Source organism: Salarias fasciatus, chromosome 12 (genome assembly GCF_902148845.1).
Source record: "Salarias fasciatus chromosome 12, fSalaFa1.1, whole genome shotgun sequence".
NCBI classification, from domain to species: Eukaryota; Metazoa; Chordata; class Actinopteri; order Blenniiformes; family Blenniidae; genus Salarias; species Salarias fasciatus.
In genome coordinates, this window is record NC_043756.1 from 4,436,987 (window position 1) to 4,680,779 (window position 243,793).

At 45.0% G+C, this 243,793-nt stretch overlaps 10 protein-coding genes and 1 non-coding gene across 24 annotated transcripts; 6 read left to right on the top strand and 5 right to left on the bottom strand.

Moving 5' to 3' along the window:
• The first annotated feature begins 70,133 nt into the window (after positions 1-70,133).
• Positions 70,134-88,588, top strand: tango2 (transport and golgi organization 2 homolog (Drosophila)). 3 transcript variants are annotated; one of them, XM_030105663.1, is made up of 10 exons: positions 70,134-70,301; positions 70,726-70,774; positions 71,001-71,116; positions 75,511-75,599; positions 76,910-77,029; positions 77,693-77,810; positions 86,273-86,340; positions 86,520-86,673; positions 87,195-87,299; positions 87,753-88,588. In XM_030105663.1, exons 3-10 carry the CDS (start codon positions 71,061-71,063, stop codon positions 87,871-87,873), a joined length of 831 nt encoding a protein of 276 aa, XP_029961523.1. In that variant the 5' UTR covers positions 70,134-70,301; positions 70,726-70,774; positions 71,001-71,060; the 3' UTR covers positions 87,874-88,588. The 3 variants fall into 3 exon arrangements, with proteins under 3 accessions (XP_029961523.1, XP_029961526.1, XP_029961524.1); XM_030105666.1 differs by having other exon boundaries at positions 70,135-70,301; positions 86,523-86,673; XM_030105664.1 differs by having other exon boundaries at positions 70,186-70,246.
• A 1,206-nt stretch (positions 88,589-89,794) lies between these two features.
• On the top strand, positions 89,795-98,174 carry dgcr8 (DGCR8 microprocessor complex subunit). Its single transcript, XM_030105660.1, has 14 exons — positions 89,795-89,914; positions 90,255-91,215; positions 92,007-92,169; positions 92,425-92,567; positions 92,923-93,250; positions 93,335-93,532; positions 93,621-93,722; positions 93,855-93,953; positions 94,347-94,429; positions 94,761-94,861; positions 95,015-95,121; positions 95,241-95,368; positions 95,494-95,607; positions 96,085-98,174. The coding sequence occupies exons 2-14, from the start codon at positions 90,532-90,534 to the stop codon at positions 96,166-96,168; spliced, it is 2,334 nt and encodes a 777-aa protein (XP_029961520.1). The 5' UTR covers positions 89,795-89,914; positions 90,255-90,531; the 3' UTR covers positions 96,169-98,174.
• A 477-nt stretch (positions 98,175-98,651) lies between these two features.
• trmt2a (tRNA methyltransferase 2A) lies at positions 98,652-103,561 on the bottom strand. Its single transcript, XM_030105662.1, has 12 exons — positions 103,488-103,561; positions 102,149-102,791; positions 101,970-102,078; positions 101,604-101,785; positions 101,377-101,491; positions 101,179-101,294; positions 100,975-101,086; positions 100,707-100,829; positions 100,475-100,550; positions 99,362-99,478; positions 99,190-99,286; positions 98,652-99,105 (listed from the first exon to the last, which is right to left on the bottom strand). The coding sequence occupies exons 2-12, from the start codon at positions 102,772-102,774 to the stop codon at positions 98,964-98,966; spliced, it is 1,815 nt and encodes a 604-aa protein (XP_029961522.1). The 5' UTR covers positions 102,775-102,791; positions 103,488-103,561; the 3' UTR covers positions 98,652-98,963.
• Positions 103,562-105,033: 1,472 nt separating this feature from the next.
• ranbp1 (RAN binding protein 1) lies at positions 105,034-109,647 on the top strand. The gene is made up of 6 exons (XM_030105667.1): positions 105,034-105,169; positions 107,071-107,204; positions 107,352-107,509; positions 107,786-107,914; positions 108,000-108,068; positions 108,495-109,647. The coding sequence occupies exons 1-6, from the start codon at positions 105,155-105,157 to the stop codon at positions 108,644-108,646; spliced, it is 657 nt and encodes a 218-aa protein (XP_029961527.1). The 5' UTR covers positions 105,034-105,154; the 3' UTR covers positions 108,647-109,647.
• LOC115398841 (small nucleolar RNA SNORA77) lies at positions 108,192-108,321 on the top strand. Its single transcript, XR_003932611.1, has one exon. It is a non-coding gene; the product is annotated as a small nucleolar RNA SNORA77 (small nucleolar RNA).
• Positions 109,648-109,711: 64 nt separating the features above from the next.
• On the bottom strand, positions 109,712-168,588 carry zdhhc8b (zDHHC palmitoyltransferase 8b). The gene is made up of 11 exons (XM_030105661.1): positions 168,253-168,588; positions 122,186-122,307; positions 118,209-118,366; positions 116,953-117,125; positions 116,738-116,840; positions 116,294-116,385; positions 115,504-115,636; positions 114,708-114,813; positions 113,660-113,766; positions 112,502-113,562; positions 109,712-112,059 (listed from the first exon to the last, which is right to left on the bottom strand). The coding sequence occupies exons 1-11, from the start codon at positions 168,354-168,356 to the stop codon at positions 111,936-111,938; spliced, it is 2,283 nt and encodes a 760-aa protein (XP_029961521.1). The 5' UTR covers positions 168,357-168,588; the 3' UTR covers positions 109,712-111,935.
• Positions 168,589-171,122: 2,534 nt separating this feature from the next.
• On the top strand, positions 171,123-174,909 carry pgam5 (PGAM family member 5, serine/threonine protein phosphatase, mitochondrial). Of its 4 annotated transcripts, none has more exons than XM_030105344.1 (6): positions 171,123-171,575; positions 172,266-172,438; positions 172,605-172,730; positions 172,843-172,937; positions 173,383-173,516; positions 174,269-174,909. In XM_030105344.1, exons 1-6 carry the CDS (start codon positions 171,346-171,348, stop codon positions 174,417-174,419), a joined length of 909 nt encoding a protein of 302 aa, XP_029961204.1. In that variant the 5' UTR covers positions 171,123-171,345; the 3' UTR covers positions 174,420-174,909. The 4 variants fall into 4 exon arrangements, with proteins under 4 accessions (XP_029961204.1, XP_029961205.1, XP_029961206.1 ...); XM_030105345.1 differs by having other exon boundaries at positions 173,386-173,516; XM_030105346.1 differs by having other exon boundaries at positions 172,849-172,937.
• A 3,464-nt stretch (positions 174,910-178,373) lies between these two features.
• ankle2 (ankyrin repeat and LEM domain containing 2) lies at positions 178,374-189,705 on the bottom strand. 4 transcript variants are annotated; one of them, XM_030105262.1, is made up of 13 exons: positions 189,655-189,705; positions 185,355-185,861; positions 184,494-184,700; positions 184,132-184,316; positions 183,457-183,645; positions 183,241-183,363; positions 182,843-182,906; positions 182,293-182,468; positions 180,786-180,892; positions 180,456-180,646; positions 179,576-180,365; positions 179,303-179,434; positions 178,374-178,622 (listed from the first exon to the last, which is right to left on the bottom strand). In XM_030105262.1, exons 2-13 carry the CDS (start codon positions 185,848-185,850, stop codon positions 178,412-178,414), a joined length of 2,871 nt encoding a protein of 956 aa, XP_029961122.1. In that variant the 5' UTR covers positions 185,851-185,861; positions 189,655-189,705; the 3' UTR covers positions 178,374-178,411. The 4 variants fall into 4 exon arrangements, with proteins under 4 accessions (XP_029961122.1, XP_029961120.1, XP_029961121.1 ...); XM_030105260.1 differs by having other exon boundaries at positions 189,587-189,703; XM_030105261.1 differs by lacking the exon at positions 189,655-189,705 and adding an exon at positions 186,978-187,096.
• A 1,536-nt stretch (positions 189,706-191,241) lies between these two features.
• On the bottom strand, positions 191,242-207,642 carry golga3 (golgin A3). 3 transcript variants are annotated; one of them, XM_030104679.1, is made up of 24 exons: positions 207,575-207,642; positions 206,147-206,408; positions 204,525-204,656; positions 203,355-203,467; positions 202,295-202,995; positions 202,013-202,121; positions 200,993-201,299; positions 200,695-200,897; positions 200,448-200,585; positions 200,147-200,308; positions 199,685-200,053; positions 199,505-199,582; positions 197,496-197,759; positions 197,295-197,389; positions 196,767-196,983; positions 196,162-196,305; positions 195,876-196,073; positions 195,654-195,770; positions 194,812-194,951; positions 194,553-194,685; positions 194,212-194,334; positions 193,891-194,055; positions 193,145-193,311; positions 191,242-193,025 (listed from the first exon to the last, which is right to left on the bottom strand). In XM_030104679.1, exons 2-24 carry the CDS (start codon positions 206,277-206,279, stop codon positions 192,833-192,835), a joined length of 4,401 nt encoding a protein of 1,466 aa, XP_029960539.1. In that variant the 5' UTR covers positions 206,280-206,408; positions 207,575-207,642; the 3' UTR covers positions 191,242-192,832. The 3 variants fall into 3 exon arrangements, with proteins under 3 accessions (XP_029960539.1, XP_029960538.1, XP_029960540.1); XM_030104678.1 differs by having other exon boundaries at positions 204,399-204,656; XM_030104680.1 differs by lacking the exon at positions 204,525-204,656.
• A 2,919-nt stretch (positions 207,643-210,561) lies between these two features.
• LOC115398699 (uncharacterized) lies at positions 210,562-230,350 on the top strand. Its single transcript, XM_030105605.1, has 7 exons — positions 210,562-210,759; positions 220,599-221,587; positions 224,393-224,444; positions 224,969-225,092; positions 225,906-226,048; positions 229,085-229,330; positions 229,423-230,350. Exons 1-7 carry the CDS (start codon positions 210,715-210,717, stop codon positions 230,065-230,067), a joined length of 2,244 nt encoding a protein of 747 aa, XP_029961465.1. The 5' UTR covers positions 210,562-210,714; the 3' UTR covers positions 230,068-230,350.
• Positions 230,351-230,913: 563 nt separating this feature from the next.
• On the bottom strand, positions 230,914-242,835 carry chfr (checkpoint with forkhead and ring finger domains, E3 ubiquitin protein ligase). Of its 4 annotated transcripts, XM_030105304.1 has the most exons (18): positions 242,739-242,835; positions 241,797-241,918; positions 240,444-240,543; positions 240,228-240,337; positions 240,075-240,134; positions 238,665-238,859; positions 236,991-237,074; positions 236,671-236,845; positions 236,396-236,550; positions 236,142-236,304; positions 235,608-235,816; positions 235,070-235,186; positions 234,897-234,980; positions 234,671-234,741; positions 234,510-234,597; positions 233,962-234,069; positions 233,799-233,871; positions 230,914-233,506 (listed from the first exon to the last, which is right to left on the bottom strand). In XM_030105304.1, the coding sequence occupies exons 2-18, from the start codon at positions 241,900-241,902 to the stop codon at positions 233,464-233,466; spliced, it is 1,941 nt and encodes a 646-aa protein (XP_029961164.1). In that variant the 5' UTR covers positions 241,903-241,918; positions 242,739-242,835; the 3' UTR covers positions 230,914-233,463. The 4 variants fall into 4 exon arrangements, with proteins under 4 accessions (XP_029961164.1, XP_029961163.1, XP_029961162.1 ...); XM_030105303.1 differs by having other exon boundaries at positions 238,665-238,856; positions 241,797-242,823; XM_030105302.1 differs by having other exon boundaries at positions 241,797-242,823.
• Between the last annotated feature and the right edge of the window lie 958 nt (positions 242,836-243,793).

The following is a 243,793-nucleotide window of genomic DNA, read 5'->3' on the forward strand; positions in this document are numbered from 1 at the left end:
TTCTCCACTTCCTCACTGCTTTATAAAACTAGCAGGCAGAAGGAGACAGAGCATTTTTTGTTTCAAAGTATTTTAGATCTGGTGAGATCAATAACTTTCCGTTGTTCTATTTTCTCTGCTCCTGTCTTCTTCCTTTGTTCCAGATGTCAAAAGTGAAAAATCAGCCCAATGATGCAACTGAGCAATTAGCAGGCACACCTGCTGTTATTAGCTGCTTCCTGACATCTCGGCTCGCTCCTGGAAAAGATACATGAAAACTCTACAGTCTATCATGAACTGTGGGCTTTTTTGTTTCTCTCTTTTGCAAACCGGGAAATCTTCCATTTTGCACAAACAACTCAATAAAAGTGGATGTGATACCGCAATAACCATAAATCAATGCGTGATAACGGTGGCTACATGTGTTTATCCTCATTACCTGAGAGCAGCGTTCGCAGACATTCATGCACTCACATGTTTAAATGTAAAATCGATCGGGCATCGCGGCGACGGGCCTTAATGACACAGCCACAGTCCGCTCGGCTTAATGTGATCATTTGTCCGGCACCGAGAAGACGCTGCGAGGACGAGGCGCTGATGAGCGGCGGCGGCGGCGGCGGCGGCCCGGCTGCAGGGAGCCGGCCCGGCCTCTGATAACAGCGCCTGCAGCTGAAGGCGAGAGAATCCCATTACAAATAGCTGCATTAGGTCTGTCAGATTGTGCAGCTGAGGCGCTACATCTCCATTGACCCTGCGCCTCCTCGGCTCCCCTCTGGGGTCAGAGCATCGCCCCCTCCTGGGATAAAATGTACCGCTCTTCTTTTGAAGAGGAGCGAGCTGCTGCCCTGGCGAGATACACAAATATATACAAACACACAATGACTGGAACAACTATGCTTATAGAGACACTTATTGATCCTCCAGCCCAGGACTCTTACCTCTATAGCAACAGAATAGAACCGAAATCTTTATCAACCCCACGGGGAAATTCTTGGAACATGAAAGTAACGTAAACAGCTGTATTCCTGAATGAGAATTAATCTGATTGTAGACATAGTTCTAACATCACATCCCCTTTAATCCATGTGAAAAACTCTAATATCCACCGCTTTGGTTCCCATAATGTTCTTTTGTCCATATAAGAAAGGAAAGTTCCCTGATTTCTGTTCCAAAATAAATTTCATTATATGAACCTTTTATACTCCAAAAATAAATAAACAGTCCAAACATAAAGTCCGGGGTCAAAGTATTCAAATCAGGATTTGTAAAAACTGCTTCTTTTTATGTATATATATATATATATATATATATATATATATATATATATATATATATATATATATATATATATATATATATATATATATATATATATACAAATGTCCTCGCAAAAAAATAAAGAGGAAAAAAAAACAATTAAATCTGTCTTTATTTATTGCAAGGGTTCCAAACATAAGGCCCATGGGTCAAAACTGGTCCACAAGAGGTTCCAATCGGGCCCAACAAACTAACAGTGTAATGTTAAACAATTCAAGGAAAGCACTGCTTTTTGGATTCTGGGTTCAGTTTTCTGGACATTTCACTCTATCTTTCACTGGAAGAGATCACTAAAACTGGATCTATGCTGAAATTGTAATTTCTATTGGTACTTATTGATTGGTTTTAGATAAACTGTAGATCACACATCCTCTGAGCCACAGAGAAAAGAGTGCACGTCTACACTTTACAGTCAAAAAGCTGGAATGTCTTGTATTCTTAAAGTCTAATTTCAGCCAAACCTCCTTCAAAACACAGACGTATCCCTCAGAATAAACTTTGTTTGTGAAAAGTGCAAAGTGTGCAAAATATTTGAGTGTTGCTTCCCCTCCAGAAACATCCCACATGTGGCTACATTCAGTTAAATCTTCATAAATTTGACACCAAATTGAGATCAAAGCTTCTTATTTTTTTGCCGTGCTGGATAATTTACTTTTCGCAGGTGGATATTGAACTGTCGGATGCAAAGCGCTGGAGAAATTCCTTGGAGGTGAACACATGTTCCACGTTAAGGTTTTACAACTTTCCATGCATCAATCTTTTTATTGCTCTCAGGACTGATGGCGGACAAAACAGATCCCAGCTGAGAAAGTGGTAGAAACTAGAAAGGTCACAAGCATCATTTCTAAAAATGTAACACCAGGGAATTACAGTCACTCTGAAGTTTTTCTGATTTATAATAGCCCCAATTTTTGGGCTGGAGCTGCAACAATTTCGCGAGAGTAAGTTTACTTAGGTAAAGAAAGAAAAAGTGGTGGAATTCATGTTAAGTAGGCCATTACACTACTTTGACGGATAAAAAAAAAACATCACTTTTATTTTTAGGTATAGCACCGGTTTCCACAGTGCAGTGAAATGAGGCAAAGTGGACAGCGATACCCCGGTAATCTGTTTATTCACGGGGATGGGGAGGCTCCGCTGCACAGTATCAAAAAATATGTGTAAACAGCATAATCCAAATAAGACCGGCTCCTAATATGGTCAACAGCAGGATTACTGCGTGTGTTTGCAGAGCGACTGTTATCCTGCACCTGCACGAGGTGGAAGCCTGCAAACTGAGGAGCCGGCGAGCCGAATGAGCCGTTAGCCGAGCAGCATCGGTCCAATCGGCACTGGTCCGCCCTCGTTCTTAAACAAGTTCTCCCCGTCACGTGTTTATGGACGAGCTGTCTCGATGACAGCGAGCGACGCTGGCATTCGTCCCAGCAGCACCTGTGAAATCCACGAACACGAGGAAACCACAGAGGAAGAAGGCTGAAGAGAAAACAAAGACAAGAATCAAAGGTTTACGTTTAACAGGGAGAAGGAGCCTATTGACTCAACCCTAACGAGGCCGTTTGCCACGTTTGGACCCGAGAAGCTGTTTTTCAGTCCTGTGGCAGTGTTTTACACACACACACACACACACACACACACTCACACACACACACACACTCCAGTATTGATTGGTAAAGGGGGGATTCTCTGTGGCGCAAATGGCAGTGAAACAGACTGGAGAAAACACACCTTTCAAGGCTCATGGAAGACAAATGAGATGACGAGAGCTGCCTCACCATCAGTGCTGGGCATGTTACTTTTAAAAAGTAGCTCTAGTTACTTATCCTGAAAAGTAACTGAGTTAGTAACTGAATTACTCCACAATAAAAGTAACTCATTGCCAGAGTTACCACTTTCCTTTATCACAAAATGAAATAGTTTAACAATATGAAGCACTTCTAACTCTCTGTAGTGTAAAATACATAAATCAAGCTTTCACACAACTGGGAGACAGACAGTACTTTAAGTACTTTTTGAAAGAAGTAGTGCCTACTTCATCCTTGAAAACAGCAACTTCACCTCTGAGTGATTTTTCGATACACAGCAAGCGCATGAGAACAGCTGATGAGACTAAAATCATGATTCCATCAGGATGGAATTCATCATCCATAACTTTTTCTGATTTCGGTTCAATTTATTTATTTCAAACAACACATTTTTATTCATGGCCGTAAGACCAGGGCAGTGGACACCTGGGAGAACTGTACATTATTTAGCAGTTTTTGGCTTAAAAAACAAAAATTCTCTGGTAAAATGCCCAGGAAAGGAGTTGTGTTATTTAAATCTCTTGTCCTAAAGGCTGGAAGTGACCACACAGGCTTCAGCTGGGATGATTGGCTCCTGATCATCGGCGGCTGACGGGTTTCACAAAAACAAAACACAAATTAGTCTCATGTCTTAGCTTGAAAAGGAGAGCAGCCACGTTTGCTTCGACAGGAAGCCTCCTCCTCACCACTCTGATCAAAGCGCCGACAGTGAAATCCGCAGCAGACTTCTTAGACTGAGCAAATCCCAAACGTGAGGCGAAACAAACAAAAGCAGCCCTCATTAGTGTAGAGATCACAGAGGGTGTGTGACGCCACAGAGGTTGCGGTTCTGGCATTGAGACGTCGCAGCTCTGCAGATGCAGCTGCTCGTCTGGAGCGTTCGGGACGTCTTATCAGGACGGCGATCTCCGAGTCGAGAAGTACACGACTCCGGCGAGTCGGAGCACACACGCCGACGACGCTGCGGCGTCTGGTTCACACAGGCGTCGTCTCCCGGGGAGCCGAGAGGTGAGTTCAGGCTGCTGGTGACGTCCCGGTGAGTCAGACTCCACTGACTGCATTTACCGCCAACACTTCCTTTGAAACAAAGGCAATCCGAGGGTTTCCTTTCCATCACCAAACAGAAACATGAGTCACTTTAACTCTCAGAACTGTAAACATGACGGAATCTGTCTGAGGACACTGGAATTACACTGTAAACGTGTCACGTTTCCTTGATACATGAAATCAGGCTCAGGCATCGCAGTCTAGTTTCATGTTTTCAGAACACACACCTCTCCTGTTCAGCTGCAGTTTAACCTTTAAACTCAAAGCTGAATTTGCACAGTTTTTCACAGTAAAGTAAATCGGTTGACTACTTTAAAACTACTCTGAATTTCTCCTCTAACTTTGCATCCCATCATCTAAACGATGAGGTGATCTAACGAACATGTGAAAAACAACAGTGAACTTTGCTGTGCTTGTATCTCTTTGTTTGTATTGCAAGAAACTTCAGGCAATACAAATTGCATTAAACACTTTCTACTTTCCTCTGGTGCATCTCCTCAGGGTTTCATATAATTGGAACAAACTTTAGAACAAATTTGACACTTGGCCCAAATCTGATTCCTTTTAAAAACTTCCCTTCAATAAAAGAAAAGAAAGAAAAAAAAAACAAAAAACTCGAAGCTGCACTTTGACCTAAATTTCTTCTGAGCCATTTAATGTTTCTTCTTCAGGCTTTATTTAATCATGGATGCCCTTTTATGTCTTATGTAAAGCACTTTGGGCTTCCTTTTTGTGTGAAAATTAAACACCTCTTGCCATTGCTGTGTTTTCTCATCTCGCTTGTTGAGATTTCAAACGCGTCTGCATGAAAATGGGACTGCTTGACCTCCAGGGGTCGCTGTGAATTATCAAAGGCCATGATTAAAAAATGTTTTCAGCGTTTCTAATGAGAAAATGAAGTAATTTTTGATCAGGAATCACAGCCCGAGGCAGAAGAAAATCTTGGCATCGTGAAACCAGCAGAAGAAAATCACTGTCGGTTGACTGGCGTTGTCAATTCGAGCAGGATTTTCCAATAGTGAGATTTGAGCGAAGCGCGCGGCGGCTGAAATGAAATGCACTGCTGCAAATAAGAGTTGCAAATTAGTTCTAGCCAATGTTACTCCAATAAGAACTGTCCTGAGACGACCCTAAAGGTCTGACCACGGAAAACAAGCCATTCGCTTCCCCTATTTGGGCGGCGGCGGCAGCGGCGGTGGACAATCTGATAGAGTTATCTATCATCACGCAGGCCGCCGAGGACACGACGCACGGAAACAGACATATAGCTGGGTTTGTCTCAGCCTGAGCCCTTCCTCTGCCTCATGGACCAGAGGCTGCTGATAAAGCGCTCGCGCCCGTCCCCTCCCGTCTTGAGCCATCTGGATCCAGGCGGCGGCGTGGCAGTCGTCCCGCCTTCATCTCCCCTTCAGGGCAGCGAATTACCACCAGCCAAACGCTGATAAATGTTGGATGCGGCCACCGAATCTGTGTGCTCTAGCAGCCACTCTGGCAGGTCACCAGCCTCATTCAGAGGTTCTCTCGATTCTAAAAATCCAGTCAGTTGGCAAAATAGCGAAAGTTTTGGGGAGATGCTGAAGCTCAGAGGAGTCGGTTTAGATTCTCGACTTGATTGGCTCAGCGGCTCCTCATCATGGCTGCTGCCGCGGCCGCTACCGTGGCACTAATGTTTTGTAAAACGAGCGTGAACTCCCCCGATTGTGCATACTTGCATGAGCATTAATAATGCATCCATTCCTAATCATTTGCTCAATTTCAGCCTTCGTTGGCTGCGATAATCACCTCCTCTGAATCAGTCCTCCATCTTGGATAATTTGAACTCATTATTCCACCAGTTGTTCTCCGGGAGAAATCGTTGTGCCTCGACACCATGTCCATGTTTGAGGTCTCATCATCGTGTGAATGGCTTTTTTGTTTCCCCACCCTTTCTGTTTTAATGGAACAGATAAGCTTCCTGTGCAGCACTCAGAGTGTGTGTGTGTGTGTGTGTGTGTCTGTGTGTGTGTGTGTGTGTGTGTGTGATAGGGAGAGCGTGCCCAAAATGAAAACCCATCCTGTTTCTCCTCAATCTCCAAACACTTGTTGATGACACCAGCTGCAACCACTGCAGCAGGTGTGTGAGCGCGAGTGTCTGTGTGTGTGTGTGACTGTGTGTGTGTGTGTGTGCGAGCAAACTTTCTTGCTTTCAGGTGTGACAGATGCCGTTTTTCTCCAACGCGTCCCACAGGCTGCAATCCTCAGAGAACCTTGAGCAAAACAAACATTAACAGAGAACATAAAGTCCAACACGATCACCTCGTGTTTGCAACACATGGGGCGGAGTGAGCACCCTCACGCCAGAGAGGAGTGATTAATCTGCTCTAAACAGGAGGCCGGCACTGTACGAGGAGTAAGGTCATTACCAAACACCGGCTACATTGTGTTTAGGGACCGAGATACTGATGGTCTGTCAGGGAAAGATGGAGAAAGGAAGAAAAACAACGACAGAAGGAGCTTTATATTGAGACTACAGGGTCCATTGTGTTGTAGGTTTAGTGGTCTGAGGGACTATTTTTCAACTTTATTACAAGTATAAACTTCAAAATGAATTATATTATAAACACATGGTGTTCTGAAGAACTTTAAAAAGTCTTGCCGGGTTTTAGCTGGTGATCACAGAGAGGAAGGAGAATAGAAAATACATGGAAATATGAAGTCCATTACACATGGGAAGAGTCACGCTCCATCACCTCGCCGCTCAGCGTGAGAGACCCGGTGCGTACATCACTATAAATAGTTCTCTCGCTGGCAAATGGAGAAGAAAATTATGCTATCTGACAACAGCTTGTAAAAGAAAATCTGTTCAGGACTCTTCAATGGTTTAATAGACTTGATTCTCCTGCTCGGAGCATTCATGTGGCGGAGGACAGGACTGTAAAAATCCTCCGAAGCGCTTAAGAGAGATCTCTGATCACTGCTCGAGTGCCGCAGCGCCACCAGCTCCTCATGTGGCATTGTGGGACTTTAAAGAGAGTCATCGGAGCGTCAGATCAGTCAGAACGCAGCCTGAACCAAATCATAATGAACCCACAATGCACACATCGTTACCGGCTCGACAAACAGAGATGAAAGCGCGTGAAATAAAGAGCAGGTTCGGCCTGAATCTTCACAGCAGGACGACACCTGCTCTCAACGTACAGAGGAAATGCATTATGCTGTTAAAGGGGGATTACGCTGCTTAGCTTTACCAATTTAATATCAGGACGTTCAGATTCTTTATGATGTGCAGCGCAAAGGTTTTCTGCAGCAGGAAGCGAAATTAGAGATGTTACAGTAACTCTTAGCTCTTTCTCATAATGAACCCATGCATAAAGTTTCTTCACGCACGTCACAACAGGTGAAAGTTCACATTTCGTTTTTAGTGTTTTGAATTTGTTTTTACAAAATAAGATTCTGCCTCTGTCTGTTCTGAAAACCATGTTTGCATCCTGCAAAATATGGATCAGCGGCGGCTGACAATCCACTGCGTCAGCTTGGTCCGGCGAGAACAAACCATGTGCCCCGGTCAGCACGGGTCGAGGCCGCACAATGGCGGCGCATCACGATGCTGCTGGTGCTCACAAACAAAAGCCGCATGTGGCCACAACGCCGGGAGAACAACGGCTCCCCGCTCCCGGCAGGACGTTTCCAATTTAACCTGCAGAGTCTTCAAAGCCTCAGAACTAACAACGCATTTGTTTTTTGGAATCGCTGATTCAGTGTATGATCCGAGCAGAGATCAGAAAACCCCGGGACGGCAGGTGTGTGTTCAGTACCGGTTCATGTGGAGCGAACCACTGGAACGAGCCTGTGATTCATTATTTGTGTAACCCGACAGAAGGGCTCATGTAAAATAAATGATCCGGCGCACATAAAAGAAGCCGGATAATGACATAAAACCGAGCAAGGAAAGAGACTAGTGGTGATTAGTCCTGTCCAAGTGAGTGAGGAAAGATTACAGCAGTAAAAAGTGTCTTTTGCAGAGTGTTTGGTTCCTTCAGTCAGGCTCATATTAACAATGTTAAGTGGAATTGTTGGTAAATGAAATACAGTGACTGATTTCCTCAACTTTCTTATGAACTATTAAAACATCCTGGACCGGTTTTGTTTGAGATTAAGTAGCCCTGCTGGGAAGACAGAGTGCTCACTTGTCAGGTAAAGTGTGTGTGTTTGTGCCGGTGAGTTTTGTCTCGGCTCAGAAAGAGATATCATCCTCAAAACGCCGTCCTGGCACCCGAGGCCGGGCCGAGGAAGACAGGTTAATGAAAAACTATTGATCCTCCCGCTGTATCCCAGGAGTTGAGAGAAAGTAACACTAATACTTCCGAACTTTGTTTTCCTCGCCTCTTGACACCCCGACCGCCGGGCGGCCGCCCCGGCCGGAGCGAGAGGAGACAGCAGCAGAATAAAAGGACGGCGAGGAGAGGCGGCGCGTGTGAGCGGCGACGCCGCCAGTGTCGTTTAGCAGAGAATAAAAGGAGGACAATGAAGGTGAACGGGAACAGAGGGAGCTTTCAGCCCTGATCCGGCTCCCAGCTCCGCAGAGAGACAGAGGGGGGAACGTCACCGTCTCGTTTCAATCAGAGCAGCAGGTAAAGCTCTTTCACTGCTTCGCATCGCCGGAGGAAAACGGACCACCCCGCCAATTTTACACATTAAATTCTAGTTATAGGTCTTGTGGAAAGTTGGATTTGGGTTTTTGTGGCTCTAGAAGAAGCTACATGGACTGCCTGGGGCGTACTGAGAGACTTCAGACTGAAAAACACACAACTGCTGCGTTTATAGCGCCGGATTTTTCATCCGACGTCACAGTCCGACGTCAGCGCCCCGTTCGGCCAGACGACGACGTCTTTGGAAATTAAATTAGCGGCTGTTAGCCACGCCCACTTAACCTCCGTATTCCGGCCTACAGGTGAGATCGGTGGAGCTCGTCTCCTGCCTTTAGAAAGCAGGCGGAGGCTGAGGTGCAGTGAGGACACCGGCGTGGGGAGAACATGCAAACTCCACACAGTGGAAACAGTTTGTAACAGCCTCAAAACTACCCATAATGCAACAGAGAAGGGTTTCTTTTGGACATTTCACTGTGTTTTGCACCAGAGGGTTTCATTAAAATGGGCTTTATGTTGAGAATGAGGGATTTTCTTAAAATATAGACATTTTCATATGGGCTGCATCAAAACAAAGAAAAACTTTAAAGTTTAAATCTGAAGGTCATTATGACACAGTTTTACCAGTCAAGATGAAACTGGGATGTATTTGACCCCTCGAATAAGATCTGGTTTAGACATATAGAACTTGTTAAGATGTGGAGGACAGAAGATAACAAAAAATAAGACCGATGTATCTAAAAAAATAAAAAGCATTAGTGTTTTTAAGGGAACTCATATATATTTATATTTCATTTCATTGTGACTTTGCTTCTGTGTTGGTCAGGTTTTCATTGGAAGAAAGATCCTGATCTCAGTCTGTCTTCCTGATGAAATAAAGGGTGAAAAAATGTTCAAAAAAAATTATCCGGCAAGGCGAAAGTACAAAAAAGAATTATGGTGACAAACAAATTAACACAGAAAAAAAGCCAATATTAATCAATCCCTGTTGGATTAAATGTGCTACGGCGGTCGGCCACAGCACCATGTGCTTATTTCATTATTTGAGGTTAAAGCCGAACTGCAGGCTCAGGCTATCAGCCGGTCCTCCGTTCACCCTGTGATAACCGCAATCTTGCAGGTTCACTGCGTGTCACAGTCTGTGAGACGGCTCTAATAAAATCTCGGTTGCGAGCTGTCAGACAGTCTGATTGTGTGATGAATACCTTGTGGACCGCGGTACTTTAATGCACCGCTGTGGCAGAGCAGACACAGTGTGAGGCTTTCCCGGGAAAATTTCCGTGAAGTTAGCGCGGGCCGTCCTCGTCGGAGTTCTGATGGACCCGTCGTCACAGCGCAGTCCCCAACCGCCGTCCACATGAAGACGGTTTCACACACGAGGCCTCGATGTCTGTTGAGGTCACGTCATGACCTTGAGACTGCTGTGCAGCTCTTCATCCAGCTCGCCGCTCCTCTTCCTCCTCTCATATACAGCTGAGCAGGAGTTCTTATGCATCGACCACATCCATCTCAGAATTTACCACTTTCCACGGAACCAAATTCACCCGGAGCCACAAAAGACATGTTCGGCCTTTAAAATGAGCAAAACACAACTCATAAAGCTGGAGGTATAGTTCTCCAGACATACAGAAGTTTCATCGCTACGATTCAAAACGGGAATACATTTTCAGCTGCGTGGTTATTTGTGTTGTTTTGATGCCGGTGCAGGTCAGTCGTGTGTTGAGTTTGAGGAAATCTGAACTTGTCCATTAAAGCAGAGCTGTGCAACTTTTTTACCTCAATAAATGTTTTTTCAGAATCCCTGTGGGGGTAAACTAAGACTTTCCACGGTGATTCGCCGGTCCCTCCACCGGTGGTGCGGGGAACGTTTACGACAGCGAGCTTTCACAGGAGACCAGTAGGGGGAGCACGAGAGCAGAAGCTGCATGGTTCTCCTTTAAACTGGTTTATCTCTCCCTTCTCCTCAGTTACAGCTTTGACAGGCTGTCAAAAAAAAACTACAAGTGTGACGCCACATAAAGAATCACTCCTGCCGCCCACTCACATCCTGACAGGCAGATCTGAACACGCTAGGAGAGCATCTTATTTTTTAATTCATGAGAAACAGGTAAGACAGCCTCATCTATTAGTAGGAACGTCTCGCCAGCAGCTACTAGACAAAGATGAGAAACATGAATAAAGCCCACAGCTCTAACGTTAACTGATCAACAGAGTGAAAAAGAAGCACTCTGATCATTCTAACATGTGCATTTTATAGCTCAAGTGTAAATTCTGTGCTGCTTCTGCAAGACAAAACACTCACTGAACTGATATTTCATGATGTAATTTCATAGGATGCAAAGTCCAGCTTTTGTTGTGGTTAATGCTTTAAAAAAACACACCCCGGGCACCTCTTAGCATCACTTTCCATGAGCAATACTAAGAGAGAAAACTATCCTTCAGACCTTCAAGAGCAGGATTTGTGCATAACTTGCCTTCACTTGTGGCTTTTTATGTGTAAAGCTCTCCATGAGGCTGACGCAGCTCCTCCGCCGCTCTGCCGAGGTCGACTCGACGTCGACTGGCTGTTATTAGCTCTAATGTGTCCGAAAACCTTCAGGAGCAGCCACACACGGCACCGGCTGGAGATACCGGTCAGCGCCGGAGTAATCCTGGTGATTGCATTAGTTTCCACCATCAGATAAATCTGAAGGGTCATGAGATAATTACACAAGACGAGGGAAGAATAAACTCATTTCTGGAAAACAATTTTACGCTCATTTTTCACTAATTTCTTTTGAGGCCTTGACTAATTATCTAAAACAAACGAGTGATTAAAGAATTAACTTTTGGAATAAGATTTTGGAAATGAAATCTCAGCAAGATCACAGTTAAAACTTTCTTTTACAAACATGTAAATATAAAAAGCAACTGGAACTGCAATGGAGAAAAATATAGACTTTTTAAAAGGGAAATATAGCGTAATGAAAGGCTTGAAAGTGCAACACTTGGCTACCACTGTTAATTACCTGCATATATGTGGTTTGGTGGTCACTGCAGAGTGTTCATGTAAAATGCAGACTCCTGGAAATGACTGTGGTTTTGCATAAAACTAAGAGAAGCTGAAACGGCTTAATTAACATAAATACTGCATATCTTCATTTTTCGTTTTCTTCTTCAGCTGAAATCCCAGCCAGCTCCCGAACACGCTGGCTCAGAGACTTCAAATAAAAACAGGAGTAATAATTCAGCACACAGAACTCATCTCGGTGGCTGTAAACAGGCCTGAACAGCGGCGCCGCCGCGGTTCGATCTCATGAACTCTCACATAACCTCATACCAGCGGGGAGAGAGTCTGCACTCCGAAACGACTTGTACAGCTCACCAAATCTAATATGAGAGGACTTATTGACACTCTAAGTGCTGTACAGCGGCAGAGTCCAAACACAGTTGCTTTTGTTGTGATTCCGACAGATTGCATTCCGGCTCCGGGTGAAGAGCTACACAATCAAAACTTTAATTAAATACAGACCGGAGACCGACTGCAATCCTGTCCGAGTCCAGCAGTCTTTGTTTGTGAGAGTCTACATCTTCAACCTGTGACTGTAGCTTCCTGGGTTTTTGATTTAGAATTTTGTTTCCCTTCATTTAAAGTTTGGGATTATATAACACTAAATTGTTATAGAAAAGTGATTGAGCCTCCTTTTTGAAATAAGTTCCTGTTAGTTCTTTTCTTGACTGACCGAATGGACAGAATCCACTTTTTACATTTGAGCACATCTTTGCCAAACATCTGGAAAGTTTTATGTCCCCTCACTCGACATTTTCACCTTCCTGCAAAAATGGATTTCTGTTCTGTTCGGTCGATACAAAGGATTCACTAAAACAACAGCTACAGGTTTGTTGTACTGACTGATCATATTTAATCTACTCAGATCGACTCAGCCGGTCTTTCTATTGCATTACTGATCAACGGTATTCTGTCATTCTGAGCACTATCTTGAAATCATAAGTGGAGCATGAATAATTCAGCCGTGAGAGTCGCAGCAGCAGCAGCATCCTGAAGAGATGTACCGCCGTCGGCCTCGCCGCCGCTACAGCTACATTCCCGATCCGTCGTAAACAGTCGGCTGGATATAGATGGCAAACTTGTAATGTTTCATAATTCTGAGTGTTTCAAACTGCTCCTACAATGTTTATGTAGCAGAGCAGTTGATAATATCGGCGCCTCTGCGGGGAGCCTGCCTGGCAGCTGGTTAAATATTAATCCGGCACACGGGATGCCATACTGCTCTTAGAAGTTGTGAGGTTTATGTATGTCGGTTGTGTGAGGGAGACCAGTAAAACCGCCAGTGAGGAGCGCCGCCGCTGATACACGGTGATGTTCAGCTAATAAATCTTTGAAGTCGGTGTGATTGTGTTGGGAGTGCAGAGGGATGATGGGAAAACGTGTGCACGTCCATACATACAAACATCGACTTCTACGAAGTCTGTACATGCATGGTGTGGGTGTTTATCGTTACGGGGGGAACACGGGAGGGAAGCGCCCAGGTCAGAGGTCTGTGTCGAGCTTTCAGACGTGACGGTCTAATCTGCCGCCGCCCGCTCTCTCCAGCATGCTTCGTGCCAACGTGGCGTCCTTGAATGTTTGACTTTTGTGGAGCGGAAAGACGATGGGAGCGGAGACGGAGGGGGGCGGGGGGGGGGGGGGGGGGGGGGGGGGAAGAGGGACGGGCAGAGAAATTATTCAAATGACGGTTAGATTTGTAGCACCAAAAGGCTCCACATTAGCATAACTTCAAAACCTCGCCGTTCCAGTCTTAATAATACATGCGCTTTGAGTCTCCCCGTGAATCAGCTCGCGCTCTGTAATATTCCAGCTTCTGCTATTTGTTGTGAGACAACGGGATGTGGCGCGGAGTGGGAGGCAGGCAGGAAAGAAACACCCGGCCTCTTCCTCCCTCTGCTCTCCAGGGGCGAGGCGGCGGGGCATCCTAATCTGCGGTTTACGGAGGGCGGCCTCGTCTCTTATCGGAGGAGCAGACCATTCATACCAATTAACATTCTTGCACAGTGTTCCTGCAGTCTTAAGAAAAAAGAGGACGTACCCCCCCTCTTCCTCTTCTTTACAAACACACAAATCAAAAGCACACTTTCACACTGCAACCAGAAGACATTCACAACACTCATTTATTTTCCTCAAAATTTGCCATGCTCATAATGACAATATGAAAAAAAAAAAAGTTATTTGGAAAGGTTTCCAAGTTTCTGAAAAATAAGAAACTCAGGAATGACATTCACAGCGTTTCCTCAATCCTGTGGCAGAGATCAGAGCCTCGAGTGCTTGTGAATACGATGCCATGAGCTTGGCAGACAGGCGAAAGACGAACCGCCGCCTCAGTTTGAAGTCGGGAGCGCTCTGGAGCAAGATCAGCAGGATCGGCACCCAGCACGTCGAGATATACTGCTGCTTTCATCTCTCCCTCCACCCTGACCCGTCTAACAGTTCCTGGAGCTGAAATGCAGCCTCACAGCCTGATGCTGCCTCCGCCGTGCTTCAGTTTAGGAGCGGCGTCGGCCTGGTGATGATCAGCGCCCGGTTGCCCCCGAAACGTCACACCCTGGGGTGGCCGGCTGGAGGTTCAGAGCGTCTTCCCTCCACTGATGTACTGCTGGACAGGAGAAATGTTTCTGTCTCCTCCACTTCTTAAAAAACTGAAATAACACCATAAAAGTACATTCATAACTTACACACACACACACACACACACACACACACACACACAGAAAAACAATCAAAGAAAACCAACATATGGCTGTTGAGACAGATGAAAGCACACAGTGTTCCTCAGTTCAATGAAACCAAAGTATCAGTCCACAAAGTGATACTTGGGTTTCAAAGATACAATAAAAAAAGAAGCAATAACGTAGCAAGGCTGCTATGAGAGATTTATTCTGGCCGGGCTTCACTGGGGGTCAGTCTGCGCCCGAAGAACCGGTGGAAAGAGGAAACAGATGGTGCCTCTGCCTTATTGGAACTTTAAAAGAAATGTAGGAAAACTCTTCTTCTACACTGTGTTCTCCTGCAGAACTATGTTCTTCAAATCCAATCATTCCAGTAACATACCTCCCTCATTTTTTTTTTTACATAAAGCAATACCTCCTTTCCATCAGATGAATTATTCATGAATAATCGAACCCTTCAGTTTGAGCCACCTGTGACGTGATAGACGCCATGTTGTTTTGTATCCTCTGACAGTTGAAGCAGCTCTAATCAATATTTTATGCTAACAATGACTTACAGGAACACGTGTAGGTGAGCGGTGTCACACGCAATCACAACGCCGCAGAGAATAACCACTTGACAGAGTAGACGCCTTTTTTCATCCAAAAAAAAAAAAAAATAAAAAAAAAAAAAAAATATATATATATATATATATATATATATATGTGTGTGTGTGTGTGTGTGTATAAAAAGGCTCTGAAGCTGGAATACGACAACAGCAGTGGGAATGAAGACCATCAGAAAACTGAACTCATGTAAACGATCTGATCCTATTAGATTGGTCCTGACTGACAGGTCTGAGTCCCTGTGAACAGAACATCAGATCGATTCCCACTGTTGGAGCTTTGCGTACTAACATGTGATGCCTCGCACATCAAGAATCTCCCTCTGGTGTTAATAAAGTATTTCCAGAAGACTCTTCTTTCTGACTGGATTATGATCAAGCAGAATGAATCTTTAGTGTTCCAGTTCCAAAAGAAACTAAAATTGTTAATCTAGTCAACAAATTCACCTTTAATACCTTTGGTTAGTTTCATTTAGGTTCACACACACATGCCATTAATGTCCAACATTTGATTATGGGATTGATCGACTGACTGCAACAGGCTATTTTCTCAATCTGATCATTTTAATCAGTGGCCATGCAAGCAGGAGAATCTGATCCCTCAATCCAACAGAATTCAATCAGACAGAAAAAGAAGAAAAAGGAGCCGTGTAAATACAAACTGTGGTGACTTCTTGAATGGAGAAGAGACACTTTGCTTCAGCTCCTATTACAGTTTCAAAGGTTGTTGCATCAAATAAAAATACAATCAGACGTAACGTCGTGGTCGATTTGGTAAATCTGATCAAAATTCATTCTGTTTCTCTTGGGACTGATATCAGTAATTATTAAGTCACTGCTGAATCACGACATCTCAGCTTCAGATTCATTGTGTTCTATCAGAACTAACAGAGTATTCACTGTTATTGAAAAGTCATTTATATTTATTTAATTGTAATTTTAACTCCTTCCAAGGTGCCTAGATGGGTCTGAATGAATCACTGTGGGTCACACCTGGTTTAAACTGAAGCACAGCAGGAGAAATGCATGCCGACATGAATTACCAGTGCTTTGTCGACACTGTAACTAAAAAACAAACACTCAAACCTCCCAAAATCAAACTTACAGCAATGCGAGTACCACCAGTTTGCTATAATTAAACAATGCAAGTAGAGTTGTTGTAAAGAAAACAAAAAAGTAGCACAAAAGATTGAGTCCTGGATTTTAATTTTGAGGTTTTTACCAGCCTCGTCATGATGAACTGTAGTGAATAAAAGTGTCTTTGCAAACCACTTTGCAAAAAAACAAAAAACAAACAAACACTTCTGTTGTCACATACATCCAGGAAAATAAAAAGTAGCCTTTCATTAGTGTAAAACACTGAAAAGCTCAAACCAGTTGGGAGGCAATCAGGAGATAACAAGCGGTTTCTCTCGCTGTGGCTGAATAAGAACAAAGCAGTCCTGCTAATAGAGAGACGCCGCATTGTTCCACTTCTCTATTTAGAAAGAGGAGGGACGGGCCGGCTCTGGACACGTCCCCGAGAGCTATTTTTTGTATTTTTTTGTTATCACTGCAGGTAAAATTAAAAGCCATAAAATTAGACTGAAAAAATCTCTGTATTAAGTTCTGCTAAAATGGTGAATTCACACTAAAAAACCAAGATGGACAGAGGAAAGAGGCCAGTGCATAATGAATAGAAAGAATCGCACAAGACTCAAAAAACTGCGACAATGGATTAATTGGAGGCTTCTTTCAATGCTGTCATTATACTAATATTACCTGAAGGGTACAATGCCGAAGCAGTCTTCCTCGTTCACCTCGGTGGAGCCGCACGAGGCTCGAGCGGCGCCGCACCGGGCGCCACCGGCTGTGTCTGAGGCAGTCGGGTCTAAAGACCTGCACCTGCGTCGCGGATCTGAATACAAACAGACCTGTTTGTTCTGCTTTATTCTTCAGCTAAAGCAAACCTTGTCCTGTTTATTCACTCACAGCCCAAAATCCGACTCAGCTCTCGAAAGCTTCCTCAAAAAAACAGACTGAAAGGTCCATTTGAGGACATGTAGAGAGAGGCAAACGTTCACAAATCATCATCAGATCCCTGAACCAGAGCGGAATCTCACTCACTACATGAAGGAGAACAAAGCGACTGGTAACTCCCAAAGTTTTCAGGCCCCTTTAATGAAATTTTAAACTATAATGCTTCGGGCTCCAACCGAGCCTTTCCCCCTCGTTCCATCGGCGTGCGGAGCCGTGGGCGTTCGCTCCCTATCAGCGAGGCGTGAGGCGTGAAGGACGGCCAGCAGCACCCGCCACGCAGGAGATCCCCGGATTAGTCACGGCTGCTGGCTCGCCGCTGCCGTTACCCTCCGCTGCGTCACCGCCGAGCGTCTAAACACAGTCTCGGGACGCCACGGCGAAGGCGGCGGCGGCGGCAGCGGCGTAGCGCTCCCCAGCATCATGTGCGTGTTGTGGATATAAACACTGAGCTGTGTCACAGCTTGAGCGCCGTCACAGTTTGTGCCGACAGCTAATTACTGTCACAACCATCATGCGGCACATAAAATATACTCGGTTCAGGAACTGCCAGGACAAGGCGGAGGGTTTTCTTTAATGACGCTGCTCCGGTCCTCTGTGGTGCTCGGAGTGTGACTGCTGGCTGGATTAGGATCTCTCTCTTTGCTTTAAAGTTCAGAGTTAAAAACTTTCCTCTTGACTCATTGAACTGTTTCCCAGGATTCCGGGTCACTTTGGCCCATCTTCTTGGTTCATCTGCTTTAGGTTTAGACCATTTTCACACCCTGATCTTCCCTCCTTCACTAATAGCTTTATATTTTTCTCTTTCTCGCTGTTCTGTCTCTCTGCAGGTATCTGATCGTGCCTCCAGGTCCCTCCAGGGTGCATCTTTTTCACTATTTAGCTGTTTGTTGTTCATTTTGCTGTTTGTTTGTTTCTGTCCCGTCCTTTTTTTTCCCAGAATCCCTCAGCTGACTGAGGCAGGTTCAAGGTTTCTTGTCGTTAAAAAGGAATTTTTCCTCTTCGTCTTTGCTAAGGTGTTGTTTCTTCTATGTATTCTGTATTACACAACAACTTAATAGAGGAACTGAGCTGAACTGAACTGAACTGATAACTGGAAAATAAATAAATGAATGCATAAATAAAACCAGGAGAAAATGGACTGAGAGTCATGACACCTTGGAGGCAAACGTTGTTGTTACTGTAAGTCGACTTGATGTGCAGAAGAGCTATTTATCAGTCCTAGTATTCATGAGCAGAACATTTCAGAAACGTTGCATTTTCACTCCCGTTCCAAGGAAACAGAGCCAGAGTGTTTTCAGAGCGTTCCACCTTGGGAGTCTTTTCAAAAACTTTGCATTTTCAGAGGCTCCGAGCACCACTGTCTTGTAAATGGACACTAAAAACACCACAAAACTTTTGGGTTTTATCCAGAAAACACTGAGCAAACAGGGCCTGGATGTAGCCTCACAGCTGGACCTTTTTTGGTTGAAGAAATCTACAGTTTGAAATCAACCAGAAGAAATATTTCAGCTTATTCGTCAGTCGGGTGAGGTTTAAACCAAAAATGTAACAAACTATGGAGAGAGGAGGAATTAGAAACACAGTCGGGGTGGACAGTGACCTTTTCTGCCGTTGGACTGAGAATTGAAACTCTCCACACCGATTCCACGGAGGTGAAGCTCCTGGGATTCATGGCCACCGCCTCTCCCGGCTACAGCACAATGAAAAAATGTGAGGCAATGTCACGAACGGAGGACGGCAGCGCTCCCGAAAGGGACAAACATGATTTGTGACCATTCAGGAAAACACCTACAGTCGTCACCCACAAATCAGAGTCTGCAGGAGCTAAGTGCATGTTTTCTTGGCGGCGCTCCGGAGGATGTAATTATTACTGTGAAATGCTCAAAACCTTATGCCTCAACGCTGTACAATACATCCTACTGAGAAAGAATTCCTGTGGAGTCTGACTAATTCCGTGCGGTGACAGAGTGGGGATGTATTTATAGCGACAGGTTGGAAGTGCAGGATTCTCGGTTTCAGTTACGACTGAAGTCGTCCGCGTTCGCATCTGGAGCCTCTGCAAATATCAGCTCTGGCCAAACCACACCTCCTGCTCCATACTTATTCTAGTCAAACATACAATCTTCTAAGTAGGCTGGAAGACTTTTTTTTTTTTTTCCCCCCACAGAGAAGTGCTTTGCCACAGATGAAATTTTCGAGCATGGTGAGACTCATTACTGCAGTAAATACGGATGGGAAAGAACGTAAAGGCTGGATCATTACAACCGGTAATTTCCTGAAAAGATTGCACATTCGGCTGTGAGCCGGAGCTGCTGCCTGCACATCTGAAACTCCATTTCGCTCTCTGTCTCAACCGATTCATAGTGCCACATCCAGTCATATTAGAAAAAAAAAGAAAAAAAAAAGAAAAAAGGGAGAGCGAGAAGACGAAAAAAAAAAAAAGTCCCATTTGGTGTACATTAACTTATTAAAGCCATTTTTCCCTGGTCCATTTATATGCCTTCAGTGCATAAAATGATCAACAGGGGCTTCAGACTCATTCTGGCATTGAATGAATCAAAATGAGTAATAACATTTGAGGACTTCCTAAAGCTGAGGGGCTAAGTGACACGAAAATATTTCACAGGCAACGGTGGCCTAAATGGCACTTAGCAACTCTCTCGTGAAATTGTTGTTATTAATCATGTAAGAATAATGAGAAAGTGACAGCGGGAATGCAAAAATAAAGCCGAGAACTGTGTGAATTCATAAAAAAGCTTGATTAACTTTAATAAATACTCCTCCATCTTAATTATTTGGAAGGCGGGCCGCTGCGGATCGCTGGGCGACGGGCCAGCGGTCAATCTTCCCTCAAATGAAAACAGAACGCCGGCTTCCTAGAACGTGTCAGTGAGCGAGCGGCGGCGGGAACCAAAGAGAATAGAGCAGTGCATTAGTGGGAGCGCCGCCGGGCCCGTGGCTCTGGGCCCGCTGGCCCTCGGAGACCGGCCGTGTGACTCCTGGCTCGGCCCGCCTTATTAAAAGTCCTCCGCTACACATCCAGCTCTACAGGCCGGATAAGTAACTTCAAAACTTTCTGGAATAGTTTGTATTTTCAGTCGGCTGGAGTGCAGCAGCGCAGAGCTGAGCTAACTTCTAATGTACGCCATTTGGAGGACGCTTCATCCGAAACAGTGGTGGGAGCTGACAGCCGCACTGGCTGCTTTTCTATTTGCTTTGGCTCGGTTTGATCTGAAGTGGTAGCATCTGGCTCTGTGCTGGCAGCAGCTAAGAAACAGCGAAGCACTGAAATGAGCTGACGATGGAAATATTTGACTCTATTGACACACAGGATAGTATTGGTTTGAGGACAAGGTAACATGGTTACATGGTGATTTTAATTCGGAATTGATTTATTCTTTCTCAATTCTTAATTCCAGCAGGGGGCGATGATGTTGGTTTCAAAAAGAGCCTCATTGGAACCCATTCAAAAATGCCGATTTTCAACGTGCCAACAAATAAACCACCTGGTTTCAGAACATGTTTTGGTCTCTGTTACGGGTTTCTACAACCTTGTCCTCTTAACCAGACTCTGATTTTCACATAAATCATCTGTTGATTTTACAACAGCGCCTCCTCTGGCCACGTGATGCGGTCATGTGACAGGCTGGACCAATCACATTTAGATCTGGTTTCAAACGTTTAACATGGGGACGTCCTGCTGAACACACTAAAATCTTCAGAAAAGGATTTGGGAACGCTATGGTTGACGTCCCGAAAGCTACAACCATTGGAATTTACTATCAATGATGCCAACACATCCATGGTGCTGCTGCAAACATGAAGTCGACTCTTCAACAAGTGAAACATCTCCAGGTCGAATTACTGCATGAAGAATGAGTTCTGATTAAGGTCCTGTAAACTCTGCAGCCATGTCAGGCGTTTCATACTCTTCAATTCTGAATTCACAGCAGTGTCTGAGCAGCCCGTTTCTCAATTACATAAAGTCTGCGAACACGAGCCTTTAAGTGACGGCGTGCAGGCCCGGAGAGGTCATTTCAGTCCACGCTTTGCATGCACGCACAGCGGCAGTCAACTGTAATTGGACCCTTGCCAGTAGATTAATATGCATTCACACGCGATTCAAATGGCCTTTCTTAGTGAAGCTCTGGGGAATTAATTATATTAAGGCCATTTTGGAGCATCTAGGATTTAAGGGTAAAATGACCTTGATATGGGAGCTGTGGCTTCTGGATGGCTAACCACAATCTCCTTTTGTCTGTGCACTTAACCTTCTCTGAAAAGCATTGACTTCTAAAACAATAGTAAACCCAGCCCGCTGCAGCCTGGGAGTTTTTGCACGTATAGCTGAGACGGATGTAAACAATAAATATAAATGAAGGGCAACGGCAAAGGTTTCACCGGGAAAGGTCACACCGAACATGGTATTTACATAAAAAAAAAAGAAAAAGAAAAAACTCCATTCGGCTGTGAGTGCTCATAAAAACTCCTTCAGTGTAAAGATCAGCTGTGTGGCTGTGGAAGGTCACAGGGAGTGTTCTGATATTTATGCTGATTAAAAACCCAGATAATTACTAACAAAATATATACAGAAATGAGATAATCACTCTGCCTGTGTTAAGTCAAATGAAGTAAAACAAAGATAACAACATAATGGATCATCTGCTAGTCTTTGGTTCTGCACATTTTCTCTGTAATCTCACAAAAGTTAACCCAACAGGTCCCAAAAATAGAATAAAATGGGCTTTGAGAAATAATTGGCGGAGGCTGTAATGTGAAAGCCTCTCAGATATCGTCCGTGAAGCGACTCCTGGTGAACTGCAGGGTGCTCGAGGTGCCGCCGAGTGTGTGTCCGTGATTCGACCTCTTTTAAAGGCAATTTGCTGTAAACAGTCGGTCCGCAGATGGCCACTTATTCCCACCTTCATGAATCATAAAGGAGGAATTTCAGGGCTTTGGAGAGGTGGAATGAGGGAGAAACTAGGGAAAAAAAGACAAGTCATAAAAACAAACTCACCCAAATTGTGCTTTTAGACATTCAGCGTGAGGCACTAACAAGCAGCGAAGCAGCAGATGACAGTGAGGAATCACTCAGCGGTTTCGTCCCTGCAGTCCTGCCACTCGGGGGAATTAAAAAAGTCCCACCTGGAGCCGGATCGCCACCGAGCAGAGAAGATGGGAGTCTCTGATTCTCCAGTGCCTCGGCTCTCGGCCGCTGCTGTCTGCACCTTTCCATGTGAATTTTTTTTGCAAGTCTTTAAATCTTCCCGTATGTGTTGAATCTTGAAGCCGATGTCTCATCCAAAGCCGGACCATAACTCCTAGTTCAGGCGCGCAGATGCAGGTGCGGTGATGGAGTGCTCTCTCCAGAGCAGCCAGAGCGGTAGCTCAGTCCCGTTCAACAAAGAGAACAAAACCCAGACAGAAACAAAACATGACCCGGAGTCAGGATGCGCTTTCTCCTCCGGCCAGACTGAGCAACCGACTCATTTTACCAGACAGAAACAAGATTGAACATCGTGGCGAAGAGGAAAAACAAACTGTAATATCTGTGTTCAGCTAAATCAGTGACTAAAGACGGAACAACTGCTCAAGTTACTGAAGAAAAGGGCTCAGAAACAGGAACCGTTTAGCAAAACTTTTTCTCTTTCTTCTCTCTTTCGGGCATCTTCTAACAAATAGGTTCAACTTCAGTTTATGGATCCTGGGAAACCGACATCAAGGCCTGAACCGATGTCAGATGGCAACAAAACATTTCCCCGTGCCTTTGAAGCAAGAACATCAGCGCTTTGGAAAACAGTGAAAGAGACTGCAACCTCCGAAGGCTGTTCAGACACGAGCAGCCGCCGCGTTCAGCGTGAGCCAGCAGGTTGAAGAGGGTTCAGCTCACTCACTCTGTAAACAACACGGTGTATCAGCAGCTCAAAACCCTGCAAATCCACAACACAGCCGGTCCTGCAGGACAGCAACGTGATCTAAACTTCATCTGAAATACAGGATCGGGATACGAGAAACATGAGCAGAGCTCACACTGAGAGCGAGGCCTCTGAGGGACAAAGACGGCCCGAGATATTCTCCTGATGGGAGTTTAACAATGATGGACTCACCGCATCTCACAATCTGACAGCTGCTGCAGAAACAACAGGGACGCGGCGGAAAGTGATCAAACAAAGTGAGCAATACCCGAGTAAGCAGGTTTACAGAGAGTTACGGATGTAAAATGTTCATTTTCACAAGGAGAGCAGCCGTGTGAAGCTGCGGCAGCAGGATTTTAACGTGGGGTGGCAAAATAAAGGCAGGACCACCACAGATAGCCTGAAACTTTAGCCTACCTTTGGTTGAGGAGAAAAACCCATACACAAGTCAGAGCAGGTTGACATCAGACAACTCTTCAGCGTCTGCACCTGAAAAACAGCAAAAGATATTTTAACCTTCAGTGTCGGTAGAATCAGCAGATGACGACAAATTTTCCAAAACACAGATTTTCCTTTGAAATGGGGAAGATTGCAGGTGCATCAGTCTGAGTTCACGTGTACAGATACGGTCATCAGATACGGAGGCTAAAAAGAGACGTAGATTTCATCCATTTGAATGTAGTTTAAAAGCCTTTCCAGGATATCACTTCACTCCTCCCCCCTCTGCAGAAACAATGGAAACTGGAATGTAAACCTCATTAAATTCCATTAAAACACTGTAGATTTTCTGCAGATGAATCAAGATCGGTTTAGGAATTTCAGCGTAGCCTCCTGCCCGTGGTGATTATGTAAGAAGGCTAATTAAATGACTCTTGGGGAGTTTCCATCATGTACTAAAACAGAGGGGGAAAGGTTTTCTTGCCTGCTTCGTGAGCAAGCCCTCCTGCCATAGACCATCTTTTTTGAATGAGATTCCCTCTGCTGCAGCGGTCCATTTCAAAGAGATCCCCCCTCCGACATCTCAGCTCTGCTGACTGACACCCGGAGGCTGAGGGCTGAAGTTCCTCCGGTCCGCTCCTCCGACCCGGCGGGTTTTATTCACACTAACACACACCAGGCCTGCAGGGCAGAGGTCGACAGCATCGACTGCCGGGTATTAGATTTATAATTCAAAAATCAACACTCGCTGATTGAGTCGGTCTGAGCAGGAGGGCCGTCAGAGCACCTCTGTGTCACGGCGTGCAGCGCGGCGTCGAGTCGACGGGGTAAACAATGCCGAGCTGCCTGGACGGAGGCCGCTCTGAGTTCAGCGGTCAGAGCCGGCGTCCGCTCCGGTCAGAGGCCGGGACCGGTACGAGATGCAGGAGAACCTGACATCCCTCTACGTCCTGGCTCCGCTCTCCGGGAGCTTTTTAATTCCCCTCGCACGCCCACGACTCCGCCGCAATTTGTCTCGCCGCGTATGTTTCCTCACAGCAAACTGACAAACGCTTTACTGATTTGCAGCGTATTTATCTGGTGCAGCTGTTCTCTTCATTTACTTATATTTTATGGGTGTTTTTAATTAAAGTCCACCATAAAATGCAGATATATTTTTTTTTCGTACGGAAAAAAAAAAAGTAATGGTGCGATCATCTCATTAAGATCTCCGCCTGTTGCAGCTCCTCTAAAGTCAAATTAAACAGTCCTACATTTTCTGCTGCTCTGCAGATAAAGAGAAGCAAAAAAACTAATTTCCAGCAAACAGCAGAAGCCCGATATGTTGAGAAAGTGACGACATTTACAATTCCTGAGAGGCCTGCGAAGGAAAACTGACAGGAGCGCGAGCGAGCGGCGGCCTCGTTCACTGCTGATGTTCGTTCTGCAGCATCTTTTATGTGACACCATTACAGCTTGGGCTTCTTCTGGTTTCCACAAAGCGGGTGATTCAACCCTTTATGGGAAGAACAATTTTTTTGTGTGTGTTCGACAGAGCAAGCAAATAAACGCCTAAACTTCCTTTTTCAAAAGCCCCCCCCCAGGGGGGCAGATTGGGAAGAAACAACGGCTTCTCAGAAAATGAACGCAACAATCAGCTGCAACACTGAGCTGACTCATAATTCAGTGTGAGACTCAACACCGGGCACCAGACAGTCAAACAGATCACATTACGGCGTTGTCGGGCTCCTATTAGAGCGCATGACGGATCTGACGTTCAGCGGCGGGGAGGATTCCCTCTTTTGGCGTCAACGTTCACGTTCTGCCGCTCCGGTATCGACGCCTCCTGCGAAACACAAAGGAGCAGCTTGATATCGAAACGGCGTGCGATCGGCCTTCATGTCGTCTTTCACCACGTGAGAGCGACAGGGTCCCTGGAGTGCTCCGGATCCAACCGGCGAAAAAACACATCGGAACGGGAGCTGAGATTAAAAGGAGAAAGAGCGACGCTGTCCGCGGTGGCCTGAAGTGGTCAACAGAACACACACACACACACACACACACACAAACACACACACAGGCGTCAGAGGGGGGCGGCTTCCATAAATAGCATGAAAAGTGGCCAAGTGGCTGCTGGGAGTGGCTTTTACTGGGAATATGATCGATTAAAAAGCAATTTGCTCCTCCACTCGGCCCCTGCACTCCTAAATGACAGCCCCCCACGGTCCAGATGGAGCTCCGAGGGGTCGGGGGAGTCGGCCTGCCCCTCCATTTACAGCAGACAGAGCTCTGCCCCCCCACCACCTCCACACACACACACACACATACACTCACACACACTCACACAACCTCGACTCCCAGGCCCGGAGCCAGTCACAGTCTGCTGGGCACCTTGAGAGCAACCAGGCAGAAACGCTGCGGCGGTCCCTGGTGGTCTCAGAGAAAATCTAGACTTTGTTCTGACACGCCGCATGTTTGAGAAAGCAGAAACAGAGATGAGAGGGCAGCTTAAGACAAACGGGGGCCGAGGAGATGCGAGTCGGATTCGGGGTTTCGGTGTCTGGCAGCTGCTTTGCATGTTACACAGTTTAAATGTAAATAAAACATTCATATATGATTGCTTTTCTCGTATTTCCCAATGGGAATGACTTTGAGATCAACTGATTTCAGATTTCTGTAATTTCCCAGTTTGGGATTAATAAAGTGAAGCTCTGCTCTGATTTCTCTGAGTGGCCCACATGTGAGTCTGTTGTTGTGTTTGCTGTGTGATTGATTAGCATCCCTGCCTTCAGAGTGTCAGCCTGCTTCAGCTTCTCCCCTCCTGCAACTGTAAAGATGATAAACCAGTGCTGGAAATGGATAAACTGGTGGACTCTCCTTCTAAATCATGTGATGTGTGTGATTTTTTTTCCACCCCTCCTCTTCTGCGATAATTCAGTCGCTTGTGTCCTCTGGTCCACGTTTCCAATAAAATAATTGTTATAAATTGTTAATGTGAATATGGAAAATGTCTTATTACTGAAGCTTATGTGATAAAAATTATTAAAAAGCCAATAAGTCGATCCTTCTAACTCCTCAAACTAGTGGGATGAGGGATCCCTCTGGTAGAAAGAAGTCATAAATATTTAGAAAAAACTTAAAATGAAAAACACATTGAACCGGAATTCATATTTTAAATATCCTGGATAAATTTTTGTCTCAATACAAATGAAAGCATGACATGGTTTGTGTCTGGCACTCACAGAGAGCAACATATTCTCAGGTGGAAGACACTGTTAACGTTTATTTTACATTATTATAATGAGACGTCACACTAATTTAGCTGAACTCCTTAAATACAGCGAAAAGTCAATTATCAGAGAATAACCAACACTGTTCAGCAAAGTGCTGACAGACAGAAAAAGAAAGAAAACCCACACCAGACACTCGGTGGTTCCCATTTTCAAAGCAGACGCTGCATCGAGAGCTGTTTGACAATTTCTGGATCCTCTCAGAAACTAAGAAGCCATTTTCACAGTTTCCCTAATTATGTCTCAAATTATGTCTCCGCTGATGAAAATAATCATTCTGAATTTGCAAGTGCAAATACATTCATGCAGGCGCTGAATACCGTGGAACCTCTGGCTCTCAGAGACCCTGCGAGTGTGCGTGACCCCCCGCTGGGAGCCGAGGCTGGAGCGAAGGCGGGCGGGGGGGGGGGGGGGGGGGGGGGAGGGGGGAGGCCGGACCATATGGACCCGGGATGTGTGGGAGCACGCCGCGGGAGACCGGCCCACCGGTGGGCTCGCTGTCACTGCCGATAGACGGCGGACTCTGTGCATGTCCTAGATTCAGCTGAATGGGAAGGTAAAGGAGCGGAGGATTCATGCAAACCGCATGTCCGCTGGGAAAAAGGATGTAAATATGAGTAATTTTAGCAGCAACATGCTTTTCAAATCACTGAAATTCATGCTTTATGAATACTTCATGCTTCTGATGGTGGAAATCTCACATGCAAAAGCCTCAGACGGAGTCTTGAAGCAAAAACATATCACTGACTGAGCTAAAAAGATAAACACTGGTTTTCAAAAAGCCAGGACTCTGTTGCCATAGGAACGCAGGTAGTGATGGTTAGTGATGGTGGTGAGCGGAGATAATACACACCTAAAAACAAAATAATTCATTCACCCTTTCATATCTGCTGTCCATCTGTCAAAGCACAACAAACATAAATACCCAGCAGTAAATATAAGACTATTTATGCCTTTGCACAACTTATCAACGACATGGATTCAAAGCTGCGGAGCGTCGCTCCTCGCTGTCTGGAGCTCTTGGCTTCAGACCAAGCGGCCGGAGGTTAAGTGATGGTGACGGGTGACGTAACGTGGGAGTCATGTGGAGAGAGATCTGGCTTCTTTATCAATGGCAGCCGTCCTCATGCAGACAGGACGGAGGGAGCGATCAGGAGTGATTCGGTCCAGAAGGCTCACGTTCCCACATCCGACAAACACCAACGGCCAAATCCAGGACAAAGCCACCAACACGCATCGTTTCCTACATTACAGAGTACCTTAACATATTTTTTTAACATTTTTTTTTTTTTTTTGCAAAGAAATGTTCTGATGCTCACTAATTAGCTTGTTTATTGAGCATAAAGTCAGGGCTACATACATATAATTAGAAATTAACACAATTTTTATGCTCTGTACATCAGCAAAAAAAAAAAAAAAAAAGTATTTCAATTTGAAACCTTAAACTAATCAGATTTATTATATCAACGTTGTTCACTTAGAGGGAAAATGTGATGCGATTCCTGCACCGTTCATCTGGTTTGGATGCAAATAACCTGAAATTAAAGCTGGAAATCTGCACTAAAAGCACATTGTGATTGTTTCACTTGATTGTGGCGTACAGAGCTGAAACTGTCCAAATATCTGTGGATCTGAATGTATTTTACCAATAAAGCAAAAAGTCCATTTTCTAAAGTAATTCACTTTTTCACTGCGTTAATATTTGCTGTAATGGAAATGAGACTCACGACTCACGTAATTTATCTAAATGCTTTCAGACCTTTATTGCCAACACAATTATTGATGAGTTTTGTCAATGACTCTGTGACCTTGCACGGTTTATCAGAGGTCGCCTGAGTTCACTGCTAATAGGATGAGGAGATGGCGACGGAGGGAGGGGGGGTCGTACTGGACTTAGTACAGATACAATCACCCTTTAACCCATATCCTCTTCCCACCGACTGGATACTTCTCATATCCAGACTATTATAATGTCAAGAACATTCAAACCTACCAGAAAGAAGAGAAACGGTATTTCAGGTCTATATAATAGGCGGCAAATTCACCCTAAGGGCTTTTCGTCTTCATCATTACCATAAGAACTGCAGAAACTAAGTTTAAGTTTTCTTGGACAAAACAGATCAGAACTCAGACTTTTTCACATACACAAAATCTGAATAAATCCACACATTATAGTCAGAAAAGGGTTAACTTCCAGTGGAAGGAAGAGAAATCATCAAAACTTTCATTCTTTTCGAGTCTATTAACCCGCTCAGAACGGCTAATTGATCTGCGAAAGCCCATGTTCCCAACCGGAGGTAAAACTGACTTTCACCAAAATAATTCCATTGAGATATCAACAGAAACTGGCAGATGTTCTTGGAAGGCTGGACTGAATGGTTTTGATGTGGAAAAGTTTCACCGTCAATGCAGAAACAAAGTCAGCAGACTGCCGATCCAATCTCCAAATTAAAGAACAGACTCAGTGAAGGTGCACCGATGATTGACTTCATGACCGATCGTCTCCTGCTCCATCTTCACACATAAAACATTCATTTATCTTTAGTGCCAGGCTTTAAAAGAAGCTTAATGCTGCAGAAAATCCTCAAAACACTCATTTCATTTTCCTTTTCTTGAATTCGCAGCTCATTAAACCGAACTTCCTGATTGTGAGGTCCAACAAATCCTCCAGCACGATAAAAGTACGGGAAGACGGACGTGGAAATGATGTTTTTCTCTGAGAATTAGTGCAACAGCAGCTAAATTGTGTAACCTCGTTCTGCCAAGGTCTGACCTCCCATCTCGCCTCTGATAGTTTGTAAAATGGATCCTGCCGGCAACAACGGTGCAAAGGCACTTCCACTTGATGTGGCATTAAAAGCAACAGTGTCCTATTGTGGCTTATGGATTAGCCAGTCTCAAATCTCCCCCCCCCCCACGCACACGGCTTTCTCTGGCACCAGCAACGTGTCAAACAATAGTTGCCAAGTCTGCTGCCTGCAACAAAAGATGGGAAGAATTAGAGAAATGGAAATGGTGATTCAATGCTGTTATGAGAGCGGGAGCGCGGCGCGCTGCGACAGAGGAGGAATCCATTCAGACGGATTTAATGCACCGTGGAATCTGCTCCCCGCCCCGACCCCCCCTGTCTGTGGGCACTCAAAAATGCTAACTAAAACCCACTCTATTGTCCATGGGTCCTGCCTTCCTGTGTTTAACATCCACTGTTTAATTGCTGTGTCACCTTTGCTGATTGGATTCCGTCTCAGAGCCAGCAGCCACTCAGGGAAAAAACCTTCAAAACATTAATACAAGTACAAGGTGCATTCAGGTAAAAGTCACTTCCCTACTGACCTCCTGTTGCAAATTTTACGTGCCAGGAAAGGAAATAAGACGAGTTAGACTTTCAAATTGCACAAAAGGTGCAGCAACCTATAATATCCCGTCCCGACTGTTCTGCACAATCGCTGCGTTTCGTTCCATTTGTATCCTTGGCTGCTCCTCAGCTCACCTCTTCTTTCAAGCCCAACAAAGTTACACTGCATTGAATTTTCCCAGTAGAAAGTGCAAGTGCAGACCTTCCTGACATCTATTTAAGCCTTCAGCCATATATCTCAGCCTGGAACTCGTCCAGGAGCAGTAAATACCCGAGCAGGAGCAGCGGCGCTGCAACAGCGGGGAGATTGGTATTCAGAGTGGCAGCTTCCAAAGTTGAAGCTGCATAAATAGCCCAAACTATTACATAAAGGTAAACAAGCCACGTTGTGCCGAATCATATCTGCTCCGCGCTGCGGCAGGTGGGCAAACCGATAAAAGCTGCCTGGGCTCATCAAATGGCGTAATAACGTGTTTTCTTGGTTCTGCGCGTCTTTGTGGCGGCAGACGGGCCGAAAGCTGTCGAGACAGACGCACAAAGAGAGGAGAGCAAAGGAGCAGAGTGATGGCACAAAGGCAGGAAATAGGCCAAGGGGATCCGGGTTTCACGGAGACGACCGTCCTCGTCGCAGAGACGAGCCAAACGGCGGCGTCACGCGCTTCAGACGACGTCTGGCTTCGGCTGTCAAAAGTTTTCCCCCAGATCACGGGCCGCCGCTCAAATAAGAAGCCTCACAAGTCGGGATGAAAGACCCCGCGAACACACACACACCTGTTTACTCCGTTCAGAGCGGCTCGCTAACAACGCGACGGCTCTCCTCCACAGCCAGGACCAGACAGCGCCGCCTGTTCGCACGCCGCGCTATAAATATCGCATCTTTCACTTGTTGTTGGTGTTGCTTCAGCCACACAAGCTCCATCCAATTTAAATGGTGTGTGCAGGCTGCCGCCAGAGGGAATCTGAAATGAGCCAAGGTGGAAAGAAAAGGTAGAGGGATGCAGGCAAATATAGAGAAGCAAGCCGGGGCTGGGAAGGAGGGACAGAGGATGAGAAGGTTATGAAATAAAGATGGAGAGGGAGGATGAAGGCGGTGTTGATGGGGATTGAGGGGGCAGCAGTGGACCCCAGCCTCTCCCGGTCGCCCCCCATGTGGCGGGCTGTCTGCGGGGCTGTCAAACAGCATCAGCGCTCGCCTTCTCTCTGGAAATTAGAGCCGAGCTGGTTTATCCACCCAAATCCTGCAAGACCGCTCACTCGCTGTCCACCGAAGAGAAGCGCAAAACAAATCCGTCAAACGTCTCGGCGAGAAGCGGCGTGCGGACGGCCACGAAATTCCTCGCATGAGTCAAGAAAATCAACACCGCATTTAGATGTCGAGTTAAACTTTGTTGAACTTTCAACCACAAATTTTCACCACTTACTTTTGAAGGATAGAAAGAAAACCCTCTTCAGTGTGAGCATACATGTTTTAGAGTAAAGCGATCCAGAGATCTGCTCAGCAGAGAAAACAGAAACTATCTGGAAAGAAGCTGTTCTGACGGGAGAGCACAAACACGTTCCTGGCTTGGACTGGCAGCTTACAAACACACACTGGAAGTGGTCGTCGTGTTACCAAGCCGATGGAGAGAAAGACTTTCTGCCGCGCCAGGAATTCAGAGTTCAGGCCAGTAATGATGTTTTCTGTGGAAAACTGTCTTCTGGGGCTGAAAATCAGGAGCAACTGTCCACTCTGCAACGACGACGACGGACAAGTCGGCGAGATGCCTGAAAGTAAATAAATAAATACAAGATGTAAACAGAGAAGGATTGAAAATAATGGGGGAAAAAGCCTATTTCGAAAGAAGAGCCGTGGAGTCTGGTGTCCACAGGAAGGCAGGATGTCCTGCGGGGCGTCTCTACGGGACGAGTCTGAGTCTGAAGGTCCCGCTGTGGACCCGGACGTCATGGAGCGGCTGACAGACGCTGCTCAGACCTGACCTCAGTCTGATGCTTCTCAAGGGTGCTGGTTTGATCATTCTGTTGGTGTTACTTAAAATTCAAAGAAACACATTTAAATATCCGTGAGAGAGGAGAGATGTCCAAAGAGGACAGAATTTCCTGATATGTCCGTTAGCTGGATGTTGTGTACTATTAACAAATGTATGAAATACTCTGTTCACCCCTTGAAATGGATGAGAGGAAGGACAGAAATGACATTATTGGATCCGAAAGGGTAGAATTCATACATGATTTGTATGTTTCACAAAGGATTCACCAAGAAAAATGTCAAATTCAGAGGAAATTGAATAATGACATGTCCCTTATACATAGAGAGAATCAATTCAAGTGATCAAAAACATCAAACTGTACTGAATAAAAACGTCTGTTGAACATTCTGAAAGCTGGTAGAATGGTTCATATCCCAATGGCGGGTGGAGTCACGGAGCTCCACATGGCTCGACATGGCCGCCGCACCCAGCACCACCCAGTGGGCGGATCTGATTGCAAAGCGCATTATCAGTAATTTCCATTTACTATTAAATAGCTGTTGCGGTGGGTCAGGTCTTCCTAATGAAGTGGCAGCTGAGTGTACATCTGCAGTAAATTCATCCTGGCAGCTGTATCAGTCACTCTGTTCTATAAAAGCATCCAACCTGCTGAAGTGTCCTTGAACAAATCTTCAGATTCCCGCAAGCAAAAAGGTGTGCGATTCTGTGACAAATCTCAACTTCATAAAGGATGAATGGTGAAGAATGTTAAACCTGTGTAATATTTACAGAAATGTCTGAAATGGTCGCACGGCATCAGGAGAAACCATAGACAACACCCGAATGCACACCTTCCTCTTGTTTGGCAGCTCAAGCTGCCAAACAAGAGGAAGGTGTGTGAGGAAGTTCATATTGCAGCGAGGGAGAAAGGAGACAGAGGCTATTGGAATCCACTAGTGGAACCCCGGAGGGGAAAATGCTAAAAGAATATCTGGAGCATCTTGTTTGATAGAAGCGAAAGCTCTCAGCAGCTGCAGAAGAAACCAACAACTCATCTCTTTCCCCAGCTTGCATTGGTTCTGTCAATACTCCGTCTCTTTGGATTTACACCATTTGTCTTCAGCTCAAGAGCCGAGGCAACAAGTGGGACGGCGGTCTATAAGTGAGTGCGACTGCAGTTAACATAAACAGACATTTTCCAGGACACAGGTCATGAAACAGACTTCCAGTGGAGAGTCTCAGCAGTTACATATGCACGGTTAAGAAGTGGTTTGTTCATCTGCACCGACCCACGGCTCAGCCCGGATGACACATCCCCGCTCCGGCTCGTAGCCGCGAACACTGAACTGTGGCTAATTTATCTCCGGCTCGTTTTCTTCAGGCTTTTAAACAACGGAGGAGCAGAACAAAGGTCTGTCATGTGTGACGTGGAGTGCAGCGAAACAGACTTAGCCTCTGGAAAAACCGCCTTCATTTACTCCGGCGAGAAAGGGGATAAAACGCAACCCGCGCCTCTTAATTCATGATACAGGGTAAATTAATGGCTGCTGACAAGCTCAATAATTTTTCAGAGGCAACAGATAACAGTTATAATTATCGGGCACAGAATTAAATAGTCAGTGGGGAAAGAGTGGGTCCTTACACACAAACGAATACACACCCACACACACACAGAATCTGTATCTATGTTCGATATCATCCGCTGGCCAGAGCGCGGCGTCATTAAAGGCAGACCTTGAGTGTTAATGTGATATTGTTTAGTTTATTACAGCGGGGTTTCTGCCAGGACAGGGACCACAGGGAGCCGAGTCCATGCCAGCACTCGCTCCGTCTTTCTTTCTCCGCCTCCGGTGCTCGACGAAAAACACGCCACATCTACAGCACAACAGTGCTTTCCCTGAATTGACTACATTTCCAGAGAACAACAACCCTGCTGCAGCTACACTCTGCAAGGAGCTGCCATCTTTTTTTCATTCTCACTCTGCACTGAATGCCTGCATGTCAGGAACGGAGCATTCACTGTGTTATGATTCATTACCCCCAGTCATTTAAGGCAGCGGTAATCAATGGTTACTCCTCTGCAATGCCAGCTCAGCCGTGTTGATGGCTTTAAAAAGAAAAAAGCTTTTACGTGAGAGAGACACCGACAGAAAGGGGCACGGGGATACGAAGTAACTCTGAGAGACGCTCAGCATCAAAACAAGCCCTGGCACCGTCTGTGGCAGATGCCTGACTTCATTAGGGACTCGCATGGTGCTTCACACGCTCTCCAAAAGGCTAAAGCCACAAACAACACGGGGGGAGTGGACTCTTTCTGGGCACTCGGAGCGTGTCAGCGCATTTACAGAGGAAAATACGGCACTTCTTTCGATAACTTGTGTTTTTTTGTGTGTCTTTTCTCTCCCTGGCTGTTAACTCTATTAGACAGACGAGAGGAGACGGATGCAGAGAGCACAGCTGCCCTCTACGGGCGTGACGACAGACTGGCAGCGCACTGGCAGAGAGGCAGCTCGCATCTCCTCTCCTGATGCGGCGTCTTCCCAGGAAGAGGCAGACAGCGGCACTTGTCAGAGCTCAGGTGTTTAACACTAATTAGCTGGCTTATCTTGATAATGCTGCAATCATCAAACACACCAACGGCAGGGAGGAAAATAGGAGGATTTCCTCAGCTTAGTGCAAAATATTTAGCTCGCTTGGAATGTGAAGCATCTTGACATGTTTTGGTATCGTGTTTTTTTTCCTTGCTTGTGTAATATACTCTCAGCCCCAGCTTCCCAGCTGTGCACTGCTCCGCTATCTCCGGTTTCAAATTCCATATTTTTGCATGCCAAGTTCAATATAGCGCGAGGAAAGGAGGTGTTTGTCTTTGCTTTGTCCTCGCTGCCCCATGCGGAGGACACAAGCCATAAAAGAACGAACGAGGGGGAGACGCACATTACGTGTCTGGCAACAGATTTTTATAGAGCAGGCCCAAACAAATTAGGTCTGTGTGTACTCCGACGACTCTTCAAAGAGTCAGTGGGGGCCACGGCGCACTTTCCTGGGTTCGTCAGCCTCTCCACTGCACCGCAGAGACCCCCAGAGACCCCCAGAGACCCCCAGAGACCCTGGGAGCGTGTTGCTCGGGAGGGAGGCCGTGTACGTAGAAGTCCTCCCTGCCTTTCCCCTGATCATACCCAACATGCTGTGATGTGTAATCCAGCAAGTGTGTGTGTGTGTGTGTGTGTGTGTGCATGAAAGGAGCACATGAGATCCACATCTCTGAAAACATTCATTAACATGCCAAAGCGGATCAAGTTGCGATTATAAGAGTAAATATTCAAGATCCAAAGGAAGCAAAGGCTGATAGGTAGTATGGGTGGTACTGAGGATTCTGAACATAGTTTCAAGCTGAGATACATCTGTTATTGATTTTGTTTTTTTGTTTTGCAACATTTCCTCTTAAGTAGCAAATGCACATCCCTCACACCGCACATTCACCACTGAACAGTCTCAGCGTTAATTCTATGTTCTGTCATGTTTGAACAATGCCGAGGAAAACCGCGCAACTTAAAGATCAGGACGCTTTGAAACACGGACGGGGCAAGAAAGGAGGCAGAAGCATCAATCCTGAAAATGTAAGAAAACAAGCTCCACCAAATGAGCAACAGGCGCCCTGAAAGCATCTTCCATCTGCTTCAGTAATCTCTCCGTTCCCTGCGTTTCAGTCATTCCTGCAGGAAGTGTAGTGTGTGTTAGCCGCGAAGAGCCCTGGATAGACTCGGTGCAGCAGCATCAGCCGTTGCATTAATGGTGCACCGGGTAATGTTTAAGTGAGGTCAATGCGGTGAGTTGATGAGTCACTGTAGCTTCTGGTCCACAGGGTCTCAAACTCAAACAAACTAAATGAGTAGGGACCACTGACCCCTCATGCACACTGGATGCGGTCCGGCTATGGAACGGCTCTGGTCCGTCTCCGGCCCGGTACACCGGAGCACTGTAATTCACAACGCCTGCGGTGTCTCCGTAGTCAAGCCGGAGGAGGTTGCCAGATCTGTCGTTATCCCCCGTAGACAATTTGAAACCCGTTTTACTCAATAGAAAGCAGCCCAACCCGCTGTCTCGGATGAAAATGCACGTTAAAACCGTATTTGTATGATAAAAAAACACTTCATAAACACATAATCATTTCATCAACCTCTCTGACGTGTTCAAAAAAGACGCTTGATTTGGAACAAACCCGTCCAATCTGGCAACACGGAGCTGCTCCGGTCACAGAGCTGTTTTGAGCCATTTTGGGGTCGTTTGACTTTATTGCAGTGCCGAAGTACAAAACCGTTCATTCGTCTAATGCGTATAATGACTACATGACGTTGTTTGTTCTGTATTCTACCAGAAGAAGTAAAAAAATAGAATATTAAGGCAAAAACACGACACAGATTTTATTTTGAAGTGACTTATTTTGGAACACGTATCGCGTTTCCTTCCGGGCACCCGACTTGCTTCCGTCTGAATTGACGCGGTAGGGCTCCGGCATGCGGAAAAATAGGATCTTTGCGGAAAGAGACCGGAGCTCCGCAGAGGCTCCGGAACCGGACCGGAGCCGGACCGCAGCCGGACCGCGGCCGGTGTGCATCACAGCATTGATTTTAATGACTACGGATTAGCTGCGGTGTCCGGACCGGAGCCGTTCTGCAGCCGGACCGCATCCAGTGTGCATCGGGGGTGAGGCACTGTGAGTCCCTGAAGGGCAGCTTCAGTGTTCATGTAGTACAAAAAAATACCTTTTCTTTTAATGTACCGTCATATGATATTACAAGAATATTAAGATATTTTACTTAAATATCAGATATATTAACTTAATTCTTTCAAACAAATAAATGCATGAACTCTCTCCTCTGGCCGGACATGTGACTGAACTTATGTTGTCTTCATATCCTGCTTATTTTTCGACTGCCTCAAATATAATTTCTTCTTCTGCTGCTGTCATGTCTTTTTGCCCACAGTCAGCTTTTTAAAAAATTGCACAAGAGAGTGTTTTTTTCTGAATATGAAATGAACAAAATGGAAAAGTCACTACATTTGACTATAATTTCGACATCGTACTGGATTGGACTAAATTCTCACCACAGAGGTTCAGGTTAAAGGCAGCAGAAATGTGAGCCGGGACTTCAAGATCCCTGTTCTGGTCTGTTTTCAGGCCTCGTGGTTCTAATGTGAAAATCTCTAACAGTGACTAAACTGACTCACAACACCATCTTGTGGTGTGAACAGGAACTGCAAGACGATTGTTGACTCCAGTCGAAGGGTTTCTCTAAAGCTCAGTTCGTCAATATGAATATCTGCAGTTAGGATAGTTCTTTCTTCACATTTTTTAAGACGACAATGTGAAAGTTATGAGACAGTAATTCTGGATTGTGGTTTTGTTGAAGAAAAAGACGTTATGATGTGATGAGTTTAAAAATGAATGAATGAGTCAATCGATAAAATGTGCATTTTTTTTTTCCTATGAAGAAAAAATAAAGCGTGATTGGTATATATGTGCTGCACACTTTGATGAACCAAATGGGAAAAGGCATGCAGGTAGTTAATAATTCAATAAATGTATTGCATTAAAAATTCAATCAGAGAGTATATGTTGAAATGAGACCTGCAGCAATCTATGAAATACTAATGTATTGTCATGGGTGAAAAAAGAAAGACTCGGGAGTGAGGGAAGAAGAAAAACTCAAGAGCAAAGTTCTCCCGACACTTCTGAAATGCAGTCTGGCGTTTTGGCACTTCATCAGACCACTTTGCATATCGAACCGAACAGAGACGGGGAAAAAAAATCCCCCTGCCAGAGTCAGGAAGGCTGCATAAACTCCCCCATTAGAGCTGCAGGAGTCAGGTAATGGAACAAGGACCTGACCTTATTGCTGCTACTCCAACCCTGTCATCCATAGCAAGGATCTACCAGGGGCAGCAGAAAAGCGGAGCGGCTCTCAAGCGAGAGGAGGAATTCGAGCAGAGATCAGTGTAGTGTGGAGAGAGGCTAAGAGCTGTGGGCAGAGAAAAGCAACTCAGCCTGTTACACTAGTTACTGCAGTGACTGCTCCATTATACCGCTTTGCAGACCTTTGGCTGCCAGACAACATTAAACACACTGCAGCAAAAAAAAAAAACCTACAGTAGCACCAGGAGAAAACACAGCGTATCGATGATAATGAGTCACTCACACGCTCATTCAGACACCATCTCGTTTGCTCAGTCGCTCACCCACACGTCCGAATCACTCACTCATTTGCTCATTCACTGAATCGCTCAATCATCTTTTTTTAGTCACAAAAACACACACAGACACGTGTGGTGTGTCAATAAAACTACATTCCCGTAAAGAGGCAAAAACATCTTCAAAAATGCATCAATGCAAATTGAAAAATTCTTGTTCTCTGAGATTGTCAACTTAAACGTTTCCCAAAAAGACGGGAAGCTGCAGTTGAAACTGGAAAACCTAAAGGTGCTCTTCAGCGGAGATGGCGCCTTTCCAGAGGCGCACGCCGCCCACGCCATCGCCGCTAACGCGGCCTCATACCGTTAAAGACGCGTTTGAACTGATAACCAGCTGGACGGCCGCTCTCCCTTTGCATCCACAGGAAATGGCGTCCATGGCTTCCAAACAGATTTAAAATTCTGATTCATCCAACCACGGAGCAGCTTTCCAGTTTCGCCTCGGACCATTTTAAATGAGCTTTGGCAATGTTTCAAGACCGTGTTCACATGCGGCTATCGCTCTGCACAATGCACCTTAAAATTGCAGCTGTGGATCCAAAAGAAAAGTGCTTTATATGTAAAAATAGAGTCCTTTTCCTTACACACACTCAGTCCCCTCCACCTACCCCTCACTCCATCCCCAATGTAATAAAAACTCAAATAGATAAATTATACACTGTCGATGGTGAAATTTCCCAAGTCTTCGCAATTTTCTGCAAATTATTCACAATTTTGTGCTGAGCGACAATTCTCTAAAATTGTTCCACAATTTTCTGACATACTTAGAGTCTCATCCGGTTGTTTTGGAATCATGGCAATTACTTTTCCGGTATTTTTTTTAACCACTCTTCCAACTTTTTTGAGATGTGTCCCTGATGTGAAGTTAAAAAAAATGAACCAAAATTTTCCCAAAATATCAAAATATCTCAGTTTCAACATCTGACATTGGTTTGTGTTCTATCAGGAATAAAATAGTGTTCTATATAAAGTGCAGATTGTTTTTATTTTATATTCTATAGCATCTCAACTTTTTTTTTAATGGCAGAGTACTTACTCAAATATTATTCTCTGAAATAAGTTGAATGCTTGTGTTTTTAAAGGGTAAAGTTCTCAATACTGAATGTTGTTGGCATCATGAAGAAATCCAATTAAATTAAAGTCATTGAAAAACCGCTGTAACGACACTCCAGGGCACAGAAGAGCAAGACTGTTTATAAGATCAGATCATTGTTGGCTTCACTCTCTTTCACAGAAATCAGAAAAACCCTTCTCTTGGCGGGGGGGGGGGGGGGGGGGGGGGGGGCAGAGGTTCATAAGAAGTCAAAACAACAACGTTCCAGGATTAAACAACAGTATGATAACCACTAATTTATTCTTTATTGCAGCTTGGGCGCTGCCTTCGGTGCAGTTTATTGACACGGGTTCCCTTGGCTACACGCTATATCAATACACAAAATCACCTAAATGAGTGACGAGCGCTCAGAGGGGAACACGACTCACTGCTGCTGCAGCAGGAGTTCTCATTCGGCAGGCCAAACACATAACAAATCACTGTTTTGTGTTTGTATCAATGAGGAAAGAAAGCACAGTGTTCTCCAGTAGGGGAAGGCTGTAGCGACACAGTCGCAGACGAACCTGCTGCTGCTGTAGAGAGGTGCTATGATCCAGGTTGTAACGCGGGGACAGCCGTCCATTCTTCGCCTGTGCTTCACTCAGGATTTAACTCCTCTGACGGCATCGTGATAAAACCCCGGGAAGATCACGATCAATGGACACAATGTGCTTTTCTGGGAAATGTTAGACTTATCGGGCTCGAAGAGGCACAACATTTAAAGGTCAAAGTGAGAAACAGTGTTAGTATTCACAGTGACAGTCTCAGTGGCATTTCACTCCTGGAACATATGCAAAAAACTATCACAAAACGCCAAGCGACTCACAAAAATGCGAGTTTCAGCTCCGCTTCCCCAGCTCAGGAGCGAACTGCTTTTCCATCCCGCTGAATGAAATACAGCAGGGAACAAAAAAAACCATGGGTTCAAACATTTTAAGCAAAAAGTGAAAAAAAATATATGTTAGATATGGTCTAAAAGTAAACATGACTAATCTTAAAGCTGGCATCCTAAATGCAAGCGACACACCGCAATGCAGTCCACAATGGCAAACCCTGCATCCCCTCTAGAACAAACACACATCCATCTCACCGTATTTATTCCCGCAGAAATATGCAGTCTGGCTCCAAGTTCAACAGCCAAAATACCCCCTTGAAGGAAAGCAGCGACTAAAACAACAGCAGAAATATCTGCTGTGAGGGGGCGGAGGCAGGCGCCCTGTGTGTGCTTCAACACTCTCCTTCACTGAAATCTCCCATGTTTACATTTTCATATTTCACATCATGTCTGTGATGACAGTCCTTCTTCACCGGTGTCGACATTTTGATCGGCTGCCTCGACTATTCCAGTATAGTAAAGCCTTATTTGCAATAATGTTGGGATCCATTTCTTCAAGTTTTACATCAGAAATATATAAAACTATGAATCAAATTAAAATAGTTGACCATAATTTGCTGCAAATCAGCCTTGTTGTACCTTAAATTCTATGATTTAATGTTTTTATTTCTAAAAATAAATAAACCACATTTCAATTCTTGGGTTTAGGTTCATCTTTTAAGGTTCCCAGTTTAAGTTGTGGAGTTAATGTCGTCTTTACGGTGGAGATCAAACCGTTTCTAGTTTGATGAAGCTTGAAGCTGGTCTTTCTTGACCATTATCTCGTTGTGCTGCTCTAGGTTTAGAGAAGATCTTCACTCTCATTCTTGTTTCAATCACATGTCTGTAAGAGTGTCACTCTTACAGTCTGCTGCACTCCCTTCTCACACAATAATTCTCATATTTGAGTTGTGTTGACAACACAGAGAATCCAGATGATTTCCATTGCTTGGTTTTGAGCGTGTTGATCTTCCTTCTCTTTATTCACTCCCTCTGTGAGCCTTGCTGTTCTGTCTTCAGTAATTGGTAAACTGAAATGAAAGTTTGGTCTTTTTGAACAATGTCTGATCGATAATTCCAAAATATCCCGAATGCTCAATGAGCATTTTGAGAATATGTGTTTGCAATCAGCCTGGAGGCGTCTGAAACGGGCTGATCCGTCACCGCTGACAGCTGCATGCTAATGGAGTTTCTGGTGGCGCACGGCTACGTTCCCCACCCTGCAGGGCTTCCTCTCTCTGAGGAACTGTACTTCCTCTCCCATCCAGTCTGCTGCAGCGTGTTGATTAGCTGCTGACAGATACCAACTTGTTTGTTTGTCGAATTCTGTCCCATCCTTCTCGCCATGCTCAAATCCCAAACGTCAGCAGAAAGCCGCCAACTCGGAGTCTGGATCCGCAGAGGCTTCATCCAGGCGAAAAGGAGCATTTCTCCTGCTTGTTCAGGTGAGAGCATTGTGTGTGTTTTTAGATGTAAAGTGCTGCGAGACAACCAAGAAAACTAAATTTAAATGATTTGAAAACCCAACACGCATTCGGGATACACCTGACACTGCAGTTCTACAACTGCATGCCACATGTCTGCAACCGAGCTGAAAACCCTCCAAACGGCAGAGATCATGAGAGGCTTTCCAGCTCTAATGGGGCGTGGATGATTCGCACCCATCGGGCTGTGTCGATCCAACTTAGAGCTGCTGGCGAGGAAGCATGAAAGGATCCTTTATGTCAAACCGATTTACCTGCATGTGTATTGTATACGTTTAAATGTGTTGAGTTTGTGTTTACAGTCCCTACAATATTTTCAACTGAATACTGACATGGAATTGAACACATTCGTGCCACAATTTTGAAATAGAAACTGCTGAGATTTAAATATCTAGATTTAAAGCTGAAGTTCGACTTTCCATCTCAAGTTGCATGAAGACTGTTCGCTGCACAGATAACTGAGCCGCAGCCAGGAGGACCAAAGACGACTCCATTTGTGGAGGAGAGAGAGATCATTCAATGTCTGCGGGAATCTGCTGAAGACGTTTCACCACAGCGAGGTGGCGTCACTGATCTTGTCTGCAGTGGTCAGCCGGTGGTCCTCCGGGACGGACGGGACAGACGCAGGCAGAATAGATTGGCTGAAAAGGCCAAAGCGGCCCTGGAGATTCCCCTGGAGTCCACTGAGGAGATGGGCGAGACGAGGATCTCGGCCAAACTGAGAATCATCATGGACAATAGCTGTCACCCCGTCTGCAACACTTTAGGAGCTTTAACCAGCTCCTCCAGTGGCCCCTTCCCTCCCGATCACTCATCCCTCTGACACCTTTAAATTGTTTCAGCCTCTTCCTTGAGTGGCGTTTTACACCGCAGATTATGGTCTTTGCTTGTGCCGGCGCCAGCATTCACGTTAAAAGGGTCCAATGATAAATTCAGTGATGCACGTCCTAAAAATAGCAGTTCGTAAACAGTCACATGCATCACCACATTTAAAGAGGCGCATGGCGGCAGAGGCGCAGGTAAAAGGAACTGTGGGCATTCAGGGGAGAGGATGCAGGCGAGGTGAGTCAGGCCTCGCTTCCTCCGCCTCATTAGGCGTGGATGGATGGAGGTCGAGGGCCAAAGAGCTGTTGGGGCTTCGGCAGAGTCCCACGCACGCCGCAAAACAGATTAAAAATCCTCAATTACGTTCTCATGCATCTGTGACTGCAGGACTGCTAATTTCCTGTGAGCGGGGTTTATGAATGAATGTCTCAGGACGGTAATGTGAAACGCAGAAAGCTGAATCAGGTGGCGGCAGGATCACCGTCTCAGGTCAGTCATCGACTCGCGTCAGTCTCAAGCAGGAGCACGACGAGCGGCGGCGGCGGCAGCAAACCAGGCATCGGTCCTGACATTTCCTCAGATGCACGACGGAAGGCTGATCCGCCATGAAGCCCCGCGTTAAAGACAAAGCCCAGTGTGAAAACGCCTCCCGTTCTATGCCACAGGCGCTAATCCAAATCACCTCCGCCAAGGCTTTCCCAACGCTCCCACCTGTCAGTTTGGCCCGGGCTCTTTGCCGAGCTCCAGCGCTGTAATCAAACCTCCACAGGGCAGGAAATTACTCAGCAAAAGACCAGGAAAAAATAAAGAAAACCCGATTAAAAACAGTACAACTTTTTTTTTTTAAATCTTCAATATTACCTCCTTTGCCTTTTAATATTTAGCTGTTCATCAAAAAATACTGACTGAACATGGTAGAAACACCTATAACAGCATCAAAAACAGACAGAGCCACCATCCAAGTGGGAGAAATCTGCGACAATCTGTGATATTGGCAATATGGAAGAGAAAAGTAAGAACAGGCGAGAAAATCCCAGCGCTGCGCTAAGAAGAAGAAAAGCCTGGTGCAGCAAGATTTCATCTCCAGCCGAGATGGAGAGTAATTTTAATGGGATCACCTCCCGTATGCTGGAAGCTCCTCAACGGTTGATAGCGTGGCTATGGCAACAATCGAAGCTGGGAGAAAGAGCGCGAGGAAAGGGTGAAGGACGGAGCAGATGAAGCCGCGAAGGCAGACAGGAGGGACACAAAGGCGACAGTCAAGACGCGAAACCGGCTGCGTTTCAGTGATCTGATGTCAATTCACCGTACAAATGCAGAAGACAAGTCTTTCAGAAGGCAATTGATTATACGGGAGCCGATTCTCCTCTTATCTGTTTAAAACTCCCCACATTACCGGTGAAAACAGGCCACAGATAAAGCGCCGTGGCGTAAAGGAAAGAAAACAAAAGGTGTGATGATTACATGATAAGATGCGATCGAGAGAAGTTGAGGGGTTATTCTTCAGGTTGTAATTTTAAATGGTAAAGGCTCTGCTGTTGAGTGTCTTCACCTATAAAGTGAAAATTTATCTGACTTAACCTGAAACCTGTTGATCTGAAAAAACACTCTGAACTGTAATTTGCACAGAAATGCTGAATTTTGTCTTCTTATACTGAAAATATCACTTGATTTTAAGACAGCACTTCAAGTTTTTGGACCAAGACATAACGGCACATGCATGAGCGATTCCTTGCATGTTAGTTTTGCTCCAGCTATCAGCTACTTTCTTATGCTTATTTCCCCAACTGATTGATGAACAGACGGCGGTGCTGTATTCACACTACATAGATTAATTGAAAATCAAATAAAAAGTCCAATCTTACACTCAGACCAATCCAGCACTTCCTCAGAGCTTTTAGATGAAATGTTTTTTGAATACCTGCATTTATATCATAAATGTCAATACCCAAAGATGCAAAACTATTTCAAATGGGCTTTGAAATTGTTATCCCACACCAAAAGAACTGTTCGCTGACACACTCATCTGCACAGCAGATCTGTGCAGCATCGCCACACTGGAGACGCTGCACAGATCTGCTGTGCCAGTGTTCAGGTTATGTTGTACCCAGACTGTAGTTATATCACAAATCCAAAAATCCACGTACTGTATCAAAAAGTGGGGGCGGAGAGGAATACTATCACCCTCACTGTGTCAGATTATTATGTCCAAAGCTTTGAAGGAGACGGGGAGGAGGAAGAGATTAGAGTCCGTCATTTTACAGCACAGCAGTGTTTGGTGGGGGGGAAAAAAAGAGGAATTTTCTGTCATGACAAGTATTGATTTGTAACCTTTCAGAGACCGATAATAGCCCCTGAGCTGCTGTCCCTCACGTACCGCCGGAAAGAAAAGGAGGTAGAACACGACTACGCGTTGTCCATTTCACCTCAGACAAGGATGAACATCCAGGTTTAACGAGCGCCAAGCCTTTTCATTTTCACATAAAAATGGAGAGTGAAAGGAGACAGTTTCCCTTGTAGTCAAGTTCCTTACATAATACTTTTTGTTGCAATAAAAAAATAAAAAAAATAAATAAACAACTGAGAAATCCAGCTCATGAAAAAATAAGCAGATTCCGTGTTATTTAAAAACCGCAGTCTTAGTGTAGGATCAAAACGTGGGCAGGGACATAAGGAGCTTTAATCGGCCGACAATCTGAGAGGCTAATGCACAGACGCGCGGCGCTGCCCGTCCATATGCGGCCGTGAAGAGGGTTCATCCCGGCAGCTCGCTTTCACTTTCATGCACTTGCAGTTACACTGGGGAAAAAAAAGAAGCATTGTGAGACGTGCAATCCCACAGTGCAGCTTAACCACTTATCTGGGTCCTCCTCCGGGTCTAATTGACAGCCACATGAGAGAAAATGACCCCATCACCGCGAGCCGCTTGCACCTACACACCGGCTCCGAGGCGAATGGCATGCATGGAGGAGGCGACGCCTGTTATTGGGGGGGATTTAGCCGATGTGACGCACCTCCCTTACCTCCCCAGCTGCTGTTTGAACTAGATTTCAACTCTCCTGCAGTTCTGATATGTGTCGCGCCCTAGAAACCACTGCAGAGTGGCTTAGCCTGACCTCGATATTTCCAGACAGGCCGCACCAAAGGCTGCTGGGCAAACGGGGGACGGCGGCGGAGTGGTCGCCGCTAAACGTCTTGTCACCAGGGGCCAGGCCCGAGAAGCTGGCGCTCAGCCACTCTGGGGATTGCTCGGCTTCGGGATTACACAGGCTGCTCAGAAAGACATTGTCCAATATTGGAGGGGAAAGAGGAACAAGCGTTTCTACACCGAACCTCAGAACACTTCTTAAAGACATCCATCTCCCGGTCAGAGTGATTTACGAGGATTCTTTTTTACAGTATTCTTTTTTTTTTTTTTTTTTTTTCATGAAGCACCTCCGTCCTGAAGAGAGACGGTTAAAGCAATGCCAAACACTGGGGGAGCATCACTTCAGTGTGTTTCGTGGAAAAGCTTGATACTTTTGTTGGCTGACGCAGGAAGATGCTGTCCAACTGTGGAGGCTGGAGCGAGGAACACATATGGCCACGGGGTCTCCGGGGAAGGCTGCTCTCTCACCGCAGCAGGCCAACCAAGCATATAGAGCCAATGACGGGGAAACTGAAACACACACCATATATGAATTACCCTAATTGGAAAGTGCAGTGAAAGCAGTCTTCACTCTGTCCGTCTGTTATCGTTACAGTCGTACATGAAGGAATTGAAATCATTTGTCAAATTAAGTCAATCCATCATTGGTGGTTTATAATACTTTATATGCAAACAGACGTGCAGCCCTCCATGATCTAATTAATTACCGTATTTGCAGTAAATGTGCACTGCGAGTGTGTGCGTGTACCTGTATGTGTGTGTGTGTGTGTGTGTGTGTGTCTGTGTGGAGGGGGGCGCATAGAGAAGACGGCGATCTTAGCACTGAGTGCCGGTCCCAGTCTGCTGTAATTAGCTCTCTGTCACTAAACCGATTAATCTCTAACAGTTGGACCGCAGCGCTCACTTTCAATCATACAGCGGCACATAAAAATGCCAAGTGGCGCTCCACATGTGGACACACGACGACCTGAGCTAAGTCTGTTGCAGGTTCCATTCCCAATCTCTCCCTTATTCACGTCAGTTACCTTGAGCAGGGCCCTGAAGCCTAAGTTGCTGTCAGTGGATGGACAGTGAAACTTCAAAAATGGTGGATGCTTCTGCAACATGGAAAGGATTCAATTCAATGACTGACAAAGTGTCTGTATTGCTCATTAATCTGGCCTGGAATCGGCGTGATAACATTCTTATGTGCACTTTAATTCAAATTATAGTTCTGGATTTAGATGATACTCATGTCATTTACAAACTAATTCATTTTAGTGATGATTTGACCACTAATTTATTGGATTTCCTGTTGTACCCACTTTTAGTTTAAAATTAGACATGGTATTCAAATGTCGTGAAGAAATCGCAGTAAATTTATTGACAATGTAATTGTGTGTCCTGAGCTTACCCCCTGATGGACTTTTAAAATGAGGCATGAAGACAACACTGGAAAACATAATAAATAAATATTTCAATGCAGTTGAAATGTTTTTGCTGGAAACCAAAATATCTTTCATCTATGAAGTCACTGAACAATATTTTTTTCCCCAAATGCCAGACATGCAGCAGTGGACTAGAACCATATACATGGCGGTTCAGTAGCACGGCCACCGGAGAGCAATGGGGCTCCCCAACAAACGCAAATGAAATTAAGCTGAAATTAGAATTGCACGCTGGCATTCTGATGCAGAGGATCTGAATACTGAGCTCCCGCACTGTAAAATTGTGTTTCCGCACTCCTCAAAGAACATCCCTCCATAAGGATATTTCTCTCCCTTTGCTCTGACCATTTTCTTGCTCATCTAAATGTAAAAGAAATGATGTGCTTAAAATAAGACCATTATGCTCTGCAGGACTGGTGCCAATCGGCTTTTCCTTTTGGTTCATGAACACCCACAACCATCGAGAGAGAGGCAGATATAAGAAACGGGCCTGGTCTCTCGAATCATCTGCTTAATTTTGACCACATGACTGCAGGCACAAAGAGCAGAAATTATCTGATCACACGATTTCAGAAAGAAAGGCTCTGCGCTAATTGGAAACCTTTAAGTTCTCTTATCGTCGGTCTGTAGAAGCCATTTGAATAACGCTCAAGTTCCCCAGGTGCTTTGAGATTGAATCCACCACAGTCTTCTTCACGGCGTGCATCTCGACCATCCCCCCCCCCCCCCCAAAAGGCCGTGGATCTTTTCTCTGTACATGAAAACAACGTTTGAAGCATCTCATGTAAACTCTGGAGATGTTCATGAGTTCTGCTCATTCGACCGTCGCTAAACACGCAACACTAACGCAAGACGCAACAATCACCGGCAGGAAAATGCCCAGTTGCAAAGACATTTATGGACCTTTTTGACAACGAGCTCCGAACCAAAGACAAGATGAGAACATCAAAGTTCCAGGGTCATTTTAGTTGATAGATGTGGAAATATAAGAGCTTTATCGCTATATTCAAAAGTAAGTTCAGCAGTACATGTGATGGTGTTGATTTACAGCATTTATGGATCCTAACTTCTTTCCATGTTTCCGTTGTCATTTCCTGCCTCCCATTCCTCATCCATTCATCCAGTCTCACCTGCTCACTCTTCCCTCATTAGCTCCCCAGCATTCATTGCATTCATTGCTGTTTGCGCCCCACGGTGGTGAACGGTCTCGGCGCCACGTGCCTCGGCCTTCCAGGGCTTCGTCCTTGCCTTTGTTTTTGAATTTTGCCTCAGTTGGTCTACATTTACTCGCTTTGCCAGCATGAATTGTGTATTCTCTGTAAAAAAAAAAAAAACTCTTTAGTTTTACATCTGCCTTCTGGGTTGTTCTCTTGGGTCTTTTTTTTCCCCCTGAGATTCATGAATGAGATGAGAAGATCAGCGCCACCCTCATGGCTGTCCTTTTAATGTGACGCTACAGCCAGGAGCTCAGCATAAACAGCGGGAAGAAACTTCTTCTAAAAGAAAGTAACAGATTCTGAAGTCCAAACAACACAATGAAAACGGTCATTGCTAAGGACTGGCCGACAGAAATCAAACCTAAATGGGGTAAAACACTTGGAGCAATTTCCTCTAAGCAGAGCGCTGGTTACATTTGCTGATTCACATCCATCACGCTGTAAACATGCTCCACAGTTGGGATAATGCAATCTTATTTCAGGTCTTGGCAGAACGTGGCGGGTGAATATAATGATGACCGATTACAGTCGACATCGGGCGCTGAAGGAAAAGCACACAGCGACAACATGGACCTCACAACGCACTCGGAGAGGAAAACAGGACTCTGACTGACTTCCATAAGGTCTCCGCCATCATAACAAATTATTATAAATGGCAGCACCTTATGAATCACACACACCACATCCTGCGGTAATGCATCCTGTATTCATTTGCCTGCTCAAACCCAGTTTAATGGGCTATAAAATCATTGCAACCTATAATATCACGAGTATTTGCAGGCTGAGATTTCAGTGTCCTCGCCGAACAGGAAACAAAAGGTATAACAAGGTAATAGCCCAGGCAGAATCATTTAATTAATCCCTCTCCGGCAGCAGATGGGCGTCAGCTTAGCGGCTCCTGGTAAAGCCAATGTATTTTTGCACTCGGTGGTATAATGGTCACGCTGGCTCAGGAGGACAGGGGAGAATGGAAAACACCTCCGGGTTCGGGGTTTGCCTGAACCCTCCAAACCCTCCAACTCGTGAGGTATCGCTTCGAGCAGAGTGCTGACAGATGAATGGAAGCCTGACCGCCGCCTAATCCTAAAGGCAGGGAAATCCTCCGGTCTACAAAGAAAGATGTCCGTAAATGCAGGTGGAGGTGGGGGGTTCTCAAACTGTCCAAACATGTGTACATCGTGTTTATTACATGGAAGCTCTGTAAATAATGATTTTTTTTTTCATTTTACTTTGATAAAGTACAGCAGAGGGAGTGTTTTCATGCTTTCCAGGCTTCGGGAGACGTTCTTGGTTGAGTTTGCATGTTCTCATCACACATACATTCTTTTCTCTGTTCTCCCACAAGCATTTTACCGCAGACACCAAGATTTTATATATTAATGAGCTGAGATGAGAGCAATAAAATATTCAAAGACAGAAAGAAGAACAAGTTTTATTTGGTACACAACACTGGAGCTGCGGCCAGGTGACATTTTGAGAAAAGCCTAAAAACACATTTTAAATCTTTCCCTCGTATCTCGACTCGCTTCGTCAGTGATGGAACTGGAATTTAAAGCCACGGGAGGCTTGTTCAGCCACCAAATGTGAAAATTATACACATTTGAGAGCCACGCCGTATTAGCTTAGCGGATGCTCACTGAGAATAATCTATCACCCATCCTCCAAATTCCCTCCGAGCGTTACCACGGTTACAGAAGCCCGGAGATTTTCACATGCGCCGCTTCAGTTGCCGCCATGGCGCCGATGAGGCTTCGCTCTGCACAGAAACAGGCTGGGATGGAGTAGATCACTGAGCTTAAGCAGACGACACGCTACCAGCAAGTACATCAAGTCGACCAAACGATAAGGAGGAACATTCAGACCGTGGAGTCATGCGACATTATTCTGACTTCAAATCCAATTCACATCCAAATACAAATCTTGTTTTTGTTGTTGTCAGTGGGTTGGCACAGGAAGAGAAAGAAGGGAAACATAACTGTGCTTCTCGTGTGCACAGGTTTGTGTTTCTTCCCGCGGACTTGCAAGGTGAAGCAGCAGGCATCCAGACTCATTTATCCGGCTGTGCATCATCCAGAGCCATCGCAGCCTCATAATTGCAGATGAAGTATAGAAGGTGACAAGCATTCCCTGGAGGTTTGTCATCATATCCCAGACGTCCCGGACCTGCAGTGGACTTCACCGATTCCACGTCCCGTGCTTCCATTTTAAAAGTGCACAAACACTTACAGGAGAGATCTGAGAGTACAGAAAACGAACTATACCAAGCCGAACAAGTATTTGGTTTGAAAAAGAAGGCTGATTGTTCTTCAGTCAGTCATATTGAATCCCAACATTCCTGCTCTGTGAGGCTGCCCTCACTTCTGCTTTACTGCCATAAAGCATGAAAAAACCCACATATATCTGCAGTACAAGCAAGAAGCTCTTGATGTACTGGTTTCCTCTAGCACCATGAGCCGAAAAACAGCCTTAGCCTTTTATCTTGCTTGAACTAACAACAGCAATAAATTCTACAGACACCCCGGGTCTGAGGGGGTCTGTATGTAGGCTGGGATGTGTAGGAGCCCCTGTGCATCCAGTGGGATTCGACCGGGTTGGAAAACTCATCGGATCAAAGACACCAGCAAGGACTGGAGGCAGCGAGGCATGTGGGATTCCTTCGGGGGGCTACAAAGATTCATTTAATCTCTCCATACCTCCCTGTCCTCAGCAGCTGGTGGAGACGGAGGGGTTTAAGGCGCCACGGGCTGAGACCCATAAGAGCAGATTAGGATAGAACAAGGAGGAGGAGGAGACGGGGAGAGGACGACAAGTGTGATTTTTTTCCCCAGCACAGACATGGAGCGTGGTACAGCCCCGGCTGTTTTGACGGTTTTGACGTCTCGTCAATCAACCCAGGCAGAGATACGGGTCCCTGTGTGGAGGCGAAACCCGGGCGTGCAATGTGGGGCATCTCCCCAGCACAGAGAGCTCCCCGACTACAGCAAATGCCATGACTAATAATAAAAAGAATGCTTTTTTGCTTCTTTTTTTTTTTTGGGAAGGGGTGGTTTGCAATGCATTGCTTTGCATGCCAAAAAAAAGTGTTCAGAATATTCATATCCTGTCCGGCGGAGCTGAATGCAGATTGCAGACCCAGCGGGAGCGGTTACAAAAGGAGAGAGACACGCAAGAAGACGGCACGGCATTTGAAACCGGTGTCAAACTGCACCCCAATGTGAGACGCTTGCAGACAATCATTTCACTTGCAGAGCTGCGCTGTATACACGTCAAATCCTCGCCGTGCAGCCACTTCTGGTTATTTGTGGGCAGTGCAGCGTGGAGAGGAAACAATGCCTTTACATACGCCATTATTTTGAGACGGAAGATTATTTTTAAGCCGCAATCATTCTGTGCCTGAAACACTTCACACAGGCGCCGTCTGAAGGATTACACTGCATTTAGAAACTTGTTTAAACAGTTGAGTGCGTTGTAATTTCACTGAATTAAGTTAATCTGCATCATCATGTGCTCCGGCTGTAATCTCAGCAGGACAATAAAAACAGGACAAACAATAAAAAAAGCATATTAGCTCTGTAGTTCTCAGGTTTTTTGTGATTAAATGTTTACACCTTGTGTGTCCCCGTGAATAATCCTGATCAGGAAAGCCATTCTGTGATTATGTAACAAGCCCAACATCTGCAGCGCCACAGAGGCGAACGCGGACGCCGCCGCCGCAGCGCCGCTGAGGTAATTGGGGTCGTATCGCTTGTCGCAGAGTGTAATTATTTTCTGATTCTTTCTGCATATTAAACGGCTCTGGCAGGGGGACATCTGGGGGGCGAGCGGTGACGGGGTGAAGTGTGTGTTTGTGCTGGAAGTGGGTGAGGACCCAGCATATCGGGGAGGATTATTACACCGAGGCTGAGGAGCTCAAATGAATGCCCCCCCCCCCGAAGGTCAAACGGCTGCTGGTGCGGTCACATAAAAATCACGATTCTCATTTTTATTTTAATCTTGGTGAGTGTCAGAGTTTTGAAAAGGTCAGGTATGAAAATCTCACTTTAAAAAAAAAACTCTTTATGAGAGCAAAATGTAAAAAGCGGATAAAGAGGGATTTTTTTTTTCCTTTAGACATAATTAATTCTTTTGTCATACTCTGAGTTGCTTTGTAAAGGAGAGCTCCGACTTGGAAGTGCCACGCACATCTGAAAACGAATAGAAATTTTGGTTTCTGCTTCAAGAAAAAGGAAACAGAGATTACTGGAAAGCGCCCATTAGTTTGATGGATGAACTGTGCGAGAAGCTTTCTTCTCCTCAAAGAAATAGTTCTCCGTTTGACATCAATCACCAACTGTTCCTGAGAACTTATCAAGTCTGAAGACCAGAAATTCATTTTATGACAGCTTGAGACATAAACCTCGACTCAAACACGAAGAGAAACACCTGTTACTAACTCAGAAAGACTTTTCAAATCTGTCAGGAGAAAAAGAAAAAGACAACTTTAAAAATATTGGAAGTTTGTTGAGTGTAATTTTAAAAAATGAAGAAGTGGATAAATATACTTCATCTTAGCCTCAAACAAATTACCTTCTATTATGAAAAGTGAAATGAAGTCAGAGTGCAGTGGACATCTGAATAAATGGCTTGCAGTCTACAAATTGAAAGAAAATATTTGAGTAAAGTCAAGAAAAGAAGCCGGTCCTCTAATAAAGAGGCACCTGAATGAGAGTGAAGTGAGGGGAAATTCGTATGCTGCTACTAAAGGCTGTTAGGAATCACTGACAGGTGCAAAGTGAAGCTGCTTTTCACAGCAACATCTAATAAATATTCACATTTTTTTCTTAATCACATCGTTAAATCTGGCATTTTGAAAAAGGCATATTGACAAGATTCAACCAGTCAAATGTAAAGTTTGCAGTTTATTTCACAGACATCCTGGTATCCTGTCTGTGACAGAGAGGTGAAAGGGAGCATGGGAAGAAGAAGGACCAACTGATAACAGATTTTATCAGATGATAGATTTTATCTCCTATCTCTTCCTGAGCTGCAGATTGTAGTGAAGGCGGCAAAACAAGTGACGTTTACACTGAGCGACCCCACAAGACGACCAGCAGTGTATTAAGAAGGCCTTGTTCTCCTAACACTCTTCAAAAACCTCAACAAATACAGACACAGCTCCGCCGCTTTACTCAAGACGTGAGGGGCATCAACCCCGCAACTCATTAGCTCTGATTGAAAATAAATACATTTTGCACTGTCAGCTGAAGCTGTTAAGTGTTGTTCTTCTGATTTCTGAAGCAAGATCATTCGAGCTCCGTCCTCTTCTGCGGCTGTTTGCATCTCTGATATCTCATGAATTGTTAAAAAACACAGATGACACACCTAGCTGGTAGCGTGATGAGCAACCAGAAGTGACAGAGAGGAGGAATACTGCTCAGAATGGAAATTAATTCAGCCACAGCCAGCACACACACTGATCTGTGAGGCTAAGCGGGGGGACCGGGGGCATGTGTCGCACTGTATGCCTGTGCACATTCGCAGATAAATCAACACGCGCGAGCCTTTAAGAACGACCGTTACATCGCTCGCCGTGACAAATGCTTTGGGCTGACCGGGTCTCTGCGGATAGACGGCCTCGTCCTCTGCCACGCCGTGCCCGCAACGCCGAGGGATCGGTTACCGTTCAATCCCATCAGCCCCTGCATCCATCCACCCCTCACCCCACCCCGGCCTCCTCCGCGCTCCCGCAGCGGCTGCTCTCTGCTCCTTCCTTTACTCACTGTAGTGTCATTCACTGTGCAAGCATCTGTTTGAAGTGAGGCAGTGATGGAAACGTGGGGGAGGATCGGCTGCCGAGTGTGTGTGTGTGTGTGTGTCAGGGTGACATAGTGCACTGATATCACCATATACATGATGAATCTTTTAGCACCGCTGAATCAATTTCATTTCTCAGGTTGAATTTTATTTATAGAGATTAAAAAGAGAGTGAGAGCACTTGTACTTACAGCGCCACTTCTGACTGAATCCCGACCCTATATTATTCATTGTTACATGACTTATTGAGTAACTGCGCGTAACGCTAAAGTGACATGTTCAAAGTGTGATTTTGTTCCACTTTTTTTCTTTGCTCTTTCCATGTTTCGTATCAATGAATGGGTTTCTGCTCGGGCAGTTCTTTACAAAATCCCCCCAAAAAAAGCACTCCCTAAAAAGCAACTTTAATTACATCGACCTCTTTCTCAGAAGAGAACGCTGAGTAATTTTCAAAGTGTTAAAACTCATTAAATAATCCACTACAAAGTGTCATGCACATTTTTAAGTAAGAGGCGACATTGAAAATCTGATGGCAAAGCTAGACGTTCATGACGATTTCTCAGTAACTGCAGGTTCTTGTCAAAGACTGATTTTAATCAAGCTTGAAATGAACCATAACAATCCAGATCTAGGTTAACATTTCCTGATTGAATAACTCCAGTTTCTTCCTTCCAGCTGACCCAGATGATAAAAAGTCAATGCTGTGTTTACTGCTCGCTCCTTTGCCTCAAGTGACCAACCGAAACTAATTAGTGCGGCTTTACTCTTACACAAATAACTCGGTTATTGCGATTTATTTCCACATGGCTCTTGTTTTCAAAGTTTTGGCCGTCATGAATGAGAACGCAGTGATGAGAGTAACTGCTGAGCTGCAGCTTTTCACAACTTGCGCTGCGGCCTTGACGAGTTCCTACGCTGAAGGTACTTCCTGTTGAAGCCCAGGTTCTCTGCCCTCAAGGTGAAGATTTGACTGGATACAAAACCACCAACTGAAATGAAATTCATCGCTTTTAACTAAATGGAAACCGTTTAATATTGTCAAAATTTTAATAATCTTTCTTGTCAAACGGCAGAAAAACACTGAAAGTTTGGTTATTTTTCCTATTCACACAAAAGAGAGGCACAATTAGCAAAATACAATAAATGTCAGAGATGTGACGAGTACCGTGCTCAGCCTCAGCTGACGGCGTGTCAGCCACTGTGTTGTGTTCTGGTAGATCACAGCGATAACTGTGCCAAGGTTAGAGGATTTACTGCCACAGAGGCTTAAACTGCTGATTTCCTCCCTCATCGCCGTTAGTGAGTTCTTTTCTCACGTGCGCTCGCTCTACTCCTACACCGTCTCCAGTGCACACATGCATGCACTACACTATACTACCAATGATTAAATCAATTCCAGCTCCCTCCTCACTCCCTTCTTCCCCACGGACCTCCTGCAGCTGAGGTCTGATGCCGGGTGTGTGTGTGTGTGTGTGCGCGCGCGTGTGTGTGTGTGTGCCTGGCTTGAAGCTGCAGAGTGAGCACCCATCACCCATCACCCATCCACAGCAGCCACCCGCAGGCCTGCAGCGCCGTCAGAGAGGAACGAAATGGAAGGAGAGGCTGCGTGCAGGAAGCAGCTCTGATTTCCACACAGGCGTCCAGGAGATACATTTGCCTTGCGCAGATCGATCCACATCAGTTCATGCGATGGCGGCGCCCGCGGGCTTCCACTGCGCTCCGCGGCGCTGCCGCCACAGAATGGCTTCGGTGAATTCGTCTTCAACAGCAAAGATACTGGGTCTCCTTCTCCACTTGGCAGAGATCTTCTATTTCATGTGAGGGTAGCATGGACGTACTTCGCCGGTTCCACCACTGAAACGGCCTCATGCACACTGCAGCTCTGCCGTCTGTGCTGCACAGCTCTGCAGCAGCCGCGGCCACAGCACTGGGTGGCCTGGAAGCCCTCGCTTCTTCAAGGTACCCCGAGCTCGACGTCGTCTACATTTCAAAACATGTTTTATCGATGAGCCAGCGCCCGACAAAAGCCCTCAAATGAAGGTTCTCAATGAAGCTGTCAGCAGCTGAGAATCATAACATCCCTCATCACAGACCGGCTCGCTCTCACGTTCCACGCGCCCCGGCCGTTTCCTCTCCTCCGAGCCCCGGATGAGGACTGTGCTGCAGGAGCGGGGAAGACAGCTTGCATCCACCGCCGCTCAGTCCCAGCTGGGCAAAGCTCCTGGCTTTCACAGTCCACAGAAGACCACTGCAGCATGAGCCCTGCACATCAAAACCCTCCCACACATAAAGCCTGGCATTGATGAATACGCTGGCATCTCCTACGCCACATTCATGTTCTGACAGTGTCCCTTTATATCTGCTGCCAGCTCTTAAGTAGGGGAGAAAAACATTTTCCTGTCTTTATTTGACAGCCTCTTCAGTGGGCCATCTCACATGACCCTGGCATTAATTCGCCGTCACGCTGCTGCCTGGCCACCGCAACAAACATGGAAACGGACACAAAGAGCGCGCTTTCTTGTTCCACATATTACCCATCACTCCATTCTCAAACGCTGTGAAACAGAAGGTGAAACAGGAGGTTAAAATGTCACGCTGCGAGTGAAAATTCTCTTTTGTTTGAGACGAATATGTATTTGTGACGAATCTTTAAAGCTTTTTTCAGTAACTCTACACAGGTTAAGAAAATATTTGCTGATTTATCATCCTGCTAAGGATTACACTGTTAGCAGTTGCTGTGTTGATTTAATGTTTTGTGGTTTCTTGGCTGCTTCTTCACAACAGCCTTATTTTATCTTCTCAACACATTTTAGTTCAGAGGCCAATTAGGCCCCGTTCTGGACCTTTGTGCACACAATAAGTATATAAGGTTGATGTCTGGGCTTTTTAATAACTTATTAGGCCTAATTTTAGCTGAACACTTTCATTCTGCTATTGTTTTTTCTTTCTTTTTGATCACCATGTGCATTCTGCATTTCATACCAGCAACGATTCAGAAGCAAAGCAGTTTTTGTTTCTACTGAGTTTTACTAAAATGTTCTTTAAGCGTCCGGCCCCTGGCCTGCTGCCACCGGTTACGATAAAATGTTGAGGCAGTGAAGTGAAATATGAGCTAATGCCACCACGATGCAGCGCAGTAGGGCTCAATAGTAGGGCTCAGTCTGAAAATGTGACGTGCAGAACATTCATGCATGGAAACTGAATTCACTGCAACATGAGGGCTGCAAACGTTGATACCACGATAATGAAAAATTTGTGATCCAACTTCAATGTTTAAATTATAGCTGTACAAACAAGTGCCAGTTTAATTTCAGAGTCTTTGAAGCTCATTAAACGTAAAGCATTAGTCATTATTTCAAAAAGCAGTTCAGTAAGATTGATCTCATTATTCCCTTGAACTTGTAATTGCTTGGGCTACTCCAGCACCCCCCCTCCCCGTTTTATCTTAAATCCTCCTAAATTGATTTATGCATTCAGTTTTACCTTCCAAACTTCAATTACACCTCCTGCGAATCCTCATGAAAAGTAAATAGCTTAGCTCTGCGCAGCAGGAGAGCAGACATCAATGCAGTCGGAAGACGGAACTTTAATAATCTTAATCTCTAATGAGGTTCTCACTTATTTACATATATTTACACTCGAGAGGATTTTTTCCACAACTGGAAAATCTGTAGTGATGAAAAATACTTTCTAGCTCTGTAAATTTCTAATATATATAGTTAGTCCATGTGGGAAGCACATGGTAAACGTTTAATTTCTCCACAATCTGTTATTTTTACATCAGTGCATGACTCAAACATAACTTGAAGACTCGGTTGATTGTTTTTATAGAAAGGTAATAGTTTCCCTCTGCACTCCTCCATGTTTTCATTTAAAAACAATATAAGCCAGAAAAATCAAATACAAATAAATCAGTAATCAGGCACGCACATGTACTTATTTGAGTTTGCTTTGGGATTTACCGCTGACCCCATGCAGGCCGGTCAAGGACAGCCAATCGGGGCAGCAGAGGCCTGCAGGTTGCACAACGAGCAGATCTGTTGTAAACACAGGTGACATTGCACAGAGAGAAAAAAACCCCATTAAGTAACAGTTCCGCCGTCTAAACACACTGCAGAGGAGAAATTGGGCCAAAGTGCAGATGAGGAGGGGATACTGAGAGGCTAGTAATTGGCTCTGAATGTCTGGTACAACCAACCGCAGGTCACCTGAGATCTGACCTCAGCTCGGACCTGGCGAAAATGCCAGATGGTCAACCTGTTCCACTTGACTGCCTTCAGCGGGACTCACTTTAATCTGCAGCGGACACTTTTCGGCATAAAGATGTCTCTTTCAGTAGAACAGGACAATACGCTTTCCCCTCCTGAGGACTGAAGCTCCACTAAGCAGGAAGTTCAAGAGGACAGCGTTTTCCCACTCTGTCTCAGCCGCCGCACAGTGGTATAGTGGTTAGCACTCTCACTGCACATTAAGAAGTTCCCAGGTTTGTAGAATTGCCTGTTCTTGTCGTTTGTGTTTTTTTCTTTGGGAAATGAACTGAGTCTGTGTGTCTGTTTGCCTTGTGATGGACTGACGACCTGCCTTCATAGAAGCTGGATGGATCTGAGCTTTTAACAAGAGTCCAGTAAAATCACCGGCCAAAACAAAATAATGTCCCTCATTAAACCTATTCGTCATTTCAAATTGGTCAAAACACATCAACACATATCTAACAGGGAAGCGAAATCTTTGAATATTGAGCCAAAACAAAAGGATGTAACACGGCAGTCAGAAAAATACTTTGTTGTCCTAACTCCAGAACACCACATCAAAAACGCTGCGGGGAAGTCAAGGCGCAAGTTCAACACTATCTCAAACTCCCTCAAATTTTCTGTGAAGCAATTACCAACTAAAGCAAACAAATTATGGCTAATGTTCAGGTGCCTTATCCCCCCCCCCACTCTTCATGTACCACCTTCTGATGTGCCAACTCCATTTCACAATTTCAAGCTCCAGTGCAAACATTGAAGAGGAACAAAGCCACAAATTATTAGCGGGAGAGGCCGCAGCCAATTCGACAGAGGGAAGATTTCCAACTGTAATATATGGTAATGAATTCAGAGCTGTTTGTTATTTGTGATCGCTGCGATATTGTATGAGCTGACCAGCGAAGCAGTCATAACAAAGCAGCAGCAGCGCAACAGTTTCCAGGAAATACGGACGGGTTGTTAGAAACTGAGGACGAAATATTAGAATCCAGAGAAAGAGAGATTGGTGGAAGTTAAAGTGAAAGAATGACACCACAGTTTTGACGAGGTGGTGCAGAAGCTGTGGAAACACCGACATCGAGGCGTTCGACTTCAGCTGCAGCTGCTGTGTTTCAGAACCACGGCGCTCTATTCCACGGGAGCGGCGGCGTGCTAAACAGAAAGCTACATGCAGGATCGTTTGTCTGCTACACCTCTGAGTGCCTCATCTATAATTAAAAGCATGAAGTGCTTGATTTAATTCACTTAGATGTGTCAAAGAGTTTCCTGCTAACTGGCAACCAACTGAAAACATGGCACCCTTTCAAGAGACGGGCTGCTGGGGGAAAGTGCAGGAATGCAGTGATTTTCGGCTGTGTGTGTCTGTGTGTGTGTGTGTGTGTGTGTGCGTGTGTTTAGCGTGGGTTCAGACTGGCCTCAGCTGATCCGTGCTCCTGTTTTTACGGCGCTCAGGACGGCTCCAGTGATTACAATTAAGCAGCTCTTATCCCTGGACATAATCAAGGCAGGCCAGAATGCAGAGAGGGTGGGGTTAATCCCACTGTGGCACACAGACCCGAGTCTGGTAGTGGAGCAGAGGATTGTGGGTGGGGTTCAGCGCGTGGACAGTCAGACATATAAACATGCCGACAGTCAGACTCTGTTTGGTCAGTGTCACAGTTGGCAGGGAGCAGATAAACACTGCATTACCGTACACTGAATGAGCATTCACTGTGGCTTTCTGGTGTGTGTGTGTGTGGGTGTGTGTGTGTGTATGCCCGTTTATCAATGTTACTAACACCTAAACCTGAGAACACTCACATTATGAGCATAAAAAGAGTCACAATGAGGTGAATCATCAAATTTTAAGAAGACATGTATGATTAACATTACAGCGAGCCTCACAGTTGTGTGTGTGTGTGTGTGTGTGTGTGTATGCACCAGGAGCGTAACGATGTACAGCTATTTCAGTCTAATGAGAGATAGTGAGCAGGTGCGTGGAGGAGAGTGATTGCATCAGCGCCGGATGTTAATGCGGACCCTCCGACTCGGGGAAGGTCTGAGAAAGACGAGCGGATTACCGGCGTGTTTCAGAGCGCCGGCCGGCTGACGCTCTAATACCAACCCAGGACCCAGGTCCAGACAATTGGGTGAGGAAATGATGCCTGGAAAATCTGATTTAAAACCAATTTTGACACAAGCGTCATCGCGTGTCGGACCGCGGAGCGACCTCGCCGTTTCAGGACAACACGGCATCAGACTGAAGGAATAAAAAAATATATATATATCCTGCTGAGGATATGATTCATAATGACAGCCGCTGAATGCAGCCTGGAAACATTTTCACTGGTATCAACAAAGGTGTGATGAAACAAAGAAAATTCCTGTTTAATCCGCCGACATAGATTAGATTTCAGTGGTACTGAATAACACGGAGGTATTATGGAGGCTGATGGGGGCTGATAACGCCGGCGTGCGGGGCCAAGTAAGTAATGTCACGTCTTCACCGCACTGAGCTACCAGTGACAAATGCATCACTTCACACTAATGTAATGCAACAATGGATGCTATAGCATCAAACTGCACATGATGGATCTAATCTCAGCCTCACAATAACAACAAGCCTTCAGGCTCCACGAGAGGCAGTTCGAAAAACAAATACTTGAGCTTTTTTTTTTGTTCAGACTGCTGAGGTATGAAAAAGAAGGAAAAACACAGGAGTGTTCCAAGGTGAAGCTGAGAGTAACTGCAGTTCTTTTACAGATATAACAAAACATATGGCGCCTCCTTTGGAAAACAACTCTCTGTGCGTCCAAGACAAACTGAATGATGTCTAATCAGCACATATATATTAAATATGCCTAAAATCTGCCAAATGCATATTGTGATGGATTTAATCCTGTAGTCGCGCGGTGTTGACTCAGCCAGACAAAGACGTGAGTGATCGCCGCTGCAGGCTGGGTGATGCAGAAGAGGAGCCAAGGCGGAGGAGCGGTGCCAGCGGCGGCGGCCGAGGGCCTGGGGGGCGGGAAGGCCGCCGAGGTTGGAGGTGCATGTTAATCAATCCAGGAGCAGGAGGCAGAGCTCTGCAGGTGTCTGTCCCACAAAAGGACTATTCACTCCCGGCCCGGGCCGGTTTCACCCGCTCGCCACTATATGAGGCTTCAGACAGCTCAGGATCAAAACTGAAACACACGACACCGGGTAATTCCTGTCCACTATTACAGTTTTGTGGACTATCTTCTTCCCGTCACAGAAACTGCTTCAACTGAACCTACAAACTTGCAACACTGTAGGAATCACCCATAACGTTACAGCCCTGCTCTCCCATAAGTCCAATGCACGTTTGCTAATGAAATGGTCCACCGACCATGAAAGCATAATGAGACAGTTATAAGGCTAATGTAATTAACATAACATTGCTTTTCAATGTCGAACGTTAGCGGAAATACATTTACATTGATGCACACGGTAATTTCCATTTCATTTTGAGAATAAACAGTCACTTATGCAGACTCAAGGTCAAAACTCACCAATCATCTCAAAGATTTCTTAATTAATTAAAACGATGGTTATTACATCAACATATGTTATTTAAATCTATATTGTGGTAAAAATTACAGTTGCAGAGGTCTTCTGGAGCGTGAGTCAATGTGCTTATGCACTGAAGTATCAGAACCGTCACTTCCAGCAAAGCTCCTTGTAGTTTTCTGTGGCTTTTACCTGCAATTTTCAAGAAAGTAAAGAAGAATTTGCATGTTCTCTACGTGTGGAATGTCTCCAGGTACTCCAGGTTAGCCGCACAGTCAGAAAACCCACATTTGAGGTGAAGTGATCGCTGTAAACTGGAGCATAAGTATGGATTTATGTGGGATTGTTTTTCTCTCTCCATTTGCTGACTTCTCCAGATCGCGGCTGCCTTCGCCTCAGCTTGGATCTGCACCAGCAACCCTCAACCCTAAGCTGGATAAAGCAGTAGAAAAGATGGATGGACATTTCTGAATGTCTCAGCAGGGAAAGGATAGGTGTACTTAACAGCATTAATATTTTCTGGATCCTCGTTAACTCTAATTTAAATGCAGGAACCACAACTGTTCTCTGAATAGATCATATTCATGCTGATGCATCACCAAAACACTACACCAATTTAAGTAATAAAAGAATACCTATGTGTTTGTGAAACTGAAGACTGATATTAAAAAAAGTTTCTCTGTGGTCCAAACAAGACTTTAGTTTTATCTATTCAGTTGAGTCAACATAAAATTTCCATCTTCTGGTCTGTGTGTTTCCACTGCAGTGAACACATACCCAACAAAAAGAGGAGCTCTTCCTCTGAAACAGCATTAACTGTGCAATATATTCTCTTGATCTGATAAAGTCGGACTGCTCAAGCCTCACATTAGTCTCAGATAAACCACTGAATACGTTTTCGCACCAAATACTGTAGATTTTCCTCTGCCTCACATGTGTCTTGGGAAGCAGTCTTGGTCAGTATAAAGGAGAGGAAAGATTAAAATTAGCCAGATTGCTCATGTGGGTGCTGCTCATTGCTCCTTTGCACAGCAAATGTTTTAAACCCCTCAAAGTGAATTGGCCAATGAAACTAACAACATACAAGTTGACTGGAATTCCTCCGCTGTGAGCTGGCACGTACAAAACCACATCCTCACTCAAAGTGGATGAAAACATTATTTATTCCTTCCATTTTCCCGTTTTAAAATGCTTAAATCTCTGCAGTGAAATCTGTCTGTTTTCTAAGAGAGGCTGCAAACGTGTTGCCACACTTTTAATGGAATGGAAGCATCAATAATGGTATTAATTACACCTGTGCTTATGAGTCAAAGTGTCTGCTGTGAAAAAAGCCCCGTGGGCCTCTGGCAGAGTGTGCCATTAATTAAAGGCTTAAATAAAAATGTCATTCTTTATTGTCCCCCAACTTTTGTAAAGGAAATGAATCATGAAACATAATGTGCTGTGTGGTTTAATCACATAAGTGTTGATTTGAATTTCCAAAATGACTGTTTTCGGTTGTTTCGCTGCAGCCGATGCGCCTCAATCTCAGTCCCCACCGAGACGTTAGACCTCTCCGCTGCAAAGCCTCCCGGTGTGATTAAATTATGGTGCTAGGGGGTAGTAATGAGTACTCCAGCCAAAAAAGAGGGAGAGTATTTTCTCTGAAGTGGGTTAATAAATATCGCTGGTATGATGAAAAAGAGCCTGGTATCAGATCGTCTTTCCACCATCAAAAAGACAATATTCACGAGAACAAAAAAGGAAATTCAAGAAGGAAATGCAAAGAACAGCAGTGACATTTGCTTAATTGGTCACTCAGTGGGCCACAATGCCTCAATCCACTATTAAAAGACCACATTTCTCTCAGGGACACTCGATGTCTAGATACTAAATCCTTCGAAGTCGTTGCTTAAAAATAACTACGTTGTATTGCAATGCATTGCAGCTGCTGTTTCAGTGTATTGCGAAAGAAATTAATGTGTAATACGGACCATTCTTTTTCTGTTGTTTAGTACTTTCTTTCTGCGAGAGCTACAAAGACAAAACAAAAAAACACAAATTACTGGCACAACAATATTGATATCAGCCTTCAGAAATATGCGACTGTGACTAATCCAAGACCGTTGTGCCCTACATCACATAAAACAACCTTCTCAGCGGGCGTTTTTCTTTCATGTGCTCCTGCGAGACAGTCAGAGGAAACGTTTGGGAGATAGCAGGGGCACGGAGTGTGAACACACACACTTCCTAATGTGGACGAATGCAAAGGCAGCAGCTGAAAGAGTCACCTCACAAGACGGTCCTGGTTTGAACCTGCCTGCTGGCTGCGTTTCATCAGTAAAGTTTGCATGTTTTTTTTGTGTGTGTGTATGTGTGTGTGTGTGTGTCCAGAATGTCTTGATAAAGTGGGGGTTGATGGAAGTAAGACATGTAAATTGTGGCTTCGATTGAAATCTACATTGTGTCAAGACTCGTCAGGCCCATCACTTCTGACACAGAGACCAGACCTGACAGTAACCGGCTTCTGCGTTTACGTCCAAATTGCGAAGTTGCCGCAGGGCTGACAGATACGAATCCGGCGTCTTCGTCAGACGTCGTGCTTCCTAATGGATTAAAGCATCAGACCTTGAACTGCTCTCCAGATTAAAGATGACCCTAGGACTTGTCAAGTCCATTAGAAAAATGGCATTTTAACCTTTAGAATCATAAAATAGCAATAAAAAGAAAAAAAATACTTCCATAGAATAATAACTAACCTAAAGCCATGTCTCCTAGGTATCTCTTAAGAACAGGACAAAAAACAACTGTCTAAAAACTTGAATGTCCCATAACAATAAAGACAGATGGTTATGTGTTTGAAACTTTGCGGATCTGTTTTGTTCATCATTAGCTTCCTTGTTAACTTATACTTATGGAAATATATCTTACTTCCCCTCAAGGAAAAACTGAATACATAAATAAAGGATAAAGCAAATGTGGCTCTTTTTTTTTTTTTTTTTTTTTTGGTCGATATATAGGGAAGTCTGTTAACTTAAGTAGCAAAAGGGATTTCTTTCACATTAGCATTCGGGGGGAGTCGGTCTTTTTGTTCCCCCCTGGTGTTTTGCAGTTTTCAGCATCGTGGTAGCGAGTGTGGAGCTTCTCGTCCTGTCCAGAGACTGCTCAGTCTGGGACTGGAGTTGGATTTAGTGTTTGAAATGAGCTCCTCTCTGATTATCAATGAGCCCGAAATGTATTCTGTCAAAGTGCAAACGTGCTGACACAGAAGCACCTGAGGAGACATTTGCAAATATGACTGGTGGAACAATATGCCAGCCGAGCAAGGCGAGGTTCGACGCTCCACTACATGAAATGAAACAGTGGCTGCAGGTAAGTGTTCAGACTGTAATTGCCACGCTGACACGGCGAGGAGTGTAGCAGGAACTGAATTCAATGAGCTTCTGATTGTGGCAGAACTGTCGGCGATAGCTCGAACCTGCCTATAAGAGGGAATCAAAAATAGAGCGGCTTCGCCGGGTTGCTGTGATCCTCACTCTCTCTGACAAGATCTGGCCTAAATTCTCAGGTTTACATGTGATCCCTGTGAAACTTTGACACAAATCTCAAAATTTCTGACAGATAACTGATCAAACGGTTTTTACACCGACTTGCTGCAGTAAATCACAACTGAGCGTAACCCAGAAAAACTGTAGGACCGTAACAAAGTGAGCAAAAGCCAGAACATCTGGCCTCGCTTCTCACTTCTATTCAGCCCAAAGTGACCACTGCGAGTCTTGTATTTTCTCCTGCAACTGCAACCTCTTTCCTGGTTTTTCTAAGAAATACTTCACAGAACCTGACACACACACCCTATGCTTTGCATCGGTTCTACATCCTTTTTCCACTCAAGTATGAACCTGCAGGTGACTGAATTGGCAACAAAAAGGAGAGACTCCATGGGCTTGCTGTTGGAAAGTGGTTGCTGACACTCTATACTGTATAAAAGCTGGGGAAACATGGGAAAAAAAACTCATCTGTGGCAGACTGTCTTCTGATTATGTGTTTGGAAATATGTTTCAGTGCAAAGAAAGTCAGTAGTCTTGGACACAACTCAACCATTTCTGTATATTTTTTATTTAATAATGGAATATTCAATTTAAGTTTTAAAATGGTTTCATTTTCGAAGTATAACTATTCATACAATCGAGTCTTCCAAAGAAGGAGTTCGGCTGCGGAGCTGATCAGACCACAGCTTCACCTGCATTCATTGTCAGTGTGAGGAAGCACCATAATCATGTCAATAAGGTCGAAGCAGCAAAGAAATCCATGCTGACCCAAAACAAATAGCGAACTAAACTATGGAGGACTGCCTGGTGCAGCATGAGAGACCGTTGTATTTGTAGAACTGTAATAGATCCTGCAGTTCAGACTAATCTATGAGGATGATACTGTAGAAAAGCCATTTGGGAAGAACCCTGCTGGAGATATTTTACCGATTTCTCTGATCTGTCCATTTATCCATTTTTTATATCTCACTTTATCCAACTCCACGGACTGTTGGAGCCAATCCCAGCTGATTATAGGTGAAGGCGCGGTACACCCTGGACAGGTCGGCAGTTCGTCACAGAGCAAACGCAGAGAGACAGACAGTCAAACACACTCACATCTACATGCAATTTCAGAGTCGCCACTAAACCTCAAATGCATGTTTGTGGACTGCAGAAGGAAACCAGAGAACCTGGAGAATATGCAAATTCCACTCAGGAAAACTCCCCCAGGTCCAAACTCGAAGTAGGGATTGCTGTGAGGCAAGACTGCTAAGCACGTTATCCCACAATGCCTTGCTCGCTTATGACCGAACCTTATTTGTGAGGCTCATATGAATCATGACTTTAAGCCATCCATCATCCCGGCCTGCAGTGTGGGTCTCTCTCGGGTGGGCACAGGGCAAAGGTGAGGCTTTGACTGCTCTGAGGCCGACAAAACTGAATCTGCATCTGTTGGAGGTACAGTTTTGAAGGAGTGTGGAAGTTTATGGGAGTAGCTGTGTCAGCTACGCCTGAATGGTTTCAAGAAGGATCTACTGGCTTTTATAGATGTGATTTTCATCTGAAACACTTTGTTTTACATGTAAATATGCCTGAGGAGAAGCAGATCAAGCTTGACAGCAATGCATGCTTTGTAGATGAAATAAGACAAATTATTATGACTCTGAATAAGCTTATGAGAAGCAAAAACACATGCAGGCAGCGCCCCTCCACCGCTATGCCATTACACTATAGAAGACAACAACCACTTTGCCAATTGCTTCTGCAGACCACAATTTTAAAACTCCCTCTTGAAATGAAGTCCAGTAATGTAACTGCGGCCTTCCCACTCACTTACCACAATTGGTCCGTGAATGAAAATTGACCATTGAGCAAAGCTTCTCACAGCGCAGTCGGGAGTCCAGTATTTCAAAAGGCCCGTGCATGACATGCATTCAAGCTCGCGAACAAGCGAATGCAAATTAATAGCGCATGTTCACAGTTAATTGCTTTAATTGCATCCTACAACACCCCGGTGCCATTAGAGGGTAGCGGGGTGTGAAAAAGCTGACCAGGACTAATCACAGTCTGCTAAGAAGTTCACTTGAGGCCTTTTAAACGGTCTGGGCTCGGGCCATTGTTTTGATGGATCCATTCGTTCTTGCGTTTCGTGCGCGCATGGGAGGTGAATTCTGCACTATTTAACCCGACAACCTCATCAGTCCGGCCACCAGACAGCCGCCCCTTCTCCACATGAGGTAATTAGAGGAGACGGACCGGAAGACTCTCCATAGTAACTCACTCACAAACAGGAGGGGCGAATCGATGCGCGAGTCCGGAGGAGATGATTGGCAGCTCGTTGCGGCTCTCACTCGCTGCCTTCGCATCTGTTTACCGACCCAGGGTTCACAACAACACACGCCAAGGCACGCCGCTCCGACAGCGATCAGCCTCCACACTGCGCTAAACGTGGATTCCTCCGTCGTACCACTTTAAAAGCGCCGAGTATTTAACAAAGGCGCGATTAATGCGGCTTTAACGCACCGGCTCCGTGCGTCCTAATCAATATGCTTCAGCCGAGCACCTGCTCCGTCCTCTGAAAGCAAGCCCGAGCTTCATTTTCTGCTTTTTCCCCGCGTTCATTGACAATGTTATGACGATATTGTTGAAATCACACCCTCCTCTTTCTCCTGACGGCTCCGGCTGAAACTTGGCGTTGCGGGATAATCACCTCATGGATTTGCGCAAGAAAGCGGAGCGCCGTGTGGCAATTACCTCAGTTTCTCCTGTTCATCCTTGTTCTCCAAAGCGAAGAGGCTCCCCCGGTGCGATGAGCAGTACTCCCAGCTCCGGCTCAATGCCGTTATTCTGCATGCAACTTGGCTGCAGCAGGGAAAGCCCACTACTCTTTCAAAGCCTCCAAACCTCAGATTGTAGTTGCCAGGCTGCTGCTGGCGCGTCTCTTCCGTCCAGCTCCACACGCACAGAAGAAGAAGAAAAAAAGGCAATAATGAAAGCGAAGTAACCTAACTGGTGTAAAAGTTACTGGCTGTACTCGACTGTGGGTTATAATTACACTGATGAGTGATTGCGGTGTGTTGTGTGGCTGGAAGGCAGTGCAGCCTTTATCCCTCTCATCCACATCCACTCAGAGCTGGATGCTGCTGTCGCTCACGGACAGTGTCTCCGCCCCATCACCACTCTGTGTATTGGAGGGATGCTTCTGCGACTGATTGCCAGGTTATTTATCTATAACTACGTGGCTTACTCTTGATTTTTGCCCTCATCACTTTAATTCCTAGTCATTATTGATGTATTTTGGTTTGCGTAAAGATATAATTCTTTAAACCCGCCTCCTGAATACAACATAATTCGAACATCCTCATGTTTCTGTGATGAACTCAGTACTTCACTGTTATTTTTTTAAGATGTGAAATTAAGGTTTGCTGTTCAAACTGATGAGGGAAAGGGAATATCATTAATTTAATCAACTTTCTTTTGTTTTTTCTTTGTTGATGGTTTTGCTGTTTTGTATTTTTGTATGTAAATTGTAGTCTATGTTAAAATGTATTGCATCAGCATAAACCAGCTACTGTCTTCAGCCTATCCCTTTTTGGCCATTTAAAGTAAACAGTATTTGGTGGTGTATGTATTTTCCATGTAATGAATTACGACCAGAAATAAACCTTTCACTCATTCACTTATTCATATTGGTGATTAAATTTGGACTCATTTGTATATAAGGTTTGCCCATGTTTTGTCAAAACCATTTTGCATTGTAAAATCAGCATAACTACAAAGGAAAACGTAAATAGATAGCTGGTCAGACTTCCTAAACAGAAAAATAAAAACATAGCAATTATAAACGCTAAAATTTTATTATCTAATTTTCTTATAATATTTTCATAAATAGATATTTCAGGTGGTTTGGTATCCCTTTTAAAGCCCAAAGAGAAGAGGATTTCATTGTTATACTCTGGGATACCCAAGAGTGTACGGTATGTAGGCAAGGCAAATGTATTTATATAGTTCCATTCAGACACAAGGTGATGAGCAGTGCTTTACAAGGAAATAAAGGAAATCCATTAAAATGAGGCAATTAGGAAAGTCATAAAAGGAGAATGAATAAAGTAAAAACTTTACTAAAATAAAATAAGTAAAATACATTGTTTCTTGGAAATCCTGAATAAATAATAATGTTTTATTATCTTATTTGAACAAATGTGTTCCAGTAGTCCCCAGGTGTTCATGGAGTTTGTTCCACAGGTGAAAAACTACAAGCTGCTTCACCTTGCTTGCTCTGACTCTGGGAACACTGAGGAAACTTCTTCCTGATGAGCTTTGACAGATAACCAGCTTTCACTCTATTAATATTGCCCGAGATGGACATCATGTTTTGTGCATTTTTGAAGAAAAAAAGAAATTCATTCAAAAGGTTATTTCAGTCAAAATGTTCGCTGCATTTTTATGGACTTGACAAGTTAATTATTTGTTCAACGCTTCATTTTTCTATGGCATGTTTCCGTTTTGAACAGAACTACAAATATCTGTAAATGCGACTTCCTGTTTACAGGCAGCTTTCTGCTGCTTCCTGGTGAATCCACCAATCAGAGCGAGCCGTTAGAATGAGCACTCGATTTGTTCGTCAGCGAGCACTGAGGAAGGCGGAGTTAGCAAGCAACACTGAGGCAGCATTACGCGACGCGGTCGGAAGACATAAATCGAAGTAACTCTCTGCTGGGACTTCCTTTGTCAACAGCAAGTGTGAAGGAGCAGTGTGTTCGAGCTGCTGCGAATACACAGGCAGGAGAAGGACGACCGGCATAACAGTAACTAAACAACGTCATATTTGCAGTCCATTTTGCCGTGACCGTCTAAATTTAGGTAGGTGACTGAAGTCGTCTGGGTTCGTCTCAATGACGGTAGCAATGCTAACGTTAGCAAGTGATACGTTAAATTCTGCTGACGGTCACCGCTCAAAGAACAATGTCTAAAATTTGGTCACTTCTGCAGTGTTTGCTCTGTGAGGCAGGACTCTACAAAGACGTAGACGCTATATGGCAGTCTTGCTCCCGTGTCGCCTGCCTGCACAGTTATTCAGTAGTTAACGGTGTGGGTCACTCGTTGCACCCCGGCAGCTTAGTATTATCAGATGGTTATTATTGCTGACGAAGCAGGTCATGAAATACCATGACATCATGTCTGAGTTTAATTTACCTTTGCACTCACTGCATTTCCCCGCTATGATAAAGGTGATAAGCTGATGACATGTTGGACCTGACGCCTGTCATTGTCACTGTGGTTACAGCATGCACTCTGGATCATCACCGTGTTTGTACTGCAGACCAGCACACATTGTAAGTATGGATCTCTTTGTAGTTGAAGGTTTACATTTTGATTTGTCTGTATCAAGAGCTTTATTTTACTCTCTGGGCTTATGGTTTCTGTTTACAGACTTTTATCAAAACTTTTCTCAATATGTATGAAACTGTAGAAAGCAGCCTCACATGCGCCACTCTACTACATTGCAAAAATATCACACTTTCAACACTTTCACAATGTTTTCTGTCCTTTGTTTTTCAGATATGACAAAAGGTGGATGTAAAATAAGTGAAGCCTCTGTGATCAACCTACTGTACATCCATGTGTATAATTTTCTTCAAGTTTGACCCCCGGCCGGCATCCAAGAATGCCTACAGGTACAGCTATTAACTGTCATTTCATTTAGACATGCTCTGTGGCACATGGAGGTTGAAGCAGTGTCATACAACCTGTTGCACAGGCAAATACGCACTGAAGACTTTGGTAAAAGGAGCAGGTCGGGCTTCTGAAAGCTTTTGAAAGTTTACATTTGCAGAATATGTCATTTGTCATTCTTGGAGTCAAAAGTTCAAGACAAAAAACAAAAATCAGACATATGCTGGGCCCAACTCAACTAATCATGGCAGCAAGCCCACTGCCTGGATTGGAAAATAACATCCAGGTTGCTCAAATGTGCCTGAATGAAGTATCGTGACACAGTGTCACTCTGTTATCTGCATATCAAGGAGAAATACTTACGTTTTGGTCTTAGGTTTTTAGGGATATCAACAAAATCCAGCACCACAGTTAGTTTTCCACACTGCATCTTTTCCTCAGATCTCTCTCTCGCCATTTTATTCTTTTCAATACCTCCATGTGCCCTTCCCTCTGGTGAATGCTAACTTGTTTCAGTGGTCAGCATAGAGCGGTGCACCATGAGCAGTCAGTGTGAGTTACGGTGGGATGTGCATCCCCGGATTATTATAATCCCCCGAGAGCTCGAGAGCGAGCGCTTTGACTGGCCATAGTCCATCTCTGTCCTTCCCTCTGGGAGTTTGACCTCACCTAAGGAGATCACACCAGAGGTGCTTTATGAGAACTGAGTCAGACCTGAACCTGGGGAGAGGTGAAATGTCAGGTGTCATAACGTGGTTAAGGCGGTGTTATATTTCGACTCGTAGTAGTTTCCCTTTATTGTAGAGAAGTGTAAATCAAAGGAGATGCGGAGCTTGCTTTGACTGAAATGGATTGAAGGCAAGAATAAAGTTTCATTAGGAGTTGTTATTAAAGCCCTCGCGGCAAAAGCCGACAGTAATGTGTCTGCGGGAGTTAAATGGGTTCGAGTTCAGAGAGAATGACTCACTGATTACCCACATGCTGGGATTTCTGTTTCTACATCCAGTCTTCAGGCTGCTTTTCTGGCTTGGTACAAGAACACAGCGGCAAACAAACAAGCAATATTGTAATGGGATGTAAGACATAAAGTCGCCAGCCAGAACATTAGATGCACTTTGTGAGGAAGCGTCACGTGTCACTGCGACTTTAAAGCTCCCTTCATTCTTTGCATCTAGGTGCTAAAAACATTATTCATTTTAACTTTGAAGCATCTTGCAACTGTTTCTAGTTTGTCAGCTGCATGTCATTGATACTATTACACAATTTTGGAGAGTTATCAGTCAATGAATAAAAAGATACACATCATTTGACTGTGCAGGCCGTTGATGAACGTGTGATGTGATAGGAGCATTGTGAAATAGCAGGTATGTAGAGGTATAGATTCTGAATGTTTTCCTGCACCTTGTTGAATTCGTGCCACTGTGAATGAAGGCAGTTCTGAGAGCAGAAGCAGTTGTTGGACATTGAAGGAATTTCCTGAAATCATCCAACCTGCAGTCTGTTTACATCTTTATTAGGCTGACTTTAATGCAGCCAGGTGATGTCCTCATTAACCAGACGAAACTCTGACTTTTTCATGTCGATGTCTCAAACTTTAGATGAAATGCTTTAGATGAAGAGTCACGGAAACAGTTTTCTGAAAGCAATATATAGATTAACTGCAAATTTCCTGCTTATATTGCAGAATGTGTTGCCCAAGCTGCAGTGCTGGAAGAAATGTCAGGCACTCACCAAAATGAAGGAACGGTCTGTTGGGAATCATAGATATCCTTCAATATGCAGGTCTGTGAGCCGTTATTGGCTGAAAAGAAGAAGAAGAGGAGTCGGGGTAGAATGTTGATGAGCCTCGATACATTTCAGCTCCCCACCATCCCTCCTCTGATGAAGTGGGCTGGCTGGTTGCTGTGATCTGAGCCACTCACATGGGGTTTCCCCCCCAGGATCCGATAGCAGATGCTTTCTCCTGCGAGCCTCATCATTAGCGTTAGCTTTGTTTTTTGGAACAGTGGTGGCTCACAGTGTGACACGAGGACAGGCTGTCATTAGCCTTTGATGCACCAAGGTCGACTCCGATCAGGTCAGCTTGTTTCATTTGTTTGCTCTTAACAGGATCCGAGCTTCCATCCTGAAAGATTAATAGGACGGCCTTTGCCAGGCAAAGAAGGAATATACACTAATTGTGAAGGTCAATACATTTCAAAGGGGTCTTTTTCTTTTTTTTTTCTGGCCTTTGTAGTTTGCTTTAAAGCTATTTCATCCATCCTCCATACTATTTTATCCACTACTTAGTATGGACAAGGGCAGGGTACTCCCTGAACAGGTCTCCAGTCCATCACCAAACAAACCCAGACAGATGGTCACACTCTAGTGTTTAGTCTAGTTTAGTTCATATCTCAATATTTTTTTTCTCCAAGTATATAAAGGTAGAATAATTTGAATTTGAGGGAGAACATAAAGCCAGGAACTAAACATTACTCACTGGAATTGCTCATGAGCGTCACGCGGCACAATGCTAAAGTCATCCTTTCTCCCTCCAAGCAGGAAAATAACAGCGTGTTTTTTTAGCGACTGGATAGGACAGGCTGGATTAGGCTGTATATGTGTGTTGCTTTGGGATTGTTGGCTAATAGAAGCCAAACGCGGGTTCGCAGAGCAGCCACTAAGTAGTGTTGTGCTTCTTAGCTACACATTTGACAGCAGTGACCTGCTGGTAACGACGTGTAGAAACAAATGGCTGGTATTCCATTAGATACGGGTCACAATGCACTCACTTGTTGGTAATGGCCGTAAACATAACGGCGCCATTACCGAGCGACATGCAGAGTAATAACACAGGTCAAAGTTCAATGATGAGCTGACATGCAACCTGTGCTCGAGACTGACAGACTCACATTGGAGGGGATTTAGTATAAATCAGATCTCACTCTGTTGGTCCTGTTTGCTCTTGGATGCAGCTGCAAATGTTTTTTGTGTTGCAGCCTTGCTGTGGCAGTGAAATAAAGAACATTTAGAGCAGGATAAAACACCTGTGGAGGTTACTGTGCTGTCACAGCTCTGCAAAGCAAGACGCAGATGAGATGGATTACTTGTTTCAATTCTATTATATTCAGGGATTTTTTATTTTAAAGCAGGGCGTTTTTCACTACTTAAATGAAGCCATTTGATATTTAAAGAGAGAAAAGTGAATCTTTATTTTTTCACGGTTGCTTGCTTCAGTCAACTAGAACATTACTAGTTAGTCTTGAGGACTGACCGCCCCACATTTCCCTGTGTTTCAACGCACAGAGCTGCAAATAACTTCTATAAAAAGTAACCCAGTTTTAACTTTTTAGTAAAACGCTGATAAAATGTTTGCTCCTTATCAGAGGGTGAGATTGTCACAGCCTTCAGAGATCATGTTGGTATCACATCATTCTCACAGTATCTGATGCTCACACAACGTAGCAAACGTTCACTGAAGCGTTTTGCCACAAGCTTCTGGTCGGTGTCAGTGTTAAGCTCACTAATGGTACTCAAACAGCGTGACTCTCTGTGGAAAAATATGATTTTTATTAATCACAGAATTGCAATCAATGTCTTTTCCATATACAATTTTCAGCATCATCCAGCAAACCGAATAACAGGAAAATTCTTCCGGTATGATTCTATAGAAGTGAGCGTTTTTCCGTCTCTCCTCTGTGATTTGAAATAACGCTGTGCAGATTTCATGCAGCATTACCAATACAATGTGATGGATGATTCATCTGCAGGCAGAGGAATTAAAGACATAAAAATAGGACTGTGTGTGTTGATAAAATTGACAATGAAATATATAATTATTATCAATTGTATGATTAATATTAATTCTGTTCCACAGGGAAGGGAAAATACAGGTTTCTTGACAGATTGTGTGGAAAACAGTTGTAGTTATTCAAACTACATGTAAATCACATTAGAAAATAAATGAGACATCAGTTGGATCAAACTGCTTCACGAAGCTGATTTCACAAGCACATGAGAGTCTTTTAACTTCAATCATGAGCTCTTTCTACAGTTTCTTTTCTTCTCCCTCTCTCCTGTTAAGACTTTTCTTTTTGTCTGTCGCGTCTCTTTTGATCCCCTCTCCTTTCGGCCGTCATCAAAGCGCCCGCTCCTCCTGATATATCTTCCATCATTTGTATCATCTGCATCTTGTCGTATTCGTTTCTGGAATAAAATACTCATGACTCATTTGAGGTCCGTATTAAGTCTTGAAAAAATGAAATTGCTCAGTAGCAAACACCTGACTGAATAGTAAAGACCTGCTCCGTTCACCGTGGAGTGCTGTGCATTAACAGATAAGTGAGGAGTGCAGTGGCTTCTCTTGGTGTCAGATGCAAACCAACAACCCAGTGATTTCCTCGTTTCATCTCTGCAGGCTGATTTTGGCTGCAAACAGAGATGAGATCTACAACAGGCCTTCCAAAGCTGCAGACTTCTGGGGGACTAACGGCGAGATCCTCAGCGGTGAGTTGGTCCAGTTCTCAGCAGCAGGTCAGCTCTCCGCCCAGCGTTTCTGCCGCTTGCAGGAGATGGTAGCATAAATTAAAGACTAACTTCTTGTTTTTTGGAACTTTTGCATAATGAGTATCATGCGGGGCTTGAGCTTCAGCGAAGGAAGGAGTTCAGAACAGTCTGACTTCAGAAAACATCAGTAAAGAATAAGTAGAGTATGGAACACTATAAATGAGTAGCCATGCCCTGATGTGGAAATGCAGGAGATTGAGTCTTGAGGCCATGCTTGACACGGCTAAATGGCTTTCAGTAATCAAGGGAAATCTGTCTCCATCAACTCTTTATTTAAACCTCCTTCAGTCTGTCACAGGACGGCCTCACACGCAGTGCACCATATTTAGTTGACTGATGCTCAATACACATTATAGCTGAGCAGAGAAATCAGTCATCTTTTATTTCCCTGCTAAAGGAGGAAACTTGGAGATCGTCTCATTGTTCATCAGTTTCCCTTCCCCCCCGTCTAATGGAGGGGTCAGGACTCCACTACTGGTCCCTTCATTGATGGCTGTTTTTATGCAGTCTGACAGAAATAACTGGCTCTGCCTTATCAGCGGAGCTGGGGGCAAGGCGGCCGGGCATGGGGGCGGAAGGGCAGCAGCAAAGCCCTGAAGGAGCCGTAGCATGACAAAAAAGGAAGTAAGCGATAGCTCCCGCTGGGATCGGGATTACTTTCCCCCCCAGCGCCAAGGGACCAGGAGGCTTTTTCTCTCCTGGCCTCTGTCAGTGTAAGGGGACCAGTCTTTATTGATCACAAGGAAGCATAGGAGGCTTGCAGAGCTACACCTCTTCTGAGTCTAGCATGGGATTTGGATGCCATTGTGTTTTTCAGTAATATCAATTTCTTTTAAAGAAATCTACAAACATATCCATGGTAGAAAAAAACTGCTCAATTTCCTCGATGTTCTATTAATTTGTCTTTTAATTTCTGCAGATGTTATTTCCCTAATTAATTTGAATCAAACACTCCTTTGTAAATGATTGTCACTTGTCCTTGTTTGGATTTTTGCAAGTTGAACTGACTCATTGTGTTAATTTAGTGAGTTAATCGAATGTAGCGAGGTGACTTGAGAGCCACCGGCTGCAAACCGTTCTGTTATAATTACAGTTTGTAATTGGATGTCTCGCTTTCTCACTTCTTCACGACGCATCGTCAAGAGAAACACATTTTTTCAACTTCAGACAGTGAAGTGTGTGGTCAACTTTTTATGAGGTCACGTTGGAGCTGTGTTTACTGAACGTCGTCCTGTTTTTGTGTTCAACAGGTCTGGACCAAGAGTATGGAAAGGAAGGCGGATCGTGGCTGGGGATCAGCAAGAGGGGCAAGTTGGCGGCGATCACCAACTACATGGACGGACGTCCGAACCCGGAAGCACAGGGAAGAGGTGAGACGGCAGTGGAAATTCACTCAGTCAGAAATATAGGATTAAACACACAATTACAGCCGTAATGGACATTACAGAAGCCATCTTTCTATTCATCGTGTTAACACAGACAGTCAACACAGTTCAGAATGATGCAGGATGCACTGCAGCAGGGTCAAGAGATGGATCCACGGCTGATGTGTGCGCTGCATCCATTGTTGACATTACATAAAGCAACACACTTCCTCCACCGATGGCGCCGCTTTTGCAGGAAGGCTCCTCCATGGATTGTTAACTTGTGCTTTCAGTTGCTTGGAAACGGCCTTGATGACGTACCATTATCTACCGCACTAAAAGGCTGTTTTTATCTCAATCTGTGACGTCTCATTTAGGTCTCTTCATTCCAACATTATCAGATTATTTGTGCGTAAATGTCTCATAAGTATTTGCGCTGATAGATCGAAGAGGGTTCAAGCTTCCTGTATTTATGTTTCATTTTTTGACCAATAAATCAACTGTTGTTTCATTTTATCAACATTGTTAGTGATAGATGTGGCTAAATTCCTCTTTTTGACATGTGAAAACACATGCACTTGTTATTTTTTATGTTGTAATCCACTGCGATGAGAGAGAGAAATCAGACTTTGAGGCTTTTTAGAGCTTTTTTTTATTCTGTCTTTGCAGGATTTCTGGTGTCTAACTACCTGACAGAGAAGGATATCGACAGCTACTCGTACCTGAAGAAGGTGTCGACAGAAGGCCACCTCTACAATGGTTTTAACCTCATCACAGCCGAGTTCAAGTGAGTGAAAGACGTGATGAAATCTCCCCGAGCGGACCGGCAGTGAGTGTTCACGCTGAGATTTGGTTATGAGAATGAAAACTTGTCTAAAGTCCTAAAACATAAACAACAACTCAAGGCTTCTTCTTTCTTCCCTCTTCTGCTTCACCAGCCTTAATCTAGTGACCTGGTGCAGAGAGAAACAATCAAAGTGGTATCAGTTTCTGTAATGTTGAGGCCCTGTAGACAATTGGCATGAAAACGGGTCTTGGTTTGTGCCAGGCAGAGGTGAAGGTTCAGGTGCGGTGTTCAGGATGTTTCCCCAGCGGGGGAGGAGGAGGAAGATCAGGGTTTCCACAGAGGAACCTGGTGTAATAAACTGTGTTCCCTGGTTACATCCCTTCAAGCAGCATCTCCTCCCAGCGGGATTCTCTTGAACCTCTGCATCTCTTCTTTTGCTCTTGTTAACGTCACTCTTGGGTTAGTGAGATATTTTAGTTTTCCGCTGCATTAGGCTCCAATAATGACTTCTAGAAACTAAAATGCCGACTAATCATTTCTGCCAGTATGATGGATGGGTTGCTATTTACCGAAGCGTTCCAGAAAGAGGTTGAAATCACAATTATCTGACAGCTTTTATCAACTGTGGCCTGCTAAATTATTCATCCGAGTCGCTTTAAAAGGGCATCTGTGGTTTAGTCTTCAGATTTCAGTCGCCTTGTGAAAAGAGAACCTGCTGCCTACATGCGTGATGTAATTCTAAAAGACTGAAGCCGAATCTACAGGCAGGTCACTGACCTCCAGTCCCAGCAAAAAATAAAATAAAATAAAGAAGCTGCATTGTTTTGGATCCAGCCGTGTGTTTCTAGTCTGAGTTGTGGAAGTACGATTGGGTGAAACGCGTAGGATGAGACTGTTACTTCATTCTGGCATAACCTTGTTTGGCTGCGGAGCCCACACACACGGGCAAGCAGGACAGAGGTTAGATTTATGTTTTCTTTCATAATGCTACAAGAGAACAAGAAAAAAAAAACTTCTGCTTGACAACCAACCGGCATTTGGCAAAAATGAAGCTGATTACATCCTCAAATCTGACATAGTTGTCGAAAATCTATAAACATATGACAAAATGGTATCATTAGGAGCATCGAAAAAGTTTGTCTTCACGTTGCGACTTATTTTAGACCAGTGTAGCTGCTGTTTATTCCAATCTGACAGCTTTATCGTTGTATAACAGAAACTCTTGATGCACAGTGTTTTTCTTACTCGAGCATCTTATTTATGTCAGGTAGAGAAGCCGACACAAAGCAAGCACACTTGACTAAAGGGTAGAAATGACTTTTATTCTGCCTGTTCGAGCTTCATTCATTCCTCTATTTACAGCTGCTGCTTCACAGACTCCGTCGTGTTTTCAGAGTTTGGCCTAATGGGTCAGTTTCGATGTGCAAACGGTCGCAGTCAGAGTCGCGGGGAGCTGGAGCCAGTCCCAGAGAACCAGTGTGCTGGAAAATGTGCCAACGGTGGTGTTACTGTAAGACGGGGGTGCCAAACCCAGTTTAGTTTATGCGAAAAATACAGCCCAGACCGGTAAAATAGAGCCATAATAACCTTTACACTCAAACTTTAAAGTTTTTCTTTGAAAATGTCCACACTTCTGTTGAAAGTGGAAACAAATGAAGCTCCTGCCTCACCACACCCTGCCGATTGATCGCCGTTGCTTTGGTCTCCAGTGAGTAGCAGCTTTGTTACGATTTCACTCCATTACTCTCATATCCCCCCCGAGGTCATACTCCGGATGCAGCATGAAAGATTTCTCATTTTCCCGTATCTGCGGTCCGTGAGGTGAACTGAACCCTCTGGAAAAACGGTGTCTCACTTCAATCAGACGTGTTTGCTGCTGTAGGTTTATAAAGACAATATAGCAGCTTTAGGAAAGTTACTAAGTCAGGTCTAATTCCCATCTAACCACCTTTTTCTTAATATCTAGTCGAGTAACTCCATGTCCTTTTGCAGTAACTGTCAGCTGCAATGAATTTTTCACACTTTAGTGTGTAAATCAACAAGTCTGTGCAGCTTTCTTCTGTGCTGAAGAAACTTCAGCTAAACCACTAAATTACCTTTTTTTTTAATGGTGCACTGAAGCCATCAGGACGCTCAGCGTCTTTGGCACAGTCCAAATTGCATTTTCCTCTGACGAGTCAATAAGGCGCCACTCGAGGCTCGCAGGACAGCGGCACGGTGAAAAGGGAACACGTGTTTGTGTAATGATAATGCTTTCTGTCTTGCAGTGGCGCTAAAATGAGGCGGCCTCACGCTGTGAAAGCACAGCATATGTTTTCCCCTCAGATACCCATCTGATGGGCGCCGCGTTCGCTGCAGATACGGGTGACACCGTGCGACAAAAAGCCAGCCTTCATCTTCTTAATAAACACAGTCATTACCGGCCTGTTTGTTTCCCACTGTGGTGTGTCTAGCAGCCCCGAGGAAATAAAGCATCTAGTTTCTTTCTGGATCAATAACTACATCTGGTGGATAGCGAGAAGCTCTATATCATATTTAGAGGAGTTTTTTTTTTTTTTTTTATTCATCCCAAACAAGAGCCATGATTTATGATTGGAAGCCAGAATGCGTTTGCCATTTTCAAGCATTCTCTCCCCACCTGAGCTCTTTCTAAAGTATTATCAATATAATTGATATGCATGCAGGCAGAAGCTTGTACTGTTAACGTACAAAATGTTTTCATCATTAATGCATTGTGACTTTTTAACTTTTGTCTCACCAGATCCACCTCGATGAATAATATATAACCAGACGTGGGTGAATTTATATGAAGTGTGATTTAGTCACTGACTCCCGTCCAGTTACTGGAACATGTACCGAGCTCGTGTCATATATATTCAAATTTCCGTCTCCCATATTCTCAGCTCGGCTCTCTCGAGGCTCTGCAGCCAACATTTTCCCTGACTCTTCCATAGCTTTGGTTTCCGATCCCGCTTTAAGTCACTCGTGCTTTAAAGCCAATGCCCAGAGATGATCCATTTTAATGAATATCTCCTCTGATGTTCGCCTGCAAAGAAATGCTTCCTTTTATGCGCTTTCAGTCAAACAGAATGTGGCTGTTTTACAAAAACAACTGTAGAAAGTGGTTCAGTTGTATTGCCTCAAACCATGTGTTGTATTTCTTGGCAGCAGCTTGTTCAATCTGGAAAAAAGAAAAAAAGAAACAGCAGCAGAGCTGAAATGCACATTCCACGGTATCAGGGGTAGATGAACTCTCAACATTTTAAAGAGCTGCCAATGTTTGCATTCTCAAGGACCTGCAACGTCACCTGTGGGGAAATCACATTCTCTAGTACAACTGAAAAATGACTTGCTGTGGTTCAACAGTGAAAAAAACCCTCCATTGTTCATGGACTCTGTCAGAATGTCTAAAAATTACCACAAATATTATGGACTGAAATTGTGAATCTGCTCATTTTATCCCTTAACTTTTGGAAATTTAGTTGGCGCTTCAAGGCAGCACACTGTTTCGTTTTGAAAAGTCTACTTCATGAATGCATTATGTGTTTTATAGCATATAAATTAACATGAATTCCACAATCCCGACTCAGCAAGAAGGTTTCTACACAGGCTACTGTGCAATTTTCACAGTCGTACTTTATTATCACGGTGGCTTTAATGCACGTGGCTCATGCAGGTGGTTTGAGTGCACAATGCCGCTCTCCACGCTGCTGCATTCTTATATCCAAGAATCGAAAGGATTGTTCTGTGCTGGGAGAAGCTAGGAATGGAAGCAGATGTGTTCTGTCATTTGACTTTCTTAAAAATCTGCAAACTGTTATTTCGTTGTGTCACTGGGGTCATCTTAATGAAAACTATAGCTAATTATCTGTAATTTTAAATCAACTGTGATTAGTTTGCAAGATTAGCAAGTCATAAATCAGCGCAATGAATAAATTAAATGATTAAAATGCTTATCTCATGCTGATATGAAATGTCAGTTGATCCCCTGTTTTAGTAAAACATTTATCCAGATAATAGTTTGTTCGGATGGTCACGACAATACATGAATATATCAAAGTGAAGCAGGTGTACCGTTTACCTTTCCACACATTGGTTTTTACCATTTCCATAACATGTTTAACCTATTGTCGTGCGTGTTGTAGGTTCTTGCTGGTTTCGGTTGTGGTTGAATGATTGACAGACCCGCACTGTCGTCCATAGAGCTACCTCAGAAACAGATTTAAACTTCCCCTCCCTCCGCGCCTGACATGTGTGGCTGCACCTGCACAGATATGAGCACCTGAGCAACATGCCTATCGACATTCTGAGCTGATAACGCTGGAAGCCGGTCCAGCCGTCTCCGGGCAGCCACGCCACAGCTGGCGGTGGGGAAACTGCTCTCCAGCCTCGGCATAGAGGACTCTTCATTAGAGCGTCTCCCAGCCAGCATACTGATTACCTCTCTGCCTGGGCTCTGAAAAAGCCTGTTTTTTTGACTCTTCCCTATTGGTTCCTGCTCTGCCCAGTGGTCTCCACCCCCTGCTGCTCCCTCATCTCAGCCCAGATCAACCCACCACACACCTGATGGGACTCACAACACCACTGCCAGCTCCAGAGAGGAGAAATAGAGCTATCTCTCTACAAATCTTCCTCCTGCTCCCACCACCGGCAGTTTGATGCATATCACAGGCCACAGTGTGTACTCTCTCACACACACACACACCAGACTTTTCAAGTAGTGTTGAGTTCAGGTCACAAGATCAAAATAGGATTTCAGGCATTGTGTAGAGCTGACAACAAATGAAAGCTTTCCAAATTCTTTCATTTCCCCGTAGCTTCCCGTGCCATCTGGATCTCATTGAGGAGCTACTGTGACGACTATCACCCGAGTCAACATTTGCCAGCGCTGACTGTGTTCATAGAAACCATTGAAAGGCGGAGAAAAGCAGAACACAGGAACATTATTAAGGTCTTGGATTTGTTGTTTGTCAGGGAGATAGTGTAATGTGAACCGGCAGCTTGGAGGTTTCTGCAGCAGCTGCTCAGCCACATATTTTTTCCTGCCTTCACACACACACACACACACACACACGCAACGCGCTGCCCCAGTGTGTGAGGTTTGCTCATATCAGTCTGTGTCATCAGATTACTCCCACAGTGTTTTTGCTGAGGTTAAAAAAGAAGCAAGATCCAGAGTAAAGCGTGGTGTGAATTACAGAGCGAGGGAGATAATAAACTGACCAAGCAGATGGGATCAGATCTTTTTAATTAGTCCGCTCACATCTACTTCTCATGGTCAAATGCAAGCGTAGGAACACTGACACTCCATCTCCACATCATTATGTTTATATAGCTGGGTTAAATTAACGGATAATGAACCTCATTGCCTTCATTAAAATAGAGTTTCAATGTTAACTTGGGTCTGTTATACCATTAAAAGTATTATTTTTTTCTAGGGTCTTCAAACATCTTGAGCTATTGTAACATAAATCACATTAAACCGCAAAAATCACAAATTAAAAAAAACGTTAAATGGTGTATGAGTGCAGATAGGAAAAGTCCTTTTAAACTGAGTTTAAACAAATTTCTAGATGGATAGAATCACTGTTTTTTTAGCTTCCCTCTAAAAGGTAAAATGCATTATTTTTTATAACATCTATGTGAGATGCACCAAATTTAAGTTCTCCCTCACCATTTTTATGAAATTCACACAAAAGTTACTTTTGGTGAAGGCAATGTATTGTTTGATGTTCTGATAAAGTATTATTATTAATTGATTATTAATGTTCCTTTGGCGTGAGGGGGAGTTGCAGTGTGGCGTGGTGGTGTAGTGGTTAGCACTCTCAGAAACAGAAGATCCCCACATGGAGTCCTTACTGCGTGGAGTTTCCTGGTTCTCCCTGAGCATGTTTGGGTTTTCTCCAACTGTTCTTTCATTTATTCCTCCCTCAGTCCAAAGAATGTGTTTAAGGTTAAATGGTAACACTAAATTTCCTAATGCTGTGAATGAGTGAGTGTGTGTTTGTCCTGTGAAGGACGAGTGACCGTTCCAGAGTGCACCCAGCAACCCTAAATGAATAAATCCTTATGGAGATAGTGTGGTCAGGCTCAGAAAATACTTTAAACAAAGAAATCAAAGAGAAAATGTTTAAATGCTCTTGACGACAGTAGAAAAGCTGAAATCGGTAAAACGGCTTCAGCAGGACGCTGATGAAAGTTGCAGGTTTACATTCAAGTGTTTATGAAAAGAGGAAATAGAAATCCTGGAGAGAGGTGGGTTTCTGCTCGGCTCGGCAGATGGTAATGTCACAGAATCCACGGCCCCAGCCAGCCCGGCCTGTCAGCACCACATTCCGGTCGTGGTGGTGGTGTAATGATGTGGGGATGTTTTCTGGAAACATTTAACACCATCAATCATGGTCTCGGTACCACAGCCTGGCCGAGTCTCGCCGCTGACCATGTGTGTACCTCTGCGGTTTGCTATTTCCCGATTGCTGCTTCCATTTACTGCAGTTGGCATCGCTCGCCAGATTTCAATCCGGTGGAGATCTGATAGAGCTGAATTCTCATCATGAGCATCATAGCTTCAATAAGTAATGTTACGCAACCGTGTCAGCGTGGAGCGGGGCTTCAGAATAGTTTTCCTGGAGCCGCGAAATGAGGCGGGCTTGATTGTTGTTGTTTTAAAGCGAAGCGAGACGTTATCTAACAGTATGTGCTCCTAATAAAATACCCAGCAGGTGAGCCGGCTGTGGTGTTCTCACATAACTCTAACTACAATTACCTGCTTTTTATTTATACGCAAATTTTTGAAAATTGGCTCAGAAATCATTTTTTTTGTCTCCAACAATAGTTAAGAATAAATTGTTATTGAGAGGGTGAGTTTTGTCTGATCCCTTCCCAGGTCCCCAGATCATGTAATCTGATTTAATCTTCCTGACGCAAAGCGAGGTTTTTCAGGGTCTGTCTCCAGGAATCCCGCTGCAGTGGATTTTAACCAGCAAACCTTTGGTTACAAACATACTTCCCTAACCTCTATGCCTCTATGAAATAAAGTGAAATTGATATTCGTAGCCATTAATTTCTTTGTATCGCTGTAACTTTAAACCAACCAAACTTTTGATTTGGTTATTTAAATTGGGGGTTTGAAATATCTGACTCGTTGGCCAAAAACAGCTGGAAGGAGGCTGAATTCCAGCCTGGATGGTTCAACAGGTCAGGAGTGGAAACCGCACTACCTGGGGCGGGGAAAGGGACAAACATGCCTGGATTTGAACCCATGACCTAACCGTCCTGCTGCGGTGAGGCCGCGCTAAAAAACACTGACCGCAATCTTTCAGTAGGAGGATCTGCTGTTCCAACCTTGTCCACTTGAGGTCGCACTATTTCGATAAGCCTGAGATGTGGAAATGAACCGACGATGCAGCGCTGAGAGCGAGTTTCACCTTTCTGGCTTTTGTAATCCTAATATAGTTCTTATATTGCACTTCACTGCTCTGGCCCCATGCAGATTGCATTGGGTTGATTTAAAATGGGTTTGGGTCACTGATCTGAATATTTATCAGTTAATGCTCCTTTGATCTTCGCATTACTCCATGTTTTTGTTCTGAATGTGACATATGTTCTCTCGATTGAAGGGATCTATGTACAACACATTCCACTTCCCTAATGTCTGCACTAGACCTGGGGCACACCTCCTGTTCGGTCTCTCTATTTGAGCTTTTAAAACTACCCGCTGCATTTTAGTTCCAGAAGTCAAAGCCCAGCAGCATATCCTGTCCCTTTATAGCTGCTCCTCACTGGGAAACTTTCCAAGTTGGATGTTGAAGCAGTGTTGCACCACATTTCAGATTGAGTGATGCCACTTGTAGGGCTGTCATAAAATTGACATCAAAAAATTCATTCCCCCTACTGGTTCAAAGGATTTGGTCATGATTTATTATTCACTCTCCTGTACCAAAGGCATGACAGATGCCCTTGATGTCAGATAGATTTTTCAGACTGAATAATTTCCCTCGAACTGAGGACTGTGCAAGGAGATCTAACAGTATAACTAAATGCTTTCGTTATAGTCAAAGGTGTTTGTCGCTCTAATTTGTACTCTGAAGCCCTAATTTTCCCCACTTCTCCTGTTAGGAAAACATTTACATTCTGCAATTATGGTAAGATTTCTGGTAATTTCCCATTTGAATTGTCCTCTTGAATAAAAGAGTCTTAGATTCTCTCCTCCTTGCCTGAAAAACTAATCAATCATTAAAGAAAACGGTATGGTGCCCTGTTGAGATTCTCTTTTCACCTTCAGCTCTCATTTTACATGTTCCCCTGAGCAGTGTGCCTTTGAACATCGTTCCATCTTCTGCTGTTTAATTTAAGACATCATTATTGCGATTCTCCGCACAGCACTCATAATTAGACATAAACAAGTTTAATCATCACTAAATGCGTTGTCTAATTTTCTAATCTTGCTGTGTCCCATCCAGAGCCAAACAAGACATTGTGTGTTACTATGGAAACAGAGGCAGCCCTGAACCCATCCGTCTCAATCCAGGTCTGTGTTTTTTATTTTGGTTTCTACAGCAACCATTCATTTCGCATTTCGCCCCTCCCCGTCCACATTGGTCTGACATGTCTGTGTTGATATTGGTCCCTGATTGTGTCACAAAAAGCACACAGACACAACTTAATAGTGTGTATTTGTTGTCTTTTTTTTTTTAATGTATCCCCTAGCAGGAATCTATGGTTTAAGTAACTCGCTGCTGGACACGCCGTGGAGGAAACTGCTGCAGGGTAAACGTCACTTCAGCAGCGTGGTCAGTGACCAGACCCTGTCCCGAGATGGACTGGTGCAGGAGCTGCTCACGGTCCTCAGTAATGAAGAACTGTGAGTGACAAGACGTATTATTCTTTATTGAAGAAATACCTGAAGCTGGTGCCAGGAGCTCTGACTTGCTTGCAGTAGCACACAGGCCGATCCCAGGTCATTCCTGGAACGGGCAAGGTGCTTCCTGGAAAAACTCACAGTCCAACACAGAGAGGCAGGAAGCCACACGCGTTCACCTTCAAACCAATTTAGGTTCTACGCTCGTATTGTGTTGCATGTATATTGCCTCTAGATAGTTGGGACAGATGTTTGGGTTAATTTGGCAAATCAGTGCTGTTTCTGTTCAGTTGAGTTGATTTTTGCTTTGACTCGTTTGCATGTAAAGTAGCTCTTTTTAGCATATTTTGAAACAAACCAAGATTAAACTTCTGCATGTTACTGCAAGAAATTCAAGCTTGAAATTAAACCTCCATCATCTGAGAGTAAACAGGGTAAATGAGCGGATGAGGAGGATGTGTCAAAAGTGACGTGTGTGTGTGAAAACTTTCCCTAAAGAGCTCTGCTGTGGTTTAATTCACCAGGAACACACCTGATCCCGTTCAGGAGAGTCAGGGTGACGGTTACAGCAAGTCCATGGTCCAAGCTCTTTCAGCCGTGTGTGTTCGCTCCCCTGTTTATGGCACAAGGTAGGTGTCTCCACATCTCTCGCCCCCATCTCCCTCCTTTTGTCTTCCCCCCGTTGTGACGGGCAACCCCACACTAAAGCTGCAGCACTGCAGAAACCAGAGATCTCTTGATACACACCAAGCTGCAAGGTAATCAATCTTCCACTGTGAGGAATTGAAAGGGGATCGCCTGCACCGTGACGCCACGGTGGGTTAGTGAATACAGAGCCTCTCCTGTAACCTAAAGGTCAGCAGGTTAGTCCTTGCCAAAGCCATCAAAGCACACTTTTACCAAGGAGCTGTTTGCAACTGGCTGCTGTCTGTTGATAAGGAAGTTTGGATGAATAATTCAAATGTGGAAATGTGACCATTATGCTATCTTTACCCCGCCTCCTCCTCGTCCTCCTCGTGTGGTAATATGAATGTTTTTTTTTTTTTTTTTTTTTTTCTTTGTGTGTGTCCCTGTCCATACAGGACCAATACAATAATCCTCATAGATGCAGAAGGGAACGTGACCTTCACGGAGCGCAACATGCTCGACTGCGACACGAACAAGTGGAGCACCAACTCGTTCCAGTTCAAGCTGCAGGAGTGAAGACATGATGGAGGAAACCAACCGTGTGCCTTTCCTTTCCTTCGCCCTCAGTCCGCCTCCTGAGCCTGCTTCACACCAAAGTAGCTGTTTGAGCGGGAGACTCGTCTGCACTTTGTTCTTCACCCAGTCACTCGCTGCCTCATTAGCATCAGTGAGATGGACCATCTGTGTTTCTGATTTGAGATATGACACATAATTTGAAGACGTGTGCTTATTTAAGAGATTGCCAAAGGACATTAGGAAATAATTTACCTACATGTCACAAACCTCTAGAGTTGTGTTGCTTCTGTCACAAATTGCTGATGTCCACAACATGATACTGTAATCTTTCATGATTATGTGGCTCAAATTTTTACCATTTTCTCTAGAATGTGGGGTAAATACGCCCCCTTTTCTCATTTTTCAGTTTGAAGCTTGAATTGTTTCCCTCTGAGATTGCATGGTTCCAACAATATTTTTCTAGAAAATGTGTAAAGCTAAATTTAACGCACAAAAACAGTCATTAGTATGCATATCATAGTATTGCAGTGGCCCCAATTATTGGTATGTAAGTAGTTTGGCTCAATCTCCATACAACAGTAGTATTCAGTGGTGGTTCCACCAAATATTGGAGTGTTGATTGTTGACAGTTTCAGGCACTGGATCTTTGAATTCTTCCTTGGTAGAGTGAAGCATTTTACATACACTTGACAATAAAGCATTTTATTTAAATACATTTGGTTCTCACACATTGGCACAAATTTATTTCGGTAACAACTTGGGCTGTTGCAAAAATGCTGGTGTCGATGCACTCATGGGAATCCTGTGGGAATGGCCCAGTGATGCTCAAGCTTTTCATGAAAATCTAATATATTGTGACAGCCCTGGTAGCAACATATGATCCAGATGTGACTTACCAACCCATCAGACATTGCAAAGAAATTATTAGACATTTTATTATAACTCTGATCACTTGTCCAAGGCATTTGCCTTGATGTTTACTCTTGCTACATTTTGAAGCAGAATAAACAAAAGTCGAAATAATTTGTGAATATATTTTCTAAAATTACATTTAATCTTCAGGTGCCTTAAATAACTCTGAATGTTGTCTTATCAATAAACAACACATGAAATCTAACAAACAAGGATACAGTATAATAGTGTCAAACTATTCATGAGTGTTTTAAAACATGATATGAAAGTCTTGTTTTTTTTTTTTTTTTTTTTTTTTTGCATAATCTTTTCTATACATAGCATCACTAAGACAACAATTCAATGTGCACCCCAAGAATGTGAAAATGTGCTCAAATAAATTTGTAATGAACATTCAGATTTCTTTTGAGATAATAAACAGCAAAAGCCAGAAAACAAATTGCTCAAGACATACTGTAATCGATTTCACTTTACTGGTAAGCTTCAAGAAACAGTGTTGAAATAAGTTACGGATTAAAATAAACTGCTACTTTCAATGTTTTAGAAGCTTGGTCCACAAATGAGGTGTGGTTAAACTGTGGCATGGTTTTGAGCCCGGGGAAGCTGAGGAACCCTGTCCACTTGTCTCATGTCTCAGAAAATTCTATCTTTCTGCAGGTTAAATATCAAATGTTGATATATTAGCAAACAATGACCTCTACTGGCCAACAGGGACATTACATCACTTTACCTTATGTCCTAACCAGTACATTTAATAAATAAGTAAGAGTTTGAAATATTCTGAATATGAATCATTACATTTTAATTAAAATTTATTTTTGTTTGTGTTTTTATTTTTTATTTTCCATAGTCAAGGAAAACGGTGACCGACTCTGACGTAGATGCATCGCTCACACTGATTGGTTTAATCTTACCACTGGCTGAAGCTTGTCCATCGTGATTTGTCCACTGAGCTGTCAATCATCCGAAATGCCGGTAGAAGGAGGCGGGACTTAAGCTGGTTAGCCGCTCGGTTTTTTCTCCAAGATGGCGGGGCTACTCCTGAGGCCGTGTGGCGGCGCGTCTGGAATTAAATAATTTAGAAAGATAGTTAGGTGCTGGAGAGAAGACACATGTGTCAGAAATATCAGTGAGTACTCCTGTAACCCCATAAGTGTGAGCATTCCGGCCAGCTAGCCTTTCTTTGCAGATGAGGATGACTGTGCATTAGCATGTTAGCATTGATGCTAGCGCTCCGAGGCCCCGCCGTGCAGACTGAACAGATGCTCAAAAGGCGCATTGTTCCCCATTCAACTGTACAATGATTTAGCTTGCTTTTATGTTATGGATAGAAGAAAAATGAAATGTTAACGTGCCTGTCGTCACTTCATTCTAAGCATCCCATGATTGATTGTCATGTTATGTTACGATAGTGGTGTTAAAAGTTGTATTACCTGACGTCTATTTTCACTGGTGCTTTGTTTTTATAGCTCCCAGAAGATCGCAGTGGAGGATGATCAGTGCCTAGATCCCATATTAAGCTGAATGCATTGTGATTTCCAATAATTGAGACAGTGATTCTGAAAGCTGTCTACATTAATGAAAAGAACAATGTAGTCAGCTTAGCATATTCACCTCTGGTACGTGGTCTATACAGGGATGTGCTTCTGCGTGGGTTTAGATAAGAAGAAAGTCTGAATAGGTCAGCTGTTGCAAATAGGTTTCAGGTCTCTGTATGTTTTGGTATTGTAAAACATTCTAGTCAAAATGGAGATAGATGATGTTCTACCCCCTCTCCCCTTGGAGCCACCTGATGATTTTGGCCCAGACGAGGGCAGAGCACCTCCACCACCTCCCCTGCAAACGTCCAGTGACGCAGAGGTAATGGACGTTAGCTCTGGTGGTGATGGATACACACACACCCCAGGGGACGGGGAAGACAACACACAGCAGCCCCTCAGCATGGGCTCCATAACTTTCTGTAGCCGCCCCTCTGATGAGGCTGATCCCAACCCACCGTGTCCGAGAACGGCCCGCCACGCTCCCCCGGTCACCAAGTTTCTACCAGACCTCAAACTGTTAAGAGATGTCAAGATCAGTGTCAGCTTCACCGAGAGCAGCAATAGCAAGGATAGGAAGGTTTTGTACACAGGCGAAGGGCAGGAGGCGAGGAGCGAGGATGGAGTAGACAGTCTCAATGGTGAGTTGCATGACTCCGAAGAGCCAGATGTAGCCGAGGGGAGTTCTGGAGCAGGGACCGCCGCAGGCCGAAGGTCAGAGGAGACTGAGGTAGATGCAGAAAACAAGGTAGAGTTTGCTGTCCTGGATGAGTTGGATGATCTCTACGAGAACTTCCTGGAACATGATGATGGAGAGCATGGCGGCTTTAAATCTGAGGTCATAGCTCAGCAGGAGCAAGCCTATGATGAAACTGCAGCTTTCGCCTATGAGGTACGTGTGTTGCATCCCTTTTTCTGTATTTGCAAAAATGTTACTTGCTCAGCAGGGAATGGTGTAAGAGCAGCCAAATAAGGTTGCTTTTACACTATTTTGTTTGTGTAAAAACACAATTGAAGGCTTCATCTGAAGCAGACAACTTCTGTTATTGGTGGGTCGACCCTAAACAGGAGCCAGTTTCTTCAGACTGAACCTTGAGGGACTGTCATCACCTGAATGACTGAAAATCCACGTGACATGCTGCTGAAGAAAGCAGCTGCTGTCAAGCATTTTTGTTTGAATATATTTGGATTATATCAACTTCCCTAAAAATCTATTAGAACCATCACCATTTGATTTCATTCTGATTGAGAGTATCTCAGAATCGGTTTTCATTATCTAGATCAAAAATTCCATGCAGGTACCTCAACTCTAAACATGTTATTTGTGTGTATTTTTGTTACTGAAAATGAGAAGTGTGATGCTGAAAGAGGTCAGTGCCATTTTTTTTCCTCTAAAATCTTGTTTTCACTGGAACGCAATCATCACTACTAATAAAGTATGAATCAAACTAGTTGAACATTTGTAATTTTCTTGTACTAATCCTCAAGATCTTCAGAGTGCAGTCTATTTCTCTATTCAGAAGGATTTTCTTACACACCATAGTGGAAACTGATTTTCTTTTTCTCTTGTTGATCCACTCTGGTCAGTTTGTTGGGGTTGTGGCGTCAGTCAGTCATCAGGCAGAATTTCTTTGAGATAGTCGACCACCGTTGTCTGCTGGTCTTAATCACCGACTCTTCCAGGAGGAGTTTGACAATGATGTGGATGCTCTGCTGGAGGAGGGCATGCCCGTCCCGAAGAAGATGCGCCTGGCAGAGGACAAGTATGGTGGAGACAGCGACCATCAGTCGGATGGTGACGGCAGCGTTCAGCCCATGATGACCAAAATTAAGACTGTCCTCAAGAGTGAGTGCTGAATGAAGATAAATGGGTTTTGAAACCATAAATTATGGTTATTTGTGGTTCTTGATTTATTAGGCCAGTTACATCCTAATGTTGATCCTTAACATCTTAAATGTTTCACATAATGACCTTTTGGCTTAATTTATATACAGTTAATGATGAGAGTTAATCAGTAGTTGTTGCCAAACCTGAACCCTCACGACAGTTTTTCTCACAGTAAGGATGTTAAGTGACGCTTCCCATGTCCCTGTCGGTCAGGTCGGGGTCGTCCTCCCACCGAGCCTCTACCTGACGGATGGATCATGACATTCCATAACTCGGGCATTCCAGTCTACCTGCACAGAGAGACCAGGGTGGTGACCTGGTCCAGGCCCTACTTCCTTGGAACGGGCAGTATTAGAGTAAGAAGCAGCCTGAAACTTGATTGTCGACGCCGCATTGCAGAACCGCTTGTGTCGTCATTAACGCTGTGGGGTTTTTGTTTTTGTTTTGTTTGTTTTTTGGGCTTGTTTTGCTCCTGTTTGTTGTTCAAATTAAACTTCCAAAGTGAAGTTCACACAGCAGAATACTGTTCTGCAGAGAGATGGTGATTGAAAATAGTTTCTTTATTCAGTACAGAGTAATTTCACTTGATTTGATGCGCATGTTTTAAATATAACTTAAATTCCCCAAATTTTAATGTGTATAGCTGTCAGAAAAACATGCATGTCAAATGGGAATACGGAATTAAGATGCCTTTTTGTCTTTTTCCTGCAGAAACACGACCCTCCCACCAGCAGCATCCCGTGTCTACACTATAAGAAAATGAAGGAGCAAGAGGAGCGGGAGCTGAACGGGGAGGTGGCGGCTAAGACGGAGGAGGCTCTCAACAAGCCCAGCGAGGAGGCGAACGGCGAAGACGGCACGGGGAAGTCACAGGAAGAGCAGGCCGTCGCTCCTGACTCCAGTGTCCCGGACGGCGGTCCAGATGAGCTCATCACTGAAAACAGCCAGCAGAGTAAAGAGTCGCAGCCCTGCGACACCGCTCAAGGAGCCTTAGGCCAGGTGAAGGCCAAAGTGGAGGTGTGCAAGGACGAGTCCATAGGTAAACCCCGCTTTTATCCGAAGGCCTTTTGTGTCTCTGCTGGCGCTGGAATACTCTCTAACCTTGTTGAAAACCTCATCGCAGAACTTGAAGATTTCCGCACGTACTTGGAAAAATGCTTCGACTTCGAGCAAGTCACGGTGAAGAAGTTCCGCACCTGGGCCGAGCGGCGGCAGTTCAACAGAGACATGAAGAGGAAGCAGGCGGAGTCGGAGAGGCCCATCCTGCCCGCCAACCAGAAACTCATCACACTGTCGGTCCAGGACGCTCCCACCAAGAAAGGTCCGTCCCATACACACAGATTCAAACTGAGATAGTTCCACACATTGATGTAAACTGTTTTTTCCCCCCTTCATTCCTGCTTTATCAGAATTTGTCATCAATCCTAACGGAAAGTCTGAAGTTTGCATCTTGCATGAATATATGCAGCGCGTCCTGAAGGTTCGACCTGTTTACAACTTTTTTGAATGTGGTAAGTTCTTCTGTTCTGGCTCTCTTGAGTTTTATATCTGTTGTGTAAATGTTTCAGTCCCTGCGCACGAAGCGTATTATTTTACGATGCCGAAAGCCGCCACATTAACCTGAAGCATCTAATCCCACACAGAGAACCCAAGTGAACCCTTTGGAGCGTCGGTCATTATCGATGGAGTGACGTACGGCACAGGAACTGCAAGCAGTAAAAAACTTGCCAAGAATAAAGCTGGTAATGGGTTTTTATTTATTGACCTTTAGTGTTTGTCACAGCTGGATAGTGTTAGGTATTGCTGTATAATTTTTAATACCAGTTTTGTGTCAATTTTGGTGAATCAAGCTTCATTCATCCGTCTTTTTTTATGAAGTCTTTTTCTGAGGTGGCACTTTAAGGGAAGATTTCTACTTTAGTTTGGATTTTCATGAATCTGTGTACTTCTGTGGGGACTCTCTACTTTTACTCCATTCTTGACAGGAGCGAAGCTTTACATGCTGCTGTTATTCTATAAATATTTATTTTCATTTCCTTCCTTATTCGAGCAGGTGTTTGCATATATAAGTGTTTCCAATCGGCTCTTGTATTTGTGCCTTTTTTTTTTTTTTGCGAATCTGCGGTGAACTGCAGCTCGAGCCACACTGGAAATCCTCATCCCTGACTTTGTGAAGCAGACCTCGGAGGAGAAGCCCGTCGAGGGTGACGAACTGGAGGTACCGCCGTTAAACATTTGTCTTTCCGCTCTGTTATGTTATGCGTGAGTCTTTTTTTTTAAACTGTGGTGTTTTATTAGTAGCTTTTCCTGTTGAAGCAGAGGTGTTGAGTCCTGGTCCTTCAGGTCCACCGTCCTGGGACAAACATCCCCGATTACTTTGACAAAATGTGATTTAGCCTTTCTGAAATGCTGGAAGATGAAACTGATCAGATCCTTGTTGTTGGAGCACCGATTTGTTTGAACCGTGCCCATCAGAGACGAGCGTTTTGAAGGTAAACACACTCGAAGACCTGACGTTGTCTCAACAGTCGCTGTGCTCTGTCCCACAGTATTTTAATCATATCAGTATAGAAGACTCAAGAGTGTACGAGCTGACCAACAAAGCAGGACTACTTTCGCCATATCAGATTCTTCATGAGTGCCTTAAAAGGTAAAAGACGTGTGGATACTCTTAGGATTGTGGTTTCATTGTTTCTTTGAGCCAACATCTGTTTTTGTTTCCCAGTAAATTTAAAAATGTTTGCCAGTAAATTATTTTTTTTGGGGAGTTGCATCTAAAAGGAAAGTGCGTTTCTTGTTTCAGAAATCATGGAATGGGGGACACCAGCATTAAATTTGAGGTGATCCCGGGGAAAAACCAGAAGAGCGAATATGTGATGACGTGTGGGAAACACACTGTGCGCGGCTGGTGTGAGTATTTCCTCCTCGGCGAACGGCACCATGCTGAATGGGAATGTTCCAGTGCGAGCTTGAGAAGATCTCAAACAAAAAAAGAAAGAATATTCATCATGTTTGTGCTTCCTCGCCAGGTAAGAACAAGAGGGTTGGTAAACAGCTGGCTTCCCAGAAGATCTTGCAGATGCTCCATCCTCACGTCAAGAACTGGGGCTCGCTGCTGCGAATGTACGGCAGAGAGAGCAATAAGATGGTCAAGAAGGTGAGTTCAGACAGCAGGAGCTGCAGGTTACAAGAGAAATCCATCTTGTAGCTGTATCTTCATCAAACATTACACAATGTATTATAAGCTCAATGGAATGTTTTGTTTTGGGGTTTTTTCCTCAGGAGAGCTCAGACAAGAGTGTGATTGAACTCCAGCAGTATGCCAAAAAGAACAAGCCAAACCTTCACATCTTGAACAAACTACAAGAAGAAATGAGGAAACTGGCTACACAAAGGGTACGAAGGGCACGACTGATTTAATGTCTCTTCTTTTTTCCCTCCTGTCATCTCATCAGTTTAAATCTGTACGTAATGAATCCTATATTTCAGCAGTTTATCGGTTTGACCGGTGAGAGCAGGATTACAGCGTCGCCTTCATATTAGGACGTGTCGGACGTTGACGCTGAGACAGAAATGTCCTCCACGTACTCACTTCCCCTTCCAAACCTGAGAGCCGTTAATTATCGAAACCTGTTTGTGAGTTCACTGGCACGGCCTCCTGAGAGCTCATTAAGTGGGAATACGAGGGCGTCGTTGTGAGTGAAGCGAAGTTCAGGCCTTGGTTTTGACAAACTGAATCTGCTCCGTGTTTAAGCCGTGATGATTCTAATTTTCAGGTTGCAGCTGACAGAGTTGCACTGCCACTCCCACACCGCCTCAAAGCTCTCAGCTCAGATTTCAGAATACATAAATTTAGTCTTGTCTTCCTCGCAGGAGGAAACCAGGAAGAAGCCCAAGATGACCATCATGGAGTCGGCCCAGCCCGGGAGCGAGCCCCTCTGCACTGTCGACGTCTGAGGAACCACAGCACTGAAGCCCAGTCACTTTCAGCACCGACTCACCGCCACCCGCCACCCCGATATGCATCACCGAGACCCGATGGCAATACGGCAGCACATCGCCCCGGCCGGTAGAACCGCCCGCCCCTCACGCCCACGTTTGGTCGGTTCGGCCGGTCGAAGCGAGAGTAGGACTAAAAAAAAAAAATGCACTAACGGACCGTAGAGCAGACGTCGTCCGGCCGTCCAGGCGGTGATGCCAGACGCTACCTCATCACGGCATCTAGAAAACTAACAGAAAGGAACATTGGAAAAAAGAAAAGAAATCAAAACGAAATGCATGCTTCTTTTAACTACGGAACACTGCACACTTTACCAGTCGTCTTGCAGTGGGAGCACCTCATGAGTGTTAAAAAGGGACTACTACTGCTCATCACCCAGGTGTATTTTATGCCTTTGAGTTGACCGGGAGACAGAGTTTCTTCTTCATTTGTTGTTCTGATGCGTAGCTGTTCTGGACGTCGTGGCCGATGAGTCCAAGCGTGTGTCTCGTCTGCAGAGCGGATCGTTGCCGTCTGGGTTTGCATGATAAGAACATGTGAAGTGATCGCTCTCTGAGAACCGTCGTTATGCACTCGTGTTCCTGTCATGACGTTTCTGTTGACCGATCATGCTGTCGGTGCGGGAGTCACTGCTTTGTGGATAAACGGGGCGAGAATATACTAATCTTGTTGCCTTTTTTTTTTGTTTTGTTTTTCTTCCTCCTTTCCATTTGTCGAATGAAAAAACATGAGGTCCTCCTCTTTATGCCGACGCTGCAGTAACTCCAAGCACAGCTCAGCACCGTACTGTAACATGTCCAAAGGATCATTTCATTTCTTTATTTCTGCTGTTACTTGTTGCTTTTAGCTTATATACTAACCCCCATGGCACATTTTAGTTTGTCTTTTTTTTAATGTTCGTATTGTTTGGTGCCCTTAAAAGTTCACGTTGGCTGCATTGTTGCCTTAGTTCAGCGGTTCTCAGAGTGTGTACCCCCCCCCACCCCCTCCCTCGCCGCCGAGTGAGAAATCAGGAAAAATTACTCCTGAATTAGTGACAAATGCAATCTGAAGTCTATCCTCCCACACTTTGAGAACCTCTGCCTTAGTGAATCCATTTCATGAAGGGCTCACAGTACATATAAATATATATATAAAAAACACATTGGACCTAAAAACCCTTGTGCAGGGAAGTGAAACGACCAAGCCCACCTGCTTGACGAAGCATTTATCGTTTAGGCACTTAGTGTTTTTTGATGAAGGCAGCCTATTAAAAGCACCACATAGTGAGGGACGAGATGCCTCCAGCATGTGCAGATTTTAAAAAATGAAAAGGAAAACAGAAGAAAAAAAAAAAGACTTGTCTTAATGTGTATTTTGTGTGCGTTTGCCATCTTGGGTCGATCACACTGTCCGGCCGCCAGTAGACTATTCGATTTAGTTGACCTGAACAAAACACGATCGAGTCACGTAGTGCGACACATGCTGACAAAAAACTGTGTATACCAAAGCTTCGATCCAGTCTTATGCATTTTATAGACGACTTCAATGTCGCTGCGAGCTGAACGGTAGAGACTGTAACGGATCTGCAACAACCAGGAAGTGCAGAGACGCGTCACTTGCTGGATCAAAACATGGAAACTGCTGTGTGTTCAAGTGTTTGACCTGTGCTTTTGTTTTTGTTTTTTGTTTGTTTTCTACATAACATACAAGGTCACGATCGTTCAGACAAAGGCTCTCGTGGAAGTCGTAGATCGCTTTTGAGAATGTGCTTTTCACCTACTGTGAGTACGCGTGTCGTCTTGCCAAGTGTGTCCGTGTGAGAAGAGGATTTAAAAAAAAAAAAAGAAAAAAACTACAGCTTTTATGTGTTGCTGTTGAATTGTTTGACTTATTGCTGCCTAGAAAAATGAAGTATGTATTGCAACTCGAGCGCCATGACTCCAGTGATATTTGTTATGCAAAATAAAATGTCTTGACTGAGTGGAGAGAACGAGGCGTTTCTTTCTTCCGGCTGAAACACAAGCATGAACGAAAGTTGATTCAACTTGATGTTAACACACAAACTAAAAAAAACTGGGAAATTGCTTAATAATGCAAAGCTGCAATAAGTCATTCTCATTTTTCACTCCATTTCATAGGTACCATTTTTATTTAGCATTAAAAGTATAATTCAATGGTAATCTAGCAAACACAAATCACCTTAATTTTTATTTATCATTTCCCATGGTGTCATTTTTGAAAGATTAGTAGAGGCACCACCCCTGTATATCAAAAACCACTGCCTTTTTTAAAAAAAAAAAGTGAACTTAATACTTTTTCAGAAGATCTTTTTAATTGATTTTCATTCTCAGTACTTGTATTTGTGGTAAATAACCTGTTGTGTCCAGAGTTTCAGTATGTTTGAGACACTGTATTTTCCCCAAAGTAAAAACTGAGGCTGATCAGATGATTCGAGGGACAGTTTTTATTTCTTTGTTGCAGTTTATGAAACATATTCCTTCACGCCAGCTAAAGTGATAAACATGTAAACTACATATCCAGGCAGCTGTACGCTAAGAAAACTCTGATGAAACTGAGTTTACTAATAAAAAATGGGTAAAACTTCATAACAAAAATTAACTGAAATTTTAAAGACTTCCCGGTCTTGCAGATACTTTAAGGAAGATGGAAAAAAAAAAAAAGAGGCTGATATAAGATCAGGCTCCTTGGAGCTCTAAAGCAGACAGGAAGCTGTCCGGCGTGTTTCTGGGGGTCGGTCTGCGTCCTCCGGTCACTGCTGGGAGTTGTAGTCCACTCTCTCCAGCAGCAGAAGCATTTCCACGTGCTTCGTCTGAGGGAAGAGATCCACGGCCATGGCTCGCACCGGGCGGAACGGAGCGCCGCGGACTCTGTTGGACGGCGCCCTGCACAGACTGGACATGGCGACAGCGAGACGTTCGGTAACGCGTCGAGCCTCCGGTGTGACCCGGGAGCCACGGCGCGGCTTCGTCACTTACTCGATGAAGTTGGTCATCGCTGCTTTGGCGTTGCACGCCACGTACACCAGCCTCTTCAGGTGCTCCGCCCTCCTGATGGCCAGGATCACCTTGGAGTCTGTTTAAGCAGAAGCGTTTCTTTTTGATCCCACAGACCTTAAAAACACACACCTTGTTGTTGTTGTTTGCTCACGCAGGCCGGCTCTCGGAGGATCCACGATGGCGGTGACGCTGGGAGACACCAGGTGGTTGAGGATGTTCGGGAACACGTCCTCAGCTTTCCCACAGTGGAACTCCACGTTACTCAGACCTTCATACACACAAGTGATCAGAAAGTGGACTTCTTTTATCTTCTTTTCCAAGATTCCCTACAGATTAGGGCTGCACGATATTGGAAAAAACTGACATTGCGATTTTTTGGGGGCTTGCAATATATTGCAATATATATTGCAATATTAAAAATAGAAGAATTTTCACCAGATGACCTGAATAGCTGTATTTGGGGAGATGGCCACTTGAGAGAAATACGTGGTGTTTCATACCGCTTGTCGAGCGTGCGGATCATTTTTTTAAATCCCTCTTTAACGATCCACTGTGTTCAATGACACCATGTCTTGCTAGGTAAAAAGTTATTGCATCCATGATTTGTCGATGCTGTTTGGAGTTCCTATCATACGGTGTTATGCCGGCAAAGGCTTCTGTAATTGTCCTGGAAATACAGGAGCTTGTGATGGCGTTTCAAATGGTCCAACAGGTTTGACGTATTACCTCGTGTTGAGGCAACCACGACGAGGCACTGTCGGCAGAGAACGTTTTTTTGTTCTGTATCATCTTTTTTTACAGTGGAAATACATCCAAATTTTGGATGTTGACCTTCTTTTGAGGACTAAATCCTTCGTCGCTTCCTCCTGCATGTCGCCTGTGTTCAGAGTGTAGCTGAGAGTGGCCCCTCCCCTCTCCTCTCTGCTGTGGAGGAGGGAGGGGGGCGGTGAGTGCCGAGCAGGAGGGAGGAAGAGAGTGCAGCTGTGCAGAGCATGGAGCACCTTGCTGCTTTTACGAAGCAAAACAAAAGTTAATAATAATAATAATAATAAAAAAATATTGCACATCCTGCGATGTGACTATTGCACATGTGCACATTGCGATGGCGATGTTCAAACGATATATTGTGCAGGCCTACTACAGATTATCCCTTTATGTGAAATCAGGAGTTTTAGAAACATTTTCCTTTTTTTAAAAAGACCATGACATCAATTCAGTGAGTGGTAATAAAAACTCTTTCCCAGCGCTCTACTTGGTTCCTTACCGTTGAGCTGTGCGTTGGCTTTGGCGTCTTCCACAGCTTCCTGACACATCTCGATCCCGATCACCTTTTTGACCCTCTGCAGTTGGAAAATTTATATACATATATATATATATATATATATATATATATATATATATATATATATATAACATACAGTATGTTATATAAGTCCTCCAGTCATGCAAAACTCTGCATAGAAAGAACTTAAAGTATGATCCAGCTGACACAGTACCTTTGCCAGAGAGATGCCGATGGTCCCGGTGCCACAGCACACATCCAGCACGGTGCTGTCCTGGTCCAGCTGGGCCCATTCCCCCACAGCAGAGTACAGCACCTCTGCAGCTCCAGTGTTCACCTCACATGAAACAAACACACCACCGCTCAGACCTTTACCATCGGGAGGGGCACCGACATTCCCCAACATTTAGGATCCAGTCAGTCAAGAAGTCGGTTAACGCCGGTCACATCGAGACTCTGGAGGAGCTGCTCTTCTTTCTTACCTGGAAAAAGGAATGGGGTGATATCCTGAACCTGAGGCCCAGCATGTCCTCGTGAATGCAGCTCTCTCCAGCCACCAGCTCACAGGGCAGGTCCTCTGGGTTCGGAGATGTCCTGCACAACCACAAAACACACGAGCCTGAATTATTGCAGCAACTTTCGCTGACTGAAAGCCAAATGCTTGAGATTTATATTGTATTTCTCACCTTTGACCCTCCCTAACAAAGTAGAGCGAGGTCACGCCGCTGTCTTTCCCCTCTCCTTCGGTGAAGAACTCCTTCATGGAGCTCTTCAAAGCGTTGAGTTCCTCTTCTTCGAGTTTCTAAGGATTGAACAATAAAGAGGGAGGAATGCAACAATCCAGCATGTTGTTCAATGTAGCTGCACTGGACACATTTTAATACCTGTGGATTGAAAAAGACCATGGCCATGGCTTGTTTGGTCCTCGTGGTGCGGACAGTCAGCTGCTTCCAGTGGCCTTCATACGTCTCTGGACTGTACACAGTGTACGGTGTCTTCCTGTTTGCAAAAAAGTGGGAAAACGAACAGTGAAATTCATGCAGTCAGACTGAAATCATCATCTGTTGAACACAAAGGGAATGTGGAAACACTGAGTGTGATGTTGGTGTACCTGATGAACTTCTGGAAGTCGCTGACCACCCTCTTGGCCTCAGCTGAGACGTGGCAGGTCTCCGCCGGTCCCACCACAGCACAGGAGCCGCCTTTATATTTCCCCAGGCGGAAACCGATGGTCTTATCCTCGCCGTCCGCGCCCATGGAGATCAGGAACTCACACTTGTTTCTGTACTCTTTCTGCAACCAACACCAAAATAAAAGTATGGGAGATTGTAAAAGGAAAATAAGTGTTCTACTGCGAACATATTTCCACCATGTTTCCTTCTGTTTTTATATGTCGGCACTTGCTTGTTTTTTCCTGTTTTTATTGTTGCACAGTCGGCCCTGATCAGGAATAAAGACTGAACTGACTGAACGATACCTGAAGAGGAGACGGCCGGATCTTTTCCAGAGGGCAACACAAGTTGTTGTATTTTCCCTTCTGTGCGAACAGCCATGGCACCATGGCTTTGTTGGTGCTGCCGATCTCTCTGAAATGAAAAACATTTCATTGTGCTGTCTTCGTTCAACTCGCCACATCTCCAAACTGTGAGCGCCTACTTGGCCAGCCTCTGCAGGACTCCCTCCACCTCCTGCTCCTTGCTCCTCAGCTGCTCCTCGTAAGGCTGGCGCCACAGCGGAGTCACCACGTTGGCGATCTGGACGCTGAGCGGCAGCTCCTCCTGATCCTCCCCTTCTGCTCGCTTGGATGCGGGCTGCCCTGCCGCGCCCTCGCCCTCCTCCCGCGCCCTCTTCCTCAGGATGGGGTCCGCTTTGGGCTTGGCCAGCCTGACGCTCAGCACTTGGCCCTTCCACTGCATGCCGTGCACCATCTTCATGGCCTTGTCGCGCTCCTCCTCGTTCTTGAAGGTGACGAAAGCGAATGTCTGCCTGCCGAACAGCTTGATCTTATGTGGGTTGAGGCCGTGTTTTCCCAGGAACTTCTTCAGGTCATTAAACCCGATGAACTTAGGCAGATTCCTGATCTCGACTTTGTAGATCTCGGATGTGAAGAGGTCCTCTTTGATGTAGCGGTACATGGAGGGGTCAGACGCTGAGTCGCCCTCCTCTTCGGTATGAACATCAGACTTGGCAGCATCATCTTTAGGCTCTTGAAGGACATTATCTGCGTCCTCCTCCTCTGAAGCTGGTTTGACAGCCAAGGGGCTTCCTCCAGGATCCGCCATCTCTCTGACTGCTGCACCTGATATTCACAAAGAGCAGATTTTACTGCAACAGCTGCTAAACAACAGCTGTTGGACAGACAACAGAGGCTGCAACTACAATATATGCTTCAGTTTCCAATAATTTGCCATCCATATGTGTAACAGAATTTGTTAATTAGCACTGAATACCATATAATCATAGTAAAAGTTTAACAATCTTCCACAACGACTGAGACATACTTTAAAGAACGTTGTTTTGTTCACGGCAGCAATCAACAATGAAATAATATTGAGTTAATCCTTGACTATAAAGCAAAATAGCATATATCGACCTGGAGGATGTAATAGTTGCAAACTAACAAACAATTCAACTTTTGATTTGTGGATCAAAAGTAGATCATAATCTAAATGCTCGGCAACGATCACAGCACCAAACTTATCTTTCTCTTCTCTTTCTAAAGACGAACACAAGAATGTACAACTGTAAAGTTGTGTAACAAACAAAAGCAGCATTTCTCTAAATTTACTTTACTAAATTACTGGAGGTTTCTGGCATACAGATTTAACAGTGAAGTGGAAAACACGCACATTTCTTCATGAACATTACGTTTCGTTTCCAATTTAAACCATTAAAATGCGTTACTTGTATTGCTTTACTCTTCAGACGTTAGTTTAAGTGCTATTTATCATCTACATTTTAGGAAAACAAGCTTTACTTTCGTCCCAATCCTCACCTTTCTATAATTTAATCGAAACTTCACTTCTCACTGAAGCGCACAGGGCGCCGCCATATTGGTTGGACCACGTGGAGCGTGAACTTTGAACTTTCTTAAAGCGGTAGTGCACATTTGAAGGGTTCCTGAAAGCATCACTTCGATGTCACCACGTGTTTTACACAAAAAGATCACATTAGCAAACGCCGAGGAACATATATAAACGATTAAGGTTGTGGGTGTTAAATTTTACCTTAAATGAGTGGATTTTTTGCTCATGTTTAAAATTTTCTGTACAGGAAACCAAATGAGGAGGAAAGAGAACACAAAAAAAAACTCATGTAAATATAACATGACACAGGTGACAGTGATGTCTTAAATTCACATTATCAGGACCTGGTTCTTTGAGTATTGTTCTTAGTGATTTTACTTATAGAATAGAAAATGTCTGGCAATGATGATAAAATTAAATTAGTTTAAAAAGTACATTTTGAATAATTCGGAAAGAGTACTTTTATCTTTCGAACAAGATCACTATGAACAGCAAAGTAGTCCTGCCTTAAGTTAAAATGCTTATTTTTATTATTAATGTCTTCAATTCCAGTAGTCTAATATGTTTAAGTCATTTTAGTCAATTTAAAGGTTTTACCAGTGTCAACATTTTTGTTATGAGAGTCATTATAGTTTTGTTTTCAAATATTTTGTAGCTATTTTAGCCATTTCTAAAACCCTTTTCTTTCTGTTTTAGCTTTTTAATCCATTGTAAATTTTAAACTTTACTTGAAAACCATTTTTAGTTGAGCCATTATTTGTGTTGCACCATTTCTTTTGTTGTTTTTAGTTGAACTTTTTTCACCCATTTAAATAAAAGCTTTTTCAGTCATTTTTTTGAACCTGTGATCTTTTTCTCCCTGTAGCAAAACACATTTATCACAGCCCTGATCACATATATTTTATTTAATAACTATGTAATATAAGCATCAGTCGCTGACTCATTTAAAAATAACATAAATATTAAGTATTTACCTACATATAATAGTCTCTGTGTGTGTGTGTGTGTGTGTGTGTGTGTGTGTGTGTGTGTGTGTGTGTGTGTGTGTGTGTGTGTGTGTGTGTGTGTGTTCTCGTATTTCTATCCTTGTTGGGGCCAAATGTCCCCACAAGGATAGCAAAACGTGGAACGACGTGCCTTGTGGAGACCTTTTTCCGGTCCTAAGTAGGAGAAACAGTGTTTTCTTGACCATGTTGTTGTTACTGAAAAAAGTAAAAGTGCAAAAACATTTCTTTAGGATTAGGCTTTGTTGTGGTGTGGGTTAGGGTTAGGGTAAGGGTCAGGGTTAGGGGCTAGACATGAATGGGAGTCAATGGACGGTCCCCACAAGGATAGAAATACGAGACTGTGTGTGTGTGTGTGTGTGTGTGTGTGTGTGTGTGTGTGTGTGTGTGTGTGTGTGTGTGTGTGTGTGTGTGTGTGTGTGTGTGTGTGTGTGTGTGTGTGTGTGTGTCTTCAGACGGGGAGTCCCGCGTGGGCGGGTTCGCGCAGACACATTGAGCGCGCGGGCCTACACGGGGAGAATTGCGCGCGCGGAAGCTGCAGCCGGAAGTGATCTCGGCTGAAGGGAAACGGCGGCCGGTTCAGGATTTGAATCTATCAAAGTTCTCCACAATCTTCAAACATCTTCAATAATATGGCAGACCCAAAGGTGAGCTTGTGCGCTCTGCTTCATCTAACGACACATGTTTGCGCTGATGTGGGTATTTAGTGACCTCGGTTGTGTTTTATGTGTCAGAATGTGACAAAGTTTAGAAACTGTCGACAGTGGTGCTGCGTTACGGTGTGCTACAGGAGCGAATTGTCGTCCTTTTCTCGTCTTAAAATGAAGCTGTAATCTTTTCTAAATCGTTTTTTTGGGTTTTAGAACTCGCTGTTTCGCCTTTTGTCTGCAGGAACAACAGATGCTAACACGAAGCTAACGTTAGCTTTCATTAGCAGCAGAGCTTCAGGCGGCAGATGACTCCTCGTCGTCGAGCATTTTTTGTTTTATTACTAATTATTAAGTAAAAATCAGAAGCTTTAAACAATCAGACCGCGTGTCATTTATTATTTCGTGACGTATTGGTGTAACAAAACCCAGCAATTAGCTTCTGGCTAACATGCTAACTGAGAGGCCTCCTAACGCCACAGTGAGTTCGCTCCAGAATTTTAAAGTTTAATATTTATTTTCTGGCATCAACTAAGACATATCAAACTTTTGGAGTTACAGTTCCATACAAAAGCCATGGAATGGTATAAACCGCATCTGATTTAAATTAATGTAACTGTTAGAGGTTTTTTTTTTTTTTTTATTAACTGGAGATGCTTGTCCTGTTAGCATGAGGGTGAGATGTGGCCAACGTGCTACGATGCTAATTAGCGTCCTCCTCATAAAGTGCGTGATGCTGGAAGTTAATGAAGAGAAAGCATTCCGCTATTCCTCACTTTATTATCCATTTAGTGATCCGGCACATCCATGTAAATAACAACTGTACCCACCTTTTAATGAAGTGGCGCCTTTGTTCTCCTTGTCGAATATCTTTTATATTTTAAATGCTTTGTTTCTGTATCATTTGCATTCAGGACTTAAGTAACTTCGATCCCATCAGTGTCTTTGTTAGCCACTAACAGTTTTGCGCTCTAATTATCCTTTAAATCAAGACATTAAAAAAAATATGCCTCTTCTAAAGTCCCATTGTATGTAAGTTTCTCTTACAAATGTTTAGCAGTGCTACATCCTCTTCGCTTTCTGTATTGTCTTGTGTCAGATTTCTCAATTAAAGTGTTCTTAAATGTTTTCAGTGTTTTATCAGTGAATTCTCAACCTTTTCCTTGATGGAGCCAAAGTTTTCGCCATTGTAAACCTTGCCAGGTTTGTTATACTGTGCAACAATGGCTTCCCTTTCCTGAGGAAAAACCTCTGGGTTTGCAGAGCATTTGAGGGTGTTTGGAGTTCTGGTTCGGCTTTAGCTTGCTGTTCTTACCTTTGGTTTGCTAGTTTTTAACCATGAAAGATGCAATCAGCTCTGGTTTTGTCAATTGTTTCTCTACAGCCATATTCTATACAACAGATCTGAACAATTTTGTGACGTAGTATAATACAATGCAGACTCACTTATTTTCAACTCATAAAAAGAATATTGCACACCCTGAAAATCAAGAGGCCTTTGAACCCCTCGGTTGGAAATCATGGTCTGTTTTTTTCTCAAACATAATTGTGTAGATAATCGACGTTCATGAGTTCATATGCTCTCAAGCTCATAATCTTTGGCTTCAATTAACTTTCAGCCTCGGTGCCTGAACTCATGAAGTCAACTAGCATTTAAAGATGCTTCAATCAGCAACAGTGACTAACAAAAGACTTCCCCCGTTTCCGCCAACAAAAGATCTACGCAACCAATGAGCGCCTAAATCCCTCTATTGTGGCGTTGGCGGCTGGACAGTCGTTTGAAGTTGCTTTGTTCCTGCCGAATGAGAACAATCACGCCGACATCAGCCACGTGAAAAATTGCTCTTGGCTTTAAAAGTTTCTCCGCCCTGAGTGACTGTTTTGCCATCGCCTTGTTTCAGGAGCAAGAGGACCACGACACCACTGCAGACAATGCAGAGGACTCCAATCATGATCCCCACTTCGAGCCCATCGTGTCTCTTCCTGAGCAGGACGTGAAGACGTTAGAGGAGGATGAGGAGGAGCTCTTCAAAATGTGAGTTTCAATAATCGTCCTCTCTGTTCGCCGGGGAGTTATTTGGCACTTTGGTGGTTGCGGTCGCATTGCTGTCTGTCTTTCTGCCCCGCGACTCGAGTCTTATTTGTGGCAACTTGTTAATGAGGTATGCTGTTGTGTTCCCAGGCGTGCTAAACTGTATCGCTTTGCCACCGAGAACGACCCACCTGAATGGAAGGAAAGAGGAACCGGTGACGTGAAACTGCTAAAACACAAAGAGAAGGGCACAGTCCGCCTCCTGATGAGGAGAGATCGAACCCTCAAGATCTGTGCCAACCATCAAAGTGAGTCCACTTAGCAGTCTGACGCTTTGTCAGCTTACTGCTTCCTGAAGATATGAGTCAAAGGAACTAAAAGAGTTGATGAATGGACTGAGTTGAATTTCTTTGCATCTCGATCAACACTTCAACCAATCAGACTCGATTTACTCAGTTTCAGGCGTCACACAATTCGAAACATCACAAAATTTATCAATTTGCTTTGATTTTATCGCACAATGTGGATCAACTTGCTGGAGTTATCTTAACTATGTGAAGACTAACGTGTTTTTGGAATTTCAGTCACGGTTTCTATGGATTTGAAGCCCATCACTGGCAGTGACAGAGCCTGGGTGTGGAACACATTGGCAGATTATGCTGACGAATGCCCCAAACCTGAAAACCTGGCAATCCGCTTTTTAAATGCAGAAAGTGAGTGTTTCCTCAAATGCCTCGTTCAGAATAATGAATGATTGTGGTTCGAGATGTTTGAGTGTGCCTTGTTTTCTGTTCACAGATGCTCAGAAGTTCAAGGTGAAGTTTGAGGAGTGCCAAGACGACATCAGAAAAAATCTAAATACAACAGGTACGTGGAACTCCCAACTGCAGATACAATATCAGAAATGTCAGTCAAGGAAATGTGTTCTTTAAAACTTATCCAGTTCAGTAAGATGTCTCTGTGCGCCTTTCTGTTCATTGTATCCACTTTGCAGACTCACTCTGTTCCCTGCTGCTCGCTCCAGCCGGGAACTTTTTCTGTCTGCGACATGAACGTGCAGAATGTGACATTTTTACTGGCTTTGTAGAAAGCTGGTGTCAACGTGTTCTGCTACATTAGATCGTTTGATCTGCGCTCGTTCGCATCGCATTCAGAATTTCTCATTGAGATGAATGAACCTGGTTTACTGTCAGGATAACTTGTGCAGGATTTCTGAATTTAAGGGAAAAGTGAAAATGGCTCGCTCTTTGTGTTGAACTTTGGCTAATGGGAAGTTTCCCTGTTTTGCCGCAGGCGACTCCGATAGTGCGAACAAGGTGGCAGAGAAGCTGGAGGAGCTCTCCGTAAAAGACAAGGCGTCAGATGGAAAGAAGGAAGAGGACAAAAAGGAGTCTGAGAAGAAGGAAGACGAGAAAAAAGAGGTGACAGCAGAGGAGAAGAATTGAGAACCAAGAACTTGCTTTGCTGATCTTCAATTTATCCGTTTTTCCTCTTTTTCTACTATGGACTCTAAATAAACTGAATTTGGACACTTGCATATTATTAGGTTTTTATCTGTTTTGCCTCAAGATCACAAGTCCTTGCCGCCACTGGGGGGGGGAAGTAGAAGATAGTGAATTCATGGGGAAAACACGAGCGCTCACCCTCCCATTGGATGCCACACTTTCCATCCTGTCATCTCCAGTTCAATGTTACTCCAGACAAACTGTGAAAGGAGGCTTGTGATCATAACGATTCCCACATTGGGGTGTTTTTGTTTTTGTTTTGTTTCTCTAAAACGGAGTACGTAGGAGGAGAGGATTAAAATGTAGCCTGCTTCCAGCAGCTCAGGGTCAGGGACCAGGCATTATGGGCGTGGTGCAGCTCAGTGGGCCTTCTCACTCTGTCCACTGCTGGCGGCGACTTCTCAGTGGACGCCTTGTAGAGGCAGCTTGATGGTTTCTCCTCTGTCGGGAGGGCAGCTGACTCGAAGAGAAATCCACTCCGAGACAGTTTGACAGGCATCGGAGGACGGCTGCAGATCGCAGCGTCCTCCGATTGATAAGAGATCAGATGCACTCAGCTAAGTTTTTTGTTTTTAAATCTGAAAACCCTTCATTTCCAAAGTTAACGGTTCATCAGTTTTTGGGCAGCTATGCTCTGATTTTCAGTTCCTCGCGAAAAGCAAAGTTTATTTTTTTGTTTTGTTTTTTAAACCATAACATTCCCAGAATTTCAAGCATGTAGAGTATATGTACCAGAGTGTGTCCTGTTTGATCCGTGTGCTCACCACCCGCTCCTCTTCTGTCCACTAATTGAGTTCTTAACCTTGCCTCTGAAGTGCATCGAAGTGCCAGTGCATCTGTAAATACATGTGTATGGATGAAATGTTGCTTCTCATTTGCACTCAAATGATGGGAAATGTTTCTTCCAACTTCAAATAAAAGCTGTCAAAGACCTCAATCCTTGTATTCATGTGGAAATCCTTGACTTGTTTCACCGACAGGCCTGCAAGAACGAGTCGGATCCGCTCAGAGTTGGAAACTTTCTTTATTCTGCTCAAGTCATTGGGAAATATTTCCTCTTCACAAAAATAGGAACGCATGTACAGTATATAGTATATTCTATATATTTTTTTTTCTTCTTACATGTTGAACTTCAGCTCGTGGTCGTCATTGCGGACTGTCAGGAATGGCCCCTGACCTGCAGTGACGTCCATCCCAGGACTAATAATGGCAGTCGTCTTAAACAGGAATGACATCGATAGCGCTCGGATATGTGGTGGTCTCGGAGTAAATGATAGAGAAGGTGGGGGGGGGGGGCTTTGCTCACTCACTAATTCACACTCTTATGTACAATAGCAACTACTTTTTAGTCTTTGAAATGTGGATCCTGTGTGTGTTTAAGGCAGCTGGTGAGGCCTTAGAGAGATTGCGCCCGCTGGAAGTTTTCTGTCGGAAAATAAACGTCTTCTAAACCACTTCGGGCCGCAGCGACGTACACGTCGCCGATCCGTCGCAGGAAAAACGCTCACATTCACACTTTATGGGCAACTTTGAGCCGGTAACTAAACCTCAAACACGCACAGACAGAACATGCAAACTCCACACAGACATTCTCACAATGAGGGCTAACCACTACACCAGTGTGCTTCAGAACATCCAACTATGGCCAAAAGATAAAGACTCCACCACGGATATTGGCGTTAACAGAGCGACGTTTGTAGAAAACCAGAAGATTCATCATCCACAGGAAGCAGTCCTGTAACTTCATCACTTCGTACACCGCCAGTGATTTCCACAACTTCTTGCTCAGTCTGAGACGCTCATGAGTGCAAAACAGATGGTACTTCATTGTCCCTTTATGCACAACAGCAAAATCAGCCACTGTTTTTATCTCCTCAAAAGGCAACAATGGTTTATTTGTAATGCAAATGTAGCTTGGCATAATGTAACGCTTTACATCTGGCATGCGGCCTCGCCGTCCACTTACTGTGCATGGTGAGAAGTAATACATGTTTTAAAAAAAAGAAAAAGGAAAAAGCCTCTCAGGTTGTAGCGGAGCTGTACCAGACAGCGACTGTAAACCTGTTTCTGTTCCAGAAACTTTCAACTTCAGTAAACCTGATCCTCCAGGTTGCTGCTGATCACAATCCATGATGCACGTCAGAACAAACTGCGTTTACTCCTGTTTTTATGTCTTCAATTCCTAATTGATGGAACAAAAATACTCCAAACAGCCATTCCAGGCTTGTATAAAAAAGATGTATCAAACATAGCTTTGTTTTTTTGAAAGGTTGGCTATATAAACAGAAAAACATGAACGGGTGAGCGGTTAACTTCCTGAGGCTCGCTTGGTTCCGCCTCTTCTCTCGTAGGATTAAAACACAAAGCCCTCCATGCTGACAACACTTCTCCTCCGGTTTTGGTAGCGCGAGGTATTCTGCTCCTCCGGATAAATCGGCTTCTGTCTCGGGCGAAACGATGGAACGTGATGCTGTACTACACCGTCACGACGAGAATAAAGGGAGCTGAGCTATATTCAAGGCCTAGGAACTAACACTCGACGGTCGAGGGAAACATTCACGCTTACTGAAGCATCTCTGCAGGTTGCATCGATTCCTGAGAAATTTCTTTTAACCAAATCTCTTCTTTATTTTATTGTTATTTTAATAAAAGCAAGCCTTTCTCAGTGGATTAGGAATGCAACCAACCAGACATGAACAAAAGCCACTAATCCCCACTTGCTCATTTCTTTTCCTTTCCTTTTATTTCCCTGCACCCTCTGCTCTCCTGTCGAAGCTGTAAACCTCCAGACGACGTAAAACAGTACAAGTTAATGTAAAGCACCGAGACTTCTCCACGTCGGAGAAGTCCGTAGTGTCAGTGTGTTAAGAGTGTGTGTGTGTGTGTGTGTGTGTGTGTGTGTGTGTGTGTGGGAACTACTTCATAGAATCACAGCTGAGAGACGACAGTGAGAACAGGTCCAGGATGAAGAGCCACACGACCGTTACAGACAAAGCAAACTCTCCCCGCACTTACAGTGAATCCTGCAGCATTATCATCTGACAACCTGGAGAGACGGCGAGCAGACGCGGCGCCTGATCGGACGATCCGTCCAGACCAGGAAGTGCTATGTGCCCCTGACTCAGAAGCTCGCTGGTCGGACGGCGGTGAGCGTCCCCCCCGGATGCGGAGTGGCCGTCGTCGTCGTCGTCGTCGTCGTCCGAGGCTGCTGCTGCTGCGCCGTCTCCGCTCACACCGATATCTCGTACGTGGTTCCTCCCACGCCCGTCACTTTCTTCACGTTGTTGTGGCGGCTGGGGCTGAGGGCGGCGCCCGGGTGGCAGTCCATCTGCCCGTTGACTTTCACGGCCTCTCTGAGCGGGAAGGGAGAGGAACAGACGGCGAGTGAACACACGGGGAGAGCAGACAGCGATCAGCCGGCGATTCATCGGTGGAAACATGCAGATTAGTGATGTGGGACGTCACGGCGGCACAGGGTTGGTGCTGAGGGCGGGCTTGTTAGTGGAGCTCGGGAATGTGAGGGGAGGAGGTGAAAAGCATGCAAAAGAAAAAAGGAATTAGTCGTCACATTTTTTTTTTTTTATTCATCCAACTTTTGTGAAATTATACAAAAAAAAAAAATCTTTCAAACATACAAATCAGACCAGAGTTCACAGAATAATGAAGACATGAACAGAACACAAACCCAAAATCAAACGCCTTAAAACAAATGCTACATGCGGTCTCTGTACATTAGCGCGGTTTCAGTCCCCGCCACATGCAGTCCCTCCCTTGGGGGAGCGTTAGGATTCGTACCTGGGGCCCCCCAGGCGAGGGGAGTCTGTCCTGTCGTGGGCACTGATGTAGGAGTATTTGTGGTGGGAGTAGGAGGGGGAGCGGGGCACGGCGGGGGAGTGAGGCTGGTGGGCGGGGGAGCGGTAGGGGCCGTCGGGGCCCCGGCTCTGGCTGCTGTTGGAGCTGCTGTGGTCTGTGTGCAGGGAGGTGGACGAAGTCCTGGGGGCCCGGCCCAGCGTGGAGCCGGCGTGGCGGAGGACGGGGGTCCGCTGACCGTAGCTCGCCAGGCCGACCCCCATCAGGTTGTCCCTGGAGCCGCCGTAGGCGGGCGGCGTGGGGCCCCTGGAGCCGGGGCCGCGGGGCCCGTCGGAGCAGCAGGCGTTGGCGGGGTGGCCGTAGCCCCCGTCGAAGACGCCGGAGTCCTGGGCGTAGACGTGGGCCTGCGAGCGGCCGTGCTGCACGTGGCGCTTCTCCCGCTCCTCCAGCTCCTTCCGCTCCTGGATGGAGGCCATGATGGTCTGGGACAGGTTGTCGTAGCGCACGGGGGACGGGTCTCTGTCCCTCGGGTGCGGCGACTGCCGGCCCACCGCCCTGGGGGGCATCACCGGGCTGTAGGCGGGGGCCACCTGATGTCTCTGCATGTCGGGTTCCCGGATGTGGCACATTTTGGTGGGCAGGTAGGGCGAGTGGAAGCCCACGGCGGGCGGCCCGCGGTGGGCCAGGCACTCGCCGCCGCCGGCCGGGGAGATGCTGGGGTTGAGCAGGCTGTCGTAGGACAGACTCCCGTTGCGGTTGGAGAGGGTGTTGGGGGAGAAGACGCTCTTGTAGGGGGTGGAGGTGACGGTCTGGGGCTGCAGGGCGGGGAGCTGGCCCTTCTCCGGCCGCCGGTGGCCTTGCTTCAGGCTGAGGGAGCGCGGGGTCATGGGGTCGGCGTCGAGCTGGAGAGGAGACGACTGGAAGCTGCGGTGCAGCGGGGCGTTGGTGTACTCGGGCATGTCCAGGTTCGGCTCGGATCGGTAGTCGTGGCCGCGGACGCCTTCTTCCAGGATGGCTGAATTCTTCCGGTCGTCTTGCATGACGATCTGAGAGGTCAAAGGGCAGAAGAGCAAACCGGGTGAGTCACAGTATCGAAACGGTAATCCAGTTTTACGTAAAGACTCCAGTCCAGTCACGTCTCACCTTGTCTCCCGCCGTGTGGTAGTGGACTTTAGGCATGGTGCCGAAGGACGGCCTGAATTTGTACATGGCCGGAGTAGAAGGATGGTTCTTACCAGAAAGAGAACTCTCTGTCATACAAACATGAAACAGAAAAAAAAAAAAGTTAATACCACAGAAATATAAAGAAATTGAACGACAGCTTGGATTAAAAGTGATTTCTCTGAATGAAGAAGTGACCTTTTCATCATCAAACTTAAGACGCTCTTGGGACGCCCGCACAATTATGGAGAAGCCAGATGGCAAAATCCAGTTCTGGGATTGATATTTAGCACAAGCCAGCTGTCCATCACCGACCTTATCCAACCGCAAAGAATCACAATGAACAGTATACAAGATCCTTTTTTTTTTTTTATTTGTGGTCTGATGCTCGAATGTTTCGAAGAAATTCTTAATCATCACATTTCTAACAACTGCAGTACTGAGAGCCGCCACCAGGTGGCAGTAGCATAGAGGGGAAGAAAAGGCGTTCACTCCCTGACATAATGCACCATGACACCGAAGATCCTCAGGAGGAAAACCAGCTCTTCACGCCTCATACTGTTGATAATTCATGTTATTTAACACATGCATTGATCACATTAACGAACATTCCCCAGAAGCACTCTCGCGGGTTTCCTCTAAAGGCCGTCGTTTTGCAGGTCTGACCATGATCCTTCACATCCCTCCATTTGGCAGAGCTTCATTGCAACATATCACCAGGAAAAAAAGAAAGAAAAAAAAAAAAAAGGGGATGGTGATTCATGTTGCAATGATTCACTCTGAAATCGTACCGCCAATCTGGGGCTGATTCAGTGAGCAAGGCGAGCCTCCTCGCCACAAATCACGCCGAATCCCCGGCCAGGCACCAAAAAGGGCCATCGATCTGACATCAGAAACCAACATTTATCTGAACAGGCAGATAAGAGAAAGGGGGATGCTGGCGATCTGAGGCTGTCTGGAAGGATGGATGACTGGCAGGAGAGACGACGAGGGTTCAGAGGTCGCGCTGGGCGGTTATTTTGGTCCTTACCTTCACTGGAGGTCAGCTGGCTTTTCAGCTGGTTGTACCTGTCGGCTTTGGGTGGCAGAGGCGGCTGGATGTCTTTATCGTCCAGGCCGTCCAGGCTGCTCTTGGACTGCAGGGGGGAGAGCAGGGTGTTCAGAACAGGTGTGAGAGAGAGAACCTGCTGGCGTTCAGGATGCAGAGTGGGGGGGGGGGGCGTTCGGCAGATGCTCTGCATGAGCTTAAATGTATTCTTTTTAGTGGCTAATGAAGCGGAAAATGATGTCTACGGCTTTTTCAACGGGGCGCTAATTCTGATCGTAAAAGGAGCGTTTCACCAGTTCTGCGTAAGACGAGTGGCAGGCTTCAAGGTCTTTATTTTCAACCACTTCTCAGGCGTTTAGGGAAGGAGGGAACATCATGTGTGATTTGGTTTATTCAGATCGTGTAAAAGTGTAAATGTTCTCATTTTAGACAGAGATTTTTTTTTAGTTTCAGTTATTTAATCTTTGTTGAGAAGCTTCTATGTGGTTTATTGTGGAGAGGACCGTCCTCCATCACAGCGGATGAAGGAGAGAAACAAACAACCGACGACATGAATTGAGGGGGAGGTGGAGGAGATCCTGCCCCCGGAAAGACTCCACCGTGAAACAGTTATCCGAGATCCCAAAACCATCTCCGCTTCTTCTTCCATCACAAATTACACATTAAATCTGAACACCGCGTCTTTACAGGCCGTCCTCAGCCTCTGGTCAGTGTGAACATGTCCAGATGATGAACCCCATAATGAGTGACTCCCAGCGGGAGCAGAGCAGCGGCTCACCTTGGAGCTGATGATGGTGCCGTGGATGCCGTTGTCGCTGATCTTGATGGTGATCTGCCTGTCTGAGAGATCCGGTCTGATGAACGGGGGCTGAATTTTCACTTGAGGCTTTTTCCTGGGGTCCAGCATGTACCTGCACACGTTCAAGACACATCAGGACGCCCGATCTTTATCGTTACGTCGCACAAATTTAACCTGTTCTTCCAACAGGTGGATTGTTGAAGGCTCAGGTTGGACATTATGTGACTCAGTGAGTCAGTAAATCAGAAACCTTTCAGCGGGGATCGAGCTGCAGCCTCCCGGCAGCGCGGCGCTTCACACCCACCTGCCGGCTGCCTCCGCCGCTCGCTCTGTCGGTTTTAATGGAAGGGGACTCGCCCCGGTGGGATGTAAAAACTGGCGTTGTGGGTTTTAGCGGCGCTCTGCGTGCGTGCGTGTGCAACGTAAAGAAGCGCTGTTTCCCGTTAACTGCTGCTCGGCTGTGCGAGTCGATTCTCCCAGCCACCTGCCTCCCCCCGGGGGGGGGGGCTGGCTGCTCTGAGGCAGAGCTGGATCCACACCTCTGCAGCCACCTCCGAGCACGTGCGCACAGTCACGGTGTGATTTTTTTCTTTTTTTACCACCAGTCATTACACTGGCTATTGCAGTGGGGGGGGGGTTTGATGGGACACAACCCTACATACATGCACATCAATATGGATCAGTCTGCTCAGACCCGCACTAAATCCAGCATGAATAAAGCAGGAAGTCTCTGCCGCTGGAACACACGCAGCTCAGGGAAGCGTCTTACCTGGGAGCCAGGGGACTGCATAAGACGTACTCCACGTTGCCACAGCAACCCTTGGTGAAAGGATTTACTCCTCCACGAAACTTGCCCGTCACCTGAGGAACATAATGCCTTGTTCAGAGCGGGCAGTGAGAGGGAGGCACAAGGCCACGGGGCTCACACACTGTTCACACACACACACAGGAAGAGAAAAGACGGTGGTATCCACACAGCTAACGCGTCGGGCAGGATCCCTGACGCTCATTAGCATTTGCGTCATTCGCTTTACTGTCCGTACCGAATTAGAAATGCAGCGAGGGACGGCGGTGGCCAGATGAAATCATGTGAGCGAAGGCCGGCCGCTAACAGCCGGGCTCAGATCGCTTTCAGGGGTTAAATAATTGATATGATGGAATAAATGTTTGATATGTGCGATACGAAGCGCCGCTGCGGCCGACGTCTCCTCACCTGCTCGTTGGTTGTTCGCCCTCGAGCTACAAGCACCATGTGAAAACCTGTGAGACCCATGACTGGAATAAAGAACAGCCCCGCAATGCACATCACCACCAGGCTGGGCGGAAAGGTCAAGGTAAAAAAAAAAAAAAAACACCAAGCATGATCACATACACGTGAGGCTGCGATAAGTGTGAAATGAGAAGGTTTCTGCTCAGCTTGCAGGATACGTGACGGTGGTGTGCAGCGCCGCCAGCCTCTCCCGGTGGTGCAGGACGAAGATGAGGCCGAAGGAGAAGACCCCCATCATGTGAACGCTGAGCGACAGCAGGAACAGGAAGAAGTAGCGGTAGTTCCTCCGGCCGATGCAGTTGTTGACCCAGGGACAGTGATGGTCGAAGTCCTGAGAGGAGAGGAGCGAGACAGCATCCAGGCAGTTAGTTCGTCATTTCTCATAAACTGTTTTCCTTTGATTTAATTGTTTTAATCATTTTTATAACTTGTAGCCATTATAACTAGTTTAATATGGTTATTTCTTCCAATATTGTCTTTTTTTTTTTTTTACCTTCAGCTGTTTTAAAAAAGAGATCCAATTCTTGGCCAAGGCTTGTACTCATCAATATTGGGTCAGGACCTTAGGATCTGAGCATTATTAGAAAAGAAATATGCAAGAAAATGGAGGAACTTGGCTTAACCTGGATTCTGAACTTGGATTCAGGCAGTAAACTTACAATGCAACTACATTTTGTTAGGAGATATTTTCATAATGAGTAGAATGTATGGACCAGCCCTCCACAAGAGTCCTGACTTTTCATATTCATTCAATTAAAATGGCAAATTCAGCAGCAAATAGACATATAAAGAGAGAAATATACTTTTAGAAAAGTCTATTTTACATTTATTTGATAAAAGTCAAAACTCTTGACTCCTGTAATGTCACCTTTTTTTCCTTTTTCTTTAGTCTTTTTTGTTAAAACCATAAACACAATGGATCATGAGACACTGATCTGTACAGGCATGTGCTGCAGCTCCAGATTTCCACTTCAAGCCTCAGACTTTTTCCTTTCAACACCTCACTGCACAAAAACACACCGTCGTGTTTGTCCTGGAGATAATGAAACCGTATCTCAGATCCTGAGCTGTACCCGTGTTTCGCCACGCTCAATTAGGCGTGTAAACAGTCTTTGTTGATCTTCTTCCACGGCGCGAAAAGGTTCCTGCTCACTTACATTACAAGCCATTATTATCCGACGACGCCACGTTGAGTTTCATCCTAACTTTTCTACTAAAAACAAGGCAGCGGTCCTCTTTTTTTGTCACCATGCTGTAAACCCACCCTTCCAGCCTCATATTAACTAAATGAAGTGTTTATGTTGTGTTTAATTGATCTAAAAGTGAGGAAGAGCCATAAAAGTTGTGCTTGGCTCCAGTGAGCATCATGGGACAGGTGCGGCGGAGGTCTGACGGGGGTCTGGCGGCGGCGCACCTCCACACAGTTGTCACAGACGCTGCAGTGCGAGCAGCGCGGCGGCCGGTAGAAGTGGCAGGTGGCGCACCACTTCATCCGGACCTGGATGCCCTTGATCTCCACGTTCTTGTAGAGCGGCGCCCGGAAATCATCGTCCTTGTCCTCGTCCTCATCGGCTGTGGAACACACACACACACACACACACACACACACACACACACACAAGGAAAATGCTTAGCACACAGAGCAGACATGTTGAGAGAAACGGGATTGTTTTTTTTTTTTTTTTTTTTATGTAGAAGACGTAAAATGTTCGATCAGTTTTGAACATTAAGGCTCATTAAAAAAAGAACGCCGGGACTCGTGTACAGCAGAACTTGGGCTGTTAAATTTCCCACAAGTTGATTCATTCTCACAATATGCCTGTTTTTTTTTTTCCTCTCTATATAAATGGGAATTGGTGTTTTGCGTCACTGGAACCTGAAAAGATAATTATTCCCCAAAAGCTCCAGTGAACAATACAGGAGTCCATGTGACATTTCCACTGCAGTCAAACGCTGTAATTTTTCCCAAAACTGAAAGTCCCCACATCCTTTTGGAGCTGCAGTGAAAAACATGAGACGATAATTTAGCGGCCGCCGTACAATAATAACTGCAGGGTGATTCAGGTAGCTGCACATAAGGACATAAAGAAAAGAACACGAGCGCAGAAATGAGCGGCGCTGTAGCAGGAGATTGCTTCGTTATTACGGCTCCTCGCAAGTCGATTCAAATGGATTTGGAAGGTAAACCTGCCTGAGCCAGCGGACGCGAACAGCAGTCAAGCCTGCGTCTCCTGCGAGAGCCGCCTCCTCTCCACAGATGCTCTGTGCAGGAAGCGTTTAGCGGATGAAGCAGTGCTCTGGATATTACAATATACACTTACACAGGGCAATAACAGCTTTATTCTGTTTGCACGAAATGAATTCAAGAAGAAATTAAATCGCAATCAATTGATAAACACATTCAGTGTAAAGTGTTCTTAGTGGATTTTGGTGTTACATTCCCATTACATCTTCTCTCTGCCGAGCTATCCCTGATTTGTAATAATGCACGCTTATATTTTGGGCATGGGGCTGTTATGAGTAAGAGTCTGAGACGGGATTAAAGGGGTTTTAGACTCAAACTGGGAATCGCCATTTATGCTACAAAGCAGTAATCTTTGCATACAGTTAATTACACCTTGCTGTGATTCAGTGGCCGCCTGAAGGAAGCTCAGGTAGAACGCCACCTCTTGATGCTTCATTCTCTTTGGTGGAATGATTGACTGGTCCGAAATAAAGAGACTCATAACTCCAGTCTTTGTGTTTGCTACTGATCACAAGTACATCTGCCTTCGTGGAAATGGGGAATTGATCATTGACACACGATACGAGGTGAGTAAATGAAATTATTTCCCTCCATTGTGACACTCAGGCAGGTCGAACGGCTCAAACAATAGACAGATATTTTCTGTGGAAACAGACGGTACAACACAATATCTTCCCTTCCATTCTGGTTATTGTTGTTTTGTCTTCTGCAGAGGAACGCGGCATAATGAGGCCGTGGAGTCTCTGAAGGGGAGGAATTCTGTGACGAGTCAAACTTTAAAGCAAGAAAAGCAAAGAAAGAGTTTGTTATCTTTAAAAACTGCTGATAAGGACTCGAGTTGCTGCTAATGAGTGAGAGAATCGTCCTGTGATTAGAAAATACAGTCAAACGTCCTTCAGTCTGGAACATGTTCGTAACCGGCCCTTTGAGGACGGCAGAAACAAAGCATGACCACAAACGATCCACGCTGCGTTCAGAGCTAAAGCCAGCGAGCGGTTAACCTCTCTGAATGAGACCTTTCATGATTTGGCAGCTTGTCACAGAGAATAATGAGCTCTGAAGGTCTGAAGCCTTTTCATCAGCTGGCTGCTCCAGTTCGTTGAGGGCAGAGGTGGGAAAATCATTTTAAAGAGGGGGGGGGCACACAAACTCAGGGGGGCTCACTGTCTTTACATTTCCAAGGAAAAACTGTTCAGTTAAAGCTTTGTGAAATCTATACATGCTTGGTGTATTTCCAGTGAACTCTGGTATAGCTGTAGTAGAAGAGGTGATGGAGGACTGTGTGTTTCTTCGTAGTGGTGGTGTTTGTTGCACTCGGAGAAATCCAGAGTTCAGTTCAGGCCTGGATGAATAAAACTGACTTGTCTTTGGGGCTTCACAGTTTACTGAAGCGTATTAATATCCACACTGTTACCAACGCTGTAGATCCTCCGCTGTTTTAATTTTACACAGAAACCAAGATTATGTAAACAAACCTGCTGAACGTAGAGTTAGAAATAATTTCTTTTGTTTTTGTCTACTTGGGTTTAAAACATGAAGTTCTTTTATTTTTTCTGAGTTCTGTCACATTCAAGGTGAAATCCAAGAGCCCAGCGATTTGTTCTCCAACTAAACACACAGCTCAACTCTGACCTCTGAATCCACGAGTTGTTAAAGGCCTTCCTGATCCTACTTACTAAAACAGCAAACATGGATGATTTTCACTGAGAACAATGGGACGACACAGATATGAAAAAGAGCTGCTGTGCTGTTTTCGAGGTGTACAAATGATTCATTTCACATAATTTCTCATTGACCCCTCGTTGACCTTTCGTTGACCTATCAAGTACATCCAAATGGCCACATGTGACCTTTCTGTTTGTTTGCAAATGACTTGATAAGTAAACAATAAATTGATTTATGTTATCGAGAATAAAAGAGATTTGCATCCATCAGCACTGGGCTGCAGCTCCTTCACACCCATAATTGAACTTTCGAACGCTCGACATGCACATCAAAGCACACATTTATCTGGAAAGTGAGGCTGTTATAATAAGATGCCTAAAAGACGGATAAAGCCAGAACAGTTTCTGATCTGCTGTCTGATGAGGAAACATTCTCTCAGTCTCACAAACTGCAGTGAAAGTGGAAGAAATTGAACTAAACTGTGAAAATTGCTGAACTTTGTGATGTTTTTCCTCAAAACTGTGCAGCCTTATTAACAGTCCATCATCGGTTGCCCTAATTTGGAGTTTCTAGAAGAAAAAAAACAAAAAAAGGAGTTTAAATGAGCGTGGTGTCAAAGACGAGAGGAGAAGAGAGAAAGTCTTCATCTGCTCCAAACTTTCATTCTCACTTTGACAACTGAGATAACAGCCTCATTTCTAGACAATTGATGACTGTTCCGCCAGTTATTCTTTTATTAATTATCAGTGTTCTTGTGGGCTCTGCTGACTGTAAAAACATTATTAGCGTGGAGAGACCCTCCTCCTAGTAAAGGATCCAGCAGCAGCAGAGAGACTCTGGGGAGGCACGGAACTCAGACTTCACGCTCTTCCTGATACTTATCGCCCCTTTACGAGCAGAATAACCAGAAATCAGGTGCTTATCATTTACAAGTGCATTACAAACATCCCAGAGGGTCGGCCTCAGTCATCATCACTGAACCCAGACGGGGCTGAGAACAGGAAGAGGAAGACCGGGCGGTTTGTTTAGACCGAGCAGCCGAGAGACGCTGAGTAACCTCAGTCTTCCAGTGTCTTCCTGCATGTCGGACATGTGGACTTTTACAAGTTACTGCTTCGTGTGAGCATTATTTATGGGTTTTCTTTTTGCAAAGTTAATTTTATTTTAGCCATCGACACACAATAGGTGTGGCTACAAGAGTCATAAGTAATCCAGTTAACAGTCAATCTGATTAATATTGTCATGTGGACACTGTCGTCTGATTCAACCGGCCCTATTCGACCGAGATTATGATCAGAAAGTCTGATCATGTAACCACGTTTGATGATCAGACCTTGTGATGTGACTCATCGCGGGGACTTTAGAAACAAACTAGTCAATGTTTTTTTTTTTTTTTAAGAATTCAGACAGCAATCAAAACTCTCAATCAGGAAGCCCTCGCGTAAACGCGGCGACCGAGTCATTTTCAGATGTGCACAAACCTCTGGGGTAGACGCCGGGGTCCATGAAGGTCGCCATGCTGAAGTTGGCCAAGACGAAGAGGAAGACCAGGCCATTGTAGAGAGGCACAGCGGGAGAGATGACCTTCGTTAACCAGGGACACCTGCAAAGACAAACAAACAGCCGTCAGGATTTATTCCGTCTTCCGACGCGTCCTTTTCAGCTGAAATGCTGTAATTTCTTGACACATTTTTCATCACGAGTACGATTTGAGGTATAGTTATTTAAATTGGAAATGTGACCAGAGAGAGAAGTAGAGTCGGGTAGAAGGTAAGTGCTCGGGAATAAAACAACAATAAAGCTGTTAGCTTGGGTAAACCTTCCCCCAGCGGTGCTGTAATTCTCTGCAAATTACCCGGACAGCCATGAATTACTGTCACATTCATTAAACCAGAGGCTGATCCCTGGCCCGCAGTATGCTGCAGGTGAAATTGGCCGTTTAAAAAATGTTTCATGAAAATAATAAAAAAAAAATGTTTTTCCGATAAAAGTGTCGCGCAGATGATTTCTGGCGCGCCGTCTCCTCCGGCTCGATGCTGCTCAACAGAAATGAGAGCTCAGCCTATCCTATGAATCACACTGGAGTTATTCAGTTACCACAGAAGCAGAGGTATAATGTGAAGATATTTAGTAAATAAAGCTTTTTTTTCCAAATCTCACCTGATTTGAAATGGTGAGTGTGTAAAACAATCATACAGCCCCTGATGTCTGGGTAACATTTCCAAACATTATTGTTTGTAAATCCTGCTGAGTGGGATCAAATGAGCTTCATAGAGCTCTACTGAAGAAAAATTCCTATTTTTCCAGTTGCAAACTAGTTTGAGAGTATTTTCCCACTCAGGAGTCGTAACTTGCCGACTTTCCAGCTACTGATAGATTATTATTCTTCAATTGAGTTTAGCAACATTCACAACACAGCCATCAGTCATGTTTTACTCGTAGCACACAATTTATTCGAGTTCAGTCAATAATACACAAAATGTACATCAACAATGAATGGTTCCTTGATATATCGTGCAGCCCTGACAGAAATGTCCAGACACTTTCACAAAGGAGAATCAAATGCTCATATGTACAAGAATACGTGAGATGAAAAATCTCCTTTGGAAGAAACTCTGGCGATTTGGAAAATTCAGCACAGACTTCCAGTTCTCTACACCAACACCAGACTGTTCGGCCAAACCTTCCATCCAACAAAGAGCAACTAACAACATTCCAGCTGATGAAGCCATGAGTTTCAACAACCAAACGAGTGACGAGCCTTGACTGTCTTCCAGGACGCCGGTCTCTGGTCTCTGAAGCGTTCCTCGTCTCACTGTGGAAGGTGGACCGTCACACACGCCGCCCTGTCAGCGTCAGCCGGCCGTTTCCATGTAAAGCTGTCAGCTCAGTCACACAGAGGTCACCAACGGGCAAGCTGGGGCGAGCGCCCAGGTGTGGCGTCTCGTTCACGCCTCCAGACGGATATACAGCAGGCCTCCTGCAGGTCCGAGACTCAAAGGGAATTTATGAGTTAATGTCAGCAGAGAAAGCCGAGGATGCTTCAGAGACAGATGGTCACTTTCGCTCCCCTCGCTTCAGACTGAATTACCGTCGTGCTCAGGCCGGCTCGCACACGCAGTAAACACGCACACACCTCTCATTCTGACGTCAAAAAGTCAATTTCCTGGCACTCGCGCCCCAGGATCATCTTCAATCCATATCTGCTCTCCCGCTACGCCTGTCCCTTTCCTGCTTTGTTGAATTATTCAGAGCCGCGGCTCTCCAACGCCACCAGCAGAGAACAGAGAGGCGTGAACGGGGCCGAGGCGGCTCCTCATGCTACCAGCACACCGGTCCTCACCTCTGTGAGAGGCATGACTTTAATTAAATATCGCTGTGACACGTCGCTGGCGGACTCCCTAAACCTGAATTGGAAATGCGCTGCACAGTGGATGCCTCTTTTTTTCTTCTTCTTCTTCTTCTTCCTGGCAGTAGAGCTACGATTCCTTTTAATAAGACAGTCCTGACAACATCACATGCTAAGCATTTCGCAATTTTATTCAGGAATCCTACAAGTGTTGGATGTAATGTATCGACAAGTCCTGGAAAGAGGCAGGAAATCACAGAACCCCCGTCTTCATATCTCTGTAATATGTATGCATGCCGGGCGAGTCTGACAAGGGAATACATGAAACACACAGGCTGAGATGAAAGTAAAGCAGCAATCCAACAACTAAAACTCACCCTCTACTACTAGTACTGGTTAGATGAGCAGTATTAATCTCATAATGACCCTTGGAAACATCCCTCTGACTGTTGACACACAATTTCAAGATTGAGTGTATTATTAGAAGCAAATCATGGAAGGTCTGGAAAACCACTTTTCTTTAAAAAACAGATAATTGCCCACATCTTTTGAGTAATTGTCTGTTTATTGCCCCCCTGGAGCACTGAGGTGGAGTTTATGGTGAGCGTTCTAACCTGTTGCTTGGTTTTAATCAATTTCCCAACTCAGTCTGAGTCATAGACCTAAAACTTTAAACCATGCTAAGAAATACTTGGCACTATATTAAGTTACTTTAAACAGCAATGTGGGATTTATTAGGTGTTACTCAAACATCTATCCATGAAAACAAATACAGGCCAAGGTTTCTGAAGATCAAAGTGTAAAAATTGCTGTTAAAAAAAGAGGCGATAAATGAAGAGAAAGGGAAAACGTACATGAAGATTATTACAGTGTGTCACACAGATGTGGTTAAATCATATTTTGGATATCAATAGAGCTTGTGGCTCAGAGAGTAATTTCAATTTTGGTGGTGTTCCTGCAGCTTCTTTCAGTTTTTACAGGAAACGACTTCAAAGCGTTATTTAGCAGAACTGCCATTTATTCAGCGAACAGTCTCCATGCTGTGTCATTTCTGCTTTAGCAACAAGTGGATAAGGTACAAACACTTCAAAAAAAAAAAAAAAGAAAGAAAACTGACCAAAGAACAGCAATAGCGTGCAGTTCCACCGCCCCACAAAATCCCAATTTACTCGCCTGTCAAGGGATCATGTGTTTTTTGCCGACGGTGTGATACAGCCGAGCCAGATAGGAAGAGGGGGGGGGGGGGGGGGGGGGGGGGATGGGAGTTCAGCTGACAGCAACCATTTTAGGAGTCTGGGAGCTGACGCCGTGGGAGGAAAATGTGACGATGAGAAAGTCTAATTAAAGACACAGACATTGGTTAATTGTGTAGGAGTAACAAATACCCACAGAGCGCTTATCAACACTGTTTACAGGCCAGCTTTACTGCTTGGGTAACCGCGATGCTTCAGCAGAGGCAGGAAAGCCTCCATCTTGTCAAAAAGTTTGGACGGCGTTTATCGAGGGATTTCTGCTGCCAAGAGGCCAGTAATGTAATGAGTCCGGTTGTCTTCCAACATCGAGCCAGAATGAAGGAAAAGTCCTGCATTCTTTGTGATGATTAAAATGCCTGCAAACAGAGCAGGCTGAGCAAACACTGACCAGCTCATCAGCTCGAACAGGCCTTGAACGCATCAGAGACACACTGTCACGACAGCTGATCATCAGAAGTAAAAGTTCTTCCCAGAAGAGGAACTGACTGACCGAGTGAGGCGAGAGCGAGAGATTAAAGAGGAACTGTCTCCTCACAGTAGTGCATCGACCCACTGCCTCCTCCGTCAGATCAATCGGAGGCAGACTGCGAGCGAACGACACTCCCTCCACTCAACAGCTCCCACTTTGCCTTCCGACATTTGTTAATGTGCAAATGAGTGGAGACTCTTTCCACAGATCTCTTCATTTGAATGTGACTCATGTTGAGAAGGGCACTTTGATGCATAAAGTGCCTCAGGACAGTCGGCTCCACTGAAAATCTGATATGTGACCTGCGCTTTATTGAAGCCATACTGCCATAACGAAGGGATTCACACTCTGCGGTGGGACGGGCAGTTTGAGGATTTCGGAGAAGCTTGAAGGAAAAACCGGACTCCACATCAGACAGAGCCAGTCGAGGCGATCTGGACATCTGAAGGTGCAACCTGGCTGGCTTCTGCTGGAGGAATATCAACAGCTAGACCGAGATTAATTGGATGGATGGATGAATAAAGGAGATGAAAGGAGATGAGTAAAAACCAATGAGAAGAAGACAAGCTGACGGGGAGGTCCTCACCAGGTTTAAAATAGCTAAAAAAATTCTGGATCAGACGCAGGCTGGAAAAAAACGACCACAGGACAGCAGAATATTTAGCTTCTGTGAGCTCGGGGACGAAATGATGGGATCTCAGAGTATTAGGTGGCCTTCTCAGTGCCTGCAGCAGAAGGGAAGTCCCTGGTTGGGGATGAGGATTAAAAACACCATCCCAGCTTTCGGGTGACGATAACCCAGCTGTCTTCCTCGTCACAAATCCTTAAAATCACAAATCTTCAAAAACTCCACTGATTACCAGTCACCTCAAAAGACACCGGCTTTACATCTGTTGATTAAACCAAATCTGCACACTTTGGAGATAAACCACTAATCCTAAAAAAAGAAATCCATGGAGGGAGGGAAAAAGCAGTACGGCCTGTGTGAAGTAATTAGGTGGTGGATCGGGACTTTAAAAGCTTTCTAAGGTAATGGGGCCGGATTGTGGGGAAAGCTGAGGCTCCATAGTGCAGCAGCGATCGATCATGTTCACCACGACGAGCCATCTATGCTCTCACCACACTTCCCAAAGCTATCTGACTACTCAGATCTGTCCGTCCACTCTGCGTCCGCTTTCAATCTGAACCGAAATTACGACTCCGTCTTTCAAAGTTGTTCCTTTATCTTTCTTTAGTGACACTGGTTGGAAGAGCAAAGCCTGAAGAACCCAGAAGTTCGAGCCAATGCAGAGAGACTTCCTGCTATCAGCATCCAACAGATCCTCTTTTTTTAATTGTTATCATATAAAAGCAGACGTTGTTACAAGACGCTGGTGTTTGCACTGAACAGGCTGTAAATGCACAAACTGTCTACACTACTGAGTAGTCATTACTGAAGAGGTTTTATGTGTGTGTGTTGTATTCTTGAGGAAATAACAGTTATAATCAAACAACTGCAGGTGGAGTTTCACAAACTGACATAAATGTAAATTATACTGTCAGTCAGTCTGTCTCCGGTTAGCTCGTGGGAAGTTGTTTTTACCCCTTTACTCTCACTAATTCTATACAAAACAGAGTTTTGTAACAGTGCTGAGGATGAGGAAATAGAGGCTGATTCAACTAGAATATGTGATTGACCATTTTGCAGCAGAGATTAGAATATTGAAACAACAATAGAAGAGCAGCCACTCAAGTAAAAGTGAATACACCTCTACATAAGATTTGGATTTCAGGTGTGTCCTCCAAAAATTCTGCCGATGTGCTCGAGCATCAGCAAGGTGTACTTTATTATCACACTGTTGTATTCTGGTGAAAATACTGTCACTGACATAAACATAACGCAAATTGCATTACTTGATTCAATTACAATGTCAGAATAATTTAAAGTGCAAATGTGAAATAACGCTATTTACACTAAATGCTTACTAATTAAATTAAATGTGATGAACTTTGCTTTGCAACAGCAAAGTTGCTTTAAAACAGATACATTGTTGCCGACTGCTCAGTCAGGCAAGTTCTAAATGACATCATCATCTAAATTGCAATGCTGCTCATTTGCACATGTAGGTCAAATTAGATGATGTCATCTCAAACTGATACATTGTTGCAACTCCTTAGTTAGGAGAGTTCTAAATGATGCCATCATACAGAAAAAAGGAACCACATTGGTGCAAAGCGGGTCCTGTGATGTGATAGACTTACAGCCATAGAGCCCTGACCATTCAATGGCAGCTTTTGAATGGAAGTATCTACTGACATACATCGATAGTGTTTTAGAATTCTTTTACAAATGCAGACATGCTATCTACAGTTACTAATCAAATTTGATTGGTGTCTTGTCTCATATATCACACAGCAACAAATGAATAATTTGGATTAATGAAGAGTTTCCTGTCTGTAATTTGTTCTGTCAATTGATCATATATTCAGTTTTATTACCAATAATTGCACATGCATCTTAAAGTTCCATTAAGAGGGAATTCAAATTCCAGGTTAACTACAACTGTTTTACTAACTGTCTTTCCATAATCCCTTCTTTAAAAACTCACTTTCATAACTCACGAAACTGCAACAACAAAGAACCTTTGAGGGTAACATTGTTTTTTTGAATCGAACAGCTTTGCCGCTGTCATTTTTTTCTGCAGAACAGGTGCAAGAAGCCACATGTGGTGAGATTATGCAGCAGGCGTATAAAGTCAGGCTCATTTAACACTAACTAGGGAGGATCTGATCGTAACGCCGACGTGCATAGAGTCCAACTGAAAAAAGGATTTCAGTGTGGAGAGTTACTGCAAATGGTCAGATGGTCTCCACCTCTCTATATCACCTTTAATGTGGATTATAAATAAAGCTATTATACATGGTGCTTACAGGCTCGCCACCTGTAGCAGGAGACAATGCTGCCGGGCCACTGGGAGCACTTAGAGTAATGTATTCATCTCGTGGTGAGAACGTCAACCAATTGATTAGTTCATTAAGTCTTCGCCCAGCGGGACTCACATGGGAGGCCTGTTCTTCTGCAGGCCGCCAGTTGAGACACACAGATCCACAATCTCGAGCGAGACTGGTGTCATTTCTCCCTCCAGGATTTAGATTTCCATTATCATGTTAAAAAAATGGGAGTAGTATCCAATGGGGAAATTACTTTTCAACGCTCGGAGTGTATCACCTTCGGAAGTCTTTCTCACGTTTATCTCCTCAAGCCTATAATTTTATTGCCATTTCTACCCGGCTAAACCCTGGTGTTTTTATTTTTTCTCTCTCTCTTTTTTTTTTCTTTCTTACATTCATCCCCTATACTCCAGATTCTGACAGCCATGTTTTTTACTCCTCGTAGGGAGTCATAGACTGCTGCATCACTCACTCCTGACTCCCCTGAGAACCTGCCAATCTCTAAGGCAAACACATCCCTGAACCTCTGCATTAACACACATGGCATTTAGTATTCCACACGCAGCAGCAGCAGCAGCAGCAGCAGCAGCAGCAGCAGCAGCAGCAGCAGCAGCAGCAGCAGCAGCAGCAGCAGCGGCGGCGGGCCTGTTTTCAGCGGAGGTGATGTTTGCTGGAGGCGAGGAGCAGTACAGGTCGGCCGAGAAGCAGGGAGGCTCCACAAATTGAATGGGTATCAGGAAATTCAGCTCCTCAAGCCTCCAGTTATTTATTAAGGCCGGCTTTTTTTTTCCCTTCCTCCTTCAGACATCGACTGCAAAACAGCAGAATCACAAGCTGAGATTAACATTCAGAATATGTATTTGAGTAAACTTTAGCTATTAGCCTTCAGTGCCTCCAGCAGAAAACGTCAGGTGATAATAAATAATGATTCACACCAGCTCCCAGGGGCCAAAGTGAAATCTTCATGCTGTTCATTTTGTCTGAGCTGTTGGTTTCAATTTGACACTTTTACTTTCCAGCTGAATTAAACAGACCCTATTAATATGCAGTCATTTGTAAGTGATGTACTATCGAGTCCACTGTGTCTGTATGATGGGATGGGAGAGACGAAGCACAAATGCTATTACTCTGAAGAGTTTCACTTTTACATATAACGTTTTACGTTATATGTGAAACTTAGCTTGATTTATTTTCAAAAACTACAAAAATAAAGCATCGTGGATCATGTCAGAATGCTCCTTTAATCAGTTTCTTCCCTCGTCCAAACACCTCTATTCTTGTGTTGTAACGACTTGCTGTTGTAGGAGGGAGCAGCTGAACAGACACTTCTTAACTGAATCACTATTTCTGCTTTTCCCGAAGTCTATTTTCACACAAGTGTCTGTTCCTCCACTTGAGTAGAGGATGAGAGTCCTTAATGTCACCTCTGCTGAACCATGTCTGGCGACGACAATAACCACAACGCTCCGGATCCTGCTGCAGACACGAGAACAAACTCAAGGTGAGCACAGAGGAACTTCCAGCAGATGAAAGTGAATACGTTATCCCTTTGTATACATGAACAGAGCAGCATTTTAATACCGGCTTGAGACATTTGCAAACAAGCAGTAATGCCTCGCTAATTTGGAGTCTCTGTGAGACGCTTCCCTCCCTCCAAGACGACCAAACGGAGGAGGAGCCGTGCAGCTGCAGGGCATACTCGATTCCATCTGCGTGCTTAGAGCTCAGCGTCATTTGCATTTTCATAATTGCATAAAGGGTCCATCTGAAATGAAATTAAACGCTTTGCCCCCTCATGCAACCCTTCTAAATTTACATATTCATAACCCCCCCCTTTTTTTTTTATTGTCTGTAAAAAGCGGGAAAGAGACAGTCCGTCCAAGGGGGGGGGGGGGGGGGGGGGGGGGGGGGGGGGGGGGGGCACATTTTCATTTCCCCCAGCCATGAATGTAGTTCATCCAGCTCAGCCCAGTAAAAACCACATCACACTAAAAATAAGCAGAGTGAGCAGTGATAGTATGACGGATACGACCTGGCTCCGCACCTATGAGGCTCATGTTTAAATGAACCGTTTCATCTCCAAAGCTATATTTACAGGTCTGCTTTTTGTAGACTGGAGCTCATAAAAAAAAAAAAAAAAAAAAAAATAGGAGTGAATTTTTTAACACTGACATCCATCTTTCGTGGAAGGTGATAACATGATGGAAACAAATGTCCTTCATCCAGTTGCTTTTAAATGGAGGTGAGCATTTGGTGTGAGCAGATGGTAATAAATCTAAATATTTTCTTATGGGAGAGGAATGCTTGCAAATGTGTGCCTGTGTGTGTGTGTGTGTGTGTGTGTGTGTGTGTGTGTGTGTGTGTGTGTGTGTGTGTGTGTGAGGGAGAGAGAGTGTTCATATCACCTCCCTTCGCCTCGTCCTCCTACTCACTGCCTGTGCAATACTAATAAAACCACACATATGCGATGCTAATCTCCCTGTTTATTTCCTCGATAAGAGCTCTGCAAAAGTACAAATCTCTCTCTCTCTCTCTCTCGCGCACAACGGGGAAAACAACAAATCAGCCGTCTGCTCCCTTAATCTAATGAAACCAATGTCAGTCACATTTCCTGATGAGAAACAGTCGGACATGTGTCACTAAATAGGTGCAACCGACTGCTGTGTGGGCCGAGTCAGTGGCATAAACCTCCCCGGGGGGGGGGGGGGGGGGCGGATGGCACATGTGCTGCCCGTTTTTCAGGCACCCCGTGGGAAAAAAGGGGGAAGCAGCCCAGTGGCATGGGTCAGCTGGAATAAATGAGGATTACAGGGCCAAAAACAGTGAGGCTTAGCTGGACCGGTGCAGTAAATATCTGAGGGCATTTAGACGGCGGCAGCAGAGGCAGGCCGCCGTTGCCAGCACAACTGTTGCCTCCGTATGTGCGGCTTTAACTCCGCCGGCTTGAAATATACGTCCGCATGACACCCAATCTGGATATTGGCTTTTTGGGAGGGGTGAGTGGGCGGACACGGCCGAGACGGACCAACAGCCACCGGGGCTGCTTGCTCAGTTGCCAGGCTGATACGTACGAAGGGAAAGCAATGCCTGCGAAAAGGTAGCTCGCCCTGCGTGTCACATTCCTGGACACTCTCATTCTGAGCCCCAAGCACCATCCAGTGCATGTGTGGCCACTGTCGACGGCATCCAGAGTTACGACTCAAAGAGGCGGCAGACTTTCAGTCCTTCGGCCTGGTGTGCAGCCGGTTTTAAAGCGGCTCAAAATCTCAAGATCACATAAATGGAGAGCTTATATCTCATGTCAGATAGTTTGCACAGTTCTATCATGGAAGTGCAAACATGCAACAATCTAACATAAAACATGGAAATCCTATTTTTTCTTGTAAACTGTGTCTCTAGAGTGCTTGAATTATTGATCCCAATAAGACTTTTATCAATCATACTGAAAAGTTGTGCTTGAATAAAAATGATTCAAAGTTAATAAAGTTATCCAGAATCTAGAAATCACCTTAAAAACACATCTCACCTACCCAGACACGCCCCGACTCCAGCCCATGAGATAACAGTGCTAACAACACCGTCCACAGCAGCCATAAAGAGTAAACAGGCCTCCATCCAGGTTTTAAACCCCTCCCTGACCTCTCTTGCTGTCACGGCGCTCTTTGGAAAACAGATTTATTTCTCAGGCAAAGCAGAGGGCAGTTGGTGACAAATCCTTTCTACCTGCATCCGGCTGACTAAGCATGTCTAAGAAGAAGCAGCGAGGTGGAGGGGATAAGAGGGACTGACCTGAAACCTGAGGAGGTCCTCCAGAAATACAGCAGACAGCAGAGACACGCAGACATACAGAGACTGAAAGTTAGACAATCTCAAATACCCAGAAAGAGCTTCAACAGAGTGAAGCGGCGTCCTGACCCCGAGGCCTCGTGCCCATATGCAGCAATGACCCATCACCCTCTCATCTCCTAAAAATCCCGCCCTCCAAGACACAATTATAACTGTTACGGCCGTTTATCTGCGAGCGCCATCTGCGAGCAGCACCAGTGAGGTCAGTCCAATTCTTTTTTCGCTTCCTGCAGGAAGCCGAGGCTGAGCCCAGACTGAGCGAGTACACAAACACAACAAGCTGCTCCCTAAAGGACAGAGCGGCCTCTCAGTCCGCAGCAGACACAGGGAGGGGATGTCTGAGAGCAGGGAACCGACCCACGGGACAGCCTGGCATCATGTAAAAACGACTAAAAAAAACACAAACAGGCAGCGATAGTGACCTGCCTGGCAATCTGAGTGTGGCTAATCCGTCACTTTGAAGGGCATCGCTGTTCATTTTTGAGGATCAGATCTACAGGGAGCTCGGCTGCAGGTGTGCAGAGACATGAACGACAGAAATCTGTCAGAGAACACACGGCAAATAGCATTTCTAGAGCTAAATTAGATGAAGCACACGCGCTCGCTCCATGATTTGTACGGTCATGTTGCTTCTCTGCAGCAGTCTTGGCGCTCTGTCGCCGCATCAGAAGAAGCCTTCTGGTCCTGGTGATATTTACAGAACACTCACCGACCTTTACACACAAAAAAAGACTGATTGGAGAAGACTGTGTGAACACATTATTATTAATGACTTAACTGACACACGTAGCACAGATTGTGCATGCAACTGCATAAGTAGGTCTTCTAATCTAAAACAATATGGATGTCGTACGCACAGATAAACGCAGGCAGTGTCAAGCAACAGCAAACTGTGCTTCTGTTTGTGATCCACTTCTTTGCTGCCGCCTGCCGCTGCAGAGCCCATCAGCCTAATGAACTGCTCATCAATCAGTTTGATGTACACACATGCAGCGGCTGGCTGGTACAGAGGTTGGCAGAGACGGATGGCACAAGACCCGACTGGCAATAAAACAAGAGGAGATGTTCATAAAGATTACACCTCTCCCCCGTCATCTCCCCTCTTCCCGTCAAAGCTTTGGTTAAACACCAGTGTATAGTCGAGGATTTGTGTGAATCACCTGGAGGGGAACTGTGCAAACACAAAGGGGGCGTCGTCTCATGTAAGCTGCTGGAAGTGCTGAGGAGCTCTGGAGGGACGCAGCAGCTCTCTTTGTGTTGGAGCTGTTCTCTGGCGATAGAGGAGCGTTGTCAAATCCAGGTCATGGAGGGTCACACGTCTCCCTCCTGCTGCAACCCGCTAATGATCGGTTCATTATCAGGCTGCATTCATTAGAGTCCGCGGCGCTGTGGCAGCCAGACATCTAACACAGTGGCCTTCTGGGAAAAGAACAGCCCTGCGACAGAGGTACGGCGAACGCTGTCTGTGGTCACTGGTGACAATTATTCATCCACGCCTCTCCTGTTGGTGGACAGGTTTGGGTCAGCTCAGCCGGAGCCAATCTCACATGACATTGGAGTAAAGAACAGGTCGGCAGGACGTCGCACAACTAACGGGCAATATGGAGAGAAGTCATGAGTATTTATTGAGGATTACTGTAGAAAACCACAGTAGAGAACAAAGAAAACCTTTTATACTTATCTATTCTTAGATAACATTATAATTTTGAAATTTAAAGGTCTTAAATATCTAAACTTGTCACTTATGAAAGGTCAGTTTGAGACATTTTAAACACCACATATGGCTCTCTTATCAATTGGACTTTTCATTTCTACAACACACCCTTCCATCTGTTATCGCCACTCAAGCACACTTTGTGTTAATCTAAACAGTTTCTGCTCCAACTATTTAGTAACTTGGCTGGCTCGGCAGTGTTTTAATGAAGGCTGGAGAAAACATTTTCACTTTCATGAGCAGTGGGAGCAGTTGCATATCACTCCAGTCCGGCCTTGGAGTAGACCCAGATAAAATCACGGACGTGTTCCTGAAATGCAGACCATTTCCCTCACACACACACACACACAGCCCTGAAACACCCCTCTTTCAGCTCCAACACCTGGAGACGTTTCATCTGGACTGGTCGGGGCTTTCCGATCGCCTCCTGAAGCCTTGACATCACGGTGAAAACTGGACTTTCCCTGAAGACAATAACACGAGACGCTCAGCCAGAGCCGGAATGTGAAACTCTTAATCCTAAGTGATTGTCCATATGCAGCTTATGATGCTGCACTTTCCAATTCAATACACTTGCTGACAGATGTGGAAAGAGATTGAATCCACAGAGTCAATATATATTTAGCACAAAATACAGTTTTAAACAGTAGCAGAGGATTGGACATTTCTGCTGCAAAATACTTGGAAACTCCTGTCCTGAAAATCACAACTGTGATATTAAAATGCAAACATCTTTGATGTTATTTATCCCCAACAGATTTAACACAGTTCTGTGAATAACTCAAATATCTCTGAATGTTCGACATATGCTGCGGCACACGACCATATATGCAGTTTATGTCGACTACAAGGCTCCTTTGTTGAAGAAGCACTGCTGCCTCGCGTGGTTTTCAAAGTGTAGGAAGGTTTCTTTTTATACAGATATATTTACGTGCAACTGCACACGTCCCATATGTCAGGCACAGCCTTCATACCTAAAGGAAGACTTGTGCGGTGTGGTGTGGCTCCATAATGGCTTCGCCTCCACGGCTGCCCGCACGCTCACATGCATTCTGACAGAGGAGGCCTGGACCAGAGCCGCTCTCCACCACCGACGTCCAGATGTGCTGCCCTGTGGGCCTCGATCCAGCGCCTGCCATTACAGGTTAAAAATAGCTGGGAAACGCCTGTGTGTGTGTGTGTGTGTGTGTGTGTGTTCAATGGGAACATGTAAGTTGTAGTCATTGTGAGGATTTTCATAGTTTGTCAAACGTCCTGGTCTTAATTTGGTTCATAAACTCCGACTGATACTGATATTGTGTAATTATTAGTGAAAAGAAAAAAGAAAATTTAACTACACAAACTCCCCAAAGTCCAGCAGATAGTGTGGGGGGGAAAATTCAAATATTTTGTTATTGTACTTTTTTGACTTGCGATCAACTCGTCATAAATAGTTTCTTTTGAGCTTTAAAATATCAACAATTATCCACATGGATCACCCGAATTTTCTGATCCATACTTTCAGTTTTATTGGTGTTTTTGAAAGGATTCATGCCTTCTTCTTTTATTTATTTATGTATTTAGGCCTTATACGCTTCCCACACTGCTTTCATCCTCAGAGAATGGAGTAATAACAGAAAATACGGTGCATGCTCAACCGAAAAGAAATTCCAACGGGAGAGGCAGAGGAAGGAGGCTTGACCGCAGAGAAAATACAGCAATTGAATGTGATGTTGGGGAGAACGAGCAGCAGAACGGTTGAAAGTGAGACATAAAACACTGGATTTGGAGCAGAGTCGGAGCAGCGGCAGCACATGCCTTAAGAAATGTTTGAAGCCGCTGGCTCACAGAACACAAATCTTCACGGAAAAATGTCCTTCAAAGCCCTACTTTTTTTCTGTTTATACATTTTGAAATGCATTCGTTTCCACAGCTGACTCACTGCTTTTGCTTTTACCAGAGTTTATTGTCCGTACTATCCTCACCGACACAAACATTTCTTCCTCCACACGATTTTTTTTTTTTTTTTTTTTTTTTACCAGTCAAAAACCTTTCTGATTTAAAATCTTCCAGCAACAACAGATTCATGAATACTGCAAATCTATTCACTTCTTTGAGGTTGGTAATGAGTGTGAGCAAATGAATGAGGTGATGATTAAAGGATGTTGAAATAAAAGAAGCCAATCCACTTAAAACTGAGTCATAACCAGGAAAACGCGACGAGGAACAACTTTGGATTTGACGAAGTTTTCATGGTTGAAAAAAAAAAAATGGAGTTTTGAAATGAATTGATGATCGTTGGTCTTTGAATCTGTGGTGCGTCGATGTCTGCGTGTCTCAACAGGGTAATCTGAAGAATTTACGGGACAAAGTGTCCTTCACTTGAAGCCCAGACCTGCCCGTCTGCCCCCTCCCTTCCACTCCTTCTCCGTTGTTGTTCTTCATCCATCATGAGTCCCGGAGCTGAGGCAGGTGCTTTCACTAACCCTCCCCTATGACTGCCCCCCCCAACACACACTCACACACACACACACACACTCCCCTCTCCTCCTCCGTCTCTCTTCCCTCCAACCTTCTCTTCCTCCTCCTTCATCTGCGTCCCTGAGCCTCCCACCAGCTCTGCACTCTCTCCCTCACTGAAAGAACTCATCAGTGGCCTCTTCACATCTGCAAGGATCTTAATTGTATATTGTCAAACACAGATTTTCTTTTCTTTTTTTTTTTTTTTTTAAATCCAGCAAGGCAGGCAATCTAGATCAGATGGATTCCCGGAGGGAGCCACACACTCGAACACACATGCATAAATGAGCATCGCTGCCAAGAACTGCGATCATAGTGTAGATGCAGCAGCGGCAGCAGCACCTATAGATGAGCATCCTTGTGTGGGAAAGCGGGCTCGCTCCTTCACTGAGGCTCACAGAGGGAGAGAAAAGCGGAATGAAAGGCCTCTGAGGAGATGGAGTGTGACAGCTTGGAGCTATCATCGCTCCCAGTTTCTCCTCTGTTTGAACAGCTTCGGGGGACCGGGATGAAATGTGACTATTTGCTGGTCCTTTTGTAAGTGTTAAAATAAGATAGATACACACACTCACCAAAGAAAAGAATAAAAAAAAAAAAAAAACCATGAAGTGCTGAGTCCACACTCAGCAGACTGCAATCATGACGCGTCTGTTCAGGCCAGTCCTCCACGTCCTACATGCTGCCCAGAAAACAAAGAGTCCCATTGATTTGCCGAGCCGCGACAAGACAACACAATGATTCCTTTTAGCAGCCGAGGCTGGCAGCACTGGGCAGAAGCCCACCACTGTTCTCTGGGAAGTTGGGAACAAAGACATTCACGGACAAAAGGGTGGAAGGGTCAATAAACTGGGCCGAGCGTCTTTAAATCCCAGCTCCGAATGCGCAGCAAGTCATGACGCCGCATCGGCGGCTGGAACCGCTCGCTCCAAACTGTTGCATTATTGATATGACTCTAGTCTGAGCGTTTAGCAGAGGGCGTCAATATGTTCTTTCACGTCAAGTGCCAATTCACATGCCACTGCCCAGCGAGGCTCGCTCAGCCGGCCAACTCGCTGCCAGCGGACGGACGTAAATATAGGCCGCTGACGTTAAAGCCTCATAGGGACCGCCACCGACTCCGCCGACCAAAAATACCGGCTCCTCCGGTAATGAAGACTCAATTGAGCGTCCATTCTTTCACAGAGGCATTAATAAACCTGCTGACTGAAACATAATAGGCTTGGATATCAGCAAGAGGAGCCTGGGCTAAAAGTGGTGGTAAATAATGGCTGGGACAGTTAGCGCTGATTACTCTGTGAATTTATTAGAAGTTTTTTTAAAGAAGGAAAGTTCAAAATTTAAAAGGCCAGAACTTTGCCATATGCTGATGACAGCACACTAATTCTTCTCCATTCAAAATAATGAAATTGACTTTTGAATTTTGCCTTTATGAAATCATATAAACTGTAATTCATGAAATAATAGTTTGCTTGTGTCTGAGTTTCTTTAATCACATTAGAATGGAGAAACTATAGTTTTGTGCGGTTCTGGTGAATATAATAACTCATCATTAAGAGAAAGAACACGAGCCAAACGGTTGATTTTATCAAAAGTGGCAAAGCACTGGAGTGAGCAGTGGATTCTGGGAGCTGCAGAAATTATAACAGGTTAAAAAAGAAGAGAGAGTGGTGTGAAGCAGGGTGAGAGATGAGGGAGATCAGAGCGGGGGAGTGGACAGCCTTATGGCCGTTCCTGAAACTCTGAAGCAAACGAAAGTCGCTGTTCTTCATGCATGAAAAACAGCTGCTCATTAGTAAGTGATATTATTAAGAAGTATTTTAAGACACAGCTACGCTGGAGAATTAAATTACCCATGATGCCACACTTGATGCTGTAATACAAACACAAATCCTTCTTTTCTAACGAAGTCAATTCTTCCTAAACCAGACATCTTTCCATCATCCTTTCCGAAGCTTTTTTTTACAGTAGGATGCTTCCAGGTCCTGCTGGACCAACACTGGCTGAAACACACTGATCCGTGAACAGTAAGGCCCGGACATGTTCGACTGTCACTGTGCAGATGGATCTGTTCATTTTCTGTGTTCATCACATGATGTGTATTTTTTGTGTTTCCCAGGGAGCTTGTGGATATGCTGCAAATAAGTAGTACCACTGATGAACTGTGGGGGCAGTGTTGAACAGTACAACTCATGGACGAGCAAAAGAGAAAAAGACTGTCCGAATCCGTCTGTGGTTGCAGGAAAATCTCTGATCTTACCTCACCTGCGTATCGGGAAACAGAAGCCAGAAATCATTCTGTAGCTTCTTTTCCCGTCGGGGGCTAACGCAGTAGATTGTCTTCTCCCTACACACTCTCTCTCCTGCACTATCATCCTTCCTCTCTTGACAGCTCCACCCTCACTGTGATGTTCCTGACATGGCTATCATCTCTGCTCCACATGATCAAACCATCTCAGCCTCGCCTCTCTCACTTTCTCACCAAACTGTCCAACATGTACTTACACTTAATCCTGTCCATTCCAGTGACAACGTTGACTTCCTCAGCTCTCATCCAGCTCAACCTCTTGTTTGGTCAGAGCCACCATCTGTAAACCAGCTGCTTTGAGGCCCCAATTATTTAAAATTATCTTCTTGCAAAAAAACGACACAGAAATTACAAAAGATGGCACCCAAATCTAATCGTCAATTATTCAAATTAGTAGTAAAATTTCTAGTTTCATCTAATTTTACCCACACAATCCTATAATCTTGTGCATATCAAATAAAAAGGAGGAGTGCTCTACCACGGCGTCTGCTGCTGGCCTACTTCCCTTATTAAGGGGATTCCTCTAGATGCCGCTCGGGTCGTGCCATCTGCTGCAGCCGCACCAGGGACTGTATTATGGCGCTGACAGCCCTGCGAATTGTAACTTGTAATGAAATTGTGGAGCAATATGTAAGGGTCTGATCCGCTTAGGCAGGGCTGCGGAGGTCTTTCTCCCCGTGGCGGCGGCAGGGAGAGAGCCTATCTGGAGCCATATGCAGGGATAAACGCTGATGTCAAGGCAAAGTTGATTCAATAAGGGATCTGCCCTGCGAGGCTTTTACAATCACAACATATTCACATTAAGAGTGTGGGATTTCATTACGGAATTGTTAAGTGATTCCTGGCCGTATCTCCTGCTGAATGGGGAGTAGCGAGCTGGCAACACGCTGGAATGAAGAGTGATGGCTTTTGTTGAGATAAATGTATTTTCCCTTGCACTGGATCCACTCCCATTACTCTGAGTTCACGGCGCTGGGGAAGATGAGAGGGTTACCGATTTGTTTTCTGGCCTGCTGCTATGCAGATCGACATGAATTCCCAGCACCGACTATTTTGCTCTCGTGTTTCTCTCCCCTGCAGTCGCATCCGAGCCTATGGACGAGACGCGTCTGATTCTGATTCTGAGTGACGTTCGAACTGGCTGACTGGCCTAATGAGAAAAAAACGACGACAGCCGGTGTTTACGCCGGGCAGAATCCAGGCCGTTTAGCCGCGACTAGTTCTGTTTTGTGTTAAACGCGTTTGGAAAGATGGATCCCGTCTATAAATACACATGCTGACCCAATTATAGGTGGAGTGGAGTCATCTGTGATTTAGTTTATTTGAAGCCAGCCAAAAAAAAGTCCCGTTGAGTCGGCTAGGTGGGGCTAGTCGATTCTCGAAGAACAATCAGAGCTAGCTATATAAAGACACAAGGGTTAATTTGGTCATCTGAGTAATGCAGATGACTGTTTCTCAAAACGTGATACTATTTCAAAAGATCACAGCTTTCATTCAACACGACGGTGAAATCTTAACATCAGCTACACATTTTATTTTGTCCCAAGAGCCGAAGGCTGGTGTGAGATCAGCGCTTGCTGCATGAACTGTACATGCTCCGTGAAGCCACATGCGTCACTGGACCGGGAGAGAAACTGCTCAGCCGCAAGCCCGGCTGCACATGTGCATCCTCTTATCAGGCCTCTGAAGTAAGTTTTCTGCACCGTGCCCTTGGGTGTTTTCCAGAAGTCGTCATCTTTTCCAGATCACACTGAAACCAGGAGGAGCAAAGGTGGAAGCTCGCGATCACCAGCGGGCCAAGCAACACAAGAAAAATGAAATCCGAACGTCTTCAATCATGGCAGAGGCTGACATTTGGAGAAATTCGTTTATTCATTTTCCCCGCTGACAGTGATATGTAACAAATGCAGCTTTTTTGGAAGCTGCACTGAGAGCCTGGCAACAGGTTTTTCCATGAAATCATGCCGAGCACAACCCTTTGCAAAAAGTGCAAACAGTCATGTTTTGAAGCATTGTGCTGCCGACAAGCTTTTGACCTCATTTTCACCACCATGAATGCAAACACAGACCTTCGTAGGCAGCCGGACGGCAAATTTACCAACTTTAATCTAGAATTTGCGTGAGTTTCCACCATCGCTGCAGTCGTGGTGCCACCGTGTCGATATATGCATGGGGGAACTAACAGCCTGCGGCTGTCCGTGGATAAGCTGTGACTTTAGGGGGGATGATGACAAAGAGAAGAGCTGCTTCCTGCCGGTCCAGGCATCTAGAACCAACAAAATCATTTAGAGACGCTACAGAGAAACATTACTGAACCACCACAACCCTGCATGAGACATGAGCGGCGCTCTGTTTCACTTCCAGCCAGCAGGACCCAGGGCTCGATGGGCAAACACCCCCAATGAACCAAAATAGAGCTCTGCTTCCTACTAATCCCAGATGAACAGGTGCTTCTATTTAAAGGACCAAATCCTTTCCAATCCACCCTTTGGAATCCCGTTTTCCTCCTCGCCTACTCTTTTACTGTGTGTGTGTGTGTGTGTGTGTGTGTGTGTGTGTGTGTGTGTGTGTGTGTGTGTGTGTGTGTGTGTGTGTGTGTTTTCCCCTGTATTTTTCTTCCTCGTTCGGCTTTTCCTGGATTATGGGCAGGATAACAAAATCGTCCGTCCCTGAATGAGCTGTGGAAACCTGCAAGAGGAAAAGCACTTAAGAAACCAAAGCTTTCACCACCCTTCCTCCTGAGAGAGCATTTGGACTGCACATGCGTTTTCTAATACAATGGCGAATTTCAGCTTGTCATTCAATTAACCAAAAAAAAAAACCCTCTAAAAGCTGCAAGTAAAAGAACAAATGCAAAGAAGATCACTAATACAAACCAGCCACACCCACAAGGTGCTGCTTCAGTCTACAAAAAGTTGGCCACAGCTCAGGAGCAGGACAAACTCAATACAAAACAACTTTCAAAACCCTCGAATAAATCAATATAAAGCTGTTAAACACAAAGCTTTAAACCCAAAGTTTATTGTCATCTAATGCAGGCTGGAGTGAAGTTATTGACTTGCTTGTGAACACAGCAAAACCTTGATCAAAGCTAAATAATAACCACCAACAGAGAAAAAGCAGAGTTATGTTAGAGATAAAATCTTCAGATCGTGAGAAACATGGTGAAAACATCACATTGTTACTGATGTTTCTCTGTGCTATTTTCATCTCGGGATGAAAGCAACATCGAGCTCATTTTCTCCATTTAAACTGTGTTTAGAAAGTGTTGCATTATCCATCATGAACAATGAAGACCGACTATTAGCAACATGTGAAATGATTAAAAATAAGAAAGTGACAAAGTTAATGAAGTACTCTAAATACGGTATTAAAGATAACATGAAAGAGCTGTGATTTTTTAACCTATTTTAAGAGCAGGAGAAACTATGGTGGTCTGAGAGGAGCTGCCTTTCAGAGCTGAAACCTGGTAATAAGCAGTCTGGTGGCTGCTTCTCCAACCTGAATGTCAAAAATACAAGAAGACGTTTCAGTTGAGCTAATGAAGAAGAGGACATGGTCGAAATGTTTCTAAATGGGCTGATTTCATAACAACATCCGGGTACGTCCAAGAAGGTTGATAATAAGTGGGGAGTTTCTCGTTTCCAGTCGGAGGTAACGTCTCCGGAAGGTTCACTCTGGGTGCAAACGAGGAGTCGGCGAGGGCGAGTTGGCTTTCCCTGACCTCAAGGCCCCTTGAGAAACTGAGCGGTCTGTCGGGAAGGGCAGCACCTGGCGGACGGAGAAAGACGGGACAATGCTGCGCGAGTCTGGCTTTGACAGCAGCCGCAAGACGGATTGATTTTACCCTTTGAGTGCGGGATGGTGCTGACAAAAGCACAGTACGGCAAACCAGAGCTCTCACAAAAGCAGCAGAGCTTAAGCCCTTCTAATTATAATTCTCCCCCTGGGCCAGAAACCAATTTGTCTCATTTTCAATGCCACAGAGTTTCCCCTATCGCACTGATGGAATGGCTCAGGGCGCCGTTTGAGAAGCTGTAATGAAAACAATTTCTTCCAAGAACCAGCGGGGTCTGGAATCAGATGGGAAAAATGCGGGGAGCGTATTCCCTCCGTTCCCATCACCGCCGACGGGTGGGGGAGCCCAGGAGCCAGTGGACATGAGTTCTGTTGTAGCGGCCAGAATGTGTGGTGTTGTTTGAGGGGGAATAAGGTTGGCAGACCCCTGGGGCCGGTCCAGAGAGCCGGCTATTCACACCAGCACAATCAAGACCTTTCTAAATATGAATTTTGCAGAGCTGCCGCGGTCTCGGCTTTTGTTGTGGACACAATGTGACATGCTCGGCCCGTGTCAGCTCAGCAACCTAGAAAAAGAATAGAAAGGGCCGGGGGTGTCCAAGAGTGGGACAATGTTCCAACGAGCCCCGGGTTTCCTTCTACGGCCTGAACAGACGAGTCCACCATGAAAAAACAATCCACAGACTATTGTGCCTGTGAGATTGCTCTGCTGATACCTGGAACTTATGAAGCTCAGGTCTTTATTCTTATCTGAAGGGTTTCATTTTGACCAACCTGACAAAACTTAACTCTAAATATAAATAAAAGGAAACTGCGCCAACTTGCCAACTGCACCATTTCTGTATTTCCGTGTAGACGGACGTCATTTCCAAAGCGCTGCCATGCCTCATGATCTCCTTGTGTGTGTGTGTGTGTGTGTGTGTGTGTGTGTGTGTGTGTGTGTGTGTGTGTGTTTCCATCGACAACCCAAACAAACGCAATTGAGTTTAACTGGTGACTTCAAATTGTCAGCAGGTCGACTGGGATCGACGCCAGCGCCCCGTCACCTTGAGCTAATTGAAATAATATTGACCACAGATGCATTGATGGACTAAATAAGCACCATCTGGAATGTTACTTAAGGTACTTAAGATTGAGTAACACATGAGAAATCAATCGGTTAAGAAGAAATCAATGAACATCACATCCATGTAGTAAAAGATTGACACCGTCTCGATATGACCTTTGAGTAAACCAGAAGACGAATGGGCCTGTTGGGGATCAATGCAGCGCTGCAACACGATCCGCTGAGCAGGAAACGATCATGGCGTCATGAACAAACCCACATCATTCGCAATAAATCACACCGTAATTGTTTGGTCAACTGTGATAAAAGACGTGCAGCTGAGCTACTCTGGACCCGTCATCTGGACACCAGAAGAAGAGAAAACTGAAAGCTTACTTTTGCTCAAACATTGCATGTAGTTGAGCTTAGTTTATTTTTATACTGTGCTGGAGGGCAAAGTAAAAAAAGAAAAGCAGATGGATAAAACACAGAGGGCTGTCCTCCATCAGCAGACTATCCTTTGTTTAATGAACTCTGAACCTGGACTAAGAAAATATGCTTGATTAGCCCTGAATGCTAAAGCCAGCAGGTTAAATTGCTCATAAAGACATCATTCTGATGTTAAGCAGGCCACATGCCTCGTAAGAAACACACACAAAGTGAAACTAAGAACCAAATTCAAATGTGAAGTTCACACATCTCAAGTTTTTCTAAGATTTGTGTTTATACTGCAGCATTATTCATGGATGGACGGATGGATCAAATGAAGTTGACAGGCTGACACTGTTAACCAGTCAATGTGTAAAACAATGGCTTGAAAACACCTAAATTTTCCGCTTGGTTCAAATTAAACCAGAGGAACAAGAGCTGAACTCTAAACAAGCCTGACAGGAACCGTGGAAAACACTGGAAGCAGGGATAGTTCTCTGAAAAGCAGTTAATTAAATAATTTATCCTTTAAACTGTGTGTTGAACAGTCAAAATAACCATGTGGGATGGAAAGTCAAAACCTATCCCAGCATCCCCGGGGCTGAAGACTTACTCAGAGTTCCCAAAAAAAATGGATTTGATCAGAGAGTGAGGAGCTGGCAGGGAAACATTCGGCACTTTGTGCCCGCTGTCTTTGTCTCTGTCCTGGTTCTGAACCGAACTGACAGAGAAGCTGTACGAAAATATTCCACTGAGGGACGGACAGCCAGGCCGAGAGGGAGCACACAAAGCGGCGGCCCAGGTGGGCTATGAAAGCCTGGACAGCCTGTCAGTGGCTGTCAGCGAGTGTAGTGACGGGTCACCCCGCCTCCGGGTGGAGGAACAACCGTGGATTTACCGGGTGACCGTTTGACGAGCCTCACAGGGACACATGCTGCGCGCAACCTCAGGTGAGATAAAACCGACGATCAAAGTCGAGAGCAGATCAAGCAGGTCAGTTTCAGGCTGTCGATGCAGATTATGTGCATCAGTCCCTCTGAATGCAACAGGCGCCAGAGGAATCCCTCCAAATGCTGAACTTCAGTGAAACTCTGCACGGTCGAGACGGTCTAAACCCAGCTCACGGTCCCTATTAGTGGGTGAACAATCCAACGCCTGGTGAATTCTGCTTCACGATGATAGGAGGAGCCGACATCGGAGGATCAAAAAGCGACGTCGCTATGAACCGCACAGAGGCAGTGAATAGAAGCAATGATAAAATCTTAAGCATCATTTACACCTTGTCAAAACCTGCACACTGTCAACAGCATTCTGCGATACGTCCAACACTCAACATGCACATAAAGCTCAAGTAATACCAGACACTCTCCCACGAATGACACATTTTAAAATGCTGATCATTTCCTGCTGGTTGAATTTATTGAGACCGTGAAAATGTGAATCCGTGATGCAGGATGATAAGCTCTGCGAGGAAGGATTATTCAAATATGTCTGCTGTCAGCAGAAACATGCAAATAGAGGGTGACAGAGTCATCTGGGACAAAATAATAGGTTTAAAAAAAAAACAAAAATAGAGATTCAATCATAGTTTCTCACATTATTTAAATCAGGGTCTGCACAGAAGGGATGAGAAGAACTTTGCATAATTATTCCTGTATTTGCCGCCTCGGTTTGTGTGCCAGTAGAGTTGATTTATGCAATTAAGACTAAGACTGTCAAAAACCCATTCAAGGCAACCTTGTTTGCTGAGTTAACATTCTGTGAAAATCCAACCAGCACACAGTCTGCAAATGAAAATAATTCAATTAGAATAAAAACGGATGTTTCTGTATCTGAGCTCGGCATGAACTCTGATCTTTACACTCATAATTCCCTCCAGACAGTCTGGAACATCTGAGGCTCAGCTGACCGGCCTGCACAAACAACACTTCTCCCGGTACAGCTCATAACGGCTCCAAGCTCAAGGGCAGCCCTTGTGCGTCTTTATCAGCGAACCATGAGCCAGATATGCGCCGCCCTGCCCACCAGGCCTCCGAATGAACAGCGCGCCCATTGTGAAGGCAGCGTCGGGCCGGACGCCATCAGCTGGTCGCATGACGCCCCGTCAGGAGTCTGACGTGAGGCCGCCACCTGGGCAACCACCCATGAGACGATACAGCAGGAAAGTAGCAGAAAGCGCCCCAATCAGAAGGCGCCAGGATTTAAAGGACCACCAATAGATATGCAGCTGCTTTTTGGAAAGCTAGATCTTTGTCCATCGTCTCCGTCCTTCTCTACCAAGCAATCTTCTGTTCAGAGGTTCCGATGTGAACCGTGCTCGGACGCATACGTGCAGATTGCTCGGCCATTTATTCCTGGAACGAACATTATCCGCACAGCTTGAGATCGAAGCCTCAGAGTTATACTGACACGAGCCGTCGCCCTTCATGGAAGAACGTGCAAGAATTCAATTCATTTTCCGGCTGATTTATGAAGATTGAAATAGTAAAAGGGCTCTTTGAAGGGAAATATCGCGTCCCTGTGGATCGCTGAGCTTTAGGCTTGGTGTCAGATGTTGAAAAAGATGCTGGGTAGCGATACCAGCGTTGACGTGACTTTTTAAGAGTCACAAATATAAATAGGTAGAAATTGCATCTGCCAGAGCAAAGCAAGCTGTTCAATGAGAACGAAAATGACATGGAGATTCAATTCTCCTTCAATTTGTGACAGTGGCAGGCAGCCAACTGGAGCGAGGACTTCACAATGAGTCTCTCATGGCTTGTTAGCAGAGCCGCCGCTTCGAGTGGCGCTGGTAGAGCTGCTGGTGTGTTTAGAGGGCGTCACTGGGTCTTCACAGCTCACTCTCTGTGAAGGAGGCAGAAATATCACAGGATTTCAAGCCTTTGAAATACAAACATTCGTCTGTTTCCGCTTACCTGGCCTGACTATAAATAACACCCGAGAAATAACTTCACTTTTTCTCCTTTACAGCCAAACAAAACCCCCGAAACATTTAATTGGAAGGTTATTGCTCTTGTTTACTGGCCCCGTATTATTTAGGTAAGCAGTTTTCTGACAGTGTCTGGCGAGTCGGGGGCAGCAGTGGCGCTCGGCTTCCTTCTGACTGTGGAGAAAAGCGGCAGAGTGGGGTATTAATTGTTTCACTGTCAGCCACAGGCACTCGTCTCATCCCCAAACCATTAATCAAAAAGTCAGAGGCGGGCGAAGGGAGCGGGGCCAAACTCACATATGCATGAAGCCAATTTGTAACAGTAGGACTGTGACAAAAAAAAAAGAAGAAGAAGAAGATCGTTTTAAAACCCACAGTGAATCAGCGGAGTTACATGCGCCTTGTTCATCGGGGTGTTTCAGAATCGTTTACAGTAAACACACGTAAGGATCTCATTAAAGGCAACCACAGACAGCGAGAGGTCTGTCTCTCTCCACAAAACAATCCTGCCTCTCTGCTCTGTAGCCTCCCTGGAGTCTGGATTACGAGCTCCAGCGGTCTCTCCTGAGCCGTGAATTAAACCAACGGTTCATGAACCTCTTACGTCCACACCTACTCGCCGGGAGAGGAGAAAAGCAGCCGTTACTGGGCGCAGCCGCCACCTTCCTGCCTCGCTGCGGCGAATGAATGGAGGCTCTATTGGGCCGGGACGGTCTGCCGCTCCAGCCCATGGACGGAAAATGTGACGGCCCGGCAGCAGGTAGAAGAAAGGGGCTTCTGGGACGGAGCGAGTGGGAGGTCCCGCCGCCAATACTACCACTTTACACACAGCGCGGCTCTGCACAGTGCCTCTTTGTGGACGTTCCATTGATAGTTATGCGTGCCGTGACGTTGGGGTTGAAGGTTCAGCGCTCTCCGATTTGAGTGATTTGCTGTTTGAATGCAGGCAACAAGTGCGAACAGCTCAGAAGTGACTGCACCGTTTACACCAGAGGGACCCAGAGCTTAGTTCATGTGTCTAATTTAATTAGAAGAGCATCCTGCCGACGAGGTTAAAGACTTTTACAAGGACACGTTAAACGTGGAAAGTCAACAAGCTTGTTTCCTTCACAGGAATCTTCCCTAAGGAACTTGGTTCTCCTACCGAGAGAACCAGACTCCAAATAAAGTTCGCCAGAGCTTGTTTAACCTTTTTAAATTGTCTGTTTTAAAGCACAGTATTCACCGAAGGCTCAGAAACTTTCAAGCTGGGGCTTAAAGCGCTGAATGTCGCCCACTGGTTTAATACAGTGCAGCTCAGTTAACACTCACTTTTAATATGGTTTCATTTCTGCAGAGGAAATACAATAACGGATAATAAAGTCCAGATCCTGTCCGGCGATGCCGAAGAGCTGCAGAAGTTCTGGTCCTTATTATCGGGATTTCATCGTGAGCTTGATGTTATTGTCTCAATCCATCAATAATTCCACATAGCAACCCAGAAATGTGTTTTCAGAGCCGCACAGTCGAAGGCCAATGCAAGACTGCCGTTTCAGTTTTAGATATGAGGCCATTTTCTCATCGTGATTAGGCTTGACAGTATATTAAAAACAAACAGTGGAGGGAATCATTTGTTTCTTGGAAAGATGCCTCTAGTGCCTATCATTGAAAAAAAACAAACAAACCTATATTTATGAGTTGACCAGACATGGAGCAACATCAGCATTTTCTGGGGGGGTTACTTTAGTGTCAGTCTTATCATCGTAACTCTACCGGGGCCGAATCAATACTTCCACTTTCTGGGCTTCATTGGAGTTGTGTTCATTGTTTCCACCCATTTCTTTTGATGATTGTCACATCTGTTGTGACCAGAAACCTGAGGAAACACACACACGTCTGTTACTGAGACAGACCCTGGAAAATCTGGCCTCTCTCGGGCTCATATGACCCAAATATCACGTCATTATTTAAGCATGGAGAGTTTTGAAGAATGAATTCAAGAACTCAGTAATGACAGAAAATGACTCGGTGAAGAGTGCGTTGCGCCTATTTTACTCCATCTAAAATGCAGCGTTACGTCCCAGAGGACCGACACGATCAATACGGGGCGATAACAAATTACTGGCAGTAATGAAGAGCTAACATGGCGCGCGGTGGAACAGGCGGCCGCTCTGATTACAGAAAGCTTTGAGGAAAACACACACGGTGGCTCCTGTTTCATCTTCCTCTTCCTCCATCCTCTCCGTCCACCTACACACACACACACACACACACACACACACACACACACACACTCCACAGCCTAGGCGTTACCTCAAATGTCTCACCCCCCGAAAGCTAAAGACAATAAAAAAAGGTGTTCGGTCAGAGAGCATCGTGACATTTTAACTGGAGGAGAAATAATCAGACACATTTTCCACGAAAACAGCTCACAGTCCAAAACTTGCAGTGGAACCATTTATGAGTCGTTAACACACAAAAGACGAAGAGTTCAAACTTTAATAAAAGACACGAAAGTCCCAGTTTGCGAGGCAGCGGCTTAATATTGACCTTTACTGCAAAAACACCTGCTTCAAAGTGGGATTTTGGCTGTAAATCCATGTAAGTTCAAGATAAAATCTCACAAGTTTTCATGACAGAATGATGAAGATTCACAAACAGAACCAGTTTAAAGTGACTTTTCATCCTTTGGAAAACAAACAGGCACAAATCTAATAGGATTTTAGCGACGCTTGCTTTTAAAACTTATCTTAAAGATCATTATTCACCAGATGACACGACACTGAAACCACAATCCTCTAGCATCATTAATGCAGGGTGTGTGTAATTTATTGGATGCAGCTTTAAATGGTCATCCATCATCCACCAGGCCTGACACCATCCATCTCCGCCTAATCAAGAGGAGTAAATTACTTTCCAGAGCTGCTGGAATAAACAGGGGATCTGTCTTCACGCCCCACATCTGCGCTCCGCCGGCTATCAATCCACCAATAAAGTCACCGCTCATCCTGGGACTAGAAACTTAAAACACACACACACACACACTCCACTGAACAGCGTCTCCGGCTCTCGTTGTAATTGAGCAGAACAAAGACAAAAAGAGTTTTCCATTGAAGGCTCTAAAATATTTATAGCCACCAAATGTAAGAGGAACTTGTTCTATTTCAGTCCGACTGCCAAAGTGCCATTTAGCAATGTGTAACAGGCACACGTTCGGGTGCCACTGAAGCCCCTGAAGCCCCTTTAAACTTCAAAATGTTTTCCGTGTGCATCGCCTCGGAAATGTGCTCTGGATAAGAATTCCATGAAATGGCAGATAATATAAGAAGCGGCAGAATGTGCTGATACGAAGAGGAGCGTAATCAGCGATTCTGTGGAGTCAGGCGTCCCGTCCCGCACGGATTAGTCAGGGTAAAGCGGGCGTCGCACTCGCCGTCACCTTGCCACGACTTCACACCTTTTTATAGCCGCGGCGGGTCACAGTTCACCCCCCCCACACACACACACACACATGCACGTGCAGCTGCGAGGCCCAAAAAAACAAAAACAAAAAAAAAACAACAGAAAGAGAGAGAAATCCTGGGTTAAGCGCCTTGCCCTCGGCCTGCCCCGGCATTGTGTGCGAGCAGCTTGTTGTGTAAACGCCTCTGCATGTTTGCTCTGTCCGTTTCAGCCGCCGGGTCTCGCAGTCAAAAGAAATGTCAGAGCATCTTTGTCCAGAAATGCCCATACTTGGCATTTAGCACAAAGTGGACACAACGCCGCGTCTCATCTCGGCGCTGACTCGACTTTTCTCCGCCTGCCTGGAAAGCTCACCTCCGCCCCGCCGGGTCAGTCTAATAAAACGCCCTCGGGCTCCGGCCGACGCGCCGATAATGGCTGTGTCATTTGCAGGCTGGGAGAGTCGGCTCGGCGGGTGACGGATAACCTGCGCAGGTAAACCAAGAATTCATCACAAACCGGCGAAAGTCCACCTCTCTATGCCGCCAAGAGGACCTGCTGTCTGAAAGATAAAAAAGATCTATTCTTGTCAAACAGCAAACAATTAACTGCTTCAATAGCAGCAGTCCCGGTTCCTCCAAACACCCGCTGAACACTCAGCATCGTATTGAGGCTTGAAAAGCAAATCTAGTCTGCAGCACAAACAATGATCCGATTTTTCATGCTTTTTTTTTAAAACCAGAACCAGGACTGTGATCGCTTATGGCAGGAGAGCTGTGCTTTTCCATCCAAACGTCCGTCAGACAGCCTCATCTTTTTTTATGTGACACAGAGTGTTTTTTTGGTCCCCACTTGGAGAATGGGAGCTCTGGAGTTGCATTGTTTAATTCATGCGGTTAAGTACGGGACAAAATGTTACAACAACCAGACGCATTTATTATTCAGCCCAGGCTCTGCAAAGCAGTGTCCAGTTTCTCCAGCTGCCGCTGTTTTCCCTGGTGAACTCGGTTTTATACATGATGGCCGGCCCGAGCTGACTGCGGACGGCTCGGGACAGGTGTGTGTGGGTGTGGGTATCAGCAGTGTGTTATCCTGTACGGGTGTTTCTTCCAGGCCGGACGTGAAGCTCCCGCCGAGCTGGCCGGCACTCACACACTGCCGCAGCGCCGCGCGGGAAACACACAAGACGCCGTCCGCTCGTTAAAGCTCGGGGAAAAGAAGCGGCGACTTCCAGGAGCGACGCGGTGAATGACTTCTGCAGCCGGCCTGGTGGCGAAGCGGTTCAGGACACGAGTGACCCAAAATTCTGAGTTAAAATACAGAAAACTTGATTTTGCTTTATCTAATTCTGCTGACTTTTGACGTCGTTTAACTTTAAATAGTACAATAATATGACATAATGCACCTTTAAAGCTCCTCGGTGTTAATGAATACGAGGCGGCTGAGCGTCGGCAGGCCGGGCGGTGGATTTTGGAAGGAGGACAAACCACCAGCACACGTCTGACGCCGGTCTCCCGAGTCAGTGTCTGCAGCTTGGACAGAGCGCCTGCCAGCTGCAGCGACGCCGCACAGCCCTCATTAGGCCCTGGCATCAAAGACGCTGGCAGCAGCCGGGCAGCAGAGCGGCGATAAGACACTCCATTTCCTGCGCAGCGCAGCAGGTGTAACAGGAGAACAGAGGTCGGATCTCCATTACGGCCTAATGAGGAAGTCTGCAATACTCTGATTGATTCAAGCTGCGCCGTGTCTCATCTCCTTCGTATAGATATGTCTTAATTTGACGAGCCACTGAGTCACCCCACAATCAATAGCTGGTATTTTTCACGATGACTCAGCAAAAGATAAATGTTTCAGCAGTCTGGCACAAAAAAGAGCCCGAAGTTCACTCTGATAACGTCTGGAGAAATGGCTGCGGTAGTCGTTTCAACCGCCAAGAAACTCCCTTCAAGAGAAACAAGATGTAATATCTTTAATAGTCTGAAAGTTCAGAAGGTTTAAAGGAAAGAATTTGTGTCGTAACAATCAACAACAAACACACAGTGCCGGTGCTGCATGTTCTTTGTGGAACGCTAAATTTGTGCTCGATTTATTCGACGTGTCTCCGGTTTCAGTTTGAATTGACAGCTGTGGGGAAAAAAAAGAGAAAAATAAATAAATAAATGCTGAACCTTTCAGTAAAATGAACCACACAGCATCTCTGTGTGAGATGGGAGCGACTGGCCGGAGGCTGAGAGCCACGTCCGCACAGAGAGCCATGCTTAAAGGCCACTTGCTTCGCCCCGGTGCGTCGTTAAATTATCCATTTTCAGCCAGTAGCTGTTGACATTTGAGACAATGCATTTTTAAATTCACAGGTCTCTGGTTTAAAGCAATGGGGGGAAAATAAAATGAAGGATTTTAGGGGTCAATTTTACACACTTGTTATTTTTCCATGATTTATTTTTGCATTTATTTACTTTATTTTATTTCTGTAGTAAAATGAGCTTCCAAATGCAACAACTCGCTCATGAAAATCACGCAAATTCTGTAGGGACTGATCAGAGCGCTCCGTCCAGTCGAACACTTCGACTAATGATCCCCATCTGGCCGGGGCTGATCCCAGCTCGGCTTACAGGGCGGGGTCAGCCTGTATACGCGGGGCACACGGGGCTCGGCGAGCAAAGAAGCAGGGCCGTGACGCACAGGTGTGATCAGCGGAGCCGCATCCTGCCTAAGCCCCAGACCCATCTGTTCCATTCACAGCCACCGGAGACGGGCCGAGGCTCCGGAGCCGAGGGAGGAGCACCAGGTGCTCTCCGACCCGACCGCACGCCAGCAAAAACACACAAAATGCACAAAAAAAAAAAAAAAAAAAAAAAAAAAAAGTGGCAGCTCGTGAAATCGCCAAGAAGTAAACACCTCCATCAAGTTGCTAGAAAAAAGTTGCTAAGCATGTGTTTAACTGCAGGATCCTTCAGCTGCTTTTCCAGCTTATTTATTCCGCCTGTCTCTGTGGAGAAAGGAAAAAAAAAAAAAAAAAACAAGAGAAGAAAGTGAAGATGACTGCTGATTGACAACTACCTGCCCGTCAGCCCTGTTACCCATTTCACCGAGAGAGCGCCGCGCTCCAGTTTCAGGGGAGAGTTAAAAATAGGCCTCACTCAGTCACCACTTAGCCTGGCAATGTGGAGACCGGATTGTAAATGAGCACAGTGAAGTGCCTGAATGGCAGCCCTTGTCGCCGGCGCTCGGAGCTTTGACGCACGCCCTGAATGTAAAGCAGCAACACACACACACACACACACACACGCTGGTAACGATTGAGCAGAAAACACACTTATCATGCATTAGGGGCCTGCATGCGGGGCAGACAGAGGCAACAACTGGCCTGACGCTGTGCAAGTGTGTGTGGAGGAGTAAATCCATACACCGGCTTGCTGATGAATCAATATTTCAGCCCCCTAAAGGTAAACCGCCCTCACTAAAACTTTACTTTTGCTGCTGCCTTTGAGGCGAGTGCAGCAGATGAGGACATGTCAGACTCTGTAACAGTGTGTGACTGATGACGAGCGACTGGAAGTGACCGGAACCTGCTTCTGGACTGACGCGGTGGCGGCGGCGGCGGCGACAGCGGGGCGCCTCGCAGGTGACGTGTGATCCGACACGGAGGGGTGAAGCGGCTCCAGGCCACAGGGGGGGCTGACAAACCGCCGCCGCATTACGAGAGCGAATCCAGTCACGGCCGAATGTGAGCAGAAGCGCAGAGCGCCGCTCGAAAATAGCTGCGCTGCATTGAAATTTTCTGGTGACATTTCTGAACGGCCGCGTCACTCCGCTGTCACAAACCCTCTCCACCGTGTCGTCCGCGGATTATAATTAGCTCCCACTTCATGCGTCGCCCATTAGGGGCCGGATCGATACTGCAGCTTGTTCGGCCCGGGCTTCATTAAGTGCGGCGCCAGGCGTCACCTCGACAGGGCTTGAAAAACGTGTTGGCAGCATCAGAAAAGCGTCGGTAACAAACCCGAGGCTGCCGGCCGACCGCCCCGCTTTCCTGTTCTTTAAGCAACGGAAAAGGCGATTGCGTTAATGGAGGACATGAAAGTATGCAGGGTCCCGGCGTGGCATTATCCTGGAGCATCTCCTCATGCCCTTGCTAATCATGGCCATTTAAAAAAAAACACTTCAAAGTTCACAGCTTGTGCGAGAGAGGAAAGCGCCTCAACACTATCAAAGCATCAGGTGTTTTATTTTGGAAAAATGCCCTCAATATGAGGTCAGAGGTCGCGCCAAGCTAGGATGCGACCCAGAGAGTCTATTAGCAGCTCCGAGCCGCCTCTCGCTGCCTTCTGGCTCCACTTCCACAGCCGGAGCTAATGTTACGCCGACTCCTGCACATCAGCGAAAATCGCGCCGCAGATTCATTTACGAGCCGCACAGCTTATCGTCGCTACTCCGGCGCTGTCTGGGAAGCTACAATACAAATCCGTGAAAACATGTTGCTATTCTTATCTGCTAATTTAACGGAGCGTGGCTGCAGCGCCGCGCGAAGAAGCTTTCCCTCCCTGCCAAGAGTCCAATTACGTGAGTCACACCGAACGACCAAAATCCCGGCGCCAAAACGGCCACATTTACACAAAACAATACGATCAGGTCCAATAAAGAGCAAGAGCTTAATGAGGGTGAAGAAAATGAATTTGCATATGCTGGTTTTTATAAATATTTAATGCATTAGCTTGTTTCTACCATTTCATAATAATTTGCCGTTGATCTACTGTGCACACAGCTTCCTTTTATAGTACAGTCACTCAGCTGAGTTCTCTGAATCCTCGTAACCAGAGGACACTGAGCATTTCTGAGATTTTACAGACATGTTTGTTAAAGTCGACATGACTAACATCATGACAAGCTCCTGAAAACATGACACACACGCTCCGATTTCTAAAAATAGTATATCATGGGAATCCGCCGCGCACACACACACTTTCTTGGGAAGAGTTGCAGTTTTTCCTCTGAACCTCGGCTCTGCGTAGCTGCATGTGTTCCGCTCCTCCAGCTGCCACCGCACCTCAAACGGTGCCACATGAAAGCCGGCTTCACAGGCAGCTGTCGTCACATTCCCTGTCAAACCCCCCCCCGACACCCAACGCCGCCGCCCGCCGCCGGGAGGCAGACCCTCTCTCCAGCCGCTCCAGACACAACAACGCCGGCTCCTCTGCCGCCGCTGAGCCCACAGTTTCCTCGCGTTCAGGCTGAAACTCAGCGTTTGAGCTCTGCCGGCGTCCGGGCTGCTTCGCGTCTCCAACAGCTGCTACTTCTGCACCGCCCTGAACAATTGTTGTCAGTTTTTGGTGCTACTCTTAGCCAGGTGTAGTTTCTGGCTGCTCAGCAGTTTTCCTCTGTTCCCACAGGAAGCTTTTCTTTAGGGTTTTTAATCAAATCAGTTGCTGATGTGTATTGTGGCGTCCTAGTTTGACATTAAAGCAGTTTTTCCTTTGAAAATTCCAAGGTAACTCCCAAAACATAATTACATTCATGAAATAAAGCTTCCTACAGATACGAATTTGGAAAGTGTATGACTTTATTAGCAGGTGCATAATTCACATGGATTCTCTAAACATGTGCACAACTGCACTCGCTCTGCACGGCGTATCTCAAATCTATCATAATCACACAAAGACTTTTGTTTCCATGCTTGTATCATATTTGGTCAATCTGGAGCAGCCCTATGTACTATGTAGGGTTAAAAAGAGATCATATTTTGTTCCAACTGGTTGCAAAAGGGCAGAAGTTTGTTTATTCCAACTAAAGCAGCTTATTATCTCAGCATGTCTGTAAACTGCCGCCCTCCCACTCACGATCACAGATTTAAGGCAACAATCAAGGATATTGTCACGATAGCCTGATGGGCACTCGACTGTATTCCTTCAATCATTCAGGCCCAAAAAAACTGTAGAAAATTAAGCAATATAGAAAGAGTGTGTAGAAAAACGGTGCCAGACGAATTTCAAATAACTGCATCAACAAATGTTTGCCAATAAAAAGGCTCAGAAAGTTTGTTTGGAAAGTGAAGTGTGAGCTCTCCAGGGAAGACCTGAGACTCGCTAAGAATATTCAGCACATGCTCAGAGGGAACTTCTCAATTTGCGGCATTAGTGCAGGCAGATTTACGCTCGCAGGAACGAGAGACGTCACGGATAAGCTCCGTGACACAGAGTGATTTCATTAATACGGAGCCAGATAGGTGGTGCAAGCCCATGCCAAGCCCACAGAGGAGCTTCAGCACGCCGCACGGGCTTCCCCCTCAGACAACTTCCCCGCTCATAAATCCAACAGTGAGACGCTCTCCTGGCGTGGCGCTCGACCCGGGGATCGACGGACAGATAAAGCTCTCGCAGGTGTTTCTGCAGCATCCCGCGCTTCACGGCAGCTACGACTTTATTCAGATTAAAACCTCCACAGGATTGAATCCAGGTGGGAGAAACATGCAAGCAGACATCTTTAGGGAAACGCATGGCAGGGCGGAGGGGGAGGATGCTGAGGACTCCAATGTAAAACGAACTAAAGGGGAGCGAGCAGAGAGAGACTCGCCATGAAGCAAACCAATTGATATTAACAGGTGATCCTTCCCGATATTCGGAGACGCTAAAAGCCGGTCCCGCTCGTGGGAAAAATGCTGACAAATACATTATAACTGCTGCATTATTAAACTTGTTAAGTGGAACTGAAGCAGAGTCGGACACAAAGAAAAGAAGAGCGTTTTCGAGATACTCAGTTGGGTAAATAATTAATCGAATCCTTGAAAGATTCACAGAAGTTACGCAGCCGTAATCCACACCGGTCAGGATTTTAAAAGCCATCCGAGTGACGCAGCGGCGGTAGATGTCAGCCTCGGCCTGCCGTTGCGTTCACCAGCAGCACGTCTGTCAACAGGGAATACTATTAAAACAATTTAAAGGATGATCTGGATTTGGCCGGGTGGCTAATAGTTCCACAGCAGTCTAATCAGGACTTTAGCAATTATTCACACTGCCGGGCGTGCACATGGTGGCAGTGGTGACGGGGGCGGGGTGCTCCGAGAGCGGCAAAGCCTCCTGTTCACGTCAGGTCCGATCAAAAGCTCTCAGGCCGCTGAGCTAACTAAGCATAAGCAGGTCATCGGATTGGCCCGTGGCTGGAAGCAGGGCGGATTAAGACTCCAAATAAGATCCTAATTTTGAGTAAAGCGGCACCCAGGAGCTCTCGTTGTAGATCACCGGGTCACTGTTTGGGTTTAGGTCTGCTGCAATAAGCAGTTTTATCACACAGCTCAGACTCTGGCTGGATTCCACTCAATCTCAATTTGGGCCTCTCAGTTAATTGTTTCCTAATAGAAGCTTCCCTCCCGTCCATCCCTCTCTGGCCTTCAAGGCTGCTCTAATGCAATACAGTTCTACTAACAGATCTGCCGACAGAGAAGCCTGCCATCATGTAGAGACTGATGTTAGAAGAAAACACGTCACACACTCCTTCCCTCCTCGTGTGTTTGTGGTTTGAGTGTTGCTGACTGACGAGAATACCAAGCTGCACTACATAAGAGAAAAGACCAAGAAAGCTCTTGTTTTGCTTCATATCTAGAACTTCCCTGTCGTCTTGAGGTTTGTTGTTCCTTAGTGATTTATCTTCTGTTGCGGTGCCGGATGCAGTTTGTTTTTAATTAGAAGGGGAAGCTCTGGTTTTCACAGTCCACCATGTACTTGCCTCGGGACTCTGATTCCTTTCCCTTTGATTTAGATCGATTACTGCAAACATATCTGCCTTCATGGAGTCTCAACAGAGATTCACTATATATTTCTAGCTGTTGCATTGAGTCCCTGCATTTACTGAGGCCCTAAGTCTGAATATTAGAATAAACACTGATGTTGAACCTGGAGCAGCTACCCGCAGGTTACCCGCTCAGTCGGCGCTGTGATGCAGCTCCCAGTCGGGGATACGACTTCCCGGAGACAGACCAGCAGAGCTTGCTCAGTTGGTCTGAACATGTGCTTCATAGTTGCAGCAGCTGAAAAACCATTCCCCCCCCCACCCCGAGGACACCAGCGAGCAGGAGGAAGCGTCACTGCGGCAGGTTTTCCCACAGCTAGCCTGATCGGACCTGACGTGACACTCGTAATCCCCTTAAGCTTGTCAGCTCACGTCACTGAAACATTCTCACTTTTGGAAAAACCCCCGACATGTTTATGCGAATATCACGCTGATATCTCATTAACCGCGCCGCACGATCCATAAGTCCAATTAGGTGTCGATCCAATTGAAATCAGGTCATGGAAACACTTCCGTCTTCCTACTGGACTGGAACAGGTGGTGTAATCCTGTTTAGGACCCGGTCAGAGTTCACCTCATGTAAACGGGACAATCTGAAACAGTTCAGATTACCCATGAACGCATCGCTATTGGAGTGTTTTCAGGCCTTGAAAGTAATGCCATGTCATACGGAGCAGCGAAACATCCAATTCAGTTCAGCTTTTACACCTCCGCTCCTGTTTTACGAGGCTGTGGCTGGACAGCAGCAGAACACGGGAAGGATTTAGCGGACAGCGGTTTCTCTTGAAAGGAGAGAAAAACAAGCAAAAGCATCCTCACCCCTGTGGAGATAAGGAGGGATCAAGTCAAAGCGCTTAGAGAGAACTGTGGAGCTCAACAACACTCTGCAAAAAATGAAAATGCACAGCGAAGTTAACCAGAATGGGAAAAAATGCGACGTCGCTTTGTTTTGGCAGCGACTGAGTCGCTGCAGCGTCTGTATCACTGCATCCTGCTCGCTGTCAAACATCCTGCGCTTGTTTTTCGGTGGAAGAGGGAAAGACGACGATCAGCTGTGCACGGATGTGAGATAGAAAAATTGCTCACCCTTCCTCAGAACAGTGCACAGAGCGCGAGCGTTCTGCCAAAGAAAACAGCGCGGCGGAGGAACTCGGCCGCCCCGAGCCGGCTGGCTGCTGCCCGACGGGAGCGTCTCCGTCCCACATGTGGTCAACAACTTCCTTCCACCGGGATCAAGAGCGTTAATTCGCAACACATTTCTCATATTGTCTGTCAGACTGAACTAAAAATAACTGCTGTGGTGTAAAAAACCTGAAACACAGTTTGTGTGGGTTGTCTGGGTTGGTTGATCGGCGCCGTTTACTGTCCATTCTTAGGTCCATTCTAAGGCTGTGTGATCATAAATTTGCACAATTTGTTGTTATTGCTCTGTCTCAACAACAACATCATGTTTACCTGACATCCTGCAGCCCTGAACTTAACCTTTGGCTGTCTGTATATATTCAAAATGAGCTGAATTACTCTCAGGGAAAACCAAAGCCTCCATCCTGAACCCTGGTTCCACCACCTGGCTCGTCCACTTCTCACGGTATTTTTAGCCCCGTTTTTACCTTGGCCAGCTTTGGAGCTGTTAAATGCTCCACTCACCAGTCAGCCATGCGCAGAGCGTTTTGGAAGAGTTTTTCTTGTTTTTTTTCCTAAAGAGTCGCCTGCTGCGTGTGGAAATGACTCTGATGAGAGCAGCGAGAGTGAACCGCACTGTAAAAACTGTGGGGCAGGAAACCAAAACAATGAGCTGGAAATGCTGTGGGGGGGGGGGGGGGGGGGGGAGTCTGGTCGAGTAAAGAGCATCGCTCGGCTGCTAATTGTCTGTGGCTTGTAAGTAAAAAGGGGGAAACCTTTCACAGCCACGGCAACGAACCGAGAAGGATTACAGCAGCTTTAAAGTCACTATCTGTTATTTATCTGCCCATTCAATGGCTTCGTCTGCAACGGTTGAGAGTTTTTGCTCGCATTACAAATGTGCAGAAAAACCTCAATATTATTATAATTACTGCTGTTTATCCTTTGAAATTTCCATAATAAACAGCAAAATGGGATTATGAAAGGTCAAACACGGCACTCTCCTTCCACGGTAAATGTAAATGTAAGCCAAGTGTGTTCAAAATAGACAAACATAAAAGAAATGAGTAGAAAATCATCCATCCATTCAACATCTTTACCTCTTTATTAAACTGAGTGCAAATCTGCATAACAGTTAAATCAGCTTGAAACCAGCATAAAAACCTCGTGAACCGTGATGAATTCTTCATGACCTCGGGTGTTCATTAGAACCTGAACTAAGCTAATAACGCAGAAATATCCTGCGTGGAGTGGTTTTAGGTCAAGACGGGTAACGGAGAGATAAGTGAAGGCTGGCTCGCTCATCTCCGCACACTTGAAAGCGGGAACGGAGATGCGGAAGACCTGCCCTCATAATCTGAGGGTCCATCTGCCGGCCCTCCAGAGACCAGCGCCGCTGCAGCCTCAAAGCCTCGCCGTCCGCCGGCGTTACGACGCAGAGCTCTGGTTCTGCTTACCGCCAGTCACGGTCTCCCTCTGGCAAAACAGCACGAGGGGAAACAGGGTGGAGACACCCGAGGAGGGAGCGGCTGGAGGGCTAAATTAATCCCACATGTTCGGCAGGAGGACCCGGGCTGGTGGGCGGCGCCGGGGCTCAGCAGAACTCTCAGAGCACCTCGCTGCACTTTTTCCCGCACTTTTCGCCCACACACTGCTGCGCGCTGGATCCACATGGATCCATTTAGCTCAACTATGCCATCACAAGGCACAATTTACTTTTTTTGGCAAGCAGGAGAGCTCCAGAAAGTCGCTGCTTCGGAGGAAGGACTTTATATAGAAGCGGAGGGAAGAAAGCGGCGGCGAGCTGCAGAGGCGAGCAAAATGAATGTAAATGCTCGACCGACACTATCGATCCAGACAAATTTAAGATGCTTCCTCCATGAGCTTCGAGGTACATCACATTTATCTGATTAAAAAAATCATAACAGAGGCTGCACACGCAGAAAAACACGGGTCCAGCACTCGTTTCAGAAAAGCCCCCGATTTGCTCAACATGTGTTCGAAAATCATGCAAAGAACAAGATGCACAAATAGATTACCTGCTGCTGCGGATTAGGATGTTCATGTTCCGATTCATTATTCATGCTAATCTTGCAACAATGGTTTTATCCCGATAGGGACATGTGGTCTGAAGCAAATGTTCTCTTCTTTTATGGGAAAATAAATCAATTTAACAGGAAACACTATACATCTAATCTGCAACATATTTTAGCAGGAATATGCATTTTAAAATGAACAAATTAAGGACACCGAGGCTGTTTAGCACAGCCAGGAAAATAGATCACCTGTCAAACGTGATCACTGAGATGAGGAAAACCTGCCACGACCTAAAAAATGTGTTTGCGTGGCATCCACTGTCGTCTGGAGGATTGGTGATGAAGAGCCGGCGAAGAGGATCTGTCAGCATTATCTTAACCTAGATGTCAGGCAGCGACAGGGCGGCCGGGGTGGGATGAGATTAAATGACTTGGCCTTTTCTTTTCTGGATGTCTTCTGCTCATCGATACTGATGGTGGCACTCGGCTGCATCGCAGCTCCGCCGGCGGACCGACACACTTTCACACTGTAACAGCAACTGACTGAAACAGTTATTAAATGATAAAATAAAGGCAGTATGCCGAAGAAGGTGATCAAACTGCGCTACACACCACTAACTTTACTTTGACCTGACTCAACAGCTGGACACGGCTCCACTGACAGGATGATATATGGCAGTTTCTGTTTAATGGAGGACAGGACCTGTAAGTGTGTGAGTGCATCGTTGTCTCTAACATGGATGTATGAGCTGTTTCGTGATGAGAAGCATCACACTCTGCTGGATCGTTGCAAAATCAAGAAAAAGTGCCTGAAAGTCAAATTTGACCTCATTACTGTCAAACCGTTCAGCAGCTGAGGGTAAAGTCCTCGTTCAGGTGATGGAGGGACGCCTCTCGCCGTCCTCCATCCTCCAACTGCTGGACAGTTCTGTAAATAATTGCATTACACTTGCATTTTACAAACAATTCAGCTTTGAACGCGGTACCAGAATAAGCAGCAGTTACTTTAAGTTCCAGTAAAAGACAAATCCATTTTTATCTTAATCCTGCGTTATCCACTACAAGGCTGAACAGACCCACACAGATCCAGGGAGCTCTGACAGAAGCACAAACTGGAAAGGTTTCTGTAATTGTTCCCAAGAAATGTGCTGGGAAACACACTGAGTGAAGTAAGAATAACTGTATCAGGTGAAGAAAGTACAGAGAGATGGCTTGAAAGAAAGAGCTTTTTAAAGAAGCGTCTTCATCTCCGACATCACGGTGTATTTTGGGTGGAACATCTCAGGAGAGCAGAGCACAAACAATTTACAACAAAACTCAGATATTTTAGAAAAGCAACCTCTTTTTGCCTGGTTAGAGACAAATGTGTTTTATGACGACAGAAGGAAATCAGAGCACCTGGAATTAAATAAATAAATAAATCCTGCTCAAGGAGAGCATGTAGCTTCTGCAGAGAGGAGTCTTCAAGCAGGGACTTGAACTGAGGATTATCCGTCGGTGAAGCAGGAATGCTAACCACTGCACCACACTGTGGCCTGCGGACTGGTTAAAGTGTCATAATAACCTGGAAATACCCTGAGTGGGGCCGCACAATACTGCTATTTATTACCAATACAAGCAAAATTCATATATCACCAGAGGCTGACTGGAATGTAATAGATTTTTATCCATGTACTTCAATTCAAAATGCCTGAATTTAAAGCAGAAAAGTGCCAATAATTTTGATTATTTTAAGTGTGATTAACTAATTGAAAGATTTAAAGTGCTTCTGAAAGGAAAATGTCAATGCACAGATTAACACACTGCACCCAGGCTTGCGTATTTATCTCAAAATCACATCTTTGTCTAAACAAGGCTGTCAAATGTAAATCTATGAACCATAAAAAAACAGCAGGAATCTGTGGTTTTGGGGAGGATTCCTTTTCCCAGCATTTTCTTTATTTTTTTACAGGAATTTATTCTAAAAGTAAAAAGATGAAGGATAAAACTATGAAATATTTGACAAAACCCCACATTTTTATAATTACATTTATGGTGAAGAATTAAAATAATAAAAACAAGCTTGAGTGCAAAACCGTAGGTGTAACAACAGGCTGACGATAAACCGTGCAGATTTTAGATTAGAGGCCTATAATTAGCATGAGGAGGGTTCTGCTTTTTACTGCCTGCGTATATAACTCAACAGCTGTGAAGCATTATACCTTCAGATGTGAAACAGGGAGGGAAAACTGGCATTCGGAGATAAATTACGACTTGTCATGGATGAAAGTCGGGGGAGCGCAATGTGGTTCAGGTCCTGTGGGAACCCCGGCGACAGCGGCCTGAAATCCGCCCCCCCCCCCCCTCCAGTCCTTGCAGGTGTGAGTGCAGGAGAAACTCGGCGCTGCTCTGCATCTGTCGATCACTTCAGGGTCGGCGTGGACGAGGACCCGCAGAGGAAATTACACCCTTATCTAATCTCTTAAAGCCGGCCACACCACAACAACCAGCAGCTGGTTTTATCCCCAGTAATAATAATAAATAAAAAAAAAAAGACATCAGTTATCTCTACAAGCCAGCAGATGGATTTTATGAAGAGGCCGAGGGGATCCGTCGACCCCCGTCGGCCACTTCTGGCCTCCTCCACATTATCAAAGTTTCATCCTGGGTGTGACACGAGGACAGGACGGGTCCTTATCCGCCTCCGAGGGGCTGAAACCTGACGCTGCGGGACGGAATATCTCCCGGGAGAGTCCTCATGGGGGGGGGAACATGTGAAAGATGAATTCTAATGAGCTTGACTTAAGAAGTGGAATTCACCGCTCTCACAGGAATCAAGGCTTACTGGGTTTAAATTGTGCATGTTGAGGATTCTGGATCATTTCTCAGTATCCTCTGGTTTACAGATTTGAAAGATGCTCGCCGTGCAGACGGAGATTTTTTGAAGCCAGCTGGTGATTTCCTCTCCCTGAGAAATGCCTCTGCCCTGGCGACGTCCAAAAAAACTGGCCGTAGAGCCTCCATCGCACATTTAAATAAACAAACACAACCCAAATCAGTCCCCGTGTCACACGAGCGATATTTAAAACAGGCCAAGACTGTCTGGCTCCCACGGCGGGCATAAACAAGACCGACCAAAAACCAACAATTCGTTTCACTGCAGTCAAACGCAGCGCGCTCTGGAAGCCGCTGGCCGCAGGAAGGAGGAGAGAAAACGGACTCGAATGGAGACCAACACCTCCGTCACCGAACCCCAACGCAATCACACACGGGACAGGATCGATGCACAAACATTCGACTCAAGACACGACGGAGGCTTTCAACTCCACAAAAGAGGAGCGATTTTACAGACACCGTCGGCTCAGCTCCCCCTTTCAAAATGGCGAATTAATTTCACATCAAATATACGCGACGGGGCCACTTGGCGGTGTAGTGATGTGCTAAACTATTTAGAGCGTCGCTGAGGCCTAAAGCAGCCAGATAATTCCCAACTGCTGCAGTCAGAGTTTAAACAAGTGACTGTTCGCGACACATTCTTCCACCAGACGCCGATTTAATTAAGTTCTGAAGTTTAATAGCTCTCTATTGTTGCAAAAACACGACATGGCCTTTCCAGAGATTAGTCATAGAATAACTCAGTGAGTGATAAAGAGCGAATCAAAAAGTCTCTGTAACTCATTCCTATTTAATGGACTGGCTGAATGGCATTACGCTTTAACTACACTGCCCGACTCGCCCAGAGAGAAGTGTTTCCACCTCGCTAATGAGGCCTGCTTAATTGTTTTGCTCAAACTACTGACAGGAAAACAAAGTTCCTACCAAATCAGCGCCGGCGGCCTGTTCACACTCGAGTGTTAAGTCCCAGGCTGTGTACAGCGATAGCTTAAATATAGGAGCACTTGTCCGGGCTATCGCAGGCTCTCTCCCATCTTTTGACAACTCTGCACTCTCTCGACGCAACGCGCCGGAAATACCGCTCAAAAAAAAGCTGCAGGAGAGCCTCCGAGCGGGGCACGAACGCAAAAACAAAGCTTTCGGTGGGATCTGAATGAAGTCCGATTCATTGAATGTGCAGTGAAAAGGAGGAAACAGATGTGGAAGCTGGAGATTAGATCCCTGCCAGGCCTCAGCCCGGCGATCTGCCGCCGCCGCCGACCACCTCGCCCATAACTCAGCCCCGGACGGCCAAAAACCGCTGAACACGGGTCTGGGCCAGATGATCGATTGACTGTTTCCAAACATCTCCATGCATACTCTGAAGTGTCAACTGTTTGGCTTGGGCACTAATGATAATGGCCGGCCTGGCAGAGCCGGGTTAGACGGCTGGCGTCTGGTCAAGTGCGATGATTGAGCCATTCTGAAGAATTACTAAAAGGCAAGAGAAGTAAAAGACAGACTCTTCTTCGACAGATAAAAACCGGGACGATACTACAACATCTAAACCACGACTACGAGCTTAATTTATCATCGGTGGGTTTTTTTTTTTTTTTTTTGTGAGGAGTGGAGATCATGCTGAGAGGAGGTATAAATAATTCTGCACTAATGTGTTCTAATTCAGTCTCTGTGGGAAACACAAACTGTCAGGCGTCGGTGAGCCGGACGCAGCCGCACAGCGCGGACAGCGAGCCTGAACCGGCTCCACGGCCCATATGACACCCAGCACCCAGACCTTTCACACAGTGCGGTCCAGGAATAAAAAAAGATTTGTGTCCCTGGCATTCTGCATATATGTGTGTGTGAGTATATAGTTGAGAGGCGGGCGCAGTTTCTTAGTTTAACCCTTAATCGTCATGGTTTACGGCCGCTGCGTTCCCACATTCGCCCTTGCCGTGTGTTATTTTGGTTTGACGGCGCTCAGATTAAATGTGGCTTCCACTGTAACCGTGCAGCTCTGCACTCTGGACAGAGACCAGGCCGGGCCGGGTTCAACGTAATGGACTGTATGTGTGCGTTGGAGAATAGGATGGCCTAGTTTGAACGTGCACGGCTCCCCAGGGGGTTCCATTATACACGACTCAATCCTCAGCGCCTTTTACTCTAAAACGAAGGAGCAACAAAGTACAATCCTAATCCTCACCGCCGAGCCATCTGCTGGGGGGATGGATCTTAAAGTGTAGAGTGACACGAACCCCAGAAGACCAGAGACTCATAGAGCTCCACCAGAGACAAACGATGGGATCTCTGCCAAACTGCAAACCTCACATTAAATCACAATTCATCCACTCCGCACCAGGACTTGTAAATCAGGCCATTTGTTTATGCAAAAAAGCCCCGAACAGAACAGCAGAGGAGTGGAGGGACGTTTAGAGACACGATCCAACCGGCGGACGGCGCAGCCCACAAACACCATATGCTTCCTCCAGTGTCCATCGCTGACCTGAGACGGCGTTCACTCTGCTGTCTGCTAACAGTCCAGGTGGGACGAACCCTGCACTGACTGGAAACACGCAGCTGGATTAGATTATCTTGAAAACAGCTCATTTAAAAACAAAGGTCGCACCAAAGAGCAGGAGGCAATGGAATCACTCAGGAGAAGAATATCAGTGATTGCGCCACTGAATCACCCCTCCATGTAACATGTTTCCCACTGGCAGCTGTAGCATACGGTCTCTGAGGACGCCGTGAAGCCTCCCACCCTCAGGAGGCGAGGAAACACATTCAGGAGTCTGATCCCTCGGCTCTCAGACGGAGTCTACATGTGAAGGGAAGTGGGCGGCTGTTCGCCTTGCAGGTCAGGAGGCCCCAAAACAAGCTTCCCCAACACACTGCTCAGATCGCCTCTCAGCAAGAAGGCGATGCCATGGATAATCCATCCACCTGAGGGGTTAGCACTGGAGCAGGCTGCAGAGCGCCGCTCTCTCTGCTGTTATCTCAACAACTGAGGGCACGGATTTCCTCATTCATCACATCCCGGGGCATGAATGCAGCGTCCCTCTTGATAGACTATGTGAGGAGGTAATCACCCCGACCACAGCATGGATGCTCAGCAGTCACCTGCCTGTCAGGAGGAGGATTTAGATCTGCTCCAGAGCCACCGAGGACCTGTTGGGCACGAGGAGCTCAAATGCTGCATTTAACACCTATTTGCAAACACAAAAACCTCATTCACTGCATTTACAGAGAGACATGGTGATAGATGGCTGGGAATACTTCAATCCTGAGGGTAATCCTTCTAACAGCACATTTCTGTCCCAGCGGAGTGTGATGGAAGGCTGCGTGCTGGACTTAACCATATCAGTACAACCAAGCCGCCGGGGGCAGTTCTTCATCAGGAAAGGGGGGATGTGTGGCCTCATCTGCGGTCTCCCGCACGATCACAGCCTTGCTAAAGTTGCACGGCTTGTTGGAAGTTTGGTATTGAGGTATTGAGGCTGAACGCGGCTGCGTGAGGATGCTCGTGAAGGTTCTGCAAAGAAAACACACACACACACACACACACACACACACACACACATTTCTACCCCGCTGCTGGAAGATGCATTCAAACCAACACCTTTATTCCGCCTCTAAGCAACCGGATTCACCAATGCAAACTTCCATCTGCAGCCCACCGGGGCGCGTGCGATGTGCGGGGGGACGCGCGGGGACGGTCGGTACGGGCGCGCGGAGCGGAGCGGGGCGCACGAAGAGGCGCAAACTTACGTGAAAACGAAAAACAAAGTGGTCGATCCCACCAGGAGTGTGGCAGCGGTGGACACTGGGATGTATTTGGTGGGTTTAAATCTCTTTCCAGCGCTGTTGGGCATTCTGTAATTTCCACATTCCTCAATTATTTAGTCCGTGTGGAGGCGCATGTAGAAAAAAAAAGGAGCAGGGCGATCCAGCGTGCAAATAGATGGAGCTTTAAAAAAAAAAGAGGAGAAGGTACAACCAGCTATCGGAGCCGCATAGATCCTCAGACAGGCAGGCAGGCAGGCGGGCGGATCTGTGTGAAAGCCTGGAAATCACACCCTCCAATCCAGCCCACCGCTGAGGTCACTGAACCGCTCGAAAAGGTGGAGCCTGCAACCCTCCAACCCTCCAACATCCCCCGAGCCGGGCCGCAGTGTGTCCGCCTCGCCGGACCGCCTCGCCGGGAGATGTTAATCACGTTTCCTCGGAAACATTCCCTCCGCCGGCGGGACCGCGTAGGGGATTAAAATGATGAGGCGCTGAAGCGGGTCTGAAAGTTTAAGACGCGCCGCATGGAGCACCGGTGTTACGCACAGTTTGGAATGCTGGGGGATTACACCCCCCCCCCCCCCCCCCCCTCACACACACACACACACCCCACCAGGGCCGCGCGCACCGTTAAAGATGCCAAACAATTAATAAGTGTGGCTCTTTTCAGTCTAACTTTCACACAGATTGGTCCAAGATCGTTTTAGTGAAGCGTCTCTAAAACATTATTTGATTCCAAAGAGTAATCTGTAGACAATTACCAAAAAAAGGCAAATAATTAAAAAATTCTGCACTGATAATTATGACAATATCATCATGCACAATCTACAAATTGCAAAAGGCTGAGTAAAATTGAGATGAATTATTTTTTCATGCATTGTCCACTAAGAATCAAAAATTAAAGTATGATCATGATTAATTCGTACAAAATGCACTGTTGATTAATTAAGCTGTCAAATTATTGCATCCATGTGGACCACAGGGTAGAAAATACATATGTGATAGTAAGCAGCAGGAGAAATCTGGGGATCGAAGGAAACATCTTCCCAGCATGCAGTTTTGAAGGATTTGTGATGATGTGTAGACTGCATGAAGAAGACGGTTCACACTCCAATGGTTTAACTTGCAGGAGAGGAGCAGAGCATTTTCATACAGCTGTTGAGATCTATATCATATCATGTTAAAAGATCAGGAAGTCCAGCATTCAACCATAATTTACTGCTTTCAATTGAGGGGGCACAATGTGACTGAAGAACCATAACCTCTGGAAGTTTATACTGCATTTTAAATTAAAATAGATATCCAAAAGAATGTTTGCTTTTCTATCGCCAACATTTCAGAATTAGCATCCCCTGCTGTTATTCCTGTTATTCCTATCTGGCAAAATAACACACCCACTTTTTCATGTGACCACAGAGGCTTAAACTTCAAACTTTATTTATGCATAGCTTTTGGTCTGCAGTGAGTCTCTCTGGGAAAGAACAGCAAAGAGCATCTCAGGGTCACCAGAATGTCTTTTATCAACATGTTTCTTTTTTTTTTTTTTTTTGTTCAAACATTTGAGGGAAGACTTAATTCACTTGTCAATCATTTATAGTGCCTGGAGAATGTCTCCAGATTCACAGGAAGAACATGCAAACTCTGCACAGACAGGATCAAACTTGTATTGGGGACATTTGTTATGAGACGGGACCATTATGCAAAAGATAAATAGGTAAGAAATAGTTCATTATGTTTCTAAAGCATATTTTTCAAGCTTGTTAAACTCACAAGATTTTTTTTTTAAACAAAACCAGGAGTTAAACAATCACAGTCAAACAATTTATTACATATTGTGTAAAAAAAACCAAACAACAACCTTATTCTTTCTAAAACAAATGGATCCCATAAGCTGATAATGATATCACGTAATGAAGAACATCACAAAGTCCAGGATTCAACTGAAAACGATTACGTGGTGTGTATTCAGGCATGTGTGGGTGTCTCATGTTCCCTCATTTATCAGAAATGATTGAATTTATGTAACACCCTCATCTCGTGAGTAAAGCAGGGAATGCACATTTCTGCACATCCTGTGAATAAAAGCATCCCATCATTCCCCCTAACTGCAGGTAATTTACAGCTGAATGTGGTGCATACAAGTTGGACAGTTTGTGGGTGATCAGTCATTATTAAATTATTAAATTATTATTTTCTCATGCACTGCTGGCCGGGCCTTTCTGAGCAGGGTTTTATGTTCTGTTTTCCTGTTTCCTCTCAATAAGCTGTTTCAGTCATGCACGTGAAAACATGCACGTGAGATTAATTGGTGACGCCTAGGTGTAAACAGGGCGAAGCAGTGTATTCAGTAAGAATGAATGGATTGATTTTCACATGCATGCGCTCCTTTGCGCGCGTTCCCGAGAGCGGGTGCAACTCTCAGCAGGCACGCGGAATTTGACATAACACTGGGTCAGGAAAAAATCTTATTAACTTACATTAGACTTCATGTAAGATTAAGAAAATTGACGTTTGCACGAAGCGTGAGTGTAGTAGGAATCATAATTTATTCTTCAGAAAAGAGAAAAATCAATAATTTGAATAAATGACTAATATGAATAAACATCTGAGAAAACTCTCGACTCTTTATGAAAAACGGTGGCAGCGTGAAGCACCTACATCAGCTGAAGTCATAGGTGAAATTAATTAAGAAAATTAAAGGTGAATCAGTAACTGTTTTATGTTAAAACGCTATGTATTGGTTTACGCTCTTTGATTTCTGGATTGGCGCGCCCTCGTGTGGCAGACGTCCATATTGCAGCGCACACGGAAACGCGGATGTTTTGTCCCTTCGCGGCTTCCGTAATGTTTGTAGGAAGCGGCTCAGATTAGCTTTCTGTTTGAGCTGTCTGTATTTTTAGTTTCCAGCCAAGAGCCGCCGCCCGGAGGACAGCCCTGCTGATAAAGACGTCTTTCTAAAACCTCGCCGGTTCGGAAATCAACAGCCAAACCGGGGAGGAAGTGACGCCTGTATGAGGAGAGGCGCGCCAGCGGACAGCAGCTAATTAAGCTAGCGCCAGTCTACCCCGCTCCAGGATGTCGTACAGGAGAACTTTGAAGCTCCTCTTCGGTGTCGCTGGAGGCTCCGCCGCCCTGGTGTTGGCCGCCGCGGCCGCAGACTCTCACGGGTACCTCGGCGAGCAGCGCGGAGACGCAGCCGACCGGTGGTCGAGGCTCACGGTGCTCCGTGCGGCGCAGCCGGCGTGGAGCCCCGCCAGCCACACTCCGGTCCCGAGCGGCCACGCCTGGGACTTCAACTGGGACAAGTGAGGCGCCGCTCGGTTCTTTAAATCCCCTTCTGTAGGAAACCCAGAGCTACTGCCGTACAGGACTCACCTGCTCAAGCTGCATCTACATTATTTCACATTTATATGACAAAGTCCTCCAATGCTCGCCTGAGTACTGTAGTCAAGACCATCTAACCCAGAACCAGGACTTTAATGTACCGAAATCAAGGTTAGACCATGATCAGAACATACCAAGACCAATGCTAGACTGAGACTTTAACCGACCCAGACCCTGACAAAACCAAGAATCTATGGGGCTGAGACCAAGTTGTTATTTGTGTTGTTTATTTAGTGTTGCTTCCCGTCTATCTTCTGCTATTGCTGCAGTTGATCACAGCTAAGTACAAAGGGCAGGTTGTATCCTGGACAGTGACATTCTTTCACTTTCACACTTAGAGGAACACTAAGTCACCTTGAAATGCTTATTTCTCAAGCTGCATTGCTTTTTACAGCAATCTTTATTATCAGCTTTTTATAGATTTGGATTTAAAGGCAAGACGAGATCCTCACTGTTTTCCTCGTCTGTTTAAATTGCATTACAGTTGTAGTAGTAAACCATTTATCTTTTTATCTGCACTAGGAGTGCTGGTGGTCTGTGTGCTCGTTTCCATCAAGTTAACCGTGTGGGACAAATCCACTTTGTAATCTGGAAGTCTTAACTGTGCCCAGGAGAGACCCATCTGCCCTGTCCAACGGCAAGAAGAAGGAGAGCGCCACTGAAGACCCCAGCTCCGAGCAGGACAACGGCAAGCCCAAGGCCACGCGCAACATCCTCCTCATCAGACACTCCCAGTACAACCTGAGTGGCAACAACGACAAGGAGAGGATCCTCACTCCACTAGGTCCTCATTTCAACTCCGTTCCACTATATGTGTCATCACTACTTCTGTGTGAACGATCATTTTTCTTGCTTATTTGCGTGTGTGTGTTTGCTTTGTGTGCTGCTGACCTGATTGAAACTTGCGAAAGATTTCGTCTTTGTCACAACTTTTCTTCCATCACCCCCAGGTCGGGAGCAGGCTGAGCTGACAGGCCAGAGGTTGGCAGCACTGGGCTTGAAGTACGACGTTCTGATCCACTCCAGCATGGCGAGAGCGACCGAGACGGCGAACATCATCAGCAAGCACCTCCCAGGTAGTGAAGAGACGCGGCGTCTCAGCTGCCAGTCCTCCTCTTGTCCTGAATCTCGTGCTGAACGTCACAAACACACATTCACGTGTCTTTTCCTGCTCCTCGTGGCTTACGGGTCCAGGAGTGGAGCTGCTGAGCTGCGATCTGCTGAGAGAGGGCGCCCCCATCGAGCCGGTCCCTCCCGTCACCCACTGGAAGCCGGACGCTGTGGTGAGAACAGTCGCACCCACTCTGCCTCCACCCTCAGCTGCAGCTGCGCAGCTTCTGCCGTCTGTGTGGATGTTCTGTCCACCCTCAGAGCCGCACACACGTAAACACATCAGTGCACCGCAGCAGGGAGGGATCATCAGGAGGACCACTTTCCAGAGTGGTGAACTAGTTCAGGACACAGATGGAGAAATGTGTCTACTTAAAAGATAATTACCAGAATTTGAGAAGTCGTTCTGGTCATAATATGATCCAGCCTGCTCTGTCGTTAAGCAGGCGGTGAAGTGTTTTATTTCTATCAGTCAAAAATATCCACTAAAGAAACAGTTGACAGTAACTGAAACTGCTCTTCCTCCCAGCTGCAGTTTTTGGTTGAACTGAGTGTTGATTTCAAACTGAGCCCCGAGACGTGTCGAAGGTGGATTTCAACCTCTTTACCGTCCTCCAGCAGTACCACGAAGACGGCGCTCGCATCGAGGCAGCCTTCCGCCGCTACATCCACCGAGCCGACCCCAAGCAGAAGGAGGACAGCTACGAGATCATCGTGTGTCACGCCAACGTCATCCGTTACTTTGTCTGCAGGTTTGTGTTGTTGTCGTCTGCCGCTCGGCATTTGCTGACTTCTGTGTTTGGACTTTAGCTTTATAGATTTTCGTGCTGTGTGTTGATGAGAATCACAAGTGTGTAAATATTCCAGCCGCTGAGCTGAAGACAAAGAGTCAATCAGGATCCAAATGCTGATTTTTAATTAAATTATTTTTTGTGATAATGTGCCTGTTTAAAGTCTTCTGCTAAAAGTGATGCATCATGGGAGTGCAGGGTCAGTTTAAAGGCACAGTGGAGATATTTCAGATTCTGTTAAACAACATAAATATGTCTTTTTTTATCATAAATACACACATTTCTGTGTGGCTTTAGTATGAAAAGGACTCTTAGAAGAACTGAAAAAGAAAAGCAGATGAAGGGAGGCTTGGCTTTGTTAAATAATAATAATGAAAATTAACGTACGTTATTTAAGAAAAATAAATATTCTATAAATATGTATTATTATGCATTATGTTTTTGCAAAGAACGACTCAGTCTTCCTTTAAAAGCTTCCTGAAAATCACCCTCACTCTCATCTCAGCTTTAGTTTGAATCTTGCTGCATGAGACAGGTCATGCATTTGTGGGATGAGCTGGAGATAAACTTGTTGGGTTTTTAGAAGACTTAACAGATTTTTTTTTTGTAATGATACAATACACGGTTTCTTTTACTCGTTGATCATCTGATGTGATTGAAGTTGCTGAAAAGCAGTCCACTCCAGCGTGTCCTGCCGTCCTGTGTCCTCCCAGGGCTCTCCAGTTCCCCCCGGAGGGCTGGTTACGGATGGGTCTGAACAACGGCAGCATCACGTGGCTCACCATCCGGCCCAGCGGCCGCGTGGCGCTGCGGACTCTGGGCGACGCGGGGTTCATGCCGCCCGACAAGCTGACGCGGACCTGACGGCCCGGCGGCGTTCAGAGCTCAGTCTTCTCCTCAAGTGTCTTGAAAACAAAGTGTAAAACTTCTGTCGTGTTATTTTGTAATTGAACTACCATCATGTCGAGCAGCGCGGTGGTGGCGTTTTTACTTCCCGTGCCATAGGAAGCCAGCAGAAGAGACCGGCGGCTGCAGAGCTCCTCCTCCTGAATGTAACCCAACATTTCTACAGAGTTTTTCAAACCAGCCGGTTGTTTGTAAAGCTGTCGTACAGGCTGACCGTGGTTTTGTGACTTTTCAGTGAGGACTTCCTGTTCAATCGTGCAGTTGTAGTAAATAAAGTGATCAACGCTTCAGTTTGAGTCCTTTAGTTCAAGTAAGGAGGAAAAGAGACACGGCGGTAGTAAAGTAAGAGTGATGTTTTATTGATTAGTTGAAAGCAAATGAAGGTCTAGACATAAAGAGAATTCACCATGAAAGTTAATTTTTAATAAAGCACAGAATGCTGAAAGTACAAGAAGCATGTTTTAAGTTTTTTAGGTGCATTTTTGCAAAAAAGTTCCACATTCATAAACATTCAGAGACCAGAATCGGATCTGTTGTCATCTGAGAGCACGAGGATGACGATACAATCTTCTCAGTGAAGGACGTTGTGCTCCCGGATAAAGGTTTCAGTTCACAAAGAAAAGGAAAAACGAAGTACATTCAGAAAGTTTGACCCAAAATGAGAGTGGCAATCTGAATATTGACGGACATTGGCTTTTCACGCGAGGTGAGTCGGTTACAAAACGTTTGGATACAGCAGGTTGGGTTTCTGTTTTTTTTTTTTGGGACATTCACTGCTGTATTTACAAAAGTGAGCCAAATTTCAAACACCTTCCAACGTACAGCTCGGTGCGTTAAAGCTCCATTAAGCACTAGTTTTAGAAATAACACTGAATCAGATCACTAGTTGTTTTACATTTTGCTGGACTTCCAGTGCTAGGCGGCTCAACTAATCCAGTGTTCTCTGGAAAGCGTAAGGCAGTTTTATCAAGATGGTCACAGCAGGCCAGAAGATATTCAATCAATCACTATTTTTTTTCTATTTGAGTTAGTTTGGGGGTTTTTCCACCTCCGAGTAATTAAAATATCAATACAGTCTGAAACAGTGTTGAGTGGCGGGTGTGTTTCGTACACCGGGAAGGGGACTGAAGACAACGGTACGGATAAAAAGGAATTGCACAGTCTAAGGCCGCCGGTAATGGCAGAAAGAAAAACAAAAAAAAAAAGTCAAGACATGTCTAGGAACCACCGAGAAAAGATGAAAAACGTTTTATTGAAGCAGAGAAAAACGTGGAAGATCGAAGTTTTCTCCGGATGTTTCGTGTGTGTGTGTGTGAGCTAGAGAGTGTGTCCAAACTGACAGAGAACTGGTCCACCACTTCAGAAAATTAAGGCAATTCCTGAACTGAGGAGTAACATAAGAAATGGCAGTCGGTTTTAACACCTTTAATAAAAACATTTAAATTTTGTGCTACTGACCAACATACAAAAAATAATTTTTAAAATATCGACATTTTACCCTTTTTTTTTTTCTTCTTCTTTAAAGAACATCTCGAGTGACTGACTGATGCGGAGGACTCCACACCAGGGTTTTTAGTGACCAACTGAGCTTTGGGGAGTGTGGCTTTGTGTTCACGAGGGAGGCTGGGGACATTGAGTCCGAGTGGACCATGTTCTCCTCCTCCATTGTCGAAGCAGCTGCCTGAGCTGTGGTCGTAAGGTCTCCGGTGCCTGTCGCGGCGGCAACCCCCGAACCCGGTGGTGGACACCGGAAGTAAGGGCTGCCGTCCAGCTGAAGGAGTCCTATCGAGCCTTGCTGGCTTATGGGACTCCAGAAGCAGCTGACAGGTACCGGCAGGCCAAGCGAACTGCAGACAAAGGGGTTGTGGAGGCAAAAACTCGGGTCTGGGAGGAGTTCAGGGGGCCATGGAGGAAGACTATCGGTCGGCCTCGAAGAAATTCTGGCACACCGTCTGGCGCCTCAGGAGGGGAAAGCAGGTCTCCACTAACACTGTTTACGGTGGAGTAGGAGCTGCTGACCTCAACTGGGGATATTGTTGGACGGTGGAAGGAATACTTCGAGGACCTCCTCAATCCCGTCGCCACGTCTTCTGTGGAGGAAGCAGAGGCTGAGGTCTCAGAGGTGGACTCGTCCATCACCCAAGCTGAAGTCACCGAGGTGGTTGGTGAGCTCCTCGGTGGCAAGGCACCGGCGGTGGACGAGATTCGCCCCAAGTACCGCAAGTCTCTGGATGTGCAGGGACTGTCTTGGTTGACACGTCTCTGCAACATGGCGTGGCGGTCGGGTACAGAGCCTCTGGATTGGCAGACCAGGGCGGTGGTCCCCGTTTAAAAAAGGGGGACCGGAGGGTGTGCTCCAACTATAGGGGGATCACACTCCTCAGCCTCCCCGGGAAAGTCTATTCCAGGGTACTGGAGAGGAGGATTCCACCGATAGTCGAACCTCGGATCCAAGAGGAACAATGCGGTTTTCGTCCTGGTCGCGGAACACTGGACCAGCTCTAGGAGTCTGGTCCGCATTGCCGGCATTAAATCGGACCTGTTCCCGGTGCACGTTGGACTCCAGCAGGGCTGCCCTTTGTCACCGGTTCTGTTTATAATCTTTATGGACAGAATTTCTAGGTTCAGCCAGGGGCCGGAGGGGGTCCAGTTTGGGGACCGCAGGACTTCATCTCTGCTTTTTGCAGATGATGTAGTCCTGTTGGCGTCATCAACCCTGGATCTACAGCATGCACTGGGGCGGTTCGCAGCCGAGTGTGTTGCGACAGGGATGAGGATCAGCACCAAATCTGAGGCCATGGTCCTCGACCGGAAGAAGGTGGCTTGCCCTCTCCAGGTCGGTGGAGAGACTCTGGCCCAAGTGGAGGAGTTTAAGTATCTTGGGGTCTTGTTCACGAGTGAGGGACGGATGGAGCGTGAGATTGACAGGCGGATCGGTGCAGCGGCTGCAGTGATGCGGTCGTTGTATCGGTCCGTTGTGGTGAAGAAGGAGCTGATCCGAAAGGCGAAGCTCTTGATTTACCGGTCAATCTATGTTCCCGCCCTCACCTACGGTCATGAACTTTGGGTCATGACCGAAAGGACAAGATCCCGGATACAAGCGGCTGGAATGAGCTTCCTCCGTTGGGTGGCTGGGCGCTCCCTTAGAGATAGGGTGAGGAGCTCAGTCACCAGGGAGGAGCTCGGAGTAGAGCCGCTACTCCTCAGCATCGAGAGGGACCAGCTGAGGTGGCTCAGGCGTCTGGTTAGGATGCCTCCTGGACGCCTCCCTGGGGAGGTGTTCCGGGCATGTCCCACTGGGAGGAGACCCCGGGGAAGACCCAGGACACGCTGGAGAGACTATGTCTCGCGGCTGGCCTGGGAACGCCTTGGGATCCTCCCAGAAGAGCTGGAGGAAGAGTCTGGGGTTAGGAAGTCTGGGCATCTCTGCTGAGACTGCTGCCCCTGCGACCTGGTCTCGGATAAGCAGTAGAAGATGGATGGATGGATGGATATTGAAAAGAGTCGACTCGGGCTTCACACGGACCACAGACAACACCACCATGGACTCCACATGGCCCACACCCACACAGTACAGCAATGCTGTGGCAAAGTCTTGAGTTTACATCACAACCCAACGTGATGAGGATTCCTGTGTTACACTGGAGGAGTACCGTACATTAATACAAACCTGCCCCACACTTGTGCATATTTCTGTTGTGGTTTCTGAGCTCGGGGGCGCAGCGGCCACGGAAGCCAATATGGAGGGAAAAAATCTCAATCCAATGATTGTTTGACTTTTAATTAAAATTATTAATCAATCAAGCATTTCAATTAGATTTTTGCTTCATATTCGCTTCAGTAAGCGGCCTCGGTGCAGCTGGACTTGTCGCGGGGAGGGAGGGAGGGAGGCGGGGCTTCGTGTAGGCGCAGGGCGAACGGGGACGACGGGCTAGGCTTTTTTTTTTTTTTTAAGCCGTCGGCTCATTCAAGTGCTTGAGGCGGATGCGTTGGATGTAGCCGACGCTGGCGGGGCTGTAGCGGCCGGGGCTGAAGTCCGGCGAGGCGGCGTGCCGGGCGGGGCTGAAGCGGCCGGTGGGGGACATCAGGCCGCTGATGGGGGAGCCGGGGGTGTGATGCTGCATCCTGAGTCGTGGTTTGACCACAGCAGGGCTGGGCCAGCTGCACAACACACACACACACACACACCAGTACAGGTTAGTGGACACAACTCCAGAGAACAAATATTGAACTAGCACTTCCCACAACTGATCATTTGATGCAACACTGTGTTTACAAGACACCTAAAAAAGGAACTGTTACTCTGATCAGAACTAGACTTTAAATACATGTAAACACGTCTGATCAACTAAAATCTAAGTTTTCATCAAACCCTGATGATGCTTTTGAAGCACGAGACATGGCTCACTTCTGCCACCAACGACAGATGAGAAAATCTGCAATATGTTGCTCTTTAAATATGCTAACCTCACTGTAGTGTCATTTAAGGAAATTACAACAGGACTTCAGTTCATGTTAGTGTTTAGATGATTCTGAAAATGTGACAAGTGTCAGTAATTGTAACACTAATATATAAAAAAAAATACCACAATCCACTCCAAGTCAATGTAAACTCAGGTAGTTAACATTCATCAGCTATAAGCAGCTTTGAAACGATGTATTTCAAAATGAACTCTGACACATTGCCAGACATGTATTACAGTATATAGTCATTAATCTCTTAATCTTACATGAGCAGATCCTGACTCTTTAAGGCAGGACTGTAATAAAACATGAAAATCAGTAAAGCAAACACAGCAAGCCTCGTATGCTGCAGACAAAAGGCGAGGCAGTGAACTGACCTCTGCATATCTGAGGCAGAGTAGGATTTCATTGTGCTCTTCCACTTGTGAATGCTGGGATACTTCTGCGCGTCCAGGTCTACCCTCTCCAGCGCCAGCAACACTTCTCTGTCCAACTTGGAGGGAGAGTCTCTGTCGAAGTACAGAACAAGCATTAAAGGATGACAGGCGTTCTCCTTTCAGTGCCTGCAGTGGACTCTGGTCCCGGTTTTACCAGGAATCTAAGACATCCGACACTGTAACGTCTTGTGAAGGGAAAGACATGTGACTCACCCGTCGATGAATAGTCCTCTCCTGATATGCGGCGGGGTTCTGGGTAGGAACTCGTGTGAGTTATCTAGAGACTTATAGGAGGAGCCCGAGGATCCCGAGCTGCTCAGGTCTCTGCCGCCGTGGTCCCACGACTTGGACCGGGCGCAGAAGTTGCGCGTCCCGGTCACCGCCCCCCTAGTCCTCCCCAGCTCTTCCAGGCTCTCCTCCACATCCAAGTACTCCTCCGAGCTGCCGCTGCTGCGCCTGTCCTCCGCCCCGGCCTCGTGGCCGAGGGACAGCCGGTGCAGCCCGGAGCTCAGGTCCGAGGCGGAGAGGGAGCCGCGGCTCCCCCCGCTGCTCCTCCTCTCCCGGCAGCCGCCGGCGCCGTCCGGCGGCTCCTGCAGCGTCATGCGCTCGAACTTCACCATGAGGTTGGAGATGGGCGACAGCAGGCTGGACGAGGACGGGGACGTGCGCGGGGACACCTTGTCCCCGTTGTGAGTCCTGTCTCTGGAGGAGGCGCACACCTTGTTCTTGCAGACGACCCCGGGCGAGAGGAGGCCGTCGCTGCAGCAGCACAGCAGGTCCTGCTCGGCGGCCGTCTCGATGAGGTCGGCGCCGCGGTGGTGCAGCGCGATGTGGAACTCGCGGCCGCCCACGGCGCCCTTCAGGACGTCCTTGGACGCAGCGGAGGAGGTGATGCTGGTGAGCGCTGCGTTCTGCCGGTTCTTCATCTCCTCAAGGCTGATGTCGTCGCCCTCGTCCAGGAAGGCACCGACAGAAATGGAGTTGCAGAACTTTTTGGGCTTGCCTGAAACGAAGAAACATGAGTAAAACTATTAAAAGACTCCATATTTCCTTGGCAAACATCTGACTCATAGTGATCAAGCCTTACAGATACCTGGAGATGGGGTTTTGAACCTGTTGCTGGTCTCATTTTCTCCTGTTTCCTCGTGAGCTCGTGGACTGAAGTCCTTCCTGCTCAGGTACTCCTCCAGCTTGCGCAGACCCTCGGCAGACGACAGATCAACGAAACATTCCAAGAAGTCCCAATACTCAGCCCAGGGGTGTCCCATTTCATGAGCCAGGTCTCTGTGGACAGAGCAGAACATTTCATTCGTGCTGAGACAATTTGTCAAATGGTTTTAAAGCCCATCGCACACCCACTGAAAGCACGTTAGTATTAGAAACAGAACAAACACCCATTAGTTCCACACATTTTGGGGTGTACCTGCCCACTCTTTCTGCTCCACGGTCAATATCAGACTTGAGGATGTCATGGAAAAATACTGCTCGGTCTCTGGGTGGCGTCTTCCAGAACCGACGAAAATCATCCGCCTTAAAGTAAAAACACACACACAAAAAAAAGGTGATGATCAGTTGTAGGGCTGGACAAAATTTCGATATCAATATATACCGCGGTATATTTTTATTCAATAACGGTGAAATGAGTTTTAAACACATTTTCGATATAGTGCATTACAGTATGCGTTTCACAATCACTAACTGCTGTTCACGGCGCCGCCGATTCAAGCCGAACAGAAAGCGCCGCAAGAGAGTGATCAGTACTCAGCAGCCACGCCACAGCTGGCTGTCCTCAGCTCAGGCTACAAGCTAAGCTCCACCGCGGTAAGTTTGAGCTCTAAAATGAGAACTCGTGATGTAAATGCGACTGAATAAGCTTCCACAAGCTAATATGTGGCCATGAAATTATAAATCATGCACACAAAATATTAATTCGTGGCCACGAATTAGGTATATCATTCACTTAACAGTCTATTAAAGTTAGCAGCATATTGACAGATGCAGACTTTCGGTCTCAATAACTCTTTAACAAAACGTCAGTAACACACAAAGGGCGCCTCCATCCCATCGTTGTGAGGTGGACTACATCCTACAAGCTCACTTTTATTAAAAGTATGTGTCTATCAAGCGTCAGAAGCAATATTGTTTTCGATTAGCAGCCGGTGGTGCTGCGGGTTTTAGGGACCGTCTACAATTTACAAGACGCTGAAGCAGCGAAGACAACGACCACAAAAAAAAAGTACAGGGATTCGCTGCAGTGTCACCATAATCACTACAACCTTAAGTAATTCTGTACTTAACCGTAGTAATTCTGAGCACTTTTATTTTTCTTCCTGGTTGAAGCACCTTTGTTTAAATCTATAAGAAAAACTGTGTTGTAGTTTAAAAGTTAAAGCTATTAATATGGAAAAGGTGAGTGTATGGTAGTTATATCAATTCCCTGTCCCAGTAATATTTGTTTGTAGTTGCTCATTCTTTTTTCTGTTTATTGCAGTAATTCTGAGCACTTTTATTTTTCTTTGTGGTTGAGACAGCTTTGTTTGAATCTATTACAATAACATAACTGTATTTAAGTGTAAAGTTAAAGGTATTTATATTAATAAAGGTGAAACTTAGGTTTATTTGACAGTGATTTCATATTTCTTAAATAAAAGGTAAACATTTAATTTATTGTAGTTTTTATTTCTAAAACTTAATACTGGAGGAGCTTCCTGGATAAATAATTTCTAGTTTTACAGGTAGTACATTATGTACATGATTCTTAACAGTTTTTCTGAGGATTTTGTATTATTTATATCGATATCGGAATTATATCGTATCGATCGAAATTAAGACCTATATCGTGATAACATTTTTGGCCATATCGTCCAGCCCTAATCAGTTGTGTTCGACATGCTTTGGGAAATATTCAGTAATCAGGTGGAAAAACTTGCTTTGGAAGGACTGAGCGGTCCAGCAAAGGCAGTCACGGTCATCAGGGGGTCCTTGGGGCTTCTCGTGTGCCGCTGGATCAGCGAGAGGCTCTCCGAGGCCTCGGGCGACCACGGAGCGCCGATGACAGGCTGAGAGGTGTTGTCGGACGCCCTCAGCAGAGGGACATAGCAGCGATCTGGGAGAGAGCACACAGTGCGTTAGATGTGCGTCAGCAGGAGCCGTCATTCTGCACACAGGACGGTTGGTGGAGGAATCCAGTGTGCAGAACCTCATGCTAAATGCCTTGTATTTCAATACAGCATCGGCTAGATCTATTAAACAATCCTGATCTTCAGGAAGCTGAATAAACACAACTAGAGATGTAAAAATCTTCTTTATCAAATCCTCTGCAGTTTATTCAGCACACAGCAAGACACACTGACTCATGTGTAACAACAACAACAAGATCCCACATGTAGCGTCACTTCCACACTCGCTGGTGCTTCAGAGTGTTAAACCGGCAAACTAAAACACAGACTTTAAAGGTGAAATGAAGCTCTGCGGCCATACCCTCCAAGTAGTCGCTTATCTTCTGCCTGACTTCTTGAGTTTTGTTTTTCCTGCTACAGATGAGCTGTGGAGAGAAAGAAAACAAAGCATAAAAATTACATTACAGGCACTGACATGCAGCTGTCACTGGATCGGCCCAGGAAGGAATCTGCTAATCTAAGTTTAGCTTACAATGTTCAGTTAGTGATTGTTGCCAAGAGATTTTAAGAGCGAGCGGAAAGGTCACAGCTTAAAAACCGGAGCTCCCTCAGCTGCCGCTGCTGCCGGGATGGCGTGGTTCAGGAGCAGCTAGCAGCTGATGGACAGCTCACACATCCACAAGCCGGGCTGTGTGCCACGTTTTCTTTCTGAGTGTGTCGTTGAGTTAAAATAAAAAAACTCAAAATAAAGTTTCTTACGTCACTCGGCTTCAGTCCATCCTTGTTCTTGCAGTTTTTATCGATGTCGGGATGAGAGCACAGGACGTTCACCACATCTGGACACCCAAACTTACAGGCAAAGTGAAGTGGCGTTTCAAACCCCTAAAGCAAAAAGAAATCAAGGCAGCATTGGCTGAGGACAACCGGAATGAGCACAGTCGAATCTGCCTTGGCTGGTATGGTGACAGAACTCACAGCCTTGTCTGGGGTGTTGAGGTATAAGTCTACAATGTAGCAGATGCGTTTCTGCAGCATGACTTCCTGGTCATCGGGGTACATGAGGCGCATGAACTCCGGGTTCTCCAAAGTGTCCAGCAGCAGCTGGGCGATGCCAGCCTGGTTCTCCTTTGCGGCCACGTGCATGACGTTGTAGCGGCAGCCCTCCTGAACGGACACAGCAGGAGACACAGTGCTGTTCAGCCTCGTTCCAACAGAAACACGCTAGCTTTCCCTCTCCTGACAAGATGGAGTGAGGAAATTATCATCATCCACTGATTTTAGCTTTAACAACTAAGACAACGCTGGTTATTTTAGCGGTGATATGATGCCAGATTGAACAGAGCAGCGTAAAGTGCTGAATGTCTGAAAAGCAAAGATTTTTATGAAAAGATACAAAAGATTTATTATGAAATATATGCTATGTCACATAATTTCAGTCTGTCTCACTACATAACACATTCAGTTGTTGGAGGCTTCATGCCAGAATGAAAGACATGTTTGTGTATCGACAGGCTAAGTTGGAACATTCACAGCAGAGTCTTTGAAACTATGATTCCACTGTTAAAACGAGCCAAGACCAAAGTGTGTCTTAACTTCAGTCACTTGTTGAAGGGAGTTCTGATATTCTCTGAGGGAATGCCATGTTCTCACCTGTACAATAGTGGGATTATCCCCTGAGCCAATGAGATAGCGTGGGTTGCTCCAGACCAAATCGCAGAAGGCCAGCTCGTCGCCTTTCTCCACAGCCTTGCGCAGCTTGGCGGTCAGATCCTGGGTGCGGGGGCTCTTGAAACTGTTGGCTCGCTCCCGGTTTATGGTATCAACCTCCATGTTGTCTAGCGGAGAAAGAAAAGGGTGGACGTAACTGTACACTGTGCTCCGTTTGGGTTTGCCATGTGAAATTTTTGGTTTTTAGCTTCATGACAGCTCTAATATTTTCTTCCCTTCATTTGACCAACATTTATGAAGTGATGCAAAATGGCAGCGAGAAGGTGGTTTTAACTGAAACATACCCTTACTGACGGCCAGGCCTGGCTTGATGGGGGACACACAGGGAGCAGACTTGTTGGGAGAAGGGAAATGTTCGCTATAGTCACACAGCCCCTTGGCAAACTTCTCGGCGTCCTCTCGATTGGAAAAAGCTTTGCTGAAGCGCGCTCCCTTCATCATCTTTACGGCTTGAAGTGCATCTTTCTTATCTGTGTACACATGTACTCCCTCTACACATACAAACACGCACACACACACACACAGAATTACAATTCTACACAAATGCACTGCTTCTAAATACTAAATATGATGCTGTAATATTTGTAATAACTGAGGTGAGGGTTTTTTTGTTTGCCTCCATGCTCTCCAGTTCGCCTCTTAAGTTGCAGTTGCATATAAAAGCCTGAACTGGCCGACAAACATTAACAGCATTGATTTTTTTTTTGGTCACTCAAGATTAATTTAGATCATTACTCCATTCCAGTGAGGTCAGGCAGTCCAATTGGCCGGCCGCCTATTGCCGAAAAAAAATAGTAACAAATGCTTTTATCCACTTAGCAAACATGGGTGTCAAACTACAAGCAGCGAATACGAACACAGAAAGTGGTCAACATGGCCGATAGCTCAAATAAACAAGCAACATGATAATCTCTTAAGGACTTTAACCTGAAGCAGTGATGTTTTAAGGCTGAGGTAATGTGAAACAATGAACAATTCAAATGTTTCAAAAACACCAAAGACTTACATTTGCATTTAGTTTAGATCAAATGCTTTTTGTAATGTAACAAAAAGTTCTGCCTACTCAATTTACATTCAACACCATTTAAAAAGAAAAAGTTAACTTCTTGGAATCACCACATATCAAGAAGCAGAGTCTCTCTCACCATTCCGAGCCAGAACATCGTCCCACGGTGGACATACTCCATAATAAAAGGTTGGGGACACTTGTGCTGGCTTTGAAGGAGTTTCTGTTTTGGACTGAGAGATGCCGTCTTCAGCAGAGCTGCCCGAGGCCTTCTTTACTAAAATGTCCTCCTCCTCTGGAGGGTTGAGACCGACACCATAACCAAAGTCCAACTCCTCGCCGGCAGCATCAGAGGGGCAGCTGCTGGTCGCCGCAGCAGCGGTAGGTGCAACTGTGGAGGTAGCACACGGCAAAGGTTTGGCATAGTCTGCCGAGCAGCCTGAGACACCGTCCGAAGATTTGCCATCAGTTTCAGTTGCGTTGCTTTCCGATCCGGCCAGAAAGCGGGCTAACTTCCTTTCGAAGGTGGCTCGAGTGGTAGCGGTGATGGGGCCACACTTGAGGTCCGCTCTGGCAAACTCCTCCCGCAGCTCATCGGCACTTAGTTCCCTCAGTCTGCTCAGAACCGCCTCCATCCTTCAGCTCCCTGCAAGACAATGCACACATCAACTAGGACCAGCAGCTGGCGCTACACTAAACCACTGTGTCACAAAATATGACACTAAGGACAAGACTAGTTTCTGTTTCACACAATCAAGACTCAGTATTTTGGTCTGGTATATACATCACAGCTGTTCTTTAATTGATGAAATTCAAATTAGAAAGTAATATAGTATCAATACATTAGTTTCTCTTATTTCGGTCATATTTTCTGCTTGTTGTAGCAACTTCATGTCTCATATCATTGGTATTAAAATATGCACTCTCAGCAGAATTCAAGTTGAACCTCGAAGTTAATCATTAATTGAAATGCATTCGTCCTTCCTTAATTCCATCAACTGTGCAAAGATTAATATTCAACTTTTCAAAATAATGTTGATACTCCAACAAGCAGTCAGGAATTGCAAATTATAAAATATAATCAAATATATATCAATTCCAGAGAGTTATTCTTTAAAAGCATTGCTCCACAGAACAAAACATTCAAATAAAACAAAACAGGATCGAATTAAGTAATATATAAAATATATATGAACAGGGCTTAAAGTGACTAATATAAACACAAAGAATGAAGTTGACAGAAAACACAGCAAACACTATTTACAGGAAGGGGTTATAAAATCACCAAGAGACATCAATTCTGCTCAAAAATAACTCAAGTATTTAATTCACAAAATCTGGTCGAAGAAAAGATAAAGCATAAAAAAGCCAGTGCGACAGATGTTTAAAATCTCCTTAAATTCCAACATATGATATCTTACCAGGGCCACAGACACTAATGTTGGGCTAGCATCTGCTAGCTAGCTTGCTAACCAGCAGGTCAGCTTTGCACGCCGGGAACTGAGTGTGGCAAAGCTAACACATCAAAAATCCAAGCAGGCGCTGGAAAACGTGCATCCGGGACCGAAATGCCACAAAAAAGCTGGATGATTCATAACAACATCGGTCTGTTCACTCGCATGCTGTCACGCCCAAGTATGTCATTCGAGGTGGGCTTTCGGGCTGCAACGCGACCGATTTGATACGTCTCCGCTGAGATGATGCCGATAAAAATCCGAGTGGACGCGATGACATCTGCTAACAAACGTGTCCCTGGACTCACCGAGGACCATTTTTACGGTGTATGCGCGTAGTTACCGGAAAGCGGTTAATTTTGCACAGATAATTTGTTGGAGAGACACAAAGCTGGAGACGGTCTGGAAGAGTCTCATTGTTTACAACGTGTTCTGCGCATGCGCAATTTCAAGGGAGGGCGCACGCTGCGTTCGCGGGATGTGGGAAAAATCAACCCTGGGCAACGTGGAGGTGACAAACGTTCCGGGCGAAGCGACTTATCAGAACTATCCACAAAAATATTACAGAGCAGCAATCTGCGCACTACACTGATGACATACAGACTTTTGGTTCGATGTTGTAGAATATGCGCGTGCACATCAGAAACACAGGGTTATAATCGCATTTATGTGACACTTGCACACAATAAAGCTGTGACAAAACACATTTCTATACTGTGTTTACATCTGTTATTTTCACAATTGCATTGAGAGACTACCAAAAAATGCTTAACAGCGGTGAATAAAATACAGCATAGACACACAGGTTGAGTGGAGCACATAAGCTTGATCATTGTTTGTTTTGCATACTTTCCCAAGTAATTGATCACATCACCTCTGAGATTCCTAAAGGTTTGATTCTCAAGCCAAGTATTCATTTAAGCACAGATTTGGAATTCATTAATTTTTTTCACATGCCTTGTTATTGTGAACAGCAGCTAAGATTGACTGACAATAATAAGCAGAACACTTCAACTATTCTATTTGTATGGGTTTATATTTGGTGTGCAATTGCTGTACTAAATAATTTCTGCTGAAACCTATTTTACATTTCCAATTTGTGTGTGCAAATTAAATTAAAACACTGGAACTTCATAGGTTTATGTTTAATAAAACCTCTGCTTATTATCACAGTAAAAAATCCTGTCGGGAAAAGGCATCCGTCTGAACCTTTGATCCCCTCTGAACCCATTGTCTCACAGATAACCTTCTTGTTTGATAGTATTTCATCTACACAATTCAAAGCAAACTGAGTAGCAGGACCGAGTCTGAATGTGTACAGCAGGGTGTTGAAGCCACACAGCAATATTCACACATACTTGACTTCTACTTGTCTCTCTCTAGCTAATTTCAAACAGAGTCTGACATTAGCTATTAAAATGAACAGTTTATTTTTGTAGAAGCTCAGGAATAACTTTGTTGAAAAAGAGTTGGGCAAGAAGCTGTGAGAGCTAACACCAATAAATGGCAACAACAAATGATTTTATCCACTTAGCACACGTGGGTATAAAATGACAACCAGTCACCACTATAGATATGTCACTTAAACAAAGGAGTAACACATTTAACCATTAAGGCAAACTTTGGCCTGAAGAAAGAAAACAACAATACTGTCATATCAAAAATAATTCAAAGAAGAGACAATATGAAACAAATCATTTAAATGTTGGGGGAAAATGCTGGCTACTGATGCTTTTGACTAGAATAAGAAGTTTCAATGTCTGACAAAAACACAAATATTGAAAAGAACATGCCTGGAGAAATACACTAAATAATAAGTGGAACTAAGTTATTTTCTACAGTTAGACCATCTATTCTTTCAATTACTATCATGGGTTATCTCTATCCAGTTTTACACTAAAGGTGGATTTGTTTGTAGCCTTTTACAAGTAACTGCTTTCTTTGCTGCTATACTTTCAGATAGCATTTGTCATTTCTTATGGTGGATCACCTCTATACAATGATTTAAATGTCAGCAATATTTTTGTTCAACAATGTTTCACGATATTCCAGAATGTGTGTGTATTGGGGAATTGCCACAAAATAAAGAAAAAAATGTATTAATGGAAACTTACAGTAGGAAAACAGGAAATATATTTTTATTGCTTGGTTGTTTCACTAATGGACTTCAATCTGTTACTATCAAAAACAGTCATACTGAAAAGATTATTATTTTTATTTAGTTACTGAAGTAGTCCATAACAGTAAAGGCACGTTAAAAGCACAGTTTAATTATTTCTCTCATTCACAAAAAATAATGCTAAAAGAAAAATCCAAAGATGACTTAGCATGCAAGGGTTAGGGTTAGGATTATGTGTCTGAGACTGTCTGCAATGACCCTTTGTTACGGTTTAATAATTTCCCATTGTTATAACATCGTGACTCCTATTTACGTGCAATCCACAGACCCTGAATGTAGCATCATGCTCTACCTTGACAAACGTGACGAATTCAAGGAAACGGTAACCTAAGCTAACCTTGGGGTGATTTTTTTTTTTTAGGTGAACAAGCTCTATACCAACTCACAATAAACAAATATAACAAACTGTGATGATATGAGAGCACATGAAGGATATGGTGGAGAATATTCCTGTTATGTGTCATGTATACAGGCCAGGGAAGCTACAAAAAAGCATGACATGACGAAGGCATTCTTACAACTCAACAAGCTTCAAGTGTTAGCAACAGTTGCCGCTTCAAAGATTAAAATTAAGGAGGATTCAGCTACGTGAGTCACTAAAAATGGAAATTCCGCTTGAAAAGCATGCTAACAATCGTTAGCCACTTAGCAATGCAGGGAGCTAATTAGTGAAGCTGCCGGTTAGCAGTTGCACACATTCTCACGGTAACGGTAAAAAGACGGTTCTGGTATTCTTACCGAACATCCCAGGTACTGTAGTTCACTGATATTTAAATGTAAAGTGATCTGAAGTGTGCCATGCCCACCTCCTCCTCTCTCCGCCCGGCTACAGTTGCTAGGGGTCTTCTCACCGCGACGCTTTCAAAATGCACAGCGCGAGGACCGACTGCCGTCCAGCGCATTGCCTGAACAAAAATAACCACAAACTCAAGTTTTATCACGAAGTGAAAAAAAATATCACTCTAAAATCAAGCACCATACCTAAATCTAACACCGGGGGTGCAGTTGAGTTGTCCTTTTGCATTATTCAATTAAAATCTTCAAAATTCATACCGCCCATAAACTTGCACACTGCACTCTCTTTGGAGGAAGCCTGAAGTACTGGGGAAAACGTGCAAACTCCACATAGAAAGTCCAGGCGAAAGTCTCTGAACCCATGACATTGAGTCCAAACCCCTGGTCCACTGTGCAGATCTTTATCTTCAAACTTAAATGAACTGACAAAGCTCAGAAATAAAAGAATTGCTACTCCAGGCACATGACAGCTCCACGCTCATATATGTTCTTCTTATGATCTACAATGCACAAAAGACCAAACTATGACATATCTTTGACATCAAGTAACTAATGTGTTTTCCAAAGTTGTGAACGTTTGAGTATAGTACAATAAATGTATAGTTCATGTAAATAAATATCTAATCAGATGTAAATGTGAGGATTGAGGAGAACTGAGACTGCAGAGATCCTTCCACATTTGGTGTATTAATGTCATTATGTTATTAATGTCTCACTGGATTCCGTTTGAGCAGGGTGTGACTTGCAATTGAAAACAACACTTTTTGTCTGAGAGGGATGGCAGGTGGTGGTCAAACTGAAATGACCTCAAATAAAATAGCAATCATCCATATTTATCATTGCAACGCTACACCTCATCATAAATGTAACATCTTTTATTATTAAATATGGAGGAAATGATATCAAATATAATTTCCCACTTGGTGTGTGGAAACTTGTACATGTTTGTTTCAAGAAGTTTGAATTTCATGCTCAATAGGCGAGACTTGACAGCTCATATTTTTGAAAGATTTTAAAAACATTTTCAGCAGGAACACATAACGAGAAAGGCCCCCCTTTCAAGCCCGGGTTGGATCTGGAGGACGAGGGCTAACAGTGAAGCTTGTATGTTATCCCTGTGTATGAAGAGGACGTCTCTGGGTGCATAGTATCTTTTCACACTCTGGAAACATACATTTAAGTTTAACTGGTTAAATTCGATCTAGACATGTCTCTCAGTTCATCCTGTGACGGGCTGGGGAGCCGGTCAGTGTACACCCTGCCTTCAATCACAGCCCGTCAATTGCTTGATAACTAGGAAGTGAGTTGAATGACATCAGACAGTATACTGACTCCCCACTGACCCCAAATACAAAAATCTGGCGTTTCTTAGATTTCATATAAACTGTACTTTGAGGGTAGTATGAGGAATTAGCGTGAATGAAGTGTTAGCTGAGAAAAAGAAGACAACAAAGTGAACTTTGAGCCTGGAGAGAGGCAAGACTGGGTACTTTAACTCATGAATGGGCACAAGCTTTGACAGATGAATAGTGCAATTTTATGATAAATACAATCACATATCCCAACACAAATGTTAAATCTGGAATAAATCAATTCCACACTTGAAAGAAAAGAAACAGCAAAGTTTAAGCATCGAGGATACCGTTCAGAAGATTTTTTTTTTTTTAGAACACAGTATACCAGTACAGTTGATGTTATTTGCCCCATAACCATTCCTCTCAAAAATATTTACTGTCCCTTTGGAATTTATTAAGCACACAAGTTTTGAGTTTTTATTACTATATAACTTTAAAGACCATTACCGAGTCCCGAGACAGATTCTGTACCATCCTATGATCAGTCGACCCTCCAGTCTCTGTACGGTCGTCGTTGAATCGGATTCGTGGGTCCGTATGTGACGTCTTGTAGTTTATCCTCTTTACACTATTAAACATGTTTTATATACAGTAATACAAAAAGAACATATGTATTTATATATATATATTAACCTCTGGAAACAATTAACTTATCCCTTAACCCAAGAAACAGAGTTTAATAATAATAACATGTGAATCAGGGGTAGTTGTCTTCCTTTTTCATTTTATACATTATGTATTAAAGTACATGAAAAAAAAAAATCAAAACCTCTCACTGAACCGGCTCTCATCTCAAAGTAGTAACCTTTTTTCTGTTTGAATCTCACAAACTTTCAAAGTCAGTTTTGTTTCGATCGTCTGGTGTGCAAAGTCAGTTGTGATAAGCTCATTTTAAAATACACAATCCTTCAGTAAGGATTTGCACACAAACACAATATAACATTTTAACATTTTGCACGCTCCCTCAGCAGGAATACACTCATTCACGCAGACACTTAGTCCTTTCGGGCATCTCAGAGATTACTTAAGGCTTTTTTCTTTTTTTTTTTTTTGCGTACACATTACTGCAGTCCATGCTAACAAACATAACTGAGATTAATGGGTTTTTTTTTTTTTGAGTTGAAGAACCCAGGGTGATATGGTTACATCAAACAAACACTGCATCTTAACATGAGGCCATACCAAAAACGAACTGCAAACGACGGTGATGGCGCGTCACTTCATCACGGGCTGCTTAGAAGCCATGTGAAGGTGCAACCACGTCAGTTACTGAGTGACTTTTAACGCGTACACAGGCACAGATGAATGGAAGAACAGGTGACGGCCAGCCGAATGACACACTCCTGGCTTTTCTGTCGTTTTAATTCCATCACTGAAACACTTTTTATGATCTCAGCCTCTATAATGCAGCATCAAAGTTGTCTATTCAGCATTATGAGGAGGGTAATCTCTAAAAAAAAAAAAAAAAAAAAAAAAAAACTTGGGCAAAGGCGGCTTCCTGATGAAGTTTAACAGAGACCACATCTGGATCGGTGATAACAAAACTGGATGTGGGGGACCCTCTTGGAGAGGCTGCTAAAAATAAAAACTTTGTCATTCATCAAATGCTAAATAAATAAATGCATAACACAAATATGAACAACCGTCAAATAAAAAGGAAAGAATAAAGCTATGGTATATAAAGTATTACTGTGAAAAAGCTCCTCTGTGCTGATGGGAGGAATGCCAAATGTTGGCAGCAATTGTTAAACGAGAAAAGGAACGGGGGGCTAAAAAGTGCCTTTGTGGATAAAACTCCACTCTCCCTCGATCGGCCTGAGATAAAGTTATTTTGTTATGATTGCTGTTGCTCTGCCTCGCTGTTATTTTCCACCGCCGTGCTGCTCGGCGCTGCCGGCGGCTTGGAGACGCTGTTTTGAGGCTCCCGTTGAGCCAGTCCCTCCTCTGTGTTTGTCCACGAGCCTATTGACTCATGCACCGTTACTGTGTGTTCTTCCATCTGCCTCTGGAGGCTGTCCATCTCCTCTCTGCAAGCAAGCAAAGCCAGGGAGAGATAAACAGAAAGTCTATTAGCTTTTGGATAACCGAGCAGGACTTGCAGATCAGAACGTCTCACGGAGATTAAAAAAAAAAAAAAAAGGCTCACTTGAGCTGCCGCAGACAGTTGTGCAGGTTGTTGAGCGGCTCCTTGTTGACGGAGGTCGATGGCTTCAGCAGCTCGTCCAGCAGAGAGGCCGGGACGGGACAGTCCGGGATCTTCACCGGAGTCACGGGGTTGGAGGGGTTTCCCTCGCTCTTCAGCTCCATGCGCTGCTGCTCAAGCCATCATTACAGGGGACGGACGCGGTTAGTGATTTATCCACAGTGGGCATTTCCTCTCAGGCAGTTTACTAACAGCTCTGACATTTACGGAGAAGGCGCTGGCGCTGGAAGCATTACTCATCCAGGAGAAATTAATGGCTACAGCCAGCTGTGTGAAAGCGCCGGACCAAATAACAACAGCCTGCGTTAAACACTAACACACAGTCTGTGCACTTCAGCTGCCATGTTTTAAAAGAGAAACAGTTTTTCCTCCTTTTTCATATTTTAGGTCAGCAAAATCCATCAGGCATCGTTGAAGGTATATTAAAAATAGATTACCGCTGGTCATCGCTAAATATCATACAAATAGAGTAAAAATAAATCACTGTTGTTTCTATAATGAGATTTAGCCACAAGTTTTCAATCTAACTTTAAATAATTTTGTAATTTGACATGATAATACCATAACAAATGCATCCACACACACAGGAAGTCATACTGGAAGTCACAACGTTTGTACTGAGGCGAGAACTCCAATGTGCAGCCTCTTCAAAAACACATGACACAAAACAACAGAAAAACACGCTGTACCTTCCTCAGACGACTCTGCTTCAGGTCCTGTTTGAGCTGCTGGTTCTGCAGCAGGACTGTCTTCATGCTGTTCCTCAGCTCGCCCACTTTAGCCTGCAGCATGAACTTGTCCTTCCTGGTGCTGCTCATCTCCTCCTGCACGGAATCCAGCTCCACTTTGATGTTCTGAAACAGACACAGTTCAGTCACAGATCACCTGAAAAGGGGATGAAAGCGCCAGTATATACTGCGGTACCAACGTGTTGCTTCTGTTGACATAATTGCTATAAAGAAACTCTGCTGCTCGGTGGAATCGAAGGTTAAAATGAGGATGCTGCTTGCCTGCAGAGCCGTCTGCAGGTTGTCCAGCTCCCGGTGGTGACACTGCTCCATCATCTCCAGCTGCTGCTTCTGGGCCTCAAGCTCCCTCTGCCTCTGCTCCACCTCCCACTTCAGGTCTTCAACCTGAACCAAAAAGAAGATAAGACGACCGTGTCAGTGAACTGGAAGCCTCCAGACGGCAGCTGCATGGAAGTTAAGCAATCCTGATTAACAAGCCTCGTGCCAACAAGTAAATCATTTAACATCCTGAATATTTACAGCTTTTCTTTTTTCTGTGTGTGAGAATACAATGTATGACCAAAGCCATCAGAAACACTATTCGCCTGGTCCAGCGTTGGTACCTCTTGCTTGGTGAGGGGCTGTTTAGCGAGTTCCTCGTTCAGTTGTTTTTGGAGGATCTGTAGTTGTGCGTGAGCGTCTGCCAACTCCTCCTGGAACTTGGAAACCTCCTGAGCATGCTGCTCATCCTGAGCTCTGCAGCGTGACACATTACATCATGAGCGACTGATGGGCAAACTATGACGATTCTGTCATGTTAAATTAAACCAAAAGAATAAACATATATCTAAATATGTTTGTGAGAGCAGCAGATGGCCGTACTGTAGTTTGTGGGCTTCACTCTGCAGAGCTTTGACCAGGTCCTCTTTGGCCTGCAGGTCTTTCTTGATCTCTGACAGCTCCAGCATGGCAGCCCTGTAGTGCCTCCTGTTGTGGGCCGCCTCAGCCTTTGCTGCTGCCACCTAGAGGACATATCACAGCATTACAATTGCTGAAGCAGTTGACTGCTGTTGATCTGCTGCTTTGGGAAAGAGCAAAGCACAGATATCCACTATCAAGAACTATATGAAGAAATTACCTATGTGAATACATGTAAATTGTTTATTATAATGAAAATGTTCAATAGGAAAAGGTTAGGTAAGCTATTTCAGTGTGTGGGGTCAATTTGAGGGCAGGGGGCTTAAAGAAAACCTGTACAAATCACAAAAGCTTGACATAACAGAGAAAAAGCTGCTTGAGAAGAAAGAAATGTTTAGTCCCACTAGGTACGCTGAACTGTAAATTATTTAAAATATGTAAAATAAGCACACATTTAGGGAGCAAATATGGAAATAATTGTTTTATATGCAAGGAATCGTGCAAACATTTAGTTCAGAGACGTAAAAAATAGGCATCGATATGCAAGTTTCACATCTCTCTCCTCCTTTCTGGAGTGGCACCCTACCTCCTGCTTTTCATTTTATTGCAACATTATTTTAAACTTTGGTTTAAAATTATTGTGATTGCTTTTAAGTGAAACAGGCAGATAAAAGTTCCACTGTGGCGATCCTGGAGGGAAGCAGCCAAAGTGAACCCTCACTGATTCATTCAGTCATTCATGATATATGAAACGGTTTCTCACCTCACAGACAGTGGAATGAAGCACTGCTGTGAAGAGATCTTACCTGCTCTTTCAGATCCTTGACTTTGGTTTTCTCTTTGTCCAAAGCAAGCTGCAGAGTTTGTACCATCTGCTTCATTTGCTGGTCCTCTTCCTCTTTACGTTTCAACACAGCTTGAACCTGAAATTACATTTCTATTGCTTTTACCTACAGGCAACGTGATACTGCAAACTAACGTGTTAATAGGGAATGCATTCATACTGCGAGCTGCAAACTCATTTTCACCTGCAGGTTGAGCTGGACGAGATCGGCCTCCCTCTTTGCCAAGGCAGACTCCAAAATGTTGGCGTGTTCCCGCAGTGAATTGTGGGACTGTGCTAAACCAGCTAGCTTCCCCTTCTCGTGTTCCAGCTCAAGCGCTAACTTCTTGTTGGCGTCTTCAAGCTTTCTGATGCGCTTCTTGAAGCAGCGAGACTCTTGGAGCTGTAAAATGGATTCATGTCATAATTACACAACGTCACAAACTGTGGTGGTAAATATGTCGGTCCTGGCAGCTTCATAGATATCAAACCTCGTCCTCGAGCTCCAGGACCTTCTCCTGGTACTCCTCCAGCTCTGTGGACGTGAGGGTGATCACTTCCTGCAGCTCCTTCTCCAGCATCGTCTTGCTGTTGGTCACAGCCTGCAGCTCCGCCTGGAGAGCCTCCATTTTCTCCTAGAATATGAAAATGTGCATTAAATTAAATTTTTCAGATTTATTTCATCTCAGTGGAGCCACAATACAATGATACATGACTTGGGCTTTTGAAGAAGCTGATCGATTTGAGAGTGATACAGTTATAACAGTAATGATTGAGTTTCAACACTTCCTGTTTCTCTTTCAAAATTTAAAATCCTTCTAAAAGAAGTGCTTTTTGTGATCTTCTGCAAGGTTTTCAAAGCAAAACTGGTCGTCAATCAGCACTCTACAACGTAGTAGATTCAAATGTGGCAGCAGAGCAGTCATTGAACCCCAGTTTGGTGCAAGTTGCTTTCCCTGTCTGCACGGAGACAGAGACAACTGCACTTCCAAAAAGTTTCACTCCAGTTCATTAGAAAACATGACCGCGTCAACAAAACCTTGACTGGCTCAAATTTAAAAGGCGTTTTGAAGGCCTGAGAGGTTTCTTGCGTTACCTGCAGAGCCTGGTTGTTTCCCCCGTCAGACACCTGAGCTTTGAGCTTGACCAGCTCGGCCTCGGTGCTCTCCTTGTCAGTCAGAGCCTCCTGGAGCCGCCTGCTCAAAATGCCCACGGCGTTCTCGTAGGCCTTGTGTTTGGCCTTCATCTCCTTCTGAGCGCTGGTCAAATCCGTCCCCAGTCTCTTCATGCGCACTTTCTGCTCTGAGATGGCCCTGCGTTCATGGACATAAAACATCGACTCTCTTAATAAATCAGTTTCATTCACACGGGATCTGAGTGTGCAGACTGTGAATCCCAATAATATCCAGTCCTGTTTGCATGTTCAGTGTTATGAAATGGGTGGATGCACTTCTTATAACCACATATAATGACTCATAATAGTGTTTGGAAATCAGACATTGTATAAGTATTGTCCCATATTTACATTTATAAATAGCACACAAAAGCAGAGATCTGCAGCACGGTCCAAGTCAGTGTGGTCAGAATGATTAAAACTCCTCCAATCTCCAGAAGCATGACTCACTTTTTGGCTTCTGCCTCCATCTGCTCCACCTGTTTCCTCAAACCCTCGTTCTCCTGTGTCGCTGCCGCGAGCTGGTTCTGATCGAACTGCAGAGACTGGGATGGGAGGAAAACCAAGCATGTCTGGTTACAAAACAGAACGGCTCAAAACACCTTTCCTTCGCGGAGGGAGAAGACGTTGCATTGTATTTCTGACCAGTACCTGCATCTGAGTTTCCAGCTGATCCCTCTCCGTCTGGATGGCCTGCAGATGGGCCTCCATGTTACTCATCTGCTCCTGGACCCTCTGCACCTCCCGCTGCAGCCGAGCCTGCTCCAGTTCCGCCTTCTGCTTCTCCCCCTGAGAGCTTATCAGCTCCTGCTTGAAGTCCTTCACCTCCGCCAGCAGACGCTTCTTGGTGGACTTGAGCTCACTGATCAGCTGGTCTTTGGAGCTGGCGTCCCGCCGGTACGCTTCCACCATCACCTGTGAAGTCAACGACACGGCCATCTCAATGAAACGTTCCCATAGAGCACTAACGAAGGGTTTTCTTTCTCACATTGAAACAGTGGGCAAGAGATTTTTCATAGGCTGCAGGAGCGAGGGCTGGAACCAGATTTAAATCCCACACTGCATCACTGCTTCTGTTGAGTGACACATTTTAAGAGAAGAAAAACTTTATGTGCACACTCAGCTGTTCGGGCCTTTTTTTCTCTTCTAATTAGACTTTTCTTGAAGTTCACATGCTATATAAAAGCTGAAATATTTCAGAAACTCTTCAAAGGACGGCAGCAGCGCATGCTGGCTTTTCTGCAGGCGGAGCTTTTCAAATCTTCAATTTATTCAAATACTTCATTCATTTTTAATGAATGTATAGCAACAGGAGTGTGGTGTACCGTGTACGTATTATGCATAAAAAAATGAAATGCTATAGCATTTTTATGAGAGAGGAGAGAATGTTTTGCACAGTTTGAAGTTTGACGCAGTCAAAGCAGGTGCCCACTTTCCTTTGAACAAGTCTGACAGACTACCGCGTTTTACTTTATTCACAGCACAACGCGCATATTAAAGCCTTTATGGAGCACCCAATAAGTTACCTGAAAGCTAAAACGTTTAGACTTTGGGGACTTTTTAAAGGAGATTTAAAGGGAAAAGCAACAAACTAAAACAATAAACTGAGATCTATGGAAAAATATAGTTGAAATAAAAAATCTCTGAACAACACATTGCTTAGGAATTACCTGTAATAGATTATACATTTTCTTTTTTAAAACATCTTATACATTAATAACTACTACTGTCCTACAGCGTAACGCATGATTTGCAGCAAACATACAATCAAGATGATTACAAAAATGTCCATTGTCTCTTCCTCTGTGGCTGCTGGGCTGGTGACCTTGTGACCCAACAGGAAGAAGCAGGAGAGGCAGTATGCTTTGGCACTTGTCAATATATCAACATATTTTAGGGCAGATGCATTGTAATCAAAAAATTAAATCTAAAAATCATCTTTTTCAATGAGTCACACATTGTTTGTTGATGTCTTCTGCGATTGTCAATGACTCGTCATCGGAAGAAACAGGAAGAAATGAGAAGCTGTCAAGTATGATAGAAAAGAATAGAAACACTTTCTCAATCCTGGATGCAATTACTCATACAACAAAGGGTTAATAATTCCTCATATAAAAGAATTTGGACCATCAGAAACTTGTGATTTATTTTCTATTTCTTCAGATGTAGCGTTCTTTTTTTTTTTTGACGAGTCTTCGTCAAATGAGGGAAAGCAGTTTAGATTTAACGGTTTGTTGAAGCAGCCCAAAGTGAATTCTGATGGAGCGCGGCGACGTTTAATGCACGAGTATAAAAAGAGTTTAGAGAAACTCAAATCTTGACAGAGATACAATACAGTTCACTTGTCTGTCATTTTGTCAATTAACTCCACTCTCCTGGTGACAGCCTGTCAATGCGGCATAAAGCAGCATCCACCATTTTCAGTCCAATGAGGCGTGTCTACCAGCGCTTCGGGCTTTCTTCAGCAGATCTGACAGCCATCTGGCTCCACAAAGCGTCCTCCTACGACAGCATCAGCCTCAGCCAGCTGGGAGATTTCTGCCAAGTGCTTCAAAATGTAAGTGAAGTCTTCACAGGCTCGACTTCTGCGGAGTTCTCAGCAGCTTTACTGACAGACAAGAAGCTGTCTACACGAAGAAACACAACGGGAGACGTCTTACCTTTTGTTGCTGGAACTGTTCTTTCAACTTCTGAGCTTGTTTCTTCAGGGAGTTATTTTCTTGTTGCAGAGTTTCAATCTGTCAAATATAAAAGAGCCTTCATTTTTCAGCACATTTGTTGACACGCTTCCATTCTTTTTTTCAACCGAGAGTGAAAAGCGCCTCCCTGCCGTCCCGTACCTGACTGGCTTTGACTTGAACCTCTTGTCGGAGGTGATCCAACACATCTGAGGCCACCAGCACGTCCTCCCCGAGACGCTCGGCTCCCTCGTCCAGCTGGCTCTTATCCGCCCGGGCGGCCTCCAGCGCCACCTCCAGGACGATCTTCTCATTCTGCAGGTACTGGATGCTGTCGTCCTTGGCGTTGCTTTCCGTCTGCAGCTCGGCCAGCTGGGCCTCCAGCTCCAGGTAGCGGGCCTCCAGCTGGTTGATGGACTGCTCTTTGGTGTGGAGATTCTCCTGAGTGGCTGTCAGCTGCCGCATCAGCTCCAGATGCTCGTTCTGAAGTGACTGCAGCTGCACGTCCTTCTGGGAAAGGGTCAGTCTCACCTAGGAGCGACAACGGATGACAATTTAAAGTAGAATCCGGCAAACGTTCTCACAACATCGGCAGTGAGTTCCTGTTCCATCTGGCTTGACTACCTGCTCCAGTTCCCGTTCTAGGGTGCTGGCTGTGTTGGCCAGTTTAACTAATCGGTCTCGCTCTTCTTCGAACTCCTCCAGTTTGTGCTGCAGGTCGTCCTCCACCATGGATTTTGCATCCTGAATTTGCTTGTAAGCAGCTTCTTGAGTCAGCATGTCGGCCTGCATCGCAGTGGAAGATCACTGAACATTGAGTACCTCCTCACACCGATAATGGAAATATTTGAGCTCAGGTAGAATCAGGATTTAACATTCAAATCCAGAGGTGGCGCATTCAGGAATGAACGATAGTGACGTATACCTCAATGCTCTGCAGCTGGACTGCAATGCGTTCTTTCTCTTTGATGGAGCGGTGTTGGGTCTCCGTGAGTTGATGAGACAGGGTTACATTTTCCAGCTTCAGATGCTCCAAAACACCGATCTGACTCATCTGTCCAGCCTGATGAAGAGGAGGGGGAAAAAAAAAAAAGCAGAAGAACGAGCCGGTCACCCAGGATGACTTCTCTTAGTCACAAAGTGCGATCCGACACCATGAGAAACCACCTCACCTGCATGTTGGCCATCTCTCCCTGCAGCCTGACTCTGGCCTCCTGCGCCACGGCCAGCTGCTGCTGGTACCACTGCCTGACCTGCTGGAGGGAATCAATCTCCGCCTGAGAGGTCTTCAGCCGGCTCTGCAGGGTGCTGCGCTCCAGCTGCACCTGCTGCAGCTGGCTCTGGAGGCTACCCATCTGCTGCCGCAACTCCTGAACTGCATGAGTTCGAAATCAACACGGACCATTAAAAAAACACCGATGCGTTGATTGAATCCAGCTGTTTTCAGCTCTGCGGTTCTTTACCACCTACCTGTAGTGTCCCTCAACGTCACAGTGCTTTGCATCTCCTCCACCTTCCCCATCAGCCTGTTGTATTGCTCTTCAGCAACCTTCAGGTCATTGCTGAGAGAAGCCAGACTGGCGTTCTTGCTCTCCAGGTTTCCCTGCAGCTCCACCATGGCTCTCTCTAGCTGGTTGCAGTTCTGACGCAGCGTGCCAACCTCGGAGGTGAGGGTGCTCTGCTTCTCCCGGCTGACTTGAGCTTCTTCCTGTTTAGCCTGCAGCTGAGCGTTCACCGTGGCAAGCTGGGCTTGTAGCTCTGTTTTCTCCTTGAGAGCCTGGAGGCAGAGACATGCTGTTCAGCAACCTCTCCTCACTACTGGGGCATTCCATAAACATCCTGTTTTATCACTCTGAGGCTAAATCCTAATGACAGTATGATCACAACTTCAAATTAGAGGCCAGAGAAGCAGATCCGGGATCAGGTGTTCTCAGGTTCACCACTCTGGGTCCCTTGACCTCCATCAGCTCCCTGGAGCTCTCTAATGTGGCTGCTCACCGCATCCCAGAAAAGGGACGGGCAGATGCCGAAAAAGGAATTCCCCCCGTTTGATTCTAGGTTAACTGGTGACTCTAAAATTGCCCAGTGAGAGTGTAAGCATGTGTAACTCTCCCTCTGTTTGCTCTGGGATATAATTGTGAACTATCCGGGATGTATCCTGTCTTCATCCAGACAGCTGGGACAAGCTCCAACAATAAAGTAGGCTCTGCTCTTAAAGTCTTACAGTCTCTCTGTGTGTCCTGTTTCTCCCTCCAGCCTCCTGTCCTGCTTTATTTTGCAGTTTTTAAATGTCGTTTGTAAGCATTAATTCAAGATGGCTTTGATAATCAATCTAACATATTCCTGCTTATTCAAATGTAAAGTACAGCAGCTTTTGGTGAAGCCATTTGGTGTGGCAGTTCAAGTTTTCATTCTTATTTTAGGCATCAAAAATGTGATGGGGCTGGATGAGAGCTGTCTGAAGAAAGAACTGAAGATGTGATTAGTTACCTGACTGGCTTCAGATGACAAGGACTCCAGCTGGCCTTCGAGTCTCATTTTCTCTTTCAGCACCTGAAGCATTTCATCATGTCCCATCACAGAACTCTCCAAAGAAACACTAAAACAAAAAATTTAAAACAATTTAGATTTACAAGATTTATCACAAAACCATTACATTCGCTCAAACCAGGACATTAAAATGCAAGTTCTCTCTCAAAGTTGAATAATTTGAAGTGATAAAGACTCAGTCTGGTCATGACATTGATTCCCCATAGTAACCTGGTAGAATACCTGCTGGAGAAACTGTCCCTGCGGCTGCGAGGCTCTGCTGTGCCCTCTCTCTCCTGCTCCAGCTCCAGCTGGTGCTGCTCCTCGCTGGCTGCCTGCAGCACTTCCTGTAGAGAGGGGAACTGTCCCATGGCCTCGGGGGCGATCTCCCGTCCCTCCACCGTGTACGGCCCCCGCTGCCTTTCCACGGCGGCGGACAGCGTGGCGTAGGTCCCTCTGGTCGACACGCTGCTGTAGGAAGAGCTGTCGCTGTCATTGCCGTCGTTCCCCCTCGCTCCCGATTCGCTGCCGTCAATTTCTGACACACTGTCCCCGAGCTGTGGCTCCGTCTCACAGGCGCTGCCCTCGGACACCACGCTGACCTCGGACAGCGTGGACACAGAGCTAATGGTGGACTGGAGGGAGTTCCTGCTGCCATCTGCAGACTTCACGCCACCTCCTCCTCCTCCTCCTCCATCACTCTCAGGAGTCTTATAGTCAGCTAAGGAGTGGATCTTGCTGGGACGAGGTGACCTGGATTTCTTTTCCTTGGAAGGAGGAATTCCAAGGCTGCCTAGTTTGGGACCTCGTGGGACGCTGGTCCTCAGGAATGAATACTCCTTGGTCATGGCAACGGTGTTTGCACGAGGCAGGGCCTCAGGATGCAGCATGAGCTCTGGATCCAGGGTGCTGAATGGTCTGCTCTTGGCGGTGGAGCGGTGAGACTAAAAAAGAAAAAACAGGAAAAAGGTTCAGCGGTCACAGTGGAACCAGCTCAGCTTGATGACTCAGATAAAATAGGTCAGATGTTTAAGGCTTCACACTCAGAGGAGCTGAACTTGCACAAATACATACTAATGTGAGACTGCAATAGTTAAACTTTCAACTGTTCCGGTTACACTGTTAGTGAGAACATGAGCATCACGTTCACTTTTACTTTCCATAACTTCTCAATTTTGGAAACACGTCTCTCCAAAGAATAAAGTACCAGAGAAGGCATGAGGATTTTGAGAGCACACACAGGGTTCAGTCAACAGGTAAATACAATAATGCATGACCTCGACGTGTCTGTTTATTCACTCACTCTCTCCTTATGCCTCTGCACTCTATACTGTTTGAGTTGCTCCTCCAAACGCCGGCGAGCCTCCAGGCGAATCTTCTCCTCGTTCTCCATTTCGAGCGAAGGCTTCTGGTTGGCTGAAGGAGGATAAAGTCAGGACAAACACAAGATCGCTCCACACCAACACAAACACCTCCACCAAATCACAATATTTACACCACGTCTTATTCAATGATCACAAAAGCTTCATCCTGGCAATGAGTCTGAAGTTGCCCGACTGATTCAGTGAAGATTTATGAGTGATGGTTCTTGTGGTGAAGAGTCGCTGCTGCTCTCAAACAGGCATGGTGAACAAATGATTCAAAGCAGAGTTCCCAGGGCAAGAGCAAACCACCGTGGCAAGGAAGTCACAATATGCCCCTGAGGCACTCATCCAACACTAATGGAGGATTCATTTGACACTCGCTTACATCCTCATGCTGTATTTCATCGTTTTGTTTTCAACACGTAAGTGTTTACCTCACTCATGCCTGCAAAAGCTTTGCAGCCTCCAGAAACTCATCAAACAGATGCACACTGAATCAGTCATGTTCATGAGCCATCACTGGCAGTGCTGCACGCTGATTCCTCATGTGGGACCATACATATATGTGTAATGTTTGTGGGAGTAGTAGCTTGAAGGCAACAGAGCAGTTTGTGTGTTGCCTAAAATAACCTCATAGCTATGAACGAGGCAACTGTGCCAAACTTTGAAAAACCACTGAAAGCACCATGACAGCAGGGTTAGTTCCAAAAAGCAGCCATTAGCCCATACAGTGTTGAAAATTAAGCACCAATGCCAGTCAAATCAAGCAATAAAAGCAGCCCACGGGAACTACAGAAATTAGGGAGACCGAAACATCTCAACAAAATCTCATTGAATTCTTCAGCTGAGATTAGACACAGACATGGATGTTAAATAAAAAGAGGTGTGCACGAATCAAAAACCAAAACATTCCACAGCACGAGGTTAAATACGGAGGATAATAGAGGGGGGCATTCACTCCACATAAATGTGTTTATGCTTACACAGTTCAGTCTCCTGCATAGGCATACTGAGTCTGAGTGACTGCAATGCATCGCCCTTGTGACCCGTGACCTCAGCACTATCCCCCTCAGACTGCTCTAGCATCGTGGGTTGATAAGCAGCCACACCTGAGGAGGGCTCTTGGGTAGGGGAGCTGACGCTCTGAGGAGGAGCGTCTAAAGGCAGGGACCCATTAACGAGGGTGTCCCCGGCCGCAGCCAGTCCATTTCCATTAGGCATCGCATCTGAACTGACAGGACCTGCGAGGAAGAGAGAAGCAGGAAGGAATGCACAGGGATATGCTAATAAGTCACGGTAATCTCCTACGAAAATGTCAGGGTACATGTGGTTCTCCTGGCAAACTGGCTGAACAACTTCCTCAAGCAACTATGGAAACATTCATGCAACACTTGGTTAGTAAAGCACCGCTTCATTTGTGTGTACAGTACTATTGAGGATCATGAACAGAAAGTCAAACAGGTTATGAGTGCAAGACGACTTTGAGGATTTAAATTTCACTTAAAGTGATCTCACACTGAAATCAGTCTGCTTGGGAGGATTTAAGAGCGTGCTTTGGCTAATGTGTATTTGCAACATGAACAGAGGGTGTGTGAAAAAGTAAGTGGGGAAGTAAATTATGCTTTTCCTTGCTTTGTTTCTCAATGACAAGACTTTGTTAGAATTAATGTTTTTTTTTCCTAAACTTTATATATATATTCATGTTCACCTTTCAGAATCTCAAGGATCCCTTCTTCTGTGTTAGACTTGGGCAGGACTTTATTAATTTCTAGATTAGCAAATCCAGTTTTCTTTGTGTTTTTTAATCTAGAAATTACATGAAAAGCTATAAAATTCAAAGCAAGTTATCAGCTTCAAGCACAAGATGATTCCATCATACACAAGTACTTCATTTTCTCCTAAACTTGAAAACTGTGGTTAAGTTTATGTCAGCGCTTCTCTCACTGTCTGGAGTTTTCAGGGCGCAGCTGGAAAAGGGTGACTCATTCGCATCTGCCCACCAAAGTTAAACGAAATGCTTAGTTCAGATTTTTAAAAGGTTTTCATCCACTGGTGGAAGGTATAAGAATAGACAATACCAATCAAGAAACCAAGCCGAGTTTTTTGTTGTGGAAAAAAAAAAGTGTTACTGTCAACATTTGCTTTTCTTGACGTTTACCACGAAGGGATGTTTAATCACAAACATTTGAGGGGTTGTCTTTCCTTTTAATTGAATTCACTACTTATAAATGAAAAGAGATGCGTAAAAAGAAATGCTGCTTCGCCATTCTGTTTGTAAACTTTCTTCATTGCATGGCACAAATTGCAAAGAACACTTTTTCAAGCTTTTTATTTTCTAAATCATTATTCCGCGACGGTTTCTGCACTTTAGTTTAGTTCTTCTCTGCATGATAACTTATTTCAGGTCAGCATTTAACACATTGGTGCAATGAGCCATGTAGCACAGATCAGTAGAGGATCTTAGAATTTGTGGAATCCAACAAAACAGGTCAACCGTGGCAGAATACAAGTATTGGATAAAAGACATACTAGTGGTATGGCTTAAGGGGGAAGAACTTTACAGATCACAAAGCAGAACTAACTCTGAGTACAGCCCACTGAAGAAATACACGCTCCAAATGGGATAGAGGTCAAATATATAAAGTTAAGCTAGATTGACAAGTATTACCACTCTTTCAATTGCCAACACACAAACATTATCAGACAGAAGTAAAACATCAGCAGCACTCACCGTTAGGAACATCCTCTTTTGTGTGTTGTGTGGTTTCCAGTCCTTGTTTCAGTTGCATTTCATGTTCCACAATATGGGCTTCATTCTCTTTGGATAATATAGCATGGATTTCTTGATGGGCATTAGTCTCCATCTGAGCTGATTAGTTATGACTTATTTCTTGATGTAACAGTCACAGTAGGCAGCTTGAAAAATAAGCTGTATTAGACCATCTTCTGAGGGAGGGGGTCAGCTGGGAACATGTCAGAGTCCAGGAGCACGTCTGAATGCAGACAAAAACGTAGAGATCATGTTTAAGAACTATCTCCAGGCTGTGTGCGTAGATTACAACACTTGGAAAGATCAACACAACATAAGTAGTTGCAGTTCCTCACTACAAATCTCTTTCAGGCACTAACAACATTATGCAACAGCACACTCAGCTTGAATTTACGCATACTTGTAAGAGACAGTCAAGGGTTAACAAGCTGGCTTGGAGGATAAGTGGATTGTCTGGTGTTAAATATACCCCCACTGGACACTTAATTAAGTACACTTGCACCATCCAACATGAAAACTTCGTTTCTAAAGATCTACAAAGATGAATTCACTATACGATGTTTAAGTTAATAGTTTTCCTCCATCTGACACATGTGTAACTAGTGTGGAAGGATTAACAAAACTGCACAGCATTGCTCGTCTTTATGATCGGCTAAAGGTTAGAGGCATGAAACTGTTTTACATCTTACATTACATAAACAACACTGACAAGTTACCATTCGGCCATTTTAGTATACGAGAAGTTATTATTACTATTATTACACAATTTTCTGTTTTAACAGGGTGTGTCGAAAGCATGCATACAGTGTGAAGATTGTTAAAAGAATCCTCAGAATGTATAAGATGACTTTTTTTTCCCAATCTTTTTTTTTTGCTGCGTCGGCTTTAGAGGCAGTGACACTGTTTTTTCCCCCCAAAGCGTGTCGGTGTGTCACGGTTTTCTACCCGCCACTTTAAATAATAACGATACTATTTCATTGGTATGCGGTGCTGCGAGCAATGCTATCGGGGTAACATCTGCTTAGGTCGGGTCAAAACAAAAGCTTCCACTTACAGACGTGAATATAACTACTGTTCGCCAGAGTGACATGGCTGGTTTGTTTCACTTACAGCACTATCAGTCAGATTAACAAGAATGTGGGTGGACATCACTGGTTAGCGATGCTAACGAGGCAGCTAACTAGCCCGATGTGTTTTTGACGGGACCTGTCAAGCTAAATATGCTAAGTCGTTAGCTCAAACAGCCACCCGCCGCTTCAGGAAGAAATTGTCTCTTAATAGAGCCAAATAAAATTATAACTCACTGTCTGGTAAGCACACTGCAAGGCTCCTGGGGAAACCGTACAATGACATTATCGGTAGAAGCTGACAAAGACAACAAACACTCACCTTTTTTCGAGAGCTTCGCCTTTTACTACGTGGCTGTTTGGATTCCGTCCCCAAAACTGTCCGACTGGAAACAGCGAGGACTCACATCGAACACGGTCGACTGTCTGCAGGAAAACACGAAGCTCGCCGGGCACCGAAGCGTCTGCTGTCCACACTCACTAAATCTATAATTTACACTCAGAAAGCTGATCGTATGAATGAGCGTGATGACAGTGATGCAGATACTTATATCAATGACAGGCTCACTACACGGGCTGTATTATAGGCCGGATGTGGTTCAGTGCTTCACTCTTGTGGTCAAAGCTGCACCTTCATTTCCAAACAAGCAGCAAACGTTTTTTTTTTTTTTTTTTGCACGCACCTTCCCCTCTATTTTATTTTATTACATTAAATATATTTTAATAACAGATGCACATGCATATGACAATGGACAATGGACATCACTACTTAATATAGTATAATCATCACTACAAACACTTTTTTTATACATCATGTATTATGGAGAGGACATAATGACTTCATACGTAGTAAAATGTATTTTAATACACATAATAACTGACTTTGCTTCAATATTTATTAGCATCATCAATCAGTAGAAACAATTTTCAAACATCACATTTCACCTCTATGTAAGACAAAACCTTAAGCTGTTCTGTTAATATAGTGGGTGTGGTGGAGTGGGTTAAGTCTCTCCTCAACTGTGTGCAATTACTGAACAGCAAATATTATTATAAGATTGTGTGGTACTTTTGGAAGCATTTCATTATATTTTTTTCATCCAACATTTTCCAAATAAAGACAAAAAACACAGAGCCACATTTGTATATGGACCATCGAGTTGTCGTCTTTGATATTTTACAAATAGGTAGATAACCAGTATTCCAAAAAAATATTCATATAAATATCTTAACTTACCATTAGTACAAATAAAAGCACCAGCCTTTCAGAACATTTAAAGTTGATATCAATAATCATCAGTAACACAATAATCAATAGTTGTTTTTGTTCTTGCTGTTGTTGTTTATTAATGCTAAGTTTGAAATCACTATGGCTGGAAAAGAATTCACACTAAACCCTAAAAGTTTAAAATATAAGGGAGGACATTGATACTGAGCACTGCTGGCATCAGGTCCCACACCTGAGCCACTGACACATTTCAGGTTGTTATCATTGACAATGATTCTGTATGAATAGTGCTGCTGGATACAGTTCAATAGCTGGTCCCAACAATAAAGCTCTCAGTGTAACCTGTAGAGGACAGGGAAATATTGCATGCATAAAACAACAGCAAGATAGAAAAATCTCCAGGAGCAAGAATGTGATAAGTCAATTCTAATAAATCCACAATGACTTTGAAATATGTATTCATATATCAGTGACAATCCTTTTAAATTTGCAATATTTTTAAGGTCAATACTGATATCATATTCAAGTTTATCTGCAGAAGATTTCAATAGTTTTGACGCCATCTGTTGGTAGTAACAAGAATGACATGTTGGATAAATAAAGCAGATTGAAGAGGTTGGAACTGGAAGTAAACTGAACTTTAACACCAACAGAAAGAGCACATCCAGAAGAATACAGATAGAAGTATTTAACCATTTAAAGTCTTAGGAGTGAACATCACCAGTAGCCATAATTTGCTTATCAACTTTTGTCTATAAAACTAGTTTTAAAATGCATTAAATGTGTATGTGATAAAATTGAGAAAACGCCGAGTCTCTGTTCATCATCTATCAGACTTTCATTCATGTTTATTTACAAGGTAATTTTAGTTGTGCAGTGAGAAAGCAAGGAAATGAGCCCCTCATATGTGTTGATCTCTAAAGAGAATTGGCAACAGTATAAATTTATGTAAACCATATTTTGACTCTTTCTGTAGATATTTTTTCCACAACATGTTGCTGAACAGAAGAGACGCTTTGTCATCAAACTGAGTATAAACCTCTTACTGTGACAACTGTCTGACTTAAACATATTGCTAAATTTTTTCAATTACTAAAACAATTATTTCCCAAAAAAATGAAGAATGAGTGAAATCTCTTTAGATGGTATCGAGTTATGGGATGAACAATGAACTGTGAGTACTTGAACTGGTCAGTGGTGAACAGTTCAGTGACAAATAAGGTGTGGAAAATGGCCAAATAAATTAAAAAAATATATTTTAAGCATGATTTAATCCTTTACAGTACACTCTTCAGTTTTATTTCATTGTGTTATTCCTAAGTGATTAACATTCACATTATTGATGGTTTTACATTTTCTGTATTTGCAATGCATTTATCTCTAAATATATGTTAAAGATTACAAAGGAAAACTTCTTGCACAAACTGTGAAGATGAGGTGCCCTCAGTGAATTAGTGTCACTCAAATTTCTGCATTACTTCTTAAAGATTATTATTACAGTTTGAGAGACCATAAAGTTCCACTGGCTTGAGTGAATGTGTGCTATACAACAGGAAGACCTTGCCAGACTCATCCAAGGGTTCTGGTTCTGTCACCTATGCATACTTTTGCACTGTGGGAGGAAACTGCACCACCTAGTGAAACCCACACATACACAGGGAGAACGTGCAAACCATGTGGACAAATTCTCTCAAGCCTAACACCAACTTGCTTTGGGAGTTTTCCTAATAATAGACTGATTTTTCTATGATATTTCCCCCATGTATTAGTATTGGTATTAAGCTTGGTAAAAATTTGTGTAATGTAATTTGAAATATGTGTGTGTGGTATTTCTTTAAATATTATATAGTGTAAAGAGTTTCTTTGTATTTGTATGAAAAGTGCAATAGAAATGAATACTGTATTGAATATATAAAAAAATAAGTGAAAACAAGTGTGCAACATTTTGGAAAATCAAGCATTTTAAGTGAGTGATTATTTGTTTTAAGTTAGTGGTGTTGGTGATTCCGTTCTTGTCTTTAAAAGGTGTGACTGAGGGGGGAGAGCTGTCAGTGAGGGTCTGCTCTGCTCCTGTGGTCGGGTTCGCCCATGAACGATGGAAGCGCGCTCCCGACACCTCAGGTGAATGAGAGGGAAGCGGCGGAGCGGGACACGGCTCACTGTGCGGCGCATTAAAAAAGGAGGAACAATTAGAGGAAAATGAGTTGTGCTACGTCCCTGGGAGCGAATGTTTTATGACAGCATATCTACTCTTCGTGGTGGGATGCCTTGCTCAGAAAGTAAGTTGACATTTATTTGCTTTATAAAAAAAAAAAAAATCCACAAGCTGCAGCTACTGTTGCCCTGCTGAGTGTCGCGCTCACTTGGCTTGGCATGGAGCAAACCAAGCGGCGAACTCCGTTCACCAAACTTGATATTCAACAGTTGTTTGCTTCCTGGCAAGAATTTTGACTTCAGTAGACTCGAACGAGGTAACTTTATAAAAAATAGCGTACAGCTTGTCACTTCGGCATATATATGACTTGTAAAGGAGAGCCAGTGCGTTTGGTACATCTTAAATTTTACCGCCGTTCAGTAGTTTACTTCGGTTTACAGTACGCGGCTGGGAGCGATAGCACGAAGCGGTAAGTAGTGTGGACTGTCCTTTAAAAGCTGACATTTTGAAACTCTAGATGCTTTAAAAGAAAAACTATTCACGCCGTTTATATTAAATTGTCATCCTGCTTCAAAAGCACAAAATCCGTCGTCTTACAGTGTGATAAAACGTGCAAGTTAGTAACAAAACTTTTAATTAAATGTTTTTCCAGTGGAGTTTCGCGTGTGTTCTTGTTTGCTAACAGAATAGGACAGGAACGTCAGCCTGCAGCCTCTTGTGTTGCGAAAGTTGTGTAAGAAATGAACTGCAGTGCATAATTAGGCTGTCGCATTACATGTACTCAACATTGGGAACATTTGTTCATAACACTTTGCCTGTTCATCCACTTCAGTGTGGCACATATGCAAAATTGTGTGTGATTAGTCTTTAAATGTGCTTTTACATTAGGGCTCGGGAGTTCAGATTTTGGAGATCAATTTGTTTAAAAAAGAAAAGAAAAAGCCATGTGGTTATGTGACAATTGAGAAGGGAAAAAAAAGAAAATCTGTACGCTAAATAAATCAAATTCGAATAAATATGTAGAGTAATTTTAATCAAGAGTTGTATTTAAATAGCCTGCATTTTAAAATTCGTGAAGGACTTGAAATACACGCAACAGGGATGTTTTGATGTCGGTGAACTTCAGAGTTCAGAGAATGGCATGCGAGCTGCAGAAATGAGAAACACATTGGCAGCATGTTAACCTTATGTTTTACTTTTCATTGAGCGTGAGTTGCCTGCGACTTGGGAGGAGTTTGCAATCAAAACTATGCCTCTGATAAACAGGGAGTACATACAGACCCCCCCCCCCCCCCCCCCCCCCCCTCCAGTCAGGCTGCCATTCATGTTGGACATGTTTCAGCTTCGGCTGTCATCAAGAGAAAGCCTCTGTCAGGTTAGTGAGGCTCGCAGCTGTCTGTGGGGGCTTAGGAGTTGATTTGTAGCGGTGTCACTGAGGCGTTTATGTGGAAAACACTTAGAAAGACTGGACTGAACTGTGTGTGTAACTAGAGATGAGCAGATTTCATCAGTAGCAGGGATGTTGTCTCGCAGCTCAGAAAACACCACATGGACAGTTGTATAATTGTTTTTGTTCAAGCCTAAGTTGAAAGAAATGTGCAGTTGTGATTCTGGGCGTACTTCAAACAAGCAGTGCTTCTGTGTGGATTTCTATGAGATGCTGCGTGATGGTCGCATCTGTGACGCTGGCGGGTGTCAAAGTACAAAAGGGTCACCCTTGACACAGATCTCCCAGGACATCAGGACCACACTGTCAGCCAGCAGAAACTCTGTGGCTTCCACCTGTCAAAAGTCGTCCTTTTCCGCTGATGGAGAATGACAGCTCAGCAGCACAATTCTTAGAACTAGACAACAAAAGCCCTTGGTATATTGAATTGTCAGCGTCTCCAGCTTTAGTTCCTGTGTGCATAGGGTGCTCACTATCTTTGCAATTATCTGCCTGAGGGGGCACGGTAAATGATGGCTTTGTCCTCTGCTCCCCTTTTGTATTAAGTTGATTTTTGGAACAGCATAAACAAGCTTGGAATTTATTCTATCCCCCCTCAGATAAAAATGGGAAGCATCCAAGTCTGCCGGTCCACAATTCATGTCCCGGGATGAGCGATAGTGAATTTGATCTTTGTTTTGGTGCTCGTCTTTGTGTTGCAGAAGGTTTTATTTGTGACCGAATGAGGGGACATTCATCTCTAATTGAATTGCATTGTGGACCGAGTGAATGGTGAACTCACTTATTCCTCCCATGCTTAATCCGACAACAGATAAACACATCATGATGCACTGCAGTGTGAAGACATGAAAAGGTTCAGGCCAGAGACGGAGCGACGAGCAGAGCTGATATGCTTCAGTTTGGTTTCAGTTCTCCTGTGATCCATGACGCTTTGGCTGATTCTTCTGGATGAGGCCGTGAAGTGGCTCGTAAACATCAGTAACTTGCTGATAAAACATTTTACCCTTTGAAATTAAAGTTTGGGTGATTATCTTTGGTAAAAAAAAAACAATTTTTAATGTTCTTATTTTTATAGGGAACATGAACATACCATTTTATTAAAGAGCTGAAAGTAAAAACAGTTTATTTGCTTGTTTCTGGGTGCAGAATCTCACTTTATCTGCACCAGAGAGCCAGATGTCTGCTTTCTTTTCATAACTACTAGTAAAACATTTAAAGCCCCGAATGATCGCCTAATAAAAGTTAATGCTTTCAGTTTTGTTTTCATAATCCTGAAAGACTCAACAAATACAAAACGTATGTTACGGTGTTTATTATATCAAAAGGAATTGTCACTTGTAAATTAGCAAAGTTACTCTTTAACAAATTGCTTAAGAATTGGGACTTTAGAGAAGCTTTTTCAAAACCTTAGACGGTTATTTACTAAATGTTTTTCAATATACTGGAAGTATTTTAAGAATCTTAAGCACTTTGATCTAGAAAATACTGCTGTTTTTTTGGTAGGAATGAGACGACAGATTCACTCGCGGTGAACTGACTGAAGGCTTCTCTCTGTACATCTGTTAGAAAGACTCCTGGGTTGTTGTTTTTTTCATTGTCACAATAAAAGCGTTGTAGTTTGCTGTTTATGTCCACCTGTCTCGACCTGCACACGTCTGGTCCTGACTCGGCCCTCACATTTTCAGATTTTGGGATGTGCTGGGAAAAATAGATCAGTCTTTTGGGTCAGTGGGTGTTCGAAATCACAGGAAACGTACAGAGAACCAGTGAATTCCTGGACAGATGGTGTCTTATGAATATATAATTTAATCAAACAATTAAATCATTTAGATCAGAGATGCACAATATGATTCATTCATTGTTAAATCCACCTCGACCGTGATGCATTGTTTCAAATCACTGAACAATCTGCATGTCGACTTGTTTGATCAATCGGATGGAGCGCCATTGACCCCGATGCCCACACACTGAGGGAGCGAAGTGGGTGGCGAGAGAGAGAAAATAGTTTAAATATATAAGTGTTAAAAAAAAAAGAAGTAAAAACAGGGTTATCCAAAGAAGAAAGACATTATATCAAATCTAATTGTTTTTTGACATTATCACAAGCTTATGAGCCAGAACTAATTCAGATTATAGAATTCAGTTCAGTTTTGTGTGCATACTGCAGATAACATAGTTATCACAAAGCATTTTTATAGAGAAAACTGCAAGAAAAAACTCTATTTAAGTGGAATAAACCTACAGAACCAAGCTCAGAGGTGGAGACTTGCTGCTGTTTGGCTTGGATTTAAGGGATAGAGTGAAAAAGAAAGGAAAAAGAGATTGTCATAAGAAGGTAATCCGGTCCTCTCACTGACCACATGGATATTTCTCTTCACCTTCTCATAGCTGTCATGACGGATGAAATAAAACTCCCTGTGCTTCAGAGTTTATTAGTGTTGCAAGGCCTGATTTAAAACAAAAAACAACTTCTGTGGCAATTTAGGTCTTTGTGGTCCGATGTGGAAACGTCGTGTCCATTTAGACTGATTGATTGCGCTTCGGCTGTGTCAGCAGAGCCTCCGGGATTTAGCTTCTCACTGGGACGCTGCTCAAAGGCTAATTATCAGGGATGCATGTACTGGATCTCATTCTGAAATCTGGAAATGATTCCCTCACATCGGTTGAAGCCACTGTGGAGATAAGGTCATGTTTCACCGCATGGGTCCTCAGCAGCAGCTCCTTTTTAGAGGAAATATGTTAATAGGTTTACACCGCAAACATGGAAAACACTGCCTGCATCTGCAGGTTTTCCTTGCCCACCCAGTCGCGTATCGGAGCAAGTCTGAGGACCGCAGCAGTAATAATTAACAGCATTCCACTGATCCATGTGGGCTACAGGAAACATGCCAAGATGAATGCGTAAATAAGATGTTGATCAAACATGTTTGGGCTGAAAGAGGCCTTTCATGAGTGTCTCATGATGAAAACCCGTGTTTCATCGGCTGACAAGAGCAAGCCGAGAAATCCCTGCCCTTAATAATATAATGCCAGGCGCTTTTTTTTTTTTTTTTTTTTTTTTTTTTTTTTTGGTAAATGCGCCATAATTTGACTGTGCAGCCACTGGCAGAGGTCTGCAGTATCGGCGCTGTGGAGAATGGCCTCAAGCAGCTCCATCTCTGCACAGAAAACCATGCGAACTTCAAAAACAAACAGTTTTTCATAGACCGAGTTGCAACTAATTCCGATTTTCCCCTTCCTTGCATGTCTCCATTTAAGTCACCACAACTCTTAAAATATGGAAAATCAATGCATACATGATTTGATTCAGTTAGTCACCTCAGGTTTGCATAATAGCAGTCTGTTTTTTTTTTATTCAAACTGTCCGATCAGTAATTTCTTTCTTATAAGACGGTATGTGAGGTCCTGTGCCGTTTAACACTGCTGCAGTGTAGGAAATTCTTGTAAAACTCTCAGGGAAAAGTACTTTTTATTCTAATTGAAGCAGTGGAAGTTCTTTAACCTGTAATGTGGTTTAGTTGTGCAGCTGCATGTTTGTATCACTCAAAATCTCGCTGAAACAATTGGAAAAAAAATGTAAATAGTTTAATACAGTTTGCTTGATTTCAAAGGATTATGCCTTCGTTTGTTTACATATTCCGATTGCTCAGGCTTTGACAGCATTTGCAATGCATCCTGGGGGAACTGCTGCGTCCTGAACACGAGTCTGTGAAGCAGTGTCACTTTTCTCCTCCAGTAAACAGGGCTGGTGAGGATTCCTGCCCCCTTTTGAGGGGCCCGCCTGCCTGTTTATGAGCCAGTCCGGGGCTGTTTGTGTGCATGAGAGGCAGAGAGTGTGTATGTGTGTGTGTGTGTGTGTGTGTGTGTGTGTGTTAACAGTATTTCAGCAGAAGCCAGCTCGTGTTGCAGAGTTTTTACAGCGGCCTGGGTGGTTTAAACAAATCCATATTGTTGAGAAGAGTTTGGTCAGACTGCGGACTACTGTTTGGTCTGTTTGAGGTTTGAAGACATGCGCATTGTTTCTGTTTGCTTATCGTTTATATCGGGGGTGTCAAACACACGACGACCTTCTGAGTGCCGTACTTACAAAGAAAACATTACTGACCTGACATTTTTTAATAATTGGTGCATTATGCCTAATTTCACCAGGTTAAATATAAACATTCGACAACAGGGAAGACGAGGAATCGCTGTTAGTAGGTTCTTAGGCTGTTTATTTTTAATGGTTTAGCCCCATTTAGATGAAAGTGACATTAACTAAATTGAGTTTATGCCAATTTCTTTAATATTTTTAGGTTGCTGCTTTCATATCTAAATTATTTTTCTTTCTTTGGTCCCCGAAATTCAGTACAGTGCACATCAATCAACAATTTTGTCTAGTAAACCGAATGTGAGATTCAGACAGTTTGAGAGCGTCAGTCAGCAGATTTAACGCCAGCTCTTTGATAATTAGACAGACACATGAACGCCATCATGGAATGTGATTGGAACTTTTTTCTCGCTCGTAAAGATGTCCTAATACGAAGTGAAAACGATGGAACAATACCGCCGGTTGGGGGGCCTCTGGGTAATGACAGCATCTGGTCTGATGTTTCACTGAGCAAGTCATCTCAGTCAATTACGCGACGGGCTGATGTACTTCTGTCCGGGGACGCTCCCGTCACCGACACAACTGGGACGCAGTGACCGGTGGGCTCTTATGTAAACTTTCGCCTTGCCTCGTTCTTATTAGCATCACTTCATTAAAATATTATCCGCCCTCCCCGCTGGCGGAGTGGCTCGCTAAAACGGCACTGCAGCCCATTGTTTGGCCATGAGAAAAGGCATCCCTGAATAATTAGCGGCCTGCCAGTGGAGTGGCCTGTGATGTAACAGAACTGACATGTTTGGCATTATAAGAATGTCCCATTTCCATTCGACACTGTGGCACTTTGGGGCTCTTTCATGTGTAGTCTAGCATGTACATCCCAGGGTGCTGGGGACCTCCCAGCTGCCTCGTCCTGCTGCAGCCTCCATATATTACACTCCTCTTCTTTCATCATTACAAACCAACGGTTTTCCCACAACTTTAAATGTTATTTTTATTCTATTTTTTTCCCCCAAGTTAAAGAAATACTCAAACCAAGTTTTTAAATGAGGGCTGAAGTGTCAGGCAGACTAACATGGTGTCGAGATAAAAGAAGAGGCATACATTCTCTCGCCGCTGGTGATTTTTGTGCCGAAGGGGGACACGCTGTCTTCCTCTACCCCTGTTATGCCCCCATATTGTGAAGTGGTTCCCCTTTATTGCGCAACTTCACTGCGAGCACAGTGCACCCCAAATCGGCTTACTCTCTCTAACCTCAGCAGGAATGGCATTTGGCCTGTTCAAATGTCACCCGTGTAATTCTTTGCTTTATCACATTCATTTCTGGCCGGTTTGCACGCGGCGCATGTGGAATAGCGCGCCTTCGCTGCTGCAACTTTCACTAAATATAAAGTGAGATGGCTGTAACTTCCAAAAACCACACACAAACATTAATTTTTTTTTCTTTAACCATAAATGGTGCAAACATTTTTAATGTTAGGACGCTTGAACATTTTAGAAACAAGGACAAAATGATGAAATAATGAATGCAGAATTAAATTTGAAAGAAGAAAAAAACCTTTGAAAGCAAATTAATGCAAAAGTTAAAGGCACAGTGCAGAAAATGAAAAACTGCTTTTACAATGCTGCATGCAGCAGCAAAGGAGCTCAGCCTGACTTTTAAACTGAACTGAACCTTTTCTAGAACCTCTTTCCAAATATTTGGCGGTCTTTACATCTGGATCGACTATATCAGAAGATCAGATATTCAGGGCTTCGTAGACCACCGGGAGTGTCGTCACTGCTTCCAGACATAGTTAAGTTTCCTCCACAACGCTGCTACTGTTTTTAAATGTAATTAGGAAACTGTCCCGCAGCAGGCTGGTTGTTTTGTTGCATTCCTTGTCGGGCACTGTTCCACATATTGTATCTCCTGAAAGTGCAGCAGAACACAAACATGACTGAAGACATTTCATTACATTTTACTGCTTTTTACGGAGTTGTCTAATAGTTTTAAATGTGTGAGAGTTCTATAGTGTTTGAAAGTTTTTGAGTGTTTGAGCATTGCAAATAGTTTGAGATTGACATTTTCCAAAAACTCGATATTGAAAAATACAGTGAGAGTCGCTACGTTTCCCTATTTCTCACCTGCCTGCAGCCTCGATCGCTCGACCCGCTCACATCTTAAGTTTTCAAAAAGAAAAAAACATATCAACGGATAAAACTACGACTAATTTTAAGAGGAGGTGTCGCAGTGATTGGTGTAATCTACTGACTGTGCCGCGCAAATACTGGATATGGATTTATTGATCATGCAAATCACCCAAAACGTCTTTCCAGAGGAACTGGGGATTTCACCCATCTGACGTTGTACAGAAAAATATCTGCAGAGAATGCAAAAGCATGTCTGGAGCAAAAGTTCCAGCCCCTCTGGAGCTGTGTGCCTCTGACTGGAGCAAGTGTTTCCTTCACGCTTTCTGTCATCGTGGTCAGCTCTGTCAAACATATGGTCTGTGGGCTGAACCCGGGACGAAAGAGGCTCCAGTGAAATGATAGTTGGGGCGTTGTTGCATTAGTTGCAGCAGGATTGAAGGAGACATTTCACTGTATTTTGCGCCAGGAGTTCTCATATTGACATCTTCAGTTAGGCCGTTAATTGACCATTTAACCTTTTATGTTAGTATCTTGTTTCTGCTGAGAGGATTTTGTTTACTTCTGATAACCGTTGCTTCCAGGCCGAAAATTGAAAAGCGCTTTGTGACTATGTACATGTGATGGCTTTGCTCCCCGGGATATTCAGGAGAGGCCAGGAGCCAGGAGTGGATGGTCTTCCACTGTCTACAGAGAGAACATCACACAGAACCGTGTGAGAGAAACTTTAAGAAGAATAAAAAAAATGAAAGAAGCGACTGGAGAAGCACCTATTTCTGAGTATTTCCAAAGCCATTTTGTATCATTTATTTTTAAGAAGCAGAATGTAAAATGAAAACACAAACTCATACATTTTTCAACATTTAACTCTTTTTTGCACTTGTCAAAAGTTGCATAGAATAAACTTTTTTTATGTCGACATGTTAAACTTTAAAAATCATACTTAAAGGTGGAAAGGTAGGTTTGCCTTCCCTTTGGTTTAAAAGAAAGGAACGCATTTACTTTTATGCAGATGTTTTCCTTGGCATCATTTAATTGGTTCGGTCTGAGATCTGTGCCGTACGACCTGATCCAGCAGTAAAGTAGCAGTCTGTCATAATAACAAACACAGGACGAATGCTTTATCATTGTGAGACAAACTTCGAACTCTGCTGCTGACAAATTTAGGTGCAAAACTTTGCATCATGAAAAATAGTCAGCAAGTTAAACTAAGTTCACAGCAATCAAGAAAGAGTTGCTTTAGCTGTCGACCTGCTGCTGGATGGTGCAGCTCATCCTGCCCTCTCTGACCTCCGCGGCGTCTCTAATATGTTCCGAGGATGACTGCTGTATGAACTACGAAGAGGGTCTTTGGTCTGATCCTAATGACCCGAGGGCCGAGCAAGTGCCCCACTCTCCCAGTCAGAATTACACGGAGGTTTTGCTTCTTAAAATATACTGTCTGAGGAATGCCTTTGATAGGTGCATTTGGGGTAGGGATGGGGATAGATGGTCCGTTGGAGCAATCAAAGTGGCCGTCTGGCTCCGGAGATTTTAGCTTTCCCCGTGTCCCCGATGCCCTTCCCACCCCTCCCGCCCCAACTGCAATCTCAAAGAGATCTTGTATGCTTTCAGTTGGGTCCAGAGCATAAGCGTCGCCCGCGGGCGTCGAGCTGTTACCTGTCTGGCAAGCCGGCCTGCCAGTCCGGGGCATTCCCACAGTCCACGACTGTGGCCAACATGAAAGCTCATAAACACGCAGGACCCCTACAAAGGTCTGGTCCTCCGCTCCCTGGCCCAGCCACACATCTGCCTTTGCTTAAGGCCCAGGTCCCCCCTCACCTCCCCGCACACCTGGGAAGAATTACAGCCAGCATGTTTGAAGAAATACCCTGCTTCCCTCAGGGTTACCCAGGCCATGAGTACAGGCAGAACTCCGGCTTTGATTCAAAGACAGAACAGCAGAGTTGAATAGTTCAGTTCCAAGCTGGTTTATGTCGGGGAGAGTCGGTTTGCAGCCTGGGTGTATTATTCGCCTTCGTCATTCCTGCCTTTTGACATAAGAAACATAATCACTTAGTGGCCATTACCTAAAAGCGCGGCTTGATAGAGCGTAATAAAATAGTTTTGAAACCCAATACGCCAGCATGGGTGGCACTGATGTGAACTGGCTTGGCAGTGCCTGTGCTGTGCTCAGCCCTTTGTGTGAATCAGCTTAATTGTCTTCGCTGGCAAACGGCGCCGGCGTGAGCCTGAAGATGTGGAAGATTGAGATCTGTGGATTTGTGGCACGGCTGACTTTCTGTCCTTCCCGTTCCAGGTGTACTTTGACTGCGGTGCCAAGGTGGATGTGGTGGACGTCCAAGGCCTGATTCTGTCCCCTGGCTTCCCCTACAACTACTCGTCTGGGACGCACTGCGTGTGGCAGTTCGTCGTACCTGTGGACTACCAGCTGATTCTGGAAATATTTGACTTTGACGTGTTTGAGAGCCATGACGCTGCCACGCAGTACTCCGCTTTCTCTAACTTCGACGAGGACGAGGCGGATGAAGAGGTGGCTGGAACTCCAGGCGGCCTGGCCGCGGGCGAAGCCTCGTCGGCGGCTAAAGATGGCGTGACTGAGAGTGCCGAGGAGGCGCCGCCGAAGAGCCGGCAATCCTCCCGAGACGGGGAGATCAAGCAGGTCGTGGTCCAGGAACAATCCACAAAGATGGAACTTGCCAAAGTCTCAAATTCCGCCAAAAGATCAGCAGACGCCTCCTCCGGCTCGCCTCCGGCGCCGCCTCCTCCCTCTCTGCTCCTCCTGCCCGGGGCTGTGCCTCCAGGGGACAGAGCCATCAACTCCGCCTCCTCGTCCCACCTGAGGGGAAACCCTCAAGCCAGCTTCAACCTGAGCTCAGTTGCGGACGAGACCACCCCGGCTCCGCCGCCCTCCACCGACACGCCATCCGTGAGCGCCGAGACGCAGCAGTCTGTGCTAGATGCCTGTCCCCACGATGTCCTCTACATCTCAGACCTCATCACCTTCTCCTCCAGGTTCTGTGGCTCCAAACGGCCCCCCAGCAGCCAGCTGGTGTTCGGCTCGAGCCGGGAGATGGTGGAGGTCATCATGGAGCTAATCACGACCACGCACTGGGGCCGCGGCTTCGCGCTCCTGTTCCACTATCACAACCTGACCGAGCCGGGAGGGGAGCGGCGCGCCGCCGCCGCCGCCCCCGCAGCCAGCAGGACGGACTCTCTGTTGGCCGCCGTGAGCGGCGCCGCCTTCTTCGCTATGATACTTACCAGTGCCCTCTGCATCATTTTCAGGTAACACGACTTCAGCGGTCCTCAAAATACAAACAAAACAGGAAATACTAGGGTTTTTTTTTCCTTTTTTTTCCCCTTCAACCTGGATTTTGATCTAAGTCTTTTCTACAAAGGCCTTGGTAAGTAGTTCTTCTGCTCATGAATGAGTAGATGGACAGTAACAGTGCGTGACATTTCACTGGAAATCTCATCGTGAAAATGGGACCTAAGCTCAAGGCCATTAGTTATCCCCATACAGGCGGATACAACAGGAGCACAGCTCACTTTATCTACTTTTTTAACGTTTTTCTTTCCCTTGTATAAAAGATCTCCTCGTGATACATCGGAGTCCCCACCTGCACATGGAATAAAAAAATAAGAAATAAAAAAACTTCGCCATAGAAGTGCAGTTATTACAATTGAAACTAAAACAGTAAAATGTGCATTTCTACATCAGCTAAAATCATGTTTTCATTTGTGGAGTATGAGGCGAATTGACGTCGCATCCCGTTTGAAGGAAAAAGCACAACGGCTTAAGCTTGAGCTTCCGAATTTAAAGGGGTGCAAGTTTTCGGGCTTTATTCACTGTGTAGAAAAGAATTCAACAGCACTCTATCAGCATATTTGGAAATTAAAGTTTTGAAAATTTTAAGGAGCATAAAGGACAAAATACTTTTTGAATGTCCTGCATATATTGGTAATTTACATGAAAACAAAACAAAAATAATCAGAAGCTAAGGTTTTCCATGATTTTACAGTATTAAGTCTACTTAAATATAAAGGTTTTTTGCTAACAACTGTGGGGAAAAAAATGTCTTGACTATTGTAAATATGTAAAGAAGCCTGATGTTTGATCACCAGGAGCTTCAGGTTCACTTCATCTCGCATCAGACTGAGTTTATTTTTTTCTGCCAAAGTCACTTTCACATCAACTAGATTGAGCCATGGCTGTTTTACTATTATTGCGGTTATATCTCACTTATGAAATTCATATTTTTCCTTTCTATGACTAAAAGCTGAAAGGATTGATACTTCCTTTGAACCCCAGCTCTGATGTGTTTAGGCTGATGAGTGTGTTCGAAACTAAGATTAACCGCCTCTAACTGCGTCCTTACTATTCTCTTGAGAAAGTTCACAAGTCTTATCTTCGGTGAATGAAACTGGCGGTCGTGGCAGAAAGCGCTCGCACGCAGACGCGGCCCGGCACTGTCACGACTTCGCCATGTTGACTCAGCTGGAAGCCGCGGCCTGTGATGTGGTGACCTTTGGCGATTAGTTGGCTCCGGCTGCAAGCGTGCGGCTCCCTTGATGTGCGGCATTCTCACCGTAGACGGCGGGGCATTCAAGGTACAGCAGCTGGCATCAATCCCCCCCCCCTCCAGAACACAAAAACATCCAGGCCGCATGAAAGTGAATGGGCGGGTGCGTGCTGGAAAAAAAGGGGCAACAAGGAGAGTACGGCCGGCATTGTCAGGCAATCAAAAGGTGTAATTCACAGGCTGTTCCCTCTCGCATCCCAGGGGACAATGGAAACAAACCGGGGAGTTAAGTTTGGAGGATTGTAATACTACCTGTACGGACAGGCTGAGTGTTTGTTGTGCCCTGGCTCCAGACAGAAAGCAGGTTTTTAGATTCGTGGCTTGCTGTGATTTGTGTTAATCTTCAGTGCGGCTCAGTGGATCCAACTCGTCTGTCAGGCACAGCAGCTCTGCAGGTTATCTCCATTAATGACAGCCAAATTGGGAACACGTGTTCGGTAAAATGAAAGGATAATTTGAGAGAACAAACAGCACAAGTCATTCGGGAGCGAAGGGAAATGCTTTTCCTGCGAAACATCAAAGTGACAAGCACGGCTGCTCCGGTAGGTTTTTGGAAAATACGTTTGTTCCTTGTCGCTTAAACAGATTTACCATTTAAAAACAGAAAAAACAAGTGGCCTGGTGAGCTGTTGTGAGCGGTGAGCTTCATTCCTAAAGATTCCTCTGGTCAGAAAACAGCCAAAGGTGGAGGGCAGCTGCAGCAGGGGTTGGCCTCAGTTGACCACTGTCTGCTAATGAACTCATTCAGCTGTAAGAGCAATTTTTAATAAGAGGGTACTTGTTCAAGTGTTTCTCCATGCTTCACTGGTTTGCATGAATTTAAAAACAGAACAAAATAACAGGGATGATATAACCACAGCGGACAGTTCACTTGAAAATAACGGAGTTTTCTCCTCCTCCTACTTTGCTCAGGTAAAATAAATGTGAGCCGCTCTTCCGTCCTTCATTCGCATCTGTGTCCTATTTCAGCACCTGACTGATGTTTTTACCTGACAGTATTAAAAATCATGACTCCATGTTTCACACTAGTAATGATAGTGTGTCTATTTCCAAATACCAATCTGAATGACGGATTAGATGAATGTTCGGTACGTTAGATATTCTGTTCCAGGATGGTAGTAGGAGCTCAGCAGTGTAACACAATGTGGCAACAGGATGTAGAATTTCCTTAAAAGTCATTTTGTGAATTTTTAATTGTCTGATTGTGAAGGGTTTTAGTTGTTCTAACAGCTTCATCACACATAAGACTAATTTTATTTAGTTTATTTTTATTGAATACCTTTAAAGAAGTCAAAACAAACATGTAAATATGGTTTACAGTTTCTGATTTAGAGCTAAAATTTTGATCCGGAAGCAGTAACCGTGACCATACGTTCCTCTGTTCTGTATTCCTATTGTGAAAAATACCGAAATGCAGCATGAAGTGGTAAAACGGAGCACGTTTAATCAAAGTTGTTTCTTGTTTGTAATTGTAAATAGATTTTCTGTGATGTTTGCTGTTTTCCAGACCCAAGCTGTGTCCAAAAAGAGGCAGCTCCTGTTCATCCAGCAACTCTGAGGTACAGGCGCAGCGAAGCCCTCCCCTCAGAAATAAATACTTCTGCTTTTAGTTCCTACATTTTCATTAAGACGAGCTGTAAGATATCGGCTCATCCTAATCTCAGAAACACGTCCTCGTCAGTATGAATTCATGCTGATAGTTGATTCATGTTGAAAACTGCAAAGGTTTTCAATAAAATAAATACGCTTTTCAAAGTTTTTCCACATTTAAAGCTTTCACCATTGTGTAAAACCTATAGCATTTGCAGCAAAATACTTATTTTTTTTCAATCCAACGGCTAGTTTGACTCCAAAGAGATAAGTCACGCCGGCGCCGTTTAAACCCCATTGACGTCATGGCGTTATCTTTTTTGCTGAGTTTGTGCTTCTGTGTATCAGAAGACGTTTCCACAGCTGTGCAGTGAAGGTTTTTTTTCCTTTTTTTTTAAAAATATAATCAAACACCTGTCCTGAGCGTGTTTGCTTTGATGCTGCAATCTTGAGGCCGTGCAGATAAAGCGGACGGCCCGCTGCTGTTTTGCAGGCGCCAGAGGGAGTCCAGAACGCCGGGGCCGAGGTCAGCGAGCTGCAGCTGATCGCTGAGAACCAGGCCAACCTGGAGACGGCCGTCGAGCAGGGCGGCAACAAGGACGGCCAGCAGCACGCAGGTTTGAAGTATACACACTCGGAAAAAACGATGTTAGCCAAAATGTGCATTAAAAACATACATTTTTTTTTAATTAAAACTAAATGAAGCTTCTCTCATGTTCAAAGAATGACGATTTATCTCGGCAGATATCCTTCTGCTTGATTTATATCTGCATGTGTTTAGACATTTGACTGGAAATATTCTAGGAATGGAGATAAACATCTGCAGGAGCTGTAAATCTATCATTAATCCGTTCCTCGTCCTCGGCTTAATCGAGAAAAAATGAGACGGTTCTGTTTGGGATTCTCAATCAAGATCATTGTTTGAAAGCTGTTTTCCCTGCCAGCTTTCAGATGTTGCTGCTAAACATTACCTGAAATTTGGAAAATGAGGAGAGACTGTGTGCGAACTCCAGGGTGGGTCTGTGGAGTTTCATTGGAAGGGAAAATTGCATTAGTCTTGGAGCGGCACGCAGGCATGATCCTGGAACAATCCAAAGACTTCTCTCGCTCTCGCTCAGTGGGACGGGATCCAGGCCGGGAGATTTGTGGGTTGTAGCGTTTAACCCACAAAGCAGCCTGGGAGTAGTGTGAACAACAGGGGAATACAGTCGCTCCAGTCACAGAGTTTACACCGAAACACGCAGCTTAGGAACAGCGAAGCGCTTCAGATTAGCCTACTCTGAATGTTGTTTCATCGAAGCCTTCAACTTACAGTGCAGCGGTCACATGGCTCACTGCTCTGCTCAACAACAAACAAGCCTCACTGACTCACTTGTCTTGGATTTCCCCTCAACGTTTCAATAACAGCTGATTTGTCTGCTGATTCCCAGCCGGCGTCGGGGTCGACGTTCCCCAGAGTGCAGAGGTGGACCTGTCGTGCGGCGGCCTGACCGAACTCGACCTGGGAGCAGATGAGGTGTTCATGGTGTCCCCGTCGCCGACCGCCGGCGCCGTCCCGTTTCCCCAGTACACGGTGAGGCAGCGCGCTGTTCTGGGTGCAGTTCTGTCAGATCACATTTAAAAAAGACAACAACAGTGTGATTGAAAGACGGCAGTGTTACATGCAAGCTGGGTCGTCAACCTAAAAATCATGCGGGTTGGTTTTGGAGGTGGACAGGCGCTCCGATGGCCTCCAGTGAAGATGGGGGCTGTTTATTTAATCTTAACGCCACGCCGGTGGCGCCGGTCTCCTTCCCTTCGGGGAAATGATTCCTGAAACGGTGATCATGAGAGGTGGCGCGGCTTCCATCGCTCTGAATCGACCCGCTGTTCCGCACCAGACCCACACCATTGTGGCGCTGTACGCCAGGGAGGAAGTCCGAAACTATGAAAACTGTGAGGACATAAATGAGGAATGAGGATAATTAAAAGATGGGAGGAGAGTTGAAGAAGCAATAGTTGAACCCCACATTTCCCCCCCCTGCTCTCCTTTGTGTCCTCCTGGAATAAGAGTTGGCATAAAACAACTCTGGCAGCCGTCTGAAGGACTGGCAGGCTTTTCTGCAGCCTCGGCTAATGGAGTATTATCTCCAGAGCCAGATTCCCAGCTCCAATTCTGTGTGTGTGTGTGTTGGTGTGTGTCATGCACGCTTTTCTGCACAGTGTGTGGTCTGCCTGCGTGTGTGTGTGTGTGTGTGTGTCCTCAATGCAAACATCTATGGAAGTGATGTTAAGGAAACCTTTAATACCTGGTTTGGTGGCAGTTTACCTTCCAGGTTATGGAGTTTTTGTTTTGTTTTTGTCTTTCTACATATCATGGACACGCTCTGAGCCTTCAGCTGCCATCTGAGAAAGAGGAACTTCAGCTATATTCAGAATGCAGCAGTAAGGAGCCTTTCAGAGCTCACCTGCTGCAGGCAGCGTGATGAGAAGCCCGGGTCAAAATGAAAAGCGTCGGACTGGGTTTGACTCCAGGTGGCCCCGGAAGGTCTCCAATCTGGAACCGACGGCAGAGAATGGCCGATTCTTTGCCTCATGTGTCAAATTCTACAAGTTGCCATTGTGTTCCCGGGGGCTTTAGCGAGCGAAAGAACATTTTATTTAAACCCCAAGCTAATTCTTGTCTAGACAAAGCTAGCTGCTAGTGACTCTGTTGGGAGGATTATCTCTTTCTGATGAGTGTAACCCCTAAATCCACCCCCACCCCACCCCACCCCACCCCGCCACCCCCCTCCCCCCATCAGCAGCTGCTGACTGATCAAAAATGATCAAGTGACCTTTGTTAGTCTAAGCTGTCGATCACTTTTAGCCTCTGATGGCTGCTCGTTCAGTTCAGGATCCCTCAAACGCTCTTTTGTTTGTTGTTGGGCTCGTAAGATGAACTTAATATGGTAGGTGTGTGTGTGTGCATGCATGCATGCATGTGCGTGTGTGTGTGTGTGTATACACGATTCCATGAATGTGACTGAAATCATTCCAAAGCCCCTGCTGTTCCCTTGACAGCTTTAATATACTTAATAAATAATGATGAGATTTGTACGTGAGCCACACACACACACACACACACACACACACTCCGGGCCGGGCGGCTGTATGACTGAGCGGGCTAAGCTAATCAGCAGTTCCTTCTCAGTAATCCATTAATGTCGTACAAAACAAAATCTGCAGGGAGAATTTCAGGTGTGAGCGGCGGAAACGCAGCAGGTGCAGAGAGACGCTTCCTGAAATCTCTGAACAACTGACGCAGTCAGAGTGCTCCAATCTTCACACGACAAGCACAGATACTTGGGGAAGGAAAAGACTAACAAATTAACTTATTAACTTGAAGAGGAGTAAAAATGTGACAACAGTGGAAAAATGGCATCATGTATGTGATGTTAAATTATTTTGGTGGAGTAAATACACGTTCTGCTGTAGCGCAGTGGTTCTTATTCAGATCTCTGTACAGATAGCTCAATATATTTATCTGTTATGTGCGATATTATTCTGTTTTTGTTTAGTTTCTGTCAGTGTTCCTGCTGTGCTCTGAGCCTTTGCACTGAAATTTAATTTTGATGTAAACTCGAATGACAGAATCTATTCAATCAGTTTAATTTCATATTTGTGAATGAAACCAGTTTAATACTCTTTTAAAACTGATGAAGTTTTAGAGTTTTAATTAAAGTGCAGCTAATTAAGAATGAAGGTGAGATTTTTCCTCTCTTCATTCCTTTTCTCTGCTATTTTTATTATTATTTATAAATTAATTTAAAAAAGTCTAGTATTTTCTTCCTTTGTCTTTCAGGCCTGGTGATGGATCCTGAAATCAATACAATGAAACCTGAAAGATATTCTGAAACCAATTTTTTTGAAAACTGAAACAAAATTTTCAGTGAGAATCAGTATTAAATTGATTAATCTTTTCCTTTTTCTTAAAGCAAAGTAAATAAAAACAAACATTTATAGCTGTTTGTTGTATAACAACACCCACCAATGCAGTGTGATATTTTATATATTTCCAATGTAAGAGAATATATTGCCAATATTGTCAACTGTGCTAATGAGAGTGAGAGGTGTGATCTCGTTCATTCAGAAGCTAAACAGTAAGCGGTAATAAAACTGTCCGTGCTCCATGAAAAGCACCATGAAGGAGAACGGGGATCGGCTGCTTGACACAGGAGTGAGTTTCCTGTTGTTTTCACGCGGAGGTGAAGCGGTTGTTGTTCTCAGTCGGCGCCGGGTTCAGGAGATGCGTGCCGGGCTCGGTGGCCGGCCTGCTGCTGTGTGCAGGTCAGCGACCATCGCAGCTGCAGTTGAGTGCATGAACATAAAGCCACCTCTGATATGTGAGCTGTTTATGTTGCGCGGTTCTCTCTTTTTTTTTTTTTTTTTACTTAATTAGTTTGTTTATCCTCTCTCGCCCTTTGACCTTTGTTCCTCTGGGGAAGGCGTGTTGACTTGTTTTCAGCACGTCGTGGTTTGTGGTCCCGGAGCAGGTGTAGAGTAGAACCTCCAGCAGCGTGACCGCTCGTGTTTTCCACCAGATAATCTGCTGATTTTAACCCGGAGGCCTCTGGATGTTGTTTCTCAGCAGAGGGAGCGGTTCCTGCGGCACAGCGACACCGGCCCGGGCCCCGCGGGCGACTGGCCCTCGCCGGACTCCTCCGCCTCGCCGGCCGGGGCCCGGTCCATGAAGGACGGCGGCGGCGGCGGCGGCTCCAGGCCCAGAGCGTGGAGCGTTCGCACCTTCCAGGACTTCCTGCCGCCGCTGCCGCAGCTCCATAAGAGGTGGTGCAGCTGGAACTCCACCAGTCCCTTCACCAAGCTGGTGGACAGCGTCAGTACTTCAGCTTCTCTGCTTTTTGCACTCATAGTTTTGTGTGCGTTTCCTGTCAGATCACGCTCTCGTCTTCGTCCGTGTCTTTCCAGGCTCCTTCCGTTTTGGGGGCCGACTGCAGAGAAACCGGCGACGGCCGCAAAGTCTTCTCCGACGTCCACCTGGACGCCAAGGCGAGCGCCAGCGTCCTGTCCGACTCGTCCATCAGCAACGCCTCCTACCCCCTCACACACACCGCGCAGAGGCAGCGCCGCCTCAACTCCGCCAGCAACCTGCGGCGCTCCCGCTTCACGGGGCCGTGCTTCGGCCTGCTGTCGGCGGCGGCGGAGCCGGCCAAGTCGTGCGGGGCCCTCCACGCCCCCGGCCCCCCCGCGGAGCCCGCCGCCGCCCCGTCGTCCTCCGCCCAGTGTCAGATGGAGAGCGGCCAGGCCGGCAAGAGGCGCGACTTCGCCGGGGAGGGCGACCACATCAGCGTTCCGGTGTTCGCCATCTCCGAGGAGGAGGACCGGCAGCCCCTGGTCCCGGCCGAGCACCTGGACCAGACCGCCGCCGCCGCGCCCAACGGACTGGCGAGGGGGAAGCTGGAGGGGAAGAGCAGCAGGAGCGAGGCGTGGAGGCCCTGGGGCAGCCAGGTGTCCGGAGGGGTCGGCCCGCTCCCGTCTGGCGAACGCGGCGCCGCCGCCGGCGACAGGCAGCCGCCGCACACGGAGCTGTGCGGCGTCAGCGGCCACGTGTGACGAGACGGCGAGGAGCACAGACTCTGCTGAGCCTCTTCTGCATTCCTGGACTCTCTCTAGTGTCACTGTGAGACATGTAACTGGCTCCTTTAATCCCAGAACCGTGACCACAGATTCTGTAGCGTCCCGTTGTCGTATATACATCTATATCTCTCCCTTCACTCTAGTTTCTCTTCATACTTCTACAAAATTATGTCAAAGAAGGAATAATATGCTGCTTTCTATACCAAGGCACTGACTGCTGAGGTGTTTTTTTTTTTTTTTTATTATTATTACAAAGTATAATTGAAAAATGTATTTTCTGATCACTGCTCCGAGCGCCTCCCTCCAGCGTGTCTGAGTCGGTTCCAGTTCGATGCTCTCCAGTTAAAACACTCGGTGCACTTTGCCGTTAGTCACTCTTTCATCGCAGGTCTCATGCCGCCTGTCTCGCCTCTCGACTCGCTTCCCCGTTACCTTAAAAGTGTTGTGCAGTGCGTAGATCATCCACAGGCGTCGGCATCGGAGCGCTTCTTGCATAACTTGTTCGTGCTCCTAAAGCCGACGCCGGATTTGAAAAGGGAAGTTAAATGACCTGCATATGAAGTATTAATATACACCATTATTTAGTTTGGAGACTAGTAGCACTCACGGTAGTATTTAAACTGTTTTGGATTAATGTAAAGTTTTATTAAAGACAATGTCATTAAAGTGGTGATCTGACTAGAGGAGATCTGTTGATCTTTATTTTAAAACCGGTTCGGGAGTTTTCCCAGTTTATTCTCTTATGCTGTATAAAAGACGTTTGATCAAGTTTTCCCCAAACCAACCAAGAGATGGCACACAAAAAAAAAACCAGGTCCGGTTTCACTCCCAGCTATAGCAGTGGTTTATTTAAGATAAACAAGCAAATGAGAAGCATTTCAAACAGACAACTGGAGCATCGCTAATACAACACAGATCATTCATTTAAACACGTTTGTCACAGAGATGTCACTTGCGTATTCCAACTGCTACCCTACACTGATCCGACTACGTTTGATTAGAATCTCGACTAACTGTGAAAATAAGTGCATTGCATACAGAGTCTGCGGCCGTCGGCGAGTCTCCGTCCGGAACGCCGAGACTCTCCGACTGACGTCGGTTCAGCTCGTCTTCCCGAGAGCTGAGATGAGGTAGAGCGAGACCGGCCTCTTCCCGCACTGCTGGGCAGCTTGGTCCACACTTTTTTTTGCGCTCAAAGTGAGTAAATATTTGTCTTTTCATACAACACAACACACACGTGCACACACTCCTTCCCAGGGAGAATGCGAAGCGCGCCTTCCAAAGTCTCTAATACCAGTTCCTGATTGGGGCGGCTTGGGACTATTGTTGGCTTAGGGTGCCCAGATCTCCTGTAGGGGAATAATTAAAACTCAGCCACGCCGTCGGGGGGGGATCGACTGGACTTGTGCTGAGGGCCTGAGCTGCTGAGGAATGCCAATGTAGACCCACCATGAATGAGAAGGTTAAAAAAAAAAAGAAAAACCACCTCGCTAAGGCCATAAATCGACTCAGGAAGGAGCCCATTCACAAACAACCAGCGACAATACTAAACCACACAAACGGAACCAGTGGTCATATGGCACGGGCTGCTAATACGTTATTTTTTTAAAAGGACATAACTTTGTGAATCTAATTCTAGAAATCCTTCATATGATTATGATCAGGTGACCTCCCATACACTGGAGATCAAATCTTTAAGATTAACGACAAAAAAAAAAACCTATAAACATGAGAAAAATGTGCAAAAGGTCCAACAATTATATAAAAAAAATGTTTTTCTCTTAATCTTCTGAAATACTAAAACATTAAAAATAAAACCAGTGTTTATCAGGTGAAAGCACAAAGTGTGCTGGATTTTCTTCTACTTCCCTATTCTTCACACTAAAAATAGTAAAAGTAAAATTAAAAAAACATTTCATTTTAATATATAAGGCCTCTCAAGCTCAACATGCTAATATTTTGACTAAATAAGGCAAAAAAAAAAAAAAAGTCATATTCTGACAGTTACGCAGCAGTTTGAACAAATCCTCTCGCCTACTGTGAAAACAACAGACAAGCCATCCCTAATGGCGAAACTACAATTTAAACCACAAAACCAGCAGCCGTTTGTACCTGAGGAACCAGAGAAAAATCAAACTAAACCCATCACACTTGTCAGCAAAACATAAAAATTAACGTTAACAGGAGAAATAATACTGGGGGAAAGAGCAGGATTGAGAGAGGATTACATGCAGCTGGCAGTAAACTCGTAAAACACAAAAATAGTGTGACCTGATGTGATCGACTGAATATACGATGGTAGTATTGTACAAACTTCTCCCTTTTTAAACTGTTGTTAAAGTTCTGCTCCAGACGGGAACCGTTCTGAATCCATGAAAGCCCCTGAAAACACGCGGGGCGGGTCACGGCTCGCCCGCAGCGCCGTCCACGCAGAGTAACTGTGCATTTCATCAGATTAGCCCTGACTGCGAGGCTCCCACAACATGTTCCTTCTACACTACTTTAATCACCTTGGAGATGATTATCCAGAGCAAAGCATACAACGGAGGCCCCTGTGCCCTCCGACGGCGTTACAGCACATTGATCCCCTTCCCACAGACATGAAATCCTATACAAATATCACATGGGATTACAAATCTGCCCTTGTACGAGCATGAGGGGCTTTGACGTGGCTTTCTGCCCTCGCCTGGGAACTCGGCGAATGCCCCGGGCCAGCGGCAGAGCGCTGCGGGACGTGCTGCGTGCGCATTAGCCAATATTGTCCGGGCTTAGCGGTTTGGATGCCGGTAGCGGCTTGTGCACGAGCCTGAAACTGCCTCACCGCCTGGACTATTGATGGATTTACTGTTGCCTCGATGAAATTCGACAACTGTTCTCATCGCACCACAATATTCCAGCGACGCCAGCCTCTCGCCAACGGCATCTGAAGCCAGCGGTTTGGAACAGGGCAGCAGCTCGCCATGATTCATTTACTGTGACGCTCATGATATTCATTCATCACCATCCAACTAAAACAAAACAAAACAAACAAACAGCCATAACTTATATGCATAAAAATAGCAAAAATGCACGAGCAACAATGTTTGATTCCAGTTTGGGGGCTGGCGTTTATTTCCCAGCCGAGTGTGAGCGTGTAAGAAGCAGCAGGACGCTTTCCTAAACCGTGAATGTCGTTCTCTTAGTGCATAGCTTTATTTCACACAGCCCTGCGTCGAGGTGAAGCCCTGGCCGCCACAGGAAAACCCACACTGATTGTAATTCGTTGCATAAGGCAAACATGGACACAGATGTAACGCCACAAGACGGCGTCTCCTACATGCATGAGATGTTCAGCGACGGAGGGAATTGAACCGCGCTGCTCCTTCGGCTCCTTCAGCACTTGAAACGGGTTTGCTCACATATGTGGTTGAACTTTCTAAAGTTGAAACAAAAGAGAGAAACTGTTAGAGCAGCAGAGGTGACAGGATCCCAGCCGGACTGGAAACGGTTTATACAACAACTCCTTCTAGTGGTAAAATGAATTAAAACACCACAGTTTGCATCAACACTGAATTCCACAGAGGGGAAATTCACAGAGGGGAGACTGAAAATAGTTGATAAAATACTGAATAAGTATACGAATCAACGTTCTGCATTATCTGCAGTTTCACCATTCAGCCACTAGGGCGCAGCTGTCTGCGCCTCGGCGGGCAGACGGGACGACTCACGTGGCGTGGTGGGCCTTGACCTGCGTGCGACAGTTGCGCCCCCAGTAGCAGTCGGGACGTGAGGTTACGGCGGCTGAGGACAGAACAGCAGAGCTTCAGAAACACACAAAGATATGCGAATTAAAAAAAACAACAAACTAACACGACCGCAGACGTTTCTGACCTGGAAGTTCAGACGGAGGGATGTTCTCTCTGTACTTGTACGCCAGCTCCCTGAACGCTCGCAGGCCGCAGCCGAAGCACAGGATGGTGTTCGCAGAGATACGGCGGTCTGACAGGAAGTTAAACCAGACTGAGCATCATTCACTGAGGAAACACTCAGAGTAGGAAACCTGCAGAACTCTGCTCAGACTTTCCCTTTGGAACAATATGGAACTTTCTCCTGGTACAAATTGAAAGCAGTGGTAGGAAAGGTATGGCTCCCACAGCGTCACAATCTTAAAATCTGCTGGGGATTATATGAGGAGACAGAAGATTTTGAGGCCTCCTGCGTGAGACCACACAGGAGCGACACACTGAATCCGTCCCCTGCAAAGCTCTGGAGACTCAGTCAGAAGGTCAGGTGGTCACACTAAACCCCGGTCGCTCGACTGTTCATTCACTTTATATTAAACAGCTGCTTTTTGTTTTCCGACTCTGTAACGGTGTCAGTCTCATCTGAAGCTTCAGCACTCCAGGGACTCGACGCCTGAGGGACGTGAGAGAGCTCACCTGTCAGAGAGTAATCCCCCTGCTGTAATCCCTGCAAAGACTGGTGGAGCAGATCTTTCCACGTCTTCCCCCTGGAGGACAGGTAGTTCTGGAGGGGAAAGGCAAAGCTTAGCACATGGCGACATCTTCGTCACATGAGTTTGACATTATTTGGATCTTACCTTGAGGACATCTGACTCATAGTTATTGTTGTTCAGCACTCCATCCAGACATTTGTCCATCAGGTTGAGATCTAAAGGGAAAAAAAGCAAAGGCACTTAAAACATTAGAGATTAATTCCCGAAATACAGAACTGGCAAAATAATGGCATTGTACGTGGACGCTTGTTGAGGTTGTTTACGACAAGCGGACGTCCCCCCGGGCCGCTCCGCTAAAATGGATACGTACCGCGGAATGGAGCCAGACAGCCCTGACAGCCAATTCTCTGGCAACCCCAGTACATGTGACAGAAAGGTCGCTGGCACAGCACACCTGCCACAACCAGAACACATCAGCCATTCCAGCAGCATAATTAAAGCTGTGCTACGCTAATGCTTTCACTTTGACAAAATCCCACTCACACTGCTGAGCAATCGGCTGCTGGTCGCTTCGCTCGGCCTGCCGGTCCGGCATCGGCTGGAGGCAGCAGGTGCAGATGAGGTGGAAGCCCTGAGGGGGGCAGCAGTACTCCTGAGGAGCTGCGGGCAGAACACGGTGATGAAGTGGCCTTCAGAGGCGCGTCACAGGCATGAAACGAACCATCAGCTGTGCCCACTACTGATTATGTCAATCAAACCTGAAATCATCCCAAAATATCACAACCATGACAAAAACACTTGTGTTTGTATGGAGAATATTAAATAAAACACATCATTTCTATTCTAGGGAATTAATCACACATTTTACTAACTATTAAATGGTGAATTTATTTATCTAATTTTGGTAGTTTAAATGTCAATTGAAGACTGCTCAGACTTGAGAAAGAGAGCAGAGAGAGAGATGACTGCCTGTGTTTACACCACTGAACTTCACTGCCACCTGCTGGATTTAACAACACATAGCACTACCACTACCTCGCTGCCTGCCTTTGACCCCATGCTACTGCAGTTTTCTCACTACCTGAGGGGACATCGGAGGATGTGGACGGCTGCTCCCCGGAGGCCCGTGCGGCTCCTTCCTCGGCGGGTCTGGGAGGAGGGGGCGTGGGTGGAGGGACGGAAGGTGGGGGAGGCAGACCGGAGATCCAGAAGGTTGAACTGGTGGGAAACAGCACCTGGCTGACGTCCCCCCTGTAGCCTGGACACTGTCTGCACATCACCAGAGGCTGACTGGAGAGAAACGACACGAACAGTCAATCAACCTGCGGACAACAGCAACCTGTTTATTCTGGATTACATAAAAAACCCTCTAAATTTTAAATCTTTTTGCAAATCCAAACAACTACTACCAGAAATGACTATAATCTAAACATAAAATCAATGTTAATGAAAACTTTTTGTGGAAAATACAGTGAAATGTCAAAAACAATTGCATTAGGCAGGTTTTTACAAACTCATCTCGACAGCATGGCTATGAGGCTAATGCTAGCTTGCTGGTCTACAGTGAATTCTGTGTGCCACGGATCTTCAGTTGTATCATTCGTTATCATCTCACCTGAGGTCTGATGAGTCGCTGTCGTTGTCTGAGATCTCAAAGAGGTAATCTGAGCTGCCGTCTTCGTCGGAGAAGGAGCGCTCCACTTTTGGCTGCAGCATGTCCTGAGTTATCTTGTTCCGGCTGTCCATGCTCTTCAGGTCCTCCTGGCTGCGACACTTTTCTGGGGAGCAGAAGGAGGAACATCCTCTATTTTTAACTGGAGATGACGAGCTGTGTCCCACTGCTGCGGATCAGCCTCCGCCGGCTCAAACCTGGGTGCTGGAGGAGGTAAGCTTCCACCAGGTTGTTGAGGACGTGGTTCTTGCGGATCCTCTCCACGGGGCAGCGGCAGGTGGGACAGAGGGACGAGCGCTCCATCCAGCCCGAGTAACAGGCTGCACAGAACACATGCATGCAAGGCTGCAGGCTGCAGCGGACGGCAGACAGACACAGACATGCCACAATAAGTGCAACGCATGGCCCCGAAAACAAATTAAAACCTCCTGCCTGACATTTGCTCAGCCGTCACAGCTCCGTAACGTCTTACCTGACACAGTCATGCAGCAGATCCTGGCAAATAACACAGGTCAGAGACTCCTCCATCTTGTCTGCTTTCGTCCCCTTCGCCGCCGGTGCAGGTAAAAGATTCCCAGCACTTCCCTCAGTGGCAGCAGCTGCTTCTGCAGTGGAGGTGTGTGGAACGCTGGCATTGTAGTCCTTACCTGTGAAAACAGTTACTGGGCATTAAACAGTCTGATGTTGACAGTTTCTAGGAGCAAAGTAAGCTCTGAGAGGAGGAGAGGTCTAATATGAGAACACAAGGAATTCAGGCTTTATAAAAACAAAATAAACAAAAAAACAACTAACCATCATCAGTTTTTCTCTTTTTGCTTTGTGGCTCCAGGCTGTCTGTGTCCTCTTCTTCTGCGCCGGCACCCTCTTTAACTTGGCCTGCCAAGACAGAGACACAACAGATTGCAACAAACGATGTGCTTTAGTGAGGTGTGATGATATATTTTCGCTTTCACGCACGACTGAAATGAAATTTCCCATATAATATATCCAGAAAAAGTTCAATTCCTGCTGTTTAAAAAAAATAAATAAATAAAAAAGGGGGTTCAGGAGACATATGTATAATATGTACTGACTTGTTAAACATTCAGGAATGGTCAGCTGCAATCAGCAAGTCTGCTTCCACCACTAACTGTGCTTTTTTTTTTTTAATTAAATGTCTGATCGGTCATTACAGACCTTTTAATTGCTTTTTTATGACTATTACTATTATTATAACAATTTAAATGAGCCTTTTGCAGTTTCACTGGATTTCTCTTGTACACTTGACTAAAGGCTCCTACAGTTTAATATCTTCATTAACTGCTACACTGTGCAACATGGATTTCATTGAAATGGTTTTAGTAGCATTTAGGTACATGGAAGGAGCTTAGAAGCAGATGGAGAACATGGACAGTTCATCACTTTATCTCTGAGGGAATTGGAAAGCTTGTTTGGTTGCAGAGCTGGTGTCACTTTGATCGGTTGCAAAATATCTTCTTACATTTAAATCATTCTTATTGCATCGCTTGATCGTCATAATCTTGATTTAAACAGGGCTGTTAACCGTGGTTAATCTATTCACACCTACTGATACCGGACCGTCAACACTTAAGACACACAATACTGACAGCCGTCATTCAAGATGTCAGCCCAACATCAGGGGCAGTTTCAGGTTTGAATGTATTTGACAAACAAGCAGGGAAATGCTCCAACTCTCAAACCTGGGATTAACAAGAGAATCAACAGTCTTTAGATTTTTTTTTTTCAACTTGTCTTGCTAATAAGGACAGTCTGCTCACAGATAAGATATTTTACTGCAGAACACTTGCAAGGTGAACGTCCCTTTCACTGCTGAGAAAACGCAAAACAAAAACTAACCCTGTATGTTTTCATGAAATACTTTGGTTACATGTTCTTACTTTCAGAGTCAGGAGTTGCATGATCATACAGTAAAATGCATCATGTGAGCCCATCCCCTAAAACTGCATTATCATTAGAAACCTTCGGCTCTGCATGCAGGAGAAAGCACAGTTAAGTAGGAAAAAACTGAGGATGGAGAAAGGAGGAAAGCCAGTGAGGAAGTTCATGGATGCAGTAAGAGAGAAACCTAAAGGAGGAATTAAACATGAACATGTGACCTTATCAACTCATCTAATTATTAAATGGTTGATTTTGAGGACATGAAAAAAAGAACAGTAAAACCAAAATGGCTAAACTTTTATTAGATTATGTGCAATGAAAGATGCATTTTTTCAATGAAATCAGAAAAACATTTTCATTCACTGTTTTTTTGCCTCGATGAAGGTGATAGAGAGCCAAAGAAATTGAGAACAACGGAACCAAAGGAACCAAAGCAAGCATGAGGTCATTAGATTTTATAAAAAGGATTTAAAACCACAGAAAGCGTTCCAGAAAAATAGTCTCTCTCTCTCTCTCTCTCATGTAATAGGACTGCGATCTTTGAATATGTGCTGGCAGAAAACCTACCGGAGGCATCAGAGGAAGAAGGCTTGTGAATACAGAAGTGTGAGGTGGAGGTGGAGGGCTGAGCTTCTTCCTGAGATGGAACCACAGGAGCCGTTGGGAGCAGGACCGGCTCCACAGACAGGGACAGCTCTGACACTGCAACAGGATGAGGGCTGGAGGCTGACCTCTCTGTGTCCTCAGTGTTTTCAGTGTCTTCTGTTGACATACAGAAAGTGACAAAGGTCGATAATGAAGCAGATATTAAATACACAAAAGTGTGAAGGTTGAATCCTTCCTAAGCTCACCGCTAGGGATGGGTACCGAATTTCGGTAATTTTTTGGTACCGACCGAATTCCCGCTGAAGTACCGAGTATCGATTCACGGGAAATCCGTCGGTACCACATTTCGGTACCTGAACGCACCTTTTTTTTTTTTTTTTTGAGCCTGAACGCACCTTGACATTATGCATCGGTAAGAGCGGAGGACACGGTGATGCGGTTACGTGGGTCCAAAATCTTCGGAGTATTTTGACTCGCAGACCGGGATCAAATACATAATATACCGGGAGAGCGGACACGCACACGGGCCGTGAGAGCGGGCGGGCGGGCGGGGTGGGGTGGGGGGGTGAGGGGGCGGCGGCGGCCGCTTGTGGCTGCCGGCCGGAATAGACCCCACTGGCCTGGAACACACTGGCCGTTCAGGAAACCTCCCGATGGCCACCCCGCCCCTGTTCGGAGTTGTTCGCGGGGGGAACAAGCCGCTTCTGCGGCTTCTGCTTCTGCGATGGTCGCTCCCGCTGCATGTCACTTCCTAAACAATGCTCTGCGCATGCGCGGCTCGAAACAAGAGCGCGCATCGAGGCGGCGACTCGACATGATACGTCATCACGCAAAAGCGGTCCCACGTGGCTTTTGATTGGCATTATGACTGCCCAATCACGAGTTGGAACCACACAATTCTGATCCTCCAGTGTACCTTTGAGTGTTTGTTTACTGTAGAGGTGCCTGGTGCTGCTAATGTGAAACATTTTATACAGTTATTTATTCTGAAAGTTGTTTGTTACTGTACAGGCAGCAGGTGCAAATGTGAAACATTTCATACAGCTATTTATTTTGAGTCTATTTTTATTATGTTATTTATTATTGTTATTTATTTAATTTTTTTACTTTATCCCCACACACATTTTTCTCAAGTTCTATGTTGGAGTTATTTCAGTTGATGTTATTGAAGCATAAATGTTGAAAATTCCGAAGTTTTGACTATTTTTTTAAATATACAAAATAACTTTAATTACCAAATGCATATTTCCCCCCCCCCCCAAAAAAAAAAAGTATCGAAAACAGGTACCAAAAAATACCGGTATCGATTCGCAGGTACCGAGTATCGGTATCGTATCGATTCAGATGTGAAAGGTACCCATCCCTACTCACCGCTGTTGCGTTGTGATGCAGCTTCCTGCTCTTTTATTGACTGGTAAACATAAGCGATGTCTATAAAACAGCAACAAAAAAAAGAAAACCGTCACTCCGTCGGGTATTTCCATTTCCACAATGCTCTTATGGGTCACAATGTAAACGACTTACTTTGCTCTGGCTCGTGTTTCCTGTACACAAAGTAGATGACGTCGCCGTTTTGCAGCATGTGAGTTTGCCTTTTGACGAGTTTGGACATGTTGATCACTGTGCCGTTAGTGCTACACACAGACACATCACAACATCATTTTAGTTCTCATTCTGCACCACCCCACACGTCAAGCAAGGACGCAATAGTTGAAATATTCCAGTTTACAGACACATTACCTCGTGTCTTCCAGCCACACCTGCCCCGAACCTTCATCGTTCACAATCTTGCAGTGCTCCCCCGAAACAAGTTTACAGGCTGGAAAGGACAGATAACATCCTGGAATGGAAAGAACAAACAAAATTAGAAAACAAACAAACGAAAAAGAAATTTCAAAATAAACTGCTTACAAAATCTGCAGCCCGCTTTCATTTCTCAAGGCAAACATTGAACAAAGTGCCAGAAGCATTACTGACAAACACCGCACAATAACTAAGACCATTTGGTCTGTTTAGATTTTCTTCTTTGTTGCAACAATAATTCTTATCCCACTGGAAAGCCTGCTTATTTTAGTTTGTAAGAAACATGCATTTGTGGGATGAGCAGCAGATCTGTGTATTTGGATTGTGACCATGAAAAAAATAGTCAGATATTCTCTGACAATTCCAAACGTTCTTTTTTTTGCATAGTTTCTAGAGATTCCAATGTTGTGGCTGGCAGCTCAAAAAATGTGAATATCATTAAGAGGTGACTTGTATCAGGTCTATGACATTCATAACACATTAACAAATTAAAAAAGAAAGAAGCTGAAGCATTAAAAAAAAATTATCAATTACGACTGAACAATGATCTGATCTTACTTTTGATTTCCATGATTTGAGTGAAATGTTGAGAAATGAAACAAAAAAGTTAGACTTATTTCAGTTTATGTAGATTTTATGAGAAGTTTTATATTATTATAGCAAAAATTATAGTCTTTTGACATTAAGTATACGTGAAACTGGAATTTAAAGCTATTCTTCAATTTGATCCTCTCAAAAATGCTTATGAACAATTGCGATGTGGAAATCTAATTTTAAATCATCGTTCGAAAAAAGCTTTTAATGTCAACCTGAAACTGTGTTGTACTGACATTTCTAGATCTCTCCAGACATAGCAAACCAATTAAGGCTCATAGCTTAGTGCTGCAGAGCAGTCGACCCCAAAAGCTCAAGGCAACAAAGCAGACACGGGGGGAATATAGCCCTAACCTTTTCTTAAGCAAAACCCATACAAAAAAAAAAATCTACTTAATATTCTGTCCGCATGTTCTCAATGGATGTCTTTTGTCCTCATCACAAGGGGCTGTCTAAGTTTGGTGCACTAACAAAGGCTTTGTGTTTTCAAGGGGGAGCCTTTAAAGGCTCCAGACACTGACAGCAATGTCTGCACTGGTGACAGGATTGTCTTTTGTTAATAGGCATCGCCACAGTCTGAGCCATTTAAAGCAGGATGAAAATGCAAAAAAAATACATATAAAAAAAAGAAGACATAAGCAGGGACAAATCACTGTTGTTCATTCCAAAACACAGAGAGAGAGAAAGCATCCTCACCTTTCTTTCTGCCCACGGTGCACTCCCTGCTGGAAAGCAGCACTGTCTCACTGGAACCCACTTTGACCAGCTTCCCCCACGGCTGCTCTCTTCTGCAATGCTCCATGTCCCAATGTGCTTTTCTAAGAAACCACATGATTAAAATCTTCTTCACCACCATTTCATCCTTTGGGATTTGTGAACTCAACTGGCCAATATAATAGAAATGACTGATTTTTATTTCCTGATCAGATGTTTTGAAAGTATTTTTTATTAAGTAAACTAAATTGTGTTGGGCTTGCACCAAACTAGGTTAAAAAAGCAGGCTTTTTAAAAGACACTCTTCACGTAGGCAGTCATGCCCTTTTAAAACAGGATATCAAGTCTTTTCACAAGTCATCCTGCAATTCAGCTTTCTGAAATATCACCAGCTTATAACACCTGACTTCTGTCAGGATTCAACTTTAAATCTGTAAATTCAAATTAATTTTATGGGAAAACGACAGTTCATAAATGCAGAGTTAAAGGTTAAAAATGTGCGAAAGCCTGAGAAACACGTTAACCTGGTAAAATATGTCGATTTTTTTTTTTTTTTTTTTTTTAAAGCTGAGGAGTTTCCGCCTAAGTTTGGCTCAGAGCCCGAACCGAATATTTACAAGCTTACGAGCTGTCTGGCTTTACGGCACAGACTCGTTTTGTTCTTTGACAATCTTTAAAAAGTGGAGTTACAGTCATATCCAGCTATCAGGGCGGTAAACATCTCATAATTCAGCTGCTGCGGAATAACAACAACTTGAACTCTCTCAACTTTGCTCAATAATAAACACAATGCTAACGTTAGCATTAGCCGCGGAGCACAGAGTCCGTCCCGAGAGAGATGAAAACAAACAAACCCTCTCCTCTCAAACTGCCGGTAATCTCTATCACGACATTCTTATCTGAGGTTTGAAGCGGGCACGGTACCGTCAGACGCTTGTTGTGCTGCGTACGAGCGCTTCTCCTCTTCATGTTCCAGCTAGCGTTCAGGCTGGAGGCACTTCCTGCCTGCGCGAGCTGCCTGACACTGCGTGGACCGTCATCAGCTGATGGAGGAGGGGCGCAGAGCGCGTGCTGGTCGTGTTTAGGTTCACATGCGCGCGCACAATTGAAAGAAAGTTTCATCTCTGCAGAGATTTGTGGATGATTTTCCGTGAAAAAAGTGTTTCATCAAGGCATTTAAAGTTAAGGAAGCATCTTTTAAACTAATCCTGCTCAAACTTTCCTAAAACACAGAAGCTGTGGGATTTCATTCATTATAATATTGAAATTAATTTTATGTTGTTTCGTGAGAAAGTGTTGTTTGGACTATTTGATAAAGGTATGTTCAAAAGTGAAGTGAAGGCGCTGGTGGCCCTTATTGCAGACTAAATTCATTAAAGTTATGCTTGTCGTAAATTGTAGTCCAAAGGTTTTTATATGACTTTTCAATTTGATAACCTTTAAATAAAGACTTTCCATGTTGTTCTTTTCTAAAGTCAGTTGCCATAAATTTACTTTTAGATATGTTCAGTTGAAGGTATCCTCACACCACTGAAAAAAGCCATAAATAACTGGGCCAGGACTGGGTTCACCCTCTTTAAGTGAGTTTACACTAACATGGTCCTCTGTGTTCTTAACGATGGTTCTATTTCATATCTGCTCTGACACATGTTGGTATGGGATGAATAATGAATGAGACAGCACCCACCCCTGTGGAGAACCGGTGGAGGACTCTGACCTGTCAGGTAAAAAGTCTAAAGTCCGGCCCAACCGATTTTTTGCTGATATCAAACTGCTCTTGTCCTTTGGTTAAAACACTGGGCTGGACTGTGTTAAAACCAGCAGAGTCAGTTTGGCATCTTTCACTCATCCGTTTGGCCTGTATGGAGCAGCATTGGACTGAACTCATGTTCAGCTGAGTGAACGCCACCTCATTGAGTAAATACTGCAAGCGACAGGCAGACGTCAAGTTTCATGCATTTATATTTTTTGCATTAACT

Bases quoted from the DNA above. Each gene is read 5' to 3' on its own strand.
- tango2 (XM_030105663.1), top strand. From the start codon at position 71,061: ATGTGTATAATTTTCTTCAAGTTTGACCCCCGGCCGGCATCCAAGAAT. The intron at 77,811-86,272 runs GTGAGTGAAAGA...TGTCCCATCCAG, and splicing joins CTCATCACAGCCGAGTTCAA to AGCCAAACAAGACATTGTGT. The intron at 87,300-87,752 runs GTAGGTGTCTCC...CTGTCCATACAG, and splicing joins TCCCCTGTTTATGGCACAAG to GACCAATACAATAATCCTCA.
- dgcr8 (XM_030105660.1), top strand. From the start codon at position 90,532: ATGGAGATAGATGATGTTCTACCCCCTCTCCCCTTGGAGCCACCTGAT. The intron at 94,430-94,760 runs GTACCGCCGTTA...TCTGTCCCACAG, and splicing joins TCGAGGGTGACGAACTGGAG to TATTTTAATCATATCAGTAT. The intron at 95,369-95,493 runs GTGAGTTCAGAC...TTTTTTCCTCAG, and splicing joins GCAATAAGATGGTCAAGAAG to GAGAGCTCAGACAAGAGTGT.
- trmt2a (XM_030105662.1), bottom strand. From the start codon at position 102,774: ATGGCGGATCCTGGAGGAAGCCCCTTGGCTGTCAAACCAGCTTCAGAG. The intron at 101,786-101,969 runs GTATCGTTCAGT...TGTTGGTTGCAG, and splicing joins TCCGGCCGTCTCCTCTTCAG to AAAGAGTACAGAAACAAGTG. The intron at 99,287-99,361 runs GTGAGCAAACAA...CTGCTTAAACAG, and splicing joins TCCTCCGAGAGCCGGCCTGC to ACTCCAAGGTGATCCTGGCC.
- ranbp1 (XM_030105667.1), top strand. The intron at 107,510-107,785 runs GTGAGTCCACTT...TTGGAATTTCAG, and splicing joins GATCTGTGCCAACCATCAAA to TCACGGTTTCTATGGATTTG. The intron at 107,915-107,999 runs GTGAGTGTTTCC...TTCTGTTCACAG, and splicing joins CCGCTTTTTAAATGCAGAAA to ATGCTCAGAAGTTCAAGGTG.
- zdhhc8b (XM_030105661.1), bottom strand. From the start codon at position 168,356: ATGCCCAACAGCGCTGGAAAGAGATTTAAACCCACCAAATACATCCCA. The intron at 117,126-118,208 runs GTGCGCCGCCGC...CTCTCCTCTCAG, and splicing joins TCTGTGACAACTGTGTGGAG to GACTTCGACCATCACTGTCC. The intron at 113,767-114,707 runs GTAAGGACCAAA...TTTGTATGACAG, and splicing joins CCAGCTGACCTCCAGTGAAG to AGAGTTCTCTTTCTGGTAAG.
- pgam5 (XM_030105344.1), top strand. From the start codon at position 171,346: ATGTCGTACAGGAGAACTTTGAAGCTCCTCTTCGGTGTCGCTGGAGGC. The intron at 171,576-172,265 runs GTGAGGCGCCGC...AACTGTGCCCAG, and splicing joins TGGGACTTCAACTGGGACAA to GAGAGACCCATCTGCCCTGT. The intron at 172,938-173,382 runs GTGAGAACAGTC...ACCGTCCTCCAG, and splicing joins ACTGGAAGCCGGACGCTGTG to CAGTACCACGAAGACGGCGC.
- ankle2 (XM_030105262.1), bottom strand. From the start codon at position 185,850: ATGGAGGCGGTTCTGAGCAGACTGAGGGAACTAAGTGCCGATGAGCTG. The intron at 183,364-183,456 runs GTGAGTTCTGTC...TTTTTGCTTTAG, and splicing joins TCAACACCCCAGACAAGGCT to GGGTTTGAAACGCCACTTCA. The intron at 182,469-182,842 runs GTATGGCCGCAG...GCTCTCTCCCAG, and splicing joins GATAAGCGACTACTTGGAGG to ATCGCTGCTATGTCCCTCTG.
- golga3 (XM_030104678.1), bottom strand. From the start codon at position 206,279: ATGGAGACTAATGCCCATCAAGAAATCCATGCTATATTATCCAAAGAG. The intron at 201,300-202,012 runs GTAACTAATCAC...CTCTGCCTCCAG, and splicing joins TGTCATCTGAAGCCAGTCAG to GCTCTCAAGGAGAAAACAGA. The intron at 196,984-197,294 runs GTGAGTCATGCT...CCATGAACGCAG, and splicing joins ATGGAGGCAGAAGCCAAAAA to GGCCATCTCAGAGCAGAAAG.
- LOC115398699 (XM_030105605.1), top strand. From the start codon at position 210,715: ATGACAGCATATCTACTCTTCGTGGTGGGATGCCTTGCTCAGAAA. The intron at 225,093-225,905 runs GTTTGAAGTATA...GCTGATTCCCAG, and splicing joins GGACGGCCAGCAGCACGCAG to CCGGCGTCGGGGTCGACGTT. The intron at 226,049-229,084 runs GTGAGGCAGCGC...GTTGTTTCTCAG, and splicing joins TCCCGTTTCCCCAGTACACG to CAGAGGGAGCGGTTCCTGCG.
- chfr (XM_030105302.1), bottom strand. From the start codon at position 241,956: ATGGTGGTGAAGAAGATTTTAATCATGTGGTTTCTTAGAAAAGCACAT. The intron at 238,860-240,074 runs GTGAGTAGGGAT...GTATGTCAACAG, and splicing joins TGCATCACAACGCAACAGCG to AAGACACTGAAAACACTGAG. The intron at 236,551-236,670 runs GTAAGACGTTAC...CGTCCGCTGCAG, and splicing joins CTGCTGCATGACTGTGTCAG to CCTGCAGCCTTGCATGCATG.